Source organism: Oncorhynchus kisutch, linkage group LG6 (assembly GCF_002021735.2).
Source record: "Oncorhynchus kisutch isolate 150728-3 linkage group LG6, Okis_V2, whole genome shotgun sequence".
Taxonomy (NCBI): Eukaryota; Metazoa; Chordata; class Actinopteri; order Salmoniformes; family Salmonidae; genus Oncorhynchus; species Oncorhynchus kisutch.
This window is the reverse complement of record NC_034179.2, coordinates 29,008,323-29,296,680: the sequence shown is the minus strand read 5'-3', so window position 1 is coordinate 29,296,680 and position 288,358 is coordinate 29,008,323. Positions and strand designations below refer to the sequence as shown.

At 43.7% G+C, this 288,358-nt stretch overlaps 8 protein-coding genes and 1 pseudogene across 15 annotated transcripts; 4 read left to right on the top strand and 5 right to left on the bottom strand.

Annotated features, from left to right (window-relative positions):
* Positions 1-13,228: 13,228 nt before the first annotated feature.
* On the top strand, positions 13,229-36,509 carry LOC109892642 (UDP-glucuronosyltransferase-like). 4 transcript variants are annotated; one of them, XM_031826554.1, is made up of 6 exons: positions 13,229-13,745; positions 17,117-17,536; positions 21,343-21,474; positions 32,891-32,978; positions 33,161-33,380; positions 34,861-36,509. In XM_031826554.1, exons 1-6 carry the CDS (start codon positions 13,299-13,301, stop codon positions 35,144-35,146), a joined length of 1,593 nt encoding a protein of 530 aa, XP_031682414.1. In that variant the 5' UTR covers positions 13,229-13,298; the 3' UTR covers positions 35,147-36,509. The 4 variants fall into 4 exon arrangements, with proteins under 4 accessions (XP_031682414.1, XP_031682413.1, XP_031682412.1 ...); XM_031826553.1 differs by having other exon boundaries at positions 13,229-13,978; positions 17,332-17,536; XM_031826552.1 differs by lacking the exon at positions 17,117-17,536 and adding an exon at positions 14,347-14,539 and having other exon boundaries at positions 13,230-13,972.
* A 1,955-nt stretch (positions 36,510-38,464) lies between these two features.
* On the top strand, positions 38,465-48,944 carry LOC116374310 (sacsin-like). Its single transcript, XM_031825938.1, has 2 exons — positions 38,465-38,480; positions 48,051-48,944. Exons 1-2 carry the CDS (start codon positions 38,465-38,467, stop codon positions 48,716-48,718), a joined length of 684 nt encoding a protein of 227 aa, XP_031681798.1. The 3' UTR covers positions 48,719-48,944.
* Positions 48,945-65,333: 16,389 nt separating this feature from the next.
* Positions 65,334-67,446, bottom strand: LOC109892641 (ependymin-2). Its single transcript, XM_020485323.2, has 6 exons — positions 67,258-67,446; positions 67,026-67,057; positions 66,671-66,811; positions 66,301-66,487; positions 66,037-66,121; positions 65,334-65,834 (listed from the first exon to the last, which is right to left on the bottom strand). The coding sequence occupies exons 1-6, from the start codon at positions 67,343-67,345 to the stop codon at positions 65,702-65,704; spliced, it is 666 nt and encodes a 221-aa protein (XP_020340912.1). The 5' UTR covers positions 67,346-67,446; the 3' UTR covers positions 65,334-65,701.
* A 25,800-nt stretch (positions 67,447-93,246) lies between these two features.
* On the top strand, positions 93,247-94,565 carry LOC109892638 (uncharacterized). Its single transcript, XM_020485321.2, has 4 exons — positions 93,247-93,501; positions 93,631-93,732; positions 93,850-94,059; positions 94,250-94,565. The coding sequence occupies exons 1-4, from the start codon at positions 93,292-93,294 to the stop codon at positions 94,481-94,483; spliced, it is 756 nt and encodes a 251-aa protein (XP_020340910.1). The 5' UTR covers positions 93,247-93,291; the 3' UTR covers positions 94,484-94,565.
* Positions 94,566-94,637: 72 nt separating this feature from the next.
* LOC109892639 (unconventional myosin-Ic-like) lies at positions 94,638-131,230 on the bottom strand. 3 transcript variants are annotated; one of them, XR_004210258.1, is made up of 31 exons: positions 123,228-123,886; positions 112,789-112,947; positions 110,279-110,394; positions 109,826-110,024; positions 109,385-109,465; positions 108,729-108,908; positions 108,538-108,636; positions 108,292-108,405; positions 108,038-108,109; positions 107,680-107,799; positions 107,451-107,536; positions 103,110-103,215; positions 102,882-102,962; positions 102,656-102,747; positions 102,411-102,505; positions 102,258-102,304; positions 101,975-102,055; positions 101,735-101,840; positions 101,544-101,661; positions 101,008-101,121; positions 100,807-100,883; positions 99,809-99,877; positions 99,343-99,587; positions 99,114-99,197; positions 98,254-98,373; positions 98,098-98,153; positions 96,539-96,674; positions 96,286-96,356; positions 96,085-96,182; positions 95,769-95,868; positions 94,638-95,528 (listed from the first exon to the last, which is right to left on the bottom strand). XR_004210258.1 is itself a non-coding variant. In XM_031826550.1 (31 exons), the coding sequence occupies exons 2-31, from the start codon at positions 112,912-112,914 to the stop codon at positions 95,505-95,507; spliced, it is 3,087 nt and encodes a 1,028-aa protein (XP_031682410.1). In that variant the 5' UTR covers positions 112,915-112,947; positions 131,100-131,230; the 3' UTR covers positions 95,379-95,504. The 3 variants fall into 3 exon arrangements, 2 of the variants coding, with proteins under 2 accessions (XP_031682410.1, XP_031682409.1); XM_031826550.1 differs by lacking the exon at positions 123,228-123,886 and adding an exon at positions 131,100-131,230 and having other exon boundaries at positions 95,379-95,528; positions 98,254-98,347; XM_031826549.1 differs by having other exon boundaries at positions 95,379-95,528; positions 98,254-98,347; positions 123,228-123,879.
* A 1,022-nt stretch (positions 131,231-132,252) lies between these two features.
* On the top strand, positions 132,253-148,098 carry LOC109891781 (rho GTPase-activating protein 35). The gene is made up of 8 exons (XM_031826548.1): positions 132,253-132,680; positions 132,857-132,909; positions 137,553-141,452; positions 141,918-142,059; positions 142,558-142,635; positions 143,040-143,171; positions 144,801-144,906; positions 145,098-148,098. The coding sequence occupies exons 3-8, from the start codon at positions 137,730-137,732 to the stop codon at positions 145,501-145,503; spliced, it is 4,587 nt and encodes a 1,528-aa protein (XP_031682408.1). The 5' UTR covers positions 132,253-132,680; positions 132,857-132,909; positions 137,553-137,729; the 3' UTR covers positions 145,504-148,098.
* A 13,470-nt stretch (positions 148,099-161,568) lies between these two features.
* Positions 161,569-162,720, bottom strand: LOC109891780 (prolactin-releasing peptide receptor-like). The gene has a single exon (XM_020484263.1). It carries the CDS (start codon positions 162,718-162,720, stop codon positions 161,569-161,571), a length of 1,152 nt encoding a protein of 383 aa, XP_020339852.1.
* An 8,706-nt stretch (positions 162,721-171,426) lies between these two features.
* On the bottom strand, positions 171,427-261,785 carry LOC109891779 (Down syndrome cell adhesion molecule-like protein 1 homolog). Of its 3 annotated transcripts, none has more exons than XM_031826545.1 (33): positions 261,613-261,785; positions 244,511-244,831; positions 240,049-240,195; positions 208,836-208,982; positions 206,566-206,844; positions 202,443-202,718; positions 198,194-198,490; positions 196,764-197,036; positions 195,903-196,187; positions 195,263-195,382; positions 194,842-195,018; positions 190,345-190,544; positions 190,123-190,219; positions 189,906-190,034; positions 189,625-189,792; positions 189,400-189,470; positions 189,028-189,268; positions 187,437-187,622; positions 184,914-185,069; positions 181,286-181,425; positions 179,737-179,890; positions 178,894-179,011; positions 178,539-178,702; positions 178,211-178,309; positions 177,556-177,744; positions 177,054-177,341; positions 176,636-176,791; positions 176,421-176,451; positions 176,080-176,198; positions 175,679-175,831; positions 175,278-175,478; positions 174,781-175,098; positions 171,427-174,656 (listed from the first exon to the last, which is right to left on the bottom strand). In XM_031826545.1, exons 1-33 carry the CDS (start codon positions 261,653-261,655, stop codon positions 174,220-174,222), a joined length of 6,180 nt encoding a protein of 2,059 aa, XP_031682405.1. In that variant the 5' UTR covers positions 261,656-261,785; the 3' UTR covers positions 171,427-174,219. The 3 variants fall into 3 exon arrangements, with proteins under 3 accessions (XP_031682405.1, XP_031682406.1, XP_031682407.1); XM_031826546.1 differs by having other exon boundaries at positions 187,476-187,622; XM_031826547.1 differs by lacking the exons at positions 171,427-174,656; positions 174,781-175,098; positions 175,278-175,478; ... (20 more) ...; positions 195,263-195,382; positions 195,903-196,187 and having other exon boundaries at positions 196,862-197,036; positions 198,201-198,490.
* Positions 261,786-279,007: 17,222 nt separating this feature from the next.
* LOC109891778 (transmembrane protease serine 13-like) lies at positions 279,008-283,820 on the bottom strand (annotated as a pseudogene).
* Positions 283,821-288,358: the final 4,538 nt, after the last annotated feature.

Genomic DNA, 288,358 nt, shown 5'->3' with positions numbered 1-288,358 from the left:
CCATAACAATTTCATTAACTATTACGAATGATCCCCTGCAACAACCACACGTCTGTGATGGAGTTCACAAAGGAAGCAAATGAAGGCAAACTAAACAATGGAATGGAATGATAATGTAGGCTATACCAACTGAAGGGAACTAACAGTCAATTGGCAGTTGAATATGTGTTGTTGTTATTAGGCCTACTGAGGGTCGAGACTGATCGTGGTATTTAGAAAGTTGGGGTAGCCTGTAATTACAACATTTGAGAGTGTCCATCCCCGCCAGTTAAAAGGCTGTAAAATGTTTATTCTGCATAATGGCACAGCATTTCATAAACTTTACTGTGAGAAAGTTGATATGCTTCAGTTTGCTGCCATATGACTGGTTTCACTTCTCCAGTGATAAGGTAAAATATATCTAAAAACAAGTGTCATTTATATTTAAAATTCCCTTATCCAAACAGATTACTCATTTACCTAGCTCTTATCAATAGCGTTATTTCTATCTGAAAAAATAAAGTCTTATTTTTCCACTTGGTAGTTCGCTGGACCTTATTCATGGTTTCGTCATGCGTAAAGTTGGTGGAAATATTAGGGGATTGAAGTAAAGGTCAGAAAACTGCATATCTGTAGGCACACCTCTGCCACACCTTCATTTATTCCATCTAAACCCAAAATGAATGGCAGGTGAATAGCACCCTATTATCATGCTTAAGTTCAAGGTCAGAATACACAGAAAGAGAAGTGCATATAAAGGGAATAACGTTCCATTTACACGCGCTTAACTCAGGTTGGAATCAGGGCCATAGCGATTTGCTGCTGTAAAAAAAAAAATACTGTATGAGATGAGCAAGCTGCAGTAGCAAGAGGCTGACCTGAGCAGAACAAGGGTTATTCACACTCCCATTCACAGCATCTACTGGACCATTGATCTCACTTTGTTCAAAGTGCCTATATATTTCAGATGTTAAAAGAATGATATGGTTCAGCCTGTCAACTAGCAGAATTTAGACTGACTAAATAAGGATGTAATTGAAGGGTTACTCAGCATCAGCAACCATCTAATTCTCTGACATTCTACTTGGCACTGTGATATATTAAGCCAGGAAATTAGGATAGGTTTCTCAAATTGAAATGTTTGTTTTGATGAAACAAAAGATAAAAAAGACAATCACCACTACGTCAACTTTATTTGCAAAGAATCCAATTCTAGGTAGGAGCAATGTAAAAAAAAAAAAATTCTATTAAAATTTTCAATTTGCTGGAAGTTGAGTTTTTCCTACCAAGGTCATTGCTAAGGTCCACTCATTAAAGAGCTTAAAGAGCCAGTCTTTTCCAGACATCCCATTTATCTGTAAGCTAAGCGCTTCAGTATTATAAAAGGAAAGGGATTCCATGCTTTGGATTGAGACCCTCTACTGGCCAGACTGAAGGTGAAATCTCTCCAACTCAGTATCCTGTACCCTCTATGACCACAGTACCCTAATGTAGCAGCTACTATTCAAACACATTATGGCACATCACACAAAAAAACAGAGAGACTGAAAGCCAGCTTCTATCTATCAGCCAACTGAACCACGGCCTGAAGGTGGAGACAGTACAGGTGCAACCAAGCTGGGACCGAGAGACTGAAAGCCAGCTTCTATCTATCAGCCAACTGAACCACGGCCTGAAGGTGGAGACAGTACAGGTGCAACCAAGCTGGGACCGAGAGACTGAAAGCCAGCTTCTATCTATCAGCCAACTGAACCACGGCCTGAAGGTGGAGACAGTACAGGTGCAACCAAGCTGGGACCGAGAGACTGAAAGCCAGCTTCTATCTTCAGGTAATTAGACTGTTGACTATTCACTACTAGCCAGCCTCCGCCCAGTACCCTGCCCTGAAATTGTGTCACTGTTACTAGCCGGCTATCACCCGGTACACCACCCTGCATCTTATAGATTGCTGCCCTTTGTACATAGTCATTGATCACTGGTCACTTGAATAACGTTTACATACCGTTTTACCCACTTCATATGTATATACCGTATTATAGTCAAGGTTCATCCTATATACTGTCCATAATGTCTATACACACCATCATATGTCTCATATATATTTATATTGCCACATCACCATATTGTGATGCCCATGTTCCAGTCCCATGGAGTTAAAAATAGCATTTATCATGGCATTAAACAAGGGACTGGTTGTGTGTGTGATTCCATTTTCCATTTCACAAAAAGTGAGGGGTAACCGTGAGGGAGCTGTCCAAATATAAACCTGTATCAACCGTCCAAATAATACAACTCAAGATCCAATTATATAATCTCCCACAGATCCCTTAAGGGTACAGTAGTCCTTCTGGCTACAATTTGTCATTGGCCTTTCCAGGGCTCTTTTGTGTGCCTGGCTGTGCATACAACAATCTCTGCTCAATCTCAGCTCTGCATAGTTATTGTTTTTATGCAGAATTTTTTTTATATTAGCATGAAAATCTGTCACCAATTGGATGGAAACCTAGCCATGGTTGTTGCATTCATCCATTTTCAGTCCTGTGGACTTCCACAAGTCACATTATGTTGGCTTGAAAAGTACACTGAACAAGATTTAAACAACATTTAAAGTGCTGGTCCCATGTTTCATGAGCTGAAATAAAATATCCCAGAAGTGTTCCATACCCACAAACATTGTATTTCTCTCAAATTGTGTGCAGAAATTTGTTTACATCTTTATTAGTGAGCATTTCTCATTTGCCAAGATAATCCATCCACCTGACATGTGAGGCATATCAAGAAACTGATTAAACAGCATGATCATTACACAGGTGCACCTTGTGCGGGGGACAATAAATAGCCACTAAAATGTGACGTTGTCGTCACACAATACAATGCCACAAATGTCTCAAGTTGAAGGAGTGTGCAATTGGCATGCATTGGCCAGCTGAAAGAATGTCCACAAGAGCTGTTGCTAGAACATTTTATGTTCATTTCTCTACCTTAAGCTGCCTCCAACATAATTTTAGAAAATTTGTCAGTACATGCAACTGGCCTCACAACCGCAGACCACATGTATGGCGTCGTGTGGGCGAGCGGTTTGCTGATGTCAATGTTGTGAACAGAGTGCACCATGGTGGCGATGTGGTTATAGTATGGGCAGGCATAAGATGTGGACAACGAACACAATTGTATTATATCGATGGCAATTTGAATGCACAGAGATACCGTGACGAGATGCTGAGGCCCATTGTCGTGCCATTCATCCACCGCCACCACCTCATGTTTCAGAATGATAATGCATGGCCCATGTCTCAAGGATCTGTACACAATTCCTGGAGCTGAAAATGTCCCAGTTCTTCCATGCCGAGTATACTCACCAGACGTGTCACCCATTGAGCAGGTTTGGGATGCTCTGGATTAACATGTACGACAGCGTTTTTCAGTTCCTGCCAATACCCAACAACTTTGCACAGCCATTGAGGAGGAGTGTGACAACATTCCACAGGCCACAAACAGTCTGATCAACTCTATGCGAAGGAGATGTGTCATGCTGCATTTGGCAAATGGTGGTCACACCAGGTACGGACTAGTTTTCTGATTCAGACCCCTACTTTTAATTTTCTTTTTAAAAGGTATACAGATGCATATCTGTATTCCCAGTCATTTGAAATCCATAGATTAGGGCCTAATGAGTTTATTTCAATTGACTGATTTCCTTATATAAAACTGTAACTCAGTAAAATCTTTGAAATTGTTGTATGTTGCATTTATATTTTTGTTCAGTGTATTTATCAAAGTGCAGCTGCCTCTACTCTTAAACACCTTATCACCGTTTTTCAAAGCGCCTTCAGTTTTATCACAGAAAACAGTATTATTACTCATCACTGTATTCTTTACCAAAAGGTTGGCTGGACCTCTTTGAAGTAACATAGATCACATCCTTACACTCTTTTTGTTTCCAAGCCCTGCTCCACAAACTTCCGACTTACCTAACATCACTGTTAAGATTTACAATGACAAGTTATCAAACTAGTTCACAGGGTTGGTTAACTCTGGAGACTCCTTTGGTGTCTAGAGAGTTAGGTCGGTTTCCTTGCGCCTTGTGTGTGGAATGATCTACAATGCACTTAAGAAATAGGAATTGGTACCTCTAGGGCATTTCAGATGGCTGTAAGGGGACCTTTTTATTGAAGAATGTGTCTGTTTTTTATGATTGCGTTTAGCTTTTTGTGTATTGTTGTGTAAAATAAAGTGTATTTTAATGTGTATATGCATTTGTAGTACTGTGTTTCTTGTATTTGGATGTGTATTATGGTGCTATACAGGGCTCACCAGGAAAAAATATATTGGTCTCAGCATTGACTGAGGGTTAATGTATTTTTTGGGGGGAAATATTAAAGTATGTCATTGTACCATCCCACCACTAGAGGGCATAGTAAATCTGTGTCTAAATCAAATCAAATGTTATTGGTAACATGGTCAGCAGAGTGTAGCGAAATGCTTGTGCTTCTAGTTCCGACAGTGCAGTAACATCTAACAGTAATCTAACAAATCCACAATAACTACCTAATACACACTAATCTAAGTAAAGGAATGGAATAAGAATATGCACACATGGATGAGTGATGACAGAGCAGTATAGGCAAGATGCAATATATGGTATAAAATACAGTATATACATATGAGAAGAGTAATGCAAGATATGTAAACATTATTAAAGTGGCATTATTAAAGTGACTAGTGATCCATTTATTAAAGTGGCCAATGATTTTAAGTCTGTATGTAGGAAGCAGCCTCTGTGCTAGTGATGGTTGTTTAACAGTCTGGTGGCCTTGAGATAGAAGCTGTTTTTCAGTCTCTCGGTCCCAGCTTTGATGCACCTGTACTGACATTGCCTTATGGATGGTAGCAGGGTGACCTTGATGATCTTTTTGGCCTTCCTGTGACATCGGGTGCTGTAGGTGTCCTGGAGGGCAGGTAGTTTGCCCCCGGCGATGCGTTGTGCAGATAGCACCACCCTCTGGAAAGCCTTCTAGTTGTGGGAGTTGCAGTTGCCGTACCAGGCGGTGATACAGCCCGACAGGATTCTCTCAAATGTGCATCTGTAAAAGTTTGTGAGGGTTTTAGGTGACAAGACAAATTTCTTCAGCCTCCTTCACCACAATGTCTGTGTGGGTGGATCATTTCAGTTTGTCCGTGATGTGTACGCCAAGGAACTTAAAACTTTCCACCTTCTCCACTGCTGTCCCGTTGATGTAGATAGGGGGGTGCTCCCTCCTATCCTGAAGTCCACGATCATCTCCTTTGTTTTGTTGCTATTGAGTGAGAGGTTGTTTTCCTGACACCACACTCCTGGAGCCCTCACCTCCTCCCTGTAGGCGGTCTCGTCGTTGTTGGTAATCAAGCCTACTATTGTTGTGTCATCTGCAAACTGCATGGCCACGCAGTCATGGGTGAACAGGGAGTACAGAAGGGGACTGAGCACACACCCTTGTGTTGAGGATCAGCGAAGTGGAGGTGTTGTTTCCTACCTTCACCACCCGGGGGTGGCTCGTCAGGAAGTCCAGGACCCAATTGCACAGAATGGGGTTGAGACCCAGGGCCTCAAGCTTAATGATGAGCTTGGAGGGTACTATGGTGTTGAATGCTGAGCTGTAGTCAATGAACAGCATTCTTACATAGGAATTCCTCATCCAGATGGGATAGGGCAGTGTGCAGTGTGATGGCGATTGCATCGTCTGTGGACTTTTTGGGGCGGTTAGCAAATTGAAGTGGGTTTAGGGTAAGGTAGAGGTAATATGTTCCTTGACTAGTCTCTCAAAGCACTTCATGATGACAGCAGTGAGTGCTACCGGGCAATAGTCATTTAGTTCAGATACATTTGCCTTCTTGGGTACAGGAACAATGGTGGCCATATTGAAGCATGTGGGGACAGCAGACTGGGATAGGGAGATATTGAATATGTCCGTAAACACACCAGCCAGCTGATCTGCGCATGCTCTGAGGACGCGGCTAGGGATGCCGTCTGGGCTGGCAGCCCTGCGAGGGTTAACATGTTTAAATGTCTTATTCACGTCGGCCACGGAGAAGGAGGGCCTGCAGTCCTTGGTAGTGGGCTTCGTAGGTGGCACTGTATTATCCTCAAAGCGGGCAATGAAGGTGTGTAGTTTGTCTGGAAGAGTGACGTCGGCTGTTGTCTTTTTGTAGTCCGTGGATGCCTGTAGACCCTGCCACAGCCGTTGAATTGTGACTCCACTTTGTCCCTATACCAACATTTCACTTGTTTGATTGCCTTGCGGAGGGAATATCTACACGGTTTGTTTTCTGCCATTTTCCCAGTCACCTTTCCATGGTTATGCGCAAATGCCGCCATCTATCCACAGTTCCTGGTTAGGGTAGGTATTAATAGTCACAGTGGGTACAACATCTCCAATGCACTTCCTTATAAACTCACTCACCGAATCAGCGTATAAATCTAGATTATTCTCGGACGCTGCCCGGAACATTTCCCAGTCCGAGTGATCAAAACAATCTTGAAGCGTGGATTCCGATTGGTCAGACCAGCGTTGAATAGTTCTTGTCACGGGTACATCCTGTTTGAATTTCTGCCTGTAGGACGGGAAAAGAAAAATGGAGTCGTCCTCAGATTTGCCAAAGGGAGGGAGGGGGATGAAAGTTAAAAGGAGAAGAGGGGTTCAATGAAGATATTTAAGTTAACATAATTATCAGAAATTGAATGAGGGAAAGCGATAGAAAACTACAGATCCCTGTTAATATGTTTGGGACATGGCTTTCAGATCAAGGCTGAAATGAACCCACATTTAAAATCTGCAATTCTCTCATTCTTTTCTGTGAGGATATTTCTCTCTGGAATTACTGTAATTAAAATGGGATTTACCCCTCCACATCTAGTCTACCAGTAGGGGAACAGTCTGAGTGATTGCATCATTATGTACCAAACTATTTTGGAGATTGAGCTTCTTTTTCACACTGAAATATTGTCAAGTCATCATGGCCAGACCTTGGTTTACACAGCAGCTCCCATTCATTCAAACTACTTCACTTCTGAACCAGAGGGCTCTGCTCTGGGCTGGGTGCAGAGTCACTGGCAATAACATCAGACTCACTCTGTTATCTGACATTAGTCAAAGTAATGGAAAGCTGGTTAATCACTCTGTACAATAGAGCATGGCATTTAGAACGTCAGGATTGTTGGTTCAATTCCCGGCGCCACCCATATGTAAAATGAATGCATACATGACTAAGTTGTTTTGCAGAAAAATGTCTGATAAAATGGCACATATTATGTATTTGTTATATTATCAGTGGGCTGGGCTGAGGTAGTGTTCTGATCAGGTAGATTAATCACCAATCAGCTTGCTAGAACTTTCACTAATGACTTTATTACTAATGACAGATAACAGTCTGCTGTTACTTCCAGCCTGATAGATCTGAATAGAAATGTGTTTATTGCCACACAACCAAAGGTTTGTGATATTAGTTTTGGGTACAGAGATGGTCTGTCTGAAATATTCCACTGTGCACACCACGGCAGTTCAACGTGGACATTTTAATATTTGGTTGAGACGTTGATCAATGAGATTTCAACCTAGCCAGCCAGAAGTTTGTTGAATTCCCAATGTGTTATCACTACACTTTCAACCATTTAAACAAAATTCAAATGGCAAAACAATGTCAGATATTTTGTATTTATACAAACAACTTAATGTGTTATCACTGTGCCTTATCAAATAACCAAATAACCTGGATTGTAGTTGAGGTTTCATTGAGATTCTGCACAGATTATTATAGCAATGGTGAAAATATCCATAGACATGCGACCTTTGCATGCTTCCTTGAACATGCACGATTTCTATGATTAAATCAGACATTTGTAGTTACAGTAACCTCAATGTGTCCATGGATGTGTTACTCATTTTAAGGTTGAATAAATACTGTTACATTAGTTCAGGGACAGTGGAGGCTGCTGAGGAGAGGACGGCTCATAATAATGTCTGGAACAGAGCGAATGGAATGGCATCAAACACATGGAAACCAAGTGTTTGATGTATTTGATACCATTCCTCCTATTCCGCTCCAGCCATTACCACAAGCCCGTCCTCCCCAATTAAGGTGCCACCAACCTCCTGTGTTCAGGGATCATCAACTAGATTCAGGTACGGGACAATTCTTTCTTGAGCGGATGGTTGGGGGGCCGGAACATAATTACAAATCATTTGTAGACTGCAAGAAGCTCAAGCAGATATAATATTTGACTAAAACAATCATTTCAAACCTTACTTATATCACGTGTCTCTTTTACGTATGGTAATACTTGGGAACCGATTTCCAAAATTAAAATATCTTGGAGCAGATTTCCTGGTGTTTTTACAGTCTTACAGGCAAAAAAAACAAACACCCGGCCTGCAAGTTGGGGAACCCTGCATTAGTTTGTAAGAGAGCCTTGACTTTAGGCTATTTACTGTTTTACAAAAGTAATATTGAATTGTGTTTGGTTGACAACTCAACCAAATATGAACATTTATAGGAGATGTATCTAGTGCTTGCATAGATTCATCTGAGCTACTGGCTTAATCCTTTTCTTTAACTTTTCTTTTGGGGTTTGGTTTTAGACATGAAACCAACATATCATCTGTTAGCCTATTAACTTGTTGAAAAGTTATTTAGCTACTGTATTGCAAAGTTGACATTAAACTGTTTATGTTTGTCAACGCAACCAAATATCAACATCTGAAGGAGACGTATATTTTGTGCCATTGACTTAGTCTGGCTTTAATTCCAGTTTGACTTGTTGGATTCATGTCTACATCTCAACCAAAAAGAATAGGACTAAATCAAATCACACGTGATTTAAAGTTTGACTTGATGTAGTGTGATGGAACATTTCATGTTGGTGCTTTTCTACCCATACATTTGTGTTCTAGGTTTGTACTTTTCTAATAACTGTTTTCTGTGTTCATGCAAGTGACTGATTGAATGAATCTTCACCATCAGTATCTGCAACTGGCTTTCAGATAGCACTCCAATAATGCAATATCTTAGTAATTTGAAGTCGTAAAACAGAGGGATTGAGCATTGGAACTGATATTAAATTAGAGGCCATTCACTCTTCAAGGCCTGGTTCACTGCTCTCGTGTTTAAGCCCTCTATTGTTTGGGTTAGAGATCAGCTTCCTGTGGAACAATAGATTGCCGCCAGTACACACTGTACCCAAACTGGCTGTAAGGGGCACAGTGGGGGAATTTTGGATGGAGGTATGAACATTTGAATAAGATGTTTTTGACAATTTATTACTCAATTCTATAGTTTGTGTAGCACCAGTGATTTAATTAAGTAATGTCATCTAAAACAATAATATGTTTTCATTACGCGGAACTGTGTCCAGAATTGAAGTAGATCCAAGTAAATGTTTTTAATAGCGAATGTTGAGCAGATCCCGATGTGAGTCATGTGTACAAAGGGAGAATTACCAGTCCCCTGGAGCCCTGGCCCTTTGGTAGATATGCAAATTGTTTTTGTTCACGTCTGCCTATAAAAAGGAATAAATATATGTTGGTAATGGTTGACAATTACTCCAAATGATTTAAGTTTTCCCCACCTCAAGTGATGTGCATTGCTGTTGCTGTTTTCCTTTCTTCTCTTTTTTGTTTTTGTCTTGCTTCAATAACAAATCTCACTAGATTGGGTCTGCTGGATGGTTGGGATTTCTCCCTAAGGATTAGCCCTCTAACTCCCTGACCCTGTAACTCTCCAGCATGATCGCAAAAATGATCATCAATGGGATAATTCACACCAAGAACTGTGTGAACCTCAACTCCCCCCTAACCGTCTGAAGCAATGGCGACAATGGTGTTCAGTATAGTCCTTCACCACGTCTACCGTGAGACCTGAGTCTGAGCCAGCAACCTGTACACAGCATCCAGTCGAAGCTATCAACTGCCTTTTCTCTCAGGAGTGCGACATGAGTCCACGTGGAGTGAGCATGGAGAGAGATCCGATCCAAACATGCTGGTGTACTGGTAGGAAAAGGAACCAGACATAATGGACTGTAAAGGACAGTGGCGGCTCAGGTGAGAGACATTATCAAGGGCCATCCACTTTGAACATGTGCCATTGGGAGGATGAATTGAAACACTATCTGAAGAAGAACATGAAGAAACACCAGAAGGATGATTGCCGGAAGGGAGGGGGGTGGTCAACCGTGCCCGTAATTGATTTAGGCTTATCCAAAATTGATTATTTGGGGTATCAGGTTGATTGTGGAGGTCTGTACACTGAAATATATAGTAATTTAGACTGAGAATGCATTGAGATACCAATCTGTCATTACCACAAGTGATGAGAAAAGTTAATGCTAGAAATATAAGATTAATATACTGTATGTAAATGTACATTCTGCCAGTATCGGTGTGTGCTCAGTTGTGCACCAGGGCCTCCCACTCCTCTTTCTATTCTGTTTAGAGACAGTTTGCGCTGTTCTGTGAAGGGAGTAGTGCACAGCATTGTACAAGATCTTCAGTTTCTTGGCAGTTTCTTGCTTTGATTATTCTTCATTTCTCAGAACAAGAATAGTCTGACGAGTTTCAGAAGAAAGTTCTTTGTTCTGGCCATTTTGAGCCTGTAATTGAACCCACAAATGCTGATGCTACAGATACTCAACTAGTTTAAAGAAGGCCAGTTTTATTGCTTCTTTAATCAGGACAACAGTTTTCAGCTGTGCTAACATAATTGCAAAAGGGTTTTCTAATGATCAATTAGCCTTTAAAATGATAAACTTGGATTAGCTAACACAATGTGCCATTGGAACACAGGAGTGATGATTGCTGATAATGGGCCTCTGTACGCCTATGTAGATATTTCATTAAAAAACCTGCCCTTTCCAGCTACAATAGTCATTTACAGCATTAACAATGTTTACACTGTATTTTATTATGTTATTTTAATGGACAAAACATTTGCTTTTCTTTCAAAAACAAGGACATTTCTAAGTGAGTCCAAACCTTTGAACAGTAGTGAGCCTGGGAATTTAGCTTGGAGGACTCTAGCAGGGTGATCATAACCATTTCTGAAATAGTTTTGCAATTTCAGACTTTAATAGCCACATATGGAGACGGTTTTACTGATGAGGGAACAACAATTGAGAAGGTTGCCACAGACCCATGTATACGGGAAGCTGTATTCCCAGAGATAAAGCTTGCAGTCGTGGTGGCAGCCCATCTGTTGCAGGGGACGATCAGGAAGCATGTGACCCAGAGATATGTAGAACTGGACACTCTCTCAACCCCACTGCTCTCTCCTCCATGTCAAAGGGCAGATAATCCATTGACATACCTCCCAGAGAACTGGGACCAAGACACGGTAACAGAAATCTGTAGAGGGATTGCGGAAAAACAATTAGGGTTTTCACAGGGGCGTGGGTATGCTGTGGGATGAGAGATGTGATCCAGATCTGAGTAATGGTCATTATTGCCCGCCAGTCCCTACTGTAGCACCACATAAGGAGGCAATAGATAAGCTGGTCAGGAAAAGGTTAGGAGAGGACTGGGAAAAAGGCAGAGAATATCACAAACTCAATCATAGATCTAACGGCAAAGCGGGTGATGAAAGTTACTGACAGTGACAGAGTTAATGCTGTAACAATACTTACTGCTGTTACATTGGGAGTAATAACAAAAGAGACTTAAGGTTGTGGAAGGTGTTGTAGGAACAGCATGGTGTTGGACTATTGATCAAATAAGGTGGATGTTGGAATATGCTGCATGGGCAGTGTTGGCAGTTACGGGTGTAGCTATGATGGCATTGTTAGGATTCCATATAGTAAAGCTTTGTTGTTCAAACACACCTATTGTGTGGATTTTCCACAAGAGGAGGTGAAATTGATTCAGGCTACGGCTTGCAGGTTTAGGGCAGCTTTAGGAGGTGAACGCAGTGAGAAGGACTTGGCTGAAAAACATATCTTGTGATCCTGTAGCCCTTGATGGAAGACTGAGGAAAAGCATAATGGGGATATGTAGAGCCCTACTTTTGTGGACCTGAGCAGAAAAGCATATCAGTGGGTATAGGGATCAGGGGTAGCAAGATATTTTGTCAGTTGTGTCCCTCAAGCTGTGGTCAGAGATTTAGTTTATACATGTATCTACATAGATGCTTATGATAATCAGTAGAATTTAGGATTGTTTTAACTCAGTGTTTTTTTGTTTTGTGTCTTCTAGTCTTTTCTATGTCTATCAAGTCGGTTTCTATCACACTCTCAGGTCTGGAGAAAACGAAAAGAAGTATGTATACAGCCGGCAGTTGAATGATTGTTTAGTGATATTAAACAATAAGAAGTGTTTATGGTTTTAATGGGGGGACTGATGGATTCTGTCAAAAATGTAATGTTTCAAATTAAACTGTAGTTTGTTTTTATCCTGTTTAGTGAATGATTACTGTGAGTTTAGGCCATGAAACTGTGTGTATGCTCATTTAGAAAGATGAACCTAATCAGATAAGAGGAAATTGCCCAGGGTCAGAGAGCAGGGTCAGGCCCAGAACAGAAGATGGACGGGGTGTGATTCTGACATCTGGCTAAACAAAGAGCGGAGCATGGACATTCCACAGGGGAAAGGAGGGACACTCATTGGGGTCATAAAATGTATGGCTGAGGAGGTGACACCTACAAGGAATGATGAGTATAAGATGTTTTCTGAACTTTCTAAATATATGCCCTCAGCTGACTATCCTTGGTATTAAACACTTGAAACTTAAAGCTTTTGGTCTCAATTCCTTATTGCAAAGAGGCTGTAATAGCATTTTTCTTTTTAACATTTCTTTTTTTTTTAAATCCATTGTATTTTCCACTTTGATTCCACGTCACAATCTGTTGACAAATTCCTGAAACACTTGATTCAACCAGTTTCTGCCCAGTTGGATGTTGCCTTTTCTCTCACGTACAGCATGACTATAGGTCTAGTAGTGTAGCATGCTATTGCACAGAATGAGTATGGCGTTGCATCTTGGTGCAGACAGATCCTTCTACAAACCCTGCATCAGCTCCCATTTGACAGCATGACACCCAGTTGTAGTAAACACATTTCTGAATGCACAGCTCACTGTTGTTTGGCACTATGGCCAATGAAAAAAACTGTCAAACAACGTTTTGTATGTTTAGTGGTGAAGTCTTGATTTCAGCCGGTTGAATCAGGCCAGCCCCTGATAAGGACACACCCTTTTCTATTTAAACACTTGGTTCTCTGCTAGGAAGCACAGTTCAGTTACTCTAATTGGGTATACTGTTCTGTCTATCCTACAGTGTGACTGTACTGTACTGCTGTGTTATGGCTGGAGGGGTAGGGTTGAGGGGAGCAGCAGCAGGCCTGGTCCTCTCTCTGTGTCTGGTGGTGTCCTGCCGGGCCGGTAAACTCCTGGTGATCCCAGCCGACGGCAGCCATTGGACGGGCATGAAACCATTGTTGGAGGAGCTGGGTCGCCGCGGAAACCAGGTGGTGGTGGTGATTCCAGAGGTAAGTGGCTCTCTGGGTCCATCGGAACACACCATCACACTGACCTACCCCGTGCCCTACACTCGGACACAGCTCCAGACCATTCAGAGGGCCAACCTGGACGCCATCATGGCCTCCGACACCTCCAACGACATCAGCAGGATGTGGAGCTACTACCAGACCCTGACGGTTCTCAGGAACTACACCCGTAACAATTGTGACAGCTTGCTATCGAACCAGGACATGATGCAGACTCTGAGGGAGCAGCGGTTTGATGCCATACTGACTGACCCCTTTGAGCCATTGGGTGTGATTGTAGGAGCACTCCTCTCCCTGCCTGCCATCTACATTCACAATGGCCTGCCTTGTGGAATGGACTTTGAGGCCTCCCAGTGCCCCAGCCCACCCTCCTACACCCCTGGACGCTTTACTCACTTCACTGATCACATGACCCTGAGGCAGAGGAGCGTCAACTTCCTTTGGGCGTTGCTCCGCCCCCTGGCTTGCAGGTACCTGTACTCTGATGTCAACCCTAACCCTAAAACAGGGGTACTCAAATACCATTTCAGAGGGTCTGGTCAGACATATTTCCTAGGTGGCAATGGTCCGGATGGATATTTATCAGTGTAGTAACAAACCCGCTCCTCGCAACCCATGCGATCCCAAACTGTTCACACCCCTCTTGTTGGCAGACAAAAATTGTAGTTTTATTGCTAGTTTCCTACAATTCTACACATTATGCCATGGAGTGAAGGAAAACAATCTAGACCGAATATTTTTCGTTAGGACCCACGGTCCGTTTTGACCCCGTTATGGGTCTAGATCCGGTCCGTGGTCCGCCTATTGAGTATGGCTGCCCTGACCTCAAACCCTTGTCCTGCAGGTACCTGTACTCTGATGTCAACGTCATCGCCTCAGAGATCCTGGGGAGAGAGACCACCATCCCAGAGCTGATGAAGAAGGCATCACTGTGGCTGGAGCGCAACGACTTTACCTTCGAGTTCCCCAGGCCTCTGATGCCTAATATGGTGATGATTGGAGGAATGAACTTTGAGGAGCCAAATGAACTGCCAGAGGTAGCTATAAGCTAAAGACATTTTACATTTGTCATTTATGCAGAGCGACTTCTTATTCAGTGCATGTAACCAAGGGCTCTATTCAATCCGTATTGCAGAAGTTCAGTGCGATTGCAATGTTGCTGCATTCACGTAGACTGCAATCACTGTAAATGCTGCATATGTCGGCACAATCGGAAATTACCTTTCAATTTCAATCACATTGAACTTTCGAGGTAAGGATTGAATCGAGCCCTAAGGTCAATTAGACAATAGTCTGAACTGATTATTTTTTGTCACTATAAAAAAAAGCCAGATAATATAATGATGTGTAGGACAATTGCAGATGGTGACTGATTGTGTCCTAAATGGCACCCTATTCCCTCAGGGCTCTGGTCAAAAGTAGTGCCATTTGGGACATATTCACAGTCTATTGATCAGATGAGCCAAACTTCTAGCCCTCTTCGCTTCTTCTCAATCATCGATTTATGTTTCTGTACACACATTAGGAAAAAAAAAAACAGACAGAGGCCCAACCTTTAGAACCGTCCAGAATAGAATCTCCAGCCTGGCCTCAGGGCATGGACAGATGTGTGTTCTGAATTAGACCGTTGGTTAATTGGGTGTTCTGTGTGGTCTCTCTTTACTCTGTTGAAGAACCATCATCTCAGTGAAAACAGATGGCCATTGGCTGTATTGACTGTTGTATTGTCCCTGGGGGCCTGGCTGTATTTCTCAGCTAGTTGTTTACACTGTAGTGCCCTGATACCCCAGATACACAAACAAACATGGTAACAACACCAGTAAACTGTCTGATCATATCCAGAATGATGGGCACTGAAAGTCATTTTTATATTTAGCTTCCGTCATTAGAAACCATCACAGTGAGTTAGTTGAGTTAGTTGATCACCTCAACAGTTCCTGTTCAGGGAGTAAATAGAACGTGGTGTAGAGAGGCTCAGTCTGTGGGTGGGACTGTACTCAGGATAACAGTGTTATTATTGATTACAGTCCTTCACCTTTAAAATAGTTGATTAGCACTGTATACTGTATTGTATTGTAATATGTACTGTAATTCAAATATGGTTGATTACGTAACACTCAGCATTCTTTCAATGCTTATGTATTTTTGTTGATGTTCAAGGAAACAAATATTTTATTCTTCATTAACATAGGAGGACAAATGTAATGTATTTGTGTCACTGTGATAAAGGTGGTTTGTCAATAGTAATATTAGTTTTAACCGTAGGTGAAATACTGCTCTATATATCATATGTTAGATGTTATCTCCCCCGGACTGGACGTGTGAGTGTTTGTTTCCAAAGACAGCTGCCTTCGCACGCCACTGGTCTTTTTGAGTGTGTGTATGTGTTTGAGAAAGTGTGTGAAAGTATGTGAAAAGTATGTCAGTGTTTTGGGTGGGAGGATAAAGGGGAGGAGCTGAAGTTAATGATCTAGATTCCTCACGAAACATGAGGTCATACTCTGAGTTTGAGGATTAGAATACGACCATGACTCCTCCCATGGTACGGGTAACTTTGACTTACATGCTCTGTAATGACTTTTTTTTCAATATCATGCTGCTCAATGGGAAATTAATAAATAGTTTATTTTGTGGAAATAAGAAAACACTTCAAACAAGAAAACAGTCCATTTAAATTAGCCATGTTTACTTTTCTTGTTTCAGTACTTGTTAAAAAATATCGAATTGATCATAAATATCTCTGGTACAGTTTTGCTTTCAAAACTATTGCTTTATAAGTCACTAGCTAGCTAATCTCAGCACCTAGAACCAACTCAGCTAACCCACTGTTAAGGTTGTCACGAGATTACTGGCGAGCCAATCTTGTACCTCTCTCAATTGATCTTAAGGAATCATGAACCATTCAGCCTACAGATAAACTTTAGCCCACAGGAAGGACTGTCTGATCTTATATAACAGCCTGCCCATAGAGGCAGCGAGAATGAGCAGGGAGACACTCACCAACCCACCCATCCACAGTTTACTCTGAGGTCCAGCCCCCTCTCAGTAGCACTCAGTGCCAGATCTCAGGGACGTATTGTCCTTCTCACAGCAGCTCGCATTACTGAGCTGAAAGGCAGAGAGGCATGGGTTGGGGGGAGAATGTTCCTGTGCTGGGGTTGAGGACAGGGCTGAAGATGGGGCAGTGTCTGGGACAGGGATCGCTGGCCCTGCTGTACTGCCTGGCCCTGTGTCCGGGGACCGTCCAGGGGGACAAGGTCTTGGTGATGCCTGTAGATGGGAGCCACTGGCTGAGCATGAAGCTGCTGGTGAAGGAGCTGGCAGCCAGGGGCCATGAGATGGTGGTGCTGGTCCCTGAGACGTCCATCCTCATCCAGGGCTCTGACTACTACAGGACTGAGACTTTTAGGGTCCCTTACAGCAAGGCCCAGCTGGACGAGAGCGTCAACAAACTGAAGGACGGCGTGTTTCTCAAGATGCCGGAGGTAATGGATATATTTGTGAGCGTGCAGCATCTGGTTGACTTCACCACCATGCAGGTGAAAGGCTGTGAGGGTCTGCTGTATGATGAACCCCTGATGCAGCGCCTCAGAGGAGAAGGGTTTCAACTGATGTTGACGGATCCCTTCCTACCCTGTGGATCCATCATTGCTGACTCCTTCAACATCCCAGCAGTGTACTTCCTGAGGGGGATCCCCTGTGGGCTGGATGACAGGGCTGCCCAGTGCCCCACTCCCCCCTCCTATGTACCACGCTTCCACTCAGGCAACACTGACCACATGGACTTCCTAGGGAGGTTGAAGAACATGATGATGTACAGTCTGGAGAGCTACCTGTGTACATTCATGTTTGCCAGCTTTGACAAGCTGACCAGTAGGTATCTGGAGAAAGACATGACATACAGGGAGCTGCTGGGAAACGGTGCTATCTGGCTGCTGAGGTATGACTACTCCTTTGAATATCCCAAACCCAGGATGCCCAACATGGTCAACATAGGAGGCATCAACTGTGGTAAAAGAGCTCCACTGCCACCGGTGAGTCTCTTGTAAAAATGTTTTCAAACAAACAAGTGGAGAAACTTCCACTTTGCGGAGTTGTGCACCTTATATGTTATATGGATCCAGGTACAGAAACCTTAAAGGAAAACTTCAAAAGGAATTTTCCTTTAAAGGGATAGATTCACTGTAGTGGCAGTTGGACCACAGCAATGCTTCCTCTGGATAAAACACAGCAAACTTTCAACATGTTTACATATTTCAAGATATCAAATTCTTATTTGGGACAATATCTCTTTTCAAGATCTTTATGTTCTAACGTGTTCTCTGAATCACTTTTTTTTGTTTTTTTTGGGGTGTTGTCAGACACTCAATTAGCAACCGTCTGTAACCTGATCTGTGTTTCCTCCATGAGGATTGACTTGACAAAGCTCAATGTTTGTGTACCATGTTCAGCTCCTCCTCACGTTATACAACATGCATTCCAACCTAATTTGCCTTCAAATCTGTGAACCGATCTAGAAACATAGTGTAGACTAGAGAACCAGCTACTTTCCTGTCAATTCTAAGTATCATGCGTTGGGGAGAGTGGAGTAAGTTGAGCCACCCTTTTCCTCCCAAACACACACACACACGCAAAATTAAGCATTTTACCAAATATTTAGGAAAGAGGTCATCATTTAATGAATCTGAAGGAAGAAACCACATGGAAAAAGTGGTAAGCAAGTTAAGTCCAAAAAAATGAATTTCCCCCAAGCCAATTGAATGTCTTGTGTTACAGGTATCATGAAACCTCTATCTAAACCAAAGTAGATTATTTTAAGATGGTTCTATATATAAGTTGGGGTCTTTATAAGCTTCAATGTGAGGAGCTTATAGACCTAGCATGAAAGTACATCCTTGTAACTTGGGGTAAGTTGAGCCGATGGTTGAGCAAATGGCAGGTTGAACAAATTGATGCGTTGTCTTCCCAGGCATAATGCAAGGCATTATCGATTGGATATGAGGTAACAGGGCCTATGGCCTTTGTTAAAAGTGGACAAAAAAAGTGCAAAGTGTTTGTTAGGTGTTATTAAGCCTGTATTAATAGATGCTTAAAATGATCAAAAGACAAAAAATTGCGATGTGTTTGGGAAAGGTAGTGATAATATTTCATTCAGGACAGAAATTTGTGGGCACCTTAACTTACCCTGTCCTGCGGTTCAACTTACCCCGGGGTAAGTTGTGCCAAGAGACCACCTTTTTTAGACAAGCTATGTTTTCAAATTTGTAATGTTTACATTAATTCTGATTATTTCCCGATATACACAACGATATACATATTTGTTAGAAAGAACAGTATATTTCCCTTGACAGAGTGATGCTGAATCTGAGAAATGGCTCAACTTACCTCACTTTCCTCCATTGATAATGGATTTCTTTATTTAACTAAGCAAGTCAGTTAAGAACAAATTGTTATTTCCAATGACGGCCTTCCCAGCCAAACCCAGACAACACTGGGCCAGGCTGCATCGCCCTATGGGACTCCCAACCACAGCCAGATGTGATGCAGCCTGGATTCAAACCAGGTACTGCAGTGACGCCTCTTGCACTGAGATGCAGTGCAGTGTTTTAGAACACTGCACCACTTGGGGTGCCAGAGTGCTATAGGAATCATGTGAAACATAAGTTATCCTGACAATGTTTTAGGCATAAAATAATCAATGCACCAATAGAAATTCTGCGTAATTACACTTTCAAATTGAGTTTCTGAAAACAGTTCTTAGTTAAATTGAGATGTGTTTTTCTAACCCAATCATTGAGCTTGGAGAAGGCAAAAATGACAAAGCAGATGTGCAGGGAAATCATTGGTGTGGTTCTTCATATTTTGTAGAAAGAAGTATTGCTCAACATTAGTTTTGGGAGAGTATTCCTCACTCTTCTCTAAACATTCTGGTTGTATCCCAAATGGCACACTTTCCCGATATAGTGCACAATTTTTGACCGGGTCCATATGCTCTAGTCAAAAGTAATGCACTATATAGGGAATGGGGTGCCATGTGGGACACTGGCTCTGTGCAGCCAGTGAAACCTGAGCCAGGAACAGCAATTCTTTCCTCCTGGACTGTGGCCATTATAATCTAACAGAGGAACTGAGGGGCCCTATTGTGTTCTTTCAACACTACAAACCTCAGGAAGGGAAACTACTCTGCAGGGATATTTCTGTAGGGTTGGGGTTAGGGTTTAGTATGCCTTTACCTTGTATGACTACAGGGTGTGCTTTCAAAGCATGGCGTCCTTTCATAACCTCACTCTTCAGCCAATGTTTTACTAACTAGACCAACTACTGTTGTAACACTGATGTATGGAAGTTAAGACATATTGTCCAATGTCAACTATATGATTTAATCCCCTACACGTTTTATTTTGTCCAATGTGAAATGTTGATGGCTACTATGAGGGAACATTTCAGAGTAAGAGTACACACCAGTTGCTGTCTGTTTTCTGCCTGTGGACATACAATTCCATTGCATAGTGTGAAGATATTTCAAAGGATCTAGTAGCATAACTGTGATATGTGGTTGTACTTTCCCACTAAACTTAGTGGCAAGAAAAAGTATGTGAACCCTTTGGAATTACCTGGATTTCTGCATAAATTTGTCATCAAATTTGATCTGATCTTCATCTAAGTCCCAACAATAGACAAACAGTCTGCTTAAACTAATAAACATTTATACGTTTTCATGTCTTTATTGAACACACCATGTAAACATTCACAGTGTAGGGAGGAAAAAGTATGTGAACCCTTGGATTTAATAACTAGCTGACCCTCCTTTGGCAGCAATAAACCCAACCAAACGTTTTCTGTATTTGCGGATCAGACCTGCACAAAGGTCAGGAGGAATTTTGGACCATTCATCATTAACTGTTTCAATTCAGCAATATTCTTAGGATATCTGGTGTGAACCACTCGAGGTCATGCCACAGCATTTTAAATCGGGTTGAGGTCAGGACTCTGTCTGAGCCACTCCAGAAGGTGTATTTTCTTCTGTTCAACCATTCTGTTGATTTACTTATGTCTTTTGGGTTGTTGTCCTGTTGCATCACCCAACTTCTGTTGAGCTTCAATTGGCAGACAGATAGACTTACATTCTCCTGCAAAATGTCTTGATAAACTTGGGAATTCATTTTTCCGTCGATGATAGCAAGCTGTCCAGGCCCTGAGGAAGCAAAGCAGCCCAACCATGATGCTCCCTCCACCATACTTTACAGTTGGGATAAGGTTGATTTTGATGTGCCGTACCTTTTTTTCCTCCACACAAAGTGGTGTGTGTTCCTTCTAATGCCTGTGTGTGGTGTGTGTTCCTGAACCATGCCTTTGTTCAAGGCATGGTTCACATCAGGCAATGCTTCTGGTGAATAGCAAACTCAAATTTTGTCAGTGTTTTTTATAGGGCAGCTCTATCCAACATTTCCAATCTCGTCTCATTGATTGGACTCCAGGTTAGCTGACTCCTGATTCCAATTAGCGTTTGGAAAAGTAATTAGGCTAGGGGTTCACATACTTTTTCCAACCTACACTGAATGTTTAAATTATGTATTCAATATAGACAATAAAAATACAATAATTTGTGTGTTATTAGTTTAAGCAAATTGTGTTTGTCTATTGTTGTGACTAATCAGATCAAATGTTATGACTAATTTATGCAGAAATCCAGGTAATGCCAAAGGGTCCACATAGTTTTTCTTGCCACTGTAGTTGAATGCAATGACTAAGTCACTGGATAAGCGCATCTGCTAAATGACTAAAATGTTAAATGTAAAATGTCCTTGTTAAGTAACCATTCACCCCCGTGCCTCTTCAGGACCTGCAGGAGTTTGTGGATGAGTCAGGAGAGGATGGCTTCGTGGTCTTCACCCTGGGCTCTTTGGTCTCCCAGATGCCAGAGGAGAGAGCCAAGCAGTTCTTTGATGCCTTCAGCAGGATCCCTCAGAGGGTAAGGACAATGCAAATACATCCCAAATGGTACCCTATTTTCTACATAGTGCACGACGTTTGACCAGAACTGGCCAAATGTAGTGCACTGTCGTTCTACAGAAGTGGTGTAAATTGGGGGTCTAACAAACTTTCAGCACACATCTTCCAACATACAGTACGTCAGGTAGACATATACTCACACAATTTGTATAGCATATTTTAAATATTTACCTTACCACTCCACTAAATGTGTCACTACTGAAACATACTGAAAAAGTTGCAATAAAGGGAGAACCATGCACAGTAGTGATTATTTTGATTTAACCTTCTATTAGATTAATTGTAATATTTTTATTTGCATAACAAAATATTAAAAAACATGATTTTTAACCTGATTTTAAAAACCTTTAAATCGAATGTATTGTTTTCTGTTAAATGTTCAATGTTGATTAATTGTTGTTAGATGTTTAAAATATCACTTTACCCATCTTTATTTTGGCAAAACAAACTGCAGTTTCAGTCTTAAGTGTCAATCATAGAGATAAAAGAGCACTCTAGATGGAAATAACTGTTCTGTTGTAGACTTTTCCATTGAGGGCTTCCACCATTTAAAGAGGAAATGCCTCCTAGAACCAACTTCCCTGTTTATAAATGGCCTATGTGGCATCGATAGGAATCAGAAACATTCATTCTAGTGTCAACATTTACTACAATGTGTAAAGAGGATCATTTTGGTCATGAAGTGAGTCTCGCCCAAAACGAGATTTGGAAGTCAATGGGTCAAAACGGGTATGGATGGGTAGGTTTTAGATGACTTACATGTCGAATTTTGTCAATGATGTCCAATTGCCCAGAGACAACAAGGTGTGGTCCGCCCCCAGCTGCCATGTGTAACGCATGCACACTTTGCAAACTTCTAATGCATTCGACAATATTGCAATGAATGGATTACATACGACAAGATGACTGTGACGTGTGTGGTGAGTAGCTAGCTAGCTATGATACTGTGATGTAACTAGCTAAATACATATCCTCTCTTTATGTGTAATGTCATAGAGAAAAATTTGCATAGTTATACCTGACAGTACAATTTGATGGGATGTAACAGTCAGCTTGCTATCGATAAGGTTTCAACTTGAATTGGCTAGTTAAGCTCCCTATTAGCGAACGTATGCTAATTAATTTAAATTAGGATAAAGATAACTAACCTGGATTTGCAAGTTATGTAGCTAGCTAATATACTTTGTTTTCTTTAAAAAAAAAATTAACCCTTTTTCTCCCCAATTTCATGGTATCCATGTATCCATGGTATCCAGCCGCACCAATGTGTGGGAGGAAACACCGTGCACGCACACTGCGCCCGGCCCGCCACAGTAGTCGCTGGTGCGAGATGAGACAAGGATATCCCTACCGGCCAAGCCCTCCCTAACCCAGATGACATCTGGGAGCCTGGGCGCGAATCCAGGGTCTCTGGTGGCACAGCTGGCGCTGCAGTACAGCGCCCTTAACCACTAGCTAATATACTTTTTTGAGAACAGGAATGTTATTTGGGTTCTCTCTTGATAACTCTGGCCCAGACGGAATTCTGCCTTTACTGTAATGGATCTCGGAGTTATGATCAATGGCTAGGTTAGTTAGCTAGCTTTTGGGGGCTTCGTCTGCTACTAGTGCTAAAACAAAATGCCTGTTATCATAAAAGTATATTGTATATTATTATATTGCAAAAATAAATGAAGGATGGCATTTGTCTAGCCCGAGTACAAGTCTTTTTAGCGAGCATGCTACAAATGCATGTCAGCAAGCATTCAGCAATGTAACTTTACACACCTGGTTGCATAGAAACGTCAACATCACTGGCCTGAATCTATTCTGTACTTAGTCACTATATTTGTATAATTACTTCCAAACTAGAGAAAAGTAATTTTTCTTCCCTGTATGTTTATTGAGTGATGATATTTTTATTCTATTCACAGGCTACTTACAAAACCTGGTGGATTTGTTGTTCAGCAGTGTTATGGGAACCCCCTTAGCATATCAGGAGCAGAACGCCCCAGTCTCTTTATTGTACATGAAACTGTTACACTTGAAAGTTATCAAAACACTTTGTTTAGAATATCTGTAGTGCCTTCATAAAGTATTCATACCCCTTGACTTATTCCACATATTGTTTTACAGCCTGAATTAAAAATATTTTTTCTTAGCCATCTACACACAATACCCAATAATGACAGTGAAAACACGTTTTAGAAATGTTAGCTAATTTCTTGAAATTTAAAGACCGACATACCTAATTTATCCAACTATTCACACCTCTGAGTCAATACATTTCAGAATCACCTTTGGCATCGATTAGAGCCTTTCTGGGTAAATCTCTAAGAGCTTTGCATAGCTGGATTGTTCAATATTTGCCCATTGTTCTTTTCAAAATTCTTCAAGCTCTGTCAAATTGGTTGTTAAATCATTGCTAGTCTTGCCGAGCAGATATGTCAAAAATATAATTTTACCACTCAGGAACATTTTATTAGCTTTATTAGGATCCCCATTAGCCGGCGCAATGGCGACAGCTAGTCTTACTGGGGTCCGACATATAATGAAAGACATTCCAGACAAAATACTTTACATACATTTAAATCATTGACATGTAGTGTGTGTGTGCATCCATTTATCAGTTACACATACATGTCAGTACAAACATACAAAAAGTAGGTCACATGTGGGAGAGGCCTTGTGCCGTGGGGTGTTGCTTTATTAGTGTTTTGAAACCAGGTTTGCTGTTCACTTGCGCTATATAAGATGGAAGGGCACTCATGGCTCTGTATAATACTATACGTTTCCTTGAAATTGTTCTGGACCTGGGGACTGAAAAGACCCCTGGTGGCATGTCTGGCGGGGTAAGTGTTTTCAGTGCTGTGTGTGTAAGTTGACTATGCAAACAATTTGGAATTTCCAACACGTTTCTTATAAAAAAAACAAGTGACGCAGCCAGTCTTCCCTCAACTCTTAGCCAAGACAGACTGGCGTGCATAGTACTAATATTAGCCCTTTAATTACATTGAAAGGCAAGATGTGCCGCTCTGCTTTGGGCCAGCTGCAGCTTCATTAGGTATTTCTTCGCAGTACTTGACTATATGACTGGGCAATAATCAAGATAAGATAAAACTAGAGCCTGCAGGACTTGCTTTGTGGATTGTGGTGTCAAAAAAGGAGAGCATCTCTTTATTACGGACAGACATCTCCCCATATTTACAACCATTGAATCTATATGTTTTCACCATGACAGTTTACAATCTAAGATGACTCCAAGTAATTTAGTCTCAAATTGTTCAGCAGCCACACCATTCATTACCAGATTCAGCTGAGGTCTAGAACGATTTCTACCAAATACAATCAAAACAGACTGAACTCTTTAAGGGTTTCATTTACTTCATTAGCTGTGGCTGCTGATGCGTATATAGTTGAATCGTTAGCAAACATGGACACACATGCTTTGTTTAATGCCAGTGGCAGGTCATTGGTAAAAATAGAAAAGAGTAGAGGGCCTAGAGAGCTAACAGTACAGCTCCCACAATTTCTTTCAACCCATCAGTAATTTGTGTCAGTGCAGTACATGTTGAGTGCCCTTCTATACAAGCATGCTGAAAGTCTGTTGTTCATTTATTTACAGAGAAGTAGCATTGTATTTGGTCAAACAGTTTGCTAAGAGCTAGCAGCATGCTGATAGGTCTGCTGTTAGAAGCAGTAAAGGCCGCTTTACCACTCTTGGGTAGTGGAATGACTTTGGCCTAAGGTCAAATAATTTCCACCAGGCTTAAAGATTAAGATGAGACAGTTAATAGTAGCTATAGAGTCAGCTACCATCCAAGTTGTCAATGCCAGGAGTTTTGTCATTATTGATCAATAACAATATTTCCACCTCCCACACGAACTTTACAAAATTCAAACTTGCAATGATTTAAAAAGAAAAATTATACATGAGTATGATGGCTCATTGTTGGCATTTCCTGCCTAAATTTGCCCACTTTGCCAATGAAGTAATCATTAAGATAATTGGCAACATCAAAATTGTGATGAATAAGCCATCTTGATTCGATAAAAGATGGAGTTGAATGTCTTTCTGCCCATCATTTATTTTAAAGTACTCTATTTTTTTTCCATCAATCTTTATCATTGATCTTGACTTCATAATATACTTTATTATTTTTAGTTTAGTTTAGTCACATAATTCCTCAACAGATTAGCTACTCCTTTTGCCCCATCTCTTTCAACCATACACTTCTTCAATTCCTCAATCTATGGAGCCTTCACAGTTTTATCAGTTTCTTAACAGGTGCATGTTTATCAATAATTGAAGAAGCAATTTCATAAATTCATCAAGTGCAGCATCTGTATGTTCCTTATTAAATCACATCAGACCAACAAATATTTTTAACATCCACATAATTCACAGCTAAATCTTTTGTATGATATTTTAGGCCCAGATTTGTATTTATTTTTTACTTTGGCTTTCCTGGATATTGCCACTGCAATCAATGGGTACAGATACAAGTTCTACAGTATTTGTAAAAATGTTATTAGTACATGTGGATGACATTCACTGCCTTCTTGGTAAGCAACTAATGTAGAATTGGCTTTTTGTTTTAGGTTATTGTCCAGCTGAAAGGTGAATTCATCTCCTAGTGTCTGGTGGAAAGCAAACAACCAGGTTTTTGCCTGTGCTTAAATTCCATTCCGTTTATTTTTTATCCTGAAAAACTCCCCAGTCCTTAATGATTACAAGTGTTAGGTTCTTATTTTTCAGAGTAAATAACTCACGGACACTAGAGAAGCTTTAACCACGTTTAATTATTCCTAAAGGTTCTGTACAGCTGTAATGAGACAGCAAAACATTTCTTTCTTCACATTTATATACATCCTACTTAAAACACATCCTTACAGTTTATGGCCCACAGGAAGCTAATACAGAGGGTAACGGGATGACAAACCTTTATTACTGCCTTAAGAGAATCTGTCCTCACCTCCTGACCTCAACACATTCCTTCATCTAATCCATAGATGTCCATTGTTTTTCTTCAGAGAACCATTAACTTCTGACATAACCCAGTCTCTTTAATTTCCTATCTCAATTATCAACGTTTAGCCAATTCTAGCACAAGCATACCCATAACATGATGCAGCTACCAATATGCTTGAAAATATGGAGAGTGGTACTCAGCAATGTATTGTATTGGATTTGCCCTGAACATAACACTTTGTATTCAGGGCATAAATGTAATTGCTTTGCAGTATTACTTTAGTGCCTTGTTACAAACAGGATGCATGTTTTGGAATATTTTTTATTCTGCACAGACTTTGTTCTTTTCACTCTGTCAATTTGGTTAGTTTTGTGGAGTAACTACAATGTTGGCGATCCATCCTCAGTTCTCCTATCACAGCCATTAACGTCTCTAGGGTACGTGGGGCGGTAGTGTCCCACCTGTCAACAGCCAGTGAAACTGCAGGGCGCCAAATTCAAATCAACAAAAATCTCATAATTAAAATTCCTCAAACATACATGTATTTTACACCATTTTAAAGATAACATTCTCGTTAATCCAGCCACAGTCTGAAAGCACCACAAATGATTGTTAGGTCACCACCAACTCACAGAAAAACCAAGCAATTTTTCCAACCAAAAGGAGGAGTCACAAAAAGCAGAAATATAGATCAAATGAATCACTCTCCATCAGATAGGACTTCGTGTTGGGGTGGCAGGGTAGCCTAGTGGTTAGAGCGTTAGACTAGTAACCGGAAGGTTGCAAGTTCAAACCCCCGAGCTGACAAGGTACAAATCTGTCGTTCTGCCCCTGAACAGGCAGTTAACCCATTGTTCCTAGGCTGTCATTGTAAATAAGAATGTGTTCTTAACTGACTTGCCTAGTAAAATAAAGGTAAAAAATAAATAAAATAAATAAATAAAAACATGTTACACAATGCATGTATACAGAAATACTCATAATAAACATTGATAAAGATACGACTATTATACATGGAACTTTAGATAAACATCTCCTTAATGCAACCGCTGTGTCAGATTTTTTTTAAACTTTACGGAAAAAGCAAATCATGCAATAATCTGAGTACAGCGTTCAGATGACAAAATCAAGCCAAATTGATATCCGCCATGTTGGAGTCAACATATAGCATTATAAATATTCACTTACCTTTGATGATCATCAGAATGCACTCCCAGGAATCCCAGGTCCATATTAAATGTTTGTTTTGTTCGATAATGTCCATCATTTATGTCCAAATAGATCCTTTTTGTTAGCGCATTTGGTAAACAAATCCACACTCATGAAGCACGTCCACCAGTTGCAGATGAAATGTCCAAAAGTTCCGTTACGGTCCATAGAAACCTGTCAAACTAATTATAGAATCAATCTTTAGGATGTTTTTAACATAAATCTTCAATAATATTCCAACTGGAGAATTCCTTTGTCTGTAGAGAAGCAATGGAACAGAGCTCACGAGACTGATGTCGAGGCTGCTGGCAGACACCTGACTCAATCCCCTCTCATTCGGCCACACCTCGCAGTAGAGGCATCAAACAAGTTTCTAAAGACTGTTGACATCTAGTGGAAGCCTTAGGAAGTGCAACATAGCCCCTGTTGAATTTACAGTGGGATATTGGTTGAGTTAAACTACAAGCCTCAGATTTCCCACTTCCTGGTTTATTTTTTTTCTCAGGTTTTTGCCTGCCATATGAGTTCTGTTATACTCAGACATCATTCAAACAATTTTAGAAACTTCAGTGTTTTCTATCCAAATCTACTAATTATATGCATATTCTAGCTTTTATGGCAGAGTAGCAGGCAGTTTAATTTGGGCATGCTTTTCATCCAAAATTCCCAATGCTGCCCCATACCCTAGAGAAGTTAAAGTCTGCAACTGTTTTAAAGTCACTATTGGCCTCATGGTGAAATCTGAGCGGTTTCCGTCCTCTCTGGCAACTGAGTTAGCAAGGATGCCTGTATCTTTGTAGTAACTGGGTGTATTAATACACTATCCAAGGTGAAGTTATTAATTGCACTCTTTTTTGTTGTTGACCTATCTACCAATAGGTGCCCTTTGTATTTATTAGGGATCCCCATTTGCTGCTGCTAAGGCAGCAGCTACTCTTCTTGGGGTACATATACAGTACCAATCAAAAGTCTGGACACCTACTCATTCCAGGGTTTTTCTTTATTTTTTACAATTTTCTACATTGTAGAATAACAGTGAAAACATCAACACTATGAAATAACACAGTAAACAAAAAAAGCATTATAAAATATAGTTTGATTTGATTTTGAGATTCTTCAAAGTAGCAACCCTTTGCCTTGATAATAGCTTTGCACACTCTTGGCATTCTCTCAACCAGCTTCATGAGGTAGTGACCTGGAATGCATTTCAATTAACAGGCGTGCCTTGTTAAGGTAATTTTTTTGAATTTCTTTCCTCCTTAATGCATTTGAGCCAATCAGTTGTGTTTTGACAAGGTAGGGGGTATACAGAAGATAGCCCTATTTGGTGAAAGACCAAGTCCATATTATGGCAAGAACAGCTCAAATAAGCAAAGGGAAACGAAAGTCCATCATTACTTTAAGACATGAAGGTCAGTCAATCCGGAAATTGTCTAACTTTGAACGTTTCTTCAAGCGCTATGATGAAACTGGCTCTCGTGAGGACTGCCACAGGAAAGGAAGACCCAGACATACCTCTGCTGCAGAGTTAACTGCACCTCAGATTGCACTACCCAGATACAAAAGTGTCTGATCACAGAACATTCCATAGAACTCTAGAAAAATACCACCATTACTAAAACATTTAACTCATTCATAATAAAAGCTATTACTATTCTGATTTCAGATTATCAATCCTTGCAAAATAAGGAAGGCTCAATATGCTCCATCTTCATTAGGGAGTTGTGTTAATTGTAGTTTGGGAAGAAAGCGTATAAGACACACTGTTCCTGTTATTGTCTCCACCCACCTCCAGGTGTCACATGTTTTCCTCATTAGTCCCTGGGTATTTATTCCTGTGTTCCATGTTTGTCTGTTGCCAGTTTGTCTGGTCAAGTCAACCAGCATGTTTTTCCATGCTCCTGTTTTTCCCCTTCTCTGTTTTTGCAAGTCCTCACAGTTTTGACCCCTTCCTGCCTCTACTCTGAACCCGCCTGCCTGACCGTACTGCCTGTCCTGGCCTCGAGCCTGCCCGTCACCCTGTACCTCCTGGACTCTGACCTTGTTATGATCATTTGCCTGTCCACGACCCTTCTCTTGCCTGCCTTTTGGATTATAATTAATATCAGAGACTCAAACCATCTGCCTCCCATGTCTGCATCTGGGTCTCGCCCTGTGCCCTTATAGTCCCATAGTAATGAACGTGTCGGGACGAGATAGGCAGGCAACATGACCCTAAGGAATTACCTTCCAGTGCATGCATTATAACATTGGCTGAAAAAGTACTCACACACACAACTACTTCATGTTTCTAAATTATTTCTTTATTCAGATGAAGGGTACTGCTATGGGATCCCCCATGGCTCCTTACTATGGTAATTTGAGTTACATGGCGAAACCGTCTATTTTCAATCCTCTCAACTGTTTTCTTGCCTAACATCATTATTTGGAAACGGTATATTGATATTTTTATTCTATGGAGGGGTGATGTAAAACAGCTCCAGGCGTTCCATGCTTTTCTTAACTCCTGTTCTGAGCATCCTACTGATTGTAACAGTTTGTTGAGTGCTGATAGCGGTCACCCACTTCCCCTGAAAAACAGTTTGCCCTACAGCCAATTCTGTCGAGTCAAAAGAATTTGTAAAAAACAGATTGACATAAATATGGCTGAGACTAAGAAAATTCAAGGAGAGGGGGTACAAAAATGGTCAGATTAATACTGCCATTGAGAAAATTCTAAACAAAACGAGACGAGACCTTTTAAGGTCAGACTCGCAAAAGAAGCATCCTTGCGTTCTAGCTACCCGCTATTCAAAGTGCTCTGAGCAAGTTAAGGGAATCATTCAAACATTGGCACATTCTAAGATCCGATGAGAGTATTGGTAATGTGTTTTCGGACCTTCCCTTGGTTGTATTCTCGCAGGGGCAGAAATCTCAAATCAATTGGTAAACTCTGATTTATCACCCCAAGATATCCCTGCACAACGTGCATTTGCGCCCCTACTGGATGGAAACTACAAGTGTAATGGCTGTGCTCAATGCAATGGCACTTAATTGTAGATCATTCAAATACCCCCAAAAAGGGAAACAGATCACCAATCAAAAGGTGTTATCAGGTGCTCCATTAAGGCAGTTATGCATCTTATAACTTGTCCTTGTGGTAAAAATGTGGGTAAAACAAAGCGCAAATTAAAAGTACGAATCTCGGAGCATCATTAGGTGCAAAAACTCGACTTATCCAGTTGCGGCACACTTTTTGGAAGCAAACCACTCGATTTCGTCTCTACGTTATATTGGCATCGAACATGTCACCCTCCCTAGGAGAGGGGGTGACCTCGACAATTTATTGTTAAAACGAGAGCCTGCTTGGATCTTTAATTTAAAGACCCTTGCGCCCTTTGGTCTCAACGTAGACTTTGATCTGAAGCCATTCTTGTGATTTTGCTATTGTAAATGGTTGTTGGCTTCTGTAGCCAAATTGTATCTATGATCGTACACTATCCATTTTGTTTTTGTTTGGTTAATTCTCATTAAAATAACAATGACACCAGGCCACGATTACAGACAACGGAGTGTGTCTTGACATATATATATATATATATATATATATTTTAAGCGAGTTACCCTGCAGTGTTTGTCATTATACCCAGATGAAGACAGCTTCTGTCGAAACGTTGGACAATAGATTTTTGCATCTGAGCTCCTAGATTGTGCGGCTCTCCTTTTATTTTTTTTAGGCAGCGTTTCTCAGCCAGTCGAAATCATGAATCAGCTGGCATCATTTTTATGGATATATACAAAGAAATGTAAATTGAACAAATGTAAAACGAAGTGCATCTAGTTTGCAGTCTTTCCAGCTTCAGTTTGAAGTGATTGCGCTAGCTCCTCTAAACAGTGTACTGACTGGTGAGCACATTTTCTATGCCAGGTGAAATCATGCCTCATTAGCTCATTGTTATGGATGTATCCAAATAAATGTCACTAGAGTTATATTATTACATTGAAAGATATTGATCTAATTATTAGTTTGGTTCATTTTTTAAACATTTCTCTGAAAAATGATGTCCCTGCTAAGTCAGCAACGAAACACACACTTTAAAAGACTGTAGAAATAATGTGCCACAATCCTACAAATATCACTAGGTAGACACTTAACATTAGTGCTGTGAAAAGCACCAGAAATGGACCGGCTTTCCCATAGAATTATATTTACAATTTTGGGACAAAGTAAAGCCCTTTTTACACATAACATGTCACTCGATTCAGTGCTTCCTAGTTTCATGTATCAAACAATTATTTCAGTTATATTACTACCAGGAAAATCTGGAGAGTACCCTGTTAATTACAGAACCATACATTTAATGAACTGACAAAATAACAAAGCTCATAAGCAATAGAATGGCAAAAGTCTTACCAGACTTGATACATAATCAAACAGGGTTTATTAAAAATAAACACTAACAAACACATACAAGAACATGTTCCAGCTGAAATACATTATATGATAAAATTGCTTTTGAAAGGGGAACAAGAGGGATGTCTTCTCTTTCTCCCCCAATTCTCTTTGCTCTGGCAATTGAACCGCTTGCAGAAATAGTTAGACTGGACCCAAACGTAACAGGTCTCGGTATAGGTTGACATGAATATAAACTGAACTTATTTGCAGATGGTCTTCTGATATATCTGACCAATATTGAAAACTCAATGCTCCCCTTGCTAAAATAAATAAATAAATAAAATAAAATAAAAATCAGAATACTAAAATCTCAGGATATAAAATGAACGTGGAAAGAAAACAAAATGGCAAAATGAAAATAACAACTCAAAAAAATCTAATACTTAGGATGCTTAATAATTGACCAAATAAATGTAAAACTGTATCCCATTAACAATATGAAAGCAGATGTCATTAAATGAAACAATTTTCCCATAAATCCACCATGCTGCCTTGTTGACAAAATGACAGTGGCACAGATTACTGTTTGATTTGAGAATGGCACTCCTCCCTGCCCGATGGTCCTTTGCCTGGCCCTGCATCTCAGCATAATCGAATCCACCAAATGATCATAAGAGCAGCTCCTCACCACTTTGACAGCTCAAACACAGTTACCAGTGATTTACACCCCCAGACACTGCCAAAACAGCTATGCGGGTGTCGTCTGTTGCCGATTAACACTTGATCTTATTGAATCTAAGCCTTGATTAGCTAAATAAACTGTTGTCTCTGTTTTTCAGGTTGTGTGGAGGTACACAGGGGTGGTGCCTGAGAATGCTCCAGCCAACGTCAGAGTGATGAAGTGGCTTCCTCAGAATGATTTGCTGGGTTGGTTTAATCAGTTAGTGTTATATTTATAATAAACCATATAGGGGAAGTTACAGAAGGGCACTTCTCAGTGAACCCAACACACTGTTTATGTTGTAAGATAAATAGTTAATCTTCTCCTTTATTTTGATGCCAACACCCTTGTGGTGAATGTTCTGTGTTCATAAGATTTTATGTTCTAGGCCACCCCAAGGTCAAGGCCTTCATCACCCACGGAGGAACCCACGGTATTTACGAGGGGATCTGTAACGGCGTTCCCATGGTGATGCTGCCATTGTTTGGTGACCAGGGTGACAACGTACACCGCATGGCAGTGAGGGGAGTAGGGGAGGTGCTCAGTGTGTTCGACGTCACCTCAGACAAACTGGTGGAGGCCCTCAACAAGGTCATCAATGACAAGAGGTCAGACATCATGCTAACATAATACTAGGACATCATGTTATAGGAGAGAGAGAAGTGAGATTGCGGGGTTGTCCAGACTGTTTTCACAGTGTTGCTTTAACCATCAGACGACAGAAAACATTTGAGCTGAACAAAGTATGCCAGTGAAAGGGAGGACAGTAGCATGTGACCCAACTGTGGTTTGACTACTATGATTTTGCATGTTAGCCAATTTAATTGAAATCCGTTAATTTTCTTTCTGTAATTCCGTTACCGATTTGGGAACAGAATTCAGAGTTTTAATCACTTGATACCACAAAAAACTAATTGGTAAGTCTACCTTTACTTGTTACTTTTATGAATTCATTATCCTCCCTCATGAGGTTTTTGGTAACGGAATTAAGGCACAAGGCAATGTTTCTTAAACGTACAGAAGACAAATAATTTCTCAAATAATCAAATTTATATAGCCCATCTTACATCAGCTGATATATCAAAGTGCTGTACAGAAACCCAGCCTTAAACCCCAAACAGCAAGCAAAGCAGGTGTAGAAGCATGGTGACTAGGAAATACTCCCTAGAAAGGCCAGAATCTAGGCAGAAACCTAGAGAGGAACTATGCTATGAGGGGTGGCCAGTCCTCTTCTGGCTGTGCCAGGTGGAGATAATCTTGGCCATGTTCTGTTATCATAAATGACCAGCATGGTCAAATAATAGTAATCACAGTGAACAGGTCAGGGTTCCATAGCCGCAGGCAGAACAGTTGAAACTGGAGCAGCAGAACGGCCAGGTGAACTGGGGACAACAAGGAGTCATGCCAGGTAGTCCTGAGACATGGTCCTAGGTCTCAGGTCTTCCGAGAGAGAGAAAGAGGGAATTAGAGAGAGCATATTTAAATTCACACAGGACACCGGATAAGACAGGAGAAATACTCCAGATATAAGACTGACCCTAGCCCCCCAACCCACTCAAATAAGTGTTGATATTGGCAGGGTTCTGTAATTTAACATTGTGTTTTGATGTATTTCTAAGACTTTTTCTGGTAGATGATGTTTAAGACTCCTTTTCCATCTGTTTTACCAGAAATAAGTGTTTGCTTATTCCTAATTATTTGGATAGAAAATGGTTGAAGAATGTATATATGCCTTGACTAAAACAAAAAAATATACGCTTAGCTTTCATTTGACATGCTCCTATGAACTTCACATGTTGGTCGTCATGCGTCCTTTTAGATGGAAATGTCTTTATATAATAGGAGATACTGTGAACTCAAGAAGCAGTGCAAACACTATAGAGACCAAATCCTAACTTTAAATCCACACACATTGCATTTCAGTACAAATATATGGTCACCAATCCATTATTGGAGGTGACAGTCGGTGTTCCTCGTTGGAGGAACCCACTTCCTTCACTGGTACAGTATTAGCCTCCATGAGTTGTCGTCTATGAAGAGATGGCAAACCTTGATGCATTCCTCATGTTCTCCATCCTTCCTCCTCAGTTACAAGCAGAAGATGCTACAGCTGTCAACGGTGCATAAGGACCGTCCCATTGAGCCGCTGGACCTGGCCGTGTTCTGGACAGAGTTTGTGATGCGCCACGGAGGAGCCGACCACCTGAGACCCGCTGCTCACGACCTGAACTGGATCCAGTACCACAGTCTGGACGTGTTCGCTCTGCTACTTACTATAATTCTCACGATTGTCATGGTCACCGTTAAATGCTGCAAAGTCTGCTTCCGCAAGTGCTGTGGAATGATTTGGACAATGAAGATGAAGAGTGAGTGAATGTCCTTCCTGTGGCTTAGGCTGGGATTCAATCCGAGGCTGGTTGTAGTGCACTGTCACCAAGAATGTGCCTTTTACAGGCAATGTTTCCGTGTTTGCTGTGATCGCATTCACGTTATATGCTGCAGATATCAACTCAAAATATCTTCAAATGTTAAGCGACCTACAAAGCTATGATTGAATACCAGCCAAGCCTTAAGGCACTAGAGTCCAGTGAAGCTATACTGCCACCTCTAGGGCCTGTGTGTATAACAGGGAAGATATACTGTAGGCTACTGTAGGTTGAAGTAAAGGAACACCAAAAACCTGCTCAGTAAAACCACACCTGGGTTTGTATGGTGTGTGTGTGAGTGAAGGGTTTGTGTGTAGTGGGGGGAGCTTACGCCATGTTTGATATCTCAGGATAATGTCAAAGTAACTTCATACATCTGTTATCAATAAGGCCGTGAATCCAGCTAGACACAAGTCCCATTTCTCAGCCACTGTGCCTTTGGAAGAGTATGGCCTAGATGAAATCCGTATTGTGGAAGATCAGTGCAATAGCGCGATTGCCATTTAAAAACAATGTTCCTGCATTTGCGGAGACTGCGTTTACACGTGTCTCAATCTGACATTTTAATTGCATTATAACGCAGCTCTTCCGCGATATGGTTGAATCTAGACATGACTCAAACTGTTGGCCTTTCTAGTTCAGCCTATGTCATGCTGATTCAATACCCTGTTAAAGGCCCAGTGCAGTCACATTTGATTTCCCTGTTTCATATATATATATATTTACACAGAGTTTGGAATAATACTGTGAAGAGAAAAGTATGATAATGTCCTTTTAGTATAAGATCTGTTTAAAAAGACCACCTGAAATGTCATCCTATTTAGGTGGAATGGAGTTATGGCCTGCCTGTTGACATCTCCATGCTGCAAGTTAGTTAAAAAACCAATAAGAAAGAGTTCCAAACCTATTTGCCAATAACAGCTAGTTTAGTTTCCCACACCCCACTCCTAGACAGTCCCAGCTAAATACTTGCTTGAGAAATTGATCTTAGCTAAGAAGCTGTTTGTTTTAAATTAAAATGGTAAAATAATCACAGTAATGTACTTAATTGTTACCCACAAATGATTTGATATTGAGATATAAATGGCTACATTGGACCTTTAACAAACAAATTGGTGACAGGAGAGAATTTCTCAGTCTTTGAAATGCATTTTTCGCTAGTAAAAAGTGATGTCTTCCAGCTGAACATGTTGCTAGATGTAAAGACAAAGAATACGTATTTTGCTTATTTGTTGTTGTACAGTATTTTGGATCACATTGTGAAAAAATAATCTACAAATACATTTTAATAAAACGTTTTGTCCCTTTTCATTGCCGTTAGAGTGAGAGGAAATAACTTTCCAATGAGCACTTGAACACAGCCAAATAGAGAACTACATTACCCATGAGAGATTAGAAACCGGAAATAACCACAGCTGGCTGCTCGGCGAGTAGACTACAGTAAATTAAAATATCATACCACTTTTTGTTATCTCTGCAGGAGACTTGCTAACTACATTTACGTAGTTTAGCCGCCACTCTTATCCAGTGCGACTTACAGTAGTGAGTGCACACATTTCATACTAGTGCCCCGTGGGAAACAAACCCACAATCCTGGCGTTACAAGCACCATGCGCTACCAACTGAGCTACTTAGTTCATTGACCGTATATGAACCAGAAAAAGAGGAAGTGGGATTTCTCGCTTCCTCTTCTTCCATTGATCCTGCCACAAAATAAAACACTGTTACGAAACCCGTAACTAGCCTACGGATATTGTTGCACTTGGTTTGTCTAGGGGTCCTAGGGCTAGTTACATGGTCTGTAACCTGAATGAATATGTGCATTTATGTGGGAAATCAGCATTTGAGGACTGTTGGATACACATGTGCCCAGGGAGACAGCAATCTTACCTTAAGTCCAGGACCAGCTCTGTCTCTCTTGACATCTTGGTCGGCCAGGTCAAGCGGAATATTAGTTGTTCAAAGATGACCAAAATAAATATATATAAACAATGAAACTACAAAAAGGCATACATAAACTCAAGATTAAAAACCAAATGAATGACCTCATGGTCACCAAACAACCCATCAGCCTCACAGCTTCAAAGCTGTGACACTGACTGACGATTGATTCACCGTCATTGGCAGCAGCTGATGTGCTTATCAACCAGGCTTAGCATCTCGACAAGGTTTCTTGTAACAACAAAACGAAAAAAATGAAATAATAATAAAAAAATGTATGTTACTCTCATTGAAAGTATTTTCTTGAGAACTACAGATGTATCATAAAGGATGTGAAAATGTAATTGGATACATTTGCTCTTTTTAAAACCCCCTCAGTCGTTGAGGGTGTGGCTTTAATGAACCATCAGTATGTTGGCAGCAGCCACTCAATGTTAGTGGTGTCTGTTTAACAGTATGATGGCCTTGAGATAGAAGCTGTTTTTCAGTCTCTCGGTCCCTGCTTTGATGCACCCTGCTTCGCCTTCTGGATGATAGCGGGGTGAACAGGCAGTGGCTCGGGCGGTTGTTGTCCTTGATGATCTTTATGGCCTTCCTGTGACATCGGGTGGTGTAGGTGTCCTGGCGGGCAGGTAGTTTGCCCTCGGTGATGCGTTGTGCAGACCTCACTACCCGCTGGAGAGCCTTACGGTTGTGGGCGGAGCAGTTGCCATACCAGGCGGTGATACAGCCCGACAGGATGCTCTAGATTGTGCATCTATAAAAGTTTGTAAGTGCTTTTGGTGACAAGCCAAATTTCTTCAGCCTCCTGAGGTTGAAGAGACGCTGCTGCGCCTTCTTCACCATGCTGTCTGTGTGGGTGGATCAATTCAGTTTGTCCGTGATGTGTATGCCGAGGAACTCAAAACTTACTACCCTCTCCACTACTGTCCCATCGATGTGGATAGGGGGGTGCTCCCTCTGCTGTTTCCTGAAGTCCACGATCATCTCCTTTGTTTTGTTGACGTTGAGTGTGAGGTTATTTTCCTGACACCACACTCCGAGGGCCCTCACCTCCTCCCTGTAGGCCATCTCGTCGTTGTTGGTAATCAAGCCTACCACTGTTGTGTCGTCCGCAAACTTGATGATTGAGTTGGAGGCGTGCATGGCCACGCAGTCATGGGTGAACAGGGAGTACAGGAGAGGGCTCAGAACGCACCCTTGTGGGGCCCCAGTGTTGAGGATCAGCAGGGTGGAGCTGTTGCTACCTACCCTCACCACCTGGTGGCGGTGCATCCAGTACCCAGTTGCACAGGGCGGTGTCAAGAACCAGGGGCTCGAGCATGATGACGAGTTTGGAGGGTACTATTATTGTTAAATGCTGAGCTGTAGTCGATGAACAGCATTCTCACATAGGTATTCCTCTTGTCCAGATGGGTTAGGGCAGTGTGCAGTGTGGTTGCGATTGCGTCGTCTGTTGACCTATTGGGGCGGTAAGCAAATTGAAGTGGGTCTAGGGTGTCAGGTAGGGTGGAGGTGATATGGTCCTTGACTAGTCTCTCAAAGCACTTCATGATGATGGAAGTGAGTGCTCAGGGGCGATAGTCGTTTAACTCCGTTACCTTAGCTTTCTTGGGAACAGGAACAATGGTGGCCCTCTTGAAGCATGTGGGGACAGCAGACTGGGATAAGGATTGATTGAATATGTCCGTAAACACACCAGCCAGCTGGTCTGCGCATGCTCTGAGGACGCGGCTGGGGATGCCGTCTGGGCCTGCAGCCTTGCGAGGGTTAACACGTTTAAATGTTTTACCCACGTCGGCTGCAGTGAAGAAGAGTCTGCAGGTTTTGGTAGCGGGCAGTGTCAGTGGCACTGTATTGTCCTCAAAGCGAGCAAATAAGTTATTTAGTCTGTCTGGGAGCAAGACATCCTGGTCAGCGACGGGGCTGGTTTTCTTTTTGTAATCTGTGATTGACTGTAGACCCTGCCACATACCTCTTGTGTCTGAGCCGTTGAATTGCGACTCTACTTTGTCTCTATACTGACGCTTAGCTTGTTTGATTGCCTTGTGGAGGGAATAGCTACACTGTTTGTATTCGGTCATGTTTCCGGTCACCTTACCCTGGTTAAAAGCAGTGGTTTGTGCTTTCAGTTTCGCGCGAATGCTGCCATCAATCCACGGTTTCTGGTTTGGGAATGTTTTAATAGCTGCTGTGTTTATTTATTTTATTTTTATTTTACCTTTATTTAACCAGGTAGGCAAGTTGAGAACAAGTTCTCATTTACAATTGCGACCTGGCCAAGATAAAGCAAAGCAGTTCGACAGATAAAACGACACAGAGTTACACATGGAGTAAAAACAAACATACAGTCAATAATGCAGTATAAACAAGTCTATATACAATGTGAGCAAATGAGGTGAGAAGGGAGGTAAAGGCAAAAAAGGCCAAGATGGCAAAGTAAATACAATATAGCAAGTAAAATACTGGAATGGTAGTTTTGCAATGGAAGAATGTGCAAAGTAGAAATAAAAAAATAATGGGGTGCAAAGGAGCAAAATAAATAAATAAATTAAAATTAAATACAGTTGGGAAAGAGGTAGTTGTTTGGGCTAAATTATAGGTGGGCTATGTACAGGTGCAGTAATCTGTGAGCTGCTCTGACAGTTGGTGCTTAAAGCTAGTGAGGGAGATAAGTGTTTCCAGTTTCAGAGATTTTTGTAGTTCGTTCCAGTCATTGGCAGCAGAGAACTGGAAGGAGAGGCGGCCAAAGAAAGAATTGGTTTTGGGGGTGACTAGAGAGATATACCTGCTGGAGCGTGTGCTACAGGTGGGAGATGCTATGGTGACCAGCGAGCTGAGATAAGGGGGGACTTTACCTAGCAGGGTCTTGTAGATGACATGGAGCCAGTGGGTTTGGCGACGAGTATGAAGCGAGGGCCAGCCAACGAGAGCGTACAGGTCGCAATGGTGGGTAGTATATGGGGCTTTGGTGATAAAACGGATTGCACTGTGATAGACTGCATCCAATTTGTTGAGTAGGGTATTGGAGGCTATTTTGTAAATGACATCGCCAAAGTCGAGGATTGGTAGGATGGTCAGTTTTACAAGGGTATGTTTGGCAGCATGAGTGAAGGATGCTTTGTTGCGAAATAGGAAGCCAATTCTAGATTTAACTTTGGATTGGAGATGTTTGATATGGGTCTGGAAGGAGAGTTTACAGTCTAACCAGACACCTAAGTATTTGTAGTTGTCCACGTATTCTAAGTCAGAGCCGTCCAGAGTAGTGATGTTGGACAGGCGGGTAGGTGCAGGCAGCGATCGGTTGAAGAGCATGCATTTAGTTTTACTTGCATTCAAGAGCAATTGGAGGCCACGGAAGGAGAGTTGTATGGCATTGAAGCTTGCCTGGAGGGTTGTTAACACAGTGTCCAGAGAAGGGCCGGAAGTATACAGAATGGTGTCGTCTGCGTAGAGGTGGATCAGGGACTCACCAGCAGCAAGAGCGACCTCATTGATGTATACAGAGAAGAGAGTCGGTCCAAGAATTGAACCCTGTGGCACCCCCATAGAGACTGCCAGAGGTCCGGACAGCAGACCCTCCGATTTGACACACTGAACTCTATCAGAGAAGTAGTTGGTGAACCAGGCGAGGCAATCATTTGAGAAACCAAGGCTGTCGAGTCTGCCGATGAGGATATGGTGATTGACAGAGTCGAAAGCCTTGGCCAGATCAATGAATACGGCTGCACAGTAATGTTTCTTATCGATGGCGGTTAAGATATCGTTTAGGACCTTGAGCGTGGCTGAGGTGCACCCATGACCAGCTCTGAAACCAGATTGCATAGCAGAGAAGGTATGGTGAGATTCGAAATGGTCGGTAATCTGTTTGTTGACTTGGCTTTCGAAGACCTTAGAAAGGCACGGTAGGATAGATATAGGTCTGTAGCAGTTTGGGTCAAGAGTGTCCCCCCCTTTGAAGAGGGGGATGACCGCAGCTGCTTTCCAATCTTTGGGAATCTCAGACGACACGAAAGAGAGGTTGAACAGGCTAGTAATAGGGGTGGCAACAATTTCGGCAGATAATTTTAGAAAGAAAGGGTCCAGATTGTCTAGCCCGGCTGATTTGTAGGGGTCCAGATTTTGCAGCTCTTTCAGAACATCAGCTGAATGGATTTGGGAGAAGGAGAAATGGGGAAGGCTTGGGCGAGTTGCTGTTGGGGGTGCAGTGCTGTTGTCCGGGGTAGGAGTAGCCAGGTGGAAAGCATGGCCAGCCGTAGAAAAATGCTTATTGAAATTCTCAATTATGGTGGATTTATCAGTGGTGACAGTGTTTCCTATCTTCAGTGCAGTGGGCAGCTGGGAGGAGGTGTTCTTATTCTCCATGGACTTTACAGTGTCCCAGAACTTTTTTGAGTTAGTGTTGCAGGAAGCAAATTTCTGCTTGAAAAAGCTAGCCTTGGCTTTTCTAACTGCCTGTGTATAATGATTTCTAGCTTCCCTGAACAGCTGCATATCACGGGGGCTGTTCGATGCTAATGCAGAACGCCATAGGATGTTTTTGTGTTGGTTAAGGGCAGTCAGGTCTGGGGAGAACCAAGGGCTATATCTGTTCCTGGTTCTAAATTTCTTGAATGGGGCATGTTTATTTAGGATGGTTAGGAAGGCATTTTTAAAAAATATCCAGGCATCCTCTACTGACGGGATGAGATCAATATCCTTCCAGGATACCCCGGCCAGGTCGATTAGAAAGGCCTGCTCGCAGAAGTGTTTCAGGGAGCGTTTTACAGTGATGAGTGGCGGTCGTTTGACCGCTGACCCATTACGGATGCAGGCAATGAGGCAGTGATCGCTGAGATCTTGGTTGAAGACAGCAGAGGTGTATTTAGAGGGGAAGTTGGTTAGGATGATATCTATGAGGGTGCCCGTGTTTAAGGTTTTGGGGAGGTACCTGGTAGGTTCATTGATAATTTGTGTGAGATTGAGGGCATCAAGTTTAGATTGTAGGATGGCTGGGGTGTTAAGCATGTTCCAGTTTAGGTCGCCTAGCAGCACGAACTCTGAAGATAGATGGGGGGCAATCAGTTCACATATGGTGTCCAGAGCACAGCTGGGGGCAGAGGGTGGTCTATAGCAGGCGGCAACGGTGAGAGACTTGTTTTTAGAGAGGTGGATTTTTAAAAGTAGAAGTTCAAATTGTTTGGGTACAGACCTGGATAGTAGGACAGAACTCTGCAGGCTATCTTTGCAGTAGATTGCAACACCGCCCCCTTTGGCAGTTCTATCTTGTCTGAAAATGTTGTAGTTTGGAATTAAAATGTCTGAGTTTTTGGTGGTCTTCCTAAGCCAGGATTCAGACACAGCTAGAACATCCGGGTTGGCAGAGTGTGCTAAAGCAGTGAATAGAACAAACTTAGGGAGGAGGCTTCTAATGTTAACATGCATGAAACCAAGGCTATTACGGTTACAGAAGTCGTCAAAAGAGAGCGCCTGGGGAATAGGAGTGGAGCTAGGCACTGCAGGGCCTGGATTCACCTCTACATCGCCAGAGGAACATAGGAGGAGTAGAATAAGGGTACGGCTAAAAGCTATGAGAATTGGTCGTCTAGAACGTCTGGAACATAGAGTAAAAGGAGGTTTCTGGGGGCGATAAAATAGCATCAAGGTATAATGTACAGACAAATGTATGGTAGGATGTGAATACAGTGGAGGTAAACCTAGGTATTGAGTGATGAAGAGAGAGATATTGTCTCTAGAAACATCGTTGAAACCAGGAGATGTCATTGCATGTGTGGGTGGTGGAACTAATAGGTTGGATAAGGTATAGTGAGCAGGACTAGAGGCTCTACAGTGAAATAAGCCAATAAACACTAACCAGAACAGAAATGGACAAGACATATTGACATTAAGGAGAGGCATGCTTAGTCGAGTGATCAAAAGGGTCCGGTGAGTGGAGAGGTTGGTTGGTGATTTAGACAGCTAGCCAGGGCATCGGTAGCAAGCTAGCATAGGATGGAGGTCTGTTGTTAGCTACCTCTTGCGTCAGTAGATTAGTGGGGTTCCGTGTGGTAGAGGGGATTAATCCAAATCACACAACAACAACAAAAATAAAAACAATAGATATAGTTATAGAGGCCCAAGAAGAAAACATAATAATAATAATAAAAAAATAATTAAAAAAATTATTATTTTTTTAAAAATAAATATATAAAAAAAAAAAATTGTCCGATTGTCTATTCAGATAGCAGCCGGTAAGACAGCTAACGGTTAGCAGGCCGCAGATGGGCGTTCAGGTAACGTCGCGACGGAGGAGCCAGCCGAATAACTCCTTCGGGTAGATAACGTCGGCAGTCCAGTTGTGAAGGCCCGGTGGGGCTCCGCGAAAGCAGTAAAACGGGTCCGGATAGGTGACTGCAGCCCAGGTGTGATTGATGGAACTCAGGAGTGATTGACGGAGCTTGCTAGCTCCGGAATAATTGATGTTTGCTCCGGAATCGACGAAGGCCGATAGTCACACGGATAGCAGCTAGCTAGCTGTGAGATCCGGGTATGAATGTCCAGAGAGCAGTCGAAATCCAGGGACATGGAGAGAAAAATTGGTCCGGTATGTTCCGTTCCGAGCCGCGCTGCGCCGTACAGAACTGGCGATAGATTTTCGAGCTAAAGGATAGCTGATGACCACAAACCGTGGTTAGCTGGATACTAACGATTTGCCAGTAAAGGAGCTAACTAGCTTCTGAACTAGCTTCTGGATTAGCTTCTGGCTAGTTTCAGGCTAGCTTCTTGGAGTTTCTGGCTAGCTTCTTGGAGGATTACAGATCTGAGGTAAATAATACTTTTTTATAAATATACATTGGTGAGGCGGGTTGCAGGAGAGTGTTTTGAAGATGAGTTGATGGAAAATAAAAATAAAATGTATGTGAAAAAGTTGTAAATATATATATATACAGGACACGACAAGACGAGGACAAAAGACGTCTGAACTGCTATGCCACCTTGGTTTGAAGTGTGTATGACATCGCCGATGCACTTGCTAATGAACTCGCTCACCGAATCAGCGTATTCATCAATGTTGTTGTTGGACGCAATGCGGAACATATCCCAATCCACGTGATCGAAGCAGTCTTGAAGCGTCAGATTGATCGGACCAGCGTTGAATAGACCTGAGCGCGGGGGCTTTCTGTTTTAGTCTCTGTCTATAGGCTTGGAGCAACAAAATGGAGTCGTGGTCAGCTTTTCCAAAAGGAGGGCGGGGAAGGGCCTTATATGCGTCGCGGAAGTTAGAATAACAATGATCCAGGGTTTTACCTGCCCCGGTAGCACAATCGATATGCTGATAGAATTTAGGGCGTCTTGTTTTCAGATTAGCCTTGTTAAAATCCCCAGCTACAATGAATGCAACCTCAGGATATGTGGTTCCAGTTTACATAGAGTCAAATGAAGTTCGTTCAGGGCAATCGATGTGTCTGCTTGGGGGGGAATATATGCGGCTGTGATTATAATCGAAGAGAATTCTCTTGGGAGATAATGCGGTCGACATTTGATTGTGAGGAATTCTAAGTCAGGTGAACAGAAGGACTTGAGTTCCTGTATGTTATCACAATTAAACCATGAGTCATTAATCATGTAGCATACATCGCCGCCCTTCCTCTTCCCAGAGAGGAGTTCATCTCTGTCGGCACGTTGCATGGAGAAGCTCCGTGGCTGAACCGATTCCGACAAGATATCCCGAGAGAGCCATGTTTCCGTGAAACAGAGAATGTTACAATCTCTGATGTCTCTCTGGAAGGCAACCCTTGTTCTACCCTTGTTCAAATCTACCTTGTTGTCAAGAGACTAGACATTGGCGAGTAGTATACTCTGGAGCGGTGGGCAATGTGCACGTCTACGGAGGCCGCTCCATCTTCCCCTTCTGTGGCGCTGTTGTTTTGGGTTGGCTTCTGGGATTAGGTCCATTGTCCTGGGTGGTGGTCCAAACAGAGGATCCGCTTCGGGAAAGTAGTATTCCTGGTCGTAATGTTGGTAAGTTGACGTCACTCTTATATCCAATAGTTCTTCCCGGCTGTATGTAATAAGACTTAAGATTTCCTGGGGTAACAATGTGTTAGGTTCTAATTTTTCAGAGTAAATATCTCACGGACACTAGAGAAGCTTAACCAAGTTTAATTCTTCCCAAAGGGTCGTTACAGCTGTAATTCAGACAAAAACATGTTCTCACCATCACAAGTATATATACCCCACTTTGGACACTTCTCCTTCTCTCCAATCCTTACATCTTATGGTTCGACAGGAAAAGGGTAACAGGATCCTAAACACTTATTACTCCCTTCAGGTGATCTGACCTGACCTCAACCCCTCCTTTGCCTAATCCACATATGTCCATCCGCTTCCCCTATAGCAATCCTGTGATCTCTCTCCCGTTCACCCAGCACATTCCACAGCCACTCTGTCTTTCTACAGATCTCTCCTTTATATACTATGCGTCTGATCTATCATGTCTTTAATATCACAATGTTCAAAGTTTAGCCCGAATCCAACAAATGTAAGAAATAATACGTAAAAGACTCTAATCGAAGCGAGGCGTCCATCTGTTGGCGCCATTTCATGTTATTAAATCCAATGTTCACATACTTTTTCCAACCTGCACTGTGAATGTTTATACAGTGTGTTCAATAAAGACATGACATGAAATGATCATTGTTTGTGTGTTATTAGTTCAATCAGACTGTGTTTGTCTATTGTTGTGACCTAGATGAAGATCAGATACCAATTTATGCAGAAATCTAGGTAATTCTAAAGGGTTCACATACTTTTTCTTCCCACTGTATCCCGGTATAACGGAAATATAGCCATACCGCCCATTGCTAAATTAAAATGTTCCTTTATAGCCAGCTTTTTATTAAATGTCAAATGCAGATGTTTTCATCTCAATATAATTTCTGGGTAACAATTAAATACCACACTGTGACTGTTTTCAATTAAAATTGTCAAAAATAAACAAAACTAGCTTCTTAGCAAAGAGCAATTTCTCAAGCAAGAATTTGTGGAGGGGAAAATGTCAAACTAGTTGTTATTGGCAGAGTTTTGGAACTCTTTCTTGTTGGTCTATTAACTAATTTACCACTGGTGATGTCACCAGGCAGGCCAAAACTCCATCCCAGAAAAATAGGCTGAAAATTCAGGTGGTCTTTTCAAACAGCCCTTACACTTAAAGGGAATTATCCTTTTCACAATTTCATAGTATTATTCCAACCTCATACAGTGGGGCAAAAAAGTATTTAGTCAGCCACCAATTGTGCAAGTTCTCCCACTTAAAAAGATGAGAGGCCTGTAATTTTCATCATAGTTACACTTCAACTATGACAGACAAAATGAGAAAAGAATCCAGAAAATCACATTGTAGGATTTTTTATGAATTTATTTGCAAATTATGGTGGAAAATAAGTATTTGGTCAATAACAAAAGTTTATCTCAATACTTTGTCATTGCCAACAAAGGGTATATAAACAGAGGTCAAATGTTTTCTGTAAGTCTTCACAAGATTTTCACACACTGTTGCTGGTATTTTGGCCCATTCCTCCATGCAGATCTCCTCTAGAGCAGTGATGTTTTGGGGCTGTTGCTGGGCAACACGGACTTTCAACTCCCTCCAAAGGTTTTCTATGGGGTTGAGATCTGGAGACTGGCTAGGCCACTCCAGGACCTTGAAATGCTTCTTATGAAGCCACTCCTTCGTTGCCCGGACGGTGTGTTTGGGATCATTGTCATGCTGAAAGACCCAGCCACGTTTCATCTTCAATGCCCTTGCTGATGGAAGGAGGTTTTCACTCAAAATCTCACGATACATGGCCCCATTCATTCTTTCCTCTACACGGATCAGTCGTCCTGGACCCTTTGCAGAAAAACAGCCTCAAAGCATGATGTTTCCACCCCCATGCTTCACAGTAGGTATGGTGTTCTTCGGATGCAACTCAGCATTCTTTGTCCTCCAAACACGATGTGTTGAGTTTTTACCAAAAAGTTCTATTTTGGTTTCATCTGACCATATGACATTCTCCCAATCGTCTTCTGGATCATCCAAATGCTCTCTAGCAAACTTCAGACGGGCCTGGACATGTATTGGCTTAAGCAGGGGGACACGTCTGGCACTGCAGGATTTGAGTCCCTGGCGGCGTAGTGTGTTACTTATGGTAGGCTTTGTTACTTTGGTCCCAGCTCTCTGCAGGTCATTCACTAGGTCCCCCCACGTAGTTCTGGGATTTTTGCCGTTCTTGTGATCATTTTGACCCCACAGGGTGAGATCTTGTGTGGAGCCCCAGGTTGAGGGAGATTATCAGTGGTCTTGTATGTCTTCCATTTCCTAATAATTGCTCCCACAGTTGATTTCTTCAAACTAAGCTGATTACCTATTGCAGATCCAGTCTTCCCAGCCCGGTGCAGGTCTACAATTTAGTTTCTGGTGTCCTTTGACAGCTCTTTGGTCTTGGCCATAGTGGAGTTTGGAGTGTGACTGTTTGAGGTTGTGGACAGGTGTCTTTTATACTGATAACAAGTTCAAACAGGTGCCATTAATACAGGTAACGAGTGGAGGACAGAGGAGCCTCTTAAAGAAGTTGTTACAGGTCTGTGAGAGCCAGAAATCTTGCTTGTTTGTAGGTGACCAAATACTTATTTTCCACCATAATTTCTAAATAAATTCATTAAAAATCCTACAATGTGATTTTCTGGATTTTTTTCTTCTCATTTTGTCTGTCATAGTTGAAGTGTACCTATGATGAAAATTACAGACCTCTCTCGTCTTTTTAAGTGGGAGAACATGCACAATTGGTGGCTGGCTAAATACTTTTTTGCCCCACTGTAGTGTGGAAACCTATATTATACACATGAAGATTTACAGCATTTCATTCATACTGATCTTCTGATCATTTCTAGATGTGCCATCCATATTCAGTTCCAAGTACCTGGGATTCCTGGATGCCCAGGACAAGCTGTTTGAGGAGGATGGAGGCTTCCGGTGGTGTCTGGAGAACGAGGAAGACCAGATAACTCTCCTGAATCTGCAGGATCAGTTCCAACCATTCAGAGATGTTGTCGAACTAGTCAGTGGCCAGAGATGGAAGGACATCATCCAGGAGGAGCAGCACTTTAAAGGGACACTCTTTAGGTTTCCTCTGCGCAGTGAGGCCTCAGAGATCTCAGATAACCTGTATGACTACCACAAAGTAGTTCAGCTTTTCGAGAGCTTCATTGCAGATGCAGACATAATCCCTCTGTTCCTGAGGAACGTGTCATCAGTCTGTTTGCAGCACATTAACACGAACGGATCCGTCAACACCCGACTCTCAGTGACCTCATCCAGTCCCACAGCTGATCCAACTCTGAAGCCCAGGAGTGATTCAAACATCAAGGGCTCAACCTGCTTCAAAACCATCGCCTATACCTCCAACAAGGAGGAGACAAAGACCAGGTGGCTTGTGACAACATGTTGCATGAAAGACGGAAATGTACCAAAGCTAGATTCACTTGCCAAGAAGCTAAGTTTCCGCCCTCATGTTGACTTGGCGTTTCCGTGTGGCCAGCTGCTTCCTGCCCCTTCCTAACAACGACTCCAACAAGACTGGACTCCCGGTCCATGTGAATGCCTGCTTCGGCCTCACTGAAAACAGAAGACACATCAAGTGGCAGGAGGAAGACCAGAAGTATGATGAAGCTGCAATGTGGAACGAGCTGCTGGTGAAGGAGGTTCTCCCTCACACATAACTCCTGATGCTGCAGGATGCCACCAACCTAGCCAAGACCACCACACTCCCCGTCTCAGCTGTGTACAAGATCTGGCCAGACCTCAGTCAGACCAGAGACAAATGGCATGAGATTGCTGAGGACATTCTACAACGTCTGTTTAGACAGAACACTGCTGTCTTCTCTCTAGCTGAAGACGAAAGACAGTTTGTTTCTCCTGCCGAGTCTGTGTGTCCATCCAATGACCCCAAGGCATCTGAAATGATGGCTGCCGTGACCAGGACCTTGATTGCAGGAGGAGAAAAGCTTGTCACCTTCCCAGATCATGTCTCCAGAGCTGTCCAGCAGGCTTTCCCAAACCGTGACACTCTGAAATGGGTGACTCCAGCTCTTGTAAGGGGTGTTCTCCGCAGAGATCAAATCAAATCAAATCAAATTTATTTATATAGCCCTTCGTACATCAGCTGATATCTCAAAGTGCTGTACAGAAACCCAGCCTAAAACCCCAAACAGCAAGCAATGCAGGTGTAGAAGCACGGTGGCTAGGAAAAACTCCCTAGAAAGGCCAATACCTAGGAAGAAACCTAGAGAGGAACCAGGCTATGTGGGGTGGCCAGTCCTCTTCTGGCTGTGCCGGGTGGAGATTATAACAGAACATGGCCAAGATGTTCAAATGTTCATAAATGACCAGCATGGTCGAATAATAATAAGGCAGAACAGTTGAAACTGGAGCAGCAGCACAGTCAGGTGGAAGTTGAAACTGGAGCAGCAGCATGGCCAGGTGGACTGGGGACAGCAAGGAGTCATCATGTCAGGTAGTCCTGGGGCATGGTCCTAGGGCTCAGGTCAGTTGAAACTGGAACAGCAGCATGGCCAGGTGGACTGGGGACAGCAAGGAGTCATCATGTCAGGTAGTCCTGGGGCATGGTCCTAGGGCTCAGGTCCTCCGAGAGAGAGAAAGAAAGAGAGAAGGAGAGAATTAGAGAACGCACACTTAGATTCACACAGGACACCGAATAGGACAGGAGAAGTACTCCAGATATAACAAACTGACCCCAGCCCCCCGACACATAAACTACTGCAGCATAAATACTGGAGGCTGAGACAGGAGGGGTCAGGAGACACTGTGGCCCCATCCGAGGACACCCCCGGACAGGGCCAAACAGGAAGGATATAACCCCACCCACTTTGCCAAAGCACAGCCCCCACACCACTAGAGGGATATCTTCAACCACCAACTTACCATCCTGAGACAAGGCTGAGTATAGCCCACAAAGATCTCCGCCACGGCACAACCCAAGGGGGGGGCGCCAACCCAGACAGGATGACCACAACAGTGAATCAACCCACTCAGGTGACGCACCCCCTCCAGGGACGGCATGAGAGAGCCCCAGCAAGCCAGTGACTCAGCCCCTGTAATAGGGTTAGAGGCAGAGAATCCCAGTGGAAAGAGGGGAACCGGCCAGGCAGAGACAGCAAGGGCGGTTCGTTGCTCCAGAGCCTTTCCGTTCACCTTCCCACTCCTGGGCCAGACTACACTCAATCATATGACCCACTGAAGAGATGAGTCTTCAGTAAATACTTAAAGGTTGAGACCGAGTTTGCGTCTCTGACATGGGTAGGCAGACCGTTCCATAAAAATGGAGCTCTATAGGAGAAAGCCCTGCCTCCAGCTGTTTGCTTAGAAATTCTAGGGACAATTAGGAGGCCTGCGTCTTGTGACCGTAGCGTACGTGTAGGTATGTACGGCAGGACCAAATCAGAGAAATAGGTAGGAGCAAGCCCATGTAATGCTTTGTAGGTTAGCAGTAAAACCTTGAAATCAGCCCTTGCTTTGACAGGAAGACAGTGTAGAGAGGCTAGCACTGGAGTAATATGATCACATTTTTTGGTTCTAGTCAGGATTCTAGCAGCCGTATTTAGCACTAACTGAAGTTTATTTAGTGCTTTATCCGGGTAACCGGAAAATAGAGCATTGCAGTAGTCTAACCTAGAAGTGACAAAAGCATGGATTAATTTTTCTGCATCATTTTTGGACAGAAAGTTTCAGATTTTTGCAATGTTACGTAGATGGAAAAAAGCTGTCCTCGAAATGGTCTTGATATGTTCTTCAAAAGAGAGATCAGGGTCCAGAGTAACGCCGAGGTCCTTCACAGTTTTATTTGAGACGACTGTACAACCATTAAGATTAATTCCATGCCATGTCCAACCTCTCCATCGATGACAAACGGTCTCTGCTGGAGTTCATCTTGAGCGATGAGAAATACCACAACCTCAGGGATCTGAAGATGCTGCCTCTCAGCGACGGGACTTTCAAGACATTCACAAATGAAGAGAAGGACATTGCTCTTATTGACAATGATTCATTTCCAAGGTAAATTCTTAATAATCTAAATATACAGTGCAGTATTTTTCACAGGGATAATCCATGCCTTTTTTTCAATAAACAATTTACAAGTAAGTCTTCTCATCATTCAGAGTGCTGCTGCCAGGTTACAAAGCCCTGTTTCTGCCGGATGATCTCAGCGACACTAGCATCCACCATTTGAGGCAACTAGCTAAAACAAGTAAGATAATATATTGTTCAATATTGTACAAATTCTGAAAGGTTTTGGATATCATGTGGAATTGCAAATACCTGCATGTTTTTTACATGGTTATTATTGCCATATCTCTGTAATTTTAGAGATATTCAATGTGGATGCTGACATCGTGGCTACATTTGCCAAGAAGAGTCTCCCAAAGGACTGGGAACAGACAGATGGTCATGTCACCTGGAAGGTAGGGAGTGGCCAGCACCCACCCTTGAGGTGGCTCAGAGAGTTCTGGAAATGTCTCAACACTCACTGGGGATATCTGAGATGTTTTGAAGGCATGCCACTGATACCCATCAAGTCTCTTCACGATACTAGCCAGTCTGTCAAACTGGCAAGACTACAACAGAATCCAACCATAATTTTTCAGGAAAGCAAACAAACCATCTTATCAGACAAAATCGAGAAAGTGATAAATAGTGTTGGGGGAACAGTGGTGAACAGAGATAAATGCCTGAAGCACCGAGATCTTGACTCGTACGTACTACCACCATCGCCTCAGAACATTCTACAGGTGTTCATGAACTTAGCTGCCAGTCAGGTCATCAGTGGAATCAGTTCTGCTCCTCACCATGAGAAAGAAGAACTCAAAGCCTACCTATCTACTCTGAATCCTCTCACAGTCCAGGAGCGAGATCTGCTCTCAAAGATGCCTCTCTTCCAATCAATGGCCGGAGAATACGTTGCCGCCCTATCCAAGCAGGCAGTGGTTCTGAGTTCCACCCCAGCTCTCCCCACAGAGCTCCCCATGCTGTATTCCATTGTCCGGTGTGCAACTAAGGCTGATCGCAAGCTCCTATTGTTGCTCAAGGTTGATCTCCTGGAGACCGCCCAGGCGGCCATTTATTTGGTTGATGGAGTTGAGAGGAAGTCTTTCAAGAAACAAGAGACTGAGAGAATCATGACCTGGATTTTACAGCATGGCAGTATCCTCTTCTTACAGAATGGGACCTTGTACAGAAGATGTAAGGATTTGAGCTTCATCGAAGTAGATGGAAAATTGAAGAAGACTTCCAGCATTTTTGATCCAAACAATAAAACCTTCCAAGTCCTTTTTGAAAGAGATTTTTTCCCTCCAGCTGTGTTCACCCAGACTCCAGAGATGCTTGACGGCTTAACACGTATTGGATTGCAGACAAAGGAAATGGAAGTCTCAGCAGACAACGTGTTGCATATTGCCACCCATATTGAGAAATCACGTGTTCACTCACAAAGGGCTTTCAAAAAGGCAGAAGCACTTCAAAGACTATTGAATGACAATGACTTGCTTTCCCAGTTCTCTCATCAGCAGCTGCAGCACCTCTCACAGCTGCAGTGGGTCCCTTGTGAGAATCCTTGCATCACGAAAGAAAAGTAAAAGCGGAAAAGTTTCTACAAGCCAGAGGAGATACGACATTCGGAGTACAAGAGCATTGTAGGGCATGTCATGCCTCTTACTGGAGAATTCAGTCAGAAAGTAAGCAGCAAACTGGGTCTGTTACGCCTCCCTCCTGCTGAGAAGGTTATGGAGAATGTGTCATCACTGGCAGCTGTGGCCCAGGCAATGACAGATCCAGATAAAGATGTGGAGTTTAAAACCAAGCTGCACAGCATTTACAAATATATGCAAGATCACATTCCTGCGGTCAGGGAAGTGTTGAAAAAGAGATGCATACCTTGGCTGTGGATCCACAACCATTTTGTTTTTCCTCGTGATGTAGTCTTGGCCTACCCACCTGATTTGGATCTGAGCTCGTACATTGAGAGGGTGACCGATGAATTTCTTCCATACAACACCTTGCTGACAGAGTTTAGAGTGAAGACATCACTGTCAAAAACAGAAATAGAGGGCATCCTTCATGACATCAAACAGACCATTGAAGAAAGGTCCCAACCATTTAGCGAACCCTCAGAGCTGAAAGTGTCAATAGCCATTCTGAACTGGATGTGGAGAGAGAAGAAGACCGTCAAGGTCAATATCCCTGTGCCGGTCATGGCAGGGAGTCAGAGATTTACTCTGCAACCGTTGTCCAAAACGGTGTTTTGTGACATAAGCAGAATCAGTCTGGAGGATATGCAGCACGACCAGGAGGAGATGCATGTCATCCACGAGGAGATTTCACCGGCAACGGCAGAGTGGCTAAACATCCCGTTCCTCAGCACCCGGATCCTACGTCCAGAGTTAATTGGAATAGAGCAGTGTGGGCAGTCAGAACCCATAACTCTGAGGATCAAGAACATCCTGAAGGAGTATAATGAAGAGAATGACATATGACAGCTCATTCAGAATGCAGAAGATGCTGGAGCAAACACCTGTAAGTTCATGGTGGATTTCAGAGACCACAAAGACCCAGCGGACAGCCTCATAGACCAAGGCATGTCCCTCTGTCAGGGACCATGTCTCTGGGTCTTCAACGACGAGCTCTTCACTGAGGATGACTGGAAAAACATTGTCAAACTCGGATCTGCCTCAAAGGAAAACAAGGTTGAAAAAATAGGGAAGTTTGGACTTGGATTTAATGCTGTGTACCATGTGACTGATATTCCTTCAATCCTCAGTGGCAAGGGGCTTCTGATACTTGACCCAAATGTTACACACCTGCAAAAGCACCTACAAAACAAAGGAAATACTGGAATCAAACTGGACTTATCTCGGGAGCAGCTTCTGCACAGGTTTCCTGGACAATTCAGACCATATGAGCGCATTTTTGATTGCAATCTTTCAAAAAAGAGCACTCAGAAATTCTACCAGGGCACGCTCATTAAACTACCTTTCCGGACACGAGAGGAGGCTGTCAAGTCAGAAATCAGCGGAAATGTGTATGACAGCGATGGCATAGTGAAATTTCAACAGAAACTGATCAACTCACAAACTCATCTTCTCTTTCTGAAGAACATCAAGATGGTATCTCTTCAAAACCTCCCGAGCGACGCTTCCACTCCTCCTCAAGACGACCAAATTGAGACGCTTTTCACTGCCACCAGAAAAGTTGTGAGCACATTCAAGATTCCAGAGGACACTCCTCCAGGAACGATGCAGAATGATGCTCTGAAATCTCTGATGAAGCAATATGCGAAATGCCAAGAGGTCATTGACTGCCATAGCGCCAACATAGCAGAACTAACTCAACAACATTGTGATGGATCTGATGTCCAGTTTTGGCTTCTGTACAATTGCTTTGGGACACAAAATTATTTACAAATGGTCCAGACAGACAACAAGCATACAGTGTTCTCCTTGCCAATAGGAGGTGTTGCTGTACCATTAAACAAAGAACCACAGACTGGGAAATGGGTCCCAGGAGACACCAAACAAGTTGGCCAGGCTTTCAGCTTCCTCCCCCTCTCTGTTGCCACAGGGCTCCCAGTGGACCTGAATGGATCCTTTGCTGTGACCTCTAATCGGAGAGGTCTGTGGGAGAGTGGAGTGAAATATGACTGGAATAGAGCTCTCCTGCAGGATGCTGTTACAACTGCATATGTCACTACACTACTAGTGTTGAAGAATATGTCAAAAAATGGAGACCTTCAACGTTACCCGTACTACACCTTTTGGCCCAATGAAAAGAATGTGAGCAAGACCTTCAAACCCCTGGTTGATTAATTTTACTTCGCCATCACTCAGCACTTCTCTGGCAAAGCTCTGGAGCTCTTCAGTGACGGGGACAACTGGTGCTCAATGTGCAATGCCAGATTTCTGCACCCAACAATTCAAGAGGACAAAGCTGTAGGAGAGCTTGCAATGAAGGTTTGTCAAAGGTATCCAAACGCATCTCATCATGTTGTCCCACTGCCATCGTGGGTGAGACAGAGCTTCATACAGACCGGCGTTGATACGATTCTAAATCAGAGAACATTTGATTGGGAAACATTTTACCAAAACGTGGTATTCAACAACCTGAGCACTATGGACCAGAAGAGTAGGAACGCTCTTGTGCTGCATGCTATTGATCTGAATGACGATGCCATTGACAATCTACTGAGGAGCTACCCATACATTCCTAAAAGAAAAGTGGACAACTCCAGTTCATCAAAAAACTTGTGAATCCCCCTGGAAAAGTAGCATGCTTGTTTGAGCAAGAGGAAGGACGGTTCCTTGGGGGGACCAAAAATGACTTCTGTTCCTCTAAAAGGATTCAACGTCTGTCAGAACTGGGGATGCTGAGTAACCATCTCCCTTTGGAGGACATCACAGAGAGAGCAGAGACCATTGCCAGCATTTGGCAAAAGGAAAAAGGGAAAGCATACAAGCATCTTCAGTGCATCCTGGAGCTGATGAGGGACTCCTTACAGGATAAAGCCTCGCCTCACTGGGAGACTCTGAGAAACACAGAGTTCATTCCAGCATGTGCTCCAGTGAATACATGGGAAGGTAAAGATGGAGCAGTCAGGCTTCAAAAGCCTACTGACATTTACAGTGACCGATGTCGCCTTCTAGTTGACATGACACAGTCTGTGGTAGACTCTTCAAATTTGAAAATACACAGTGATGATGCAGTGCTACGCATACTGGGACTTTGTGAAAGCCCTTCACTTGAGACAGTTCTTCAGCAGCTGCAGGAAGCATCCAAGCACACACAAACATTTGACAAACAGATGCTTTTCAACATTGCCCTTGAATGCTACAGATTTCTGAATGAATGGCTGCAAGATGAGAAGGAATCCACAGCCATTTTTGAGAGGGCACACTCATTCCCCTTCATCCTGGTTGAAGACAGATTTGTGGATGTGAAATCGGTGGCAAAAATGGAGAATTTTGAGGCTAAACCGTATCTTCATGTCCTTCCACCTTCCTTGTCCAGTTTCAAAGAGCTCTGGAAATGTGTAGGCATCCAAAAGCAATTCCCACCAGAACAGTTTCATGGTGTACTGCAGAAACTCAGCCAAGCCTATGGTATCAGCCCACTTTCCAATAATGATCTAGAAATTTGCCTGACAATAATCCTAAGGGGATTATATAAGGCCAAAGATGAAAACCAAAATGATGGTCTCATACCTGATGAAAACCATGATGACTGTCTCATACCTGATGGAAGTGGTGTTTTGAAGCCATCTAACCAGCTCTATTTTAATGACAGCCCGTGGATGGAAGTGTCAGAAGATGTCACTTTATGCCATTGCACTTTATTTTGGGGTGAACACAACAAGACACCACACACTGCAAAAGCATTCAGTAGAGAACTTCTCACCATTTGCCGAAGAGTTCGGACAACATGAGGAACTGACCATCCGCATTAAAAACATAATTGCAGCTTATCCCTCAAAGAAGGACATCCTGAAGGAGCTCATCCAAAATGCTGATGATGCAGAGGCCACAGAAATTCACTTTGTTTTGGACAAAAGAAATCACAGCACGGAAAGAACATTTGGAGAGAGATGGCATCCACTGCAGGGCCCTGCACTGTGTGTGTACAACAACCAGGTATTTTCTGAAGCTGATCTGAGAGGCATTCAACAGCTGGGAGAAGGTGGAAAGCACAACATTCCAGGGAAAACTGGAAAATATGGACTTGGATTTAACTCAGTCTACCACCTGACTGACTGTCCTTCGATCCTAACCGGTGACAAATGGCTCTGCATATCTGATCCCAATCTGAAGTATGTTGAAGGTGGATCACGAGAATCACCTGGTCGCAAGTACACTCTGAAGAACGAATTGAAGAACACCTTCATGGATGTTTACAATACATTTCTCCCAAACGAATTCTCTCTTGAAAAAGGCACCATGTTTAGGTTGCCTATCAGGTCGTGTGCCATGGCAAAAACCTCAAAGATATCAAACAATGTTGTCAATGACAGAGATATCAATGAACTGTCTTCTGCTCTCCGTGAAGACCCTGAGGGATTGATTCTCTTCTTGAAGAACATCAGGAAAATACAGTTCCATGAAATCAACACAAACACAGGAACGCTTAGAATTACTTTCTCGATTGAAAAAAGTATTTCTGAGCAGAGTCATGCAGAAAAGGTTAATTTCCAAAACCACGTACAACAGTCCCTGTTGTCTGATGGACCAACAACACCACATGAAGCCATTTACAATGTCAAGATTTCATCATCTGATGAAAGGCAAAGCCAGTGGATCATTGCAGAGCAGTTTGGCTCCTTTAAAGGAAACACTGATATGAAAGGAGAGACTGGCAGAGTTCCCCAGGCATCTTTGGCAGCATGTGTAAGTTCTCATTCTAAACAGGATGACTTCAGTGGGCAAGTGTTCTGCTCCCTGCCCTTGCCTGGTAGAACTGGACTTCCAGTCCATGTAAACGGACACTTTCAGGTAGATTCTTCCAGACGGGCACTCTGGAAAGAGGATGGGAAAAGTTTGAAGTCTGATTGGAATGAGTCTCTGAAACGGAACATCATTGCCCCACTGTATGCTGGCCTTCTGAATTACATCTGCAACCTAAAGAAAGTGAAACCCAATTCCATACATCTTATTAATTCAGTCCTGGACAGCTCCTACTTGTCCTTCTTCCCCACAATTACCAAAGACATTGGCCAAGATTGGCATGAAATGATTCATGAAGTGTACAGGTCAGTCAATGAAAAAGAACTCTGTGTTGTTCCAGTACTACGCAGATCAACTTGTCAAGTCCAACCCCAGTCAATGACACACCTGACAAATGTAAAGGAGTACACTGTTGACTGGTCAAGTGTGAGAAAGACAGTACCAACTGACACTCCTTATTTAACAAGCATGGAGAACAAGATCTTATTTTCTATTTTAGAAGATATTGGAATGCAGTTGGTTCCTTCATCCACAAAGATGACAAAAATATGGACCTGCTTCAAAACAGCTGGAATTGATGTGGAAAGCATCAGTCCTTTGACGGTGGGAAACTACCTGAGGAAGAAACCACTGAATGATCCAACTCAAACTGAAATGGGTTTACCTCTACCCATTGGGCAGACTTTGATCAAAGACAAAGAGAGATGCTCCAAGCTCTTGGAGTACTGTATCGAAGATGTTGTAGTTAGCAAGAACACTTCCAGTTCAGAGAGCGGACTTCAAATAGCTGCCAGATCAGTCAGTGGACTTCCACTCCTTCTCACTCAAGATCAGATTCTCAGAGTGTTTGATCCTGAGTCTCCCAAGCTTCTGTCAACATTTTACGGATTGTTCCATAGACATCAAGAGGATTTTGCTGATTACACAACCAACATCAATCATGTTGATGTTCTAGAAGATGGGAACTTTCTTGAGAAATTGACAATTCCAGTCACAGTTAAGTATTTGAAACCTATACTTCTGCAACTCCTTCAAAATTGTGAAACTGATCCACACAGTAGGTTACACGTACCAGACGAGACAATGCTCTCATGGCTGAAAGCGCTTTGGAAATTCTTTGATGGTCAAGTCAAATTAGCAGCTAAGAAGGGTGAAGGTGATAATCAGGCTCTGAGGGCCATCAAGGAATTGTTCTCTGACTGCCCTATTTTGCCAGTTGTGTGCCCAAGACTTAACAAACATGTTCTCCAAACAATGAGGAAAATGTCCAGTGTGATTGACATTGAATCAAAAGAAGACATGTCATCTATCCTCCTGAAACTTGGTCTCGTGAAAATAAACATTCAATTCTTCAGACATGTGGACCAACTGCTGTATCAACATCTACTCCCTGAGCTCTTGAAGACAAGTGACTGCAGTGCTGTGTTAGACCAAGTCCACCAGCTGAAACATTCAGAGTTTCGGCATCTGTCTAGTAACGAGTTGATTAAACTACTACAGTTTCTGCAGTCTGGGATGTGCTCATCTAAAAACAGACAGGGCTACCAGAGAAAGCTCAAGTCATTGCCATTATTTGAAACCATACAGGGTAAACGGCAGCGGATTGATGGACAACAAAATGTATTCATCTTCAAAACAGAGTTCAAGGAAAGCTTTCCAGATTTGTACATGGCAGATGACAACAACATCTTCCTCAAATATAACTGTGAAAATGAGAGCTTGTCAGACAACCTGAGCATTAAAATCTTAAGTGATTTGGAGTACTATGTACAGTTTATTCTGCCTTTCCTACACAAGCTAAACGAAAACCAAATTATTCTCTCTGTCCAACTGTTGTTGTTGCTACAATTAAAACCCAACTACAAGTACCATGAAAAAATCATCTCTACAATGAAAAATGTGAAATTCATTCGGAACATCAATGGGAATCTGCAGATGGCCTCTTACTACTTTGATAAGAATGAGAAGTTGTACGAAGTCATGCTGCCGCAAGAGAGATTTGTGCCAGAAAGCTTCTGGAAAATATTCCCAGATGGAGGGATCATATCTCATAAGGTTCAAGCAAGGAAACTGCTCGAAGAACTTGAAATGAAGTGCACTGTGTCAGATGAGGAGATAATTGAGTTTGCTCATAAAATTGAATTGGATGCCAAAGTCACTGCCTGCCTCCAAGAGCTAAAACTAAAGTCGTCTACATTGTTTGAAACAATTTTGAAAAGGGATGACGTAAAGCTAGCACCAAACTTTCTCAAAATTATTTCTGACATTAAGTTTGTTTTTCCTGTGGAAATTCAAAAGAGATTGTGCAGCTACCACCCGTCATTTGCTGGAGAGAGGACTGTAGTTTCAATCAGAGGTTGTTTGCTTGGAAAAGATCTCCACAAGTCCCTGATTTGGACAACCATGCCAATACTGCACTTAAGAAGGTTTATTGAAAAGCATATAACAATGATGATGATAGAAGCAGGCGCTGTTGAACAGCCCCCTCCGGAACGTGTGATAGAGAACCTCAGAAACATCTGTCAGTCACCATGCCAAACTCCTGACTTGGTTGGAACCCGAGCTGAAGTGTTCCGGACATCTTACACCTATCTACAAACAATAGAGTTTGACCCCAAGCTGTTGTCTGACCTCCCTGTGGTGCTGGTGGAAGAAGATTCTACTCTTGTAAAGACCAAGCAAACAGCTCTGGTATTGCCTCACGATGTGAAGTTTAGGCCATATTTGTATTGCATTCCTCCAAAGGATGTTAGGTATGCAGAATTCTTCAAGAAAATTGGCGTCAAAGACGAGCCTACTGCAGAGCAGTACTGCAACGTGCTACAAGAAATCCATGCAGATTCCACCGACAAGCAAACCCTTCAACCAAATCAGGAGGAAACTGTCAAGTGTGCTGTAGAGCAGCTTTTTTGTCTGATTAGGAAATTGGAAGAAAATCATTTGACCTCAGAACTTCCCAAGGCTTTGTATCTACCATCAACAGATGGCAGACTGTACCCTTCAGACTCTCTGTATTTCAACGACACAGTCTTCCAGGGTAGCAGATTGGAGGGTGCTCTTAAAGACTTGAAACTCCTGGAGAAACTGAGCAACTGCCATTTAGGGTTCGACAGGTATGGGCATCATAAAATGCTGCAATTGTTGCCCCTGGAGATACGACCCAAAATGCTCTCCCAAACTGTAGTAGAGAACATGGTGGAATCCAACATGCAACTGTGTGAGTACGGGGAGTGCTGCGAGTTCAGCGGATGGTTTCAGGCACATCTGTCCTCTACTCCTTTCAGGCATGGTCTGGTTTGTCTCATTAGACAGCAGAAAGAGGGCCAGGTATCACAAGGTGACGCTGCCACCATGTGTGAGACAGCCTTTGGCAGCATTGAGATCACCTGCTGCAAGAGCCTTGAAACGGTGCTTTGGCTTGGCCAGGAGTTACTGAGTGGCACCACTGCTGCCACACAGCTGTATGTCAAAAAGGGCCAGCAAGGTTGCACCTTCTACCTGAAACACAACAACGACACAGCCCACAAAGTGAAGAGTGAGGTCATCATGAGACTGACTTATGAGATTAATGTCCTTCTCAATAACATTCTCGGCTCAAACCTTCTGCTAGTTCTGGGACACCTTCTCTCGTGTGATAGCATGGAGGATGTCAAGATGGCTCTGGAGCAGAACGGTATCCATAACAGTGCCGATACTGGTAGCACCAATACCGAAGAATCCCTGAAAGGACCGCCAGAACCAGGAAGTCCTATTCCTGAAGAGTGGCACGACACCCTGGACATGAGCTACCTCAACAACTATGAAGCTGGGGAATACGTTGGCTATAAGAAGACGGCAGAGGAGGATTATTGGTGTTATGCAGTTATAGTGGAACAGCTGTGTACCAACAGGCCAATCAGGACAGAGTGCACACAGATACAAAATACAAATTGGGAAAGATAAAGTAATCTTAGTCAGTGCCCTTGATCTGTACCAATTTAAACAGGAAAATAAGTCTTCTTCCACTGGAGCAACTTGCATAGAACTGGTACAACTGACAGAATCTGTTCCACGGTCATCAACAACAATGGTCTTGCCACAGTCTTTGGAAGAAGCCAAAAAGGACATTGAGGATTGTCTGGCAGAGATCTGGACTCTGTCTGCAGAGGAGAAACACAAGGCCATCAATCGCCTCTGGTTGAGGTGGCACCCAGACAAAAATCCAGACTGTCTGCAACTTGCCACAGAGGTATTCAAGTATCTGCAAAACAGAATAGAGGATCTTGAGAACAGCAGGACGGGAAACCAATCATCCCCGCAATGGAGCACAAATTTCCGAAACTTCTACGAACAGTGGAACCAGGAGGCTCATCGCCACCGGTGTGGGAGAGAGAGGTTCTCCAGAGCAAGGGGCCACAATACCAGATACAACTTCTGTACATATCATGGAAATGTACCACAACCCAATCGAGCAGAGGCTCAGCGCTGGCTCAGTCAGGCCCAGTGTGATCTAGCTGCTGCTCACAACGACACAGGAGGCAGGGCCACAGAGTGGACTCTGTTCAAGGTACATCAGGCCGTGGAGAAGGCTCTCATAGCAGCCGAGTACAGAAGACATGGACAATATTCCAGCAACATTTCCATCTCCATTCTGGCTGAGCGGGTATCTGACTACAGCCCCAAGTTACACACTCTACCCAGCATTGTGAGCAAACTGAAACAGCTGGGAGTCGACGCCAAGACCACTCAATACCCAAACTACCACCCCTTACCAAACATTCCCAACAAAATGTTCAAGTGTGAGAATGAAACCGAGGTACTGGACATGGCATCAAAGCTTCTGTGCAAAATATAAATTTATATTAATTGATTCAAGACATAGCCTGCATATGTTTCCATTGGGCATTGATAGAAAACAGTTGATTATTGCATCCAGTTCTTTTAGAAATGCACACCAAAAAATGCTAAAAGCTATTTGATTCGAATTGCTAAATGTATATTTCATGTTGTGAGCTTGTGCTTAGCTGCAAGTATATTATGATCATTCAAGTGGTTCAGTAATTATTTTTAAGAAAACATTGATTTAAAGGAGAAATTGTTTTTGTTATACATCAAATACAGTAAAATGGTAATTTTCCACATTTTATGTTGAAGATGGATCATCATATAATCAAATATATATATTTTTAAACATTTAAACAAGTACAAGTCTCTTGTCAACAGACAACACTTCTCGTAGAAAAAGTTGTTATTAATGACATCGTCATCCCTGTGTCTTCCAGCGTGGGTTTTAAATGGTTTTGTTCTAATAAATGTCAAATATACATGTGATTTAATAAAGTAAAGATTGATCAGTCTCTCTGCATCCTCAGACATATTACAGTATTTAGTCTCCAAGTAAAACAATGATCAGTCATCTGATAAAAGCATTTGATTTATTAAGAAACCATGAAAATGAACCATAACAGACAAATGCATGTCAACTAACAGAATCTGCTCTGAAAATATCTCCTGTATGAATGATGTCACCACTCATGAGAAAATAAGTCTGGTAGTGTGTGCTTGGTTGTCTCTCGGCAGTAGCCAGCCCCCAGTGTTTATGCAATACAAAATGTTTTGTGCTGTTGTCTTCATAGAGAAACATGTTAGTCTGGGGTTTAATTTTAATCATCTTTAGTCTCTTAACACACGTCTTCATCATGACCCTATGGCTGGAGCCTTTATCTGGGATCCAATAATAATAACTTGTATATACAACAGGCTGCTGCCTGGGCCCATGCAGTGCACTAAGGATACAGAGGAGTCTTTACATAGCAGATACAGTATGGTGGATGATAGGGGAACAAAATGCAATACATGCAGCGATCCAGACTAATGTTTTTCACTGGTGACACCAACTTTTTCAGTTGGTGGCACCAGCCCAACTGTCACGCTGGTATGTTTTTTTTATTTTGCCCAAATTACAGCGTGCTGTGTAAAGGCACGGGGACGAAGACCAAACAAACACATAACAAAAACACAGGGTTGAAACCCGAACAAAAGAGCGAGGAGTACCTTGAATAAATATCACACGCGCACAATGATTAACACACGGGACGAGATCTGTAATCATCTGCGCAATCCACAAGGGCACAAAACACACAGCATAGGTACTCACACTCACCAACGAACATTGTAACAATAATCGACCCCCTAATGGTAACCAAAGGGCACATGTATACAAATACAAATCAGTGGGAATAGGGGACAGGTGTGCGTGATGAATGTTCCGGAGGGATCCGTGACACCAACAACAATAAACATAGCGGCGTCACGCAATAGATAAATGAGTAATCACCTTATCAAGTAATCCACAATGCTTAATAAGAAGTGTAAAATACTATCGAGATGGTATTCAATAAACAAGTTGTTACATCTAACATGTCCAAACAGGAATGCATGATTCAAGATATTTTGATATGCAACCTAATCCAGTGATTGTCAATAATTTTGGGTTGACAATTAGGCTATTGTTATATTTTACCGTCAAAATAAGGCTCCAGAATTTTCAGATGTTTTTGTTCAGCAGAGATGAATTTTCCTTCATCTTTATGGTGACTAATATGATATATAGCCTAATTCAATTGGTGCCAATTCACCACGGGGGAATTCAGATCCGAGGTAAGTGTGCGGAAATGTAACGTAATTCCCTTTTTATGCACAATTGGATACCACGAAATTGGGGAGAAAAAGGGGTCAAATAAAAAAGTATTGTTCATCCGAAAAGCAAGCCGATGTCCCAAGTTTTTACGCACATTAGGCCTATTTGCTATGAAGACTGCGAGGAACTAAGCTTTACTGTAGTTAATTAACAACAAGCATGTTCCTTATCTGAAAGTGCATTCAATGATGCCTGTTACTCATGGTCTAGACTTGCACGGATGGGCTAGCCGCAAAGGGGTGATCGACACGTGACCCACCTCAACGCTCACATCCTATTATTATTTTACGGTCAATGGAAAAGCAGTGCCAGACTTGCCTAGGTCCACGGACATATATGCAATCAAGTCCACGCACTGAGTGATACAGAAAAAAAAGAATGTCCTCTCCTCCAGGAATAAATTAGGTAGGTCTGATTCATAGCGTTGCTATGACAGTTTCATTTCATATACATGGACTAGTCCCCCACTGCTGCAACTGCTGCCATGCAGTGGGCCCCATGTGGTGGTGCTGAAATGGGCCAGGAGGCCCAGGAGGGTCCCAGTCAGTCACACTGTCCCAGCCCTGGCAGCTGCAGCACCAAGGACAGCAGTTGGCCTCATGCTCAGCAACTCACCCCAGCTAGGGTTCACGCTCTGTCTCCCTGCTTGTTTTGGGTTTAATGACTTCATTGCCTTTCAGGTATCACATCCCTCTCTGTTAACCAGAAATAGTTTAAAAGTTATTTCAAACCCCATTTACAAAAGGCCACAAGTGACCATGTCTGTGAAATACATTTTATGTAAATCTAACCCCAGAAATACTGACAGACAAAGACAGTGAGACTATTGTTCTGGATCAAAGGCATGACTAATTAATGAGACTAGAGTTTAGCCAATGTGGGCTACAGGGGCTAGACGCTATGGTGCTGCAATTAGTTTCAGATAGAGATTAAGAGATATTCTTATGTATGTTTGATGAAGATGTTGAAGATGAAAAATACATTTGGAGACTGGAAAAGATTTGGAGTTTTTATTCTTATTTGCCTATGCAGACCTCTCACGCATTTGCAACTTAAAGTGACAGATTAATAGTGTAAGGTACAAACATTATATGCCCATCTATCCTGTTCAAACGTAGAGATTACATTAACATGACAACTTGAAATGAACTTTCCTTTTTACATCTGATCCGTCTTTTATGCAATGTCTTCAAAGGGGAATCAACAAAGAAAGTAAATTATAATACAGATCTTATCTAACAGAAGAGGAAAGATGGTAATAATAAAACACTCAAATGTAGTCATTAGAGTGAGAGAAACATCTAGGTGGATTAGCTTGCCAGGCTCTTGGTTGGTTGGGGCTGGAGGTTCTGGTGCCACTGTATCAGACAGTGTTGAAAATATTGAAGAAGTCATTCTTCTGGCCCTTTGGAGTCTCCTCCAGCTCCACAGCCTCACAGAAAGACGGCAGAGTGAACATTTCAGGGGCCTTCACCTCAGTGACCACTTCAGAATTGCTGTAAGAAAAAGAGAAATCACATGAAGATTTCGGGCATGCAAGAACCTACAATGTAAGCACAATCAGATATACAGTGCAGAACAAAATCTACAATCGTCAAATAAATCTAGTACTGTAATAAGGCAATATGGTAGCAGCATACTTTACATACATGTCAGTGACCTTACCACTGCTTTATGCAAGTTAAATGTGTCACACACCTGAAGAGGAGTGTGATGGACTCAGTTGAGTAGAAAGTACTGAGTGGTAGACATTCTCCCACAGTAGTTAACGCAGAATACTGGCCTGGAGATCAGATAGATAGACCGACAGACATTAGGACTGACATACACTGTATGTGAATGTTTTGATACACCTCAATAGCCTTGCTATGTAAACCAATATACAGTATATAAACCATCATGTATTACTTAATTAATGAAAATCACATTGACAGTCTGACTCCTAATGCGTATCATAATTACCCTTAGTCTCTGCCACAGATCCCATCCATATATTCACTTTGATGTTGTCCTCCTGAACAGTGTCACTCCCCAAAAACAGCTCAACCTGATGGGCTGCACCAGCGGGGAGTTCCAGAGCGTGAGCATGAGAGTGCAGAGACATCTTCTTACAGGACTGGTTCTTCATGTCAATGTCATAGAAGACCCCCTGAGAGACGGTAAAGATGGAGGAAGACTCGGTTATGACGATGCTGTGCCGTAACCATAGAAACAAGTGTGTTATACATGTATACTTTGATGTTATAAAGCAGCTATTCTGCATTACAATTGGGTTGGACTCAACTGAAATGTTGTCTTATAAGTGTGTATTTCTGTTAATTCTCAGTGTTACCTCTTCAAACAGCATCAGGTAGTCCTCCAGATGCTCAGTCTTGTTGAGGTGCATCTCACTTTCAGTGAAACGTAGCTTCTTGTTCGTAGAGTCGTAGCTGTAATGTCCAGTTGCCTTGATTTCACCTCCTGTAAGGGCCATCTGTTTTATCAAGAGATGAAGAGCGAGAGGAAGATATAAAGAGAGAGAGATGAGTATGACCCAATTCTGTACCTGCAAAAACATCAGTGGACTAAAACAGGATTGCCTGAGCTGAGAGTCTGGTTTGGTTTTGAAATAATAGAAATATAACCACATGGTGTCCTTACATGAAACTGGACATTGATAATGGTTAATGGATTAATGGGCAACTCACCACAGTCAGGACCCCAGTCATATTAGGTGATGCTAAAAGACAAAAACGGCATTTAGGCCGATTTTAAAACTCAGAGATGTGTAGACATATAGGTATAATTTAAGTTAGAGACTGTCAAATCTATGAACCCTGACAATATTACAGAAACAGTCATACAAGTAACAGCAGTTTTCCACATAGTGCACAGCAAACATTAACTACTACAAGTAGATATAAAGCAGATAATCCTTACTGCAGTGTTGTGGGCCATGGGACTCTGCCAGGGCGGTGGCACCCAGACACAGCCAGATGGAGAGGGCAGCGAAGGCGAAGTCCTGCATCTTCTTTTGGAGGGAGACTGAGGTTAACACTCAAACTTACACAACTCAGAGAGGATGATCACGACTCCAAGCGGTTCCAGGAACTGTGACAGGATGGATGGACACTGGTCCTTTTATAGGGTCCAACCATGGGGTTAAACGGAACACCTCTATGGGTCCAACCCCCACAGTGTCTGTAACAATGGAAGAATGTTTTGGAAAGAGACGAGGGGTGGTTTAAACTTGTTGACCTTTCCTTCCACGTGGACCCTGACAAACAACATCTGCATAAACAGGGACTTAAGGACAAGCCACATGGAGTCACTATGAAGTAATGGTCTGCCTTGCCATTGTGTGTCCTGTTCTGTCCTTGTGTGTCCCTTGTCTTGTCAGCATCTTGTGCTACAGTTGAAGTCGGAAGTTTACATACACTTAGGTTGGAGTCATTAAAACAATTGTTTACAGACAGATTATTTCACTTATAATTCACTGCATTACAATTCCAGTGGGTCAGAAGTTTACATACACTAAGGTGACTGTGCCTTTAAATAGCTTGGAAAATTCCAGAAAATTATGTCATGGCTTTATAAGCTTCTGATAGGCTAATTGGAGATGCATTCTGTCTCCTAGAGATGAATGTGCTTTGGTGCAAAAAGTGCAAATCCATCCCGATACAACAGCAAAGGACCTTGTGAAGATGCTGGAGGAAACAGGTACAAAAGTATCTATATCCACAATAAAATAAGTCCTATATCGACATAACCTGAAAGGCCGCCTAGCAAGGAAGAAACCACTGCTCCAAAACTGCCATAAAAAATCCAGACTACGGTTTGCAACTGCACATGGGGACAAAGATCGTACTGGAGAAATGTCAAATGGTCTGATGAAACAAAAATATAACTGTTGGGCCATAATGACCATCGTTATGTTTGGAGGAAAAAGGGGGAGGCTTGCAAGCCGAAGAACACCATCCCAACCGTGAAGCACGGGGGTGGCAGCATCATGTTGTGGGCGTGCTTTGCTGCAGGGGGGACTGGTGCACTTCACAAAATAGATGGCATCATGAGGCAGGATAATTACGGGGATATATTGAGGCAGCATCTCAAGTCATCAGTCAGAAAGTTCAAACTTGGTCGCAAATTTTAAAACTTGGCCAAATTTCACCCACCTTATTGTGGGAAGCTTGTGGATGGCTACCTGAAATGTTTGACCCAAGTTAAACAATTTAAAGGCAATGCTACCAAATACTAATTGAGTGTATGTAAACTTCTGCCCCACTGGGAATGTGACGAAATAAATAAAAGCTGAAATAAATCACTCTCTCTACTATTATTCTGACATTTCACATTCTTAAAATAAGGTGGTGATCCTAACTGACCTAAGACAGGGGATTTATACTAGGATTAAATGTATTTGGCTAAGGTGTATGTAAACTTCCAACTTCAACTGTATATTCTATGATTCCTTGGGTATGGTCCACCCAATTAGTTTGTAAGCCATGAGACAATATTCAGATAATAATAGTACTGTATGAATGCTTACTGCTTGGTCATAAATGTATTTGTAGTGGACAGTAATATTTGACATGTGTATATGCAGTATATATGATATTATAAATGCCTCACATGCGACTGGTAATTGTAAGGGATTTCCTCCTCTTCTTCCGAAGAGGAGAGGCGAAACGGATCAGAGGACCAATATGCGGCGTGGTAAGTGTCCATGGTTCTTTTAATATGTAAATTTACTCATGAACAACTGATACAACAAAACAAGAAACGTGTGAAAACCCTCAACAGCCCTATCTGGTGCAAAACACAAAGACAGGAACAATCACCCACAAACACACAGTGACACCCAGGCTACCTAAGTATGATTCTCAATCAGAGACAACTAATGACACCTGCCTCTGATTGAGAACCATACTAGGCCGAAACATAGAAAACCCCAAATCATAGAAAATCAAACATAGACTACCCACCCAACTCACGCCCTGACCATACTAACTAAATACAAAACACAGGAAATAAAGGTCAGAACGTGACAGTAATAAATGTGACTCCATAAAGATAATTAAAATATACAAGCAAGCATCATGCTTGACGTTGACTAGCAAGAATTCGTCTGAGAATTGTCTACACCAAAGGTAGATATTTAATTAACATTGTACAATGAATGGATTCACATACAAGGAATAAAGCTTAAGTTACAAAGCATGAACAAAGTGATGCTTACTAGGCGGGAGGCCTACAAGCCTAGGAAATTGGAACTGATCATACAACCTTCCCCATTGGACAGGATACAGGATAGGAGAGAGAACAAAGGCATTTAATTCAATTTCTGACATCTGAAGGTGTAACCTTTCAACCCAAAACCAACCACCATTGACCAATCAAACAATACCAAGTTTACAGTATCCTAAACACTCCCGGCCCCAATCTCCACAGGGTGTCACAGCATTTAAAGACTTGTGTGAGGGATGAGACCAGTGTAAATAAGACAGCCTACATACTTTATTTGATGGCTTCTCAACAATAAACTATAATAGCGTAGAATATGGTACACTTCTCAAACTAGAATATCTACTGTGTAAGATCTTCTAAAGCTCTACCGAAAGTTTTATTCATGCCCTTACAGTATATTAATAGTGCTTCCTGTGCAGTTTATGTCTCTATGGCTGTGAAAGATCCAGCGATCCTCTGAAGAACTAAGGGGGAGTCCAATCCAAACACTGAAAGCCCTGGTCAAATGAGGTCAGCTCACTGTCGTCCTGCTGTCTGTCCTCTGTTGCTCTACAGCAAACTCTATAAGACAACAGATTTGTCTTTCCTTTGAGAGGATGAATATGATCACATTGCTGAATAGGTTACATTCCACTAAATCTTCAACTTAAAGGTATGTTTTGAAAAAGTTGTCATGCCTACTCCTGCTCCCTCCCTCCGACACTCGAACCCATATTGCGCACACCTGCTCCCTTAAGCACACCTGGACTTTATCACCGGATTACTCACTTCATATAGCCCTCACCAACCTCAGTCATCAGGCAGTATTGGTTCTGTTTTCATGTCCAGATGTTTTTCTTGTTTTGTAACACGCTTGTTATTATTAAACTCACCATCTGCATCCTGACTCGTTGTTACAAAATACTGCTTCAAATTATGGAAGGAGCAGATTACACCATGGTCAAGGAACAGGGTCATCTTCTCCACCAACACCACGACCAGCTGGCTCTACTGGGTACGACCATGAAGGAGGTCCTCCACGTTCTCAACCGACTCGACACCAGCAGCGAAGTTCTCCATACCTCTGATGGATGGCCTCCTACCACGGGTCGTCAGTGAGCCAGTCCCCCAGCCTACCCAGCCGTCCTCCCAGGTCCGTGATGCCCAACTGTCCCTTCCGAAGAAGTATGATGGTACTCTATCAAAATGTCATAGCTTCCTACTCCAGTGTTCCCTCTATTTCACCTCTCAGACAGGATCCCCCACCACCGAGAGGTCCAAGGTTGCCATGGTCGTTTCCCTGCTGACCGGACAGGCGTTGGGGTGGGCTACAGACGTCTGGGAGAGAGGAGGAGCTGGGTTCCTACCAGAGGTTCATGGCTCTGTACAAGGTGGTTTTCGACCATCCTCCAGAGGTCAGAGAGGGAGGTGAGCGACTTTTCCAATTCCACCAAGATGCCCAGACCGCTGCGGAGTACGCCCTCGCCATTCGGACTGTGGCAGCCTCCAGCGGATGGCATGAACCGGCACTCCACACGCTATTCTGCAGTGGACTGCACGAAGAGGACCAGATGGAGTTGGCATGTCGGGATGACAACATATCCTTGGACGCTCTCATCGCGATGGCCATCTGTCTGGATAACCTTCTCCGGGCGCGTTGGTGTCCACCTCACCACTCACCTCCCTCCTTTGGCTGTCCTGAGGCAGAGCCTGAACCCAAGGAGGTAGGGGATACACACCTCCCATCCTACACAATTACTCACGTCACAGCACCACTTACCCTCACCATGGGACCCAAGCACCAGGAAAGCCTTCCCTTCTTCATCACTGCACCCGTACACAAAGTCATGCTCGGCCTACCGTGGCTCCAACTCCATAACCCCACCATCTCCTGATCAAAGATGAGAATCACCACCTGGGAACCAGGATGCCGGAGGACCTGTTTTCCTACACCCTGTTTTTCTACCCCTATCAAGTGGTCCTCCCGTATGATTTGCCCCGTGTTTTGGGAGGTAGCTGTGGACATCTGCCAGGCTCTGGAGGGAACCCGCTTCTGTCCTCGAGTGCGTCTACATCCCCACTGGGTGAGAGATTGGCTGTTGACCTGGGCACACACATCCCTCGCCGCTGGACACCCAGGTATCACCAGCACCATCTAATCCCTCTCCGATAAATACTGGTGGCCCACCTTGGCGCAGGACTTTGCCCACTATGTCAATTCATGTTTGGCATGTATTCAATCCAAATATCCCCGGCACTCTCCAGCAGGTAAACTACTTCCCCTTCCCGTGCCTCAGAGGTCTTGGTCACATCTGTCCATAGACTTTGTAACGGATCTCCCCCTTTCTGATGGTTTTACCACTATTCTGATTGTTGTTGACATTCTCCAAATCTTGCCATTTTATCCCGCTCTCTGGTCTACCTAACGCTCTCCAGGTTGCTGAGGCACTATTCCAGCAGGTCCTCTGGCACTATGGCCTACCGGAGAATATTGTTTTCGACCGTGGTCTCTAATTCACTTTGCAGGTCTGGAAAACTTTTATGGAGAAGCTGGGGGCCACGGTCAGCCTCACATCTGAGTCACTGCCAGGTCCGGCAGGTGGAGTGAGCCCAGTTCCTTCCCTGGGCGGTATGTGCCCAGAACTCTGTCACTCCTCCACTGGGCTGACTCCCTTCCAGTGCGTCCTGGGATATCAGCCAGCCCTGGCTCTGTGGACTCTGAGCCAGACCGAGGGCCCTAGCAGTTGACGAGGTGTGGAACGCCGCCTACATGAGGCTCCATTTTGCCCTCGACTGTCAGAAGGATCAGGTGGACCGCCACTGCTGTGAGGCTCCAGTGTTCCATCCTGGTGATCGCATCTGGCTCTCCACAAGGAACCTCCTGCTCCACCTGCCCTGCCGGAATCTGAGCCCCCGGTTTGTGGGGCCCTTCATGGTCCTCCGGAGGGTCAATGAGGTAACCCCTCGTTTAGAACTCCCCACTAACTACTGGATCTCATCATCTTTTCCTTTTTCCCCTCAGTCCGGTGGTTCCTGGTCCCCTGGCTGATTCCGTCCCCCATGACACCCCTCCACCTCCCCTGGACATTGAGGGACACCCCGCCTATGCTATTAGGTCCCTCCTGAACTCCTGCCGTTTTGGGGGTCGGATCCAGTAACTGGTGGACTGGGAGGGGTACGGTCCTGAGGAGCACTCTTGGGTCCCGTTGGTGGACATCCTGGACCCCAACATCATCCAGGATTTACAACCCCGCCGACCAACCCGCTCCTCGCGGTCGTCCTCCTTTCTGCGGCTGTAACCGCATGTCAGGGTAGGGTTTTGTGCTCCCTCTCTCTGGTGCTTGACGTCGCCAGTCTACTAACCACCAGTCCTGGCAACCCATATTGCGCACGCCTGGCAATAATCATTGAGTACACCTGCTCCCCATCATTAAGTGCACCTGGAGTTCATCACCACCATGATTACTCTCCCTTCATATAGCCCTCACCAACCTCAGGCAGTATTGGTTTTGTTTTCATGTCCAGACTATAGGGAATAGGATGTCATTTGGGACAGAGCCCTACTGCTTGGCTAGGCTTAATGAGCCCAGGCAGGCAGGAGTAACATTCGCCTTGTATTTTCTTGTTTTGTAACTCTGTTTGTTATTATTAAACTCACCATCTGCACCTGCTTACTAACTCCCTGCGCCCTTACACACATGAAAACAAAAAATTCCCCCTGGAGTCGACAGAACATGAGTTGCAAGTTTATGATATATCCTTAACCCCTTTAACCTTGCCTGATCTTTTTTCCCTCTCAGATTTCTCTACATTGTTGCTGGCCGACAAAAGACAAAGACAAGATCTGCTGTGGTGGGAAAGAAGTACCCCAGAGTGGTCTAAATCGTGTGTCTGTGTGTGAACAAGGGTCTTTAAGTTCACGATTAGTTGTTGCTGATCAATTGCTTGTTTTTTGTTCTCTAAACAAAAGTTACCGTATCTACCTTGGTTCTGTTTTCATGTCCAGAAGCTTCTCTTGTTTTGTAACTCTGTGTAATGAATACTCAGGGAGAAAAAGGTGTAGATTCGAGCCCGGCAGGTGTTTTATTTCGCCTTTGCAGAAGGCAGGAATCGTGGTCGCAGGCAAGGGTCATACACAGGTAGGCAAACAGGCAGGAATCAAAACTAGGACGGAAGGCTATAACTGGTTCTTACAAACGTGCTAGGAAAAGGATTAGAGTCAAAACAAACAATACCTCACAAAGGCACAAACAGAATGAACTGAACTAAATAAGGAGCTGATGAGACCAGGTGAGTAACTAACACAGGTGAAATCAATGAACAAAAATGAAAGACAGGGCTACGTTCAAGAACACAGAAACAGAACACAAGGTTGACTAAGAAAATAAATACAGAACCTTACATTCTGTTTGTTATTATTAAAGGCACCATCTGCACCTGCTTCCTGACTCACTGGGTCGTCGTTACAAAAGTGGTAAAATGGTGATATATTACCTTGATAAATACCACATTTCACTGCTCCACAGCTCAGTTTACAGAGCATGTTGACTGGTCTATAATCAGTGATCTGACATGCATGGACATCCACATTCTTCAGGATTCAAATCTGGATACACTGTAATAGACACAATCCAAACACTGTAATAGTTGAGTTGTTCCACTAAATTAGTGCCTTTTCATATTTTAAGTAATTGTGCACCAATATTGAATTTTAAGTCAGTTTATATTAAATGAAGTGCCCTTTCATATAGACCACATGGAGAATTTTCTTTATACGAATAAAGACTTGCTAATGTGCCAAAATGAATAATTTGTACATGTCCCTCGGACTCTTCAGGTTTTCACCATGATTGTAAAGTCTTATTTTGTTGCTTGGACAAGGTCCTTTCTGAAGATGATTTATTCAATGTGATTAGTGATTCATTTTGGATTATTTTTAGCCATGTTAGAGGTTTTTTTGTGGTGGAAAACTGAGTTGGTTGAGCATAACACCCCAACCCGTTTACCCATAAACAGCTAGAAATGATTTAACAATTGCATTTTTTGGGGTGACGCTTGCAAGCTTCCATTTCCCATGTCACAAGGGGACTTATGGCTGATTTAACATGCAATCTACAACCCTGTTACATTATTTGGCACTTAATATGCAGTATTTCATTTATTTCACCTCTCTAGATGGGAAAACATGTTCAACTTCCTAAAAAAAAAATATTTTCATGACAATGTTAAAATTAGGTGCAATCTGTCACGTCCTGACCTTAGTTCCTTTATGTCTCTATTTTTGGTTTGGTCACAGCGTGAGTTGGGGTGGACATTTTATGTTTTTGTTCTATGTTTTGTATTTCTGTTTGACCTGGTATGGTTCCCAATCAGAGGCAGCTGTCAATCGTTGTCTCTGATTGAGAACCATACTTAGGTAGCCTGTTCTCACTTGTGTTTGTGGGTAGTTGTTTTCTGTTTTGTGTCTTCACCTTACAGAACTGTTTCGTTTCGTTCACTATCTCTCTTTGTTGTTTTTTGGTTATTTCAGTGTTCAGTTTATTTATTCAAATTAACATGGACACTTACCACGCTGCATTTTGGTCTGATCCTTACTATTCCTCATCCGAGGAGGACAATGATCGTTACACAATCAAACGTTTTCTTTCACCAAGTTACACATCAAAAGGCACCAAATTGGCAGACTGGCCCAGTTAGTAATTATTATTTAATTTTGGACTGGCCCAGTTAGTAATTACACCTTTATTTAACCAGGTAGGCAAGTTGAGAACACGTTCTCATTTACAACTGCGACCTGGCCAAGATAAAAAGCAGTTTGACACATACAACAACACAGAGTTACACATGGAATAAACAAACATACAGTCAATAATACAGTAGAAAAAAAGTATATATACAGTGTGTGCAAATGAGGTAAGATAAGGGAGGTAAGGCAATAAAATAGGCCATAGTGGCGAGGTAATTACAATATAGCAATTAAACACTGGAGTGATAGATGTGCAGAAGATGAATGTGCAAGTAGAGATACTGGGGTGCAAAGGAGAAACATAAATAGATAAATACAGTATGGGGCTGAGGCAGTTGGATGGGCTATTTACAGATGGGCTATGTACAGGTGCAGATCTGTGAGCTGCTCTGACAGCTGGTGCTTGATGTTAGCGAGGGAGATAAGAGTCTTCAGCTTCAGCAATTATTGCAGTTGGTTCCAGTCATTGGCAGCAGAGAACTGAAAGGAAAGGCGGCCAAAGGAGGAATTGGCTTTGTGGGTGACCAGTGAGATATACCTGCTGGAGCGCGAGCTGCGGGTGAGTGCTGCTATGGTTACCAGTGAACTGAGATAAGGCGGGGCTTTACCTAGCAAAGACTTGTAGATGACCTTGGAGCCAGTGGGTTTGGCGACAAGTATGAAGCGAGGGCCAGCCAACAAGAGGGTACAGGTCGCAGTGGTGGGTAGTATATGGGGCTTTGGTGACAAAACGGATGGCACTGTGATAGACTGCATCCAATTTGTTGAGTAGAGTGTTGGAGGCTATTTTGTAAATGACATCGCCCGAAGTCGAGGATTGGTAGGATAGTCAGTTTTACGAGGATACGTTTGGCAGCATGAGTGAAGGGTGCTTTGTTGCAAAATAGGAAGCCGATTCTAGATTTAATTTTGGATTGGAGATGCTTAATGTGGGTAATATATGTACATGTCCAAAGTTTACACAAGATAAAAATCCAGACAGTACTGTCCATGAAAAATTCTGACCCTGGCCTACAGAGAGAGACAGGATCACGTCCAAAAACAATGTTTTCTTGTACAAGGAGAGCTCATCTTAGTGCATATAGGTTCTGTAATATTTGTGTTGTGGAGAAAATTACCAGGCAGGAGACAGGAGTACAATTGAGTGCTGTTTAGTAAAAACATCTCGTGCCCTACAGCTCCCGGCCCAATAGTAGCATGTGCACTTGCTATTAGTTGTCATAACATAACACTGCCATAATACATTGCTGCTTAGTAACAGCATAGTAACTAATATATACAGATATAGATCACCAATACTACACTCTTCCCCATAGCTTTCAACTCCCAGAGAACAAGGTAAATACATTTGTGAAATACTAATGCAATATCTGAACAATACATTCTTAAACAGTTCTCAATTATTTGGTTGAAGCAGACTTTTCAGATCCCAGCACAAATCCAAGGGATATTTTGCCCAGAAGATGGAACTTGTGTCCTAATAACTAACCCAGGTAATGTTGTTTTTCTTTCCTTTTATCTAGGACATATTAAAGTGTTTGTTTGTTTTTACAATTTGTTACCTCCTGAAATAGCTCAACTCACAGGTCAAGCTTTTGAGGTGCCCTTTGCTGTTGAACAGGATATCTCCGCTCCTCCTGAAATTCTGGTGGTGGGCCAGGTTTGGGTGGAAGGTCAGGTTCAGGTGGAAGGCCAGGCTCTCTCTCCCATACATCCACCATCAGGAGAATAGTTCTGGGGATCATTATAGTTCTTGTTCTTTCGGCACGTCTCTGCTGGGGCGTTGGACCGTAGCAGATGATTCCCATGAACATTGACATGGCAATGACCAACTTGAATTTTGTAAGTCAAAGGTCCTCTGCGTTGCAAGATCACACCTGAGTTCCACAGGTGCTTGGGGTATCTGAAATCCCGTATCACCTTCTCTCCCTCTATGAATTATCTGGCAGTCTTTGAGTGTCTGTCATGAGCTTTCTTCTGCTGTAGCTGGTGCTTTGCCATAGTGTTTGACAATTCTGCTTTCAACAATGTCAGGAGGGCACATGGTTGGAGTTTCAGAAACAGTTCAGCTGGTGTACGTTCCGTTACTGTGCGTGGTGTTTTATGGCAAGTAAACAGGAAAAGGGGAAGCCTTTGGTGGGTTGGCACAGACTGAACCTCGAGTCTAGTCCAGGTCTTAAAGGTTTGCACAGCTCTCTCTGCTGCTCTGTTTGATGCCGGATGGTGAGGTGGTTACAGGATGTGCCTTTACTCTGTTGTTATTGAGAAACATTTCTAAATTGTTCGATGTGAAAGGAGGGCCATTGTCCGAGACGAGCTCTTTGACTAGTCCAAAGGATGCGAACAGGTGTCTGAGAAGATTGATGGTCTTCTCAGCTGTGGTCAGTTGAGTAGGGAACACTTCAATCCACTTGGAATGGACATCAACAAGGAAATGCTTGTCAATCTTGGCGTAATCCACATGGATGCATCCCCATGGTGTTGCAGCCCAGGACCATGGATGAAGAGGTGTAATAGCAGGCTTATTGCGAACAGCTTCACAGGGTGAAAAGTGATCTACATGCTGCTGAATGTCCTGATCCAGTCCAGGCCACCACAGATAAGTCTCAGCTTCACCTCTGTGTCGTAGTGGTAAAGCCACTTGCTATTTGGCAGATGCTGTTTCTGAGTCTTGAATGCTTCTTGGCATTGTGGAGACCAATTCCACTTTGTATTGGCCTGCAAGTCTGTGAATGCCATTACATAAATGCAGACAAGTTTGCCACTAACTTTCTGTAATAGTTCAGGAGCAAGGTGCTCTTCAATGGTTGGTGCCGACAAGGATGTTGTCCATTGTGACGTAGAAGTCCATCACTGGCCGCGGGCAGCATTTGGTTCTTTAACGCACGCACACATTCATCACTTCTCCCTGCTCCATTATCAGATAAGTTAACAATGTGGGTCGACACACAAGTTTTCTGTCTTGGTACATACATTTCACACTTATGTCAATGTTCATATTTAATACAAGCAATATGTATTTTACTTATCGATGTTATGGATGAGCGCGTTGTTTGTTTGTTCTGTTCCTCTCTCTCTCTCTCCATCACTGTAGCTTCCGGGTATGCTGGATAAGGACCCGAGCAAAGGGAATTGGGGTGACTTCGTAGTGCCTGTCCCAAATGGCCCATTATTGTAAAAGGGTATATTAAAAGACACTGTCAGCAGTGATGTAATTTTGTAAATGTTATGTGGTGATATTGTTTAAAAAAAAAAAAACATGTTGCAATGTATATACTTTAGTATGTTTAGTTAATGGAAAATGTAGGTTTGACGAGGTAATTGCTTAAATAATTGGTGTTTAATTGTTCTGAGGGGAGGGGATAGCCCTACAAAAGGAGCCTCTCTTTCAGTTCATGGGGAGGCCATTTTGGATTGAGCTGTGAATGGGGCAGCATTGTTTTTAGCTGTCCCATAAGGTATATGTTTGATGGCAGTACTGTTGTTTTTGTTCCCGGAATCACTATGTAAATAAACACCCTTGCACAGAAGAACTTTTGCGGCTCCGCCATCTTTTTATTTTGATAGAGGTTAGGTTTTCCAGTATAGCCTTCTGGCCTACTCTACGTGACATATGGTGGCAGTGGTGGGATGGCGCACCGCAAATCAGTGAATTCCAACAAGAGAGGTAAAGGAATGTGTACAGGATTGCGTTCTCAGCAGCAGCATCAACTGTCAGAAAAGGTACCTGAAGTTGAACCGGGGTGGAATACCATGGAATCGTCTGGCACTGTGAAGAGACATGAGAGGTGTAGAATAAGTGGGAGGCCCCGGCCGCCGGTGAAACACCACTACTCTTATCGTTTTTGAAGCACACAACACGTTTTTGAAGCACACAACATTGTCTATCCATCCAAGATCTGATCCATTGCATGTTGGAATATTGCTGGAGCTGTCGAGATCCCATACGCCAAGCGATTGAATCTGAATAGCCCCTTGTGTGTATTGATGGTCAGATACTGTTCTGACTCCGGATCCAGCTTCAGTTGTTGTTAAGTGAAAGACAGGTCCAGATTACTGAAAACCTTCCCGCAAGCTAGAGTGGCAAACAGATCTTCAGCGTTTGGTAGTGGATTTTCCTCTGGTAGTATGCTGATTTACTGCAACCTTGAAGATTCCTCACATTCTGACGGTCTTGTCTTTCTTTGGGACTACAGCGATCGGAGCGGCTCAGTCGATACTCTCCAGTTTCATGATGCTGTTATTCTTCTGTAAGCACTCCAGTTCTTTCTCTACTGCTTCCTTAAGAGCATAGGAAACTGGACGTGTTTTGTGAAAGATAGGCTTGGTTCCTTCTTGCTCTCTGACTTTTGCTGTGAAGTCTTGTATCTCGCCATATCCATCATTGAAAAGTTATTTGTGCTTCTCCAGCATGTTAGTGAGTGTAGCCTGACTCACTGGTTTGTAATTTCTCAGACTGAAGATTTCTCCCCAGTTCAGCTTGATCTTCTGTAGCCAGTTTTTGCCTAGCAAAGCTGGTTTCTCTCCTTTAACAATGAGACGCGGTAGCATCCACTCCTTCCTCTCATAGCGGACTGTGTCATGACTGTCCAGTAAGAATTCAAATAGGTCAGATCAGCTTTGAAATAAATATCTTCAGCCAGACCCCCTCTCACCCGCAGATGGCAAAGAAGGGAGCTTGGGTTGACAGCCCCACACCCTGTTGTAAATCAAGGACAATAACTTTCAGCTATCTCCCTCTCGAAATTTACACAGGAATGTGCCTTTGTTTCACATACATTTTCCAGACAAAGCTCTAACAGGTTAGCGAACACTGGAACAATATTTCCAACATAGAACGTGAAGAATTGTCAGAACTAACCCAAAGACCACTAATGATGTTTTGAGTGTTATTTTGTGATGTCATTAACATCCTGCATCTGCAAAAACCCTAGCCTTACTTATGATTCAGTACTACACAAATTGGTTTAATTATTTATTTACTAGCTAAGTAAATGGTAACACAGGATAAACATACACACTTAAGACATTAGAAACAGGTCCCTAGCGGACTGACACAATATGGCAGCTTGTTACAAAAGAGTGTATTTACATGGAAATGCCTTGTTTTTTTGTGTATTTATCCTAACGGAGCATTATTGGAAAGGGATTGGTTGGGGCTTTCCACGGCACGATTGTAAGGCTCTGATTGACCAAAAGGGGTCCCCACCCGTCTTCTACTGTTGTTCTCCTCTGCCTTTGCGACCCTTCGTGCAGTCCTGAACAGAACTACAAAGCTCGCTCTACTTCCACTCGCTCTGGAAGAGGATTATTTGAAGATAGGCTAGCCAGCCATGTTGATGATTCTCAGTGGGGTGATGAGAGTAGTGTACTACGGTGATTTGAGAAGAGTAGGAGAATGGTCCTACTTAAATTCACTTTTCTAGATACTTTACTTAGGACAGCTAATCAGCTGTACCAGTGATTGTCTAGGGGGTGACTTCATCGTCTCTACCTCGTGTTGAGATTTCGGAGTTCGAACAACTTTGGACGTGAGCTGCAGCTACATGCCTCTCTGGTCTGATATGTTCATTCTTAACCCATCGTTTTATACAGTTTGTTCAGAAAGGCCTGTTCGTGAGGCTGACACGCTCTCTAACCTCACTCAAGGTGACTACTTACTTGTACAAAGTTAAAGAAACAATTTCCTCTTATAGTTTGTAAAATCACATCCTTCTCTTAACAAAAACACTTCAATAAATGTTCATATTTCATGCACAATGCATCGGATGGACACTTCACACACACACACATAGTGTGTATACTTTTCAAGTTATAGTATTTTCTTTATAACATCATTAAGACTGTTCAGAATGATGATATGATACGAGGTTATGATTAATAAGTTGACTGTTTATGGATGTGATAGGTAAAGACCCTTTAGAGTTTATTTCGGGAGATGGTAACTCTTTAGAGACGCTCTCGTGGTGCCCCAAATCCTAATGAGTTAATTGTTACGTGATGAATTTAATCGGGTGACAATTGAACATAGTTAGTTGATTAGATGAATAACAGTTATCAGAGTAAATAAAGTATTAAAGTCACGACAACTGTTACCTGGATCTGCCCTAACACCGGAATAGTGTCACCAGTGTATGATGAAAGGCGGATGGATGCTAGCTGAAGAGGGCACTCTATCAGTTTTTCTTTGTAGATTCTCTCTGGAACAAAAGATACAGATGCTCCGGTGTTCAGCAGCATTTTTACTGGCTTTCCAGCTAACCCCATGCTGAGATAGATTCCATATTTTTGTTCTTGAGCTGTGTACACTGTGAACAGTTCCAATACTGTTTCAGATGTACCTTCCTCTTCTTGTGCTGTGTCTGACACTGTGCACTCTTGCTGTGAGTTTTGGAGCTTTACATACTCTCTGTAAATGCCCAAAATGTCCATAATTGTAGCACTTTTTAATTTGGAATCGATATGCACTGTGCTGATGTTAATCTCCCCCACATCTGTACCAACTTGGCTTAAACTTTTGTGATATGGGCTGCTGTGTTCTTGTGTTGCCTTGAGGATGGGACTGAGAAAAGTGTGACTTATGTGAGCATTTTGCTTCACGTGTGTCACTGTGTCACCTTGTGAACTCCTTTCTGATGATCTATATGTCCTGATAGGTCAATACTATCCCTGTGGGCAAGTTCAAGTCCAAGTGTGATATCACAGGCTTTCTTGAAAGTTAAGTCCTTCACTGACAGAAGCCATCTGTGATATGCTTCACCTGTGAGACTACAGACAAACTTGTCTTGGAGAGCGTCATCAAGAAATTGTACAAACTCACATATACTTGCCAGCTGTTTCAAAGCAAGGATGTAATCAGCCACGGTCTCCCCTTGACTCTGGAAAAATTGGTAGAATCTGAAGGTCAACTCCACTGCTTTTATTGGTTCAATGAGACCTTCCAGCAATCCATACTCAGTTGGACCCAAACACTGAGAAATACATCTGCTTTCTTTTCATCTTTAATTTCATTTGCAGCCAGCCAACGCTCAAAACACTCTAAATAGGAATCAAAATCCTCTTTTGTAGCCTCAAACTCTGGTACTCGACCAATGGTTGCCATTTTCACAGTTAATTGTTCAGTTTCCACATTCCTTGTATTCCTTCATTTTCAGAAATGTCATCTAATTCTTCACTTTCTCCATTTCAGAAGTTTCTGAAATGTTTTCAATATCTGCGCTCATTTGTAATAATGTGCACACTGTGTTACGTTTCATCTTTATTTTTTTTACACTATTTCTCCACTGAGAGTCTATTTTCAATGGGTTCAATGACAGTTCCTATGATCACCAGCAGAGGGTAGTGTCGCTATTCTGGACTCCCATAGGCTTGCTATTTGGCAGCTCTTGAACACTGTTCCTGCTAGCAGTACTTAGCATAAGCAGTCATCTGCTTCCCAGCACTTCCTATTAGGTGTCATAACATAACAGTGCCGTAATACATTACAGCTTAGTAACAGCATAGTAACTAATATAGGCAGACACAGTACCAGTTAAAAGTTTGGACACACTGACTTATTCAAGGTCTTTACTTTTTAAATATTTTCTACATTGTAGAATAATAGTGAAGACATCAAAACTATTAAATAACTCATGGAATTATGTAGTAACCAAAAAAATATTTATTTTATTTGAGATTCTTCAAAGTAGCCACCCTTTGCCTTGATGACAACTTTGCACACTCTTGGCATTCTCACAACCAGCATCACGAGGTAGTCACCTGGAATGCATTCCAATTAACAGGTATTCCTTAAAAGTTAATGTGTGGAATTTAAGTTTGTTTGGGCCTCCTGAGTGGCGTAGTGGTCTAAGGCACTGCATCACAGTGATAGCGGTGCCACTAGAGATTCTGGGTTCGAGCCCAGGTTCTGTCGCAGCCGGCCGCAACCGGGAGACCCATGGGGCGACGCACAATTGGCCATTGTCGTCCGGGTTAGGGGAGAGGTTTGGTCGGTAGGGGTATCCTTCTCCCATCGCGCACTAGCCGGGCGCAGTGATACGGTGGTGTATGGTGTTTCCTCCAACACATTGGAGAGGCTGGCTTCTGGTTTAAATGGGCATTGTGTCAAGAAGCAGTGCGGCTTGGTTGGGTTGTGTTTCAGAAGATGCACGGCTCTCGACCTTCGCCTCTCCCAAGTCCATACTGGAGTTGCAATGATGAGACAAGACTGTAACTACCAATTGGATACCATGAAAAAGGAAGAAAATAAAAGTGAATGCGTTTGACCCTATCAGCTGTCTTGTTCAACTAACAGACAGATCTCAACATCTACTGTTCAGAGGAGACTGGACCATGAAGACTCAGGCCTTCATGTTCCAGTTGCTGCAAAGAAACCACTACTAAAGGACACCAATAAGAAGTAGAGACTTGCTTGGGCGAAGAAACACGAGCAATGGACATTAGACTGGTGGTGTCCTTTGGTGTCCAAGTCCAAATTTTAGATTTTTGGTTCCAACGGCCCTATCTTTGTGAGACGCAGAGTATGTATGCGGATGACCTCTGCATGTGTGGTTCCCACCGTGAAGCATGGTGGAGGAGGTGTGATGATGTGGGGGTGCTTTGCTGGTGACACTGTCTGTGATTTATTTAGAATTCAAGGCACACTTAACCAGCATGGCTACCACAGCCTTCTGCAGTGATACGCCATCGCATCTGGTTTGGGCTTAGTGGGACTATCATTGTCTTTTCAACAGGACAATGAACCAAAACACACCTCCAGGCTGTGTAAGGGCAATTTGACCAAGGAGAGTGGTGGAGTGCTGTATCAAATGACCTGGCCTCCACAATCACCCGTCCTCAACCCTATTGAGATGGGTTAATTGAAATGCATTCCAGGTGACTACCTCATGAAGCTGGTTGAGAGAATGCCAAGAGTGTGCAAAGCTGTCATCAAGGCAAAAGGTGGCTCAAATATAAAATATATTTTGATTTGTTAAACATGTGTTATTTCATAGTTTTGATGTCTTCACTATTATTCTACAATGTAGAAAATTGTACAAATAAAGAAAATCCTTGAATGAGTAGGTGTGTCCAAACTTTTGACTGGTACTATAGATCACCGATACTACAGGTTTGAGTACGTAATCACACTGAATGTTGACAGTTTATTATTTTTATTGTCTTTAGGGCTTCTCTAGTGCAAATAATATGGCAGGGTACAGATGTACAGTGGGAGATAGAGATATAAAGAAAGGGGTTGCTGGGGTCAGGTACTGTCCGTACATTGCAAAAGAGCAGAGCAAGCGTTTTGGTATTCCGTGGTATTGTCAGTGCTCTCTTGCTTACCAAAAATGGGAAGGAAAGCTAATGAAACTAAAACATATGTATTGAAACTAAAAGTGACCGAGACAGGGGAATCTCTGTCAGTGTTCCTTCAAACAGAGAGCACAGGCGGAAGTCATAAGAATGAGGGTAGCCCTACTGGTGAGGCATGTGTGTGATTTGACACTGGCGTGCTTGTGCATGAAAAGCCTAGGATGCAGGCCGTTTCTGAGATACTGGAACCGGCGCTCCTACAAGATACAAATCCAGACAGTACTGTCCATGATTATACCACGCTCAAAGTGGCTTAGGTCACTCGTTTTGCCCATTCTAACATTCAATCGAACAGTAACTTAATGCCTCGATGCCTGTCTGCCACATGACTCACTTTCTGTAGGAGTGAAATGAGGTTGGCCCACTGTCTTCTGCTGTCTGTCCTCTGTTGCTCTACAGCAAACTCTATGAGATAACAGATTTGTCTTTCCTTTGCGAGGATGAATATGATCACATTGCTGAATAGGTTACATTCCACTAAATCTTCAACTTAAAAGGAATTTGTTGAAAAAGTGGTAAAATGGTGAGATATTACCTTGATATATTTCACTGCTCCACAGCTCAGTTTACAGAGCATGTTGACTGGTCTATAATCAGTGATCTGACATGCATGGACATCCACATGCTTCAGGATTCAAATCTGGATAGACTGTAATAGACACAATCCAAACACTGTAATAGTTGAGTTGTTCCACGAAATGAGTGCCTTTGGCATCCTTTTGATATTTTAAGTACAAATTGTGCACCAATATTGAATGTAAAAGCCTGTTATATTCAGTGGAGTGGAGAATTCAATAAAAAAAAACATTTATATGAATAATGACTTGCTAAATTGCCAAAATTCAACATGTTGACAAGTCTCTCCGTGCACCCTCTGTGACTTCAAGGGAGATTTTAACCCACTTAACCCCAACATTTCTCCAAGTTTACACCATGATTGTAAAGTCCTAGTTATTTTGTTGATTTAACAGTCATTTCTGAAGATTATAATTTAAACAACAACAACCTGTCCCTCATTTTAAGGTCAACCTGTAACATGAACTGAACATACATTTTAATAAGATGAAACTATTATGAAAAATAAAAATTCTGAAGAAACATTCAACATCTAATAGTCAATTCATTCAGCAGGTCAGCTTACTCTTTTTGGCCATTTTAAGGTATTTGTTGTGGTAAACTGACTGGGTCGAGCGTGACACTCCAACCCTCTTACCCATTGTTAGGTTCTAATTCTCAGAGTAAAAAACTCACCGGACACTATGAGAGCTTAATTAACCAAGTTTATCCTTCCCAGAGGTTCAATACAGCTGCATTAGAATAAACATGTTTCCACCAACACAAGTATATATACTCCAATTTAGAGGCACTCCTCCTTCTCTCCAACCCTGACATCTGTTATGGTTCGACAGGAAGACGAAGTGATGGGGTAATAAACCGCTCCTCCTCCCTTAAGGTGACCTGACCTCACCCCCTTGATGCCTAATCCAAAGCTCTCCACCCGTATCACCTATAGCAGATAACCATTAACGTCTGATGTAAAAAAAAAATAATTAAAAAAGTTTCTATCACTCCTCATATACTACAGTATTACTCCTGATGTATCATGTCTCTAGTATAACAATATTCCAAGTTTAACCCAGAATCTAACACCATAGACAGGACAGAAATGTTTTATGTGAAGCTTGCCAGCTTCCATTTCCCCTGTCACGAGGGGATTTATGGCTGATTTAAGATTAAATCTTGAACCCTACACTTGATAGGCACTTACTATAGTATTTTTTAAAATTTAACCTCTTTAGATGGGAAAACATGCTTTGTATGAAGTTGAACATGTGCTCTTTGTGACAGAATGTTAAAATTAGGTGCAAATCAAAGGTTTTCTTTCACCAAGTTACACATCTCAAAAGACACCGAATTGGTGGACGGGCCCTGTTAGTAGTATATGTACATGTTTGAAGTTTATACAAGATACAAATCCAGACAGTACTGTCCATGAAAAATTCTGACCCTGGCATACAGAGAGAGACAGGATCACATCCCAAAAATAAGTTATCTTGGACAAGGAGAGCTCATCTTACTGCACATAGGCTTGAGTATGTAATCACACTGAAATGGTTTTAGGCTAGCACTCCCCCATGAGGATCTAGACTAAAACTGAACTGTTCTTCAGCATTTGGTCCCCAAACTGACAGAAACTGAGGCAATCAATCCAATTTGATTTGTTAGCACTTTCCCCAATACATTTCTAATAGTGACAAAGACCCCAGGAGAAGGAACAGAATTACTATCTGGTTTAATATTGACAGTTTATGCTTTTAACTGTCTTTAGGGATTCTCTAGTGCAAATAATATGGTACAGATATAAGGAAATGGATTGCTGGGGTCAGGTGCAAAAGAGCAAAGAAGAGCAAGCGTTTGTGTTCCATGGTATCGTGACTGCTCACTTGGTCACTAAAACCTACCCTAACCAGAAACCATGGATAGATGGCGGCAGTCACGGAAAACTGAAAGCGCGAACCACCGCATTTAACCATGGAAAGGTGACTGAGAATATGGCAGAATACAAACAGTGTAGTTATTCCCTCCACAAGGCAATCAAACAGGCAAAATGTCAGTATAGAGACAAAGTGGAGTCGCAATTCAACGGCTCAGACACGAGACGTATGTGGCAGGGTCTACAGACAACCACGGACTACAAAGGGAAAACCAGCCACATCACAGACACCGACGTCTTGCTACCAGATAAACTAAACACCTTCTTTGCCGCCTTTGAGGATATACAGTGCCACCGACGCAGCCCGCTACCAAGGACTGTGGGCTCTCCTTCTCCGTGGCCGACGTGAGTAAGGTAATTAAACGTGTTAACCCTCGCAAGGTTGCCAGTCCAGATGCTGCAGAGAATAAGTTCATTCGAGTTACCAGGCTCAGAAATTGCAGCCGAAATAAATGCTTCACAGAGCTCAAGTAACAAACACATCTCAACATCAACTGTTCAGTGGAGACTCTGTGAATCAGGCCTTCGTGGTCAAATTTCTGCAAAGAAACCACTACTAAAAGACAGCCATAAGAAGAGACTTGCTTGGGCCAAGAAACATGAGCAATGGACATTAGACCGGTGGAAATTGATCCTTTGGTCTGGTGTCCAAATTTGAGATTTTTGGTTCCAACCACAGTGTCTTTGTGAGATGTGTGTGGGTGAATGGATGATAGCCACATGTGTATTTCCCACCGTAAATCATGGAGGAGGAGGTGTGATGGTGTGGGGGTGCTATGCTGGTGACACTGTCTGTGATTTATTTAGAATTCAAGGCACACTTAACCAGCATGGCTACCACAGCATTCTGCAGTGATACACCATCCCATCTGGTTTGTGCTTAGTGGGACTATCATTTGTTTTTCAAGAGGACAATGTCCCAACACACCTCCAGGATGTGTACAGTATGGGCTATTTTACCAAGAAGGACAGTGATGGAGTGCTGCATCAAATGACCTGGCTTCCACAATCCCCCGACCTCAACCAAATTGAGATGGTTTGGAATGTATCAGACCGCAAGGTGAAGAAAAAACTGCCAACAAGTGCTCAGAATATGTGGGAACTCCTTCAAGACTGTTGGAAAAGCATTCCAGGTGAAGCTGGTTGAGAGAATGCCAAGAGTGTGCAAAGCTGTCATCAAGGCAATTGGTGGCTATTTGAAGAATCTCAAATATAAAATGTATTTTGATTTGTTTAACAGTATTCTGGTTACTATATGATTCCATATGTGTTATTTCATTGTTTTGATGTCTTCACTATTATTGAACAATGTAGTAAACAGTAAAAATAAAGAAAAACTTTTGACCGGTAGTGTATACATTCTTATTCCATATCTTTACTTAGATTTGTGTGTATTAGGTAGTTGTTGTAGAATTGTTAGATTACATGTTAGATATTGCTGCACTGTCGGAACTAGGAGCAGAAGCATATGTATATATGTATATGTAAACAATAAAATTTGATTTGATTTTTTATTTGAAAAAATGGTAAGGAATGGTATTGAAATTAAAGTAGATGTATTGAAACTAAAAGTGACCGAGACAGGGGGAATCTCTGTCAGTGTTCCTTCAAACTGAGAGAGCACAGGTGGAAGTCATAAGAATGAGGGAAGCCCATCTGGTGAGTCATGTGTGTGATTTGAAAGGGGTAGTTTGTATGTATGTGACTCATAAAGATCTTCTTCCACACAACACACACATCCACACACTCCCACTCAGCCCCTCCCGATAACACATCACTGTGAGTGTGTTCTGCTCCCCAAGGAGAGGAAGTAGATACTATATCTGTCCATCAGCACTGTTGTCCTGACTGTCCACTCTCTCTCTCTCCAGGTCTGAACCTGACCTGTTCGCACAGGCCAGATAGTACCAAGTACCAAAGCTGTGCCCATACTTGGCTGGTTTTGACTGATCACTAAATCGATTAAGCATCTGCTTAATATATCTTTTAACTCTCATTTGAATCTTGATTATGACTATTTATGACCGTTGGCTTTAGGGTAATGCCAGAGTGCCATATCATATCTATACTATGGCTCTTGATAACAGAAAGTGGGATGGATAGTCATGATGGTCATGCCGGTGGTGGTAAAGGTGGTAAAAATGGTAGTGATGATGTACTCTGAGACATTCCCATGGCAGTCCCCCTGCAGGCTGCTGATTCCGGGGGATCACCAGGAGATTGGCAGGATAGAAACTCCTCTCTGCTCTTTCTATCACCTGCCACTCTCTGCATAAGACTGTGATGAAACGGCCTGCTTCCGCAATCCAGAAAATGACTCAGCCCTATCCTTCTCTCTCTATCACTCGCTGGTAATTGAGAAAGTAGATGGAGAGAGAAAGCGAAAAGAGAGAGACCACTATTACTCAGACTGTCTATGACACACAAATGTGACGCAATACTCTCTCAAGACGGCACTATGATACAACTATGATACTATGATACCTACAGATATATTTTTTACCATCAAAGGCATATTTTAAAACTGCCTGAAATGTCTATTTTCCAAAAGTCTCAACTGTCAAATTGTATAAATAAATGTCAAGACAGAAAGCCAAAAACAGTAAACTGCTGCATTTGCAGCGATGATTGTGGTGGGTCATTCTTGTCTATGCACAAAGGTTATTGCGTGACCTTTGATCCCTTCACTGTATGATTACCACATACCTGCACACCTTGGCCCTTTAGTATACATAATTTATATGGTGCAATGACCAGAATGGGTACACATCATGATGACTGACAGTGTTTGTGTGTGAATGCAAGAACGCTGGCTGTCTTTGTGAAATGTTGTCTTGTGACTTATCATCTCATACCGTGCAGCAACAGGTAAGCTGTAAAAAATGGTTGATAACATCTATAGGTGCTTTCTACACTTTGTTTTGTTAATTATACAAAAATATACACTACTGTTCAAAAGGCCAGCATCCCGGAGTCGCCTCTTCACTGTTGACGTTGAGACGGGTGTTTTGCAGGTACTATTTAATGAAGCTGCCAGTTGAGGATTTGTGAGGCATCTGTTTCTCAAACTAGACACTAATGTAGTTGTCCTCTTTCTCAGTTGTGCACTGGGGCCTCCTACTCCTCTTTCTATTCTGGTTAGAGACAGTTTGAGCTGTTCTGTGAAGGGAGTAGTACACAGCATTGTACAAGATCTTCAGTTTCTTGGCAATTTCTCGCAAGGAATAGCCTTCATTTCTCAGAACAAGAATAGACGGATGAGTTTCAGAAGAAAGTACTTTGTTTATGGCCATTTTGAGCCTGTAATCGAACCCACAAATGCTGATGCTCCAGATACTCAACTAGTCTAAAGAAGGCCAGCTGTCAGTTTTCAGCTGTGCTAACATAATTGCAGAAGGGTTTTCTAATGATCAATTAGCCTTTTAAAATGATAAACTTGGATTAGCTAACACAACGTGTCATTGGAACACAAGAGTGATGGTTGCTGATAATGGGCCTCTGTACGCCTATGTAGATTTCCATAAAAGAATCTGCCGTTTCCAGCTACAATAGTCATTTACAACATTAACAATGTCTACACTGTATTTCTGATCAATTTTATGTTATTTTAATGGACAAAAAAAAGTGTTTTTCTTTAGAAAACAATGACATTTCTAAGTGACCCCAAACTTTTGAATGGTAGTGTATATTCCATGCAGACTCCTGATATGATTTGTGGATTAGTGCAGGCTGCTCTTCCATGCAAAGTTGACCATTTTATTAACTGTGCTGCCAGACTTAAAGTAGTGACTTACTGCATCCTGAATGAGAACAGTGCTTTCACAATTATTCACTTTCAAAATTACTATCAATTGCATTATGAGATATTATTTCAGGTGGGCATTAATGGGATATGTTTTTCAAACTCTACAACTACCTTGGTGGGCTGTGCAGTAACATCAAAGTGAATAAAACATGTAATTGCCCAATGGAGATTTAGTTTCCACGATTATTTTAGGCAGTGATTAGTTCTCTATTTCTGGAACAAAATACTGTAATTTAGATAATAATGCTGTTTCATCCTCTTCCTCTATAGCCACCCTCCTACGTCTTGGTCATCCATCCATCCAAGTTACATATAGTTTTAACACTATACATAGTATAAGTTATACTATTATAAAGGTTTCTGAAAAATAAAAGGGATTTGTTTAATTTACCTTTAACTCTTAATTTGGATTAAAACAACAATTTGCATGTGGAATCAGCTGTTTCTGGTAAACTTGTTATTGTCAACGTCTCAGCTAGTGCTATCCTATAGCCAAACCCATAATGTATGCCCTTATTATAAGAGGTGCTGTATGCATATAAAATGTGACAAAATTCAAGATTACACGTTGATGTAGGTATTTATACGTTAAATATATTTATTTATTTATACTTATTTCCCATGTGTGTTTTCAGACTACCGACTGGATTCGTCAGGGTGTGTCACATATATTAATATATAAAGACATTGTGGTCCGAAATGATTAACACCGTTGATAAAGATGAGCAATAATAACTGTATAAAATAAACGTTTCAAATACTGAGCTACAGGTAACTGCCAAAATAATGGAAAGACTTGAGTAAATGACTGATACAAAGTATATTGAAAGCAGGTGCTTCCACACAGGTGTGGTTCCTGAATTATTTAAGCAATTAACATCCCATCATGCTTAGAGCCATGTATAAAAATGCTGGGCAGGCCATTATTTTGGCTGCCATGGCTATGCTTCCATAGGATGACAATGCCCTCTTCCAAAGCGCAGTGGTTTGACGAGCATGAAAACTATGTAAACCATATGCCATGTCCGTCTTCGTCACCAGATCTCAATCCAATTGAGCACTTATGGGAGATTCTGGAACAGCGCCTGAGACAGCATTTTCCACCATCATCAACAAAACACCATTGAAGCTGTTCTTGCTCGTGGTGCCCCAACACCCTATTAAGACGCATGTTGTTGTTTCCTTTATTTTGGCAGATACCTGTAGTTTATACATCAGTAATAAACAGCTAGGAATCCAATGGTTGAATTTGTGTGATTGTTATTTTGTATTTGGCATCCAGCTAAATGACAAATCACACAATTTCAATCATTGTTTTATAACTGTCTATTAATTTTTTATAAACGATTAACAAGTAACTAACAGTGTATAAACAAAGTATAAGCCACGTTTAAAATTATTTGGCCCACTACTAACGTAAAGAGAAAAGGAGGGATTGTAGGTCTTTAAACCCAATACCGATCCAATGGTCTAATAAATCAGATACACTAAACTCATCAGAATATCATATATAATGACTAATTAGGCTAGATTACAATTACAATGTAAAAAGTTTCAAAAAGTAGAGTTCGATCAAGATAAGATTTATTAGCCTAATTATACATCATATTAGGCCCTTTTATCTCAAAATGATAGTGAAAACGGAATAATGATGCAATTATGTGCTTACAAACTTCTAAACAGAATTGGCAATTGAGATGAATCATCCGTGCAGGAACCCCTACTCAAGCTGCTGAGAAAAAGTCCAGGTTACAAGAGAAACTAAGGACATATATAAATATCAAAGGATGCAGCTAGGATGTATGTCAATCCCAGATTGTTATCACTAAAAGGTAAGTCTGCTGTCTCTGGAGCTCACTCTCCGAACTAGTGTTGAGCTTACAGGTGTCCCATAGCTGGACCACCTGTGGTATACTCCATTATCGCTAGAAGGCTTAGATACTAAGAAGTCTGTGTTACTGTGATGGGACAATGATACTAGGTTAGAAAGCAAGGATTTTTGGAGCTTGTCAAATTCTACAGTTTTCCATAGTAGGTAATAGATTGTCAAGGATCTACAATTTGTACTGTCTTTGTGTTGTTGTTGTAAAGTAATACATATTGAGGGCTTTATTCAATTTGTATTGCTGAAGCGTTACAGATTGCGCTATAGAAATGCAAAGGTAATTTCCTATTGAGACGAAATATGTAGCGTTTACCATCTGTGTCTCCATTAGAGCCAGAACATTGCCTTTAAATTTCAATCACACTATAAAGCTGAACGTCTGCAATACAGATTGAATAGAGCCATTACAGAGAGTTCCACAAGTAGCCAACATGTAATGAATATTGATTAAAATAAATGTTGACATGATTGTGCAGTTCAGCATATATTCATCCTCTCCCTGTCTCTTCCAGATGGCTGTTTGGTGGTGTGTTCTGTTTCCCCTGTTCTTCCTCACCCTGAGCTGTGTGTACCCATGTGGTGCTTCCACTCCAGGCCTACTCCAGGCCTACTCATACTCCCTCAAATCTACCAGGTGCACCCATGCCCGGGTTCAGCAGCTGCTCATGAGATATGTGAGTTAACTCCTCTGTTATTCCTCTGTTACTGGTGGCTAGTCTGCTAGCACTTGTATGCCCAGAGACAACAGCTATCCTCACCTACTACAGGCTGTTATCATAATGTACCCTCATTTGTCTTGTCAGAAAGAGGAGCTGTTGGATGACAAGCAGTTTGAGGACAGAGATCTGGAGTTACAGACCATACCATCACTCTCTACAGACTTCTACCACTGGCTTCAGATGAAGGTTTGTGTTTGTTGTGTGACCCGTTTATGAATCACTGTTAACCTGTGGTGGTTTAATGCTTTAAAAAGGTGCGATGGAGCAGGAGGGACATTGTGTATAATGTTACGATCTGTACAGGACTGGGAGCGTCTGAGTGCTGCCTCTCAAGCCCTGCACACTTTCTGGGCTCACCTGGATATGAAGAGAAAGGAGATGGAGGTGGATAAGGTGGAACAGAGAGCAGCCCACTGGATGGGGACAAGGGGGAAGGCTAAAACCACCATACCCCAGGGAATACACCGCATTCAGACAGACCTGCGGGATCTCATGACAAAAGTCAACTTTCAGGTACAATGCCCACCATATAAATGAATGAACGAACACATGCACAGACACACATTGTGTGTATACTTATGGTCTTTCCAGACTAAATTACGAGTTCACATAGCTACCCATCACTCAGCAGCGACCGTATATCCAACGTGAGGAGAATATTGTTACGAGCTCAGTCTGATAAACCTCTCTGTGGTCTTTACAGTTGAGGTGTGTGAACAGTTCCCGTGTGAGCCCCACCTCTCCCCCAGCCCTGACCCGTCCAGTGAGCCCTTCCTCCAGCCACCAGGCCCCATCAAAGTCCCTGTGGACCAGCCGCCTTGAGGGCTACATCATCCTCAGGGACCTGGAGCGCTACCTCACCAAGCTGGCCAGAGACTTCATCCTCCTGAAGACCAAACACAGTGGTCCTCCAAGCGCCCAGCCCAATGGCAGATAAACACGGTGTGCATGGATTCATATTCATAATGCGTAATAGTACTGCACTAGCCTGGAAAAGTTGTGGTCAGAGTGGCTTTTAACTTATTTTGTGGACGAGGGATATTTTTGGATGTGAGAATTTACGTATTGTTATGAATCATAACACAACAATATTTTATGTTGTCAATGCACACAGTTTATTTCAGCAGTAAAAAGTTAATACAGCTAATACCAATAATAATGATATTCATATTATTCATATTTATAAATAATTCAGTATTGCTTTTGACAGAAAGACTTCAATGGAGATTTCTGGTATTTATCCTAAGATCATGATTTCTCATCGTGTGTGAGATGCTCTGTTCACTTTGTTAGACAGAAATCAGGTTTACATGTAGTATTACTGTAAGTTGTACAGCCTTACTCTCCTCTGGGTTTCTCCCTGAGTTTCCATCTTTTCTGTCTCTCACTCTCTCTGACTAACAGCCGAGAACCAGAAGAGTGCTGAGAAACACAACATCCCCTTTTTCCACAGCCCTCACTGACTTCAATGCCTATTTGCCTATTTATTGACTTATTTATTACTTATTTATTTGAAAATGCTGTTTATTGTTGTTACTATGGAAATATAAATATTGTTTTGTATTTGCATTACATACAAGAGCTAATATATTGTAAACAGGACTACAAAATAAAGATGAAGCATAAGATTTAAAATGTGTGGTTTTCATTTAATACGACTATTGCTAATAAACATCAAAGTATTATGAATGCCGGCAAAACCTCTGATTCCATTATATATGAAATGTCGTCAATAACTAAATCAATAACTATATAAATGCAGATTAATAAGTGCAATTGTGTTAAAAGTAAATAATCATAATATTTTTTGCAGTGAGTGTATGGCTATGGTCTCACATTTAAAGAAGAAAAACAACTTCTGTGTGGCTATAATCTGATTGGCTATGGCAGGAAATCATCCTATGGAATGATTGGTTCGCTGTGGATTACAGCGAGGTTGTTATTACTTCCCATCATCATCATGGGTTGAGTTTAGGAGCCGTCTGCAAAACAAGTCAATTCACAAATTGTTATTACATTGTTATTACCTAATGTGGATTATTGGTCAAAACTTCCAATGAAAATATAAAGATGAAAGAGGTGGCTATCTTTAAACTACTGCTTTCCATTTTACAATCCCAGTCCTCCTCATGCTCCATCTACAAGTCATCTCTTCTCCTCTATCCCCCTTCCTCAGCCCTGCTGTCCTCATAATAATGTGTCTCTTCCGTCCCCTTACTCACCACTAGCAGGTGTCCTTTCTTGCATTTGGCCACCTTCAGCTCTGGTCCACTGGTGAAGTCAATGACTCCCTCTTTCCCCCGAGCCACTGCAAACGTAATACTGCACACAGGAACAGACAGGAGGAGAGGACCAGAGGAAAGGAGGGAAGGGGTAGGGGGTGAGAGGGGATGAGAGAGAAGAGGGGATAAAAGAGAAAACTATCATGATCACTAACAGTGGATGACAGTTGGAATGGGTTGACAAATGTCAGCAGGCTCTCAAAGAGAGTCTGAAGAAGTTATCCAGTGTCCAGATGATCAGAGGAGCCAAACTCACCTGTCCGGGCTCATGTTGACCTTGATCTTCTTGTCCGCCATAGTGGCCAGCTTGGTCACCACCTCGATCAAATGATCACACTGGAGCACCACATCACTCTACAGGGCAGACAAGGGGTCAGAGGTTAGGTACTGTACTTTATGGCACCATGGCAGTAAGTCGCCATGACAACTGCTAGATAGAATGAGATCATCCTGTTACCTTTTGCTTGTTGTCCTCACTGGGCACGTGGAGAACCATGAACCCATCACTGAGAGAACTCACAGAGATGCCTGGAAAGAGAAGAACCGTGTTATACTGTGTTATACGTGTTAGATCCGTGTTATACACTGGACACATACACTACAACTACCTTGTAACCAAGGTTACACCCCCCCCACCCCCCCACCCCCCCCCCCCCCTGAGCGACCACCCCTAGCCCCTCAATCCCCTATGGCCCCCAGGAGAGACTCACTCCTCAGGGTTGCATAGTCGATCCTCTGCTTCAGCTTGGCTTCGGCCACCAGCATGGCGAAGGAGGAGGTGAGGAGCAGCTGGCGAGGCCGTGCTTTGTAACCCCTCCTATCATACTTAGTCACCGCAATTCCATACTGACACAGGCAGATAGAAAAAGAGGGGGATTGAGAGAGAAAGAGAGAGAATGACAGAGAGAGAGGGAGAGACACAGAAAGAGGGAGGGGTTGTCATAAAAACCCAAAGTTCTAAGTCTAACTGTATCAATTAGATTCAAAGCAATGCATGACAATGTACAGAGGATGTACACAGAAAACAAAGCAATGCATGACAATGTAAAGAGGATGTACACAGAAAACAAAGCAATGCATGACAATGTAAAGAGGATGTACACAGAAAACAAAGCAATGCATGACAATGTACAGAGGATGTACACAGAAAACAAAGCAATGCATGACAATGTACAGAGGATGTACACAGAAAACAAAGCAATGCATGACAATGTACAGAGGATGTACACAGAAAACAAAGCAATGCATGACAATGTACAGAGGATGTACACAGAAAACAAAGCAATGCATGACAATGTAAAGAGGATGTACACAGAAAACAAAGCAATGCATGACAATGTAAAGAGGATGTACACAGAAAACAAAGCAATGCATGACAATGTACAGAGGATGTACACAGAAAACAAAGCAATGCATGACAATGTACAGAGGATGTACACAGAAAACAAAGCAATGCATGACAATGTAAAGAGGATGTACACAGAAAACAAAGCAATGCATGACAATGTAAAGAGGATGTACACAGAAAACAAAGCAATGCATGACAATGTAAAGAGGATGTACACAGAAAACAAAGCAATGCATGACAATGTACAGAGGATGTACACAGAAAACAAAGCAATGCATGACAATGTACAGAGGATGTACACAGAAAACAAAGCAATGCATGACAATGTAAAGAGGATGTACACAGAAAACAAAGCAATGCATGACAATGTAAAGAGGATGTACACAGAAAACAAAGCAATGCATGACAATGTAAAGAGGATGTACACAGAAAACAAAGCAATGCATGACAATGTAAAGAGGATGTACACAGAAAACAAAGCAATGCATGACAATGTAAAGAGGATGTACACAGAAAACAAAGCAATGCATGACAATGTAAAGAGGATGTACACAGAAAACAAAGCAATGCATGACAATGTAAAGAGGATGTACACAGAAAACAAAGCAATGCATGACAATGTAAAGAGGATGTACACAGAAAACAAAGCAATGCATGACAATGTAAAGAGGATGTACACAGAAAACAAAGCAATGCATGACAATGTAAAGAGGATGTACACAGAAAACAAAGCAATGCATGACAATGTAAAGAGGATGTACACAGAAAACAAAGCAATGCATGACAATGTAAAGAGGATGTACACAGAAAACAGACAATTAGCAGGATTAAACTACTCAGCCAACAACAGCAGAGTGACAGAGGTGAGACAGGGGTCGCAAACACTACAGGGGGATAGTATTACAATATCATATTACTCACCTTCACTTTGTCATTGCCCAGAGTCTGTATCACTTTGAGGTTGAACTCCTCACTGTCTGTATACAGGACAGAACATCTGTCAGTGGTGTGGTTGTCAATTACGTGGTCTGTGAAGTTTGGAAGTGTGTGCACACTGTGTTAGTGAGTGGACCCTACTTAGTCTGGAGGCCACAAACAGCTTAGGGACACTCTGGGGATAGCTGTCCTTCTGGTCCTTGAATATCTGACTGGCTACCACCTTCTGCTCCATCTATAGAAAGAGGACAGAAGAGATGCCTGTAGAGTGAGGTTGGAGAGAGAGACAGAGGGAGAAAGAATGGAGAAATGTGGACAGAGACAGAGAGACACAGAGACAGAGAGACACAGAGACAGACAGACACAGAGAGAGAGAGAGATACACAGACAGAGAGACACACATACAGAGAGACACACAGACAGAGAGACAGAGAGAGTGTGTGAGATTTAAAAAACGAATAGAAAGAGGACAGAAATATCCTTTATTTTTTTTCTCTTTTTTTTGTGCCTCCCGAGAACTCTGGGTTCGCGCCCAGGCTCTGTCGCAGCCGACCGCGACCGGGAGGTCCATGGGGCAACGCACAATTGCCATAGCGTCATCCGGGTTAGGGGGGGTTTGGCAGGCAGGGATATCCTTGTCTCATCGCGCACCAGCGACTCCTGTGGCGGGATGGGCGCAGTGCACGCTAACCAAGGTTGCCAGGTGCACAGTGTTTCCCCCGACACATTGGTGCGGCTGGCTTCCGGGTTGGATGTGCGCTGTGTTAAGAAGCAGTTGACTTGGTTGGGTTGGGTTTCGGAGGACGCATGGCTTTTGACCTTCGTCTCTCCCGAGCCCGTACGGGAGTTGTATCGATGAGACAAGATAGTAATTACTAACAATTGGATACCACGAAATTGGGGAGAAAAGGGGGTAAAATTCAAAAAAATAAAAATAAATAGAAATATCCTTTCTATGTGTTCCCGTCAGGTGAGTGACAGTAACAGACAGAGTAGCCTACCTGTTTCTTCCACTCTGGCTGGATCCTCCTGCAGTAGGCCCGCATCATGTTCCGCATACACAGCCTGCACAGGTGCTCTGACGCCTACACAGACATCGGGACAGATACAAATAAAACATTGACACATTGAATGTACAACAATCAGATGCATTTCACCATCACCTCTTGGCTTACGCTTAATGTCTCTCAGTGAGTTTTGTGTGGAGTGTTGTTCGGCTGGTTGCAGTACCTCAGTGAGGCAAGGTGGGGGGATGGGCCAGCTTTTGTCCAGGACACTCTTAGGTGGGTTCCTAAACAGCATCATCAGGAAGGAGAAACGCTGATGGTCCAGGAAGTACTCGTTTTCTGGACAACGCTCATAGTGGCGGTAGATGAAGCCTTTGATGAACTTGCGTATGATGTCCACAGCATGTCTGCGACGCCTGGCCTTCTGACGGGATATCATCCCTCTCCACGCAGATTGGATCACTATGACTAATAGATGGATAGATGACACAATCAGTCATGTCACAGACACACCACAACAAGCTACAACTGTGCAGAGCTCATAAGAACAAACAACAAAGTAATATCCTTTGCATTACTTCATTCATAGATTCAGCAGATATCAAGAAAGTGGCTACAGAGTAACTGCTTCAGGAAGCAGTAATTGAGAAGCAGAGAAATAGTGTGAGCTCTTTGATCCAGGCCCTCACCTGCCTGTCTGATGCGGAGGTACTTGGCCCTCTCTCTGTAACCCCTCCATGAGGTCTGTAGGGTGAGAACTAGAGCAGAGAACAGGAACAGAGGAGACCAAATGGACCACAGAACGGAAACATTTAATTGGATCCTACACTGAACCAAAATATAAATGCAACATGTAAAGTGTTGGTCCCATGTTTCATTCAAATAAAATTGTGCACACATTTGTTAGTGTTAGTGAGTATTTCTCCTTTGCCAAGATAATCCATTTCAACCTGACAGGTGTGGCATATCAAGAAGCTGATTAAACAGTGTGATCATTACACAGGTGCATCTTGTGCTTCGGACAAGAAAAGGCCACTTTAAAATGTGCAGTTTTCTCACACAACACAATGCCACAAGTTTTGAGGGAGCACGCAATTGGCATGTTGACTGCAGGAATGTCCAACAAAGCTGTTGCCAGAGAATTTAATGTTAATTTCTCTACCATAAACTGCCTCCAATCGGCCTCACATCTGCTGACCACGTGAAACCATGACAGCCCAGAACATTCACATCTGGCTTCTTCACCTGCAGAATTGTCTGAGGGGGTTCTGAGCTATTTCTGTCTGTAATAAAGCCATTTTGTGGGGATAAACTCTTTCTGATTGGCTGGGCCTGGCTCCCTATGTGGGTGGGTGCCATGGCTGCACCACTGCCCAGTCATGTGACATCCATAGATTAGGGCCTAATTCATTCATTTCAATTGACTAATTTCCTTATATGAACAGTAACTCAGTAAAATCTTTGAAATTGTTGCAAGTTGTGTTTATATTTTTGTTCAGTATAATTACAATAGCTTACTGTATTATCCATCCTCATGCTGCTGGTTAGTTGATCAAGTGGACAGTTCCCTGTTTTCCACTGCTACTGCTACTCTGCTGTTTATCATGATCTGTGTTATTCTCCTAGCTAATTACATTAATTCCCCCAAAATGGCCTTGTCATCATCTTCCCTGCTGTATAGTCTCACCGAGGGCAGGCCTCCTGGCTTCCAGGGAATCTTCAGTGCTGAACAGAGTCTTAGGGAAGCGGATGAAGATCTTGGTCCTGCAAAGAGATATGGAATTATACATCAACAACATACTGTCTCATGTTTCTCCTCACAACATGACTAAGGGAAATGTATGTCCCCTTACTTCCCTCCCTCCCCTCTCTTTCTCTGTGTACCTACTTGCCCAGTTTGTATTCCTCTGGTTTGTAGCCCAGGTGTTGGACCAGAGTGGCTACTCCATCAGCCAGTCTGCCCTGCCAGTTAGGCCATGTCCCGGGACACAGAGACTTGTACCTGTGGTTACAGAATGTATATAGTTAATATAGAAACTGTGGTTACAGAAATGTATATAGTTAATATAGAAACTGTGGGTATAGAAATGTATATAGTTAATATAGAAACTGTGGTTACAGAAATGTATATAATTAATCTAGAAACTGTGGTTACAGAAATGTATATAGTTAATACAGAAACTGTGGGTATAGAAATGTATATAATTAATATAGAAATGGTGGTTACAGAAATGTATATAGTTAATATAGAAACTGTGGTTACAGAAATGTATATAATTAATATAGAAACTGTGGTTACAGAAATGTATATTGTTAATACAGAAACTATGGTTACAGAAATGTATATAGTTAATACAGAAACTGTGGGTATAGAAACATTTAAACATAGTGGCATAATATAGACACACACACGCACACACAGACCTCTGTAGGAAGGTTTCGTAGTGTCGGCGGTAGGCAAACCCAGCTCTCCTGACCCTCAGGTTCTCCATCAGACCCAGATACTTGACCTGGTGTCTGACTAGAGCCTCATCAAACCTCCCTGGGGAGAGTGAGAATATTTAATTGACTGATTGATTGATTGGACTGATTGACTTCACAGGGTGTATGATTACCTGACTGCTTGGCATCGTTGGGTTTGATACAGCGCACATAGGATGGCTCCTTGGACATCAGTATCTCTATAAGTTTGGCCAGGCTGTTCTTAAACTGTGTGGCAGCCTACAGAGGGAAGCAGAGAGGTGACATATCAGACTGTGTGTGTGTGTGTGTGTGTGTGTGTGTGTGTGTGTGTGTGTGTGTGTGTGTGTGTGTGTGTGTGTGTGTGTGTGTGTGTGTGTGTATATATATCTCACCGTTTCTGGGCGTTTTTGGTCAGTCACTTCCTCTCTGTGGAAGCACTGACTCAGAACCTGGCTATTTGACTGGCATATGACCTGGACAGAGAAAGCACACCACAGAACCATGTAAACACAACACACCAAAACATCCGCTACACTCTATACCTACTATAGTTCACACACATAAACCATGAGTGGGAATTCTGAGCGAGATCATGGGAAACCTGTAGTAATTGTGAGGTGAGTGTGAGTGTGTGGTCTGTGTGTTCTCATTTCTCTATTGTTGCTCCAGCCTCGCCTCTTTCAGGTTTCTGTAGAGAAGGTCCTTGTTCTTGTCCAGAAACCCTTTGATGCAGATGAACACAAAATATTACAAACAGTATATGTGAGGATGAAATCAGTTAATTATTTTCTGCAATTACACTATTACCAGATTGATTAGCTAGCTCACCATTGACACTGTAGTTGACCTCTCCTGCGTAATGAATCAGTTTGAACTCCTCTCTGCTCACTGCCTTGCGAGTCTTCCCATTCGACAACTTGTGACTGACATGCATACAGAGACAAATCATATCTTAGATACAGAACCACAAATATACAAACAAAAACATATTTGGAACATGGTGCAAATACACAAACAAACTGTGAAGGCACCCATGTGTTTTGTGCATGTGTGTGTGTGTAAAAGAGACTCACGTGACAAAATGGGCATGGCCTCCCAAAGTGTCCTCAAGCTTCTCGAGGAAGGAGATATCACTGGGCTCCCCTGGTCTCAAACACTCCTCATCCTAAAACACATTTATACCTTAACATTCAACTAGAGACAGGGAGAGGACAGAAGGAGAGCGATATTAGAGAGAGGTGAAAGGTTAAAGTGAGTCAGAAACACTACTAAACTGAAGTGAATGTCAGTCATTCTCACCAGGATGGAGATCAAGCCTTTGTGCTTTCCCTCTACCAGGTCACAGATTATCTTGTTGTCGAAGTACTTCACCGGTTCCCACTGAAATATACAGTATCATTACCGAACTACACCTTTATCACTACATGACAATTTGTTTTTCTTAGTATACCTCAATTCTTGTTTTGTCTATTTGAATGAAAACACCCCTCTCTTTCTCTGAGTACCCCTCGACCCTCCCTGACTCACAGTGATGCCCTCTGCCTCGTACTCCTCCTGCTCAGACTTGAGGGTGAGCTCAATGAACAGCTGATGCAGCTTCTCATTGCAATAGTTGATGCAGAACTGCTCAAAACTACAGGGAGATGGTTAGGGTAAAGAATATGGCACAAAACAACTGTGCTACAATGTTTTTTATTTATTGACCTCTATTTAACCAGGGGAACCCATTGATAACAGGGTCTCATTTCCAATGGTGCTCTGAGAACCACAGTTCAAGCAATGTGAGCAACAAATTTACGCATGATCACCACAAAATTAGTTACAACGCTTCAAATAAATTATATTACATTCAAAAGGGCAGTAGAAACAAATATACAGTGCATTCAGAAAGTATTCAGACCCCTTGACTTTTTCCAAATTTTGTTACGTTACAGTCTTATTAAAAAATTGATTACATAGTTTTTCCCCTCATTTATCTACACACAATACCTCATAATGATGAAGCAAAAACTGTTTTTTAGAACATTTTAGAAAATAGCTGAAATATCACATTTACACAAGTATTCAACCCTTTACTCAGTACTTTGTTGAAGCACCTTTGGCAGCGATTACAGCCTCGAGACTTCTTGGGTATGTCACTACAAAGTTTGGCACACCTGTATTTGGGGAGTTTCTCCCATTATTCTCTACAGATCCTCTCAAGCTCTGTCAGGTTGGATGAGGAGAGTTGCTCCACAGCTATTTTCAGGTATCTCCAGAGATGTTAGACTGGGTTCAAGTTCGGGCTCTAGCTGGGTCACTCAAGGACATTCAGAGACTTGTCCCGAAGCCACTCCTGTGTTGTCTTGGCTGAGTGCTTAGGGTCGTTGTCCTGTTGGAAGGTGAACCTTTACCCCAGTCTGAGGTCCTGAGCACTCTGGAGCAGGCTTTCATCAAGGATCTCTCTGTACTTTGCTCAGTTCATATTTGCCTCGATCCTGACTAGTCTCCCAGTCCCTGCCATTGAAAAACATCCACACAGCATGATGCTACCAGCACCATGCTTCACTGTAGGGATGGTGCCAGGTTTCATCCAGATGTGAAGCTTAGCATTCAGGCCAAAGAGTTCAATCTTGGTTTCATCAGACCAGAGAATCTTGTTTATCATGGTTTGAGAGTCTTTAGGTGCCTTTTGGCAAACTCTAAGTGGGCTGTCGTGCCAATTTACTGAGGAGTGGCTAATGTCTGGCACTCTACCATAAAGGCCTGATTGATGGAGTGCTGCCGAGATGGTTGTCCTTCTGGAAGGTTCTCCCATCTCCACAGAGGAACTCTGGAGCTCTGTCAGAGTGACCATCCGATTCTTGGTCACCTCCCTGACCAAGGCCCTCCTCCCCCGATTTCTCAGTTTGGCCGAGTGACCAGCTATAGCAAGATTCTTGGTGGTTCTAAACTTCTCCCATTTAAGAATGATGAAAGCCACTGTGTTCTTGGGGACCTTCAATTCTGCAGAAATGTTTTGGTACCCGTCCCCAGATCTGTGCCTCGACACAAAACTGTTTAGGAGCTCTACGGACAATTCCTTCGACCCCATGGCTTGGTTTTTGCTCTGACATGCACTGTGAACTGTGGAACCTTACAGGTGTGTGCCTTTCCAAATCATGTCCAATCAATTTAATTTACCACAGGTGGACTCCAATCAAGTTGTAGAAACATCTCAAGGATGATCAATGGAAACAGGATGCACCTGAGCTCAATTTCGAGTCTCATAGCAAAGGGTCTGAATATTTATGTAAATAAGATATTTCTGTTTCTTATTTTTAATAAATTTGCTAAAATTTCTAAAAACCATGTTTTCACTTTGGGGTATTATGTGTAGATGGATGAGGTAAATATGTTTAATACTGTCTGTAACGCAACAAAATGTGGAATAAATCGAGGGGTATGAATACTTTCCGAAGGCACTGTATATCAACATGTCCAGGTGAACAGGCTACACTGATAACTCGAGCTTGGCTCCCAAGTTTCTAAAACATACAAAACCATCTTCGGTATAGTGTCGCCATAATATTTTAATTGCGTGTGATCATAATCAATAGGATATTTTAGCGATCCGCAGTAGAAGACGTCCTAAATGCCCCCAGCCTGCAGATGTGAGCTAAACAGCACACTTGCACTTGAGATGTGTTTTTAGGTTATGGATGAGAAAGTGAACTGGTAAATCCAAAACTTTAGCTCAGTTGTAATGCTGCTTTGCGATCTATTAGGCGCAAGGGTTGTATTAAATAGGAACAATATGCATTTACTGACGCATTGCCGATGTTCAATTCAATGGCACAAAACGTATAAACAAAATCATTCACTGTGAAAGTTGACACATACATGTAGACCTTCATATATACGCTATACGCGGCACTTCGTTTAAAGCATCAATTTATCAAATCAATTGTTGTTTTGTTGCTCAAACTGCAGGCAACACCTGTCAAACTCATTTTCAAAAGACAGGGATGTCGATTCGCACAGGAATAGTATTATCAGAGGACCTTGGAGTTAGTCGAAAAACAGTAGGTGTTTTGCGGCTGGAATTATTACTCTTCTGCGATGTAAAAATGACCGACATAGCAGATTCAGACAGGACTTAAATTACAGACGTGGTGATACGTTCTAGTGATAAAACACAAGGCTGAGTGGTAGACTTTAAACAGGTTTTAAAACAGAATCTGCGCGTGCATGTAGATTGAGTTGCCATAGTCAATTACTGGGAGGAGTGTTGCTTGAACAATCTTCCTCCTATTTTCAAAAGTGAGACAGGATTTATTTCTATACAGGAACCCAAACCTTTACTCTAATTTTTTAGTCAGTTTATCAATGTGTGTTTTAAAGGACAGTTCACCGTCAATCCAAATACCTAACGTAAACTCACTCACTTTTGTACATCGCCTTGGTCCGTACAATTGACCTTATTTTAGCGCCCCAAAAAACGTAATACTTCCAGATCAACTGTAATGTCAATACCATTGTAAAGCACAATTTCTCCCCTTTCCAACTAAATTAATGACATGACCTAAACGCTGCCCGTTTCTGCATAATTCAAGAAGGCAATGAGCTCCTTCAGGTCTTTTTAAAAATGGCGGGTGGGGAAGCGAAACTAATGCGTGGTAGTGAGGAGAGATGTGTGGAAAAACTGCTTTTTTTCACTCGATCTGTCCAACTTATCGCCTCTAAAATGTAAATTAAACACTATAAAGAGTTTATATAATGTGTCATTACTGTCACGTTCCTAATAAGAACGGGACCAAGGCGCAACGTGTGTTGAGTTCCACAACTTTATTTGCAGTGAAACTTACAAAAACAATAAACAAGCAACAAGCAACAAGCAACAAGCAACAAGCAACAAGCAACAAGCAACAAGCAACAAGCAACAAGCAACAAGCAACAAGCAACAAGCAACAAAACGTAACCTCAGTGGTGCTACCAGCACAGACACAAATAATATCCCACAACCCAGGTGGGAACAATGGAGAACTTAAGTATGATCCCCAATCAGAGACAACGATAATCAGCTGACTCTAGTTGGGAACCATACCAAGTACACCAACATAGAAATAGGAAAACTAGAACACCCCCCTAGTCACGCCCTGACCTACAACACCATAACCAAGGGCTCTCTATGGTCAGGGCGTGACAATTACATACCTATTTGAAGGTTTGTGTCAAATTTGAATCAGGTTTTTAGGGCGGTGCTAAAGAGATCTTCAGAAGTAAACAGCAACTTTGAAAGTCATGATCGCTTACAGTGATGACGTATCCCCCCTTACCCCCGTCACTGTCCATTTCTTGTTTTTAAACAATGAGAGAAGTGCTACACCTGGTGGAGAGAGATTGTAAGACAGAAATAGTTGCTTTATGCCTGCTGTACGTTACGGCATGACATGTCACAATGTAACGGAGGGTCTGTTTTTTCAACTTTTCTCCAATACTATAGAGCCATTACCATTTCGATCAACGCTTGAATAGAAACCTAGTTCCCACCCCAGATTTTGAAGTCAACACAGTCGCTACAGTCCCATTCGTTTTCTTTGCAGCCTGTTTGAATGTTGCGGTTGCGCACATTTGTACGGAATGGGGTGAGTTTACGTTAGATACTTATAATGGGGGACAAGCTCAATTTGGACGCCTCTCAAGGTACAGATACGCAGGTCTTTAGGATAGATTTTACGAGACCTGGAGAAAAACATAAACCTGGTTTTATCGACATTTAGAACTCATTTAAGATCGGTGAGTGATTCTTGACTTGAGTCATAGCCAAACAATTACATAATGTACAGCACATTGCTATACAACACATATTCATGCACTGAATACATGAGCTAACATTTGTTCTGGTACCTATTGTGCTGGAAGACCTCAAAGCCATAGATATCCAGCAGTCCTATAACTGATGATGAGCCCTTACTGCTGTTGTACACATCATCCTGCAGATAGACAGCACACAATACACTCAGTTTTATAGGTAGGAAGCAGCATTATGTAGCTAGCAAAAAGAGGAGCAGTAACTATGAGCAAAAAAGCTAATTGTTTCGCTAGCTAGCTATCGTGAGTGATGTTTGTGTGAGACCTTGAATGCCAGAGACTGGTTGATCTTCACCACCAGCCAGGTGAAGGCACGGCCATACACCGCTTTGGCCAAGGCATCACGGGCTGCCACAGCCTGCTCAAAACTCAACGGGCTTATCATCTGGGACACACACACACACATATTAGTGATGCAAAATACTTGAATGTTAACTTTAGTGTTATCCTCTGGGCTCAGCTGAACTGTATCAGCACCCTCTCTTTAAAACCACAATCTAAATATGCATGCCATACACATCAAAGGCATACTGTATTACTTGTTTGTAAGTGGGATATTAAATTATATTATATTACCAGGCATAGTTCTGTATCAAGTGAAACAGCCCGCCATAGACACTCACCTCCTCCCCTTTGGCAGTGATTTTCTTATGAGTGAGAGCCTCTCTCAGTGCTGCTCCATCCACACCTAACAGCTGCAGGACAAGCAGGACAACATCAACATCTGCCTTTAGAATGGGGAATGTGTGTGTGTGTTAGAATGGGGAATTTGTGTGTGTGTGTGTGTGTGTGTGTGTGTGTGTGTGTGTGTGTGTGTGTGTGTGTGTGTGTGTGTGTGATGGGGGTGTAGGGTATCGTTCATCTTCATAGTTCCAACCTTGGACAGGTATTTGAGCTGAGTCTCAGTGGTGATCTGGTTTTCCCCATTCTTTCCTTCTCCAAACTGAGTGTTCCCAAGATGGAGGACACTGGCGATTATATTCAACAGATCCTAAAGAGGGAGAGTGAACAGACATTTAAACCATGACCTTCTCATTCTTCATGGTGAAACTTTGGGTTGAGTGAAATTTGTTTGCAGTGAAAAACGGTATGCACTATTATTATACACTAAAATGTCTCTAACCTCCACCTCATCCTCATGGAAGCCGATGACTGTCAGGGCCTTCCTCACTGTTCTCCAGTCATTCTTATCATTGATGGAGCTCACCCTAGGACAGCAACCCTGAGAGGAACAGGACATCACTGATCAAATAACTGTGCGCACACACAGACACACACACACACACACACTTATGTGCACGCACAAACACACACCTTGACCAGGTATTGGTATTTCTGGGCGTTTCTCTCCAATCCCAGCTTGCTGAGAAGGTCTTGTTCTCCTCCCTCGAGCAGCTGGTAGAAAATATGGAAGTTCCTCTCGCCGTGGTTCTGGTGCACAACACGGGACTTCTCCAGCAGGTAGTTGAGGATGTGGCCTCCTATCGGCGCCCCCTAGGGGAGGTTAGGAACAGGGACAGTCAAGGTACTGCTGAGTGTGGTCCTACTAGAGCTGCATTAAAAACGATTTATGCTTGATCCGAAAATGCTGTCTGAAGGATCCATATTGTGTAGCACAATATAAACACAAACTCAATTCCTTGACAACTTCCTTCACAACAGCTCTGCTCCGCAAAGTGCAAAAAGTATGAATGCCCTGACTTCTACAGAGGCCGCATCGCAGTAAATGCTGTACGGCCAATGCAGATGCGGAATGACCATAAATGATCTTTTAGCTGAATTATGACTTAGACTCATAGTAAGGCATGCTGTATGGTAAGACCTGAATGCAACATGTTTTAGTTATGCACAATCTTTTGATGGAATGGTGTGTTGTAGAGACAGTATGGCATGAGTATCAGCGATAGTAGACTTATGTGAGGAAAATCCCTTAACCCAGGAGCCAAAAGAAAGAAGAACAAAAGGCTTACCCTGAAGTCAAACTGGACATCCATGTATTTGCCAAACCGGCTGGAATTGTCATTACGCAGTGTTTTGGCATTACCAAAAGCCTGTAGAGAGAGAGAAGTGAGTGAGGGGAACAACAGAGATAAGATCAAACACAGCTGAGAGAGAGGAAACATTAACAGTACAGTAATAGCATGTTCACAGCAGGATGTATCTATTGTTATGGCTTTGTCGGAGATTGGTTCAAAATATGCAATGTATCAACATGATTTCCCTCATCCACAAATAGATTTACTAGTTTGAAGCAACATGATTTTGTAGTGGGCCATTAATTTATCTTTGATGTTACACCAGTCTCAGTACCCCTGCTATAAATGTCCTTCCTCCTCCAGAGCCTTAGAGGTGCTCATGGGAAGAGATCCTTGGCAGGGGATCTTGAGAGGCGGCAGGGGGGTATACCGTACCTCCAGAACAGGGTTGGACTGCAGTAGGCGGTCCCGGAGCGTACTCAAGTGGTCAGTGACAGGGCAGGTAGTGGCGTAGTACTGGAGGATCTTCTTGGAGGCCTCAGTCTTCCCTGCTCCGCTCTCCCCAGAGATCAGGATACACTGGTCCCTCCTCTCAGTCCGCATGGCCCGGTACGTGTTGTCTGACACCGCATAGCTACAGGATAGAGAAACAGAGGGGTGGGATACAAACATGATGTCAGCTAATGATCCAGCTCATACTGGTGTTTTCACATACAGTTGATCACGATCATATAGAAAACACACAATACATACTGTAAATGTATTGTACCCAATGCAGATTCATATGTAGGTCTACTGTATGTACATGAAGACATCTACACATACAGTACATGCTGGTCCTGCTTGGTCAGAGAGAGGTTCAGGATCAGGGGTCAGAGGGTGACTCACATGTGGGGTGATATCTCGTAGAAGCTGACCCCTCGGTAGCGCTCCATGTGCGCCTTGGAGTAGATCTCCAGGTCCTTGTTGGGGTTCACTGACACCAACACTGACCCTATGTAGGTCTGATACGGGGAGACAAGACCCGCACACTGCCGTCACCAACCCCTCAAACACTGACATAAAATCAACCTTAACCAAACATTATGTGAAGCTATGTAGGATCAGTCGTGAAGAGGGCACGACAACACCTCTTCCCTCTCAAGATGCTGAAAATATTCGGCATGGGCCCTGAGACCCTCAAAAAGTCACTGCTTAGCATCCGACTGCAGGCACTACAGAGGGTAGTACGTATGGCCCAGTACATCACTGGGGCCGAGCTATCTGCCATCCAGGACCTCTATACCAGGTGTCTAAGAAAGGCCCTAAACATTTTCTAAGACTCCAGCCACCCAAGTCATAGACTGTTCTCTCTGCTACCGCACGGCAAGCAGTACCGATGCACCAAGTCTGAAACCAACAGGACCCTGGACAGCCTCTAACCCGAAACCACAAGACTGCTAAATAGTTAATCAGGTTAGCTATTGGTTAACGATTTATCTGCATTGACCCTTTTTGCACTAAGTCCTTTGACTTATCACATACGCTGCTGTTACTGTTTATTATCTATCCTGTTGCCTAGTCACTTTATTCCTACCCATATGTACATACAGTGCATTTAGAAAGTATTCAGACCCCTTGACTTTTTCAACATTTTGTTATGTTACAGTCTTATTCTAAAATTGATAAAAAATCAAGCTTCACACAATAACCCATAATGAAAAAGCAAAAACGGTTTATTTTTTTGCAAATGTATAAAAAAAATATTTAAAAAAATACCTTATTTAAATAAGTATTCAGACCCTTTACTATGTTACTCGAAATTGAGCTCAGGGTGCATCCAGTTTCCATTGATCACCCTTGAGATGTTGCTACAACTTGATTGGAGTCCATCTGTGGTCATTTCAATTGATTGGACATGATTTGGAAAGGCACACACCTGTCTGTATAAGGTTCCACAGTTGACAGTGCATGTCAGAGCAAAAACCAAGCCATGGGGTCGAAGGAATTGTCCATAGAGCTCCAAGACAGGATTGTGTTAAAAAAATATGTTTGCAGCATTGAAGGTCCCCAAGATCATAATGACCTCCATCATTCTTAAATGGAAGAAGTATGGAACCACCAAGACTCTTCCTAGAGCTGGCCCCCCGGCCAAACTGAGCAATCGGGGGAGAAGGGCCTTGGTAAGGGCAGTGGCCAAGGACCCTCAGAGCTCTAGAGTTGTCCTTCTGGAAGGTTCTCCCATCTCTGCAGCACTCCAGTAATCAGGCCTCTATGGTAGAGTGGCCAGACGGAAGCCAATCATCAGTAAAAAAAAAGGCACATGACAGCCCGCTTGGAGTTTGCCAAAAGGTACCTAAAGAACTCTCAGACAATGAGAAACAAGATTCTCTGATCTGATGAAACCAAGATTGAACTCTTTGGCCTGAATGCCAAGCGTCACGTCTGGAGGAAACCTGGCACCATCCCTATGGTGAAGCATGGTGGTGGCAGCATCATGCTCTGGGAATGTTTTTCAGTGGAGACTGGGAGACTAGTCAGGTTGGAGGGACAGATGAACGGAGCAAACTACAGGGAGATCCTTGATGAAAACCTGCTCCAGAGCGCTCAGGACCTCAGACTGGAGCGAAGGTTCACCTTCCAACAGGCCAACGACCCAATGACGCAGACAAGACAATGCAGGAGCAGCTTTGGGACACGTCTCTGAATGTCCTTGAGTGGCCCAGCCAGAGCCTGGACTTGAATCCCATCGAACATCTCTGGAGAGACCTGAAAATAGCTGTGCAGTAACGCTCCCCATCCAACCTGATTGAGCTTGAGAGGATCTGCAGAGAAGAATGGGAGAAGCTCCCCAAATACAGGTTTTCCAAGCTTGTAGCGTCATACCGGCAGGTAGCCTAGTGGTTAGAGCGTTGGGCCAGTAACTGAAAGGTTGCTAGATCGAATCCCCGAGCTGATAAGGTAAAAATCTGTAGTTCTGCCCCTGAACAAGGCAGTTAACCCACTGTTCTTAAGCCATCATTGTAAATAAGAATTTGTTCTTAACTGACTTGCCTAGTTAAATAAAGGTTCAAAGAAATCTAATAAAAAATTAAATACCCAAGAAGGCTCTAGGCTAACAAAGTACTGAGGGTCTGAATACTTATGTAAATGTGATGCTCCCATTTTTAATTTGTGTGTAGATTGATGAGGGGAAAAAACGATTTGATCCATTTTAGAATAAGGCTGTAACATAACAAAATGTGGAAAAAGTCAAGGGGTCTGAATACTCGTTGTGTATTTATTCCTTTCTCGTGTTATTTCTATACTTTTCTATATTTTTTTAATTTTGGGGGGGTTAGTCTACACCTGCTGTTTACGAAGCATGTGACAATAATTTTTAATAGGACCAATATTTCCATAATGATATGATTCTTTACATAGATGAGGTTCTCCCCAAAACGTCGGCGCAGGTTTTCGATGAAGGCCGCCTCGCTGGTGTAGTTCTCCAGCAGGACGAAGTCCTGCACCCCCACCCTGTCACGTGCTGTCAGAGTACTCTCCATAACTAGATGAACTCTGCCCTCACCTCCCAAATCCTAGAAAGAGAGAGATAGATAGAGAGGGATGGGGTGAGAAGAGGGAGGGGCTTCATTGCCTGCTGCTCTTTCCCCAGATACACATAACCCAAATTGACACCACCAATATGCACTTCATCTAGACACGATAGAATTTGACAGGTATAAGCAATATGTTAAAATCCTCACCTTGCCCCCTGATAGGCTTGGTGTAATTTTCCCCATATCGCTTACATAACCTCTTAGATCTACACAAGTGCATGGAGGGTTGGGCAGAGGTTCGAGTTGGGATTGAGTGTATACCGACAACACCACAGCACTGCAAATAAACAGCTCTACAAGAGGCTTGTCAAGAACAACCACATCAACCAGAGGAAAGCACACACAGGACATTCAGAACACAAATCAAACAATAATGACATTTCAAGAATCCCTAATATAAACAGTGTCTCTAAGCTCCTCTATTGTGTGATTGTGAGATAGCGTATTGGGATGTATATACAGTACATACAGGCCATAGCTCCAGACCAATGCCGTTAAAGAGGTGTGTGTACATGTAAACACTGGTACACTGATGGCAAACATGACAGGAATTAATATCCAGAGAAGTTCACCGTCATGTCCATCAGAAAAAAATCCCAAGGGTACAGACACACAAATAAAAATATACCTACTGTGGATTATCCAGCTATGACTGTACTATAATCCAGCAGTACAGACCATAATTTCAAGGCTAGGCTACATCCTATATTCCAGCACAGTGCTACTACAACCAATAGCCTCTAGTTTGTTTGATCACCCTCTGTATCTTTTGAACAGAGTAAGCCAGCCCCTCCTAACACACACATGCACGGACCCCCACCCACCCACAAATATACACACATGCAAGCACACACGGACGCACACGCACACACACACACACAAAGGGAGAGGAACAATGGGGCCAGGTGCTTTGGGAACACACAGCCCTGTCAGGGGTGTTGTTAGGGGCTCGTTAAGGTAATTAACTGGTCGTTATCTCGGAACGCTTAATGGTGGAAAATCCTTGAAACAACACAAGGACAACAGTGGAGTGTAGCCAAGAACTTTGAGCAGAGGAAGGCCAGGAGACACTTCCACTCTGTGCTCTAACCCCTCTAACTCAGTGTATTGTTCTCCTACTCACATCTGCAGGTGGCCTTCCTGCAGCCAGTAAAACAGAGGAATTCTTTCTCACACACACATGAATACATAGCGATTAGCAAATCAGTCAGATTTTCCGAAGGATATAACTGAAATATTTTAGGGTCAGGTTTAGGGTCAGGTCTTCAAGGAACTCCATTGAATGTGTCTTTTGTGTGTTTCTCTCAACTCTAATGCTTTAGCTCACACCCTTCTTCTGCCTCTTTAAAGGGTTGTGAGTGGACTCTCAAGTAGTGTAGGCATAGCTGCTGTTGTCCTGTGGGCCTCAGTGAAAAGATATGTGCAGTACGTACTCATTAGAAAAGCACAAGATTCTAGGTCAGGGGCGTCATGCACCCATTCTTTTAGAGGGAAGTACATGAGGATGAACGGAGGTGGTCCGGAGGTGGAAAATTCTATGAATTTAGCATTTTTCAAACACCTGAAACAGATATAATTTGATCTCTAAAGGAATTAATCTAATTGATTGCACCCAAATTGGTAATTAAAATTTTTAGGATTCATATAATATTCAGTATATATAGTATGTACTATAACATCTGATTGTGACTATAAGTTAGACATGAGGAATCCAAAAAATAAATCAGAAGCCACCAACGGACACCCCCACACCCCACGGGAATTCCACCCCAACAACAAGTATATAGTATCAGTTTTCTATGTTTGACAAGTAGTATGGAGGAGTTGTGGTTCGGAAAATTGTTTCTTCATCCTATGTAATGTACTCTCTGTTAATTTGGTGATGTCCCCGCCCCATTCAGAGAAATGTATAATTGAAGTTGTTGGGTTTATGTCTCATCCTACATTCTGATATTACCAGGTTCTGACCACTAGATAGATAGTTCACCCCATTATCAGCCTGAAAGCCTCATTCTGGGACATTTCTGCGAAAAGGTAGCTGACTTTTCTCTTTTTCAATGGAGAAAGATGAGTGTCACAGGGGTGACGTTTTTCCCAATACTTTTATTTATCCTTTATTTAACTAGGCAAGTCAGTTAAGAACAGATTATTATTTACAATGACAGCCTACCCCATCCAAACCCTAACCCAGACAATGCTTGGCCAATTGTGCACCGTCCTATGGGACTCCCAATCACGGCCGATTGTGATACAGCCTGGAATCGAACCAGGGTCTGTAATGACGCCTCTAGCACTGAGATGCAGTGCCTTAGACCGCTGCGCCACTCGGGAGCCCAATACATTAGGTTCAATGTGAAAAGAGACCTGAAAATAGCTGTGTAGCGACGCACCCCATCAAACCAGACAGAGCATGAGAGGATCTGTAGAGAAGAATGGGAGAAACTCCCCAAATACAGGTGTGCCAAGTTTGTAGCGACATACCCAAGACGACTTAATGCTGTAATCGCTGCCAAAGGTGCTTCAACAAAGTACTGAGTAAAGGGTTGAATACTTGTGTAAATGTGATATTTCAGCTATTTTCTAAAATGTTCTAAAAAACAGTTTTTGCTTCATCATTATGAGGTATTGTGTGTAGATAAATGAGGGGAAAAACTATGTAATCAATTTTTGAATAAGGCTGTAAAGTAACAAAATTTTGAAAAAGTCAAGGGGTCTGAATATTTTTTGAATGCACTGTATATTTGTTTCTACTGCCCTTTTGAATGTAATATTTAAAAAAAATTGAAGCTTTGTAACTAATTTTGTGGTGATCATGCTTAAATTTGTTGCTCACATTGCTTGAACTGTGGTTCTCAGAGCACCATTGGAAATGAGACCCTGTTATCAATGGGTTCCCCTGGTTAAATAGAGGTCAATAAATAAAAAACATTGTAGCACAGTTGTTTTGTGGCATATTCTTTACCCTAACCATCTCCCTGTAGTTTTGAGCAGTTCTGCATCAACTATTGCAATGAGAAGCTGCATCAGCTGTTCATTGAGCTCACCCTCAAGTCTGAGCAGGAGGAGTACGAGGCAGAGGGCATCACTGTGAGTCAGGGAGGGTCGAGGGGTACTCAGAGAAAGAGAGGGGTGTTTTCATTCAAATAGACAAAACAAGAATTGAGGTATACTAAGAAAAACATATTGTAGTGATGAACAAAATACTGAGTAAAGGGTCTGAATACTTATGTAGATGTGATATTTCCATTTTTTTTTTTTATAAATTAGCAAAAAAGTTATAAAATCCTGTAATTGCTTCGTCATTATCAAGGGGACTGAAGACTTTCCGAGTCCACTGTAGATTCAGCTGCCGATTTTGTTGTTGAGTGGATGGTTGGGGGGCCAGAACATAATTACAAATCATTTGCAGACTGCATATTGACCGCAAGAAGCTCCAACAGATATATTATATAATATTTGATTAAAACATAATAATTTCAAACCTTGCTTGCATTTGTATACAATCACGTGTCTCTCTATTATGCGTGGGAATACTTGGGAACAGATTGCCAAAATTTAAATCACTTGGAGCTGATTTCCTGGTGTTTTTAAAGTATTTTATGTCCAACAATGAAAATTCAAAAAAATGATGTTGCTCAGAAAACTTGGTGGGCCAAATGAAACCGCCAGTTGGGGAACCATGGCGTGGGGGGGGGGGGGGGGGGGGCTGTGGTTGGCTTTTGACCATCTCTTTGGATTCCTCATGTCTTAGTCATTGTTAGAAAACAGTTTGGTCTAAATCAGATGTTAGGTACTATTATTACTTAATATTATATATATAAATTGATTGCACCCAAATATTATATATATATCAATCAATTTGCTTAACTTCTCAGAGATCAAATTATATTTCAACAAAATAATGTTTCCAGAATGCTTATCTTATCTGTTTCTACTACAGAAACAATTTCAGAACAATCTGAGATGGTGGGTGTCATGGCTTGCTGAAATGACATGGAACGACCCCTATAGTAGTGAGGGTTGAAGGTATTGTAGTCCTATGTAGCCAAAAGGGTTGTGGATCTATGAGAGGCAGCAGGGACTTGGCTCTGGGCCCTTTAAGTCAGCTCAGTTGGGCTGATTCCCCTCAGTCTCTTCCTTATAAGGTGCCCCTCTCTTCTGAGATTTCCATACCCAACTGCAACATTTTCCATCAAGATAGAACTGCCAAAGGGGGAGGAGTTGCAATCTACTGCAGAGACAGCCTGCAAAGTAATGTCATACTTTTTTGAACATCTAATTTGAAAAATGAACCTCTCCAGAAATAAGTCTCTCACTGTTGCCCCCTGCCTTCGACCCCCCTCCTCTCCCAGCTGTGCCCTGGACACAGTTTGTGTATTGATCGCCCCCCATCTAGATTCAGATTTCGTTCTGTTAAGTGACCTAAACTGGGATATGCTTAACACCCCGGCAGTCCTACAATCTAAGCTAGATGCCCTCAATCTCACACAAATCATCAAGGAACCCAACATGTACAACCCTAAATCCGTAAACATGGGCACCCTCATAGACATTATCCTGACCAACTTGCCCTCCAAATACACCTCCTCTGTTTTCAATCAGGATCTCAGCGATCACTGCCTCATTGCCTCTATCCGCTATGGGTCTGCGGTCAAACGACCACCCCTCATCACTGTCAAAAGCTCCCTAAAACACTTCTCTGAGCAGGCCTTTCCAAACGACCTGGCCCCGGGTATCCTGGAAGGATATTGACCTCATCCCGTCAGTCAAGGATGCCTGGTCATTCTTTAAAAGGAATTTCCTCACCATCTTAGATAAGCATGCCGTTCAAAAAACGCAGAACTAAGAACAGATATAGCCCTTGGTTCCCTCCAGACCTGACTGCCCTCGACCAGCACAAAAATATCCTGTGGCGGACTGCAATAGCATCGAATAGTCCCCGCGATATGCAACTGTTCAGGGAAGTCAGGAAAGCAAAGGCTAGTCCAACCCTGGCCAACAGCACCCCCCCCCCCCAGCAGATGTTCTGAAATAGCTGCAAAACCTGAACCAGTACAAATCAGCTGGGCTAGACAATCTGGACCCTCTCTTTCTAAAACTATCCGCAGCCATTGTTGCAACCCCTATTACCAGCCTGTTCAACCTCTATTTCATATTGTCCGAGATCCCTATAGATTGGAAAGCTGCCGCGGTCATCCCCCTCTTCAAAGAGTGTGACACCCTAGACACAAACTGTTATAGACCTATATCCATCCTGCCCTGCCTATCTAAAGTCTTCGAAAAGTTAATAAACAGATCATCGACCATTTCGAATCCCACCGTACCTTCTCCGCTGTGCAATCCGGTTTCCGAGCCGGTCACGGGTGCACCTCAGCCACGCTCAAGGTACTAAACGATATCATAACCGCCATCAATAAAAGACAGTACTGTGCAGCCGTCTTCATCGACCTGGCCAAGGCTTTAGACTCTGTCAATCACCGTATTCTTATCGGCAGACTCAATAGCCTTGGTTTTTCTAATGACTGCCTCTCCTGGTTCACCCACTACTTTGCAAACAGAGTTCAGTGTGTCAAATCGGAGGGCATGTTGTCCGGACCTCTGGCAGTCTCTATGGGGGTACCACAGGGTTAAATTCTCGGGCCGACTCTCTTCTCTGTATATATCAATGATGTTGCTCTTGCTGCGGGCGATGTCCTGATCTCCCTCTACGCAGACGACACCATTCTGTATACTTCTGGCCCTTCCTTGGACACTGTGCTAACAAACCTCCAAACGAGCTTCAATGCCATACAACACTCCTTCCGTGGCCTCCAACTGCGCTTAAACGCTAGTAAAACCAAATGCATGCTTTTCAACCGTTCGCTGCCCTCACCCGCCCTCCCGACTAGCATCACCACCCTCGACATCATCTACAAAATAGCTTCCAATACTCTAATCAGCAAACTGGATGCAGTCTATCACAGTGCCATCCGTATTGTTACCAAATCACCTTATACCACCCACCACTGCGACCTGTATGCTCTAGTCGGCTGGCCCTCGCTACACATTAGTCGCCAGATCCACTGGCTCCAGGTCATCTATAAGTCTATGCTAGCTAAAGCTCCACCTTATCTCAGTTCACTGGTCACGATAACAAGACCCACCCGTAGCACACGTTCCAGCAGGTATATCTCACTGATCATCCGCAAAGCCAACACCTCATTTGGCTGCCTTTCCTTCCAGTTCTCTGCTGCCAGTGACTGGAACGAATTGCAACAATCGCTGAAGTTGGAGACTTTTATTTCCCTCACCAACTATCTGAGCAGCTAACCGATCATTGCAGCTGTACATAGTCCATCTGTAAATAGCCCACCCAATCTACCTACCTCATCCCCATACTGTTCTTATTTTATTTACTTTTCTGCTCTTTTGCACACCAGTATCTCTACTTGCACATCATCATCTGCCCATTTATCACTCCAGTGTTAATCTGCTAAATTGTAATTATTCGCTCCTATGGCCAATTTATTGCCTACCTCCTCATGCCTTTTGCACACACTCTTTTTTCTACTGTGTCATTGACTTGTTCATTGTGTTATTGGCTTGTTTATTGTTTACTCCATGTGTAACTCTGTTGTTGTATGTGTCACACTGCTTTGCTTTATCTTGGCCAGGTCGCAGTTGCAAATGAGAACTTGTTCTCAACTAGCCTACCTGGTTAAATAAAGGTGAAATTAAAAATAAATTTAAAAAAAACCTCTCCAGGCTAGATGGGACCCTACCATCCCACCTGACCAACATCCAGTGAAAGTGCAGGGCGCCAAATTCAAACTACAGAATTGTAAATATTTAACATTCTTGAAAATACACATGCAATATGTCAAAATAAAGCTTAACTTCTTGTTAATCCAGCCAATGTGTCAGATTTCAAAAATGCTTTATGGCGAAAGCATACCATGCGATTATCTGAGGACAGCACCCCATCAAACAAACACATGACAATAATATTTCAACCCGCCAGGCGTGACACAAAACTCAGAAATAACAATATAATTCATGCCTTACCTTTGAAGATCTTCTTCTGTTGGCACTCCAAAATGTTGCATAAACATCAGAAATGGTCCTTTTGTTCGATAATGTCCTTTTTATATCCAAAAAAACTCAGTTTAGCTTGCGCGCATCAGTCAATAATCCACTCAGTTTCCCTCCGTCAAAATGCATACAAAATGAATCCCAAATGTTACTAATAAACTTTTCCAAACAATTCAAACAACATTTATAATCAATCCTTAGGTATCCTAATATGCAAATAAACTTAATTCAAAATTAAGACAGAAAATCATAATTGTCTTTACCGGAGATAAACAACAAAGAACGCGCTTTCCTTCACGCACTTGGAATCACTAAAGCCAAAATGGGAGCCACCTAGAAAAACAATTTAAAGGTCATTTTGCTAAAAACCAGCCTGAAACTCTTTCTAAAGACTGTTGACATCTAGTGGAAGCCCTAGGAACTGCAATTTGGGAGGACTTGGGCTTATAATTAAAATTCAAGCCATTGAAAACAGTGTTTTTGGGATGATGTTTTTGGGATGGTTTGGTCTCTGGGTTTCGCCTGCCATATCAGTTCTGTTATACTCAGACATAATTTTAACTGTTTTAGAAACTTTAGAGGATTTTCTATCTAATTATATGCATATCCTAGCTTCTGGGCCTCAGAAACAGGCAGTTTACTTTGGGCACGCTTTTCATGCGGAGGTGAAAATAATGCCCCCTATCCCAAAGATGTTAAAAGTTAATGTGTGGAATTTCTTTCGTTCTAAATGCATTTGAGCCAATCACTTGTGTTGTGACATGGTAAGGTTGGTATACAGAAGATAGCCCTATTTGGTAAAAGACCAAGTCCATATTAGGGCAAGAACAGGTCAAATAAGCAGAGAAAAAGGACAGTCCATCATTACTTTAAGACATGAAGGTCAGTCAATACGGAAAATTTCAAGAACTTTGAAAGTTTCTTCAACTGCAGTTGCAAAAACCATCCAGCACTATGATGAAACTGGCTCTCATGAGGACCACCACGGGAAAGGAAAACCCAGAGTTACCTGTGCTGCAGAGGATAAGTTCATTAGAGTTAACTGCAACTCAGAAATTGCAGCCCAAATAAATGCTTCATAGAATTCAAGTAACAGACATCTCAACATCAACTGTTCAGAGGAGACTGCATGAATCAGGCCTTCATGGTTGAATTGCTGCAAAGAAACCACAACTAAAGGACACCAATAAGAAGAAGAGACTTGCTTGGGCCAAGAAACTGGGCAATGTACATTAGACCGGTAAAGATCTGTCATTTGGTCTGATGAGTCCAAATTTGAGAGTTTTTGTTCCAACCGCCATGTCTTTGTGAGATGAAGAGTAGGTGAACGGATGATCTCCGCATGTGTGGTTCCCACCGTGAAGCATAGAGGAGGAGATGTGACGGTGCTTACCTGGTGACACTGTCAGTGAATTATTTAGAATTCAAGGCACACTTGGCACACATTTGGCACACATTTGGAATTTTGGATGAAAAGCATGGCCAAATTCAACTGCCTGCTACTCATCCCCAGAAGACAAGATATGCATATTATTAGTAGATGTGGAAAGAAAACACTCCGAAGTTTCTAAAACTGTTTGAATCATGTCTGTGAGTATAACAGAACTTATGTAGCAGGCGAAACCCCGAGGACAAACCATTCAGATTATTTTGTTTTAGGTCACTCTCTTTTCAATGAATTTTTATTGGGAATCCAGATTTCTAAGGGACTTGCTTGCAGTTCCTACCACTTCCACTGGATGTCACCAGTCCTTAGAAATTGGTTGAGGATTTTCCTTTGTGTAATGAAGAAGTAGCCCTGTTCAAAACGAGGGTCACTTCATGTGTACTGTTTGATAGAGGTGCGTGACCAGAAAGCTAGCGTCAGTTTGTTTTCTTCCTGTATTGAACACAGATAATCCCGTATTCAATTTTATTGATTATTGACTTTAAAAAATACCTAAAGTTGTATTACAAAAGTAGTTTGATATGTTTTGGCAAAGTTTACAGGTAAGTTTTGAGATATTTTGTAGTCATATTGCATAAGTTGGAACCGGTGTTTTTCTGGATCAAACGCGCCAAATAAATGGACATTTTGGATATATATGGATGGAATTAATCGAACAAAATGACAATTTGTGATGTTTATGGGACATATTGGAGTGCCAACAAAAGAAGCTCGTCAAAGGTAAGGCATGATTTATATTTTTATTTCTGCGTTTTGTGTCGCCCCTGCAGGGTTGAAATATGCTTTCTCTCTTTGTATACGGAGGTGCTAGCCTCAGATAATAGCATTGTTTGCTTTCGCCGAAAAGCCTTTTGAAATCGGACATGTTTGTGGGATTCACAACACGTGTAGCTTTAATTTGGTATCTTACATGTTCGATTTTTATAGTAATTTATTTGAATTTGGCGCTCTGCATTTTCACTGGCTTTTGGCCAGGTGGGACGCTAGCGTTCCACATATCCCAGAGAGGTTTTAACCAGCATGGCTAACACAGCATTCTGCAGCAATATGCCATGCACTTAGTGGGACTATCATTTGTTTTTCAACAGGACAATGACCCAACACACCTCCCGGCTGAGAAAGGGCTATTTGACCAAGAAAGAGAGTGATGGTGCTGCATCAGATGACCTGGCCTCCACAATCACCCGACCTCAACCCAATTGAGAGGAGGAAAAGCAGCCAACAAGTGCTCAGCATATGTGGAAACTCCTTCAATACTGTTGGAAAAACATTCCTGGTGAAGCTAGTTGAGAGAATGCCAAGAGTGTGCAAAGCTGTCATCAAGGCAAATGGTGGCTACTTTGAAGATTCTCAAATATAAAATATATTTTGATTTGTTTTTGGGTTACTATGTGATTTCATGTGTTATTTCATAGTTTTGATGTCTTCACTATTATTTTACAATGTAGAAAATAGTACAAATAAAGAAAAACCCTTGAATGAGTAGGTGTGGCCAAACAATTGACTTGTACTGTACACCATGACTCATGCTGAGCACATTATTTGTGATTGATGAATGACTGAACGTGTCTCCCTTTCCTCTTTGTGGTCGCTGTGAGGGCAACCCAACATGAGCTTACATTACCTTCAGAGGGATGTTCCGTACACATCTGCTCTGTGTGTTCTGCAACACACACACACACACAAACAGACATCTATGACATGTTATGAGCAGCATGTAGAGAAAGGAAAAGGATCTTACCCTGCCTCGGTACCTCATCCTGTCCTAGCTTAGTGTTTGGTGATCTCGCTCTCTGGTCCTTGGTGCCTCTGGAGTCACTGGTCCTCCCTCCTCGTCAGGAAGACTCCCTATGTGTTCTAGTTAGTCTCTCTGTCCATGTGCAATAGATTCAGATTACAGTTACTCTCTCCTTCTTCTCTCTCTCTCGCACACAGTACAGTATACTGTCTCTGTTTCTGTAAGTCTGGTTCTCTCTTCCAAACACACACATACACCCCGCTCTCCCTCCCTCTCTCTCTCGCTCTCTCTCTCTTTTCTCTCAGTCCCTCCTGCAACCCTATGAGGACAAAAAACACAGCATCAAGCCTAAATACCAGCAGTTCAACTTCAACCCGGTAGTCCCATTGACAGATCAAGAAAACATCCTCTTCTCCACTAGTCCGCAAGTTCTTAAACCACCGATCTGAAACACGGGCTGTAACTCCACTTACGTCACACATTTGGACCGGAGCAACTTCCAAAAAAGAAAGAGAGAGAAAACATACGAGGTAAAGTATGCCGTCTGAGCCAGACCAAAGAATAGAGGGCAAAGAAAAGGAAGATTTCAAAAGGTTTGGAAAAATATCCAAACAGCCCATGGACGTTAACAAAACATGTAATCGCTCTGAAACTATATAAAAAAGTTACAAAAATCACATGACTGAGGCCTGAGGGCATTATTTCCCTCCCTCCTCCCTCATTCCCTCCCTCCCGTCTTCCCTTCTCCCACAAGCTGAGACAGATTTGTAGGAGATGACAGCAATAGAACTGTCACACCAACGAGATTCATTTCATACCCAACCCTCTCCTTTGGCTCTCTTCCCGTCCATGAAAAAAAACAGTCCATTCAACACAAGATGCATCACTCTCTTACAATAACACCAGCACAGACATTTCTCTTATATCATTACTCTGCTGCCCCTTCTATGCCATATGTTTTTGTAGGCTACAGGCTATTTGTTCACACGTTTTGTGACTGTGTGTTAGTAATAACTATATCCCCTAACCCCTCATGTACAGTACACATGGAGTTTGTGCAGCAGTGCACTTATTTGTGCACTGCACTTACTTTCACCCTACTGACAGGGTTGGTAAGGCCAAGGTCACTGGTCTCAGTTTGAGGACGGCACTCCCCATTGTCCGCCTCCACCTCTGTTCTGATTTCCAGTTACTATCATTTAAACCCCTCCTCCCCCATAGTCCCCTCTCTCTCTTTGCCAACATCATCAGAAATCCAGCCTTGTGGAATTTGAATAATGTTTTCCAGACAGAGCCTCTCTCTCTCCCACTCTTAACAGAGTCACATAAGGGCAGTGTGCAGAACAGTGAGATCCAATATCTCTCCACCCAGACCTATCCTAAAAGACCCACAGTGCATGCTATGCTCTTCACCCCCTTTTCACTCAATAGCAATAAACAACATCTTTGGATGTGTTTTTACAAATGCTATAAAACATTATTTTTTTTAAAGGCACCCCAACACTTTTTTACATTACCAAATAGAGCCTAAATAACTTCCCTACCATATTCAGTCCTTCTCATAGTAGCATAGATTGACTCAAATTTATGAAATTACAGTTAATTGCATTACCAACTCAAAAACAGCTAAATTGTGCATGATACTGTAGCCTAGTCTAAATCTCCAACGATGAGACATTCTGACAAAAGCTACATGCAACAGCATTGATAGGTTTAGGCCTATGCCGATAGTTTGTTATGCTCTTTCCCCTCATTGTGTTTTAACCGGTGCGTTTTCCATCACTGGCGTGATGAGGCATGGAGGAATGATAATGATATTTGGGGCAAGGAAGTCTGAGCGAGGCCAGGGGGGATTATCACACTGGATGTCATTCCCACACACACAAAAGCCCATGCGTAACACATGCAGGTATGTACGCACATGCAGGTATGTATTCACCCTCACACATGTACACACACACAGTTTATACATCAAATAGGAAGATCAGATCAGTACCACATCAGTAACAAAAACACACACATACACACAGGTACACACACACAAAATGCATGTGTGGTGACAGCGTAAAAGAGGAAGGCTAATGAGTATCAGGTATAATCCCTGGAACAGAGCAATAAACTCATCGTTATCTACACGACAACTCTTGCCAGACTTTTTTTCCTCTCTCCCTTTCTATCCCCGTTTATGCTGCCACCTATAATCCATTTCACCCAGTCTGTTAGTGTTATAAAGCACTGATGCTTAAACAGTGTTCTGTGAGAGAAGGGCTTTGTCCAGAAAAAAAGTATTAGGTGTATTAACAGAAAGTTGGTCTTTTACATTTATTTAACTAGGCAAGTCAGTGAAGAATAAATTATTATTTTACAATGACGGCCTACCCCGGCCAAACCCTAACCCGGACAACTCAGGGCCAATTGTGTGCCGCCCTATGGGACTCCCAATCACAGCCAGTTGTGATACAGCCTGGAATCGATCCAGGGCCTATAGTGATGCCTCTAACACTGAGATGCAGTGCCTTAGACCGCTGCGCCACTCTGGAGCCCCTGTCATTGTGAGGTTGTGTAAACAGCAACCTTTGTATGTGGCTCTGTCTAGTCCACTGGTTCCCAACCTTTTTTGCTTACTGTACCACCAACTGAATTTAGCTCTTCCCGGAGTACCCCTGAAGTACCCCCTCATGTACATTTTATCAGTAAGCATGTGGTTTCATGAGTGTTCTCAAGTACCCCTTGTGGATAGACCAAGGAATATGGTTGGGAATCCCTGGTCAAGTCTATGAGTCTACAGTATCACACACCTTCTCCTGCTTGCTGTCCATCTGTGTTTGATTCCCACAGCCACCATCTTTTTCTCCCTCTCCTTTACTCCCCCTCCTTACCTTCACTCACACTCAGCAGTCTCAGGCCCCCTCTCCCTGACAAAACACTGGAGCTGTTCCTCTGAAACCTCACTCACTCTCTACAAAGGCCTACATCCTTTAGGGGTGGGTGGTATACCATATTTTACTATATACTGGTATACAGTGCATGGACCAGTTTACTTTATATAATGGTATTTTAATGCTTGGTTTGTTAAATGTGATATGCCATGTGTAACGTACATTTTTGTGGTTTAAACCGCAACTTGAGTCATCCCTCTCCACTCTCTCTCTCTCTCTCTCTATCCATGGCGCATTCCACACAGACTTAGTCCTGACCCGTCACTCAAAGAGCGCATTTGTTGTTGCTTGACCATGAGACACTTCCATTCAGTCTACATGGTCAATGCAGCACATGCAACAATGTTGATGACAATGATGCTGCTTCCACTTTGCTTCTTAATATAAATCCACAAGCGTCCATAATTACTCTGTTAGTTTGTGTTTCTTACATCTGCAAACAGTCTTTTCTTAGCAAGTTTTAGCTAAATTGTGTTAGCTGCTAATCTCTAGTTAACTGGCTAGCTAGTTAATATATGTACTGAGTCAGAGCAAACGTAGCTAGCTAATACAGCCTGATACCAGTGATGGTGTAGGCCTAAATCAGCATGTTGTTTGTGCAACAGTATCTTCTGACATAGAATAATAGGCGAAGCATGAATATGTTGGCTACATTAAGAAGCATTTAACATAGCCAAAGATTATAGGATCCCCTGGGAAACACTGACTAACACTTTGGTTCCTACCATGTCACAATAACTCCTCCCTGGCATTTTCATTCGTTGTCATGTCAAACAACCCTGTATTCAAAGTGCCCACTATAATGTATATTCTAACTATTGAATTAGACATTATATTTCCATGATACCAACAGTTCACCCAATTGTTTTGATCTATATTGCAAGTCAAATCGCAATTGCAACATTTAGTAAAAAATAAGGCCTAGATTATTTGTCCATATCGTGCAGCCCTACGTGGCAGTGTGGAAATTGTCTCAAATGAGTGCTTGAAATGCTGAAATTTATGAAAACGCAGGAAATAATTTCTGCTTGAAGTTGAAAGTGCATTGTGGGGTTGTGGTTCCGGGGAACCACCATGGTTTGCCTTTAAACAGAAAGTGGCAGAGAAGAGAGGAGGAAGTGAGCTCAGATCAGGTACCTGTGCATCAATAGAGACACTGTGTGGTAGGCCCATAAATAGGACATGGCTCATGCAAACACAAGCAACAAACCACACAACAACAGATGAACTGTAGGCCTAGAGACAAAAAGCAACTGAGTGACCCTATGCACTGCAGTTTAGTAACTTTAGTTCACACAACAGAGTGCATGGTCATATTTAATAAGCTAATAAGAAACTGATGAATTTTATAAAGGAGTTTGACCTTGGCATTACAGTTGCATATTTGGTGACATTCCGCAGCTGACTGAAATATGTCAGATAATGATGTTCCCTCATGCACCACAGAAAGAGAAAACATATCATCTTCCAGTGAGGAGGGAGGCTCATTCCAAGGTCAAGCTGATCTAACAGAGGAGGCTAGCACAGTCCACGCTAGGGTTGAATATTTACGGTATTTACAAATGTCCCATGCCGGAAATAAATCACTTTTCTCCCGGGTAACCCGGTATTTCCCACCAAAACCATAAGTGTCATTCAAAAGCATTATAAAGCATATGCATATGTCTGGATTTGATACCTGATGCTACCTGAGCCTGATGAGCCATACATTAAATATATTTTATGAGCCCTACGTTAATGACATTTAATGATCCCAAGCCCAAAAAAGCCAAAATGATTGTACCATTATCCAATACATATATGATATACTGTAGGCTACTGCACATTACGCACAACATAAAAACATAAAAACCCATATATGTAGCTAGCTATATGCTTTCTTGGGTAAATAAATTAAACTAGCTCCAGTAGGTTAATCTTTTTTAGTGTGAACTGTATTACTGTACTGTATTGTATTATACTGTATTAAATGGCCTGGAATTATGCACATCGTTCAAACTATGATTAAGCAGAAGAGAACATGTGATTCTGGTGCAGCACATGAGGCCTACAAGTTACAAGTATAGGATAGCAAATTTGATTTTAATTTTGAAATATAATAGGGCCTATTTGTATAGGTTAATTAGTAGACTTTATTTTTATTGTTCATTTAACCTTTATTTAACTAGGTAAGTCAGTTAAGAACAAATTCTTATTTACAATGACAGCCTACCCCCGGCCAAACGCTCCCTAACCCGGACAACACTGGGCCAATTGTACACCACCCTATTGGACTCCCAATCACAGCCAGTTGTGATACAGCCTGGAATCAAACTAGGGTCTCTAGTACCACCTCTAGTACTGAGATGCAGTGCCTTAGACCGCTGCGTCACTCGGGAGCCTAACATTACCAACCCCTACTCTATGTATTTTCTACATTGTAGAATAACAGTGAAGACATCAAAACTACGAAATAACACATATAGATTCATGTAGTAACCAAAAAAGTGTTAAACAAATCAAAAAATATTTAATATTTGAGATTTTTCAAATAGCCACCCTTTTCCTTGATGACAGCTTTGCACAGTCTTGGCATTCTCTCAACCAGCTTCGCCTGGAATGTTTTTCCAACAGTCTTAAAGGAGTTCCCACATATGCTGAGCACTTGTTAGTTGCTTTTCCTTCACTCTGTGCTCCGACTCATCCCAAACTATCTCAATTTGGTTGAGGTTGGGGGATTGTGGAGGCCAGGTCATCTGATGCAGCACTCCATCACTCTCCTTCTTGGTAAAATAGCCCTTACACAGCCTGGAGGTGTGTTGGGTCATTGTCCTGTTGAAAACAAATGATAGTCCCACTAAGCCCAAACCAGATGGGATGGCGTAACGCTGCAGAATGCTGTGGCAGCCATGCTGGTTAAGTATGCCTTGAGTATGCCTTCTAAATAAATCACTGACAGTGTCACGAGAAAATCACCCCCACACCATAACACCTCCTCCATGCTTTACGGTGGGAAATACACATGTGGATATCATCCGTTCACCTACTCTTCGTCTCACAAAGACACGGCGGTTGGAACCAAAAATCTCCAAATTTCCACAGGTCTAATGACCATTGCTCATGTTTCTTGGCCCAAGCAAGTTTCTTCTTGTTATTGGTGTCCTTTAGTAGTGGTTTCTTGGCAGCAATTCAACCATGAAGGCCTGATTCACACAAGCTCCTCTGAACAGTAGATGTTGAGATCTGTCTGTTAGTTGAACTCTGTGAAGCATTTATTTGGCCTGCAATTTTTGAGGCTGGTAACTAATGAACTTATCCTCTGCAGCAGAGGTAACTCTGGGTCTTCCATTCCTGTGGCGGTCCTCATGAGAGCCAGTTTCATCATAGTGCTTGATGGTTTTTGTGACTGCCCTTGAAGAAACTCCAAATCCTTCCGTATTGACTGACCTTCATGTCTTAAAGTAAAGATGGACTGTCGTTTATAGGGTTATATTCTGTATACCCCCCTACCTTGTCACAACACAACTGATTGGCTGAAACGCATTAAGGATAGAAATTCCACAAATGATCTTTTAAGAAGGCACACCTGTTAATTGAAATGCATTCCAGGGGACTCCCTCATGAAGCTGGTTGAGAAAATGCCAAGAGTGTGCAAAGCTGTCATCAAGGCAAAAGGATGGCTATTTGAACAATCTCAAATATAAAATATTTTGATTTGTTTCACAGTTTTTTGGTTACTACATGGTTCCATATGTGTTATTTCATAGTTTTGATGTATTCACTATTATTCTTCAATGTAGAAAATAGTACAAATAATGAAAAACCCTTGAATGAGTAGGTGTTCTAAAACTTTTGACAGGTAGTGTATTTATTTATTTTTGCAAAAAATATGGGACTCAAAACAGGTGTGGCTCTGCCCTGAATGATGGGTCTGTAGATGAATATAGGTCGGCAATGGGGAGTTACTGCTTCCTACAAGAGGACAAAACGTGTAGGCTACATTTCAAGCTGTCTTTGAAAGGCCAGTCAGGTAAAAAGCTTACTTCTTAATTAAATGGGCAGTGTTGTATTTTGAGACAGGCTTGAATATGCAAATAAGCCAATAGGCAGAGGGGTAGCCTACATGATCTAATTCTCTGTATGGTAATAATAATACATGTTATTTCGTATAGTGGTTTCTTGCATCATACAACACAATGCAATTCACAGACACCTATTTGGCCCATGGTGTTACAGACCAAGTAAAAACGTATTCAGTAATATTAAGCCCTTCATAATGTAACAACATTTTTAAAAGTCTCATGCAATTTAGGCCTGCATTGAACACCACATATAGGCTACTGTGGTCTATATCATATAAATCAGTGCACCCCAAAATTTGAGGGAACATTGTTTCTCACCTGTTAAAACTATAACCTAAGCATGATTGCAAAACTTAATACGCTGTGAAAATGGCAATAAATGCAATATTTGCTTGAAATACCCCCCCCCAGAATTACCAGTGGGAGAATATAGCAGTTGGTTATATATATTTTTATTCTTGCAAATAAATACAATCTTGTATTCAATATATTTAAATATATTATATATATATTCAATATATTATATGTATTGGCAAAGTATACAATTTGCAAAGCAAATACAAGAACAAAAGTGTGTTGGTTATGAGTCTGATTTTAGTAATAAGTATTTAACCTACAGATTATTAATAATACATTTTCCACAACGTGGCAATTCTGAAGCATATGCGATACAAGTTTGGACAGATATAATGGGTAACTTTGTTAACTGTTATTATAAAGCTAACGTTAGCTGCAAAGGTTGCACCCAGCTACAAAATACCATGATGAGTTCCTCCTTTGAGTAGCCTTGATCACCTTATCCATAAATGCAATATTTCAGCTAATTGAAGCAATGATATAGCCAAAGATAAGAACATGCTTGAATTAAAGCTTACCTTAAAGCTGTATACTTAATTTATGATCCCGTTATTTATGAAATCCCACATGAGCTCCGAAATCCACTCAAACAACCGCATTAGAAAAGTGTCAGGAGACCAACTGTCACCATGGCGTCTTGTCCTGTCGTTCCAATGCTTGCCTCCCCGTGCGCAAATGTTTTGTAAGTACGTCATCAATTAGCCAATATCTAATTTTGGTGTGACGTGTGCTGCTGTGGCTGAACTTCACATGTATCTATTGCATATATTCAACGCGTATTCGGGCTAAATTATTACATATATATTGCAGTAGCAGTGGCCCCATGCATAGACGTGTAAAACCTGTATTTATTTGTACAAATATACGTACACAACAGTAGGCTACACCAGGGGGCGGCAATAGCCTTTACGGCATCAGATTTATAGAAACCCACAAGATAGGGTCGTCACTAGCTTCTGTACGATAGACATTAAAACCAGTTCTTTACCCACAAAGTCTTTACCCACTTTACCCACAAAGTTATAAACCCCGCCCATTTTAATGTATCTTCTTAAAATTGGATTTTAAACATAACTCTAATCTTAACCACGCTGCTATAACCTTAACTACTACTTTTTTGTTGTTGTCAATTTTGACTTTGTGGCTGTGGATTCTGACTGTTTTTGTGGAATCTGACTTTGTGGCTGTGGAATCTGACTTTGTTGCTGTGGAATCTGACTTTGTGGTTATAGTCTCTAGAAGCTAGTGGAAACCCCAAGATAGAGTATATTGTACAATGTTGGATAGGAAATATTATTTTTTAGACAATGTTAAAAAGTTGGCCTATCCTTTCACTTTTACTTGAAAGTATTTTAATCTATTTTGGGACCTGTATCAGAACAGGGATGAGCCTAATAATAATAATTTGAACAAATATTACTATGACGCATTGGGTGAATTTAGAGTAGGACACAATAATAAAATAATAAGGCAAAGACAAAGACATAAGGCCTACCAAAGCAGGCGATGTCATTTTGTTCAGACAAAATAGAACTCTATTAAAAATATATTGGTTAGTTTGTGAAAAGCAGGAATGCACAGAGCTATATCACCATCATTATCACCCTTGACATTTATTGGCTAAAGTCACCTTTGTAGCAGTGATGGTGATTGCGCGTGTCGGCATGACAGCAGCGTCTCGCCTTTGTAAATAGCGACGTTCTGCAGTTGTGTGTGTGCGCCGCTGGGCGAGTCTTCGCCGCGTCTGTCTCCGTAGCTCCCCATTTTCCGAGAAAAGGAGAGGAGAATTAGCTCCGGGAGGAGGGCCGCCGCCATTATTGGGAAGCTGGGGAAAAAACACTTTCACACACACGCAATTTCTTGTTAAATTGATAAGGACGTTACCAATTTATTGCATGAAGCCAGTTTAGAATAAACCTTGTACGGCAATTGCAGCAACCTCGACTGGTGTCCCGTGCATGATCGATCCAGCATAATGTTGGCACAACAATGGACATAATAATTGGTCAAAAGCAACGTGGTGAACCAAGGAGAAGACGGTGAAACAAGCTTTTATTCTCCGAGGAGAGAAAAAAAAACAGGAAGATCATTGTTTTTACGTTAGTAGTTTTATTATCACAAAGACAACGAAAATATCAATGAAATTGGAAATAATCAAAATAGGGATATAGACTTAAAATTAATCTGTCAAGCTAACAATAACATATGTGTAGTTATTTGTGTCTGTTTCGGAATCAAACGAGCCACATTTGTGTTTCTTGTCCATGTATATCAGGCGGCGAGGGCTGCGGCAAGCGCTGGCCTGACAGATTCAGGGAGAATGCGATGGTATGTATTCACTTTCTCCCCATTTTAATCTGAAACCCAGACGGAAACCAGTGTTCAAGCTAAACATTCTCATCATCAATTTACTCACAATGTATCAATTGTCTGTAACAAATCTATCTTTGGGTGAATAGAGGGATGATTAAAAAGTGCAAGTGGATTCAGAAATACGAGGTGAATGGGTTTAGTTACGAGTCGGCTATTTCATTCTGTGGACAAGAGGCCTGGCGTGGCCAGTGCTTTTCATGAACATTCATTTCAAAATCGTTGTTAAATCCTTTCAAATATGGATAAAGAGTTGTTACCAACCCACTATATATTGACAATGTCGAACAATATGGCGCAATTATGTTTGCGCTTCTGAATATAGAAAGGTATGTATCTTTACAATCAGAGGGTAGGGTAGTGACTTGCTTGTTTTCATTTCCAAATAACTTGCCTGTTCAATCTGGTTGTCAGTCAGGCCTTTCACAGCTGAGCTTCATGATGGACTGCCTACTTTGCCTTTGATGGGCTATTTAGACATGTTTTAAATGCTGGAGTTTATATAGGTTTAGAATATATGGAGATGCCTCCTTTTGTAAACAATAATAATGAAAACAGTTTTATTAAATGGCAGTAGCCTGTCAGTTTGTAGTCCACATTTCATGTCAATATTGATACAGTAAGTACATCGTCTACATCGTCTATTTACATGTGTGATTTTATCACAATAACAAAGTGTGATTTGTTTTCTGGTTGTACTTTGTGCATCCTCTTGTCATAATTTGGTTGTAGTTATGGAGTATCTCCAGTATGGCCCCTTCCTCTGTGTCAAATATACTGCTTGGCAATTTGACAGACAAGAGTACACCAAACCTTACCTGATTCTAATGCTGGTGATGATGACAGGTTACTGTGTACATACAGTAGACTGGATTATGCTAATTAGTGATTGTCTGTATGCTGGGCAGATCTTTTATCTGTTGTTTTTTTTCTTTGTTTGGCAACAGTATAAACACAGCAATTAGGAAGATATTACAATAAGAACAGTGCAAACAGACCTCTGGCTGATGAGTTTAGATTTTTGTTGCTGTCTAAAGAGGTTGATGTTTACCTAAATGTGTGTTGTCATTCATCCATGATCATGATATTCAGGATCAAGGCCATAGTCAAGAGCATAGATCCTTAATAGTGACCAGCTAAAGGTCCCGGTTGGCAAGGAAACCAAGAGCACTGCTTAGCCCTTTGTCTGAAGAGGTCCTTGGCCACCATCGAGATAAGGACGTATCTTACATGGTTATGAGACACACAGACCATCCATCCCCTCAATGCTTTTGGCTAGCGATAGGTAGGATGGGACTCCAATTAGTGTGAGTGCTTCTCCTCTTCCTCCCCTTCACTCCCATCCCTGCTCACACTCCAAAACCTGCCAAGTCATAAAGTAGGCAGAAAAAGACCCTCAAAAAAGATAGCTCTGAGCAGAAGTACAGTACAGCCTCGTGGCTAGGGAACCTAACTGCTAACTAGCAGGTTAATGATCCAAATCCCAAGTTGGGTTTAGGGCTAACCTTGATTCATCCACTTTAACATGACCAACTCCTCACATGTTGTATTGTACTTGATGTTGTATTGTACTTGATGTTGTATTGTACTTGATGTTGTATTGCAGTTGTTGTGATCCTTTTATGGGATTGTCAGTAGCCTACATGTGATACTTCAACTCAATGACAAACGTATGTGTATTCATGGCGGAGAGTACCCATGTCTCCGGTCCCATTTAGGCTCCTTTCATGTAATATCTCTCATACAAGGCAAATAAAAGAAAATTTAATCTTTTCACTACATACGCCCTCAACATATTTAGTGTCTCGCTTGATTTGCAGGGATATTGAGTTTTTCTTTGTATATTGCATTTGCTGTTGGGTTGTTCCATGTCATTTCAGCAAGCCATCAAACCCACCATCTCAGATTGTTCAGAAATCGTTTCTGTAGTTAGAAATGTATAAGATTAGCATCCCTGCCATGTTATTTTGTTGAGATATAATTTGATCTCTGAGAAATTAAACTAATTGATTGTACATCAATTGGTAATTTTTAATTTATAGGATTCATATAATATTTAATAAATAAAGTACCGTACATTATTATTTGGACCAAATAGTTTTCTATCAAACACAAAAACATGTTTCTGATACCATTCTATTTACTCCTCCCCTCAGCAGCCTCAACTGGGATATAGTATCAGTTTTCTATTTCTGACATCTAGTATGGAGCTGTGGCTCTGAGAATTGTTTCTTCATCCTTTGTAATGTATTCTCAGTGAATTTGGATTAGGCAATTTCAGCCACACCTGTTGCTGACAGGTGTATAAAATCGAGCACACATCCTTGCAGTCTTCATAGACAAACATTCGCAGTACAAATGGCCTTACTGAAGAGCTCAGTGACTTTCAACATGCCACTGTCATAGGATCCCACCTTTCTAACAAGTCAGTTAATCAACTTTCTGCCCTGCTAGAGCTGCCCCGGTCAACTGTATGGGTCGTTGTGAAATGGAAATGTCTAGGAGCAACCACTTGCTCAGTCGTGAAGCACGTAGCGTGTGAAAATTGTCTGTCTTCGGTTGCAACACTCACTACCAAGTTCCAAACTGCCTCTTGAAGCAACGTCAGCACAATAACTGTTTGTCGGGAGCTTCATGAAATGGGTTTCCATGGCCGAGCAGCCACGCACAAGCCTAAGATCAAATGTGCAGTGCCAAGCGTCGGCTGGAGTGGTGTAAAGCTCGCCGCCATTGGACTCTGGAGCCGTGGAAACATTATCTGGGGTGATGAATCACGCTTCACCATCTGGCAGTCTGACAGACGAATATGGGTTTGGCGGATGCCAGGATAACTGAATGCATAGTGCCAACTGTAAAGTTTGGCGGAGGAGGAATAATGGTCTGGGGCTGTTTTTCATGGTTCGGTCTAAACCCCTTAGTTCCAGTGAAGATAATTCTTAACGCTACAGCATACAAGGACTCTAGACGATTCTGTGCTTCCAACTTTGTGGCAACAGTTTGGGGAAGGCCCTTTCCTGTTTCAGCATGAAATCTGGCCTAATCGCTCAACATCAGTGCCCGACCTCACTAATGCTCTTGTGGCTGAATGGAAGCAAGTCCCCACAGCAATGTTCCAACGTCTAGTGGAAAGCCTTCCCAGAAGAGTGGAGGCTGTTAGAGCAGCAAAGGGGGGACCAACTCCATATTAATGGTCATGATTTTTGGAATGAGATGTTTGACGAGCAGGTGTCCACATACTTTTGGTAACGTGAATGACGACAATCCATGCTTTGGTTTTGTTTACCAGGCCACTGTTTCAAATGCAAGTCAGTGGTATCTATAATAGTATTTTTGTGCTTCATAACCAAATCATCTATAAGTAACCATTGAATTACACAATATATTTTTTTGATACTTTCAGATGATTTGAATATGAAGTGTGAAAATGCTAACATAGGTACTATTGATTTGCATTGGCTTTGTGCCACAAATCTTAAAAAGTTACCATTTGAAACATTCACCAAATTCACTAGGAATATATTACATATAATGGAGAAACAATACTCAGAGCCGCAGCTTCATGTTACTTGTCAGACACAGACCGGTACCGGAGCACCAAGTCTAGGTCCAAGAGGCTTCTAACCAGCTTCTACCCCCCCAAGCCATAAGACTCCTGAACATCTAATCAAATGGCCACCCAGACTATATGCAATGCCACCCCCCCTACACTGCTGCTACTCTCTGTTGTTATCATCTATGCATAGTCACTTTAATAACGCTACATGTACATATTACCTCAACTAACCGGTGCCCCCGCACATTGACTCTGTACCGGTACCCCCCCTGTATATAGTCTCGCTACTGTTATTTTACTGCTGCTCTTTAATTACATGCTACTTTTATTTCTTATTCATATTTTTTTTGAACTGCATTGTTGTTTAGTGGCTCGTAAGTAAAGCATTTCACTGTAAGGTCTGTTGTATTAGGCGTGTGTGACTAATAACATTTGATTAGATTGTTGATATACTCGTTGTTGGGGTGGGATTGGAATGGGGGGGTCTGTGACTGGCTTTTGACCGTTCCTTTGGATTCCTCATGTGTAACTCATTGTTAGAAAAAAAGTTTGGTCCAAGTTGGATGTTAGGTACTATATTTATTGACTATTATATGAATCCTATATATTTTAAATGGCCAATTTGGATGCAATCAATTAGGTCAATTTATATTAAAACAAAATAATGTTGCAGGAAAACTAATGTTCTGTTTCTAACAACAGAAACGATTTCAGAACAATCTGAGATGGTGTGTGTCAACTCTTTGTTGTACTTTTTGAGCTGGAACGACCCTGTTCTATTAAAAGGCCAGTCCAGATTGAGAGCGGATTAGAAATGAGAAATTCTTGCCCCTACTCAGTGTTCTCTCATTAAGTTGAAGGGAAATTATTCTTAGTCTTGTCTTTTAACCACTGTCGTTCTTGTGAAAGTGTTTGACTGTTCTTTTTATGAAGAGAGCAGAAATAAGGTTAACTTGGCGCGAACTAATATTTGTTCCTCTTTTAAACATAAATTAAGATTTTGTTTAGCTAATTATTTGATTTTTGTGCTCTCTTTTTTTCCTGACAGGCTCATAGCTACATTAGGAATGACTGAGAGAAGCCTCTGCCTTTGCTACACCCCTACACTGCTGTTGATAAAACATGAAGCACACTAGAAGAAACACCAACTAATCTGCCACTCACATCCAGGTGTACTCTTCTATCGAGTCCCTGAATATGGCAGGATGAGTGTCAGCAGACGATAATGATGGCGAAAAAGCAGGATGCAAAGTCACCCACATACAACCTTATTGTTGTGGGTTTGTCAGGGACGGAGAAAGAGAAGGGCCAGTGTGGAGTGGGTAAGTCCTGCCTGTGCAACCGCTTTGTTCGCCCCAGTGCTGATGACTTCTATCTGGACCACACGTCAGTGCTGAGCACCAGCGACTTTGGGGGCAGAGTGGTTAACAATGACCACTTCCTGTTCTGGGGGGAGGTGGGGCGGGTGGTGGAGGAGGGGCCGGAGTGCAGGATGCATGTGGTGGAGCAGACCGAGTTCATTGATGACCAGACGTTCCAGCCACACCGCAGCACTGCCATGCAACCCTACATCAAGAGGGCGGCCTCCACCAAGCTGGCCTCTGCAGAGAAGCTTATGTACTTCTGCACGGACCAGCTGGGGCTGGAGCAGGACTTTGAGCAGAAGCAGATGCCTGAGGGCAAGATACAGGCTGACGGGTTCATGCTCTGTATGGATGTCAGTAGGGGGATGAACCGCAACTTTGACGACCAGTTGAAGTTTGTCACAAACCTTTACGGTCATCTGAGCAAAACAAAGAAGCCCATTGTGCTGGTCTTAACCAAGTGTGATGAGGGGGTTGAACGCTACATCAAAGATTCTCACACCTTTGCCATCACTAAAAAGAGTCTTCCAGTAGTGGAGACATCTGCACGCTCTAACATCAATGTTGACCTAGCCTTCATTGCTTTGGTGCAACTCATTGATAAGAGCAGGGGCAAGCCCAAGATCATTCCTTACTTTGAAGCCCTCAAGCTCCAGAGTCAGCAGATAGCCCTGGCTAAAGACCGATACGAATGGCTAGTCAACCGCATAGTGAAGAACCACAACGAGACCTGGCTTAACACCAGCCGACGCATGCACAGCTCCACAGAGTTCAAGGAATACGTCTTTCTAGAGGGTACAGCGAAATGCAAGAAGCTCTTCCAGCAGCATGTGTACCGCCTGAAACAGGAGCACATTGAGAGACGTCGGAAAATCTATTTGAGCACTCTTCCTCTAGCACTTAGCTCCCTGGTGCCTGACCTGGATGAGATCGACCAGCTGAGCTGGTCTGGGGTTCAGAAGGTCCTGGAGTCCAAGCAGCACTTTGCCCATTGGTTTGTGGTTTTGGAGGACTCTCCATGGGAGGACACGTCTCACATAGATAACATGGAGGATGAGCGCATCCCCTCAGACCTGTTGGAGACGGCCCCAGCCGAGTACATTTTCAACGCCCACCTGGAGCACCTGAGGAATGAGTGCAAGCGGGCCGAGATGAGGCAGGAGTTCAAGCACAAGCTGGCCTGTTCTCCCTTTGTCACGCCAGGCAAGCCCTGGGAAGAGGCCCGCAGCTTCATCATGAACGAAGACTTCTACCAATGGTTGGAGGAATCAGAGTACCTGGACCTCTACAACCGCCACCAGAAAGAGATAATAGACCACGCTAAAGAGGACTTCCAGGAGCTGCTGCTGGAGTACTCTGAGCTCTTCTATGAGCTGGAGGTGGATGCCAAGCCCAGCAAGGAGAAGATGGGGGCCATCCAGGAGATTCTAGGGGAGGAGCAGAGGTTCAAGACCCTGCAGAAGCTTCCAGCTGAGAGAGATGCTCTGGTGTTGAAGCATATCCACTTTGTCTACCACCCAACCAAGGAGACCTGTCCCAGCAGCCCACAGTGTGGAGACTTCAAGATAGAGCAGCTCCTGGCCTCACGTTTCCCAACATGCTACCCATTCTTCAATGTGAAGTCCCATTTTGGGGATATTAAAGCTGACCGAATCAACCTTGTGATATTGGGCAAAGACGGACTGGCCAGGGAGTTTGCCAATGAGATCAGGACTCTGTGTACCAATGACGACCGGTATGTGCTGGATGGGAAAATGTATGAGCTGACCCTGCGACCTATCGAGGGAAACGTACGACTTCCTGTAAATTCCTTTCACACTCCCACTTTCACACCCCATGGATGCCTGTGTCTGTACAACTCAAAAGAGTCCCTAACTTACGTTGTAGAAAGCATTGAAAGGTTGCGGGAGTCAACTATAGGTAGAAGGGAGAGCCATATAGCTCAGCTTTTAACATCTCTGCTCTTGGTTACTAAAAGGGGAGTAGGGACATATGCAGATATTGGGGGAGAAACTGCCTTAGGCCTAATAAAACAGGGACAGCAGGTAGCAAGGAGACTGCAGTGTAGCTTCCTAGACCCAGCCTCTCCTGGTGTGGGCTATGGGCACAATGTGAATGACAGTCAGATCAATCAAGTATTGAGGGGTCTCCTGGACTCTAGGAGGAGCTCATCTTTTAGTAGCAGCTCCCCACCTCTGCCCCCTAAACCTCCAGGCCCAAGAGACTCTCCTCACCAGCCCAGCCCAGAGGCAGACATCCGCATCGTCATGTGTTTGATGTGTGGAGACAATTACGACGTGGAACAGCTCCTCTCTCCCTTCCTACTGCCTCAGCACTGCAGGCCAACATCCAATAGTGGGACCTCAGTGATACTGGAGCAGACAGTGGGGCCTCACAAACAGGTGATTGAGCTCTCCCTTCTTTCCTACCACGCCTCCTTCTCCCTGAGGAAGAGCAGATTAGTGCATGGCTACATTGCTGTGTACTCAGCCCGCCGCAAGGCCTCCCTGGAGACTCTATGTGCCTTCCTGTGTGAGATCCAGGACATCATCCCTGTTCAGCTGCTGGCAGTAGGGGAGAGCCAGGTGGAGCTCACAGAAAGTGAGTCTGCCAGAGAGCAGCTAGTCCAGGGAGAGGAGCTGGCCCAAGAGATAGAAGGCAGGTTCAACAGTGTGGTGTGTGGGTCTGGAGGGGTGGTGGGCGGCCTGCACAGGATAGAGATGTTTCAGCACTTCCTGATGGAGGTGGTGGAGAAACGCAACATTGTGGAGGCAACACACATGTATGATAACGTGGCTGAGGCCTGCACTAACGACACTGCCTACTCCCCTCGCTGTAGCTCACCCAGCCCTGGCAACATGTTCCTAGACTCTGATGTGGATGACGTGGAGCCCTCCCCACCCTACTTCGATGGCACACTCACCTCCCATGGTGGGGGCTTCAACCTGCCTGACCTGGACTCCAGCGATGTCTCTGTCATCTCTGACATCAGCTCCTTTGAGAACAAACTCAACAGCAAGGTCCCTCCCCAGGTGAGGCCCAAGCCCACTGTGACCTTTGACTTCCGGAAGGTGGGCCGAAACCCCTACAACATGGATACCATGGGCCACCGTCGCTCCCTGCCCTCTGCTGTGACATGGGTACCAGGTGGGGACGGAGGTTACGACCCCTCAGACTATGCAGAGCCTATGGATGCTGTGTCCAAGCCCCGGCCCAGCAACGAGGAGATCATCTACTCTGTGCCCCATGACAGCACGCAGGGCAAGATAATCACCATCCGCAACGCCAACAGGATGCACGCCAACGGGAACGGCTCGGACAGTGAGGCAGACAGCAGTTCCCTGGAGCGCTGCAGGAAGTTCTCGGCGGCGGGGGTGAAGCCCCGGCTGTACCGTGACCGCTCCAAACGCCTGGGTAAGTTCAGCAGCTTTCGCACTAGCTTCATTGGCAGCGACGACGAGATGGGGGCCCTGCCAAAGACCAAGGAGGATGAGTTCGGAACCCTGAAAGGAGACATCATCAATGAGGAGGGAGAGGACCCCAAGAAGAGGAACATTCTGAAGAGCCTACGGCGAACTGCCAAGGTACGTGTTTCTTCACTTAGTATTCTCCTCTTAACTGCTAATGGGTTAATACTATAATTTTCAAGTTTGAATGACTATTGTCTTTCAAGTTTAGGTAAATGGATGGCTAGCTTTGATACGATAAACGTGGTTAAGTATTGACAACATGGTTAATATGATTTCTCATGTGAACTCTACTTTCTAAATAACTTTTTTGATGTGTAATTGCTTGATTGTTTTAATCAGAACTATTCCTCCATGCTAATATTCTATTCACATAAAGTAAGTTCAAAAGTGAGTGGATAGAATTTAAGCCTGTATTTCAGAGTGACTAAGACTAGATGCGGCAGCTGTTCATGCTGAATACATAAAGGCAAATTTGGTTTGCCAGCTTACAGCTGAATTGTTAATAGTGTTGACATAATGAATAACCATTCTAAAATGGACTTGGTCATTAACAATTTCAACATTCCTGTTTCTGTGCAGAAAACCAGACCAAAGCCTCGACCCTCTATTCCCAAGCCCCTGGAGAGCAACTACTTCGGGGTACCCCTGGTCAATGTGGTGTTCCCAGACAGACCTATCCCACTTTTTATTGACAAGTGTGTCCACTTCATTGAGACCACAGGTAGGTCACTGTTTTCTGTCTCCTCTTCTCCCCTGTGTTTGTGTGTGTATTTGTCTTGTTCATTATGCTATTTGATGTGGATGCTGTCCAACACTTAGACAGAATCTTATTGTTGATAATTCTGAGGTAAATCTGTGGTGTTGAATTATGGAAATGTGTAATGTCTTTTTAGTGGTGCACTGTGAAAGTTTTACTTACAATATTCACTTTATGAGATTGTTAATTTTCAATGTGCTTTAATGTAAGCCCTTCTGGATGAGGGCATCCGCTAAATGAAAAAACTGTAGCGTGAATGCAATGATTATTTTTCTTCTCAACTCTATTTACGTTTAATAAGCCAAGAAGAACTAACTACACTAGAGCAAATGTAGCCAGTGATCAAGTTCTGTACTTCAGCAGTGTCCTCATTGACTTTACAGGAAATTGATAATGATGTAATGCAGATGGAGTCGATGGAATGAAGCATTCTTCCTGGTTTCAATCTCTGTCTCTCTGCAGGCCTCAACACAGAGGGGCTGTACAGGGTGAGCGGGAACAAGTGTGAGATGGAGAGCATGCAGAGGCAGTTTGACCAGGGTGAGTTACTGTACCTAGTCCTGTCTGGTCTAAAACATTGTATCAGACCCATGGATGGATTGACTGTAATACTCACCAAACTCTGTCCCTAACCCCTGGACTAACCCTGGTTAGTTATTTGGCTAATCAATATATTGACACATGAGCTGTAGAGGAAATTATGGCCTACAACAAAATATATTTAGAACAGTGACAAAGCCGACTACCTCTTACACACTATTCCTATTCTTCTCTCTTCCCCTTTCTCTCCTCTGTCCCCTACCTGTTTTTCTCCCCTTTTCTCTCCTTCTACCCCTCACCTCCCTCTACCACTCCCTCCTCTTTCTCTTCTTCTACATCTCACCTTCCTCTCCCTCTCCCACATCTTGTTTTACCTCTCTATCCCTCTACCTCTTCTTCTCTAGACCATGGGCTGGACCTAGTGGAGAAGGACTTTGCCATCAACACGGTGGCTGGGGCACTGAAGGCCTTCTTCTCTGAGCTGCCGGAGCCATTGGTGCCCTGCATTCTGCAGGTGGAGCTGCTCGAGGCCTTCAGTAAGACATAGAGCTGGCTGGGGTTAGGGAGGGGTACTGGGGTTCTGGAGAGCTCAGTAAGACATAGAGCTGGCTGGGGTTAGGAAGGGGTACTGGGGTTCTGGAGAGCTCAGTAAGACATTGAGCAGGCTGGGGTTAGGGAGGGGTACTGGGGTTCTGGAGATCTCAGTAAGACATAGAGCTGGCTGGGGTTAGGGAGGGGTACTGGGGTTCTGGAGAGCTCAGTAAGACATAGAGCTGGCTGGGGTTAGGGAAGGGTACTGGGGTTCTGGAGAGCTCAGTAAGACATAGAGCTGGCTGGGGTTAGGAAGGGGTACTGGGGTTCTGGAGAGCTCAGTAAGACATTGAGCAGGCTGGGGTTAGGGAGGGGTACTGGGTTTCTGGAGAGCTCAGTAAGACATTGAGCAGGCTGGGGTTAGGGAGGGGTACTGGGGTTCTGGAGAGCTCAGTAAGACATAGAGCTGGCTGGGGTTAGGAAGGGGTACTGGGGTTCTGGAGAGCTCAGTAAGACATTGAACAGGCTGGGTTAGGGAGGGGTACTGGGGTTCTGGAGGGCTCAGTAAGACATGGAGCTGGCTGGGGTTAGGAAGGGATACTGGGGTTCTGGAGAGCTCAGTAAGACATGGAGCTGGCTGGGGTTAGGAAGGGGTACTGGGGTTCTGAAGGGTTCAGTAAGACATGGATCAGAGTGGGGTTAGGGAGGGGTACAAGGGTTCTGAAGGGTTCAGTAAGACATTGAACAGGGTGGGGTTAGGTAGGAGTACAAGGGCTCTGAAGGGTTCAGTAAGACATTGAACAGGGTGGGGTTAGGGAGGGGTACAAGGGCTCTGAAGGGTTCAGTAAGACATGGAGCTGGCTGGGGTTAGGGAGGGGTACTGGGGTTCTGGAGGGCTCAGTAAGACATGGAGCTGGCTGGGGTTAGGAAGGGATACTGGGGTTCTGGAGAGCTCAGTAAGACATGGAGCTGGCTGGGGTTAGGAAGGGGTACTGGGGTTCTGAAGGGTTCAGTAAGACATGGATCAGAGTGGGGTTAGGGAGGGGTACAAGGGTTCTGAAGGGTTCAGTAAGACATTGAACAGGGTGGGGTTAGGGAGGGGTACAAGGGCTCTGAAGGGTTCAGTAAGACATGGAGCAGGGTGGGGTTAGGGAGTGGTACAAGGGTTCTGAAGGGTTCCGTAAGACATGGAGCAGGGTGGGGTTAGGGAGGTGTACTGGGGTTCTGAAGGGTTCAGTAAGACATGGAGCAGGGTGGGGTTAGGGAGGGGTACAAGGGTTCTGAGGGGTTCAGTAAGACATTGAGCAGGGTTTGGTTAGGGAGGGGTACAAGGATTCTGAAGGGTTCAGTAAGACATTGAACAGGGTGGGGGAGTCAGGGTGGGGTACAAGGGTGGTGCTGAATGGGAGTGATTCTTGTGATTTCTGACAGTCAAGTTCTTACAGGGTGAGTAAATGTTGGGGAGGATTTCACGTAGAGGGTGGGATAAGGATATGTCATGTTTTGTTCTCAGAAAATATAATATATTATAACTGTGTCGCTGTATACTGTATGTAGTACTGCATATGGAGTAACAGTGTTGAAAACATGTGAGTCATAGCCCTGACCCCCTCCCTGTGTGTGTGTGTGCACAGAAATCAATGACAGGGAACAAAGGCTCTACACCATGAAGGATGTGCTGAGGAAGTTCCCCAGGGAGAACTATGACGTTTTCAGATTTGTCATGAGCCACTTACACAAGTGAGTGCAGATCAGACTGGCTAACTGTTCCATTCTATGACCTTGGCCCTGACTGCATTGTGACTGAAACCATTTGCACGCTTTGTAACATGTATCATCAAGTAGCTCTTACACCTGTGTAATAATGTTATTACACTAGTAGCTGTTGTCATGCTGTTGTTGATGGAGGTGTATTGTGTTGTCTCTCCCAGGGTGAGCCAGCTGAGCAGACAGAACCTGATGACCAGTGAGAATCTGTCCATCTGTTTCTGGCCCACTCTGATGCGGCCAGACTTCACCACCATGGACGCCCTGACGGCCACGCGAACCTACCAGACAATCATCGAGACCTTCATCCACCAGTGTGCTTTCTTCTTCTACAACCAGCCCCTCCTGGACTCCCCCACTGGCCTGGCTGGCCTCCCTGCCTCCCCCACCACCACCCTCACCGGTGGCTCTACCTATTCCTGCTACCGCTCCTCCCCTCCCCCCACCACCACGCAATTCAGCCCCCTGCAGCAGTCGCCCCCCACCACCCCCCAGTCACCCCTGCAGTCCCTCCTTCCCCCCCTCCACCAACACCCCCACTGCGCCCCCACCGAGCAAGAGACACTGTAAAAGACACTGTGAAAGACACTGAGAAGGGAGCACACGCCGTACCCCTGATCTGATGATGCTGAACCTCCGTCACTTACACACACACACACCAACACACACACTGACACTACCTTGTTTGGTCATTGATAATAACATAGATAAAGAGAGAGAGGAGACGAGCAGCGCTTGACAAACAAACTTGCCACTAGTGAACAGCATCCAGCTGACCTGCCACCTGTGTGCCAGTGCAGATCCCAATGCTGACTCTTCCCCTCCACCCCTCTATAGCCCCTGATAACCTGGAATGTGACTCTAGGACTCACCAACAGGAGGCCCAGGGGAAAGAACAGAGTGGGTTTCAATGTTACAGTAAGACTCTCTCTGCCAACCAACCATTTTAACCCTAATGATAAACTATAATGAAAAAGTCCAAGCCTCCATGTCAAGTTGGAAGATATGATTTGTGCCCATAGCTATGTTGTTATTTGTGTATAATAATTTTACATCTGTTTCTTTCTGTTTGTTAATGAAAGTAGCCACTGGATGTATGGACTGTGCTCTGAAGGCTGTCGGCAGTAACGTGCCACACCGCTGTTTGGGGAGCCTACCTCTCTGCCTGAAGGACCCCTGCTATGTGGTTGGGGGGGTTCAGTGGGGATGGGGGGGGGGGGGAGTGGGGGGACATCCAAGGATGCACTTTAATGGTCAGTGTTTTTGTTTAAAAAAATGTATCCCAAAAGGGTGTTGTTGGGCCAGAATGTTTTAGTGTGATGAGTTCCCAGCTCAATCAGCCATACCCATTGCCTCTCTGAAGGGGCCTTGGCAGATCAAAATGTTGTTTACATCCAAACCCTTGTATTTGTAACCACATACTTATCTGAAGCACTTTTAAACTCTAGTGTGAAGTTCCATGAAATACAACCTTGATCAATTGACTTTGTTTTAATGGCTGGGTGGGTGTGGCAGTAGTAGAGAGGGACTCCTTAACATGACCCTGTCATAAGTGTTATTTTAGAGGATTCGGGGCTCACTTTATAACCCCATGGAAAACCGAACCATAATACTGATTACACATTCCTCTTTCATCTTTAGTCAAGACAGACATAGTTTGTTCTGGGAATGCAGGTTTGAATAGCATGCAGTTCCCCCTCTCTTTTTCAAACTGCTGTTGCTTTACTAATTGTTGTGAATATGGAAGTCGCCTGGTGTTGTTTAGGCAAGTAAGTTTGAGCCAGGGTCAGTTAATCAGGCCCTTTAGGATCCAGGAGAGGAATGCTCTTGCTTAAGATGACCTCAGGTCCACTCCATCAGTTAGGGTTTGATGATGGAACTTTGATTATGGGAATTATTGACAGAAACCTCAGACAGTAGCACAATGAGGGAGAGGTTAGAGAGACATTAGTTATACCAGACAAGTCCTCTATGTGGTGTCTTTGTTCCACTGTGTTATCTGGTGGCCATGGAAACCACTGCCCTATTGCAAAATGATGCCGGATATGTTGCTATGGGTGTCTAGCCAGTTGAACTCTTTGTACTCATCTAATATTAAGGACCTTAAACTGAGGTAAGGTGTGCATACAGAAAACACTACCACGGCAACGAACTACAGTACAGTAATAACAGTATAGTATATCCTATAGAGATGTATGGACCCAGGAATGTCAACAAAGCATAGAGTAACTAGCTCCAGTGTTCTATGGGATTTATGTTGGTGTTTAACTGTCCTCTCTCTTGTTGAAGAAAAAAAAACAAGTAGTCAAGGTAAAGTAGTTTAATGAATACTCCTGGTATATTATGTATTCTTCTACCAATATAAGATAAAAGCATTGCCACAGGCACCTTTTGGGGTTGACTGAGGAGGCATGGCAGTAATCTGTCGGCCATGTTGGATTGTTCTCATGCTGCCTGCTCAGAACAGATCATTCAAAACTATTGGTTGTATTGAGGGTCAACTCTACTCAATACTTGGGATCACTCACTGGTACTTATCCTCTGTGTTTTCATGCTGTGGGAGGCAGTTGTCTCTGTGATCAATATACTAACGCTGCAGTGACTCCTCACCCAGTACAGTATATTATTACCACACACACACAACAGATCAGATGGGAGATGGATAGGAAAAACTAATTGTCCCATTAGAATGTGACTTTGGCTCAGAGGATTAATATGGCTGCATCACATAATTTCTGACACAACTTTGACAGATCTGCAGTTCATTGAAGAAAAAAAGGCAAGAGCATACTATAGTAAAATGGTTGTTTATTTGTATGTTAGGGGGTCTAACACTTTGCCCTTTAGTCAATGGTAGAAACATTTTTTTAGTGTGCATTTCAATGATTTGAAAGTAAAAATTTTACAATTTTGTGAATGGTTTAAGGCCACTTCAGTTTAGTGCATGATTTAACAACACACCAAGGGAGAAGGTTCAACAACTCATTATTTTAAAACATGAAAGTGTGACAACAAAATAATACAAAAGTGAAATAGCAAGTGAAAGATGAAGTACTGTTCATCAACAGCAAACCAGGGGATTTGTCTGACTTGAGAATGGTGTATGACGATGAAGGCCTTATGTGATCTGTATAATAGTGAATAAATTCAATCTTGTAAAATTGCCCTCAGACCTCCTGTGATTCCATGTGTGTGAGAGAATATCAAGTATGATATTTCTGTACATTTGGCTGCATGAATAGGCAAGTGATGTCTGACACATTGCTCATTCAATTGTTTTTGCCTATATAGCAGTTATTCTGATTTAAGGCAACGATGACTGACAGGAGAGTTATATCATTTTGTGCGATTACAATGAAGTAAATGCATTTAAATTATTATTATTTCAGAGAGATCCCCTTAGATGTAAGGCCGAGGCTGTGGATCCGTGGGTAACTGGCTGCCTGTAACTCCCCGTAGAAACCCTGGATGGCTGATGCTATGTATTGGCCAAGAAGAGATTTTTGAAGCATCCGATCAGCCATATTGGCACTCCCAAGAAGAAGCAGTCCTTAGGAATACAGTATTTCAATTAAATGTTTGAAGGACAAATGTGTACTGCACAAAAATATAAACAGAACATGCAACAATTTCAAAGATTTTACTGAGTTACAGTTCCTTTAAGGAAATCAGTTAATTTTAATTAATTAATTAGGCCATAATCTATGGATTTCACATGACTGGGAATAGAGACATGCATCTGTTGGTCAGAGATAACTTAAAACAATAGGTAGGGACGTGGATCAGAAAACCAGTCAGTATCTGGTGTGACCACCATTTGCCCCAAGCAGAGTGACACATATCCTTCACATAGAGTTGATCAGGCTATTGATTGTGGAATGGCTGTGCGAAGTTGGTGGATAATGGCGGGAACTGGAACACACTGTTGTACACATCAATCCAGAGCATCCCAAAAATGCTCAATGGGTGACATGTCTGGTGAGTATGCAGGCCATGGAAGAACTGGGACATTTTCAGCATCCAAGAATTGTGGACAGATCCTTGTGACATTATCATGCTGAAACATGAGGTGATGGAAGCAGATGAATGGCACGACAATGGGCCTTGGGATCTCTTCACGGTATCTCTGCATTCAAATTGCCATCGATAAAATGCAATTGTGTTCGTTGTCTGTAGCTTATGCCTTCCCATACCATAACCTCACCGTCACCATGGGGCACTCTGTTGAACTGCATTGTTGGTTAAGGGATTGTAAGTAAGCATTTCACTGTTAGGTCTACACCTGTTATATTCGGCGCATGCAACAAATAAAAATGTGATTTGTTCACAACGTTTACGTCAGCAAACCGCTCGCCCACACGACGCCATACATGTGGTCAATACACGGTTGTGAGGCCGGTTGGACGTACTGCCAAATTCTCTAAAACTACGTTGGAGGTAGCTTATCGCATCTGTGGCATTGTGTTGTGACAAAACTGCACATTTTAGAGTGGCCTTTTATTGTCCCCAGCATAAGGTGCACCTGTGTAATGATCATGCTGCTTAATCAGCTTCTTGATATGCCACACCTGTCAGGTGGATGGAATATCTTGGCAAAGAAGAAATGCTCACTAACAGGGATTTAAACAAATTTATGCACAACATTTGAGAGAAATGCAGGGATATTTTACTTTACCTCATGATACATGGGACCAACACTACATGTAGCTTTATAGTTTTGTTCAGTGTACATGTATTTAACTATTTACTTCATGTAGTGGGGACAATAACATTAGAACGTAAAAAAACGTGTACTTTATGTTTAGCTCACATAATATAATGTAAAAGTATGCATTAAGGTGTGTGTAACATAACAAATGTGGCAAAAACAAATGTAGACATTAACAAATGCATTTCTATAGCTTCCAAAATATTTGGAGGCACAGTGGCTTCATCTATACTCTAGAGTACACATCTAGAGTATTTATAAACTATTGGTCTCGCCCTCCAGGAAAGATCTGCATCATGTTCTGCCCATGTGTTTCTTTACCTCTATGCACACATTTTTGTCGTCACCCTCCATTCAGATTTCTGACTGTCAATCGTAAATTATAATTCTACCGTGAAACTTCAATGCAGCATCTGCATGCCAACCATGTGATCTCATTCAGTTGCATGGGGATATGTATTTACATGTTCTTAGTTATGTACAGTGTTGTTTTGCATTATGTACAGTGAGCAAATTGTTTAGAAGATGGTGTTAATAAATATGTGTTTTGTTTAAATCAAAGTACATACAGAGCCTTCAGAAAGTATTCACATTCCTTGACTTTTTCCACATTTTGTTGTTTTACAGCCTTGATTTTCAAATGGATTAAAATACTCTATAATGTCAAAGTGGATTTAAAAAAAAATGTAAATAGATTTTTTAAAGTATTTAAAAATGAAAATCTGAAATATGTCTTGAGTCAAGCCTAAATAAATCCAGGAGAATAATGTTCTTAACAAGTCACATAAGTTGCATGGACTCACTCTGTGTACAATAATAGTGTTTAACATGATTTTTTAATGACTACCTCTTCTCTGTACCCACACAATGAATTATCTGTAAGGTCCCTCAGTCGAGCAATGAATTTCAAACACAGATTCAACCACAAAGACTATGGAGGTTTTCCAATGCCTCTCAAAGAAGGGCACCTATTGGTAGATGGGTAAAGCAGACATTGAATATCCCTTTGAGCATGGTGAAGTTATTTATTACACTTTGGATGGTGTATCAATACACTCAGTCACTACAAAGATACAGAAGGATGCCTGTATCTTTGCAGTGACTGGGTGTATTGATACACCATCCAAAGTGGTGTATCAGTAAGAAATCTGAATGGAGGGTGACCACAGGCATCCTTCCTAACTCAGTTGCCGGAAAGGAAGGGGTTTCCCTGAGCGGTTTCCTTCCTTTCCGGCAACTGAGTTAGGAAGGATGCCTGTATCTTTGTAGTGACTGGGTGTATTGATACACCATCCAAAGTGTAATAAATAACTTCACCATGCTCAAAGGGATATTCAATGTCTGCTTTACCCATCTACCAATAGGTGCCCTTCTTTGAGAGGCATTGGAAAACCTCCATAGTCTTTGTGGTTGAATCTGTGTTTGAAATGTATTGCTCGACCATGAGGCCAATGTTGACTTTACTTTATGGTAACAGTTACAGAGCTTAATGGATGTGATATGAGAAAACTAAGGATGGATCAACAACATTGTTGTTAATCCACAATACAAAATATCCCAAAACATGCATCCTGTTTGCAACAAGGCACTAAAGTAATTTAGCAAAAAATGTGGCAAAGCAAATTTTACCGGAATACAAAGTGTTATGCTTGGAGCAAATCCAATACAACACATTACCGAGTACAACTTTTCATATTTTCAAGCATAATGTGGCTGCATCATGTTATGAGTAGGCTTGTAATCGTTCAGGACTGGGGAGTTTTTCAGGTTAAAAAAGAAACAGAATGGAGCTAAACACAGGCCAAATCCAAGAGGAAAACCTGGTTATGTTTGCTTTTCACCAGACACTGAGAGATGAATTCACCTTTCAGCAGTACAATAACCTAAAACACAAAGCCAAATCTACACTAATGTTGCTTACCAAGAAGACAGTGAATGTTCCCGAGTGCCGAGTTTCAGTTTCGACTTAAATCTACATGAAAATCTATGGCAAGAGCTGAAAATGGTTGTCTAGCATTGATCAACAAACAATTTGACAGAGCTTGAAGATTTTTGAAAATAATAAATGAGCAAATGTTGCACAATCCAGGTGTGAAAATCTCTTAGAGACTTACCCCCAAAGAAAACATATTTAATCAAGATATATTAGTGTTTTATTTTTAAAATATTTTTTTTTCATAAATGTTAGATTTTTTCTGCCACTTTGACATTACAGAGTATTTTGTGTGGATCGTAGACAACAAATTACAATTAAATCAATTTAATCCCACTTTGTAAAAAAATGGGAAAAAGTTAAGGGGTGTGAGTACTTTCTGAAGGCATTATATTTTGCCTAGTGACACACGTTGTTGACTTGTTCCCACACGAGAGAAAAAATGTGACCATTCGCACAATCATCCTAAAATCTCATAAGAAATATAGTGGTGTTTTTTGTCTTACAGTAAGTAACATTATATTTGGTATAATACTATCATTATGTGGTCTTGTAGAAATGTATTGAACTTTGATTAACTTTATTAAACAAGCACCATTCTCCATGAGTAGAGCAGAGAATGTGCATAAGTAGAGAATCCTGCACATGAGCAGAAGCTTCAGGACCTTTAGCCCCAGGGAAGAAAGGTCCACAGCCACTCTGTTGGGGAAAGACTGTAAGGACACTGCTGACCTGCAAAATGACTACCAAAAACTCAAACTGACCTTTACCTAATTTTAACCAATTCTGAAATGAAATATTGGTTTGCAGGTCAGGGGTGTCCGTATAGCCTTTTCCACTTGACTGATGTAAAGATAGTGTCAGTTATAAAGCTGAGGTGGAACTCTGCTGGAGCTCCTAATGTGCGAGTTAAATATTTAGGGCCTGGTTAAGGTGCCATTGAAACGCATCGATAATTTGCTGTCTGCATTTACAACTTGAAGGGTGACTGCTCTAGGTAAGTCTCATCAGGTTTGAATTTTCTGATGCCACCTGGTGGCTACATAGCTGTAGGGCCGCACCACCATCATACTACCTATGACATTGCACTGAATCACACTTACGTCAGTGAATTCTGAGGTAACATATTTCATTGACAGTGCATGACTGGGACATCTTTAGGCTCATATGGATTAAATGACTTGGAACAGTCCTCCACAATGCTTCAACTTTATTTTTATTTATTTATTTCACCTTTATTTAACCAGGTAGGCAAGTTGAGAACAAGTTCTCATTTACAATTGCGACCTGGCCAAGATAAAGCAAAGCAGTTCGACAGATAAAACGACACAGAGTTACACATGGAGTAAAAACAAACATACAGTCAATAATGCAGTATAAACAAGTCTATATACAATGTGAGTAAATGAGGTGAGAAGGGAGGTAAAGGCAAAAAAGGCCATGATGGCAAAGTAAATACAATATAGCAAGTAAAATACTGGAATGGTAGTTTTGCAATGGAAGAATGTGCAAAGTAGAAATAAAAATAATGGGGTGCAAAGGAGCAAAATAAATAAATAAATAAAAATTAAATACAGTTGGGAAAGAGGTAGTTGTTTGGGCTAAATTATAGGTGGGCTATGTACAGGTGCAGTAATCTGTGAGCTGCTCTGACAGTTGGTGCTTAAAGCTAGTGAGGGAGATAAGTGTTTCCAGTTTCAGAGATTTTTGTAGTTCGTTCCAGTCATTGGCAGCAGAGAACTGGAAGGAGAGGCGGCCAAAGAAAGAATTGGTTTTGGGGGTGACTAGAGAGATATACCTGCTGGAGCGTGTGCTACAGGTGGGAGATGCTATGGTGACCAGCGAGCTGAGATAAGGGGGGACTTTACCTAGCAGGGTCTTGTAGATGACATGGAGCCAGTGGGTTTGGCGACGAGTATGAAGCGAGGGCCAGCCAACGAGAGCGTACAGGTCACAATGGTGGGTAGTATATGGGGCTTTGGGGATAAAACGGATTGCACTGTGATAGACTGCATCCAATTTGTTGAGTAGGGTATTGGAGGCTATTTTGTAAATGACATCGCCAAAGTCGAGGATTGGTAGGATGGTCAGTTTTACAAGGGTATGTTTGGCAGCATGAGTGAAGGATGCTTTGTTGCGAAATAGGAAGCCAATTCTAGATTTAACTTTGGATTGGAGATGTTTGATATGGGTCTGGAAGGAGAGTTTACAGTCTAACCAGACACCTAAGTATTTGTAGTTGTCCACGTATTCTAAGTCAGAGCCGTCCAGAGTAGTGATGTTGGACAGGCGGGTAGGTGCAGGTAGCGATCGGTTGAAGAGCATGCATTTAGTTTTACTTGTATTTAAGAGCAATTGGAGGCCACGGAAGGAGAGTTGTATGGCATTGAAGCTTGCCTGGAGGGTTGTTAACACAGTGTCCAAAGAAGGGCCGGAAGTATACAGAATGGTGTCGTCTGCGTAGAGGTGGATCAGGGACTCACCAGCAGCAAGAGCGACCTCATTGATGTATACAGAGAAGAGAATCGGTCCAAGAATTGAACCCTGTGGCACCCCCATAGAGACTGCCAGAGGTCCGGACAGCAGACCCTCCGATTTGACACACTGAACTCTATCAGAGAAGTAGTTGGTGAACCAGGCGAGGCAATCATTTGAGAAACCAAGGCTGTCGAGTCTGCCGATGAGTATATGGTGATTGACAGAGTCGAAAGCCTTGGCCAGATCAATGAATACGGCTGCACAGTAATGTTTCTTATCGATGGCGGTTAAGATATCGTTTAGGACCTTGAGCGTGGCTGAGGTGCACCCATGACCAGCTCTGAAACCAGATTGCATAGCAGAGAAGGTATGGTGAGATTCGAAATGGTCGGTAATCTGTTTGTTGACTTGGCTTTCGAAGACCTTAGAAAGGCACGGTAGGATAGATATAGGTCTGTAGCAGTTTGGGTCAAGAGTGTCCCCCCCTTTGAAGAGGGGGATGACCGCAGCTGCTTTCCAATCTTTGGGAATCTCAGACGACACGAAAGAGAGGTTGAACAGGCTAGTAATAGGGGTGGCAACAATTTCGGCAGATAATTTTAGAAAGAAAGGGTCCAGATTGTCTAGCCCGGCTGATTTGTAGGGGTCCAGATTTTGCAGCTCTTTCAGAACATCAGCTGAATGGATTTGGGAGAAGGAGAAATGGGGAAGGCTTGGGCGAGTTGCTGTTGGGGGTGCAGTGCTGTTGTCCGGGATAGGAGTAGCCAGGTGGAAAGCATGGCCAGCCGTAGAAAAATGCTTATTGAAATTCTCAATTATGGTCGATTTATCAGTGGTGACAGTGTTTCCTATCTTCAGTGCAGTGGGCAGCTGGGAGGAGGTGTTCTTATTCTCCATGGACTTTACAGTGTCCCAGAACTTTTTTGAGTTAGTGTTGCAGGAAGCAAATTTCTGCTTGAAAAAGCTAGCCTTGGCTTTTCTAACTGGCTGTGTATAATGGTTTCTAGCTTCCCTGAACAGCTGCATATCACGGGGGCTGTTCGATGCTAATGCAGAACGCCATAGGATGTTTTTGTGTTGGTTAAGGGCAGTCAGGTCTGGGGAGAACCAAGGGCTATATCTGTTCCTGGTTCTAAATTTCTTGAATGGGGCATGTTTATTTAAGATGGTTAGGAAGGCATTTAAAAAAAATATCCAGGCATCCTCTACTGACGGGATGAGATCAATATCCTTCCAGGATACCCCGGCCAGGTCGATTAGAAAGGCCTGCTCGCAGAAGTGTTTCAGGGAGCGTTTAACAGTGATGAGTGGAGGTCGTTTGACCGCTGACCCATTACGGATGCAGGCAATGAGGCAGTGATCGCTGAGATCTTGGTTGAAGACAGCAGAGGTGTATTTAGAGGGGAAGTTGGTTAGGATGATATCTATGAGGGTGCCCGTGTTTAAGGCTTTGGGGAGGTACCTGGTAGGTTCATTGATAATTTGTGTGAGATTGAGGGCATCAAGTTTAGATTGTAGGATGGCTGGGGTGTTAAGCATGTTCCAGTTTAGGTCGCCTAGCAGCACGAACTCTGAAGATAGATGGGGGGCAATCAGTTCACATATGGTGACCAGAGCACAGCTGGGGGCAGAGGGTGGTCTATAGCAGGCGGCAACGGTGAGAGACTTGTTTTTAGAGAGGTAGATTTTTAAAAGTAGAAGTTCAAATTGTTTGGGTACAGACCTGGATAGTAGGACAGAACTCTGCAGGCTATCTTTGCAGTAGATTGCAACACCGCCCCCTTTGGCAGTTCTATCTTGTCTGAAAATGTTGTAGTTTGGAATTAAAATGTCTGAATTTTTGGTGGTCTTCCTAAGCCAGGATTCAGACACAGCTAGAACATCCGGGTTGGCAGAGTGTGCTAAAGCAGTGAATAGAACAAACTTAGGGAGGAGGCTTCTAATGTTAACATGCATGAAACCAAGGCTATTACGGTTACAGAAGTCGTCAAAAGAGAGCGCCTGGGGAATAGGAGTGTAGCTAGGCACTGCAGGGCCTGGATTCACCTCTACATTGCCAGAGGAACATAGGAGGAGTAGAATAAGGGTACGGCTAAAAGCTATGAGAATTGGTCGTCTAGAACGTCTGGAACATAGAGTAAAAGGAGGTTTCTGGGGGCGATAAAATAGCATCAAGGTATAATGTACAGACAAATGTATGGTAGGATGTGAATACAGTGGAGGTAAACCTAGGTATTGAGTGATGAAGAGAGAGATATTGTCTCTAGAAACATCGTTGAAACCAGGAGATGTCATTGCATGTGTGGGTGGTGGAACTAATAGGTTGGATAAGGTATAGTGAGCAGGACTAGAGGCTCTACAGTGAAATAAGCCAATAAACACTAACCAGAACAGCAATGGACAAGACATATTGACATTAAGGAGAGGCATGCTTAGTCGAGTGATCAAAAGGTTCCTGTGAGTGGAGAGGTTGGTTGGTGATTTAGACAGCTAGCCAGGGCATCGGTAGCAAGCTAGCATAGGATGGAGGTCTGTTGTTAGCCACCTCTTGCGTTCCGTCAGTAGATTAGTGGGGTTCCGTGTGGTAGAGGGGATTAATCCAAATCACACAACAACAACAAAAATAAAAACAATAGATATAGTTATAGAGGCCCAAGAAGAAAACATAATAATAATAATAAAAAATAAATAAATTGTCCGATTGTCTATTCAGATAGCAGCCGGTAAGACAGCTAACGGTTAGCAGGCCGCAGATGGGCGTTCAGGTAACGTCGCGACGGAGGAGCCAGCCGAATAACTCCTTCGGGTAGATAACGTCGGCAGTTCAGTTGTGAAGGCCCGGTGGGGCTCCGCGAAGGCAGTAAAACGGGTCCGGATAGGTGACTGCAGCCCAGGTGTGATTGATGGAACTCAGAAGTGATTGACGGAGCTTGCTAGCTCCGGAATAATTGATGTTTGCTCCGGAATCGACGAAGGCCGATAGTCACACGGATAGCAGCTAGCTAGCTGTGAGATCCGGGTATGAATGTCCAGAGAGCAGTCGAAATCCAGGGACATGGAGAGAAAAATTGGTCCGGTATGTTCCGTTCCGAGCCGCGCTGCGCCGTACAGAACTGGCGATAGATTTTCGAGCTAAAGGATAGCTGATGACCACAAACCGTGGTTAGCTGAATACTAACGATTTGCCAGTAAAGGAGCTAACTAGCTTCTGAACTAGCTTCTGGATTAGCTTCTGGCTAGTTTCAGGCTAGCTTCTTGGAGTTTCTGGCTAACTTCTTGGAGGATTACAGATCTGAGGTAAATAATACTTTTTTATAAATATACATTGGTGAGGCGGGTTGCAGGAGAGTGTTTTGAAGATGAGTTGATGGAAAATAAAAATAAAATGTATGTGAAAAAGTTGTAAATATATATATATACAGGACATATACAGGACACGACAAGACGAGGACAAAAGACGTCTGAACTGCTATGCCACCTTGGTAACTAATGTTACAAGAAATGTCAGGTGTGTCAAGTTCAAGTTAAATAAGTTTAATAAGAGTCTAAGCCTTTAGATGGCAATATCTACTAAACTAACATATGTCATTGTTTTAATATGTCCATAACATAAGATGGACCATTTAGCTATTTTACTTTGAGATTTAAGACCCTTGGAGGTATACCTCCCCCCTCCTCTCTCTCTCTCTAAAAAAAAAAGAATGATCTGTTGAAACATTGAATTTGGCCTTACTGCTACTTGCCCATAGGAGTGCTTTGAATAACACATTCATATATGGCAAAAAAAAGATAGTCCAAAAATGAATCTAAAGGAAGTATGGTTTGAGGTGTCTGAAATGCATCTGAGAGACATAGGAAAGCATCTGGGACAAAGACAAAGGTTACATGTGTAACTTTGGGTCCAAAAAAGCCTAGTCAAGTCTATTCATTTTCATATATGTTTTTACAGGACAGTGACAGGTGACCTTCTCAAGAGTCCTGTGAAGCTTGTTGGCGTTGTAGAGCAGAACGGACGATATATTTGTTTTTGTGAGAATCTCCGTTTATCTTAGTGGGGTCATATTAGTTTGTAACTCAAACCATTCGGATATAACAGAAGTTTGCATGAGAAAAACATTTAGTCGGCACACCGAAGGGAATGACTTCAGACGAGTCCTGTGAACCTTGTGGGCGTCATAGAGCAAAACATCCACATTCCATAGTAGGGTCACATTAGTTTTTTGCTCAAACCGTTCAGACTTTACAGACGTTTACAGGAGAAGAGGGGCTAATCCTGTTCTGAAAAACAGCGCTGTACCTCAGCTGACTTCCGCATCTTTGGTGGAAGACCAACATTGAGACGATTGAGATGCAGCCCATGCAAAGTCTCTGGCTTGATCAGACGGATTTTGATGAATTAAACTGTGATTAAAATAAGAATAAAACAGCGATTCCGTGTGGCCGCGGACATCGACCCTATAGGGTGGAGAGACAGTTGAGCTCCTAACAGACAGACAGACGGACCAGTATACTGATACGATAGTAGCGTAGATCCAGTCTCTTTAATTACACTGAACAAAAATATAAACGCAACATGTAAAGTGTTGGTCCCATGTTTCATGGGCTGAAATAAAACATACCAGAAATGTTCCATATGCACAAAAAGCTTATTTCTCTTACATTTTTGGCACAAATTTGTTTGCATCCCTGTTGGTGAGCATTTCTCCTTTGCTAAGATAATCCATCTATCTGACAGGTGTGGCATATCAAGAACTTGATTAAACAGCCTGATCATTACATAGGCGCATCTTGTGCTGGGGATAATAAAAGGCCACTCTAAAATGTTCCAATGCCACAGATATCTGAAGTTTTGAGGGAGCGTGCAATTGGCATACTGACTGCAGGAATGTCCACCAGATCTGTTACCAGAGAATTGAATGTTAATTTCTCTACCAATGTCGTTTTATTGAATTTGGCAGTACAACCAACCGGCCACACAACCGCAGACCATGTGCAATGCGTAGTATTTTATCTATGGCAATTTGAATCCACGGAGATACCGTGACGAGATCCTGAGGCCGCCATCACCTCATGTTTCAGCATGATAATGCTGTCATCAAGGAAAAGGGTGGCTACTTTGAAGAATCACAAATATAACATATATTTTGATTTGTTTAACACTTTTTTGGTTACTACATTATTCCATGTGTTATTTCATAGTTTTGATGTCTCACTATTATTCTACAATGTAGAAAATAGTCAAAATAAAGAAACACCCTTGAATGATTAGATGTGTCCAAACTTTTGACTGGTACTGTGTATGTTTGTTTGTGTGTGCGTGTTTACCATTGCCCAGGCTCTTGAGGGCTCTTCAGGGCTGATGAGCCTGGTCCTCCTCTGTGTTGAGTTGAGGCTGAGGAGCTGTCTGTCTGCGCATTCCTCTCCTCTCCTCGCTGTTTCCTTCCCTGCTAATTACTAATACAGATGCACCCGTGCCTTGTTTATCACTCAAAATACAGAAAGTGCTTCTATGCAGCTTGGCATGAAATAGAATCTGTATTATTACAGGATAAAATTGTAATGTCTACACAACACAATACATGACTCCTGGATTCTATTCATGTCTATCAGTGTTTCCTGCAGTCAGCAGATGAGATTACTTTTTCAGTCTTTAGCACATGGTCATCCATTATAGTGGAAAGATGTACACAATCAAATCACAGTTGGGAAACCCTAGCTCAATCTTTGCCAAATCACACATAGGACCTATCGTATTTAGCATTTTCACCACAGTAAGTGTAAATATTGTAGTCTGGAGGAGCTTATAGGGCATGTAAGGAGGTTACATAAAGATTCGCAACAGCCTCCTACATTTTCTGGATTTATCAATAATCCATGAAATATAACAGAGCTCTAAGTTCTTCTTGCGGTTGGCACTTTAAGAGGCTAACACTGTTACTGTACATCCCTGCTAGGGACTGATAGTCAGCAGAGGGAGCAGACAGCACTGCAGATCTATACTTTACTTTCAGTTGTGCTTTCATCAGCCTGCATGACCTTTGACGTCTGAGAATTCTTCCCAGTTTCTGACACGAGAATGCTCTTTAGAGGGCCTTTTCTCACCCCTGTGAGGGGCTAGTGCATTAGGCAGCCCTGTCAGATGTTATTCAGAGAGGAACAAGGGGGAGAATATAACATGTCACATAGAGTTCACACGGTTGAACTTAATATCAGTCATGATTGATAAACAAAGCATGGGCTGTGACCCTGGGATATCAACGCTGGTGATTACTCAACGTTGGATTTTGTGTTTGGTGCTCAAACTAACAGAACCTTCTGCAGTACCACAAGACACAGGAAACCAGAACGACACCGCATGTAGACTGTATCACAAGGGCATAGAAAACGGATATGGAGATTTGCAGGTAACATGAGAGATGGATGTGCGTGTGTGTGTGTGTGTGTGCATGCTTGCGAGTGTGTGCATGTGTGTGTGTTTGTGTACATGTGGTAGCGTAGTCGTGAGGTGTGGAAATATAGTAAAAGAGAGGACCCTTTGTGTATACAAGTTGAGAGACACAGCTGGGAGTTTCAACATAATACCAGGATTATCCAGGTGCTCACCTGACCTGTGTTTTCATTCAACATCATTTCTATGAATCCTCCCAGTTCCTGGGCTCCATACAGGGACAATGGTTGTCACAGAACACTGACTAAAACTGCTCGACCCACACAGGTGTCTTTGCTTCTAGTCCAGACCACAGCAACTACCGGATAGGAAAAGTCAATATCATTGGGGAGGAAACCTGTTTATTCACAGTTTGGTACATCTATGATATACAAGTAAGCTTGAACAAGTAATGGTGAACTACTATACAGGCGCCTCCCTTTTCCAACTATTCTTGCAGATGTATGAGGTAAAACTATACGCCATAATACACTGACACTATATCATACACATTAAATGTTACTTGACAGAATCACGTGTAAAGATCATTTTGAATTATGTACAGTATGCTGTGGGAGATAACTGTGACAAACATGCAGAGTGACAATCTAGATAATCAGCATACACACTCACAGGTGAGGCAGAATATGAGTGCTGTACAGCTGACAACTTGAGAGGAAGAGAGAATGTGACAGAAAGAGAGAAACAGAGAGGCATATACAGAGACCTCCGTGCCACCCTTGTTCGCTCATCATCCATTGGCCATAATCTCATTTGAGGGATTGGTAGTGTGCGCCTTCAGGGGAGCTGGAGGACATTAAAACAAGCATCAAAACAACACTGGCCTCAGGTAGGACTCTGAGTACTATGGTGCTATAGACTTTTCACAGAACGCTTAGAGAGAGTGTAGCTAACTGAATTACTGAGAGGTGAGAACCCGGGAGAGGGTCATGGAGAGAAGCATTAGGGAGATGGCTGTGGAGGCAAACCTGAAGTCAAATCAACAGCAGTACCACCTTTAACCTCTCGCAACATCACCTTATCCTGAGCCCTGTCCTCTCTGAGTGTGGAGAGTGAGTGTCTCATCTTTTAGAAGGAGTTGTCAGCGTTGGTCTGTGGCCCTTCCTGCTCCTCTCTGATAGGCTGATCAGACACCATGCTGAGACAGGTGTTAGTGTTGTGCTGTAATGCATGCTGGGAGAGCAGGCTGCTCTGGCGGCCCCGCCCTGTCAGGGGTCTCAGGTAGTCGCGGAGGCGCAAGCGTACCTTGCTGTGCAGCGAGGCGTAGATGAAGGGGTTGTAGCAGGCAGAGCTCATGGCCAGCAGGTGGCAGCACACCTGCAGCAGGTTGACGTGGCGTTTGCCCACCAGAAGGAAGTCCTGGTCCAGGTCCAGTAGCAGGTTGAGTACCTGCAAGGGCAGCCAGCAGAAGGCGAAGGAGAGCACAGACAGTACCAGCAAAGAGAAGGTCTTCCTCTTCGTCCTATTCCAGCGATGCAGGCTGTGGGAGGGCGCCCCAGGGAGACAGCGCTGACGGAGCTGGGCTGTAATGCCGCAGTAGGCCACACTGACCGACAGCAGGGGAAGCAGGTAGGAGGTGAGCAGGATGAAGCAGGAGTAGAGCAGCCTCAGGTGGTCTGAGTCTGGCCAGAACTCCTCACACACCACCAGCTCTAACCCACTGGGACGCAGGTCCAAGTAGCGGGTGTGGAGGGAAGGAGGAGTTGCCAGAAGCAGGGACAGAAGCCACATCCCCACCGCCAGCGCCCCACACCCCCTCAGGGAGATCCTCCTCCTCACAGGGTGAACCACCACCACATAGCGGTCCACAGCGATGGCCGTGAGGGACAGCACAGAGACAAAGACGGTGGAGGTCTGCAGCAGGGGGACCAGGTGGCAGAGCGGCCGGCCAAACAGCCAGCCCTCGGACTCGAAGGCGTAGGAGGCGGTCAGAGGGACACAGCTCAGACACATGAGCAGGTCGCCTGCAGCCAGGTTCCCTATGAAGAAGTTGGTGGCGTTGTGGAGTTTCTTGTCAGCCAGGATGCATGCTAGTAGGAGGGAGTTGCCCACGCAGGCCACGGCCACCAGGAGGCAGTAGAGTGGGATGAACAGAGGGCGGTAGCTCAGCAGTAACTGCAGACCTGAGAACAACTCTACTGGGTCACTGCGGTTCAGAGGAGGTACTGCCAGGCTGGCATTGGAGGATTCCCCCACAGACCTCTCCAACACTGGCTCCATCTCTAACCAGAACTGGTCAATAGAATGGAGATACACACAGCTGTGTGTGAGTGTTTTCAGCCAATCACTGATTTACAATTTGAGAGTTTTTGTTGCAGTACAATAGTAAAAAACTAAAGGTGGGTTGAAGCTTTCTGAAATTAAAAAACAGAAATATGCATGTAAAGAAATAGAGCAAAGAGCACTATCTATTTTCCTCAATGAGACTCCAGTAACTGTTTGATGATTTTTATGGAAATCCTACTATTCAGCATAAGATAATTTCCTAGGAAAGTGATACAACAATATTGGATAAAAACAGCAGTACACAGTTCCATTACTCAAGTGCAATATGGGCAAACGCCAATCTCTTTAACATAGTAATTTGAATTCCTGTTGATTATCCCAGGTAGCGCAACAGCTGTGTCCAATCAAACATACAACAGAACTGCTGGTATTTTAGTTTGATAATCTGGGATTATATAGCTGGTGGAACTGTCCACTGGCTATTTCTGATAATAATTATTTGAACTGATAAATAGACTTTAAATACATTCCCAATCTATGCCGTTTTCTATTCCAGTGACTGGAATTCTGTTCTATTCTGTTCCATCTATCATTATCTCTATAAAACAAAACACATTTTTGTAGAGACAATCAGAAGTTTAGAGTATTTGCAGTAAATGAGAGTGTACAGTACCTGTGCAGAGGTTTGCGATCCTGTAGTGTAGAGATGAGTGTTCTGTGTTCTCCTCTCTCAGCTCTCTCCCTGATGGCTCCTCTCTGTCTGTCTGTTTGTCTGCCTGCCTGCCTGTATGTCTGCCTGCCTGTATGTCTGTTCATCTGTCTGTCCGTCCGTCAGTCTGTCCATCCATTCAACCTGTCAGTCCTTCCCTCTCTTCTACTTGGCTTTGATCTGCGCAGTGTTCTCAAACCTGGAGCAGCTGCCTCCCTCCACTCTGAGTGGGTGTCTGTGTGTGAGAGTGGGTGTCTGTGTGAGTGCTTGGGTGTCTGTGTGTGAGTGTGTGAACTGTGTGCTCTCCACTTACTGCTCTCTCTGTCTAACCTCATCAGTGTGCTATCGACACACACCTCATATTACCTGCAAATGTCTATATCCATTTTCTATGTGTCTTTCTGTGTCTTGTTTATGGTAGGTTTCTGTCTTTCTGGTATGCTTTATGTACAGTTCACACACACACACACACACACACACACACACACACACACACACACACACACACACACACACACACACACACACACACACACACACACACACACACACACACACACACACACACACAAAATATGTGAAAATCCACACAGCTCCCCACTGTTGTCCATCTCTGTTGCATTTCCTGGTAGAGATAGTGCATTTGGAAAGTATTCAGACCCCTTGACTTTTTCCACATTTTATTACTTTACAGCCTTGCTCTAAAATTGATTAAATAAAAAACATTCCCTCATCAATCTACACACAATACCCCATAGTGATAAGCAAAAACAGGTTTTTATAAATGTTTGCAAATGTATTTAAAAAAATAAAAAATACCTTATTCACATAAGTATTCAGACCCTTTGCAATGAGACTCGAAAAACCTTCCAACAGGACAATGACCCTAAGCACACAGCCAAGACAACGCAGGAATGGCTTTGGGACAAGTCTCTGAATGTCCTTGAGCGACCCAGCCAGAACCCAATCGAACATCTCTGGACAGACCTGAAAATACCTGTGCAGCAACACTCTCTATCCAACCTGACAGAGCTTGAGAGGATATGCAGAGAAGAATGGGAGAAACTCCCCAAACACAGGTGTGCCAAGCATGTATCGTCATACCCAAGAAGACTGAAGGCTGTATAATGTCTGCCAAAGGTGCTTCAACAAAGCACTGAGTAAAGGGTCTGAATGGCCACGAAGGAACTTGTCCTGAACATCTCTAAAACTATTTGGGAAAAATCATTCCCTAAGCTCTAGACCTCATCTGAATCTGGTAATGAATAGTGTGGCTGTTGAACAAGGTGAGGAGACTAAATGACTGTAGACTGTAAACTGTCATGGTCAAAACACAAAGATGCAATGGTTGTAAAGATGAGGTGAGGTGCAGTGCCTTCGGAAAGTATTCAGACTTTTTCAACATTTTGTTACATTACAGCCTTATACAAAAATGTATTTAAAAAAACATTTCCTCAGCAATCTACTCAAAATACCCCACAGTGACAAAGCGGAAACATGCTCTTAGAAATGTCTGCAAATTAAAAAACAAAAAAATGTAACTAAGTATTCAGACCCATTGCTATGACATTCGAAATTGAGCTCGGGTGCATCCGTTTTCCATTGATCATCCTTGAGATGTTTCTATAACTTCATTGGAGACCATCTGTGGTAAATTCAATTGATTGGACATGATTTGGAAAGTCACACAAATGTCTATATAAGGTCCCACAGTTGACAGTGCATGTCAGAGCAAAAACAGGATGCGATGTTCTATAAATAGATGTTAAATGTTAAATAATAATAAATGTTTCAAATTATAAAAAAGTAACCATGGCTGTTCTTGCGTTATTGAAAGACATTGAAAACTGTGCATTTAGAAGGGAGAGAGTTTTCAGAGACCAGAATGACTTTTTTGCACATGATGATCCATGGCTTATAAATCGCTATCGTCTCCCAAGAAATTTTCTGTTCGACTTGTGCACGGAATTAGCCCCTAATCTGGAAAGGAAGACACGTTGTAATCGTGCCATACCCATATCTGTCCAAGTACTGTCCACCCTAGGATTCCTTGCTACTGGGACACTCCAGAGGGAAATTAATGACAGGTCGGCTATATCACAGCCATCATTCAGCTACACCCTGCCACAAGTGATCGAGGCGATTCTAAAAGTATTGTCCATGAGATACATTATTAGTTCCCCATTTACAACCGACGAACAGGCACGCGTCAAAGCAGAGTTTGTCCGCTCATTTAATTTCCCAGGGGTCATAGGTACAGTTGACTGCAAGCATATTGCCTTACGCGCTCTGTCTGTAGATGAACATGTACAGTTGAAGTCGGAAGTTTACATACACCTTAGCCAAATACATTTAATCTCAGTTTTCACAATTCCTGACATTTAATCCTAGTATAAATTCCCTGTCTTAGGTCAGTCAGGATCACCACTTTATTTTAAGAATGTGAAATGTCAGAATAATAGTAGAGAGAATGCTTTATTTCAGCTTTTATTTCTTTCATCACATTCCCAGTGGGTCAGAAGTTTACATACACTCAATTAGTATTTGGTAGCATTGTCCTTAAATTGTTTAACTTGGGTCAAACGTTTTGGGTAGCCTTCCACAAGCTTCCCACAATAAGTTGGATGAATTTTGGCCCATTCCTCCTGACAGAGCTGGTGTACCGGAGTCAGGTTTGTAGGCCTCCTTGCTCATACATGCTTTTTCAGTTCTGCCCACAAATGTTCTATAGGACAGAGGTCAGGGCTTTGTGATGGCCACTCCAATACCTTGACTTTGTTGTCCTTAAGCCATTCTGCCACAACTTTGGAAGTATGCTTGGGGTCATTGTCCATTTGGAAGACCCATTTGCGACCAAGCCTTAACTTCCTGACTGATGTCTTGAGATGTTGCTTCAATATATCCACATAATTATCCTGCCTCATGATGCCATCTATTTTGTGAAGTGCACCAGTCCCTCCTGCAGCAAAGCACTCCCACAACATGATGCTGCCACCCCCGTGCTTCACAGTTGGGATGGTGTTCTTCGGCTCGCAAGCCTCCCCCTTTTTCTCCAAACATAACAATGGTCATTATGGCCAAACAGTTCTATTTTTGTTTCATCAGACCAGAGGACATTTCTCCAAAAAGTACAATCTTTGTCCCCATATGCAGTTGCAAAAAACTCGCTCACCATGGTAGCCTGTGAACGCATTTTCCTTTTCAAGTATATTATTGTTTGATTGCACCCTCCACTTTTTTCCATTATCAATATTACGTTACAGTGGTGGAAAAGTACCCAATTGTCATACTTGAGTAAAAGTAAAGATAACTTAATAGAAAATGACTCAAGTGAATGTCTTCCAGTAAAATACTACTTGAGTAAAAGTCTACAAGTATTTCGTTTTAAATATACTTAAGTACCAAAAGTACATGCTAAAATATACTGAAGTATCAAGAGTGAAAGTATACATAATTTCAGATTCCTTATATTAAGCAAACCAGACAGCACCATTTTCTTGTTTTCATTTTATTTATGGATAGCCAGGGGCACACTCCAACACTCAGACATAATTTACAAATGAAGCATGTGTGTTTAGTGAGTCAGTCAGATCAGAGGCAGTAGAGATGCCAGGGATGTTCTCTTGATGAGTGTGAATCGGACCATCTTTCTGTCCTGCTAAGCATTCAAAATGTAACTAGTACTTTTGGGTGTCAGGGAAAATGTATGTGGTAAAAAGTACATTTGTTTTCTTTAGGATTGTAGTGAAGTAAAAGTTGTCAAAACTAGAAATAGTAATGAACAGATAAGTGGTACTTTAAAGTATTTTTTCGTAAGTGCTTTACACCACTCTATGCAACCTATTCTATTTCATTGAGACCACACATACTGAATTCGCAAGCCCAGCTAGGAGAGGAAAGGTGAAATTAAAGCAGCAAATTCTGAGTGGAGGAATAATACGAATACGATGTGCTTTCAATACAAAAGGTAGGCTAACCGTTTCCAAATAATCTGCAGGACAACACAAATATTTTCATCCCAAAGTAATCTGTCTGATCGCTTGCTTCCACCTGCAGCATGAAAAATTCCAACCGTGCCGCAATGATCTCTGTCGGGATCTAGAGGGAAGACAGCCTGCTACTTTACCTGCTACTGCCTAGTGCAGTATATTGTATTGTCAGTAAAAACATTTTTTTTATACAGCATAGCGCAAGTGATTTGTGATTATGGAAACTCATATACAGTGGGGCAAAAAAGTATTTAGTCAGCCACCAATTGTGCAAGTTCTCCCACTTAAAAAGATGAGAGAGGCCTGTAATGTTCATCATAGGTACACTTCAACTATGACAGATAAAATGAGAAAGAAAATCCAGAAAACCACATTGTAGGATTTTTTATGAATTTATTTGCAAATTATGGTGGAAAATAAGTATTTGGTCACTTACAAACAAGCAAGATTTGTGGCTATCACAGACCTGTAACTTCTTCTTTAAGAGGCTCCTCTGTCCTCCACTCGTTACCTGTATTAATGGCACCTGTTTGAACTTGTTATCAGTATAAAAGACACCTGTCCACAACCTCAAACAGTCACACTCCAAACTACACTATGGCCAAGACCAAAGAGCTGCCAAAGGACACCAGAAACAAAATTGTAGACCTGCACCAGGCTGGGAAGACTGAATCTGCAATAGGTTAGCAGCTTGGTTTGAAGAAATCAACTGTGGGAGCAATTATTAGGAAATGGAAGACATACAAGACCACTGATAATCTCCTCGATCTGGGGCTCAACGCAAGATCTCACCCCGTGGGGTCAAAATGATCACAAGAACGGTGAGCAAAAATCCCAGAACCACACGGGGGGACCTAGTGAATGACCTGCAGAGAGCTGGGACCAAAGTAACAAAGCCTACCATCAGTAACACACTACGCCGCCAGGGACTCAAATCCTGCAGTGCCAGACGTGTCCCCTTGCTTAAGCCAGTACATGTCCAGGCCCGTCTGAAGTTTGCTAGAGTGCATTTGGATGATCCAGAAGAAGATTGGGAGAATGTCATATGGTCAGATGAAACCAAAATATAACTTTTTGGTAAAAACTCAACTCGTCATGTTTGGAGGACAAAGAATGCTGAGTTGCATCCAAAGAACACCATACCTACTGTGAAGCATGGGGGTGGAAACATCATGCTTTGGGGCTGTTTTTCTGCAAAGGGACCAGGACGACTGATCCATGTAAACGACTGATCCGTGTAAAGGAAAGAATGAATGAGGCCATGTATCGTGCGATTTTGAGTGAAAACCTCCTTCCATCAGCAAGGGCATTGAAGATGAAACGTGGCTGGGTCTTTCAGCATGACAATGATCCCAAACACACCGCCCGGGCAACGAAGGAGTGGCTTCATAAGAAGCATTTCAAGGTCCTGGAGTGGCCTAGCCAGTCTCCAGATCTCAACCCCATAGAAAATCTTTGGAGGGAGTTGAAAGTCCGTGTTGCCCAGCAACAGCCCCAAAACATCACTGCTCTAGAGGAGATTTGCATGGAGGAATGGGCCAAAATACCAGCAACAGTGTGTGAAAACCTTGTGAAGACTTACAGAAACCGTTTGACCTCTGTCATTGCCAACAAAGGGTATATAACAAAGTATTGAGATAAACTTTTGTTATTGACCAAATACTTATTTTCCACCATAATTTGCAAATTAATTAATTAAAAATCCTACAATGTGATTTTCTGGAAAATAAATTCTCATTTTGTCTGTCATAGTTGAAGTGTACCTATGATGAAAATTACAGGCCTCTCTCATCTTTTTTAAGTGGGAGAACATGCACGATTGGTGGCTGACTAAATACTTTGTTGCCCCACTGTAATATATATCTATACACAGTACCAGTCAAACGTTTGCACACACCTACTCATTCCAGGGTTTTTCTTTATTTTTACTATTTTCTACATTGTAGCATAACAGTGACAATGACCCAACACACCTCCAGGCTGTGTAAGGACTATTTGATCAAGAAAGAGAGTGATGGAGTGCAACATCAGATGACCTGGCCTCCACAACCACCTGACCTCAAGCCAATTGAGATGGTTTGGGAAGATTTGGACCGCAAAATGAAAGAAAAGCAGCCAACAAGTGCTCAGCATATGTAAGAAAAAGCATTCCAGGTGAATCCGGTTGAGAGAATGCAAAGAGTGTGCAAAGCTGTCATCAAGGCAAAGGGTGGCTACTTTGAAGAATCTCAAATATAAAATATATTTGGATTTGTTGTTACTACATGATTCCATATGTTTTATTTTATGGTTTTGATGTCTTCCCCATTATTGTACAATGTGGAAAATAGTCCAAATAAAGCAAAACCCTTGAATGAGAAGGTGAGTCCAAACTTTTGACTGGTACTGTATATACTATACCGTCAAAAGGATCGGGGCTGGACCAAAAACATCTGGGGCTCAAGCCCCGGAAGCCCCAATGACGCAAATGTAATAGTTTAATTCACAAATGTAACTTGTATTTCATGATTTGAAAGAGAATTAAATGAATATTGCATTCAGTTTAAAAATGCAATTTAAATGTAATTAATATTCAAATTCAATATTTATATATTCAGTTTCAATATGGTAAATATTGCATTCATTGTCTGTGTATCAAGTTTACAAACTAACATGCAAACAATTTCTATTGGCACTGAAATCACATAAAAGTTAGTTATCTTGGTGACCTAAACCAGGGGACTAGGCTACCCTCAATAAACCCCGTTTCCATTGCCACTAGAAATGACAAATTATGTAATGTTGCTAGGTAGCCAATATGTGACTGCAGCTGGTTTTGCTAATTTTGAAGAATTTACCCTGCTGTAACTAACGTTAACGTTACCGTTACCGTTACCCCATACTCCCCCCAGTTCCAGCCAGACTCGGAGCCATGTATTTAGCTTGCCCATTCCAGCTATGTTAGCTAACCAAGCAAACCAGATGACAGAATTTATATGATATAGCTACAGTAGCTAGCCTGCTTTCAATACGACCTGGTCAGCTAAAATGCCTGCTAGCTCACATTAGCTAGCTTGTTTCAACTCTGATTTGGTAGCTAGCATTTGAGAGCTGACTGTTCTCATAAATGTGTATTGTGTAGTGCAAAAATGAATGCAGCTATGGTGGTAATTTGTGTCATGTCTGACTACTGCAGTACTGCTTGTCCATGTGCTAGCTAACAGCAACAAGCCCAGACGAGCTAGCTAAACGTGAGCGTCCAGCAGTGATCTGCTTGGTGGTTGCATAGTAACGTCGTCACCAGGCCAAATTATAATCGAGCTGGGACTAGTTGTGAAACTGGGACTAGTTGTGAAACTGGGACTAGTTGTGAAACTGGGACTAGTTGTGAAACTGGGCTGTACAGGCCCGGATTTCTCTCGACCCAGCTCAATTTGAATATTCCTTTCCACCCAGCTCGAATTTGGCCCAAATATTGCCCTAATTTTAGGTGGCAGTGTAAACGAGGTTTATAGAGGGCATCATTGATCAAAAATCAATAAATGCTGTCTTTGGTTGATAGATTGGATGGTAAGAAGGGCATAATGGAGTTTATCCAGAGACAGATCCTGTCAAATATCTCAGGTCATGTAGTCACACCATAGATGTAATATCATTCATACATTGAATGTGATTATTGATTGATGATAGCTTGATGGACCCAGGCTGACACTAGATAAGCCTAATACAATTATGAGAGCCTGATTGTGGGTTGTAGCATGATTCCCCCTATTACCAGAATTAAGATGTGGAAGCCAGAAGTTTATGGTATGAATTCAACAAGTAAAAACAATAACACGCTAAATGACTTTTCCATTAGAATGTATTATTCCTATTGATGCTTTTTTATTTTCATTCTGGTATAATTATTATCCATCTTGATCATTCTTTGGTTCCAGTTCTGATTTCAGTTCCCTACAGTAACAGTATGTGGCAGTGTATCAAGCAACGTTTAATTAAGAATGACAGAAACCATGGTGTATAGAAAGATAGCTTTATTGCACAAGGTGTTAGAATACTATTTTTGTTTGTTTTTCATTTAATTTAATAGAAAATTTTATTTTAAACACAAGCAATTGCTATTAGAAGCAACTCAAACGAATGTTTGGAATCACCTCAACATTTTTTTTCTTCAAATTTAAAATTTTAGTACATTTCTTTCCCTCGCCTTTTCCCTTTTACCAAGCATGCAATGTCATTTTTGAGGATGAACAAAGTACAAAAAAATTATAATAAAAAAATGTGAATTTGGAACACCAAAAGATCTTTAACAAATGATAAAAATGCAACAACTTAGTATCAAAAACATAAAGGGAATAGAGAAGAATGACTACATTTGTTGCCCGTTGCGGAAATCAATGTTTATCAAATCAATGTTGTTTTAAATTTGGAGTTGGGGCATGATTCAACCCTGATCTGTGCCCTGTTTTATTCTGACGAAAATAGCTCTTCATACAAAACTGTTTTATGTACAAGAGTTAACCTATAAACAACACCGACAAAGGTATTGGCGGTGGGTCCAGTACTGTATGCCCAAGGTGGGAGGGAGTTGAATAGGGAGAGCCAGTTGGGCGTGGCAGGTTTTCCTGACCCAGTCCAGTATATACACAGTTTCTGTGTGTGTGACCTAAAGAGCTAGGAGTCCCTGATTTCACTTGGCTAAAACTGGCCAAAGATGTAGGTGTGTCATACTTCAGTACTGTTTGGCCTCTGGAATCACTTTTTTTTTTAAACAACAAAAAAACAGAAACAAGTAAAAAGGAACATATTCAATCAAAATGAACATATGGACGTAATCCAAAAACAAAAGAAATGACAAAACACTAGAATGGCGATGCTTCAATAGACATTCCAACAGGTTCCGGTGTTGATGTAGCCTACACGTAGTAGCACAAAATGGAGCTGGGGATGAGGATGGACATGGCTATTGGGGATGGAGAAAGAAGTGGGAAATATACAGTACTTAAGACAGGGCAGCATCAGATATGCCAATAGACCACTGACCACATCATCCTTTCATATTCAAACTGAACACCCCGATTGGCTGGCAACGTCTCTCTGATAAACTAGACAGTTCACTTACTTCACATGATTATCCTCCTTGGTGCCTTGGCTGACATTTTGTATTGGAGGGAGGGAGGCAGTAATACATGGGCTGAGAGGTTGATAAAGGTTACAGGGCTACTGGTGTGTACTACTCTGTGTAGTAGCTAACTGTGTGATACAGTAGCCGTGCTCTGATACCTGACTTCTGCTCCACTCACAGTGACCCTATAACCCCACTGGTACCACAGGTCAAAGGCCCATACCTGAGGCCCTGAGAGGTCACGGCCCTTCTTTACTCAAGTAACAGGTGAACGAAAGCAGAGAATTTATAGACAACAGTGTAGGTCGCCTTGGTTACACCCATCTTTAAAGGAAATGATTTGGCTTCTGAAAAGTAAGTATACCAACCAATCACTGACAACCTCATGAGATACCAACTAATAGGGGGCTTTGAGATGGAGACTTCCTGTATGGAAGTCACTTCCTTCCTCTCAGCCAGTCTACATACAGTAACATACAGAAAACCCTCTATATACACATGCTCCTCCCTCTTCATAATACTCTTCTATTCTTTACCCCTCTTTCATTTTCACTGCCCTTCACATGATTGAGCGATTGTCTCCTTATATTTTTTTTAACATTTAAATGGTTGTATATTTTTATTCTTTGCCATAATTTTCACTTAAATGACATGATATACTTATATAGAAATATATATGCGAAATCTTTAAAATACCAAATATTCTACATTTGTTAGTATTGCGAGAGCCCTGATGTTTTTAATTCATTGCTGGGTCATTTGGGTTGTCATGTTTCGGTCAAAAGCTATCGGATACTGTTGAGTTGGAAGGAGGAGGGTGTTTGAGGAAATATCAACAATAAATGTGCTAAAATACAAACTCAATTTTCTGAGTGAGGTGAACCTGAAACCCTTCCTTATGGAATCCAGACAGAGAGAGTAACTGCAAATGGAGAGTGAGACTGGACATTGAGACATAGAGTAAGACAAGACTATAGGGGATAAAACTGGTAGTCCTGCAGGAGCTTCTGCTCAAACCTTGGAGGGAAGCATAATGTGTGTGAGGGTATGATGAACACTGATTTTTAGCCCAGCCTCTGCTATCATTGACTTCATCAGCACGAGCAGTGAGCTTTCACCGTTCAGCTCCTCAGTAATACTCAATGATTTGACCTTGGAGAACAGCTCTAGGTCTTCCTGTGTGTGTGTGTGTGTGTATATATGTGTGTGTGTGTATATATATGTGTGTGTGTGTGTGTGTGTATATGTGTGTGTGTGTGTATATATGTGTGTGTATATATATGTGTGTGTGTGTGTGTGTGTGTGTGTGTGTGTGTGTGTGTGTGTGTGTGTGTGTGTGTGTGTGTGTGTGCATCACCAGACACACATATTGAGCAGCGTGACATCAGGCTAGAAGTGATAGTTAGTAGGAGATAGTAGTTTGTTTTATACAGGTCCAGGTGAGCATGAATCAGGCAGGTTACAATGGTCTCTGGTCATTCCTGGGAGGCAGAATCTAAAGTCTGAATAAAGACTAATCACGCTACTGGGTAATTAGATGTTAGCTAGCAGTTAGCTGGGGACACCTGCTGCACTGCACTGCATGCCCTCGCTGACCTGATGTGTAGAACACTGGTGTGGGGCTGGGTGTGGGCCGGGGCCGGGCCAGACAGGAGTGTTTAGTCTTTGAGAGAGAGAAGGGGGGCTAGTAGCTACACCAGTGTGTAAGACTTAGAGTAGGCCCCAACCCCTTGCTTCTGCAGTCTGCCCAGCGCTGAGGAGCTATTCTCTAGCAGTGAGTCTCTGGAGCCCCCCATCTTTGTGCTGGAGCCAGTGGGGTTGCTGCTGGTGCTGGAAGTGGAGGCTGTGGCTGCAGGGTTGGAGCAGGGCATGGTGAGAGTCCTCTGGGGCAGGGTGGCAGTGCCTGAGCTCACGCCCAGACTGCCCAACCCAGAGTGGCCTAGCGTCAGGGCCTGTTGCTTGGACGGGTCCAGAGTCATATGACGTCCTTGGGTGTGGTACGCCCGCTGTGCCAGGCTGCGGATGGAGGCCTCCCTGGGCGGGACCGCAGGGCATGGGTCATGCAGTTCTGCCTGCTTCCGGAAGAAAGGATCCGTCTTCATGTAGAGCGGGAGGTTGCAGAATTCACCTAGCAACGAGGACAGAACAGAGAGAGGGAGGGGCTTAGAGACCTGTTGAGATGTACATAAAACAGCCTGTGGCAGAGTATAATGTGGTGCACTGTGCCAGACAGGGTGGCTCTCTGTACTCACTCTTGTTGGCACGGTGGGGGATGGGCACAGCAACGTTGGTAGGTCTGCCGCGGTCGTAGTCCTGGGGTTTGGGTGGCGAGGCGGTGAAGCGGCACAGGCCTGTCTCGGATGGGGTGCTGAGTGATGTCATGCTGTCGGCCGGGTCGTTGGTGCCTGTGGTCATCTGGTCAGAGGAGCTGTCGGAGATGAAGCACTCTGTGATGGTGAACTTGGCATGCTGCAGGTGCTCCTCCAGTTTGGCGTGTTCGTAGGCCCGCGCCAGCTCCTCATACGTAGACGACGCACTCTCTGTGGACACCATGCTGTTACGACCCTTGTCTGGAAAAACAATAAATGCCATATCATATTAGAACAATGCAATATGAAGTTTGCATACAGTACAGCTGTGCCAGTAGGCCTTTCAAGGTATCCTACAGGTCTGGTTTGGGGATGTAAAAGATAGATGTGTTAATGATGGGTCTTTAGTGGTGTTGTTGCCAGGGCGGTGCGGTACCCACCAGTATCCTGGGACAGGCTGGCGCTGTAGCTGTCACTCTCGGTAGCGGTGATGCCGTGGGAGCCCATGGTGCGCCAGTCAGAGGTCAGAGTCCTTGCGGAGGCTGTTGATTGGCTCTGGCCCGGCCTGCTCAGGGTCCACTGGCTGGAGTAGCGGTTTCTGGAGCTGTGGGCTGACTTCACACACTTCCTCGACACTGGATCTGAGACAAAGAGAGAATAGGAGGAGGAAGGTGAGAGGATAGAACTCACTCACAGGGTACTATTCATAACACTTATAATACTTTTGGGTGTAAGCATGTACAAACATTTTGGATGTCAGCTCAAGTTAACTCCTACACATTACACTGTAACAAGACATATTTCCATACTATGCACATCTTAGTGTATGTGAAGTACTCACTGGTTCCAGGGCGGATGTCTGACATGTCAATCAAGGGCCCTGTGTTCTGGATGAGGGCAGGATGGTGCAGAGACACACCCGTGCAGAAGCTCTGTGGATTCACTGATTGGCTGAACTCTGTGTCTGTCACTGGGGCCACTGCCTTGTCCTCACCTATTGGATGTAAGAGATGAGGAAAACATATTATGACAGTTGTTAAAAAATATCTGTGATAAACAATTAATCTCCCTTGTCAGATGTTCTCCTCATGGGCTGATTGTAACTCACACTCTACCAACACGTATTTAGTAAGTTGAGAGAAATAATTTGATTGGTTAGTTAGTGTACTGTAACTAAAGGCTATTTAATTGGACAATATTCAGTCTGATCGATCTGATTAGCTGCAGTGTGTCCATACTGACCTATCTGCTTGATGCCCTCCTTGTCCTCGATGAGCAGCTGGACACGAGGGATGTCAATGTGGAGCCGAGGGCCCTGGGGAGGACCCTTCACTGGGGTGTCCATGCTGCGGTTGTTCTTACTGCTCAACACACAAAACAAGACACACACTTAGACTGGATCCACTGTCACATCAGCAGTACTTACATAGTGTACATGTATACATATATAACAGGAGTATATTGGTGATACTTTATAAGAGTTTACTGGGACTTGCAGGTATATTCAAAGATCCATCAAGATCCCCTGGAAAATGACACATCCATAACCACAGGCACCAATCAATCTAGAGTATTATCCTTACCTGATAAGCATCTCTGCAAGGCTCTTAGCATCTGTGAAAGCAAACACAAATATCTTTATTAGATTATAATGGATCATCATGTGGATTAGGCAAATTATTTTGACGTGTTACCTTTAGTGCTTCTCAGTTATTTACTAATTTACTTATGGCTCTTCCTCTCTGTTCTCCCCTCCCCCTCTTCCCTCTCTTTCCCCCTCCTTCCCTTTGTTTCTCACCTCTGAGTCGTTTGAGTCTCTTCTCCTTGCGTTTCTTGCGGATGATGAAGAGCAGGGCGACGCCCAGGGTGACCAGGATGACAGGAGAACCGATGGAGAACAGCTTCTTCACATCATCTCTGTCCTCATGGGCCGAGCTTATAGGAGGGATGGTACCTGGGAGGGAGAGAAGGGGTGAGAGGGAAAGTGAGAGGGAGGGAAAGGGGGTCAGAGGTAGATTAAAGGACTGCTTTTACCACCACTTTCAAGCCCACTCACATTCTACTCCTCCTTCTCTCCCTTTTTTGGTCCCCCTCCTTATCCCCTTCTCTTTGATGACTGTAATTAGCTCTGAATAAGAGAGTCTGCTAAAATGTACATGAAAATGTCAAAGCAGCAAGTGAGAGCAGTTATCTGGTAGAAACAGGAAGTGACTCACTGCCGTCATAGTCTGTGGTGGCAAACTGGGAGCTTTGGTTCCCACAGCCGGCGCTATTACAGGCCTTCATCTTCAGCTCGTACCAGGTGGCCTCCCGCAGCTCGCTGAGGAATAGCTGGGCCGTGGCGTTGGCCTTCAGGCTCTGCCAGGCCCACGTGCCCTTGGGCCGGAAGTCCAACAGCAGAGCGGTGATGGGGCAGCCGCCGCTGGTCCAGCCCTGCAGGTTGAGCCCCGCGTGGGTGGAGTTGATGTGGGTGAGCAGGGGCTGCTCCTTGTTGAACACGGGCTCTGCAGGAGAAGAGGAGAGACAGGGAGATTGTCAGACTGGCGGTAACTGAAGTTAGTGTGTTAGAGTAGGGATGTAGTTTATGTGAGGTAAAACACACGATGTGAGGTAAAATATAAAATCATGCTGTGTTAAAATTAAACTATTTCTGCTCCTTCCTCCGCTACACCCTCTCTCACTTTCCCCCCTTCCCCTTGATCTTTCCTTTTCCCTCACCTCGTCCGTGGGTCTTAGCCTCGATGATCTCAGAGATGCGTCCTGAGCCCACACTGTTCTTGGCTGCCAGTTTGACCTTGTACCAGGTCCCACAGCGCAGGTTGTCCAGCCTGAAGGAACGCTCACTGGAACTGATGAACACATCCCTCCACTCCTCTGTGTTGTCCACTGAGTACTGCAGGACGAAACCTGAGGACACACAGGGATACACTACAGAATCATTTAAGCATTTCTTTATAATCTGCCGAATATACAAATAAACCATTTAAAAAACAATGAAATACTGTAAATATCTATCAATTATAATATCGTCCCAGTTCAATTATTAAAGCCATATTACACAACCTGCACATACTCCACTGAGGCAAAATCAGGTCAGCTCTAACGGCTGTTACACCCCTTGAACACCAGGGGGAGATAAAGGATTTAGAATGCCCTCAGTGATACAGTACCTTCTTTTGCTAGTATATCAGACATTAGGAGCTAAAAGTTAACACATTGACGGGAACCGAGAAAATTACACAAAAAGGTAAAAGGCTATATCAATATTATTTATATTTTTAGAGGAATTATCTCTCAGTGAGATACAGCAGGTAAAGAACTCTCCTCAGACTGATCCTAATGCACTAAGGCCCAGGGGGAGGGAGTGGTGTACCTCTGATGGAGCTACCTCCGTTGTCCCCAGGGATCCAGGCCAGGGTGATGGAAGAGGTGGAGGTGGTGGAGACGGTCAGACGGGGCTGGTCTGGAGGAACTGAACATCCAGAGAGAGAACACAGTCAGACACAGTTAGAGTCAATCAGCACCACAGAGACCAGGCACAAACAGCACACAGTTACAGTGAGCAGATTGAGGGACCAGATAGAGAGATACGATACACACACAGTCAGCGGAACACCCAGAAACCAGCTGAGACAACCCCAGAAGGTCCTCAGAACTCGCCCCACCCATACACTCAACCAGCCCAGCGTATCCCAGCTCACCTTGCACCAGTAGGTTTACTATGATGGTGTCAAAGCCCAGGGTGTTGGTGGCCGTGCACGTGTAGTACCCAGAATCCTCAGCTTTGACGGAACGTAACACCAGAGTACCGTTGGACAGGATCTGACGCTGCCCGTCCACAGTCACAGGGATAGTCGAGTCCTCACTGAGACACACACACAGAGGATCCCAGTTAGATCATAATACAGCAACCTCACACCTCTATGGTAGACTTAACCCTGACCTGAACCTTATCTTCCAAAACCCAGCATTGGCACCAAGTCTAAAGTTTCTCCTAGCATTGATTGTGAGTTCCCCACTTTACTTCCATTGAGGATGAGTTAGGAGTGTTCTGACCTGTCTTTGGTCCATTTGATGGTGGGGGTGGGTTCTCCCACTGAGCTGCAGGGCAGACGGACCTCCTTCACCCAGGGAGTAGTCACTGTGCCCCCGAACGACAGGATCTTAGCTGGGGCTGCAGATAGAGGGCAGGTGACACAGGTTAAACTGGGATGTCACATATATATACACACACACACACACACACACTGAATGTGCTCACGTACACATGCACATTCACACACTTAAGCACCCAGGTACATTTACAGCCAGACAAACACTCTAACCTCCCTGCTCTGTTTTCACTTTCTTGATGTGTAAACATCTTTCTCTAGTGTTTGCTGAGTGATCCTGGTATTGTGTAGGTTAGCATGGAGGGTTTCCTTTTACCCACTGTTATGAGAGCAGAGCAGAGCATTGGAGTGCCCCCCCCCCTCCTATCCCTCCGTCTCGCTCAGTCCATCCATGCTCCATAGATTCTCCCCAGTATTGATCCCTGTCCACCCCCCTCCCTAAGGGCCAGTTTACTGGGTAGGCCCTGTTCATCACCACATAATTAACAACAGTGTTTCCTGCTACACCGCCAGCCCTCAATCAATACTACAGCTGTCAGTCAATAGAGAGAGAGAGAGAGAGAGAGAGAGAGGAAGAACTTGGGATAGAGAGGGAGAGAGGGAGAGAGAAGAGAGAAAGAAAGACAAGAGAGAGGAGAAAGGTACAGAGAGACAGATGAAAGCCCTCTGTGTAAGACAGACTATTTCTGAAATTCTTCTTCCTCTATTTTCTTCTTCTCTTTTTAAATAACCTTTACACAAATCCCTCCATCCCTCCTCAATTACCCCTCGCCCCCTCCTCCCTTACCTTTCCCAGCAGGCTCCACGGTGACCTTTTCGCTGATGTTGCCGCGGCCAGCAGTTGTCACGGCGGAGGCCCAGATGAGGTACTGTTTACCGCGGGTCAGATGGGTGATCCTGTAGAACAACATCTCTGGGTTGGCCTCATACTCACTGGGAGCCTGGAGGAGAGAGATACAGGTCCGATTATTAACACTGTGTAATACCATGGTATAATGGTACAGTAGCACTTTGGAGGGGCTGCTTGGCATCTATGGTCTAATGGCATGAGGGAAGCCCAGATGACTTGAAAGAGAACTAAGGAGTTTAGAACTAAGGAGTATAACTCATGCATGTATGCAGGCATCCAACACACACACACACAGCCATGTTTACTTGAACATGGCTTTAGTATCCAGTGTCTCTCACACACACACACACACACACACACACACACACACACACACACACACACACACACACACACACACACACACACACACACACACACACACACACACACACACACACACACACACACACACACACACACACACATGCACCACCTCCCTCATCTGTTCACCACTCAATACCCATCTTCACCTCTTTTTCCATTTGCCTCATTTACCTTTTTCTCTCTTTCTCTCTCCCTCCCTATCTCAGCCTCTACCCAGGCTTGCTGGAGAGCAGGGTGGGTATGACAGAGGGATAGAGAGAAGAAGGGAGGGGAGGAGGGAGAAGGGGTGAATGCGGGGCTCTGGGGGGGTGAGTAACAGGAACATTAGAACATTCCTCCAGCGTGGAGGCAGCAGTGTCGTGGTGATCCAGGGAGTGATACAGAGAGATAATGAAAAGAGGAACAAAAGCACTCTCATCTCTGTGTGACTGATACCCTGCTCTGCTCCTCCCTCCCTCGTCTCCCTCCCCCGTCTCCCTCCTCTTCTCCATGCTCATTTACATGGTACTCATCCACATAGGGTGAGGATTTGTGAATGATAAGAAAGTGGAATTCTTCCATGATAGCAGGATTTTATTGGATCGTGTGTGTGTGGTCTGAATGTGTGCCACCAGAAAATTAGTGTGTGTGTGTGTGTATGTGTGTGTGAGAGAGAGAGAATAATGTAGATGTGTGAAAACTGCATAGCTCGTGCAGACCTGTGTATGTGAGAGCTCCTGATGCTGCAGTGGGCATGTGTGAGCTTGTTCTCTGCTTCATTTGCATATCTACGTCTCATCACGTTGCCAAGACAACCTCATCTGTTCATCTGGGAGGGCAGGAAATAAAGCGACGGTGCAAACACAGTGAGATAGAGACACACCCAAACACACACACACACACACACACACACACACACACACACACACACACACACACACACACACACACACACACACACACACACACACACACACACACACACACACACACACTGAGTGTTGGTTACTAATGAATTCCATCAAGTGCTATATCATGCATTCACATCATGTCCTGTCATTAGGGCCTTAATTCTCTGCCTCTCCAATACCTGTAACTGCGCCTCCCCCATCCCATACTCAGCCCTCTTAGTGGTACTTACAGGCTGTCCGGAGCCTGGGCTGGAGCAGTAGATGGTGTACTTGCGGATGACACCATTGGGTTTAAGGGGGGGTAGCCAGGACACGACCACACTGTTGGGAGATGAGGGCACGGCTTTGATACCAGCTGGAGGACCTGGGACTGGAGAGGATACACAACACATAGACAGGTCAGCAGAGCTGTGTGTGTGTGTGTGTGTGTGTGTGTGTGTGTGTGTGTGTGTGTGTGTGTGTGTGTGTGTGTGTGTGTGTGTGTGTGTGTGTGTGTGTGTGTGTGTGTGTGTGTGTGTGTGTGTGTGTGTGTGTGTGTGTGTGTGTGTGTGTGTGAGTGTGTGTGTATGTGTATGTGTGTGTGTGTGAGTGTGTATGTGTATCTGTGTGTATGTGTATCTGTGTGTGTGTGTGTGTGTGTGAGTGTGTGTGTGTGTGTATGTGTGTGTGTGTGAGTGTGTGTGCGTGCGTGTGCGTGTGTGTGTGCGTGTGTGTGACTGGGTACTAAAGCCATGTTCAAGTAAACACGGCTGTGTGCAGGGCCGTGGCTATTTCCGTGCGCGTGGGTGTTAAAGCCGTGTTAAAGTGAGCAGGATAGTTTGCAGATTGCCAGTCTCATCCTGTGCTGTAAGCCGCTCTAGGAGGACTTGGAGGAGGTCCCCTGGGGAGAGGCCAGGCCCGGGCCAGAACAGGGCCAGCGGTGACATATGTTCACTCAGACACCGTGGTCAGCAGTTCTGCTCTCCTCGCTCTGCTCTGACACCCTACAGTCTAACTCTCTAACCCCTAAACAGATTAACACACACCAGGCTGCTCCTCATGCTCACTGCATGGCCACTTGACTGAGATGCCCAAAGAGCCTTATAACTCTATCGGTCATCAACAACATAAAGCCTCAATACTCTCCCACTGTCCACACATACAGAACACTGGACTTTATTCTAAGAACACAACCCGTTCATCAGATAGAAATGCATGGGTCTCCCTGGGTTACAAGGGACAGGGTTCAAATGAATACTGTGAGGCTACACTACATTAGACCTTTCTCCATGTACTGTACTGTACAACAGGACCTAAAGCACAAAGATTAAGGACCTACCCAACCCTAGATAGAGATCAGTAGCATTATGTGACCTGATGCACTTGACCCTGCTGGATCCTTTTACGGATTATAGTGAAGAGGGAGGACTGTTAGAGAGATCCAGGACCCCCTATCTCCTCCCTCTCTATCCCACCCAGGGCAGCCTGCTCCCCCCAGTAATCCTGCTCTGTCTCTCTGGGCCCCCTCCATCTCCTGGGGCTCCATCTCAACCACATTATGGCAGGAATAACACCAGGGACATGAGAGGGGAGGGGAGGGAGTGAGGGAGGAGAGGGTTAGGGGCAGCCCCAAGGGGAGATGAGAGGGGGGATGGGGTGGGTTATAGGAGAAATGCATAATTATCATAACTGGGCCTTCATGTCAGAATGGGAGGGGGGGCGGGTTAAGCTCCATCTGCTGCCCAAAATCTGCACGTTCCCAGTCCAGACTGTCTGATCCACTGTCAGACAACCCAGTGATGAGGAGTCATATACAGTCACCTACAGTACACTACTGCTGAACAACTAGCTACATCTAACCATGGTCTTAACCATCACCATGACTATGCATCCCAAACCACAGCTACCAAAAGCCTTCAGAGAGAAAGGTACAACCTCAGCCTCCCAAAGAGCCTCAAATACCATGGACCAGCAAAGAAGAGCATGTGGCACAGGAGGGATAACATAGATAAAGTCTAAGGCACCACCAAGGCTAAAACAATATATATAGGAAGTACTACAAAGAGTTAACAAAGCATCTAGTAAAGCAGGGCAAACTGAGGAGGGCTAACATGTCTCTTGTCCTCCATCAATCAACCCATTTTTTCTTTCTTTTCATCTTTTGTCTCTCGCTCCTTCGCCCGGGCAGGCCCAGCTGTGCCACCTCTCCCTCTCTCCCTCCCATTCTCCTCTCTCTCTCCATCCCCCTCCTCCTCCTGTTTAGGGGAGTGAAGGAGACAGGGATCGGCCTGTAATCCCGCCTTCAATGGTGTAAGCACAAAATTAATTATCTCTAATCCAGGAGGAGTTCATTCCTGGGCCTGGCTGCCTAGCTGCCTGACTGCCTGGCTGCCTGACTGCCTGGCTGCCTGGCTGCCTGGCTGCCTGACTGCCTGGCTGCCTGGCTACCTGGCTGGTTGGCTACTTGTGTCCAGGGGGGCTGTGGGCTGCAGGGCTGGGTGCTGTGGATCAGTCCCCTTCCTCTCCCTCATTCTGCCTCTACCCCTCCTCTTCTATCCCCTATCCCCTATCTCTAGTCTCGAGCCCTTAGCCATGGGCCCAAAGCCTCTTAATTCTCATTATCACTGGTAATGGGGCCTCACTACACAAATGAGCTTTAGTCATGGGCTTGAGATACACCCTGACACTCTTCTCTATCCCCCCATGAACACACATACAGCCTTCCTCTGAGCTTCTCCTCTCTTCCAAGCAGTGTGCATCTCAGTGTGACTGTGGTTCTATCTTTCTGTGGTATATATATATTTATAGACTGGGGGGTTCGAGCCCTGAATGCTGATTGGCTGACAGCCGTGGTATATCAGACAGTATACCATGGGTATGACAAAACACATATTTTTACTGCTCTAATTACATTGGTAAAAAGTGTATTATAGCAATGAGGCACCTTGGGGGTTTGTGGTATATGGCCAATATATCATGGCTAAGGGCTGTATCCAGGCACACCGCCTTGCGTTGTGCGTATGAACAGCCCTTAGCCGTGGTATATTGGCCATATACCACACCTCCTTGGGCGTTATTGCTTAAATATACACTACCGTTCAAAAGTTTGGGGTCACTTAGAAATGTCCTTGTTTTTGAAAGAAAAGCTCATTTTTTGTCCATTAAAATAACTGCAAATTGATCAGAAATACAGTGTAGACATTGTTAATGTTGTAAATGACTATCGTAGCTGGAAACAACACATTTTTATGGAATATATACATAGGTGTACAGAGGCCCATTATCAGCAACCATCACTCCTGTGTTCCAATGGCACGTTGTCTTAACTAATCCAAGTCTTTGTTTCTGGCCATTTTGATCCTGTAATTGAACCCACAAATGCTGATGCTCCAGATACTCATCTAGTCTAAAGAAGGCCAGTTTTATTGCTTCTTTAATCAGGACAACAGTTTTCAGCTGTGCTAACATAATTGCAAAAGGGTTTTCTAATGATCAATTAGCCATTTAAAATGATAAACTTGAATTAGCTAACACAACGTGCCATTGGAACACAGGAGGGATGGATGAAGATAAGGGGCCTCTGTATGCCTATGTAGATATTCCATGAAAAAATATTTTGTTTCCAGCTACAATAGTCATTTACAACATTAACAATGTCTACACTGTATTTCTGATCAATTTGATGTTATTTTAATGGACAAAAATTGTGCTTTTCTTTCAAAAACAAGGATATTTCTAAGTGACCCCAGATTTTGGAATGGTAGTGTATATATGGGTTAAAGTCGATATCAGTGGGAGGATAATGTATATGTGTGTGTTGACAGAGAGTGTTTGCACGTGTGTGTGTCTGCACAAATGCACATGTGTGCGTGTACTCACGGTCCTCGCGGGTTTGGATGTACAGGACATTGCTCCTGACCCCGTCCCCAGCCTGTGTGTAGGCCAGCACCTGGACACTGTAGTTAGTAAACTTCTCCAGCCCTCTCAGCTCCACCTGCTCACGAGTTGTAGTGATGTTTTGCATCTCTCCCCATTCTGAGAGAGAGAGAGAGAGAGAGAGAGTGAGAGAGAGATTAAGCCTTGTGTGTTCATATATCACAATTCACAAATTGGGAGGAAAATACAGGTTCGGCTCAAGGGGGCAAGGTAAACATACAAATAATATATTCCAGGTAAATCCCATAGAGAGACAGATGAGGAGAAGGGGTGTGTGAAGGGTTAGGAGACAGATGGGGAATGGGGTGTGTGAAGGGTTAGGAGACAGATGAGGAGAAGGGGTGTGTGAAGGGTTAGAAAACAGATAGGGAATGGGGTGTGTGAAGGGTTAGGAGACAGATAGGGAATGGAGTGTGTGAAGGGTTAGGAGACCGATGAGGAGAAGGGGTGTGTGAAGGGTTAGGAGACAGATGAGGAGAAGGGGTGTGTGAAGGGTTAGAAAACAGATAGGGAATGGGGTGTGTGAAGGGTTAGGAGACAGATGAGGAGAAGGGGTGTGTGAAGGGTTAGAAAACAGATAGGGAATGGGGTGTGTGAAGGGTTAGGAGACAGATGGGGAATTGGGTGTGTGAAGGGTTAGGAGACAGATAGGGAATGGAGTGTGTGAAGGGTTAGGAGACAGATGAGGAGAAGGGGTGTGTGAAGGGTTAGGAGACAGATAGGGAATGGGGTGTGTTAAGGGTTAGGAGACAGATGGGGAATGGAGTGTGTGAAGGGTTAGGAGACAGATAGGGAATGGAGTGTGTGAAGGGTTAGGAGACAGATAGGGAATGGAGTGTGTGAAGGGTTAGGAGACAGATGAGGAGAAGGGGTGTGTGAAGGGTTAGGAGACAGATGAGGAGAAGGGGTGTGTGAAGGGTTAGGAGACAGATAGGGAATGGGGTGTGTGAAGGGTTAGGAGACAGATAGGGAATGGGGTGTGTGAAGGGTTAGGAGACAGATGAGGAGAAGGGGTGTGTGAAGGGTTAGAAAACAGATAGGGAATGGGGTGTGTGAAGGGTTAGGAGACAGATAGGGAATGGAGTGTGTGAAGGGTTAGGAGACAGATGAGGAGAAGGGGTGTGTGAAGGGTTAGGAGACAGATGAGGAGAAGGGGTGTGTGAAGGGTTAGAAAACAGATAGGGAATGGGGTGTGTGAAGGGTTAGGAGACAGATGGGGAATTGGGTGTGTGAAGGGTTAGGAGACAGATAGGGAATGGAGTGTGTGAAGGGTTAGGAGACAGATGAGGAGAAGGGGTGTGTGAAGGGTTAGAAAACAGATAGGAAATGGGGTGTGTGAAGGGTTAGGAGACAGATGAGGAGAAGGGGTGTGTGAAGGGTTAGAAAACAGATAGGGAATGGGGTGTGTGAAGGGTTAGGAGACAGATGAGGAGAAGGGGTGTGTGAAGGGTTAGAAAACAGATAGGGAATGGGGTGTGTGAAGGGTTAGGAGACAGATGGGGAATTGGGTGTGTGAAGGGTTAGGAGACAGATAGGGAATGGAGTGTGTGAAGGGTTATGAGACAGATGAGGAGAAGGGGTGTGTGAAGGGTTAGGAGACAGATGAGGAGAAGGGGTGTGTGAAGGGTTAGAAAACAGATAGGGAATGGGGTGTGTGAAGGGTTAGGAGACAGATGAGGAGAAGGGGTGTGTGAAGGGTTAGAAAACAGATAGGGAATGGGGTGTGTGAAGGGTTAGGAGACAGATGGGGAATTGGGTGTGTGAAGGGTTAGGAGACAGATAGGGAATGGAGTGTGTGAAGGGTTAGGAGACAGATGAGGAGAAGGGGTGTGTGAAGGGTTAGGAGACAGATAGGGAATGGGGTGTGTGAAGGGTTAGGAGACAGATGGGGAATGGAGTGTGTGAAGGGTTAGGAGACAGATGAGGAGAAGGGGTGTGTGAAGGGTTAGGAGACAGATAGGGAATGGAGTGTGTGAAGGGTTAGGAGACAGATAGGGAATGGAGTGTGTGAAGGGTTAGGAGACAGATGAGGAGAAGGGGTGTGTGAAGGGTTAGGAGACAGATAGGGAATGGAGTGTGTGAAGGGTTAGGAGACAGATAGGGAATGGGGTGTGTGAAGGGTTAGGAGACAGATGAGGAGAAGGGGTGTGGGGCAGGCTAGGGCAGAGTTTGGGAGTGTGTGAAGGGTTAGGAGACAGATAGGGAATGGAGTGTGTGAAGGGTTATGAGACAGATAGGGAATGGGGTGTGGGGCAGGCTAGGGCAGAGTTTGGGAGTGTGTGAAGGGTTAGGAGACAGATGGGGAATGGAGTGTGTGAAGGGTTAGGAGACAGATAGGGAATGGGGTGTGGGGCAGGCTAGGGCAGAGTTTGGGAGTGTGTTATGTGTTCAGACACACAGACAGATAGACAGGCAGGTGAGGCCATGGGTTTGGGGTGGAGTTAGAATGATAGTAGTGATAATTACTCTGCATCGGCCCCTGTGCCTGGCCCCCACAGCACCCACCTCCGTCGGGGAAGAGGGACCAGAACACCACACGGTAGCCCTTCAACACGCCATGCAGCGTCAGACGCGGTGGCTCCGCCCACGTGATCACCGCCTCGTCTGAGGTCACCGAGATAGCCCGCACGTTCTGGGGCGGCTGGCTGGGCACTGGGGGTAGGAGAGAGGTCAACGGTTAACATCACAGAGGACCATAGTGTACCTTATTGAACACAGCTGTCTGTGACTAATAGGACGGAGATACAGTAATAGTAAGAAACTGCATAACATTCCCAAAATACTATTTATTCCAATCTTCAATTTTCAATCACTGCAATGAAGAGAGAAAGAGAGAAGTATAAAGTGAGGGATGGCAGAGAGAGAGGCAGGTATAAGGGAAAAGGGAAAGAGGAATACACTGTATCATTTACCAGGCGAGTCTTGACTGTTAAGGGTTAACTTGGAGGAAGGGGGGATGGTGATGAGAGGCAGACGGCGGATAAAAAGCAGAAGTGTGCGGACGGAGGACAATGTGTCCAGCTGTGTGATAATTGCAGCTGTAGAAACAGCAGCAAGCAGACAGAGACAGAGAAAGACAGAGAGTGTGTGTTGTAGTTACCATCACTACTAACTAATTATCATAATCAGGATCTACATCTATCTCTATCATTAAGGCTGTACACACGGGGGGAGACTGAGGGACTAAGATGTTGTCTGTCTGATGTAAAGATAAAACAGAGAGTAGCGAAAGAAGGAGAAGGGGGATCACCCAATGAAAGCAAAGGGAGAAATAGATTCAGGAGAGAAAAAATGGAATGAATCAACAAAAAAATGGTGTAAACGAGAGAGGGAATAGAGAGATGACCAATGAAGGGGAGAGAGGGAGAGGACGAAAGAGAGAGAGAGGGAGATATAGAGATAACCAATGAAGGGGAGAGAGGGAGAGGACGAGACAGAGAGAGAGGGAGAGGGAGATAGAGAGAGGTAGAGTGGGCAGGCATATTCAGAGAGTAATGGGGTCTCTCGCTCTCTCAGTCTACTGAGGGAGCTAATTAAAACAGGAGAATGATGGGGGATGTGCTGCATGTTCATTTCCTCCATTTTGTCTCAGAGACTGTGTGTGTGAGAGTGTTTGCACAACTGAATCAATGTGTGGGTGCATCTTTATTTACTGCTTTTCCACTCTATTCTTACATGATTGGACTCTATTTTCTATTCCTGTTGACAACTTAAAGAAATCTACCCGTTGTACTAGCAAAGTATGAATCTCTCTCTCTCGCTATCTCTCTCTATATCTCTCTCTAGATCTCCCTCTAGATCTCTCTCTAGATCTCTCTCTAGATCTCTATCTATATCTCTCTCTATATCTCTCTCTAGATCTCTCTCTAGATCTCTCTCTAGATCTCTCTCTAGATCTCCCTCTAGATCTCTCTCTAGACCTCTCTCTATATCTCTCTCTAGATCTCTCTCTAGATCTCTCTCTAGATCTCTCTCTAGATCTCTCTCTCTCTCTAGCTCCCTCCCTCTACCATCATCTATCCCCCTCTTTCCCTAACCTCCCTCCCTCCGGTCTTACCATCCTCCAGTGTGGTAGCATTGATCTCAGTGCTAGAGGGACCAGTGCCAGCCCTGTTGAAGGCCTGGACCACCACTCCATACTGGGCAAACTTCTTCAGGTTGTCCAGGGTGTACACCTCACTGTCCCCTGTGGCCTTCATCTCCACAATGCTGTATTGGCCGTTACTGCCCGGCCCGTTCTCACGGTAACCGATCTGGTACCCCCGGATCAACCCGTTCTGAAGCTCCTTTCTGGGGGCCTGAGAGGGAGAGGCAAGGGACAGCTCTGTTAGGAACCTGACTGGAGATTAATGACAGTTAGTTTGAATGTCTCACTTATTATGGTATTACAGCATAAAGGAAGAGAGGCATGATGGTTAATGAAGTTTACCCTCCATGTGACCCGTATGCTCTGAGACGTCATTGGTTGGAGGATCACTTCCATAGGGGGCCCATCAGGTTCTGTTGAGGTGAGAGGTTGAAATAAGGGTTTCAATAGCACCAAACAAGACATAATTTTAAATAAGTGTGTGTCTATGTGTGTGTGTATGTTTGTGTGTGTGTGCGTGCTTGTGCATGTGTGTGTGTTTGCGTGCGCGTTTGCGGTTAGACTTACGTGCTTCCTCAGTGCTGATGGTGAGCTCCTTGCTAGGCTGGCTGCGTCCGATCTTGTTGAAGGAGTACATGCGGATGCTGTAGACACAGGCAGGGTGCAGCTCCACGATGTTAGCCTGGTTGTTAGTGGGGGAGATGTTTCTGGTGGTGTACTTGTGATCCCAAGTATCTGTAACAAATAGAAGCAGATAGAGAGGACATTAGAGGACCAGAGAAAAGGGAGTTAGATCGAGGACAATAGGGATGTGAGGGTTTACAGGGTTGGACTGGTTGGACTCGTACCAGACTTGTTCTTATACTCTATGTCATAGCTGGTGATGATGCTGTTGCCATCGAACCTCTGGATCCAGCGCAGGTTCATACTTCGGTCCTTCACCTCTCTCACCTCCAACTCAGGAGGGTCAGGAGGCTCTGTGTGTGGGTATACATTTAACCTCAATCACTGGTCGGTCAACAGTGAGCCTATGTGCAGTAATAGCAGAGTGAGAGAGATAGGCACCTTGCACGGTAAGCTGGATGAGTCCTCGGCCCTCTCCGTATGAGTTGATGGCGTGGCAGGAGAAGAAGACTGAGTCCCCGCGCTCCGCTGGCTTCAGCTACATGGGGAACAGCAACACACAAAATAACCCTTTTTGTACTCTGATCTCAACTCAATTGGGCTAAAATTCTAATGCCCTCCAATTCTCTCTCAACATTTTCCCCTCTTTTCTCAGTGTCTGACCTTGAGTGTGGAGATAACCTCGTCCCCCTTCTTGTTGATGGTGATGGAGTAGCGGGGGTTCCTCTCGGCGTCGATGACTGTGTCGCCCCTCTCCCAGCGGATGATGATGGGCTGCTCGCCCCGCGCTGTGCAGTTCAGCTCCTTCATCTGGCCCTTGATGGCCATGGTGGTGTTGGGGTGCGACGTGATCATGGCTGGAACTGGAGACACACACACAGAGAGAAATATTAATGAATGTGATGAATAGATATGGGGGAATGAGAGAAGGAAAGAGGGATGGTATTAGAAAAATCAAGGTACTGTACAGGTGTGTTGAAAATAGAAATCTCAATTTATTCCCTCCATCACTCTCTATTTTCATTTCACGCTCCGAGCCCTCGTGGCCCTCTCACACCCCCTCCTCTCTTCCCCGTCTACCTCCTTCCCTCCTCTCCTTTTCCCTCCTTCCCTCCTCTTTGCCAACATGGGTTATTGATCTGAAGGGTTCCTGCTGTTTTGTTTTCATCACTAATTCATCAGAACCTTTCCTACCCCACCATAGCCATAGACAGACAAAAAGACACACAGACTGGAGGAACAAATCAATCAACATGCACACACAGACACACACACCAGTCTGGGAGACTTAGAGAGAGTGGTATTTAAGTTTAGAGCCAACCCTCCTCCTGAAGAGGGTTAATGAAGTGTAGCCCAGGGCTGGGGTCAAACAGGAGGGGGGGATGAATGACAAGTGTGAGGAAGAGAATGAGAGAAAATTAAAGAGAGAAAGAGAGAGACAGAGTGAGACAACATGCTCTGCTCACACCTACTGTAATGGTCTGGGCCTAAACCACACAAAACACTAGACACTATGGAACACATATATTTTACTATCTCATTCTGGAATATACAATGTCTGAGGTCATCTGACTTTGGCCTAAAGAGCAGGAATCCAGACTTCATAAAATAAATTGGAAATACAGACATTGTCCTCCTACAAGAAACATGGTATAGAGGAGACGGACCCACTGGTTGCCCTCTAGGTTACAGAGAACTGGTAGTCCATTCCACTAAACTACCAGGTATGAAACAGGGAAGAGACTCAGGGGGTGGGCTAATTTGGTATAGAGCAGACCTAACACACTCTATTAAATTAGTCAAAACAGGAACATTTTACATCTGGCTAGAAATTATCGCCACAGAGGAAAATGTCCTCATGTGTGCTACCTATATCCCTCCAATAGAATCCTCATACTTTAACAATGACAACTTCTCCATCCTAGAGGGTGAGATCAACCATTTCCAGGCCCAGGGACATGTACAAGTCTGTGACAACCTAAATGCCAAAACTGGACAAGAACCTGACACTCTCAGCAAACAGTATTCCCTCCCAAATATGCCCCCCTAGACACAACTATGACAAAACAACCAACAAAAATAGGTCACAACTACTGCAGCTCTGTCACACGCGGGGTCTGTACATAGTCAATGGTAGGCTTCGAGGAGACTCCTATGGTAGATACACATCATCCCTTGGCAGTAGTACTGTAGATTACTTCATCACTGACCTCAACCCAGAGTCTCTCAGAGCTTTCACAGTCAGCCCACTAACACCCCTATTAGATCCCAGCAAAATCACAGTCTACCTGAACAGAGCAATACTCAATCATGAGGCATAACAGCCAAAGAAACTGTATAATATTAAGAAATTCGATCCCTTTTAGACAACTTCCTGGGCAAAAAATGTCACTGTAATAGTGAAGGTGTAAACTTGGCAGTAAAAAGCCTAAACAGTATATTTGACCTTTCAGCTTCCCTTATCAAATCAAACCATTTCAAGCAGACAACCTAAGAAAATGAACAACAATGACAAATAGTTTGATGAAGAATTAAAAAACCTAAGAAAGACATTGAGAAACCTATCCAAACAAAAACATAGAGATCCAGACAACCTGAGTCTGTGTCTTCACTGTGCTAAACCACTAAAACAATAAAGAAATACACTACGGAAAAAGAAGGAACAGCACGTCAGAAATCAGCTCAATGTAATCGAAGAATCCATAGAATCAAACCACTTCTGGTAAAATTGGAACACACTAAACAAACAACAAAACGAAGAGTTATCTATCCAGAATGGGGATGTGAATAAACCCAGTCTCCAATCATTTGGATCTATAGCAAAGAACAAACAGCAAAAACATATACATGATCAATTACAAATCTTAGAATCAGCTATTAAACACTACCAGAACCCACTGAATTCTCCAATTACATTGAATGAACTACAGGACAAAATACAAACCCTCCAACCCAAAAAGGCCTGTGGTGTTGATGGCATACTACAGTACATGAAATGATCAAATATACAGACCACACATTCCAAACGTTTTAACATCATCCTCAGCTCTGGCATATTCCCCAATATTTGTAACCAAGGACTGATAACCCCAATCCACAAAAGTGGAGACAAATTTGACCCCAATAACTATCGTGGGATATTGGTCAACAGCAACCTTGGGAAAATACTCTGCATTATCATTAACAGCAAACTCAGTAAAAACAATGAACTGAGCTAACATAAATTTGGCTTATTAACAAATTACGATACGACAGACCACAAATTCACCCTGCACACACTAATTCAAAAACAAACAAAGCAAAACAAAGGCAAAGTCTTCTTATGCTTTGTTGAATTCAAAAAAGCCTTTGACTCAATTTGGCATGAGGGTCTGCTATACAAATTGATGGAAAGTGGTGTTGGGGGAAAAACATCAAACATTATCAAATCTATGTACACAAACAACAAGTGTGTGGTTAAAATGGGCAAAAAAACACATATTTCTTTCCACAGGGACGTGGGGTGAGACAGGGATGCAGCTTAAGCCCCACCCTCTTCAACATACATATCAACAAATTGGTGAGGGCACTAGAACAGTCTGCAGCACCTGGCCTCACCTTACTAGAATCTGAAGTCAAATGTCTACTGTTTGCTGATGATCTGGTGCTTATGTCCCTAACCAAGGAGGGCCTACAGCAGCACCTAGATCTTCTGCACAGATTCATTCAGACCTGGGCCCTGACAGTAAATCTCAGTTAGACCAAAATAATGGTGTTCCAAAAAAGGTTCAGTCGCCTGGGCCACAAATAGAAATTCCATCTAGACACTGTTGCCCTAGAGCACACAAAAAACTATGCATGCCTCAGCCTAAACATCAGTGTCACAGGTAACTTCCACAAAGATGTGAACAATCTGAGAGACAAGGCAAGAAGAGCCTTCTATGCCATCAAAAGGGAACATAAAATTTCACATACCAATTAAGATCTGGCTAAAAATACTTGAATCGGTTATAGAACCCATTGCCTTTTTTTGGTTGTGATGTCTGAGGACCACTCACCAACCAAGAAACACCAAATTGAGACTCGCAGAATTCTGAAAAAAAGATCCTCCTCATACAACGTAAAACACCAAATAATGCATGCAGAGCAGAATTAGGCTGATACCCACTAATTATCAAAATCCAGAAAAGAGACGTTAAATTCTACAAGCACCTTAAAGGAAGCGATTTCCAAACCTTCCATAACAAAGCCATCACCGACAGAGAGATGAACCTGAAGAAGAGTCCTCTAAGAAAGCTGGTCCTGGTGCTCTGTTCACAAACACATCACACCCCACAGAGCCCCAGGACAGCAACACAATTAGACCCAACCAAATCATAAGAAAACAAAGAGATAATTACTTGACACATTGCAAAGAATTAACCAGAAAACGGAGCAAAATAGAATGCTATTTGGCCCTAAAGAGAGACTACACAGTGGCAGAATACCTGACCAATGTGACTGACACAACATTAAGGAAAGCTGACTATGTTCAGACTCAGTGAGCATAGCCTTGCTATTGAGAAAGGTCGCCGAAAGGCAGACCTGGCTCTCAAGAGAAGACAGGCTATGTGCACACTGATCACAAAATGAGGTGGAAACTGAGCTGCACTTCCTAACCTCCTGACAAATGTATGACCATATTAGAGACACATATTTCCCTCAGATTATACAGACGCACAAATAATTATTTGAAAAAACAAATCCAATTTTGATAAACTAACATATCTATTGTGTGAAATACCAGCGTGTGCCATCACAGCAGCAAGATTTGTGACCTGTTGCCACATGAAAATGGCAACCAGTGAAGAACAAACACCATTGTAAATACAACCCATATTTATGTTTATATATTTTCCTTTTTTTAAACTTGAACTATTTGCGCATCTTTAAAACACTGTATATAGACATAATATGACATTTGAAATGTTATTTTGGAACAGTAATATTTACTGTTGACTTTTTATTGTTTATTTCACTTTTGTTCATCAATTTCACTTGCTTTGGGAATGTAAACATATGTTTCCATGCCAATAAAGCCCCTTGAATTGAATTGAGAGAGAATGAGAGAAAGGAAGAAAGAAAGAGAGAACGAGAGAGAGAGGGAGAGAGAGAGACCTAGTGAGAGACAGATGAACTCACTCTTGACGGTGAGGACCATGCTCTTACTGATGTCAGAGCCCACTCCATTTGAGGCCTGACAGAGGTAGTATCCACGGTCGTCCTCTAGGACGTGCCGAATCAGCAGGGAGCCGTTGAACATGATCTGGATCCGACCAGTCAGAGGCACAGGGTGGTACTGCTGGGGGTTCCCTATACCTACAGGGAGGAACGGCACGGTCGTGTCAAGTCAAAGTTACGCATGGTTATAATGGTCTCTAATCTTACGCTTGGATGTACATTAGTTATGATGTTACAGTAGAGAATAAAAATAAAAACATTTGCTAATTTTATCTTCCATCATCAATTCAACTTTATTGTACAAGTTCTTTAACTATGATACATAGAATAGTAGACAGTTCGATAGCTGATGTTGTTAGTGCTGCCGGGTGTTGGTCTTTACCTTTGGCATGTTTCCACATGACTTTGGGAGGGGGGTATCCCTCCACAGAGCAGTTTAGTACTCCTGCCTTCCCATAGATCCCATCCTGGTTGTTGGGCTGGACCACGAAGCGAGGGGGAACTGAGGGAGGAGAGGTTATAGTTAGTACAGTCATTATAATTGACAACAGCATCTCTAAAATGGTGGATATTCTTCAATTATTATCCAATCCTGTGTTTTCTTAATATCTTCCAGCTTCTATAACCAGTCTGTCCATGCATTCATTCTTTATCTTTCTAAAATTCTTCAACACCACTTATCTTCCAATCCTTCCTCTCCTTCTCACCCTCCATCCCTCCATCCTCTCCTCCCCTCCTCCCTCCCTCCCTCCATCCTCTCCTCTCCTCCTCCCTCCCTCCCTCCATCCTCTCCTCTCCTCCCCTCCTCCCTCCCTCCATCCTCTCCTCCCCTCCTCCCTCCCTCCCTCCATCCTCTCCTCTCCTCCTCCATCCCTCCATCCTCTCCTCCCCTCCTCCCTCCCTCCCTCCCTCCCTCCCTCCCTCCCTCCCTCCCTCCCTCCCTCCCTCCCTCCCTCCCTCCCTCCATCCTCTCCTCTCCTCCTCCCTCCCTCCATCCTCTCCTCCCCTCCTCCCTCTCTCACCGGTGACGACCAGCTGTCTTTCCCAGCTGACGGTTGCCGCGGCATTGCTAGCGATGCAGGTGTAGTTGCCGTTGTGCTTCAGCGTCACCTTGGAGATCTGCAAGGAGCTCATGAATTCCTTGGTCTCTATGCCAACACCAGAGGCGGAACCAGGCACGATGAGTTGCCCGTCTTTGTGCCAGGTGATGCGGATGGGCATGTCACCTGACGACACCACGCAGGCAATGTACATCAGCTTTCCCACCGACGTGGAGGGGATATCAAAGGGCTGGATCAGGGGTGGCACTAGGGGGCAGAGGTTACAGAGGTCAGAGGTTAGAGGTCCCATCCCTGACCCGCTTCCATCTCCACCAGCCCATAATAAGTGCTCTGATTACAGGCCAACTGGCGGAGGAAGTCATTCCGTTGCCATGGTCGCGGAAGGGGGTGGAGTGGTGCTACAGCAAAGACGTCTGGGGGATTTAATCTGGGCCTCATTATGATTCATCTAATTAAATCAGAGACACACACAAACACACGTGCACACGCACACACAGACTTCTATAGACCCCCCAACACCCACACACAAACACACCTAAAGCACACATGCTTACCACCCAACAAACACACTTACACATTCACATAAAGCTAGATGCTTTTAACACCATGGTGTGACCACCCTGTTAAGCTGATTGCCTCTTTACGACTAGGAAGAAACCTTGCCCAAACATTGGTGACTTTCAACAAATCCATTGCACTGGAGTGAGCGGTAACATCCTGTCATTGGTAGATTTAGTGTAACACATCATCCATTCCCCCTTTGCCTTACCTATGCCACCTTTGCCCCCACCCCCTGTCCTCCAACCCTGTCTAGTCCCCTACCTTTGACAGTGACGTGGACAGTCTGGTCGATGGAGGTCTGTGGCTGGATGAGCACACTACACAGGTAGGTACCCTCGTCCATGCCCTTCTGCACATCACTCAGCCTCAGGGTTCCATTCTCATACACCACCTGGCGATGGTTGTCAGGCAGCAGCATGCCGTCCTTAAACCACTTGATAGAGTAGTAGGGGTAACCAATCACACGACAGGTTATAAAGGTGTTCCTTCCTGCCACAGCCGTGATGTCACGCATCTCCCTGATCCTAGGAGAACCTGGAGACACAGAAAAGAGAGGGAGGACGAGGGGAGTGGAGGAGAGGAGGGAAAAAGGAGGAAGAAGAAGGGGGGAAAGGGAGGAGGAGACAGGGGTGGAAGAGGAGAGAGAGGGGAGGAGGACATGGGAGAAAAGGGGAGCAGAGAAGATAAAGGTTGGGGAGGGAGAAGATAAAGATTGGGGAGGGAGAAGATAAAGGTTGGGGAGGGAGAAGATAAAGGTTGGGGAGGGAGAAGATAAAGGTTGGGGAGGGAGAAGATAAAGGTTGGGGAGGGAGAAGATAAAGGTTGGGGAGGGAGAAGATAAAGGTTGGGGAGGGATAAGATAAAGGTTGGGGAGGGAGAAGATAAAGGTTGGGGAGGGAGAAGATAAAGGTTGGGGGGGAAGAAGATAAAGGTTGGGGAAGGAGAAGATAAAGGTTGGGGAGGGAGAAGATAAAGGTTGGGGAGGGAGAAGATAAAGGTTGGGGAGGGAGAAGATAAAGGTTGGGGAGGAAGAAGATAAAGGTTGGGTAGAGAGAAGATAAAGGTTGGGGAGGGTGAAGATAAAGGTTGGGTAGAGAGTGATTGGGGCAGATTGAGGGGTAGAGAAAGAGGTTAGTGATGTCCCCTTAACCCAATCATACTGGTAATATTTGTAATATCTATTAATGTGTTTTCTAAGTGATTGTGTGCATGGGTGTGTATGCACATGTTTGACTACATTACCCTCAGTAACACTGTCCTATGGTCTTGATGAGAACAGACATGGTCTTTGCTGTGGTCTTGATGAGAACAGATAGATAGAGACAGGAGTCAGAGAGACATCCAGGTAGACAGACACACAGCAAAAGAGAGAGAAACACACACTGGGCAAGACATAGACAGACAGAAACAGGGACGCGAGAGCGGGAGAGAGACACACATACAGAGAAAAAGACAGAGAGTAAGAAAGAGGGATGACGGTTGGAGGGTTGGGGTTGGGTGTGTGAAATGATGGACTCTAAACCTCGCTGTATGTGTTAGTGCATGTATGCATGTGTCTTGGATGTGTGTACGTGTTGCACGTTTGTCTAACTCCTCACACATCTCCACCTGTCTCTGTACTGTATACTTATTGTCAGTGCGTGTATAGGTGCAGGTGTGGGGTGCGTGTATATTGAAAAGTAGACAGGCACCTCTTACGTTTATGCGCGCTTGGTACTCGGCGCTACCGGCCGAGTTGCGTGCGGCGCAGCGATACACTCCCCCGTCACGGATGGCCGGGCTGCTGACGTTGACATGTGACACGGTCAGGCCGTCTGATAGGGTGTACTGGCTGGTCTTGTAGGCGGAGTCTCGCACCACAGGCTCATCGTCCAGCGTCCAGGTGATGGAGGGGGGTGGGGCTCCCTTGGAGGCACACATCAGGGAGAATGGCTCACCGGGGGCGACCACGCGCTCACTGAAGGAAGACACGATACGAGGAGTGCCGTCTACAGGAAAGATAGATGGAGAGAGAGAGAGAGAGAGAGAGAGAGAGAGAGAGAGAGAGAGAGAGAGAGAGAGAGAGCGAGAGAGAGAGAGAGAGAGCGAGAGAGAGAGAGAGAGCGAGAGAGAGAGAGAGCGAGAGAGAGAGAGAGCGAGAGAGAGAGAGAGAGAGAGAGAGAGAGAGAGAGAGAGAGAGAGAAAGGGGAAATGTGAGATAATGTTACAGATGTAGGATCTTAATTTGATCACTCTGTTGCAGGAGAATGCAGGACATTTTAAACGTGTAGGTTATTTGAGGTTTAAAAAGGCTTCTGAAGTTTGGAATTTCCACTTTGAAATTTCAGACTTGATTTTCCCTTCCGAAAAACATATCAACCCCCACAAAAATGTCTATTAATTATAATCCACATAATAATTAACATTTCCTGTTGCTGCAGGATTCTTTTTATGCTGTTGCAAACTGGCTAAAATTAAGATCCTACATCTGTAAGCGAGATTTGGTTGGGGGGGACCCCACCCCGCGGCAAAACATTTTAGTGGCCCCTCTCTTGAATGTGGAGAGAAACATTTATATTTTAAAAGTGAATTTCCTGCAATTCTACACATTTCGCCATGGAGCAGAGAGAAACATTTTGCAATTTTATAACGAATGTAATGCAATACTACCTTTGCCATGGGGCAGAGAGAAATCATTTGCAGTTTTACAGCTTATTTCCTGAAATTCTATCAATTTTGCCATGGGGTGGAGAGAAAGTTTATGTCACGCCTTGGTCTTAGTATTTTGTGTTTTCTTTAATTATTTGGTCAGGCCAGGGTGTGACATGGGTTATTGTGGTGTGTTTTTGTCTTAAGGGTTTTGTGGGGTGTCTAAGTAGTCTAGGGCTGCCTGAGGCGGTTCTCAATCAGAGTCAGGTGATTATCGTTGTCTCTGATTGGGAACCATATTTAGGCAGCCATATTCTGTGAGTGTTTTCGTGGGTGATTGTTCCTGTCTTTGTGTTTGCACCAGATAGGGCTGTTTCGGTTTTCACATTACGTTTATTGTTTTTTGTAAAGTTTGTGTTTATTTATTTAATTAATAAACATGGATTGCAATAGCCACGCTGCATTTTGGTCCGATCCTTGTTCTACCTCTTCGTCAGAGGAGGAGATAGAAGAGAGCCGTTACAGTTTAGCCGTTTTAAACACCCACAAGTGCAAAAATTCAAAAAGTCATAATTTTAGTCAAAGTATGAAATATTTGGGATTGAAGTGGGAAATTGAAGTGGTAACTTTGGATATTATCCGTGCCAATGCCGTGTGTTTCACCTATGCTATGACATGCTAATACTTTTCAGTCTACGTTTCTTTTCAGGACAGTTTCATTTGAATGTTACCACCCACCAGCATGGCATTGTTTATTAATCAGAAAGCCCTGCAAAGTTCTTTCTCTTCGCGAGTCTCCACTGACCTATATAATAATCTTCGGCTGAGCCAAACAGCTTTTTGTCGTAACATACACTTGGTCGCCTGAGTCATGGAACAAATTAAAACAGGGGGTGCAAACGTATGTTTTTTTTGTTTTGTTTTCTTTATTAGCAAATTATAATTGTAAAGTTTCACAAATGTTTGAGCTAGGCTGTCTAACAAAAATATATATGACATTTTATATACTGAATAGAAATAGTTACAGTTCATATAAGGAAATCAGTCAATTGAAATACATTCATTAGGTCCTGATCTATGGATTTCACATGACTGGGAATACAGATATGATTCAGTTGGTCACAGAAAACCAGTCAGTATCTGGTGTGTCCACCATTTGCCTCATGCATCGCGACACATCTCCTTTGCATAGAGTTTATCAGGCTGTTGATTGTGGCCCGTGGAATGTTGTCCCACTCCTATTCAATGGCTGTGCGAAGTCCTGGATATTGGCGGGAACTGGAACACGCTGCCGTACACATCAATCCAGAGCATCCCAAACATGCTCAATGGGTGACATCTCTGGTGAGTATACAGGCCATCGAAGAACTGGGACATTTTCAGCTTCCAGGAATTGTGTACAGATCCTGGCGACATGGAGCTGTCATTATCTTGCTGAAACATGAGGTGATGGCGGCGGGTGAATGGCACAACAATGGGCTTCAGGATCTCGTCATGGTATCTCTGTGCATTTAAATTGGCATTGATAAAATGCAATTGTGTTCATTGTCCATAGCTTATGCCTAACTATACCATAACCCCACCGACACCATATGGCACTCTGTTCACAACTTTGACATCAGCAAACCGCTCACCCACACGACGCCGTACACATGGTCTGCGGTTGTGAGGCCGGTTGGACGTACTGTCAAATTCTCTAAAACAACGTTGGAGGCGGCTTATGTTAGAGGAATTAACATTCAATTCATACCAATTGCACACTCCCTCAAAATTTTAGACATCTGTGGCATTGTGTTGTGTGACAAAACTACACATTTTAGAGTGGCCTTTTATTGTCCCTAGCACAACGTGAACCTGTGTAATGATCATGCTTCTTGATATGCCACACCTGTCAGGTGGATGGATTATCTTGGCAAAGGAGAAATGCTCACTAACAGGGATGTAAACAAATGAGTGCACACCATTTGAGAGAAATCATCTTTTTATTCATGGAACATTGATAAGATATTTTATTTCAGCTCATGAAACATGGGACCAACACTTTACATGCTAGAAATCACAAGTGTCTATCCTATAATGAAAAGGCACCCGCAAAAGAAAATTCCACAAGCTTCTTGAGCACGGGCTGACGTGGCATTGCTGTAGCGCAGCCTGCCAGAAGCCTACCAAAGGTTGCACTGGGTCCATTACAATGTAGAATCTAGTCCAAACCGTTCAATAGATAGACTATCAATATTACCTTTTATTCTTTCTATTTCTATGGTGGATTTAAGGCCGCAATTTATGGAACATGCCAAAACTTTGGAGATAACAATAGTAAAATACACTGGTTTTCCATATCCATCTGTGGCAAAGATTTCCCTAAATACTTATGACAAATGTATTTTTAATTGTTTTATTATTGAACCTTTATTTAACTAGGCAAGTCATTTAAGAACACATTTTTATTTACAGTGATGGCCTAGGAACAGTGGGTTAACCGCCTTGTTCAGGGGCAGAACGACAGATTGTTCAGCTCAGGGATTCGATCTAGCAACTTTTCAGTTACTGGCCCAACACTCTAACCACTAGGCTCCAGAACCAGCCATACAGTAGGCCAGCCAGCTAGCTAATCTTTTGATTAGTGTTGCAACAACATATAACATTAGCTAGCTAGATAAGGTTAGCATGCTAACTAGCTACGCTGACAGCTATCAGTGCCCTACTTGTTTTTATTTCTCCCCTCCACATGGAAATCTCCACAACATTCCATCCCCCAATATGTGAATATGTATTAGCAGCCTGCATCATTCTTCGGAGGTGGAACATAAATGAGAAATTCCGCTATAGGTCAGGAATTATGTCAAAATAGGGGCTGCATTGCACTCTGGTGTGGGCCTCTAAAGCTAAATTCCTACAACTCAAAAAACAATTAATGACTTATGCCATGTTAATATGACATCTGAGTGAGAATGGCTAACAAAATCAATGTGTGCCCGCTGCAGGTCAGGGTCATGTGCCCAGTCAGTATTCGGTGATGACTACTACAAGTTTAGATAGCTGGCTAGAACTAACTACCAATCAAAAATGTAGTGACTGGCATAACAACAGAAAGATTGCTGATGCTCAACCAAATTTCAAAATTGCAACCAGGTTATTTTACTATTCATACTCTCAGTAATAAATTGAGACCCCGACTGAGTTCCAAACAAAAAAACATCACCTCTTCTGTCGCTTATGCCTGGAACCGGCCCTGTCTGTAAGAATAACGTTGCTTGCTTCCCACCCTCCCATCCAACCTTCCCTCCCTCCTTCCCTCTCTCATCCTCTTACCCTCCAGCAGTATGATAGAGAAGTCCTGGGCGGTGTGGCCCTTGCGGGAGGCAAAGCACTGGTAGGCCCCAGAGTGGCTCTTCTGAGCGGCTGTGATCTGCAGGGTGTCGTTGTGGGAGCCCTGTATAGAGATGTGCTGGTCTGGGACTATAGGTTCCGTGTTCCTGTACCAAGCCACCGTGTACTCTGGCGAACCCTCCACAGCACAGGTAAAGAACAGGGTACTGCTGATGCCCGTCTTCAGACTCTTAGGGGAGAGGGTCACACGCAGGGGGTCTGTGGGAGGAGAGAGAACACACGACAGAAGAACAAAACAGCGCAATCAGTTGAGGAGACTCAGTCCGTTTCAGGCAGTCATTAAAAAAGCAGCTGGAGACATTACTTCACTTCACTTCACATCTCTGTCCATACACACACACACACACACACACACACACACACACACACACACACACACACACACACACACACACACACACACACACACACATATACACACATATATATGTGTATCTATATATATATCTATATCTATTATATATATATGTATATATATGTATGTGTGTGTGTGTGTGTGTTTGTGTGCGTGCCTGCGTGCGTGCGTGCCTGCGTGCGTGTGTGTGTGTGTAAATGTCAGTGAGCAATAAGGCAGCTGGTGGTGTGTGCTGGGGGGTATGGCTGTGCAACCCAAGCCCCCCTCACCCTGTCAGAGTCACACTGTGTGCTGCCATGATGTGCCCACTGGCAAAGCCTGCCTCTGTTCTGCTCTCTCCTTTTTTTATCTCTCCTGCACTATGTCTCTCTCTCTCTCTCTCTCTCTCTCTCTCTCTATCTTCTCTGTGTTTTTATAAATCTGTTTCTCTCTCTCATTCTTCCTTTCTCTATGAAAGATATACTTCAATTTACATGTTTCATTGTTCCTTCTCTGTCATCTTTTAGTCCACCCCCCACCCCCTCTGCTCTCTGTATCTCTCTAACAGTGACTGGTGTTGGCGGTAGTGTGAAGTGCTCATTCTCAGTGCATTACTGTCCTGTCCTCGGTCTAGATATGATATGACATGGCATCATACACTACACACCCATTCATACGGATCCATTTCTCACATTATACGTGTGAACGTGTGTGTGTGTGTGTGAGTACAGAATATGAGCCTGTCTGCCACCGATTCAGAAAACGGTGTGAGTGTATCTGTCTGTATGTCAGTCTGACATTAACAGTAAGTGCACACTGCATTTAACCATGGCAAGGTGACTGGGAATATGGCCGAATACAAACAGTGTAGTTATTCCCTCCATAAGGCAATCAAACAGGCAAAACGTCAGTACAGAGACAAAGTGGAGTTGCAATTCAACGGTTCAGACACGAGACATATGTGGCAGGGTCTACAGACAACCACGGACTACAAAGGGAAAACCAGCCACATTGCGGACACCGTCTTGCTTCTGGACAAGCTAAACGCTCTTCGCCTGCTTTGAGGATAACACAGTGCCACCGACGCGGCCCGCTACCAAGGACTGTGGGCTCTCCTTCTCCGTGGCCGACGTGAGTAAGACATTTAAGCGTGTTAACCCTCGCAAGGATGCCGAGGATTATGGCATCCCTAGCCACATCCTCAGAACATCCTCAGATCATGCTGGAGTGTTAACGGACATATTCAATGTCTCCCTATCCCAGTCTGCTGTCCCCTTTTGCTTCAAGATATCCAGCATTGTTCTTATACCCAAGAAAGCAAAGGTTACTGAACTAAATGACTACCGCCCCTTAGCATTCACTTCTGTTATCATGAAGTACTTTGAGAGGCTAGGTAAGGATCATATCACCTCTACCTTACCTGACACCCTTGACCCACTTCAATTTACTTACCGCCCCAATAGATCCACAGACGATGCAATCGCCATCACACTACACACTGCCCTATCCCTTCTGGACAAGAGGAATACCTATGTAATAATGCTGTTCACAAAACAAAGGAGCTGATTGTGGACTTCAGCAAACAGCACAGGGAACATGCCTTTATTCACATCGACGGCAACCGTAGTGGTGAAAATGGTAAGCTTCAAGTTCCTCTGCGTACATATCACTGGAGATCTGAAATAGTCTACCCACACAGACAGTGTGGTGAAGAAGGCACAACAGCGCCTCTTCAACCTCAGGAGGCTGAGGAAATTTGGCTTGGCCCCTAAAACCCTCACAAATTGAGAGCATCCTGTCGGGCTGTATCACCACCTGGTAGGGCAACAGCACTGCCCGCAACCGCAGGGCTCTCCAGAGGGTTGTGCGGTCTGCCCAACGCATCACCGGGGGAACACTGCCTGCCCTCCAGGACACCTACAGCATCTGATGTCACGGGAAGGCCAAAAAGATCAACGACATCAACCACCCAAGCCACGGCCTGTTCACCCTGCTATCATCCAGAAGGCGAGGTCAGTACAGGTGCATCAAGGCTGGGACCGAGAGACTGAAAAACAGCTTCTATCTCAAGGCCATCAGACTGTTAAATAGCCACCACTAGCCGGCTTCCACCCAGTTACGCAACCCTGCACCTTAGGCTGCTACCCTATATTCATAGACTTGGAATCACTGGCCACTTTAATAATGTTTACATACCACTTTACTAATCTCATATGTACAGTTGAAGTCGGAAGTTTACATACACTTAGTTTTGGCAAGCCGGTTAGGACATCTACTTTGTGCATGACTCAAGTAATTTTCCAACAATAGTACGCACGTATAAACACCATGGGACCACGCAGCTGTCATACCTCTCAGGAAGGAGACACATTCTGTCTCCTAGAGATGAAAGTACTTTGGTGCGAAAAGTGCAAATCAATCCCAGAACAACAGCAAAGGACCTTGTGAAGATGCTGGAGGAAACAGGTACAAAAGTATATACATCCACAGTAAAACGAGTCCCATATTGACATAACCCGAAAGGCCGCTCAGCAAGGAAGAAACCCCTGCTCCAAAACCACTGTAAAAAAGCCAGACTATGGTTTGCAACTGCACAAGGGGACAAAGATCATACTTTTTGGAGAAATGTCCTCTGGTCTGATGAAACAAAAATAGAACTGCTTGGCCATAATGACCATCGTTATGTTTGGAGGAAAAAGGGGGAGGCTTGCAAGCCGAAGAACACCATCCCAACCGTGAAGCACGGGGGTGGCAGCATCATGTTGTGGGGGTGCTTTGCTGCAGGAGGGACTGGTGCACTTCACAAAATAGATGGCATCATGAGGCAGGATAATTATGTGGATATATTGAAGCAACAGCTCAAGACATCAGTCAGGAAGTTAAAGCTTGGTCGTATATGGGTCTTCCAAATGGACAATGACCCCAAGCATACTTCCAAAGTTGTGGCAAAATGGCTTAAGGACAACAAAGTCAAGGTATTGGAGTGGCCATCACAAAGCCCAGACCTCAGTCCTATAGAAGATTTGAGGGCAGAACTGAAAAAGCGTGTGCAAGCAAGGAGGCCTACAAACCTGACTCAGTTACACCAGCTCTGTCAGGAGGAATGGGCCAAAATGCACCCAACTTATTGTGGGAAGCTTGTGGAAGGCTACCCAAAACGTTTGACCCAAGTTCATCAATTTAAAGGCAATGCTACCAAATACTAATTGAGTGTATGTAAACTTCTGACCCGCAGGGAATGTGATGAAAGAAATAAAAGCTGAAATCAAACATTCTCTCTACTATTATTCTGACATTTCACATTCTTAAAATAAAGTGGTGATCCTGACTGACCTAAGACAGGGACTTTTTACTAGGATTAAATGTCAGGAACTATGAACAACTGAGTTTAAATGTATTTGGCTAAGGTGTATGTAAACTTCCGACTTCAACTGTATATACTGCATTCAATTCTACTGAATTTTAGTCAATGCCACTCCGACATTATTCGTCCTAATATTTATATATCTCTTAATTGCATTCTTTAACTTTTAGATCTGTGTGTATTGTTGTGAACTGTTAGATATTACAGCACTGTTGGAGCTAGGAACACAAGCATTTTGCTACACCTGCAATAACATCTGCCAAAATACATGTTTGTGACCAATAAAATTTGTTTTGCGGGTCTGTGCCAAACTTATTTCCCCTTTGCCAACCCCCCCCCCTCCTCACCTATGACATAGAGTGCTCCGGACACCTCCTTCGAGCCGAAGCTGTTGGTGACCTCACAGGCGTAGCTACCGCTGTCCTCCTGCCTGAGGTCACTGATGGTCAGACCCGTGAGGCGCCGCGTCCAGCGTGCATCGGAGGGCAGCGGGCGCCCGTCCTTTAGCCAGCGCACCGTGGGGCTGGGGTACCCTGCTGCCATGCAGGGGAGCTCCACACTCTGACCAGCCGGGACTTCCCCCGCCTGGAAACTGTCCAGGATAGAGGGAGACGATTCGGTGGGGTCTGGAGGGGGGGGGGGGGGGGTGTAACAGGTTAGACTTTGGACTGGGGTAGGGGATGGGATGTTTACAACATACACTATACAGTAGCAGTGAAAAGCTTGGACACACCTACTCATTCAAGGGTTTTTCTTTATTCATACTACTTTCTACATTGTAGAATAATAGTGAAGACATCAAACTATGAAATAACACATATGGAATCATGTAGTAACCAAAAAAGTGTTAAACAAATCAAAATATATTTTATAATAATAATAAGCAAAGAAAAAACGACAGTCCATCATTACTTTCAGTCAATACGGAAAACTTTGTAGTCGCAAAAACCATCAAGCACTATGAGGAAACTGTCTCTCATGAGGACCGCCACAGGAAAGGAAGACCCAGAGTTACCTCAGCTGCAGAGGATAAGTTCATTAGAGTTAACTGCACCTCAGATTGCAGCCCAAATAAATGCTTCACAGAGTTCAAGTAAAAGACACATTTCAACATCAACTGTTCAGAGGAGACTGCGTGAATTAGGCCTTTATGGTCGAAAAGCTGTAAAGGACACCAATAAGAAGAAGAGACTTTCTTGGGCCAAGAAACACGAGCAATGGACTTCAGACTGGTGGAAATCTGTCCTTTGATGACCTGGCCTCCACAATCACCCGACCTCAACCCAATTGAGATAGTTTGGGATGAGTTGAACCACAGAGTGAAGGAAAAGCAGCCAACAAGTGCTCAGTATATGTGTGAATTCCTTCAAGACTGTTGGAAAAGCATTCCAGGAGAAGCTGTTTGAGAGAATGCCAAGAGTCTGCAAAGCTGTCATCAAGGCAAAGGGTGGCTACTTTGAAGAATCTCAAATCTAAAACACTTTTTTGGTTACTACATGATTCCATATGTGTTATTTAATGGTGTTAATTTCTTCACTATTATTCTACAATGAAGAAAATAGTCAAACTAAAGAAAAAGCCTTGAATGAGTAGGTGTGTCCAAAGTTGTTGCTGGTACTGTATATACAGGAGTATGTGGACACCCCTTCAAATTAGTGGATTTCATTTTTTATGGCCATTTCAGCCATACCCGTTGCTGACAAGTGTATAAAATCGAGAACGCAGCCATGCTATCTCCAACGTGGCATCGTCATAGGATTCCACCTTTCAAACAAATCAGTTTGTCTAATTTCTGCCCTGCTAGAGCTGCCTCAGTCAACTGTAAGTGCTGTTATTGTGAAGTGGAAACGTCTAGGAGCAACAACGGCTAAGCTGCGAAGTGGTAAGCCTAAGATCATCATGCGCAATGCCATGTGTCGGCTGGAGTGGTTAAAGCTCGCCACCATTGAATTCTGGAGCAGTGGAAATACGTTCTCTGGATTAATGAATTAGGCCTCACAATCTGGCAGTCATACGAACAAATCTGGGCTACTTGCCAATGCATAGTGCCAACTGTAAAGTTTGGTGGAGAAAGAATAATGGTCTGGGGCTGTATTTCATGGTTCGGGCTAGGCCCCTTAGTTCCCATGAAGGTAAATCGTAATGCTACAGAATACAATGACATTCTAGACGATTCTCTGTTACAGCATGACAATGCCCCCGTGCACAAAGCGAGGTCCATACAGAAACGGTTTGTCGAGAACTTGACTGGTCTGCACAGAGCCCTGATCTCAACCCCATCGAACACCTTTGGGATGAATTGGAACACAGACTGTGAGCCAGGCCTAATCACCCAACATCAGTGCCCAACCTCGCTAATGCTCTTGTGGCTGAATGGAAGCAATGTTCCAATGTCTAATGGAAAGCCTTCCCAGAAGAGTAGAGGCTGTTACAGCAGCAAAGGGGGGACCAACTCCATTTTAATGCCCATGATCTTGGAATGAGACGATCGACGAGCAGTTGTCCACATCCTTTTGGTCATGTAGTGTATATTCATTCACATTCATAGACATTTATTACACACAAAACACTGTGTAGCGGTAATCAGAGCAATGACATACTTTACAGTCCCACTCACCCATGACAGACAGCCTGGCTCCATTGCTCTGACGTGTCTCTCCGCTGTATTTGTGCTTGGTGATGCAGCGGTAGGTGGAGAGGGCATCCTCCTTCTGGACATCTGAGATGTACAGAGCACCAAAGGACGTCAGGAAGAACCTGTTACCTGTTACAGAGAGAACATGATTGAACAAAGCCTCAAAATAACTCAAATACCCCCAACAAACAACCCAAGGGTGACTGCTATCTAAACATTTGGCAACCTGTCATACCCTAGAGGACACACGCTGAGCTCACTATTAAACATGCAATACAATCACATTGAGAAACACTTGAAAATTGTCAAACCCTCACCATCACTTACAGTAAAGACGTTATCAACATCTCTACTCCAGTATTGTTGTGGTTGTTATAGAACACAGCCAGATGAGCCCAGGTCTGGTACGTGTGTCAGTGTGTGATGTACCCTGCCAGGCTGTGCCCTATTTTCAGCCTGTACCCATCTGGCAGACCCTGCCCAATTATTGGAGGGGTAGAGGAGAGGGAGGGCACCATTTTAATGAGCATTTGCCAATTTGGGAAATGTTAACACTGTCCTATGTATGAACACATACTCACACACATGTGTGCATACACACATACACACGCTGTTCTTCCTCTACTCGTTCTCTCTCACCTGGGTTCACTGCAGAGGCTCCCGGGCTATAGTCCAACAGCTTGAGCACAACTAGAGCATTCATGTGCAACTGTGTGTTTATCACCAAAGCTGTTTGATGGGCTCTAAGCCTGTCAGGTTATGTGTGTATGTGGAGGGTAGAGGGTGTGTATGTGGAGGGTAGAGGGTGTGTGTGTGGAGGGTAGAGTGTGTGTGTGTGTGTGTGTGTGTGTGTGTGTGTGTGTGTGTGTGTGTGTGTGTGTGTGTGTGTGTGTGTGTGTGTGTGTGTGTGTGTGTGTGTGTGTGTGTGTGTGTGTGTGTGTGCGTGTGTGTGTGGAGGGTAGAGTGTGTGTGTGTGTGGAGGGTAGAGTGTGTGTATGTGGAGGGTAGAGTGTGTGTGTGTGGAGGGTAGAGGGTGTGTATGTGGAGGGTAGAGGGTGTGTGTGTGGAGGGTAGAGTGGGTGTGTGTGTGTGGAGGGTAGAGTGTGTGTGTGTGGAGGGTAGACTGTGTGTGTGTGTGTGTGGAGGGTAGAGTGTGTGTGTGTGGAGGGTAGAGGGTGTGTGTGTGGAGGGAAGAGGGTGTGCGTGTGGAGGGTAGAGGGTGTGTGTGTGGAGGGTAGAGTGTGTGTGGAGGGTAGAGTGTGTGTGTTTGGAGGGTAGAGGGTGTGTGTATGTGGAGGGTAGAGGGTGTGTGTGTGGAGGGTAGAGGGTGTGTGTGTGGAGGGTACGTGTGTGTGTGTGGAGGGTAGAGTGTGTGTGTGTGTGTGTGTGTGGAGGGTAGAGTGTGTGTGTGTGGAGGGTAGAGTGTGTGTGTGGAGGGTAGAGGGTGTGTGTGTGGAGGGTAGAGGGTGTGTGTGTGGAGGGTAGAGGGTGTGTGTGTGTATAGAGGGTAGTGTGTACATCTGCACGGTAGTTGTCTGACAGACAGCACAGGTAGAGGGTGTATTACTCTCTCTCTCTCTCTCCCTCTCTGTGTTGTGTGTGTGTGTGTGTGTGTGTGTGTGTGTGTGTGTGTGTGTGTGTGTGTGTGTGTGTGTGTGTGTGTGTGTGTGTGTGTGTGTGTGTGTGTGTGTGTGTGTACTAGGGGTGTGTGTGTGTGTGTGTGTGTGTGTGTGTGTGTGTACTAGGGGGCTAGCAGCAGGCTAACAGACAATGTCTGTGTGGAGGGTAGTGGCTCAGTCGCAGCGTAGGCTGTAATTTTACAGTCAGCCTTTGTTTGCACCCCTGAATTAATCCTTACAGGATAATGTGCACTTTAAGATTTCAACTCCCATAACACTGACACGCCACACTGTCACAACACACTGACAGACAAACAGAGAGGGAGAGAGATAAAGAGAGATAGAGATAAAGAGAGAGTGAGGGAGAGAGTAAGAGAGAAATAGAGAACTAGAGGGAGCGAGAGATAGACCGGAGAGAGAGAGAAATGGAAATACATGCATAGATTGTAAACATAGTGAGACAGAGAGAGAAGGAGAGAGAAGAGAGAGAGAAGAGAGAGAGAGGTAATGGGAGAGATAGCAAGAGGGATTGAGCTAGAGAGAGAGATATCCATCAACAAAAGATCTAAGAAGTGCTGTGCCATGGAGACACCTCCAGAACAGGAGCCATTTTAATCACATGATCTCCTCCACTATCCACCCATCTTAATTGTTTCTCTTGTTTATTCAATCCCTCTATCTTGAACCATCTCTCGTGATATATCCTCCTTAACATTTTCCCTCTTTCACACAATCCCTTTCTCTCTCTCTCTCTGTTGTTAAGCAGTGGCAGACAGAGTAAAATATGAATCGCTAAATCACTGTACTCCCCAAGCTTTAATTCATGCTGACTTGACTGGATAAACTGAGAATGTAGCTAAAGTGATGCACTAGATGAAGAACCACATTCACTCTGCTACCCACCCGCAGGCCTGTTGTTCTCGGTTGGGCTTGTCAGTCAATGATATACTAGGTTAGCAGAGAACAAGCAGGGTGTAAAAGATTAAAGGGAAAAAGGGTGGAGCAAAAGAAGAAAGAGTAGGAGAAGAAAAGTGAGAGTGTGTGTGTGTGTGTGTGTGTGTGCTCGTTCACATGTGTGTATGTTCATGCATACTGTATGTGTATCTATATGTGTGAGGGGAACATTTTAAAGTGTGGGCATGTTCCATGTGTATGTGTGTCAGTGGACACTGTAATTATCTGGGTTAGACTGCTGAGCTCAGGCCTTGTTGTCAAACACAGCACAGGAAGGCCTACACTGGTGGGCTACACTGTCAAAATCACACTGCTTTCAAGTGAGCCTGGATTCCACTACAAACCTTTAGACCTGCAGTTTGGTAGCAGGCAGAACCTGGGAGGGCTATATGAGGGGTGAGGGGAGAGGGAGAAAGATTTTTAGACAAAAATAGGGACAGAGATATAGGATAGGAAAAGCAACTGTGTGTGTGAGAGAGAGAGAGAGAGAGAGAGAGAGAGAGAGAGAGAGAGAGAGGAAGAGAGAGAGAGAGAGAGAGACATAGAAACAGTGTGTGATTTGCATAGCGCCGGTTGCGTAGGGTGTGGGTCTGAGCCAGTGTGTATGTGTGTGAGTGTGTAAGAGTCTTTGAGTCAGTAGCAGCCTCGTTTCCTCACATGCAAATGAAGGCAGAGGCACACAGCTAACGAGGCCCATATTTCCACCTCCTCACTGGGGCCATTATTTATTGATGTTCTGCGTCTTTCCCCCTCCCTCCCACTCTCGCGCTTTCTTCCCTCTCTCCCTGTTGCTAGGGGCTGCTTGCCATCCTGCGGGTGCTTCTGTGACGATGTTTGGGGTGCAGTCACTCGACCGCCCCTCCCCCTTTCAGTGTAAGCAAACAGACAGAGGCACTGACACACGCGTGCACGCACGCACGCACACACACACACATGCACACGCGCACGCACGCACACTAGAGGGTGAAAGTTCAGCCAGGCAGCTTGGCATTGGGTAAATAATTGGAGTGAGCTGGGTCCTTTAAATTTAAAAAAGAATGGGATGGTTTTTTCATGGACGTAGGAGTGTCACAGTTTGTCATTAGATATCACTGTCTATCTGACTTCCCCTGCCTCTCTTCATCAACAGAGAGAGAGTTGGAGGGAAAGGAAGAGGGTGAGAGAAGGTGAGAAGAGAGAGTTGGAGGGAAAGGAAGAGGGTGAGAGAAGGTGAGAAGAGAGAGTTGGAGGGAAAGGAAGAGGGTGAGAGAAGGTGAGAAGAGAGAGTTGGAGGGAAAGGAAGAGGGTGAGAGAAGGTGAGAAGAGAGAGTTGGAGGGAAAGGAAGAGGGTGTGAGAAGGTGAGAAGAGAGAGTTGGAGGGAAAGGAAGAGGGTGAGAGAAGGTGAGAACAGAGAGGGGGATGAACAATGGATCATAGAGGAGGGACTGTCACTGAGAGAAGAAAGAAAGAAGAAACTGAGCGGATTCAGAAGACATTCACTCTGCAGTACTGGAATATGCATACAAAAATACCTGCAAATACACACACACACACACACACACACACACACACACACACACACACACACACACACACACACACACACACACACACACCACACACACACACACACACACACACACACACACACACACACACACACACACACACACACACACACACACACACACACACACACCTTGGCAGGTTTACAATGGCATAGGAAAACACTAGCCCTACAGACTAAAAATAAAAGGTTCTTGGAGTATCCTTTATGGGTTATTCAAATGTAAACTGTGGGGGAACCCCTATAGGTTCTTCAAATGTAAACTGTGGGGGAACCCCTATAGGTTCTTCAAATGTAAACTGTGGGGGAACCCCTATAGGTTCTTCAAATGTAAACTGTGGGGGAACCCCTATAAGTTCTTCAAATGTAAACTGTGGGGGAACCCCTATAAGTTCTTCAAATGTAAACTGTGGGGGAACCCCTATAGGTTCTTCAAAGAAACCCTTTTCATGGATCCTCTAAGAACCTTTTGAAGAAACTTTTGGGGCACATTTCTGAACTACCCCCTCCCCTATTATTATTATTATGTTTTCACCTTTATTCAACCAGGTAGGCTAGTTGAGAACACCTTTATTCAACCAGGTAGGCTAGTTGAGAACAAGTTCTCATTTACAACTGGCCAAGATAAAGCATAGCAGTGTGAACAGACAACACAGAGTTACACATGGAGTAAACAATCAACAAGTCAATAACACAGTAGAAAAAAGAAAAAAAAGAGTCTATATACATTGTGTGCAAAAGGCATGAGGAGGCAGGCGAATAATTACAATTTTGCAGATTAATACTGGAGTGATACAGTGCCTTGCGAAAGTATTCGGCCCCCTTGAACTTTGCAACCTTTTGCCACATTTCAGGCTTCAAACATAACGATATAAAACTGTATTTTTTTTGTGAAGAATCAACAACAAGTGGGACACAATCATGAAGTGGAACGACATTTATTGGATATTTCAAACTTTTTTAACAAATCAAAAACAAAATTATTCAGCCCCTTTACTTTCAGTGCAGCAAACTCTCTCCAGAAGTTCAGTGAGGATCTCTGAATGATCCAATGTTGACCTAAATGACTTATGATGATAAATACAATCCACCTGTGTGTAATCAAGTCTCCGTATAAATGCACCTGCACTGTGATAATCTCAGAGGTCCGTTAAAAGCGCAGAGAGCATCATGAAGAACAAGGCACACACCAGGCAAGTCCGAGATACTGTTGTGAAGAAGTTTAAAGCCGGATTTGGATACAAAAAGATTTCCCAAGCTTTAAACATCCCAAGGAGCACTGTGCAAGCGATAATATTGAAATGGAAGGAGTATCAGACCACTGCAAATCTACCAAGACCTGGCCGTCCCTCTAAACTTTCAGCTCATACAAGGAGAAGAATGATTAGAGATGCAGCCAAGAGGCCCATGATCACTCTGGATGAACTGCAGAGATCTACAGCTGAGGTGGGAGACTCTGTCCATAGGACAACAATCAGTCGTATATTGCACAAATCTGGCCTTTATGGAAGAGTGGCAAGAAGAAAGCCATTTCTTAAAGATATCCATAAAAAGTGTCGTTTAAAGTTTGCCACAAGCCACCTGGGAGACACACCAAACATGTGGAAGAAGGTGCTCTGGTCAGATGAAACCAAAATTGAACTTTTTGGCAACAATGCAAAACGTTATGTTTGGCGTAAAAGCAACACAGCTCATCACCCTGAACACACCATCCCCACTGTCAAACATGGTGGTGGCAGCATCATGGTTTGGGCCTGCTTTTCTTCAGCAGGGACAGGGAAGATGGTTAAAATTGATGGGAAGATGGATGGAGCCAAATACAGGACCATTCTGGAAGAAAACCTGATGGAGTCTGTAAAAGACCTGAGACTGGGACGGAGATTTGTCTTCCAACAAGACAATGATCCAAAACATAAAGCAAAATCTACAATGGAATGGTTCAAAAATAAACATATCCAGGTGTTAGAATGGCCAAGTCAAAGTCCAGACCTGAATCCAATCGAGAATCTGTGGAAAGAACTGAAAACTGCTGTTCACAAATGCTCTCCATCCAACCATACTGAGCTCGAGCTGTTTTGCAAGGAGGAATGGGAAAAAAATTCAGTCTCTCGATGTGCAAAACTGATAGAGACATACCCCAAGCGACTTACAGCTGTAATCGCAGCAAAAGGTGGCGCTACCAAGTATTAACTTAAGGGGGCTGAATAATTTTGCACGCCCAATTTTTCAGTTTTTGATTTGTTAAAAAAGTTTGAAATATTCAATAAATGTCGTTCCACTTCATGATTGTGTCCCACTTGTTGTTGATTCTTCACAAAAAAATACAGTTTTATATCTTTATGTTTGAAGCCTGAAATGTGGCAAAAGGTCGCAAAGTTCAAGGGGGCCGAATACTTTCGCAAGGCACTGTAAATGATCAGATGGTCATGTGCAGGTAGAGATACTGGTGTTCAAAAGAGCAGAAAAGTAAATAAATAAAAACAGTATGGGGATGAGGTAGGTAAATTGGGTGGGCTATTATTAATATTAATATGCAGAACAATAACAACAATAACAACAATAACAACAATAACACAATATTTTTGTTGTCAGTGTTTATTATGATTTTAGTGGCAAAGCAGAATTGAAAAAATCTAAATATGATGTAAACTCCCAGCAGAGCCCCAAGTCCAATGGATATATCCTCTGGCCTGTTGATGTTAATGTGATGATGTTCTCTGTATCCATAGCCACAATGATTTTGCAGTGCATGGTGATCAAACAGGTTTCCTGTTATATTCATCAGAGGTGTAGGGAGGGTGAAGTCTGGGAATCCCCCAAAAATAGAATTATACATATTTATTAACAGAACAGTACTTTTACTTTAGTTTCTGTGGTAAATGTGAAAGAAATAAACTGTTTGATAATGGTTTTCATACACATACAGTGCCTTGTCCATGATATAGAGGCCTATGGAATATTCATTGAAAAGGTAAGGGAGGAGGATGGTACATATGATCAGCATCACATACCAATACCAACTGACATAACTTTGTACGCCTCGTCTGTATACTAGCAGACACAGACACACAAGTGAGCAGTTCAGTCATCTGCACCCAACACAGCTAGCCTTCAACATATTCTTATAGCCTACATATTCTTACCTCTTTGTTGATTCATATCCATTGAATTGTGTCTATTTTCTGTTTCAGAAAGATTTGCACCAATATGAAAAGATAAACGGTATCATCATAAAACAATATCAATGTAGATCATACAAGGGACAAACATTAACTTAAATTGAGGAGATCTTTACATTTTTCAGTTAAGTGGCTAAACCTGCTGCCCTTTCAAATTCAAATGTTTCAGTTGGGCAGGTAGGTTCCTGCAAGAACCCCCACCGACTAAGGAGGTTTCTCGATGAACCCCACCTCCTATGGGGTTCTTAGAATAGCTTTTAGGGGGCATTTTCAGAGCCAAGAACCCTAAGGTTATTTGAAGAACTTTGAGGATCTTAGAATAACTCTTGTTGAACCCCTCACTTTTAGAGCGCAGCTATTAAACAACAGGATCAAATAAATCAACAACATGGACAGAGAATCACAGAGTGACTTCCATAGAGTGAATCAACTGACTGAATCAGCTCCATGGACAGAGAATCACAGAGTGACTTCCATAGAGTGAATCAACTGACTGAATCAGCTCCATGGACAGAGAATCACAGAGTGACTTCCATAGAGTGAATCAACTGACAGAATCAGCTCCATGGACAGAGAATCCCTCCAAAAGAGAGTGAATCAACCTAGTGAATCAGCACCACTGACAGAGAATCACTTCAATAGAAAGTGAATCAAGCAACTGAATCAGAGCCAGTCACTACCACTAAAATGAGGATCCAGTGATTTCAAGCCCACTCCTCTGGCCTCTACCCTGACTGCCACACCTAGTCAGCTAGAGGTGAATGGAAAGAGAATAGGACAAGAGAGCTGAGCCAAGGCTGGAGTAGATAACAGCTCATCCACATTTTACTATGCTCCACTCTTATTGTTAACATTTCCACAAGGCTATACTAACCCATGAATGGAATAGAATAGGTGTGCTGTGCCTGAATTCAAAACGAGACCCCACAAAACTCTCTCTCTTCCCTCCCTCCCTTCTTTCTCCTGCATGCATTAAAAGGCTGAAGTAGTAGCAGGTGTCAGACAATTAAATATCTACACTTCCCTGGCTTCTATTCTCCCCCCCACCATTTATCAATGGTGCCCTCTTCACTCCGCTCAATTCACATTCAAAGCAGCTTTATTGGCACCACTGATGTGTTACAACTAATCGTGCAGTGTTAGCCCCGCCCCTTTCCATCTAGCTCACAAAAGGTGCTTTGTTAGCATGACCACACAGTTCAGTAATGTCGGAAGTAACACAGAACCACTATCAGTCATATCTACAGAATGAATGAGGAATATCCGAATCTCTTTCTCCCTCTGTCTCCCCTCTGTCTCCCCTCTGTCTCCCCTCTGTCTCCCTCTGGGGGTTGGAAAGAGAGAGAGAGACACAAGGTTTGTCATATTTTCATTAAAAAGCCACGCTTCACCGTCTTGTCCTATAACCGCTGTCCTCTCCCCTAACTAATTATGACTGTTTATCTCATTGCTCAATCCTTTCTTCTTTCCTCCCTCCCTCCCTCCCTCCCTCCCTCCCTCCCTCCCTCCCTCCCTCCCTCCCTCCCTCCCTCCCTCCCTCCCTCCCTCCCTCCCTCCCTCCCTCCCTCCCTCCCTCCCTCCCTCCCTCCCTCCCTCCCTCCCTCCCTCCCTCCCTCTCTTCTCTGTTCTGTTCTGTTTGTTGATGAGACTGTGACCTCCATACAAACCCCCCAGTCTCCCTTCTCTAACACTACTGACATTTACAATGAGCAATGAAGAGGAGGAGGATGGGGGGATAGAGGGGGTAACAGTGTATAAGTGGAGTCGGAGACAGAGAGAGGGAGAGGAGGAGAGACGGAGGGAGATAGATAGACGGGGACAGACAGAGGGAGAGGAGGAGAGACGGAGGGAGATAGATAGACGGGGACAGACAGAGGGAGGGAGAGGAGGAGAGACGGAGGGAGATAGATAGACGGGGACAGACAGAGGGAGAGGAGGAGAGACGGAGGGAGATAGATAGACGGGGACAGACAGAGGGAGAGGAGGAGAGACGGAGGGAGATAGATAGACGGGGACAGACAGAGGGAGGGAGAGGAGGAGAGACGGAGGGAGATAGATAGACGGGGACAGACAGAGGAAGGAGAGGAGGATAGACGGAGGGAGATAGATAGACGGGGACAGACAGAGGGAGGGACAGGAGGAGAGACGGAGGGAGATACACGGGGACAGACAGAGGGAGGGAGAGGAGGAGAGACGGAGGGAGATAGATAGACGGGGACAGACAGAGAGAGGGAGAGGAGGAGAGACGGAGGGAGATAGATAGACGGGGACAGACAGAGGGAGGGAGAGGAGGAGAGACGGAGGGAGATAGATAGACGGGGACAGACAGAGGGAGAGGAGGAGAGATGGAGGGAGATAGATAGACGGGGACAGACAGAGGGAAGGAGAGGAGGATAGACAGAGGGAGATAGATAGACGGGGACAGACAGAGGGAGGGAGAGGAGGAGAGACGGAGGGAGATAGATAGACGGGGACAGACAGAGGGAGGGAGAGGAGGAGAGACGGAGGGAGATAGATAGACGGGGACAGACAGAGGGAGGGAGAGGAGGAGAGACGGAGGGAGATAGATAGACGGGGACAGACAGAGGGAAGGAGAGGAGGATAGACGGAGGGAGATAGATAGACAGGGACAGACAGAGGGAGGGAGAGGAGGAGAGACGGAGAGAGATAGACGGGGACAGACAGAGGGAGGGAGAGGAGGAGAGACGGAGGGAGATAGATAGGAGAGGAGGAGAGACGGAGGGAGATAGATAGACAGGGACAGACAGAGGGAGGGAGAGGAGGAGAGACGGAGGGAGATAGATAGACGGGGACAGACAGGGGGAGGGAGAGGAGGAGAGACGGAGGGAGATAGATAGATGGGGACAGACAGAGGGAGGGAGAGGAGGAGAGACGGAGGGAGATAGATAGATGGGGACAGACAGAGGGACAGGGTACAGTCCAGTTGTTTCCACTACATTGGGAGCGTGTCTCTTCTGCTCCACTTGCCGCTCTCTCCCAGTTTTCCCAGTGTGACTTTAAACAGTAAACACTAGGGAGGAGACAGAGACTCCAAACATAGACTAACAGGCCAACGTACAGGAAAGCATGACATGTACACAACGTCCCTGTAAACCACTATACTATAGATGCACTCAAATGTAGTTTTCTATACTGTAGAAACTATAGGCCAGGGACATACACTGAGTACATTGAACATTAGGAACATCTTCCTAAAATGACATATGCACCCCCTGCCCTTTTGCCCTCGGAACAGCCTGAATTGGTCGGGGCATGGACTCTGCAAGGTGTCGAAAGCGTTTCACAGGGATGCTGGCCCATGTTGACTCCAATATGTACCACAGTTGTGTCAAGTTGGCTGGATGTCCTTTGGGTGGTGGACCTTTGATGATACACACGGGAAACTGTTGAGCGTGAAAAACTCAGCAACAACATCAATTCTGGATCATAGCTTTCACCTGGATTCACCTGGTCAGTCTATGTCATGGAAAGAGCAGGTGTTCTTAATGTTTTGTATACTCAGTGTATGTACTACATTAAAAAATACCCAATCAGGGACACAGAGAAGAAAACTGTACAGAAAACGAATACAGGTTTACAGTGTCCCCGCAGACCACTATAGACACAGACAAACTGGCTATAGTGTAGAAGACTACAGGGACCTTATAAACACCTAGTAACAGACAGAGTATGTATATATAAAGCAGACCTATAAACAGAGAGAGACAGAGGTGAAAACAGGCATCCATAATTCATGATGTGTGTTTCATGTGCCTGGTGACGTCTGGGATGACAGTACTAATGTGAACCCATGGAGAGAGCGACCGCACACACACACACCTATGCATTCCCTTCCTATATGAGCGACAACAGTTGACAACACACACACCGGCACGCAAACACGCATGCACACACACACCCAAACACCCACACACACCAAAATGGAAACAATACATATATATATTTGCAATAGCAGTAGAAAAAGCACATATACCCTCAAACGTAAAGTACCCCTTTCACACACACACACACACACACACACACACACACACACACACACACACACACACACACACACACACACACACACACACACACACACACACACACACACACACACACACACCTCAGTAATTAAAATCATCCCACAGTCACTGGCCTTTGCCCCTTTCTCCTCCTTGTTTTAAATGAAGAGAAACACAGAGAGATGGCCACATGGTATGTGTCAGTGTGTGTGTGTGTCAGTGTGTGTGTGTGTGTGTTGCACTGTGCTCTGGCGTAGCCCATGGACTGGGGCAGTTGGCTGCAATAGCTGCACTGAGTGAGCTGACTGGTCCCTCCCTATTAGAGCACTGGTGGCAGAGGAGTGTTTCAACCCAGCCGGGAGGGACAGCTCTCCCCCCCCCTCTTTCTCGCTCTCCCCCCCTCTATCTCCCCCCCTCTCACTTTCCCCCCTTTCTATACCCCCTTCCCCCCCTCTCGCTCTCCCCCCCCTCTCAACACCCCTCTCTCTCCCTCTCTCCCTCTCTCTCCCTCTCTCCCCCCCCACCCCCCCCCTCTCTCTTTCTTACCCCCTCTCGCCCTCTCTCTCTTTCTTACCCCCTCTCTCTCTCTCTCTCCCTCCCTCCCTCCCTCCCTCCCTCCCTCCCTCCCTCCCTCCCTCTCTCTCCCTCTCTCTCCCTCTCTCTCCCCCTCTCCCCCCTCGTCTCTCTCTCTCCCCCTACCCCCCCTCTCCCCCTCTCTCCCTCTCTCTCTCTTTATCTCTTTCTTTCTACCTCTCTCTCGCTCTCCCTCTCTCACACACGCAAACGCAAAAACACAGTAGGTCAATTGAGATTGCATGGACATCGGTGCGAGGCACTCATCGACCAGAGACAGACCTCAAATCCCCCACAGACAACACAACCATCTGAGCACACACACACACACACACACACAGGCCACAACTAGGACATAGAATAAGTGGAGCAAAACATAGACAACAACTCCAACAACGTAGGACGTTCAGAGAAAGTGCTACTGTCTGCAGTAGGTGTAAACAACAGGACACACAAACACGGACTGCATGTGAGGTTAGAGACTGGGAGTTTTCACTGTTCTAGAGTCACTAAAGGCCTGCCTAACCAGCTGCTCTGTATCATCTCTTCTTACCCTGAATTATTGAGAGCTGTCTTGTCTGTGGTTTGGGGTTAAAGAGAACACAAACACACCTCAGATACCTTCAATTATTCACCCGCTTACACACACGCACGTGCGCATGAACACTCACACACGGACACACACGCATGCACACGCCATTTAAAAACCACACACAAACTAACAAAACCACACACAAACCACAAATCAAACCCAATGTACACACTAATCCATAACTAACTACACACACACACTCAATCTCACTTTCCCTCGCATTCCCTCCTCCTGTGTGATCTCTCATGCACTTGTCCTCTGTCCTCACTTCCAGTGCTCTCCCACACACTCACATCAATCAGCTAGCTGCCATGTTGTCATGGCCTCTATGTAGGGTTGAACAGCTAATAGACTGCCTGGGCAGGGAAATCAATACACCTGATTGAGTGGTCTTGTAGGAACATGGCACTTGGCTGACCACCAGTGATCTTGATAGATCCCCAAATATGTTTTTGTTCTTCCCTGGTCAACAGTCCACTTGAAAAATACTTCTTGATACTACTTACACGTTTCATAAATCCCAATGCATTTCAATTGCCAAAGACCTGAACAGTATAAATGGCCACTGTAACTAGTCTTCAACCGTTTACCCTAGAAAACGTGCAGATCAGTCTGGAACAGTGTGCTTGTATACAGCTTTTTGAACTTGAACCATTTTAAATGTGCAGAAACGCTCCATAGGCTTGAATGGGAAGTGTTTAGATGTACCACTGCTCTGGAACCCTTGAAGCTACAAACACCAAACCGACATTGACATATACAGATTGACTCAACTTAGATCAATTGTCAAAAGATTGTTGATGCTATTTGAACTATAACCGTTTTAGATTTGCATAAAAGCTCCATAGACTTCAAAGGCAAAATGTGGATTCTTGATCCGTTTAAACTACAAACACCACACCAGCGTTAACATGTACAGACTGACTCAACTTAGACGGCTCCAATACAGACTGACTCAACTTAGACGGCTCCAATACAGACTGACTCAACTTAGATGGCTCCAATACAGACTGACTCAACTTAGACGGCTCCAATACAGACGGACTCAACTTAGATGGCTCCAATACAGACTGACTCAACTTAGACGGCTCCAATACAGACGGACTCAACTTAGATGGCTCCAATACAGACTGACTCAACTTAGATGGCTCCAATACAGACTGACTCAACTTAGATGGCTCCAATACAGACTGACTCAACTTAGATGGCTCCAATACAGACTGACTCAACTTAGATGGCTCCAATACAGACTGACTCAACTTAGACGGCTCCAAATCAGACTGACTCAACTTAGACGGCTCCATTACAGACTGACTCAACTTAGATGGCTCCAATACAGACTGACTCAACTTAGACGGCTCCAATACAGACTGACTCAACTTAGATGGCTCCAATACAGACCGACTCAACTTAGATGGCTCCAATACAGACTGACTCAACTTAGACGGCTCCAATAAAGACTGACTCAACTTAGACGGCTCCAATACAGACTGACTCAACTTAGACGGCTCCAATACAGACTGACTCAACTTAGACGGCTCCAATACAGACTGACTCAACTTAGACGGCTCCAATACAGACTGACTCAACTTAGACGGCTCCAATACAGACTGACTCAACTTAGACGGCTCCAATACAGACTGACTCAACTTAGACGGCTCCAATACATACTGACTCAACTTAGACGGCTCCAATACAGACTGACTCAACTTAGACGGCTCCAATAAAGACTGACTCAACTTAGACGGCTCCAATACAGACTGACTCAACTTAGACGGCTCCGATACAGACTGACTCAACTTAGACGGCTCCAATACAGACTGACTCAACTTAGACGGCTCCGATACAGACTGACTCAACTTAGACGGCTCCAATACAGACTGACTCAACTTAGACAGCTCCGATACAGACTGACTCAACTTAGACGGCTCCAATACAGACTGACTCAACTTAGACGGCTCCAATACAGACTGACTCAACTTAGATGGCTCCAATACAGACTGACTCAACTTAGATGGCTCCAATACAGACTGACTCAACTTAGACGGCTCCAATACAGACTGACTCAACTTAGATGGCTCCAATACAGACTGACTCAACTTAGACGGCTCCAATACAGACTGACTCAACTTAGATGGCTCCAATACAGACTGACTCAACTTAGACGGCTCCAATACAGATTGTTGCCAGCATTCCTACTTCAACTATAAAGCTTGTCGTATCCCCATTCATTTCAATGGCATTCTAAATTGAAAACACTGCCACAAATCTTTCTGAATGTTCAAACTAAAACATCTTCAGAGCTAAAAACACACAATATGGCTTCTGATGATAATAGTACTCACTCTAGTCTACTACACTAATCCACTATAATAACAACACACCTACAAAACACCTCAAAATAGATCTATATAGCTAATGCATAGCATATGAAAACACTATTACTACCATTACTACTACGATTTCACAACCATAAATACTTCAAGACTGCCAAGCACACCACATTTACTTCCATAAATGTTATTTTCTAGATTTAACTGGGTTCCTATCCTGACCTCATTGTAAAATGTAAATTCTCAGAATTAAATGTACGGTACATCAAAGTGTTTCTATTGTGCATATACTGTAGTATATGTATTGTATACTGTAGTATATGTATTGTATACTGTAGTATATGTATTGTATACTGTAGTATATTTATTGTATACTGTAGTATATGTTTTGTATACTGTAGTATATGTATTGTATACTGTAGTATATGTATTGTATACTGTAGTATATGTATTGTATACTGTAGTATATTTATTGTATACTGTAGTATATGTATTGTATACTGTAGTATATTTATTGTATACTGTAGTATATGTATTGCGGGATACAGTTTATGTGGAATATCTGTCTAGCCCTGCTTAGGACACAAGGTCAAAAATCAGACAGGGGGGGGGGGGGGGTGCTAAGACGGAGAGAAGGAGAGAGTGGGGAGGAGAATGGGGGTAAGTCTATCTCCAGTGCGGCTAGCTGGTTAGTAAGTGAATAACTGTTTCCTCAAACACGATTTCTTAGCAGAGTCTGCTGTAATCTCCCTGGGCTAATCCCTCTTTAGCTAGCCTAAACAAAAGAAGAGAGGAGAGGGGGAGAAAGGAGAAATCCCTCTTTGCCCAAAGTAGTCTTACCCTTCTAAACCCTAACCCCCTATAGACCGTAGCAGGGCTCTTGATCTTTCCTCGATGATCCTTGACCTATAGACTAATGCAGGCCTCTCTCATGTTCCTACAGTATGTGCTGTACCAGGCCAGAAGACACTACTTTAGTGTTGTGAATGAAATAGAGGTGGGAAGGGGGAGACTGGTGGTATACAGCCTCTGGGTGCAGTTTAGGATGTCTCTGATGTAACATACACACACACACACACACACACACACACACACACACACACAGTGTTTCCTCTCTCTTACAGTGAGCCGGGCCAGGGTTGGAGGGTAAGACAGTGGGCCAGCTATCTGTCAGAGTGATGTGCTCACAGGGCCTGTCCCATCTCTCCCTGTTACACTGATTGACACTGATACACTGCTGTAGCATACACTACTAACACTTACACAGTAGTGGAGGGAGACAAATACTGTGTGTGTGTGTGTGTGCTTGGGAGGGAGAGCGAGAGAGAGAGAAAGATGAAAGAGAGAAAGATGTGTGTGTGTGTGTGTGTGTGTGTGAGTGCAGTGGGTAAATAGTCAATAATAGCTGACACTTGTCAGCCCTGTGCTTTATACACACAAAGGCCTGTGGTCAGGGTATTGTATGACTCAGTCTCTCTGCTCTCCCCCTCCCTGGGCCTCTCAAGCAGAGATAATTACCCTTATTGTGCCCCTCACACACAAACACACACACACACACACACACACAAGCTTATTCATGCCAAATAACACACCCGCCCATGTGCATATAGTCAGTCTGATAGAGTCAAACATGGCTGCCAGGGCCCCATCTGTTTCTGCCCCCTCTTCTTTCTCTACCCCCCTTACCCTCTTCTACCCACCTCTACCCTCCCACCACGCAGGGGCGAACATGAAAGGGGTAAAACAGGGAGACAGACAGACAGAGGAAAATAGAAAGTAAGAGATGTCTCTACAATATCCTCCAGACTTTTAGAGGCAACAGACTGTAATGATCTGATCTGTTGTGGAAACATTTTGTACCAATGTACAAAATGTACCAAACAATACTCTGCAGTAGGATAAGGCTCTGGGGTTATTTAGCTACTGTAGCCAGTAACTCTGGTTGTTAATCCAAACAGCTGTTCTAAAGGGTGGATGTTTTCATGTTTCAGTAATGTAGTGTGTGACATAGCAAAGGCTGCATGTGATAGTAGTGAGTGTGTGTATATGTGTGTGTTGTTGGTATGGTTGGCTGGCTGATTTGCTCATTGTCATTGATGTTACCCCCCCATGGCTTTGCCATGTGCCGCATGGAACGGGGCAGCAGTGGAGGGAGGGATGGAGAGGGAGGGGTAAGGGTGGAGGGATGGAGAAATGGAAGCAGGGATGGAGAGAGAGAGAGAGAGAGAAAGAAGGGGGGTGACCTGTCGCCTGTCTGTGACAGTCGATGGGGTTTAGTTCCACAGGCCCTCAGGGGTCTCACGTCTGTGTGTGTCCCTCCACCCTTCTGTCCCTGTCCCACCTTGCCTGAGCATGACAATAGAGCCACCACACAACACAGCTCAGCACTGAACACAGCATTAATGCACACTGTATTAATGTTTAATGAGCTCCCCATGTTCAGATACTCTCAGAAAATCAGAAAATGGGTTTATTGTGTTGGGTGTGTGTGTGTGTGTGTGTGTGTGTGTGTGTGTGTGTGTGTGTGTGTGTGTGTGTGTGTGTGTGTGTGTGTGTGTGTGTGAGAAAAAGATGGGGTTTAAGTGGCTTGCTACATTGTGATAGTGTGTGTGTCAGACCAGTGTTTACAAGATCCAGCGCAGTCACAGACAAATGTAGCAATTCATGTATTCCTGCTTTGAGTGCACATACACAGATTGACAAACTCTCTATGTCCCCTCCCTTGCTCATTTCCTTTACTATGTATATCTGCTTCCTCCTTTCTTCTCTCCTAGGATCTCCTGCATTCTACTCCAGTACTCCTCTGTCTCTGGGGTAGATAGGGAGAACAGCTGCTCTAGCGCACCACTAGCTACAGACTTTGACAGTCATTGCTGTGTGTCTGGGACAGAGGGCTAGAGGCAGGGCAGCAGTGTTGATGACATAGTGAGGAGATATGATTGTGAGAGGGCAGCAGTGTTGATGACATAGTGAGGAGATATGATTGTGAGAGGGCAGCAGTGTTGATGACATAGTAAGGAGATATGATTGTGAGAGGGCAGCAGGTATGATGACATAGTGAGGAGATATGATTGTGAGAGGGCAGCAGGTATGATGACATAGTGAGGAGATATGATTGCAAGAGGGCAGCAGGGTTGATGACATAGTGAGGAGATATGATTGTGAGAGGGCAGCAGGTTGATGACATAGTGAGGAGATATGATTGTGAGAGGGCAGCAGGATTGATGACATAGTGAGGAGATATGATTGTGAGAGGGCAGCAGGTTGATGACATAGTGAGGAGATATGATTGTGAGAGGGCAGCAGTGTTGATGACATAGTAAGGAGATATGATTGTGAGAGGGCAGCAGGTATGATGACATAGTGAGGAGATATGATTGTGAGAGGGCAGCAGGTATGATGACATAGTGAGGAGATATGATTGCAAGAGGGCAGCAGGATTGATGACATAGTGAGGAGATATGATTGTGAGAGGGCAGCAGGGTTGATGACATAGTGAGGAGATATGATTGTGAGAGGGCAGCAGTGTTGATGACATAGTGAGGAGATATGATTGTGAGAGGGCAGCAGTGTTGATGACATAGTGAGGAGATATGATTGTGAGAGGGCAGCAGTGTTGATGACATAGTGAGGAGATATGATTGTAAGAGGGCAGCATAGTGAGGAGATATGATTGTGAGAGGGCAGTAGGGTTGATGACATAGTGAGGAGATATGATTGTGAGAGGGCAGTAGGGTTGATGACATAGTGAGGAGATATGATTGTGAGAGGGCAGTAGGGTTGATGACATAGTGAGGAGATATGATTGTGAGAGGGCAGCAGGGTTGATGACATAGTGAGGAGATATGATTGTGAGAGGGCAGCATAGTGAGGAGATATGATTGTGAGAGGGCAGTAGGGTTGATGACATAGTGAGGAGATATGATTGTGAGAGGGCAGTAGGGTTGATGACATAGTGAGGAGATATGATTGTGAGAGGGCAGTAGGGTTGATGACATAGTGAGGAGATATGATTGTGAGAGGGCAGTAGGGTTGATGACATAGTGAGGAGATATGATTGTGAGAGGGCAGTAGAGTGGATGACATAGTGAGGAGATATGATTGTGAGAGGGAAGCAGGGATGATGACATAGTGAGGAGATATGATTGTGAGAGGGCAGCATGGCGAGCCACAATAGGACCAGTTGGACCAGGGGGGAACAAGAAGGTGTATGTGAGGGGGAGTGACCAGGCTGCTCCCAGCAGGGTCCCAGGGGTGGGACAGGCTGGGGATCGATCTGTAATGTAGCCTGTAAATGACCCAGGGCCTGCTTAAATCCATTAGGCCAGGGGATGACGGGGAGCACTGAGAAGAAGTGCACATCAAAATAACAGGACAGCCATGCCAGAGCCATGCGCAGGACACACTTCAATGCCACTACAGTCAGCTGGGCCAGCTAGGCCCAGGTCCCACTACCGTCAACAGGGCCAGCTAGGCCCAGGTCCCACTACCGTCAACATGGCCAGCTAGGCCCAGGTCCCACTACCATCAACAGGGCCAGCTAGGCCCAGGTCCCACTACCGTCAACAGGGCCAGCTAGGCCCAGGTCCCACTACCGTCAACAGGGCCAGCTAGGCCCAGGTCCCACTACCGTCAACAGGGCCAGCTAGGCCCAGGTCCCACTACCGTCAACAGGGCCAGCTAGGCCCAGGTCCCACTACCGTCAACAGGGCCAGCTAGGCCCAGGTCCCACTACCGTCAACAGGGCCAGCTAGGCCCAGGTCCCAATACAGTCAACAGGGCCAGCTAGGCCCAGGTCCCACTACAGTCAGCTGGGCCAGCTAGGCCCAGGTCCCACTACCGTCAACAGGGCCAGCTAGGCCCAGGCCCCACTACCGTCAACAGGGCCAGCTAGGCCCAGGTCCCACTACCGTCAGCTGGGCCAGCTAGGCCCAGGTCCCACTACCGTCAACAGGGCCAGCTAGGCCCAGGCCCCACTACCGTCAACAGGGCCAGCTAGGCCCAGGTCCCACTACCGTCAACAGGGCCAGCTAGGCCCAGGTCCCACTACTGTCAACAGGGCCAGCTAGGCCCAGGTCCCACTACTGTCAACAGGGCCAGCTAGGCCCAGGTCCCACTACAGTCAGCAGGGCCAGCTAGGCCCAGGTCCCACTACCGTCAACAGGGCCAGCTAGGCCCAGGTCCCACTACCGTCAACAGGGCCAGCTAGTCCCAGGTCCCACTACCGTCAACAGGGCCAGCTAGGCCCAGGTCCCACTACCGTCAACAGGGCCAGCTAGGCCCAGGTCCCACTACAGTCAGCAGGGCCAGCTAGGCCCAGGTCCCACTACCATCAACAGGGCCAGCTAGGCCCAGGTCCCACTACAGTCAACAGGGCCAGCTAGGCCCAGGTCCCACTACCGTCAACAGGGCCAGCTAGGCCCAGATCCCACTACAGTCAGCTGGGCCAGTTAGGCCCAGGTCCCACTACCGTCAACAGGGCCAGCTAGGCCCAGGTCCCACTACCGTCAACAGGGCCAGCTAGGCCCAGGTCCCACTACCGTCAACAGGGCCAGCTAGGCCCAGGTCCCACTACCGTCAACAGGGCCAGCTAGGCCCAGGTCCCACTACCGTCAACAGGGCCAGCTAGGCCCAGATCCCACTACAGTCAGCTGGGCCAGTTAGGCCCAGGTTCCACTACCGTCAACAGGGCCAGCTAGGCCCAGGTCCCACTACCGTCAACAGGGCCAGCTAGGCCCAGGTCCCACTACCGTCAACAGGGCCAGCTAGGCCCAGGTCCCACCACCGTCAACAGGGCCAGCTAGGCCCAGATCCCACTACAGTCAGCTGGGCCAGTTAGGCCCAGATCCCACTACAGTCAGCTGGGCCAGTTAGGCCCAGGTCCCACTACAGTCAGCAGGGCCAGCTAGGCCCAGGTCCCACTACAGTCAACAGGGCCAGCTAGGCCCAGGTCCCACTACAGTCAACAGGGCCAGCTAGGCCCAGGTCCCACTACCGTCAACAGGGCCAGCTAGGCCCAGGTCCCACCACCGTCAACAGGGCCAGCTAGGCCCAGATCCCACTACAGTCAGCTGGGCCAGTTAGGCCCAGGTCCCACTACAGTCAGCAGGGCCAGCTAGGCCCAGGTCCCACTACAGTCAACAGGGCCAGCTAGAACCAGGTCCCACTACAGTCAACAGGGCCAGCTAGGCCCAGGTCCCACTACAGTCAACAGGGCCAGCTAGGCCCAGGTTCCACTACAGTCAACAGGGCCAGCTAGGCCCAGGTTCCACTACAGTCAACAGGTTCAGCTACAGGGCCAGCTAATATCCCGGTATCATAATTACAGGTATTTGTGTATGACAACAACCTAGATGATGTCCACTGTCAGCTGTACGGTTGTGGTGCAGTGAGGAATGATGGTACAATGCAGTAGAGGGGGTGAGAGAGGAGGAGAGGGGGTAATGTGTGAGCCAGGTGGGCTAGGTGGAGGCGCTGGGCATCTTCCCTGGGCCACCATGTGGCCGTAGCCATCTGTTGCCGCTGCCTCTATTCATCAGACACACTCATTAGCTTTCTGTGGAGAAAGAGAGACCGGCTCAATCTGCATGTAAAGATCTCTCTGTGTCTCTCTTTATTCTCAACCCCACTCCCCTCTCTCTCTATCTAGCTCCCATCTCTTCCCTCCTCTATCCATGCTCCCTCTCCATCGTCTCACTCATCTAACTAAGTGATTAGCGTATCACAGGCTCTCATGTGTCCGATGGAGTTGGCGACAAGGGATGGGATGGCATGAGATGTGTGGTGGTGGTGGTGGTGGTGGTGGGGGGGGGGGGGGGGGAAATAGGTCAGACTGCCCCACCCCCTCCCCCTCTAACCCCCCGCTGTCCTGGCCGGACAGTAAAGTGGGCCAGGCGACACACACACACTCATTATCCTTCTTCATTCTTCTTTCTCCTCTCTATCCCTCCTTCCCCTACAGCATCTGTTCTGTCCTGGCTTTTCCTAACCTACTCTCCTGTGTGGTTTCTCACCTTCTCTCTCACCTGTTCTTCCACCTTCCCTCCTTTCCATGATCTCCCTCATCTAATCAGTTTTAATTCTCAATGCATCAAATGCCACCATCACTTTATATTTTCATCGGAGAGCTACAGAGAGAGAGAGAGCGAGAGAGCGAGAGAGCGAGAGAGAGAGAGAGAGAGAGAGAGAGAGAGAGAGAGAGAGAGAGAGAGAGAGAGAGAGAGAGAGAGAGAGAGAGAGAAAAAGAGAAGGGGGAAAAGAGAGGGGAGAGGTAGGCTGGTTGCCGGATTGCATTACTAATTTATACACAAACCTTATTAGAATATTAATGCTAAAAGCAATCAGGCAGCCCTATGTTAAATTAACTGATATGAAGAGAGGGGAGGAGAAAGAGCGGGAAAGAGAAATAGGGAAAGAGAGAGAGAGGGGTGTTTTGTTTGGAAGTGGAATTATTTATGCCAAATGAAAGAATTAAGGACTACCTCTTTGGAAATATCTCCTAGCACACACCTTACAGTAACTGTCTCCATCCACACACCATGACCATAAACCATATTAAACCATTTTATGAACTAAGTCAGTCTGAAATATATTCAGGGAAATGGATTTTGTCATCTGAAACAGTTTTCATATTAAATACAGATAGAAAATACAACCCATTTTCATAATGATAACTCAATTCCTAACACAGGGTTTATCCTGACTGTCCTTCAGTTACAACCAGCTCAAACACACAGCTGCAAATAGACCAAGATACATCTTCTTTAGCTCCATCACACACACTACCACGCACTACCACACACTACCACACACTAACACACACTACCACACACTAACACACACTACCACACCCACACTCTCCTGAGAAAGATGCCTGCCATTGTTTACAATGACCATCCAATTACTGGGCTGTGCTCAGATAGCCAGATAGCCAGAGAGCTTACACACACAAAATCAATTTCAATCTCCCTGTCTTCATTAGGCCTATCTGAGCAGTCTTTAGACCTGGGTTCTCTCTCTCTCTCATTGTCTCCTCTCTGATCTGTCTATGGTAGAGAAAGAGAGAGGATGGATAGTGAGAAAGAGATGAAGAAAGTGAGCAGGTCATGGAATGGACAGAACAAGCAGGTAAGAGGGTCTGAAATAGAGAGGTGAGCAGATAGCTGATTGGCTGAATGAGGGGACAGCTTATTAGCTGAACAGGAGCAGGGCTGTCATTCAATAGGACATCAGAGTTCACTGACCCACCTGAGCCTTTATATAATGCATGTTTCTCAGTATTCCCCAATCATTGAAAGTGTGTATGTGTTTATGTGTGCTAGCTATACATGTATGTTTGTGTGGCTGGAAGTATGTATGTGTGTATGTGTTTGCGTGTGTGTGTGAGTGGGAGAGATTGCGTTGCTCAGATTGTATAGCGCTATGGGCAGATTATAGATTGGTATGGCAGATGTGGTGTGTTTCAGAGCGATGCCACATTGCACAGAGAGAGATTACTAGACTGCTGTGCTGTTATTATGATTAGGTCATTGTCTCCTTTGTTGATTGGGGTGGTCCTGGTTCAAGGTTAAACAATGCTGTCCTGGAGTGCAATTATGTTCAATCCTGGTCCCGCATGTGGTCACAGAAGGGTGCAGATTTTTGTCCCAGCCCAGCACTTACACACCTGATTCAGATAATAAGGGGCTTGATGATTAGTTAATTAGGCGTGAATCATTTGTGTTAGTGCTGGGCTAGAAGAACAACTGCATAGTGTTTTTTCTGTGCTTTGTAGTGTATTTAACTGTATTGCACTGACCTCTGTATTGTGTATAATGCGTACTGTGCTGCTGTGTACAATACTGTATATTATATACTGGGCTATTTAGTGTTTATTTGACTGCTGCACTGTGGTGTTTTTACCTGGTGTGTGGTGTATTTAAATTGAACTGTGGTGTGTGGTGTATTTAAATTGAACTGTGGTGTGTGGTGTATTTAACTGTGGTGTGTGGTGTATTTAACTGTGGTGTGTGGTGTATTTAACTGTGGTGTGTGGTGTATTTAACTGTGGTGTGTGGTGTATTTAACTGTGGTGTGTGGTGTATTTAACTGTGGTGTGTGGTCTATTTAACTGTGGTGTGTGGTGTATTTAACTGTGGTGTGTGGTGTATTTAACTGTGGTGTGTGGTGTATTTAACTGTGGTGTGTGGTGTATTTAACTGTGCTTTTCAGTGTAGAGGAATGTTGAATGCTCATTTCAGTGAGCAGCTCACCGTGTTCACCATCTGATATCCACACTAATTACACTAATTACACACGGTACAGTATAGCCACAGTACAGTACAGCCACACAACAGTACAGTACAGCCACAGTACAGTACAGCCACAGTATAGCCACAGTACAGTACAGCCACACACGGTACAGTATAGCCACAGTACAGTACAGCCACACAACAGTACAGTACAGCCACAGTACAGCCACAGTACAGTACAGCCACACAACAGTACAGTACAGCCACAGTACAGCCACAGTACAGCCAAAGTACAGTACAGTACAGCCACAGTACAGCCACATAACAGTACAGTACAGTACAGCCACAGTACAGCCACATAACAGTACAGTACAGCCACAGTACAGTACAGCCACACAACAGTACAGTACAGCCACAGTACAGTACAGCCACACAACAGTACAGTACAGCCACACAACAGTACAGTACAGCCACAGTACAGCCACAGTACAGCCAAAGTACAGTACAGTACAGCCACAGTACAGCCACATAACAGTACAGTACAGTACAGCCACAGTACAGCCACATAACAGTACAGTACAGCCCCAGTACAGTCACATAACAGTACAGTACAGCACAGTACAGCCACATTACAGCCACAGTAGAGCCATATAACAGTACAGTACAGCCACAGTACAGCCACAGTACAGACATATAACAGTACAGTACAGCCACAGTACAGTACAGCCACAGTACAGTACAGCACAGTACAGCCACAGTACAGTACAGTACAGTACAGCACAGTACAGCCACAGTACAGTATAGCCACAGTACAGACACATAACAGTACAGCACAGCCACATTACAGCGACAGTACAGTACAGCCACATTACAGTACAGTACAGCCACAGTACAGTACAGCCACAGTACAGTACAGCACAGCCACAGTACAGTACAGCACAGTACAGCCACAAAACAGTACAGTACAGCCACAGTACAGTACAGCACAGTACAGCCACAAAACAGTACAGTACAGCCACAGTACAGTACAGTACAGCCACAGTACAGTACAGACACAGTACAGACACATAACAGTACAGTACAGCCACAGTACAGTACAGCCACAGTACAGCCACATAACAGTACAGTACAGTACAGCCACAGTACAGCCACATAACAGTACAGTACAGCCACAGTACAGTACAGCACAGTACAGCCACAGTACAGTACAGCACAGGACAGCCACAGTACAGTCACAGTACCGCCCCATAACAGTACAGTACAGCCACATAACAGTACAGTACAGCCACAGTACAGTACAACACAGTACAGCCACAGTACAGTACAGCCACAGTACAGCCACATAACAGTACAGTACAGCCACAGTACAGTACAGCCACTGTACAGCCACATAACAGTACAGTACAGCCACAGTACAGCCACAGTACAGTACAGCCACAGTACAGTACAGTACAGCCACAGTACAGCCAAAGTACAGTACAGTACAGCCACAGTACAGCCACATAACAGTACAGTACAGTACAGCCACAGTACAGCCACATAACAGTGCAGTACAGCCACAGTACAGTCACATAACAGTACAGTACAGTACAGCACAGTACAGCCACATTACAGCCACAGTACAGCCAAATAACAGTACAGAACAGCCACAGTACAGACACAGTACAGACACATAACAGTACAGTACAGCACAGTACAGCCACATTACAGCCACAGTACAGCCACATAACAGTACAGTACAGCCACAGTACAGTACAGCCACAGTACAGTACAGTACAGCACAGTACAGCCACAGTACAGTACAGTACAGCACAGTACAGCCACAGTACAGTATAGCCACAGTACAGACACATAACAGTACAGCACAGTACAGCCACATTACAGCCACAGTACAGCCACAGTACAGCCACATAACAGTACAGCCACAGTACAGTACAGTACAGCCACAGTACAGTACAGTACAGCCACAGTACAGTACAGTACAGCCACAGTACAGTACAGACACATAACAGTACAGTACAGCCACAGTACAGTATAGCCACAGTACAGCTACATAACAGTACAGTACAGCCACAGTACAGCCACATAACAGTACAGTACAGTACAGCCACAGTACAGCCACATAACAGTACAGTACAGCACAGTACAGCCACAGTACAGTCACAGTACAGCCCCATAACTGTACAGCATAGCCACAGTACAGCCACATAACAGTACAGTACAGCCACATAACAGTACAGTACAGCCACAGTACAACACAGTACAGCACAGTACAGTACAGTACAGCCACAGTACAGCCACATAACAGTACAGTACAGGCACAGTACAGTACAGCACAGTACAGCCACACAGTACAACCACACAACAGTACAGTACAGCCACTGTACAGCCACATAACAGTACAGTACAGCCACAGTATAGCCACAGTACAGTACAGCCACAGTACAGTACAGCCACAGTACAGCCACATAACAGTACAGTACAGCCACAGTCCAGCCACATACCAGTACAGTACAGCCACAGTACAGTACAGCACAGCCACATAACAGTACAGTACAGCTACAGTACAGTACAGCCACATAACAGTACAGTACAGCCACAGTACAGTACAACACAGTACAGCCACAGTACAGCACAGTACAGTACAGTACAGCCACAGTACAGCCACATAACAGTACAGCCACAGTACAGCCACAGTACAGCCATAGTACATCCACATAACCGTACAGTACAGCCACAGTACAGCCACATAACAGTACAGTACAGCTACAGTACAGCCACAGTACAGCCACAGTACAGCCATAGTACAGCCACATAACCATACAGTACAGCCACAGTACAGCCACATAACAGTACAGTACAGTACAGCCACAGTACAGTACAGCACAGTACAGCCACAGTACAGCACAGTACAGCCACAGAACAGTACAGCACAGTACAGCCACAGTACAGCCACAGTACAGCCACATAACAGTACAGTACAGCCACAGTACAGTACAGCGCAGTACAGCCACAGTACAGTACAGTACAGCCACAGTACAACCACACAGCAGTACAGTACAGCCACTGTACAGCCACATAACAGTACAGTACAGCCACAGTACAGTACAGCCACAGTACAGTACAGCACAGCCACAGTACAGCCACATAATAGTACAGTACAGACACAGTACAGCCACAGTACAGCCACATAACAGTACAGTACAGCCACAGCACAGTACAGTACAGCCACATAACAGTACAGTACAGCCACAGTACAGTACAGCCACAGTACAGTCACAGTACAGCCATAGTACAGCCACATAACAGTACAGTACAGCCACAGTACAGCAATAACAACATACACTCTCTACAACCAATATACGAACTATACATGGAATCACACTCAAATGTTAAGTAATATGCATTATACAATGGGTGGGTCTAATCCTGAATTCTGATTAGTTAAAACAGCATTCCAGCCGCTGTCTATTTCGCAAGTTACCACCGGCTAAATCTATGACGTTGAAATGCCTATTTACTCTATTCCATCTGACTACGCAATCCACTGTCTCGTCAGCCCAGACAGGCGATTTATTAACTTGATGTCCATTATAAAAAGCATCTAGACATTATCTCACACTTCTTTAAGACTAACATTTAGTTTTTTCAACAGCCGAGATTTGTATAAACCTTGCTGTCTGTCTCTCTGATATTTGCAACATTGTTTCAATATTCAAATTTGATTTCCAGCTGTCATAGTAATGAACGTGTCGGGAGTCGGGATGAGACAGACAGGCAGGCAGCTTTTCTCAGCCAGTCCAAATCATGAATCAGCTTAATTTTTATGGATATATACAAAGAACTATCAAGGGAGAACAGGTCAAACTAACTGAAGTGCATCTAGTTTAGAGTCTTTCCAGCTTCAGTTTGAAGTTTTATTTTTCCTTTATTTAACTAGGCAAGTCAGTTAAGAACAAATTCTTATTTTCAATGACGGCCTAGGAACAGTGGGTTAACTGCCTGTTCAGGGGCAGAACGACAGATTTATACCTTGTCAGCTCGGGGATTTAAACTTGCAACCTTTACGGTTACTAGTCCAACGCTCTAACCACTAGGCTACCCTGCCGCCCCACACAAGTGATTGTGTTAGCTGTGTTGTTGGCTAGCTCCACTGAACACCAGTGTCCTGACGGGTGAGCACATTTTCACATTTTCATCCATTGTTATGGATGTATCCAAATAAATGTCACTAGAAAACCGCTTAAACAAATGCAAATGCAGCTACTTTGTTGTTTTTCTGGTTGCACTGTTTGACTTGACTGTAAGTTATCCCGGCTTGGGTAGCAACCCAATATTTGTGTCGGGACTACTGTATATCTTGTGGAAGAATTAAATAGCATGAATAAATTCATCAAAATAAAGTTTTTAATTAAAATATGTCAATCATTCTTTGAAGATGTTGATAAAAGGGATAATGCAAAGTCGGTGTTTATGTGGGACTGTCTCGGGCCTAACAACACCCGTGCCAATATATCCTCCAAACACCGTCTTCATGGGCATTATCACTGAAATATATTACAAGAAATAGAAATAGATACAGTCAAACCAGGCTGATAAGAAATACATAAAAGGTGAAAGATGATATAAAATGCCAGGTAGTCTGTCCAAGCTCCTCGTAACTGACATAAGCATAATGTGTCTCAAACATACACCAAACATTCATTCGCACAGTCTGTGTATGTGTGTGTGTGTGTGTGTGTGTGTGTGTGTGTGTGTGTGTGTGTGTGTGTGTGTGTGTGCGCGTGTGCGCGTGTGCGCGTGCACGTGAGTGTGTGTGTGTGTGTGTGTGTGTGTGTGTGTGTGTGTGTGCGTGTGCGTGTGCGTGTGCGCGTGCGTGTGCGCGTGCGCGTGCGCGTACGCGTGCGCGTGAGTGTGTGTGCGCGCGCGTGTGTGTGTGTGTGCGTACGTGCGTGTGTGTTATGCATGTATATAGAACGCCATCTGCCAGGTCCTGAGGCTGTTCTTGCCCCACTACCCTCCTTGCTTCTCTTTCTTTGCCTCTTTCTCTCCTCTCTGTTCTCTCCCTCTCCACCTTCCACTTTGTTATTGTAAAAGAGTTTCACGTCACAGCATTGGAGATGTTTATTGTTATCTGTTGCATTATCCATGATAACTAAGGATATTTAACACATGTACACTATTAATGCAATAACTTCCCCTAAACACACAAATATAGACAACTATATATACAGTAACAGTCAAAAGTTTGGACACACCTACTCATTCCAGGGTTTTTCTTTATTTGTACTATTTTCTACATTGTATAATAATAACTATGAAATAACACATATAGAATAATGTAGTATCCAAAAAAGTGTTCAAAATATATTTGAGATTCTTCAAAGTAGCTACCCTTTGCCTCGATAACAGCTTTGCACACTCTTGGCATTCCCTCAACCAGCTTCATGAGGTAGTCACCTGGAATGCATTTCAATTAACAGGTGTGCCTTGTTAAAAGTTAATTTGTGGAATTTCTTTCCTTCCTAATGTGTTTGTGCCAATCCGTTGTGTTGTGACAAGGTAGCGATGGTATACAGAAGACAGCGCTATTTGGTAAAAGACCAAGTCCATATTATGGCAAGAACAGCTCAAATAAGCAAAGACAAAATTACAGTCCATCATTACTTTAAGACATGAAGGTTAGTCAAGACGGAAAATTTCAAGAACTTCTTCAAGTGCAGTTGCAAAAACCATCAAGCGCTATGATAAAACTGTCTCTCATGAGGACCACCACAGGAAAGGAAGACCCAGAGTTACCTCTGCTGCAGATGATAAGTTCCTTAGAGTTAACTGCACCTCAGATTGCAGCCCAAATAAATGCTTCACAGAGTTCAAGGCAAAGAGTGGCTACTTTGAAGAATCTAAAATATATTTTTGATTTGTTTAACACTTTTTTGGTTACTACATGATTCCATATGTGTTATTTCATAGTTTTGATGTCTCACTATTATTCTACAATGTAGAAAATAGTAAAAATAAAGAAACACCCCTTGAGTAGGTGTGTCTAAACCTTTGACTGGTACTGTACATATAACAAGAACAACAAATAAACACACTAACATGTGCACACACACACACACACACACACACACACACACACACACACACACACACACACACACACACACACACACACACACACACACACACACACACACACACACACACACACACGAATGAGGTTAATGAAGATGAATGTGGGACAGGGAGGGATCCAAGGAGAATGTAGAAATGTACACAATAGAGAGGAAAATACAGGAGACATACTGTAGAAGTTGTAAAAAGGTCAAAGGCTCGTTGGCATGTCAGGAAAAGACGCAATGGATCTAAATTAGGAGGGTTTGGCCGGCAGAGATGTTCTTGTCCCATCGCGCATTAGCGACTCCTGTGGCGGGCCGGGCGCAATGCATGCTGACACAGGCGCCAGGTGTACAGTGTTTCTTCCGACACATTGGTGCGGCTGGCTTCCGGGTTAAGAGGGCATTGTGTAAAGAAGCAGTGCGGCTTGGCTGGGTTGTGTTTCAGAGGACGCACGGCTCTCGACCTTTGCCTCTCCCGAGTCCGTACGGGAGTTGCAGCGATGGGACAAGACTGTAACTACCAATTGGATAGCACAAAATTGGGGAGAAAAGAAAAAAGAAAAGGGAGAGAGAAAGATTAAGAGAGAGAAAGTCAACGAGAGGGAGAAATGATAGAGAGAGTTGCAGGAGGAAGAATCAGTGATCCAGAACAGTGAGCAGACAGACAGCAGACAGGAGTTAGAGTTAGGTCAGGAGATACAAAGAGCAAAGCAGCAGCACATCATCATCTTCATCATCATGCCTCCAAAACATACAGAAGGACACGTGCACACACACACACACACACACACACACACACACACACACACACACACACACTCAAAAACAACAACCACAACTGCATCTTGCTTCACCCTTGCTTTTGTTTTGAATGCATTGTAAATAGCAGCCATATGGACACATTTATTCACAAACTCACACAAAACCCTTACAGATGGGACTAATAACACTACACTTTACCCAGCCATTTACCCAGCCCTTTCCTGCCCCCCCAACCCCTCTCTGTCCCATGATGTCCTACCTGGGACGATGGAGACAGTGTCTCTCTCCCAGGACACCACGCTGACGTACTCCTGCACAGCGGTGGGAATGAGGCACTTGAACACGGCCACGTTGCCCCGCATGGAGCGTTGGTCTGCAACACGCACCGTATACGGCTCCCTGAACACTATTATACAGAGAGACAAAGTGTTAAGGAGGTGGTGTGAGAATCTAAAAGTCTTATTTTGGTTTAGGAAAAAGTGAATACTAGAGTTGTAGTGGAACACATAAGATGTATTCTGGCAGTCAGTATTGTAAGAATCATTCATTGGATTGCAAAATAATCTACTAATAATATTAAATGTGCAAACAAATTGGGAACAATTCAGATTCGGTTTTTGGATATCGTTTGAACACATCAATAACACTAATCGTACATCTGTTTTCAACTCAATTTCTGAGAAGGATTAACAGAAACATTATTGGCTAGTTACAATCAACACCAGAAATGAATCTATTGTCGTGTATACAACTCAATATAATAAATATGACAGAATAAGTAGATTCTGTTAAAGCACCTGCGGTAGAGATAACAACCCAGCTTAATAAAACCATTGGGATGTGTAGTAGTGGTGGTGCACTGTTCATGCATGTTCATGCAATATTTGACACTCTCCTGAATGGGCATTAACTAATTAGTGAAATCAGGAGAAGCTAGGACATATTTGAAGGTTGCTAAGAAACTGCTTTGGAAGCCCCCTCCCTGGTAACAGCAGTATAGTGTAGCGAACAGGCAGCGTTGCATTAACATTGGGATCCTACTGCAGTATAACGACACATCAATACACATTACTACATCCACTTTACATAGACATACATAGACATATAAATATGTCTAAATAATAATCTGATATAGGAACAGGGATTAGACATATAAAATATGCTCAGATGGAAATGGTATCATCTACATTTGAATAATTGCCCGCTGTAGCTATGCAGTAAAGAGATTTTTTACCGAAATGACAAATGTAGATAATATGATGGATATCTAGAAAGTAGACTAGGGTTGGTTTATTTCCTCTACTGTAACTACAGCATCAGCACCAGGAGTGAGAGTGAAACATATGACACCTATACTCCAAATACTCTAACTACAAACCAAGTTACCCCATTACACTACCCTTTGACCTAACTCTAACACAGCACCGTGACCCAAAACCTGTAACTGTAACTTCTGAACCACGTCCCTCCTGACCATAACCGCTCCCTGACCATACATAACTCCCTGACCATACATAACGCCCTGACCATACATAACGCCCTGACCATACATAACGCCCTGACCATACATAACTCCCTGACCATACATAACGCCCTGACCATACATAACGCCCTGACCATACATAACGCCCTGACCATACATAACGCCCTGACCATACATAACTCCCTGACCATACATAACGCCCTGACCATACATAACGCCCTGACCATACATAACGCCCTGACCATACATAACGCCCTGACCATACATAACGCCCTGACCATACATAACGCCCTGACCATACATAACGCCCTGACCATACATAAACGCCCTGACCATACATAACGCCCTGACCATACATAAACGCCCTGACCATACATAACGCCCTGACCATACATAACGCCCTGACCATACATAACGCCATGACCATACAGAACGCCCTGACCATACATAACGCCCTGACCATACATAACGCCCTGACCATACATAAACGCCCTGACCATACATAACGCCCTGACCATACATAACGCCCTGACCATACATAAACGCCCTGACCATACATAACGCCCTGACCATACATAACGCCCTGACCATACATAACGCCCTGACCATACATAACGTCCTGACCATACATAACGCCCTGACCATACATAACGCCCTGACCATACATAACGCCCTGACCATACATAACGCCCTGACCATACATAACTCCCTGACCATACATAACTCCCTGACCATACATAAACGCCCTGACCATACATAACGCCCTGACCATACATACCTCCCTGACCATACATACCTCCCTGACCATACATAACGCCCTGACCATACATAACGCCCTGACCATACATAACGCCCTGACCATACATAAACGCCCTGACCATACATAAACGCCCTGACCATACATAACGCCCTGACCATACATAACGCCCTGACCATACATAACTCCCTGACCATACATAACGCCCTGACCATACATAACGCCCTGACCATACATAACTCCCTGACCATACATAAACGCCCTGACCATACATAAACGCCCTGACCATACATAAACGCCCTGACCATACATAACGCCCTGACCATACATAACGCCCTGACCATACATAACTCCCTGACCATACATAACTCCCTGACCATACATAACGCCCTGACCATACATAACGCCCTGACCATACATAACGCCCTGACCATACATAACGCCCTGACCATACATAACGCCCTGACCATACATAACTCCCTGACCATACATACCTCCCTGACCATACATAACGCCCTGACCATACATAACGCCCTGACCATACATACCTCCCTGACCATACATAACGCCCTGACCATACATAACGCCCTGACCATACATAACGCCCTGACCATACATAAACGCCCTGACCATACATACCTCCCTGACCATACATACCTCCCTGACCATACATAACGCCCTGACCATACATAACGCCCTGACCATACATAACGCCCTGACCATACATAAACGCCCTGACCATACATAAACGCCCTGACCATACATAACGCCCTGACCATACATACCTCCCTGACCATACATACCTCCCTGACCATACATAACGCCCTGACCATACATAACGCCCTGACCATACATAACGCCCTGACCATACATAACGCCCTGACCATACATACCTCCCTGACCATACATAACGCCCTGACCATACATAACGCCCTGACCATACATAACGCCCTGACCATACATAACGCCCTGACCATACATAACGCCCTGACCATACATACCTCCCTGACCATACATAATTCCCTGGATATGGGACGTGGCTGCTAAGGTTTTGTAAATGCTAATCCCTTGTCTCCTGGGGGTGGGCTTTTGGGTCATGAGGGAATGATGGTAGCAGCAGCAACGAGGAGAGACCGACCGGCTGCCGTGCGGCTCAGATCAGTCTCTCTCTCTCTTTCGCTTCTCTCTCTTCTCTCTCTCTCTCTCTCTCCCTCCATAATCCTCCACTGGCTTGGCTAGCTAGTATTAGTAGGAATATGTATTAGTGCAGGTCGGTGTTGGGAGGCAGAATATGAAAACAGATGTTGACAGCAGGAGGGACGGGGAAGAGACTGTCTGCCCTGATGTGAATGATGGACAGGGAGGGAGAGAGAGAGTGGGAGAGGTAGGAAGGAAGGTGGAACAAGAGAGGTTGTGGAGAACTACAGTCCAGGAGAACTGTAAAGGTGACCACTTGACAAACTGATTCAACTGACCATCTCACCTCCACTTAGTTTGTCCAGTATATGATACTGTATGAAATAGATCAAATGGATGAACAGGCACAGAGCTATCTACAATATATCCCACATCAGCAATAACCTGTGTTGTTTTATAAGAGGTCCACCTTGTTAAATAGCACTGGCATGAAGTCTAATCAATGGAGTGCACCAATTATGTTTCATAATGAGAGATAATGAATGAAGTGTTCTGCTGCGGTTATATTTAGCATGGTACCAGAGGACAATGTGAGAGGAGGAAGGAGAGAGGAGGAGGAGGAGAAGGAATGACACGGATGGAAATAGAGATACAAAGATGGAGGGAGAACATCACGCAAGTCAGCTGATGCTTTAGGAAAAGCATAGCAACCAGCAGCAGTATCAGCAACATCTGCATAGATACTGTCATTAGTGATTTGTTTTTTGGTGCTTATATGACTCATACTGCACATGTACATACCTATGTGTGTGGGCCAGACAGTTCAAACCAGTTGAAGCATAAGGGATTAGATGAAGGTTGTGGAGTATAACTAGGGGTACAGGTTGGTGGCCCCAATTCACCATGGTGATGGGGTTAAATGGTTGTGTCGTGTGTAACAAAGTTCAGTGTTACAGTTGTTACAGTTGTTGTGTTACAGTTGTTGTCCCAGCAGAGTAGACTGTGTTCTAGGTCAGTCTGGATTTGGGACCAGGGTTTGTACAGGTGCCTCTGAGTGGCTTGTACTGTGGCCAGCATGCTTTTGGCAGCTGTCAATCACTCCCTGCCTTTTGCTTGTTTACATTTTCTCTCTCCATCATTCCCCTCCCTTCTGCCATCGAACCTCTATCGCTGCCCTCTTAGTTACTTCTGTCACTCTGCATCACCCTCTATTATCTCACCTTTCTACTTCCTCTCCCCCTCCCTTCTTCACCTGTCCCTTCATTCTGTCCTCTCTTCTCCTATTCACTCTTTTCCCCTCTGCTTTTTATGTTCTCCCCCCGCCCCCTTCTCCCCTCTCCTCACCAGCTTTGACTCTGATATTGGGGCTTCGGATCTTGCCAGCCTGGTTTTCTGCGGTGCAGAAGTAGTCGTTGTCGTGGATGTAGGAGTTGAAGGCGGAGGGTGAGAAGGGGTAGAGTTGGAGGGTGCCGTTGGCATGGACGTGGCGGATGTGGGGCACGTCGTAGATGTCATCGCCGGTGGCCAGGTACCAGCGCAGGATGGCGGTGGGGGTGCCGCCCGCCGGGCAGGGCAGAGACACCCCCACCGAGCTGGAGTAGGTCAGCCTCTGCAGGGATGCGTTCACAAAGTACAGCCTGGTAGAGCCCACATCCTCACTGTGTACTGCATGGGGAGAGAGATAGGATAGTTAGTAATAGGTAGGTTAGAGAAAAGTCAGTGACATGTAGAACTATATAAGCTAAATGTCACTGTTGCAAAACAACAGATAACGACTTGCATGAAAAACACTGTTGAGCTCCATATTCAAAATACATATTTGGAACTCTACCCGCGTGTTATTCAATAAAAAATTACGATAAGAGTAAAAGGGAGACTGAAAAGTAATGACACATAATCAGATGTAATAAAACAAAAGGGGAGGAACATGAATGCCCTTCAAAAGTGGAGCAAAATAATCAGAACAAATGTATGTCAAATGCCCAGCTGCAAACATCAGTCATGTGATGCAGAAAGCCAGGGATTTCAGCTAAAGCCTCTGGTGGGTTACGTGGATGGGGGAGGAGGCCTCTACCTCTACACACACACAGACACACACACACACAGACACACACACACACACAGACACACACACACACACAGACACACAGACACACACCAAGAGAAAAAACACAGTTATGTGATTGGAATTTGTATGCCAGACACAGAGTTAAGTCTGTTTAATCTTCTTTCATATTTATCACACAGACACACACACACACACACACACACACACACACTCACACACTCACACCAGGAGTGTTCCTACTGGGTGCTCAGATTAGGGGTACACAACCCCATCAGAGAGATAAAGGGAGAGTACCCACAATTCAGAATCAAGGAGGGGACGATTAGAAGAGAAAGGACTATATGCTAGATGGACATATGTGGATGCACAAATCCATCTCACCATTCCCCAAAATATGTAACGCATAGATCCTTTATCCCACAGTGCAGTAATACTTAACAATACAAAACAAAACCCGCAAATCCTAAAAATGTAAAGCAAGGAATTAAGAAATAATAGAACGAGCGATGTCAGAGTCCGGAATATAAATATATATATAAATATACACCCAATCCAAGATGGCGTAGCAGTCGGACGTGTGTTTGTCTTGTCCCATGTAAACAGTCGGCTTCGTCATTTTTTTTTTCAAACAGTTGAAATCGGAAGTTTACATACACTTAGGTTGGAGTCATTAAAACTCGTTTTTCAAACACTCCACAAATGTCTTGTTAAACAAACTATAGTTTTGACAAGTCTACGTTGTGCAAGACACATTTTTTCAACAATTGTTTACAGACATTATTTCACTTATAATTCATTCTATCACAATTCCGGTGGGTCAGAAGTTTACATACACTAAGTTGACTGTGCCTTTAAACAGCTTGGAAAATTCCAGAAAATTATGTCATGGCTTTAGAAGCTTCTGATAGGCTAATTAACATAATTTGAGTCAATTGGAGGTGTACCTGTAGATGTATTTCAAGGCCTACCTTCAAACTCAGTGCCTCTTTGCTTGACATCATGGGAAAATGAAAAGAAATCAGCCAAAAAATTGTAGCCCTCCACAAGTCTGGATCATCATTGGGGGCAATTTCCAAAAGCCTGAAGTTATCACGTTCATCTGTACAAACAATAGTACGCAAGGATAAACACCATGGGAGTATGCAGTCGTCATACCTCTCAGGAAGGAGACACGTTCTGTCTCCTAGAGATTAATGTATGTTAGTTGCGAAAAGTACAAATCAATCCCAGAACAACAGCAAAGGACCTTGTGAAGATGCTGGAGGAAGCTGGCACAAAAGAATGTATATCCACAGTAAAATGAGTCCTATATCTGCATAACCTGAAAGGTCGCTCACCGAGGAAGAAGCAACTGCTCCAAAACCGCCATAAAAAAAGCCAGACAACGGTTTGAAACTGCACATGGGGACAAAGATCATACTTTCGGAGAAATGTCCTCTGGTCCGATGAAACAAAAATAGAACTGTTTGGCCATAATGACCATCATTATCTTTGGGGGGAAAAGAGGGAGGCTTGTAAGCCGAAGAACACCATCCCAACCGTGAAGCACGGGGGTGGCAGCATCATGTTGTGGGAGTGCTTTGCTGCAGGAGGGACTGGTGCACTTCACAAAATAGATGGCATCATGAGGCAGGATAATTATGTGGATATATTGAAGCAACATCTCAAGACATCAGTCAGGAAGTTAAAGCTTGGTCGCAAATGGGTCTTCCAAATGGACAATGATCCCAACCATATACTTCCAAAGTTGTGGCAAAATGGCTTAAGGACAACAAAGTCAAGGTATTGGAGTGGCCATCACAAAGCCCCATAGAACTTTTCTGGGCAGAACTGAAAAAGCGTGTGCAAGCAAGGAGGCCTACAAACCTGGCCAAAATTCACTCAATTTATTGTGGGAAGCTTGTGGAAGGCTACCCGAAATGTTTGACCCAAGTTAAACAATTTAAAGGCAATGCTACCAAATACTAATTGAGTGTATGTATACTTCTGTCCCACTGGGAATGTGATGAAAGAAATAAAAACTGAAATAAATAATTCTCTCTACTATTATTCAGACATTTCACATTCTTAAAATTAAGTGGTGATCCTAGCTGACCGAAGACAGTGAATTTTTACTAGGATTAAATGTCAAGAATTGTGAAAAACTGAGTTTAAATGGAGTTGGCTAAGGTCTATGTAAAGTTCCGACTTCAACTCTATATATTTCAATCTCACTATGATCTAAATACACTTTCCTGCAATCCGCCTCACCCAATGTGATACTGCTATTGGTATATGTTATAACTGGAACCTCCATCAGAAGCTAGTCAGATAACTAGCTACTAGCTAGTAGTCACTGTTAGCCACAGCTAGCAGTCTTCACCTTTAGCTCGGACACCAGCCAGCTTTAGCTCGGTCAATACCTGCCAGTCTGCACAGCGCGATATCAACCCAGAGCATATCAGACTGCTTTTCTCCACCACATCACCGGATTCCTGCCGCAAGCTCTCGGCCATTGCACCAGATCATGGCCGCTAGCTAGCTGTAACTGAGTGGCTACTGCTGTCTAACGCCTCTGTCCCAAAGCAAGCACCAGTTAGCCTTGAGCTAGCCTCGAGCTAGGCCCATCTCCTGGCTAGCCGAAGAGGTATACCTGCTAATTTGTGGGCTACAATACCTCTTTTGCCAATTGGCCTGGACCCTTTATTGCCGACACAGAGCCCCGCCGATCCATCACGACTGGTCTTCCGATGTAATCATCCGAAGTGGTTTCAACAAGCCTTTCCGTTGCGATGTCGCCGAAGACACAGATGCTAGCCCCGGCCCGCTAGCATTCTGAACTTCGTGCCTCCCGCTCGCTTAGCATAGTAGCGACTACCGAACAGCTCCCTGACTCACCTACTATTGCTCATTGGACCCTAATGATCACTCAGCTACACATGCCTCTCTCTAAGGTCTTGTCCAGCCCAACATGGCTTAGATAGCTCTTTTGTCACACATCCCACACATGGGGAGACCTCACCTGGCTTAACTGGTGTCTCCAGAGTTGCAAGCTTTCTCATCATCACTCAATGCCTAGGTTTACCCCCACTGTGCTCACATCCTACCATACCCTGAATCTATTCTACCATGCCCAGGAATCTGCCCCTTTTATTCTCTGTTCCCAAAGCACTAGACGACCAGTTCTTATAGCCTTTAGCTGTACCCTTATCCTACTCCTCCTCTGTTCCTCTGTTGATGTAGAGGTTAACCCAGGCCCTGCAGCCCCCAGCATTACACCTATTCCCCAGGCGCTCTCATTTGTTGACTTCTGTAAACATAAAACCCATGCATGTTAACATCAGAAGCCTCATCCCTAAATGTGTTTTATTCACTGTTTTAGCATATTCCGCTAACCCTGATGTCCTAGCCGTGTCTGAATCCTGGCTTAGGAAGGCCACCAAAAATTCTGAAATTTCCATCCCCAACTACAATATTTTCCATCAAGATAGAACTGCCAAAAGGGGCGAAGTTGCAATCTACTGCAGAGATAGCCTGCAGAGTTCTGTCATACTATCCAGGTCTGTGCCCAAACAGTAAGTGGTTCTACTTTTAAAAATCTACCTTTCCAGAAATAAGCCTCTCACTGTTGCTGCTTCGTATAGACTCCCTCAGCCCCCAGCTGTGCCCTGGACACCATATGTGAATTGATTGCCCCCCATCTATCTTCAGAGTTCGTACTGTTAGAAAAAAAATCCTAAACTGGGATTTGTTTAGCACCCTGGCTGTTCTACAATCTGTAAACATGGGCACCCTCATAGATATCATCCTGACCAACTTTCCATCTAAATACACCTCTGCTGTCTTCAACCAGGATCTCAGCGATCACTGCCTCATTGCCTGCGTCCGTAATGGGCCCGTGGTTTGACCACCCCTCATCACTGTCAAACGCTCCCTAAAACACTTCAGCGAGCAGGCCTTTCTAATCAATCTTAAATAAGCATGCCCCATTCTAAAAATGTAGAACTAGGAATAGATAAAGTCCTTGGTTCACTCCTGACCTGTCTGCCCTTGACCAGCACAAAAACATCTTGTGGCGTACTGCATTAGCATCGAATAGCCCCAGCGATATGCAACTTTTCAGGGAATTCAGGAACCAATATAAACAGTCAGTTAGGAAAGCTAAGGCTAGCTTTTTCAAACAGAAATTTGCATCCTGTAGCACTAATCCCAAAAAGTTTTGTGCCACTAATGTCCATGGAGAATAAGAACACCTCCTCCCAGCTGCCCACTGCACTGAGGATAGGAAACACTGTCACCAACGATAAATCTACGATAATGGAGAATTTCAATAAGCATTTTTCTACGGATGGCCATGCTTTCCACCTGGCTACCCCTACCCTGGCCAACAGCTCTGCATCCCCCGCAGCATTTTGCCAAAGCCCTCCCCGCTTCTCCTTCACCCAAATCCAGATAGCTGATGTTCTGAAAGAGCTGCAAAATCTGGATCCCTACAAATCAGCTGGGCTAGACAATCTGGACCCTCTCTTTCTAAAATGATCTGCCGAAATTGTTGCAACCCCTATTTACTAGCCTGTTCATCCTCTCTTTCGTATCGTCTGAGATCCCTAAAAATTGGAAAACTGCCACGGTCATCCCCCTCTTCAAAGGGGGAGACACTCGAGACCCAAACTGTTATAGACCTATATCCATCCTGCCCTGCCTTTTTAAAGTTTTCTAAAGCCAAGTTAACAAACAGATCCCCGACCATTTCGAATCCCACCATACCTTCTCCACTATGAAATCTGGTTTCTGAGCTGGTCATGGGTGCACCTCAGCCACGCTCAAGGTCCTAAATGATATCATAACCGCCATAGATAAAACACAGTACTGTGCAGCCATTTTCATCGACCTGGCCAAGGCTTCGACTCTGTCAATCAATAGCCTTGGTTTCACAAATGACTGCCTCGCCCGGTTCACCAACTACTTCTCAGATAGAGTTCTGTGTTTCAAATCGGAGGGCCTGTTGTCCGGACCTCTGGCAGTCTCTATGGGGGTGCCATAGGATAGGGTTCAATTCTCGGGCCGACTCTTTCTCTGTATTTATCAATGATGTCGCTCTTGCTGCTGGTTATTCTCTGATCCACCTACGCATTCTGTATACATCTGACCCTTCCTTGAAAACTGTGTTACCAAACCTCCAAACGAGCTTCAATGCCATACAACACTCCTTCCATGGCCTCCAACTGCTCTTAAATGCAAGCAAAACTAAATGAATGCTCTTCAACCGATTGCTGCCCGTCTATCATCACTACTCTGGACGGTTCTGACTTAGAATATTTGGACAATTACAAATACCTAGGTGTCTGGTTAGACTGTAAACTCTCCTTCCAGACTCACATTAAGCATCTCCAATACAAATTAAATCTAGAATCGGCTTCCTATTTCGCAACAAAGCCTCCTTCACTCATGCTGCCAAACATACCCTTGCTGCCAAACATACCCTCGTAAAACTGACTCTCCTGCCGATCCTCGACTTCGGCGATGTCATTTACAAAATAGCCTCCAACACTCTAATCAGCAAATTGGATGTAGTCTATCACAGTGCCATCCGTTATGTCACCAAAGCCCCATATACTACCCACCACTGCGACCTGTATGCTCTCGTTGGATGGCCCTCGTTACATATTCGTCGCCAAACCCACTGGCTCCAGGTCATTTACAAGTCTTTGCTAGGTAAAGCCCCACCTTATCTCAGCTCACTGGTCACCATAGCAACACCCACCCGTAGCACGCACTCCAGCAGGTATATTTCACTGGTCATCCCCAAACCTCTTTTGACCGCCTTTCCTTCCAGTTCTCTGCTGCCAATGACTGGAACGAATTGCAAAAATCTCTGAAGCTGGAGACATATCTCCCTCACTAACTTTAAGCATCAGCTGTCAGAGCAGCTTAACAATCACTGTACCTGTACACAGCCTATCAGTAAATAGCACACCCAACTACCTCAGCCCCATATTGTTATTTATTTTTTGCTCTTTTGCACCCTAGTATTTCTACTTGCACATCATCATCCGTACATCTATCACTCCAGTGATAATGCTAAATTATTTCACCACTATGGCCTATTTATTGCCTTACCTCCCTAACCTTACTACATTTGCACACACTGTACATAGATTTTTCTATTGTGTTATTGACTATATGTTTGTTATCCCATGTGTAACTATGTGTTGTTGTTTTTGTCATACTGCTTTGCTTTATCTTGGCCAGGTCGCAGTTGTAAATGAGAACTTGTTCTCAACTAGCCTACCTTGTTTAAATAAAGGTGAGATATATATTTTTTAAGAGGATGGTGTGTATAGACAGTATGGACAGTATATGAATAGAAAAGGTGTGTACAGCCGTAGTTATATAGGATGAGCATTGACTAGAATACAGTATATAAAATGTGCTTACCAAGTCACATAATAAGTTGCATGGACTCAATCTGTTACTACATTATCTCTGTACCCCACACATACAATTATCTGTAAGGTCCCTCAGTCAAGCAGTGAATTTTAAACACAGATTCAACCACAAAGACCAAGGAGATTTTCCAATGGCTAGCAAAGAAGGGAACCTATTGGTAGATGGGTAAAAATAAAAACATTTAAGCAGACATTGAATATCCCTTTGAGCATGGTGAAGTGAATTAATTATACTTCGGATGGTGTATCAATACACCCAGTCACTACAAAGATACAAGCATCCTTACTAACTCAGATGCCGGAGAGGATGGAAACCGCTCAGGGATTTCACCATAAGTTACAGAGTTTAATGGCTTGTGTAGTTACACAATACTAACCTAAATGGCAGAGTTAAAGGAAGGAATAATGGATGCATGCTATTCTAAAGTGTGCATCCTATTTGCAAAAAGGCATTAAAGTAAAACAGCAAAAACTGTCCTGAATACAAAGTATTACGTTGGGGGCTATTTCAGCACAACACATCACGGAGTACCACTCTCCATATTTTCAATCATGGCAGTGGCTGCCTCATGTTATGGGTATGCTTGTCATCAGCAAAGACTAGGGAGTTTTTTAGGATAAAAAGAAACAGAATAGAGCTAAGCACAGGCAAAATCCTAGAGGAAAACCTGGTTCAGTCTGACACTGGGAGACAAATGCACCTTTCAGCAGGACAATAACCTAAAACAAAGACAAATATACACTGGAGTTGCTTACCAAGACAACATTGAACATTCCTGAGTGGCCTAGTTACAGTTTTGACTTAAATCGGCTTGAAAATCTATGGCAAGACTTGAAAATGGCTGTCTAGCAATGATCAACAACCAACTTAACAGAGCTTGAAGAATATTTTAAAGAATAATGTGCAAATATTGTACAATACAGGTGTGCAAAGCTCTTAAAGACTTACCCAGAAAGAACAACTGTAATCACTGTATTGACTCAGGGGTGCAAATACTTATGTCAATTAGATATTTCTGTATTTCATTTTGAATACATTTGCTAACATTTTTTGTCATTATGGAGTAATATGTGTAGTTGTGTGAGATTTTTTTTGTTGATTTAATCCATTTTGAATTCAGGGTGTAACACAACAAAATGTGGAATAAGTCAAGGGGTGTGAACACTTTCTGAAGGCACTGTACATAGGGCAGCAGTCTCTAAGATGCAGGGTAGAGTACCGGGTGGTAGCTGGCTAGTAACAGTGACTAAGTCCAGGCCAGGGTACTGGGTGGAGGTCGGCTAGTAGTGACTGTTTAACAGTCTGATGGCTGTTTTTCAGTCTCTCGATCTCAGCCTTGATGCACCTGTCTCCGCCTTCCAGATGGTGGCAGGGTGAACAGGCCCGTGGCTCGGGTGGCTGAGGTCCTTGATGATCTTCTTGGCTTTCCTGTGACACCGGGTGCTGTAGATGTCCTGAAGGGATGGCAATGTGTCCCCGGTAATGCATGGGGCTGACCACACCACCCTCTGAAGAGCCATGCAGTTGCGGAAGGTGCAATTGCCGTACCAGGTGGTGATACAGACAAGATCCTCTCAATGGTTCATCTGTAGAAGTTTGTGAGGGTCTTAGGGGCCAGGACAAATTTCTTCAGCCTCCTGAGGTTGTGGATGGACCATTTCAGGTTGTCAGTGATGTGCACACCGAGGACCTTAAAGCTTTTCACCCTCTCCACTGAGTCCCGACAATGTGGATGGGGGCATGCTCTCTCTTATGTCTCCTGAAGTTCACAATCAAGCTCCTTCGATTTGTTGACGTTGAGGGAAATGTTATTATCCTGGTACCACTCTGCCAGGGCCCTCAACTCCTCCCTGTAGGCTGTCTCGTCATTGTTGGTAATCAGGCCTAACACTGCTGTGTCGTCTGCAAACTTGATCATTGAGTTGGAGATGTGCGTGGCCCCGAAGTCATGGGTGAACAGGGAGCACAGGAGGGGGCTGAGCACGCGCCCATGTTGAGGATCAGCATAGCGGAGGTGTTGTTGCCTACCTTCATCACCTGGGGTCGACCCGTCCGGAAGTCCAGGATCCAGTTGCGCAGGGACGGGGTTCAGACCCAGGGCCTTGAGCTTAGTGATGAGCTTGGAGGGCAATATGGTTTTGAAGGCTGAGATATACAGTAGTTGATGAACAGCATTCTTACATAGGTATTCCTGTTGTCCAGATGGGATAGGGCAGTATGCAGTGCATTGGTGATTGAGTGATCTGTGGATCTGTTGGGGCAGTATGCAAATTGTAGTGGGTCTAGGGTGCCAGGTAAGGTGGAGGTCATATGATCCTTAACTAGCCTCTCAAAGTACTTCATGATGGCAAAAGTGAGTGCTACGGAGTGATAGGCATTTAGTTCAGTTACTGTACCTTCACTTTCTTGGGTACAGGAAGAATGGGGGACATCTTGAAGCAAGTAGGGACAACAGACTGGCAGATGGAGAGATTGAATATGTCCGTAAACACTCCAGCCAGTTGGTCTGCCCATGCTCTCAGGAAGCGGCTTGGGATGCCGTCTGGGCCGGCAGCCTTGCGAGGGTTCACCTCTACCTCTAGACTCTCTCTCTATTGTCCAGCCCCTCCAACACTACTGTCCAAACCATCTGCACCAGGCTCTCTAGTACCCCTAGAGTAAACACTTAGGCTAATTTAATGCAAATTTGTGTATGCTAGTGTGTACGTTGTGCTGTTGACAGACAGGTTGGTTACATTTGTAGGTTAAGATTTCAGATGGTGGTGATAGCAGCACATTAAACTATGAAGCTTTTTCTCACAGGATCAGCACTATGGACAGATTCTATACATTTACCCAAGAGTAAGATCAGATCCACAGACAGAGTCTAGAGATTAACACTGGAGTAAGATCTCCTCCTATGGATAGTGATGCTTCCATAGGCTATATAATCCCACCTAAGGGCTAGTTCATAATGCCACGAGTCATGTCCCCTTGAAAGAACAGTAGCACTCACTCCTGGCTCTATGGTCTGGGCTCAACATAACATTGATGTTAGATGTGAAGTGAGGGCAGCATGCTACAGATGGTAAATATGAACTCTAGCCGTCCATCTGATGGTGGACTGCAGAATCCAGGTCAGACATGCTCCCCCACCCCAATGCACGAGCCATGCCCCCCTCCTCTCCCTCCCCTCTGCAGATTACTGATAATGGCCCCCGAGCATAAAGCCCATATTAAAGATGACAATATCTATAATCTCCCAATGGGGAGAGGACTAAAGTGGAGGGGTGGAGTGGTGGAGGGGGGAAAGGCAGGCTGAGAGGTTGGGGGGGGGGGGGCTGGGCAGTAGGACCACCCCTCTTTAGATTAGGGGCCTGGGGGCTGGAGGGGTGAGGGTGGTTAAAAGAGGGGTACTGGGCAGGATCGAGTGGGGAGTGGGTGAGAGAGGGGGGGGGTCAACCAGCCCACTCAAAGCCTGTCACAAACAGACACACACCACATAAACATGCCACAAGCGGAATTTAGGGAACGCTCACACTGGGTGGAGACAGAGGGGTTGCCATGGTGGCACTGGCATGTGACAAAAAAATATATACACAACATACTATGTGTGAATACAGTGTGTTGGTTGTATTTTGAGGGGGTGAACTGGGGGCAAGTGACTTCCATCCAAGTCAATGGAAGGAGAAACCATCCGGACTATTAATTAACAGCCAGGTCACCTGTGATACAATTCAGTATTCGACGTCCATCCATGTCTGAGGACGCCAGGAGATAATGTGGACACCGGCCACTGGGGTCAACAGTTAGCACTATTACCTTCAAGTAGGTTTAGATTTTGCTAGAGTGTTGTGGGCGGGGATGGCAAATGGGCGTAATTTTCTGACTGATTCCAAAGGTTGCAAGGCAGTTTTTGAGATTTTTGTATTTATGCCTATCCCAAACCTTAACCTTTCAGAGTTAATGCCTAACCTTAAGATTTAAGAGTTATTGCCTAAACTTTTCATTTTTAAGTATATTTTTTGTTGTAGTTGTATTTTACTCCCTTTTTTCATTTAGGATCTCATCGCTGCAACTGCCAACGGGCTCGGGAGAGGCGAAGGTCAAGTCATGCATCCTCCGAAACATGACCTGCCAAACCGCGCTTCTTAACACCCACCCGCTTAACCCGGAAGCCAGCTGCACCATTGTGTCGGAGAAAACACTGTTCAACTGACATTCAGCCAAAAGTCAGCCTGCAGGCGCCTGGCTCTCCACAAGGAGTCACTAGACCGCAATGAACCAAGTAAAGCCTCCCATGGCAAACCCTCCCCTAACCCAGATGACGCTGGGACAATTGTGCGCCTCCCTATGAGAGACCCGGTCACATCGTGGGATCGAACCCGGGTCTGTAGTGATGTTTCAAGCACTGCGATGCAGTGCCTTAGACCGCTGTGCCACTCGGGAGGCCTATTAATACCTAAACCTAACCTGAGTTAATGCCTAAACTTAACCTTAAAGACTTTGAAATTTGACGTTTGTAACAACTTCGAAATTTGATATTAGATAACCATGGATGAATGTCTAATTCTGACGTGAGACTGTGAGAGCTGGTTGTTAATTAATGGCTCAAATGGCCTTCCCATCTCCATTTTGTGGAATTATGAGCTGCTTCTCAGAAAAACAGTCAGTCTGAATGGATCAAATCATTCAGCCAAAACATTCTAGCATCCCATTTGATTGTGTATTGACTGCCAGCCATTAATGTACTATGTCATGTTAACACATCAACAAACCCCCTTTCAATCAAATTCAGTCCAAAGCATCTGAGTTCAGTGTTGACCTGATATCTGGGGACACCAGTAGAACTGGGAGTTCAGTCCTAATAAAACACAATGAGGAAAAACAATAGAAAATATGTAGAATGAAACGCATCCATGTCCCCTCATTCATTGTGAGGTGTTTTCATTGCAGTGCATTGGAGCCTGTTAATGGTGTTGGTAGAACTGAGCCCTGGCTTGCTGGCTGCAGGAGTGAGTGTGCGCAGAACACACTGAGCCACTATTTTATGCAGCCTGCTTGAGAACGAGCCATGAATATGTATGTCGGAGAGGCAGAAGCCATTGCCTATGCAAGACTTCATTATGCATAATACAGCTGGTCTACGCCTCTCCGGTGTGTGTGCGCATGCGCATGCACAAACATACACACACACACACACTCACTCCACACACACACACGCACACAATCGTATCATGTGTTAAACACAATCCACACACTGATGAGCTGGTAAATAAATGCCCACACCCCCACATTCCCTTTCATATACACACCATCAAACCCGCAGTCCCTGAACCAAACGAAATGCATAATGCTTTCTCCTCTTCTCCATCTTCCCCCTTTTTCTCTCTCTCCCTCGTTCTCTCTTTAACCCTCTGCTCATGTGCATACACATCAGTGCTCCCTCTGTCTCAACCCCCATCCTCTTTTCGCTCTCTGTCACACATCATGGAGCACCTCTTCCCATGGAGACAGATGTAGGATCATTTTCAGACTGCCTGGAACTCCACTTCCTCCTCTCCTTCCCTCCATCTCCCTGTGCTCTTCTCCTTCTCCTCTATTCCCTCTATCTATCTATCTATCTCTATCTCTATTTAGCTGGCTCACATCTTGTTGCGTCTTACAGGAAGACTTCTGATGTTGTATGCCAACATGTATGCATTTAGAACCTAGCGATTAGAATACTTCGCTCTCTCTGTGTCTGTGTGTGTGTGTGTGTGTGTGTGTGTGTGTGTGTGTGTGTGTGTGTGTGTGTGTGTGTGTGTGTGTGTGTGTGTGTGTGTGTGTGTGTGTGTGTGTGTGTGTGTGTGTGTGTGTGTGTGTGTGTGTGTGTGTGTGTGTGTGTTATAAGAGCAAGTAGGAGGGGAAACACATACAAATTAAAAGAAGAGACAGAGAGATGGAGGTAGGTGTAAGCTTATGAATAATCCTTAGGGGTCTGGCATAAGTAGGTGGTTGGTGTGGGGTGGGAAGATGTGAGGGCTGGGCTGGTGGGTTGTTGGGGGTTATATCTAATCAAGGCAGGGGTTTTGCCCCCCTGCTTTCTGTACACCATATACCCCATCACCCCCCAGGCCCGTGCTGCGTCAGTGAAAAAGTGTGCTACTTCAGCAGTCCCCTGGGACCAGCTCCCCCTTACATCAAAGCAGCCAGTTTCTCTCTTAATGTGAATATCAAATCTGTAGATCACAAGTCCCAGCAGTCTGCATAAAACTACCCCTCCCCCAGCCTTTAATTCTGCCTAGTGATGAGGGGTAGAAGGAGGAGTGTGTGTGTGTGTGAGAGAGAGAGAGAGAGAGAGAGAGAGAGAGAGAGAGAGAGAGAGAGAGAGAGAGAGAGCATACCTTCGACAACCACCTGCCAGAACATAAACATTTCCCCAAATACAGTAAGACCCCAGGTGTTAAAAGGCTTGGACACCTCACCTGTCATACATCAGGACGCATGTAATTGACATATTTCATATCCCTTTTTTTCAAACATAGCCTATCCATTCCTTATCCATTCTAATCATCTAATGCATTTTTAATCGACATAACTTATCCCATTCGGGTAGGCTACATTGTGACGACGGGTTGAGAGAGGAGCAGGAGGATGCAGGGGGACTGAGACGAATAGGAAAGCATATGTGCCATGATAGACGTGTAAGATCCTATCGCTGAACGCTCCATGGCTCCGCTCCGCGCGCTGAGATCCGCTGCGCTCGCCCTGCCAGTCTCACCACTGCAACGCGCCACTTACACCAGCTGCAGTAACGTTCACATCTCACAATACTATTACAAAGTTAGGTAGGCTTAATCACCATTACACGGCGGTAAAACGTACATTTCTGAGTTCCTCATTAGAGGGCAACCCCGGCCAATGCCATAGAAATCGATTTTTTCCATGCACTCCATTGAAAAAGTTTGCGGGATGATTTTAAAGGGTTAAAGTTTGAAGGATTCTTTGGCCTCAAATGAAAACAATAACAAAAGCAATAGTGCAAACTATATACACCATATTATGAATAGGTTAATCATATTGACTCATTAATGAACCCAGGACACACACAGCACAGGCTTAGGCTATTCAAGGAGCCAAATAAACGTGTTAGAATTAGTATATAGCTTACAACAGATAACCGAAACGAAAATGTGATTGATTATAAATGTACGAATGCAATTTGACAAGAAAATGAAGTGAGTAGGCCTAGGCCTATGTTACAGCCTGGGCCATAAGCCAAGGCGAAGTTTCAAATAAAGGCAGTGCATTTATTCTTTCAGCATTATTCCATATTTAAAAAAGTGATTTATGAGCATATTTGACTAGAAAAATAAAACCATGCAATTATATATTGGCACTCTTCTGTCCTGTTACCCGCTTTGCTGCTCTGTCATTGGGTGATGCGGCAGATCGCAACGCTAATTGCGCAGCTGAGGGGAGAAGGCAGCTGGGGATTTGGGCTAAAATTGAGAGAGACCAATTTTGCATGTTTCTATTTTCTATGAGCGAGGACAGGAGAGGGAGGGTTGGGTATGGAGGGGGAGAGGGTGACAGTAGCCTAGGAGCTTATGACAGGGGAGGGAATGCCTTATAACCACATATATTTGGATTAATTAAGCTCAATTTCGAAATGCCATTGACGGGACCATTTTATTATATTTATTTTATTTTAATTTCATAATTATAAAAAAAATCAATAGACCAATACATCCTTAGAAATTACACTGAAAATACAAACTGCTTTACAACAATTATAGCATTTCTGAAATCAATACATAATTCATTGTTAATCATTCTATGCAATAAATAATTGAAATGTGTGTGTCTGTGTTGGATTATCATAATTTGTATTTGGTCAAAAATAGCAAACGGGTGGTCAGGTAAATAAATTCCATATTGACAAAATTGTCTATTTCCCATCTTCAATATGAAATATAGCGCTATAATAGTCATAAAATATCCTATTTCATTTAGCTTCATTGGTTTTAAGCCTAAAGATGTAATGACTGTTCATCACCTAAAGATATAGAAAATGAATACTAATTAATTACACAGCCATTTGGACTAAAATAAGGTCTCTTTGATTTGTTTCTTTCATTTATGTAGGCTAATTGACCAATTATGTAACCCATGTCTCGCTGTAAGTAATTCGCTAGCCCATTGAATTGGATGTGTTTGCGTTGTAAAATGGGTCCAAGTATGTACGGGAAAATATTAAACAAAAATTTGATGTTTAAATGCAACATATTAAAATGAACCATTTAACAATAACAATTGCCTTCAAATGAATGGTCACAGTTCAATGTGGGAAAGTTCCCCTTTCCCACAGACAGACTGAGACAGAGACAGAGACAGAGACAGAGACAGAGACAGAGAGGGGGGGGGGGGGGGGGGGGAGCAGCCAGGGTTCAGGTGGGCTATTAGAGGGAAACACGCCTGGGCTTGTCCATATTCACCCACGCATCTGGGGTCTTCTTTGGTCAAATAAATTAAGATCGAATTAAATAGATTTAAAAAGACATTTGGATGCTGGTATGAGAACATTGTGCCTTTACTTATTAACTTGACTTTTCATATTATTTTAATTGATATGCATTCAGGGAGACATTCAAATGCTTGAATGGTCCACATGTACTTACACCCAATTACCTAATTAAATAATTATTAACACAAAACAGCCTAAATACAAGTAGGCGCCAATGTGAGCTTGTATCGTGGGTTCGCCCTTCCAGTATTGACAGACATGTCAGATAGGCCTATATATCAAGACATAATAAGAACAAAAACATATCTACCCATCCTCCAGGCCCATGCCATTTATGAAATTATAACTCATAAATATGCATATACATAACTCCAAACAGTCAGGCTAAACAAAGGACTACACACTAAGATGCTGTTGAGTTTCTGTGTTATTTTCAACGCAGATTTGCAGGATTATTATAATACACTGTAATAGCAAGAGAGATCAGTTTGGTAATTCGTTCGGGATTTGCAGCCATATTGAATCAGCCTTTGAAATGTGAGGATTTTTCCTCGTCAAAAACAGAAAGCACTTTATAAAGATAAATCATTAAACGAAAATTAAACTCATAATGTCCACAAAATAAACGAAGAAATTCTGTAAAGAGTAATTGCATTTTCATTATGGGGTAATTAATTTGGGTGTAATCATTTGTCTAATAAGAAGCCTTTGGTTTGTTACTTCATTTTTCAACATGGCAACTACTCATTGACAGACACAGACTCTTGCCAAAAATCTCCTCAAGATCACCTCCCAAAAATCACCACAGCACACCTCCAGAATAGTGCGCCTGTGTCCACAGCCAAGCGCTTAAAACACATTCACAGACATACCCACAAACCGACACCAATAGGCCAAACAACCACAGCAAAATGATTTACTAACACTGAAATAAAATGATAAGAATCGATTTCAACAAATACTTTGCACAACATGTGCCCATTCAAGTTTTGACCACTAAAAAAGTCAACAATTCAGGCATTTCAAGACCTGTTTTTATCTCCCTCTCCCACCTCGTTCTGCTTATCCAGCCATTTTACATATTCATAACTCTCGTTGGTATAATGCGAAAACAAACCGTGCTATCAGCACCATCTGCGGCATCACCGACCAGTGCACACCGCCACACATCGACAAAAATATATATATTTCACACCTAAAACACCACTACATGCATCTTTACAATAGGCCTATGCATTTGGTAGACAAACAAAGTAATTTACACTTCATTTTCAAATCCAATCTCTCCTAATTGTATGGCTTCCAATGATGGCTACATCAATGCAGTTGTTCTCCTTCTACATCTCCATGTTTCTTTATAATTATTGGTAATTATTACAGTACTTTTGATCAGGATAGAATAAGTGAGACACTCACTGGATTTAATTTATTAAGGTTATACATAAAAACAGTGTTTCTTACCTTCCCGGAGAGAGTACAGCAGGAGTAAAGTTACAAGCCACATGCCATAAATAGCAGGTATATTTTTCAGGAATGTTTGGCAATCCTGGCAAGTGTGCGGCGCAGTCTTTGGCCAGGCGAGTCTGGGTGCTGGACTGGCGACTATGCTCCCTGGCGGTCTCTCCAGCCCTGCTGCCCGGATAACCATCGCAGGGAAATGAGAAGCGCCTGAGCCCCGCCCACGTCCCCTCCCTTCGACGTGACTACAGAACATGCAAGCGAAGCCTCCCTTCGTAGTCTAATGAGACACGGTCAAAATATACGTCACACGCCAAATGGAACCACTAAGGGTCGAGTTGAGTTGAGGAGTGGATATTCGGTCACTTTTCGGAGGGAGTGTGCTCCGGATTGACGCGGACAGGTGGATGGCTACTGTCTCTGACACAGGTGAGCGCGCCCACCTGTGCAACACACGGAATGAACTGGCCTTTTCTCTCCGCTTTGGATGGATCTACTCCAGATACCGTTGGATACTTTAAAACCAAATCACTATAATCAACAATATTACTTGTCTGTTTATTTCTGCATTCACTCAGTCACTGAGTGACGGTTGGACATAGGACTCCTGAATCGCATAGTGACTTAATAAAATGGAAGCACGTCTCTCTCATATTTCCTCTCCCCGGCAACGGAGCACGCGCGCAAATTCATGCAACTGAAAGCTCTCTCCCCCTCCCTCGCGCACATGCATGCACGCACGAAAAAACAAATACACACACACAGACAGACAGACGGAGAGACCGAGAGACAGAGAAATAGCGAGAGAGAGATGGAGAGACTTGAGAGATCCCTCTGTTTGGTTGAGCCAAATGAACGTTTACATACAGACCAATAGCCTTGTTTTTTTGGGCTTTCACCATATCACCACCCCCACACGTGCTGATATCGACTTGCTTGCATAAATTCAAATGATTGATTACACTGCACTCTTGCCATCATAGGACCAATATGCTCATATGACTGATGACCAACGAAGGACATTCCAGTCTAAAGAGGCTCAGCGGCACACTATGGCCTAGAGTTTATTGGTGTGTACACAGATTTGCAAATGTTATCACAGGTGCAGCGAAATGCTTGTGTTTCTAGCTCCAACAGTGCAGTACTGCCTAGCATGATTTAAAAAATAAACACAATACACACATAATCCACTGCGTGAACAAAATATTGGGAACATCTTCCTAATATTGCGTTCCACACCCCTTTGCCCTCAGGACAGACTCAATTCGTCAGGGGATGGACTCTACAAGGGTCGAAGCCGTTCCACAGGGATGCTGGCCTATGTTGACTCCAATGCTTCCCACAGTTGTGTCAAGTTGGCTGGATGTCGTTTGGGTGGTGGAGGACCATTCTTGATACACACAGGAAACTGTTGAGACTGAAAAACCCAGGAGCGCTGGAGTTCTTGACATACTCAAACTGGTGCGCCTTGCACCTACTACCAAACCACGTTCAAAGGTACCTAAATATTTTGTCTTGCACATTCACCCTCTGAATGGCACACATACGCAATCCATGTCTCAATTGCCTAAAGGCTTAAACATATTTTTTTACCTGTCTCTTCCCCTTCATCTACATTGATTAAAGTGTATTTAACAGGTGACATCAATAAGGGATTATAGCTTTAACCTGGATTTACCTGGTCAGTCTGACCTGTACACTCAGTGTATATACGTATTCAGAAGACAGTAACTACTACCAATTGGGGAGAAAAAGGGGGGTAAAAAAAAAAAAATTATGTTATTATGTTATGGACAAAAAATGTGCTTTTCTTTCAAAAAGAAGGACATTTCTAAACTTTTTAAACATGTATTTAACTAGGCAAGTCAGTTAAGAACAAATTCTTATTTCAATGACGGCCTTGGAACAGTGGGTTAACTGCCTGTTCAGGGGCAGAACGACAGATTTGTACCTTGTCAGCTTGAACTTGCAACCTTCCGGTTACTAGTCCAACGCTCTAACCGCTCTAACCACTAGACTACCCTGCCTAGTGGTTGAACAGTAGCATCAACATTTGTGGGTTCGATTACAGGCTCAAAATGGCCAGAAACAAATAACTTTCTTCTGAAGCTCGTCGGTCTATTCTTGTTCTGAGAAATGAAGGCTATTCCATGTGAGAAATTGCCAAGAAACTGAAGATCTCGTACAACGCTGTGTACTACCCCCTTCACAGAACAGCACAAACTAGTTCTAACCAGAATAGAAAGACGAGTGGGAGGCCCCGGTGCACAACTGAGCAAGAGGACAAGTACATTAGAGTGCCTAGTTTGAGACACAGACACCTCACAAGTCCTCAACTGGCAGCTTCATTAAATAGTACTCGCAAAACACCAATCTCAACGTCAACAGTGAAGAGGCGACTCCGGGATGCTGGCCTTCTAGGCAGCATCCCAGAGGAGTGGCTTCGGGAACAAGTCTCTGAATATCCTTGAGTGGCCCAGCCAGAGCCCGGACTTGAGCTGAAAATAGCTGTGCAGCAATGCTCTTCATCCAACCTGACAGAGCTTGAGAGGATCTGCAGAGAAGAATGTGAGAAACTCCCCAAATACAGTTGTGCCAAGCTTGTAGCTTCTTACCAAGAAGACTCGAGGCTGTATTGCTGCCAAAGATGCTTCAACAAAGTACTGAGTAAATGGCCTGAATACTTATGTAAATGTGATATTTCATTTATTATTATTTGTTATACATTTGCAACATTTTCTAAAAACCTCTTTTTGCTTCGTCATCATGGGGTATTGTGTGTAGATTAATGAGGGGAAAAATCAATTTAATCCATTTTAGGAAAAGGCTGTAATGTAACAAAATGTGGAAAAAGTGAAGGGTTCTGAATATTTTCAGAATGCTCTGTACATATAATGGCGTGTAAAGACATTATCAACAGTATATGAATAGAAAAGGTGTGTACAGCAGTAGTTATATGGGATGAGCCATGACTAGAATACAGTACACATGTATAAAGTAGGTAAAACTGTATGTAAACATTATTTAAGTGATCAGCGTTCAATGACACTATGTACATAGGACAGCAGTCTCTAAGGTGCAGAGTAGACTACCGGGTGGTAGACGACTAGAACAGTGACTAAGGTTAAGGGCAGGGTACTGGGCGGAGGCCGGTTAGTGGTGACGGTCTGATGGTCTGAAGATAGAAGCTGTTTCTCAGTCTTTCGGTCCCAGCTTTGATGCGCCTGTACTGTCTCTGCATTCTAGATGGTAGCGGCGTAAACAGGCCGTGGCTCGGGTGGCAGAGGTCCTTGACGATCTTGAAGCTTTTGACCCTCTCCAATGCGACCTGTCAATGTGGATGAGGGTGTGCTTTCTCTGCTGTCTCCTGTCCACGATAAGCTACTTAGTTTTGTTGACATTGAGGGAGATGTTATTTTCCTGGCACCACTCCTCCATGACTTTCACTTACTGCCTGTAGGCTGTCTCATCGTTGTTGGTACCAATGTTGTGTTGTCAGAAAACTTGATGATTAAGCTGGAGACGTGTGTAACCATGCCCTCATGGGTGAACAGGGAGTTACAGGAGGGGGCTGAGCATGCACCTGTGGGGCCCCCGTGTTGAGGATCAGCGTGGCAGAGGAGTTGTTGCCTACCTTCACCACTTGGGGTCGACCCGTCAGGAAGTCCTGGACCCAGTTGCACAGGGAAGGGTTCAGACCCAGGGCCCTGAGCTTAGTGATGAGCTTGGAGGGCACTATGGTGTTGAAGGCCTAGCTGTAGTTGATGAACAGGATTCTTGCATAGGTATTTCTCTTGTCCAGGTGCAATGGTGATTGCATCGTCCATGGATCTTTAGGGTCGATATGCAAATTGTAGTGGGTCTAGGGTGTCGGAGAAGTTGAAGGTGATATGGTCCGTAAGTAGCCGCTTAAAGCACTTCATGATGACAGAAGTGAGTACTATGGAGCGATCGTCATTTAGTTCAGTTACCTTCACTTTCCTGGGACACAGGAACAATGGTAGGCATCTTTAAGCAAGTGGGGACAACAGACTGGGATATGGAGAGATTGAATATGTCCGTAAACGATCCAGCCAGCTAATTTGCACATGCTCTGAGGACGCAGCTTGTGATGCCGTCTGGACCGGCAGCCTTGTGGGGGTTAACACGCTTAAATGACCCACTCACCTTGACCACGGAGAACGAAACCACACAGTCCTCATGAGCGTCGGGGGCACACATTGGCGGCTCAATGTTGTTTTCTTCGAAACAGGCAAAGGTGTTTAGCTCGTCCGGGAGCTAGGCATCGGTGTCTGCAACGTCTGATTTTCCCTTTGTAATCCGTGATTGTCTGGAGTCCCTGCCACATACGTCTCGTGTCTGAGCCGTTGAGTTGTGACTCCATTTGTCCCTATACTGTCGTTTTGCCTCTTTGATTGCCTTACGGAGGTTACAGCTAGTCTGTTTGTACATGTTCCCAGTCACCTTGTCATGGTTAAATGCCGTGGTTCGCTCTTTCAGCTTTGCGCGAATGCTGCCATCTAGCCACAGTTTTTGGTTTGGATAAGTTCTTATCGTCACAGTGGGAACATCATTCTCTATCCACTTCCTGATGAACCCTGTTTCGAGCCAGTGTATACAGTGGGGCAAAAAAGTATTTAGTCAGCCACCAATTGTGCAAGTTCTCCCACTTAAAAAGATGAGAGAGGCCTGTAATTTTAATCATAGGTACCCTTCAACTATGACAGACAAAATTAGAAAAAAAATCCAGAAAATCACATTGTAATATTTTTACATGAATGTATAGTTAAAGTGACTATGCATATAAGATAAACAGAGAGTAGCTGCAGCGTAAAAGAGGGGCTGGGGGGGCACACAATGCAAATAGTCCGGGTTCCCATTTGGTTACCTGTTCAGGAGTCTTATGGCTTGGGGGTAAAAACTGTTGAGAAGCCTTTTTGTCCTAGACTTGACTAGACTCCGGTACCGCTTGCCATTCGATAGTAGAGAGAACAATCTATGACTGGGGTGGCTGGGGTCTTTGACAATTCTCAGGGCCTTCCTCTGACACCGCCTGGTGTAGAGGTCCTGGATGGCAGGCAGCTTTGCCCCAGTGACGTACTGGGCCGGGCGCACTACCCTCTGAAGTGCCTTGCGGTCGGAGGCCGAGCAATTGCCGTACCAGGCAGTGATGCAACCGGTCAGGATGCTCTCGATGTTGCAGCTGTAGAACCTTTTGAGGATCTCAGGACCCATGCCAAATCTTTTTATTTTCCTGAGGGGGAATAGGCTTTGTCGTGCCCTCTTCACGACTGTCTTGGTATGTTTGGACCATTCTAGTTTGTTGTTGATGTGGACACCAAGGAATTTGAAGCTCTCAACCTGCTCCACTACAGCCCTGTCGATGAGAATGGGGAAGTGCTCGGTGCTCCTTTTCCTGTAGTCCACAATCATCTCCTTGGTCTTGGTTACGTTGAGGGATAGGTTGTTATTCTGGCACCACACGGCCAGGCCAGGCCACACGGCCAGGTCACGGCCAGGTCTCATCGTTGTTGGTGATCAGGCCTACCACTGTTGTGTCGTCTGCATCCACCATTTCCGAGTCTGAATAGGGGTTGGACGGAAAAACCTCATGTTATGTTCAATGTTGAAAAGAATACAGGGGCAGAGGAGGTGCAGTGGACTCTTCAATAAGGTGTGTGTGCCTATTTGAGAGAGAGTGTGTGTGACCGGAGTGACTGGAGTGTTATAAAATGTGTTATAAAATGTGTGTGCAGTATGTAAAGTACTTTAGCGTACTACTTAAGTTGTTTTTTGGTGGTATTTGCACTTGACTTTTGGGGTATCTGTACTACAACTTTTACTTCACTACATTTCTAAAGAAAATAATGTACTTTTTACTCCATACATTTTTCCTGACACCCAAAAGTACTCGTTACATTTTGAATGCTTCGCAGGACAGGAGAATTATCTAATTTACACACTTATCAAAAGAACATCCCTGGTCATGCCTACTGCCTCTGATCTGGCGGACTCACTAAACACATGCTTCATTTGTAAATGATGTCTGAGTATTGGATCATGCCCCTGGCTATCTGTAAAAAAAATTAAAAACAAGAAAACGGCTTAAGTATATATACTTAAGTATATTTTAAACCAAATACTTTTAGACTTTTACTCAAGTAGTATTTTACTGGGTGACTTTCACTTTTACTTTAGTAATTTTCTTTTGTAATGGGTTGAAAAACAAAGTCACAAAAAAATTAACTTAAATAGTACTTATTTTCTACATATATTAGCAGTAGTTAGTTTATCAGTCCAATAGATGGTGCTGTTGTACTGTGGTAGTGGGGGAAGTAACAAGTTATGGCCAAGCGAGCGTAACAATCCTCAGAAAGTTTGACTTTTGTGTGCGTTTCTCTTTATCACTACAGCTATATTTTTTGTGTCAAACTGAGTAAGTGAAGAACGTGATTGAGGGTATGTTCATTTTATGCTTTTATGCTTTTTTTGTTTTTGTTTGACATGTTATTGGTTCTGTGTAAAATTGTACTCACAAGTTGGTAAAATGGCACCATGCATGGACTTTAGTGCAGGCAGTGTGGGTGCAAGAGAGGGAGGTCATTTCATGGATGCACAATTGTTTTGAAGCTGAATGTACATTTTTATCAATTTTCTACATGTATAGCAATATTCAGACACGTCAGTTATTTATCTTTATCTATGTGTTTCTATTGTGTGAATAAGGACATCTACTATAGGTAAAGTGCACTTATATTGTGTAAGTTAATATGTCCGTTTCTCTTTCTCACTAAAGAGGCCACCTTCAGATTCAGTCTGAGGCTGGTAACAGTATCTTTACTTTTACTCAATTATGACAATTGGGTACTGTGCCTTTCAGAGAATATTTCTCACGGAGAAAGTGATAGAGGGAGTGTTCTTTCCAGCCCCTGGGTCCTCCATGATAACTTATTTACTCAGGAATAATTAACCAAGCACAGAGCAGTCTCATTCATTGATGAATGTGCATTGTCAGCCTGTCCCGTAAGCCTGTCTGCATTGTCAGCGGGCATCCTTGCTGTGGCCTGCTTTTGCCACACCTGCATCTTTTCCATATCATCCCACCTCATCCTATACCTGACAATAACACCAGACCCGAAGCTGCACTCCACTAACCTCTTGGATGGAGATAAATCATTCAACTTTATCCCACCTCATCAAACCAGCTCCCCCTACCTACTGTACACTGCACCTGCTCAAATGCCCTCTTCCTCTGCTTCAAAAGCTGCCATCCCCTCAAACAGTAACCTTGTTCCCAGGCTAATTGTGCATGGGCGAAGGCAGAGGTCTCATGCCCATAAGGGACTCAGTGGCCGTGCCCCATCAGATTTCTACTGTAATGTTTTTTAAAGTATTTAAAATACATTATAATTGTTGTTTCTCTGTGACACTACTTGCCACCTACACATTTTTTGAAGATGGTTTTAGCTAGCCCAGATAGGTTCCCAATCTCCCAACCTCATAACTAGCTACCAAGTAGCCATTTCAGGCTATCAATAAAGTTAGAGTTGCTAGCTTGTCTAACTATCTTAGCTGGCATTCTATCTTAGCTATCTTAGCTGGCACAGAAAAGCAAGCAATTACTAAACATACTGAATAGGACTCACATTTCTTTAACTCTTTTACCGAGATTTGAGCAGAGATGCAGAGAAACATATTTAGTTTCTTTGAAAAAAATAACCACCAGTCAGGAGGGTACAGACAGCTCAAGATGTACGCTTAGATATGCAGAAAAATAAACATATTTTTGGCATAGAATTAAGCGTAATAATTATGGCTCTAGATTCCAGGGAAAATCTGTTTCAGGTGTTTGAGAACATTTTTAAATCTCCAACTTCCACCCTCCAGCCATCCCCACGTACTTTGTGCCTCTTCAGATTTTTTGGGGTGCATGCTGCCCCTGGGTGGCGGTGTCTGATGGACGAGATAAGCCTACATCATAAATGTATCACTTTAGAAGGTAAACAAAATAAGCTATTTTCCCCACTTACCCAGGTTACGCCTTCTAATTCATGTCTTCCTGAACAAAATCTGCTACATGGTTGAAGTTTGCATTGTATTTAGCCTAATGCCGATGCTGTCCGATTGTGACCTTATTTATAAATCCCTCTAGATTTAACCTGAAAATAGACGCACCGTTACTAGGCCAAATATTTCAACAGAATAGGCGAATAGCCTTCTTCCCAATTAATTCAAATGGAATATATTCATCGATATGCATTTCAGCATCTCCCTAGTCTCGTATATTGCAGGGGTCAAAGTGAGATAGCCTGGTAGGCTAGTCAGTGTTTGACCTGTCGCCAAGATTGGTTTCTTTTTAAAGAAATTGTAGATTTTTTTTTTTTTAACTCCACTGCATCTTACCTGTATCAGTCAGATCGAGTCTTTAGGCTTGTTGTGATTGCAATTTACTCAACTAATTGAAACAGATTATCTGTGTGACTTTTAAGTGTTTTCTAACTATTTGGAATGTGCATAAATTGCCTCTTGGGACTCGCATCCAAAAGCTTCCTGGGGTTCTAGTTGGTGGCAGTTGCCAGCCTGGCAGTAGGCTATACTGAGACGAGAGCTTCTTTGAGACAATTCGTTTGAATTAATGCATTATTGCTGCCGCCCTCTGGTAGAAATCTCTATTGCACCTGGACCATACATTCTGTTGTTTTGGCATCAGTCAATTGATCCTCTTTTTAGACATACTTTTTCGACAATGCCCCAAATTCAGGCAGAAATCCAATTAAAATAAACCATATACTGAATTGAAGACCAGCATATTGTGTCGAGGGCAAAATGCAAATTCTGTAGTAAGCCTAGGTCTATACCACTTGGATTGACCTTGCCTCAATCCTCAGCATCATCAAAGAAACAAACAATGGAAAAAATGTTTTAATTATTTATTGTTATCTGACAGTTAACACACATCACACCTATTATTTCTACATTAGTAATCATAAAGATGGTGGTCTCTCATCTTGACACGGTATTGACGTAATAGGGTTGTCCTTGGGCCATATCATGGCTGTCTCTAGTCAATGTCTGGAACAAAACCTATAAGAACACATTAGAGATCTCTCATAGCTCCCATGAGCAGTCTGGATATAATATGTCTATACTCTAAAGCCAATAGATGGGTTATATAACAAAACAAAGGGTTGCTGCGTCAGATGGTCTGGTTGTCTCAGTCAATACAACATTACATTACCTTGTTTCAAGATCCAGCTGTGTTCACAGGCCTGTAGACAAGACAAAAACAGGGTTGTTCCATTTGATTTCAATCACTTTTTGACTGCACCCCTTTTGATTTTAATGAAACTTTCTAGACATATTTGCCCAGTGTAGAAGTGGTCAGAAAGTTACTTTTTGGACCTGAATGCCAAAACATTTAGGAGAAAGAGGTGTGCGAAGTTGACAGATTTTGCAACCCCCACCCTACCATGAGACATACATGTCTGCATCACTGAAAAAGATAAACGGTTGAGTTTGATATCATTTAAAAGCTTACAAACAGAGTTGTCTAACTATTTTATAATTTTTTGAATAATAACTTTTTAAAATTATCCTTTAATGTCAATTATCTGAAACTTGTATCTTAGACCCTATTTTACATAATCTGAGGTATTTGTGTTGTGCCCACAATTGGTTGAAACAGAGCATACTCTTGAATACAGGGTGGGTGACAGACCACTGCAATTCAGCTGAATTGCTAAATTGAATTGACATTTTTACATCCAATTACTACCACAAAATGTCCCGCCGGGCCAACCACCGTTGATAATCAACTTCCAGTGCATTCGGAAAGTAGATTATATAAAAAAGGGTCTAAACTAAAACATATGCAAAAACATCAAATCTGAGTTTACGCGTTTTTAGATCACTGACTTTAAAGGTTAAAAAATGGCAATTCTTATTCAAATAACATTTTTTCAAAAATTATAAAATAGTTTGACAACTGTCTTTGTTTCCAGTGATGAAGACATGGATGTCTCATGGTAGGGTGGGGTATGCAAAATGCATCAACTTTGACCACCTCTATCTCCTAAATGTTTTGGCATTCAGGTCCACCAAGTTACTTTCTGACCACTTCTACCATGGGAAAATATGTATAGAAAGTTGTGTTCAAATCAAAATGGGTGCGGTCCAAAAGCTATTAAAATGAAATGGAACAACCCTACACTGTATGTGTGGAACACTTATACAGGAGGTGTTTCTATTCATGTTTAATGTTTCCTGTTTTAGCACTGATGAGATAAAGGATTGCGTCCCTTCCAACAGCGGAGCTTCTTACCTGTGTCAGCACAGACGAGCACAGTCAGTCAGTCAGTGTCAAAACACACACACAGGCCAGACTAAACACAGATACAGTGCATGTATACTGCAGCTGTCTGTGCTCTCTGACACACTTAGTTCAATGTTTTATATTTAACAGTATCTCAAAAAGCATGCAGCAGTGGATAATGTGAGGTACAGTATTGATCCACTACCTGGCTAAGGGAGTTACACTGTCTTGTGAAAGTATTCACCCCCCTTGGCATTTTTCCTATTTTGTTGCCTTACAACCTGGAAATAAAATAGATTTTGGGGGGGGGGGTTGTATTAATGTACTTACACAACATGCCTACCACTTTAAAGATGCAAAATATTTTTTATTGTGAAACAAACAAGAAATAAGACAACAAAAAACTGAAAACTTGAGCATGCATACCCATTCACCCCCCCAAAGTCAATACTTTGTAGAGCCACCTTTTGCAGCAATTACAGCTGCAAGTATCTTGGGGTATGCCTCTATAAGCTTGGCACATCTAGCCACTGGGATTTTTGCCCATTCTTCAAGGCAAAGCTGCTCCAGCTCCTTCAAGTTGGATGGGTTCTGCTGGTATACAGCAATCTTTAAGTCATACCACAGATTCTCAATTGGATTGAGGTCTGGGCTTTGACTAGGCCATTCCAAGACATTTAAATGTTTCCCCTTAAACCACTCAAGTGTTGCTTAGCAGTATGCTTAGGGTCATTGTCCTGCTGGAAGGTGAACCTCCATCCCAGTCTCAGCAAGGTGCCCCTTGCTTAGTGGTGTTGCAGACTCTGGGGCCTTTCAGAACAGGTGTATATATACTGAGATCATGTGACAAATCATGTGACAATTGGGGATGTAGGTAGCCTAGTGGTTAGAGCGTTGGACTGGTAACCGAAAGGTTGCAAGATCAAATCCCCGAGCTGACAAGGTGAAAATCTGTCATTCTGCCCCTGAACAAGGCAGTTAACCATGCCCCAGGACTACCTGACACGATGACTCCTTGCTGTCCCCAGTCCACCTGACCGTGCTGCTGCTCCAGTTTCAACTGTTCTGCCTTATTATTATTCGACCATGCTGGTCATTTATGAACATTTGAACATCATTTGAACATCTTGGCCATGTTCTGTTATAGGTTTCTTCCTAGGTTTTGGCCTTTCTAGGGAGTTTTTCCTAGCCACCGTGCTTCTACACCTGCATTGCTTGCTGTTTGGGGTTTTAGGCTGGGTTTCTGTACAGCACTTTGAGATATCAGCTGATGTACGAAGGGCTATATAAATACATTTGATTTGCTTAACCCACTATTCCTAGGCCGTCATTGAAAATAAGAAATTGTTCTTAATTAACTTGCCTAGTTAAAATATATTTTTTACATCTCTGGAAGACAAACTAATTTCCCTGTATTTAGCACCATACACCATTCCTTCAATTCTGACCAGTTTCCCAGTCCCTGCTGATGAAAACATCTCCATAGCATGATGCTGCCACCACCATGCTTCACTGTGGGGATGGTGTTCGAGGTGTGTTTGCACCACACATAGTGTTTTCCTTGATGGCCAAAAAGCAACATTTTTGTCTCATCTGACCGGAGTACCGTCTTCCATATGTTTGGGGAGTCACCCACATGCCTTTTGGAGAACACCAAATGGTTTTGCTTAATCTTTTTTTTGGCCACTCTTTCGTAAAGTCCAGCTCGGTGGAGTGTACAGCTTAAAGTGGTCCTTTGGTTGCCTCTCTGATTAATGCCCTCCTTGCCTGGTCCGTGAGTTTTGGTGGGTGGCCTTCTCTTGGTAGGTTTGTTGTGGTGCCATATTCTTTCCATTTTTTAATAATGGATTTAATTGTGCTCTGTGGGATGTTCAAAGTTTCTGATATTTTTTTATAACCCAACCCTGATCTGTACTTCACCACAACTTTGTCCCTGACCTGTTTGGCAAGCTCCTTGGTCTTCATGGTGCTCCTTGGTCTTCATGGTGCCCCTTGCTTAGTAGTGTTGCAGACTCTGGGGCCTTTCAGAACAGGTGTATATATAGTGAGATCATGTGACAGATCATGTGACAATTATATTGCACACAGGTGGACTTTATTTAACTAATTATGTGACGTTTGAAGGTAATTGGTTGCACCAGATCTTATTTAGGGGCTTCATAGCAAAGGGGGTGAACACATATGCAGCCACCACTTTTCAGTTTTACAGTTCTTTGCATTTTTTGAAACAAGTATTTTTTTTTTTCATTTCACTTCACCAATTTGGACTCTTTTGTTTATGTCCATTACATGAAATCCAAATTCTATTTAAATTACAGGTTGTAATGCAACAAAATAGGAAAATGCCAAGGGGGGTGAATACTTTCACAAGACAGTGTAACTCCCTTAGCCAGGTAGTGGATCAATACTGTACCTCACATTATCCACTGCTGCAAGGCAGTGTAGCTCTGGGTGAGTGAATAGTTACATTTTAATCTGTAGCTAGGGTCAAACACCAGTGTTAAAGTTGACTTCAAATACTGACTGAATCACAAAAAATGCATAATACACAGTAAAACTCTGCTAGTTAAACATTTAAGCCCACAATGATAACTATGAAGTAAACGGCAATCTGTGCTCGGGTCATCTATGATAAGATGAGACACATTCTCTGTCTTAATGTCACCCTGACAAACAGCTCTAGATTAGACACTTTCCTCCATGGAAAGTTAATGGTTTTACGAGTGTGGATAAGATAAAACGGGAATTTGTACTATTTAATGTATCAGGCAGAATGCGCAACATACCAGAGCCAGAGACCAGAGTAAAGGCAGTGCAAACACATCCATATCCTCTGAGATTAGTGAAGAGGACTAGGGCACCGAGCTGAAAAACAACTCTCTAGGAATGAGAGACCCGTTTGGATGTTTGGTCATGGAGAAATACAAGTTTATTGTCTGTGTTTTTTTTGTATAGCGTGTTCTTTCACGCAAACACACACACTAAGTTCACACACACGCACTCATGTGACACACGCTCCTGCACCAGTGGAGGCTCCTCAGAGGAGGAAGGGGAGGAACATCCTCCTCAGTGAATTTCATGATAATAAAAAGTTAAATAAGTGTTTGTTTTTTAAAATAAAACTATACTAAATATATTCACATCACCAAATTATTGATAAAAACAGGTCTACAGTAGCCTCAACAGCACTCTGTAGGGTAGCACCATGGTGTAGCCGGAGGACAGCTTACTTCTGTCCTGCTCTGGGTACATTGACTTCAATACAAAACCTAGTAGGATCATGGTTCTCACCCACTTCCATAGATTTACACAGTAATTATAACAACTTCCGGAGGATTTCCTTCAACCTATTAGATCTTTGCAGCATGAACTGACATGTTGTCCACCCAATCAAAGGATCGCCGAATGAATCTAGTACTGAAAGCATAAACTACAGCTATCAAGCACTGCAGTGCATAAAATGTGGTGAGTACTTACCTCGGAGACAAAGACAATAGTTGAACAAATTAATTTCTTCATAAATTAAGAAGAAGCGCGCGCGAGAGAAAGCTATATTTCGTAATATATATTTATTTAATTTTCATTTACTTAGTTTGCGTCGATTGCAGCTAGCTAGTTTAGCCCAACAGAGAGGGATGTTCTGGAACTCTTCCAAGTCAAGGTAAGCTTTTGATTTAATTCATTAATACTTCTGTCTGTAATAAAGCCCTTTTGTTGGGAAAAACTCATTCATCCTATAGAGCTCAATTTTTATGACTATCCATGTGAGAGACGCAGACTCTGTCTCGACCTTGAAGTCTTTATTGAAGACTCATCTCTTCATTAGGTCTTATGATTGAGTGTAGTCTGGCCCAGGGTGTGAATGTGAACAGAAAGGCGCTGGAGCGTCAAACCACCCTTGCTGTCTCTGCCTGGCTGGTTCTCCTCTCTGCACTGAGATTCTCTGCCTCTAACCCTATTACGGGGGCTGAGTCACTGGCTTACTGGTGCTCTTCCATGCCATCCCTAGGAGGGGTGTGTCACTTGAGTGGGTTAAGTCACTGACGTGATCTTCCTGTTCGGGTTGGTGCCCCCCTCGGGTTCGTGCCGTGGGGGAGATCTTCTTAGGCTATACTCGGCCTTGTCTCAGGGTAGTAGGTTGGTGGTTGAATATATCCCTCTAGTGGTGTGGGGGCCGTGCTTTGACAAAGTGGGTGGGGTTATATCCTGCCTGGTTGGCTCTGTCCGGGCGTATCGTCGGACAGGGCCACAGTGTCTCCCGAACCCTCGTGTCTCAGCCTCCAGTATTTATGCTGCAATAGTTTGTGTCGGGAGGCTAGGGTCAGTCTGTTATATCTGGAGTATCCGGTGTCCTGTGTGAATTTTAAGTATGCTCCCTCTAATTCTCGCTTTCTCTTTCTCCCTCTCTTTCTCCCTCTCTTTCTCTTTCTCCCTCTCTCTCTCTTCTCTCGGAGGACCTGAGCCCTATGACCATGCCTCAGGACTACCTGGCCTGATGAGTACTTGCTGTACCCAGTCCACCTGGTCATGCTGTTGCTCCAGTTTCAACTGTTCTGCCTGCGGCTATGGAACCCTGACCTGTTCACTGGACGTGCTATCTGTCCCGGACCTCCTGTTTTGGACTCTCTCTCTACCGCACCTGCTGTCTCAAATCAAATCAAATCAAATTTATTTATATAGCCCTTCGTACATCAGCTGATATCTCAAAGTGCTGTACAGAAACCCAGCCTAAAACCCCAAACAGCAAGCAATGCAGGTGTAGAAGCACGGTGGCTAGGAAAAACTCCCTAGAAAGGCCAATACCTAGGAAGAAACCTAGAGAGGAACCAGGCTATGTGGGGTGGCCAGTCCTCTTCTGGCTGTGCCGGGTGGAGATTATAACAGAACATGGTCAAGATGTTCAATGTTCATAAATGACCAGCATGGTCGAATAATAATAAGGCAGAACAGTTGAAACTAGAGCAGCAGCACAGTCAGGTGGAAGTTGAAACTGGAGCAGCAGCATGGCCAGGTAGACTGGGGACAGCAAGGAGTCATCATGTCAGGTAGTCCTGGGGCATGGTCCTAGGGCTCAGGTCAGTTGAAACTGGAACAGCAGCATGGCCAGGTGGACTGGGGACAGCAAGGAGTCATCATGTCAGGTAGTCCTGGGGCATGGTCCTAGGGCTCAGGTCCTCCGAGAGAGAGAAAGAAAGAGAGAAGGAGAGAATTAGAGAACGCACACTTAGATTCACACAGGACACCGAATAGGACAGGAGAAGTACTCCAGATATAACAAACTGACCCCAGCCCCCCGACACATAAACTACTGCAGCATAAATACTGGAGGCTGAGACAGGAGGGGTCAGGAGACACTGTCTCTAACTCTGAATGATCGGCTATGAAAAGCCAAATGACATTTACTCCTGAGGTGCTGACCTGTTGCACCCTCTACAACCAGTATGATTATTATTATTTGACCCTGCTGGTCATCTATGAACGTTTGAACAGCTTGGCCATGTTCTGTTATAATCTCCACCCGGCACAGCCAGAAGAGGACTGGCCACCCCTCAGAGCCTGGTTCCTCTCTAGGTTTCTTCCTAGGTTCCAGCCTTTCTAGGGATTTTTTCCAAGCCACCGTGCTTCTACATCTGCATTGCTTGCTGTTTGGGGTTTTAGGCTGGATTTCTGTACAGCACTTTGTGACATCAGCTGATGTAAAAAGGGCTTTATAAATACATTTGATTGATTGAAATTAGATTGATTGGCTGGGCATGGCTCCCCAGTGTGTGGACCTATGCCCTCCCAGGCAAACCCATGATTGCGCCCCTGCCCAGTTGTGAAATCCATAGATTAGGACTTAATGAATGTATTTTCATTGACTGATATCCTTTTATGAACTGTAACTCAGTCAAATCGTTGAAATTGTTGGATGTTGCGTTTATATTTTTGGTCAGTATATATATATATATATATATATATATATATACAACGAGTTCTTTGTATGTGGCTGCTATGAAAATTAACTGTGTTTGCGTCTGATCAGGGGTGTATTCATTGTGCTGATTCTGTTGAAAACATTTCTTAAACGGAAGCAAACAAAACGAAACAGGGACAAACATACCTGTCTGTCACATTGATTACTCAACATTTTCTGGACCTAGTTTGTCAATGATGCCTGTTGGAGGATTAACAGCCCACTGGGCACAGATGTGAATTCAACGTCTATTCCACGTTGGTTTCACGTAATTGTGTTGAAATGGCGTGGAAACAACGTTGATTCAACCAGTGTGTTCCCAGTGAGAGAATACTTACTTACAGGCCTGCAGCCATCAACCATCAGCTTCCATTCATCTCAACTACACTCATGTACTGAGGTCACTGGTAAATCCATACTCTCCACTGCAGTCAATAGACAATTACACCCTCGTGCTCTAGTCAGCTATTGATTAACAGCAGAAGAATGATATTCAATATCATTCATGAAGTTGAATCATGGCGTTTCGAGTATGAGTAATACATTCTGACTCAAATAATGACAAAATAAATTATAATTCCAATTGACACACAGTGATAGACATGAAAAAGCAGAATCGATAATTCGCACACATCACACCAAAAAGGGTACATAAATTGAAAAAATCAACAAACAATCAAGGAATCATCAGTGCCAAAAGGTAATTAGTGTTACGTTAAAGTGAATAGAAAAATCTTCCTGATAAACTTTCTTCCTTCACAACTCTCAGCCATAGAAAACAGCAAGTGTAGTTTACTGTAGCATCAGTAAGGTCCATGTGAACCTGGAGTATATCCTGAGAAAGGTTTATAGCTTCATAAGAGGTTGCAGTGTGAGTAAAAGTTGCAGTTGAGTAAAAGACATTCTTCATAAAATATGTCACAAATATAGATATGCTCAATACTGTTTCAGGGAAACAATGATCCAACGCACGTTAAGATGACAGCAGTCCAATGACAGCAGATATCACATATAAAAACCTTTCTTGCAAGCCTTCCATTCCCTGCCAGTGTTGTAGGGTTCACACCAGTCTCATTGTCAGGTCCAAAAGACATGCTGAGCATCCCTGGATGAGAGCAGCTGTGATCATATCACGGTCTTGCTTGCTGTGAGATGGAGAGTAGAAGGAACATGTTCAGGAGTCACATTACTAATAACACCATCCTACTCAGTCCTTATTCTGACAGCTAACTATAATTAGGTTTCACAGTTTTAAGTTTAACTAATGATACTATATGTAAAATATCCAAATTAATATAAGTGCCCTCTGAAGTAGTACAGATGAAAATGAATTGAATTATTGATAGAATTCCACCCCAGTGCTCCTTTCCCTACCCGCATCTTACTGTAGACCCAGGGCAGCAGGCGGCTGACACGACTGTAGACCCCCGGCATGTTCCTCCTGCCGCAGCCTACCCCCCCCCCCCCCCCCCCCCCCCCCCCCAGCTGGTCACCCCCATCAGGTACCAGCGCTGGTCTGAGTCCTTACACACCAGAGGACCTCCACTGTCCCTCTAGTGGAGGAAGGGGGCGGTAGGGGGAGTGGGAGATGGAAATGGAGATGAGAGGAAGATGGAGAGAAGAAAAGGGAAGGAGTGAATAGAGCGACCCAGGATGAGATTTGTGGACATCATGTAAGAAGCTGTGTGGACGTAGCTACTGTCTGTGGTTCTCTGATGGGTCCTAGTGTCCTCTTTACTCACCTGGCATGAGTCCTTGCTTCCTTTCATATCTCCAGCACACAACATGTCTTGAGAGACCTGGCCATTGTAGACTGTGTTTCTGTTACATACACTGGAGTCAATGATGTCCACAGTCACCTCCATAAGACTTGTGGATCCACGGGCTGAACATAAAGCAACAAAAACAAACAGATATCACCATACAGAATATCACACCAGATTGTTTTCTAGTCCTTAATTACATCACATATCATGCTGCATTTTTATTTCCTCTTCATGTTCACCCCAATGGCAAACAGAACCTAACAGTCGCCCCCCTGTGCCAGTCCCTGTGACTCTCACCTCACTCTGTTGTCCCAAATCCAGAGGTCCAGCATTTTGTCCCAGGGGAGACGGTCTTGTCATAGGCAGGCAGGCACACAGGCTGGATGCTGTCTGAAACAACACACACACACACGTTAATTATGACGATCAAAGATAATAGTGACCCAGTATGGTGTAATGTGCATCATTAATCACGTAATATTGTTAGGTAAAAGGTGAACTCACTGGAGTAGTCTACGTAATGTGTGAGTTTAAGCAGGGCAATAGTTGTCATAGTTGTTGGTGTTATCATCATAGCTCTCATGGACAATGATCTTCTCCACCATCTCAGGGACAGGCAGCATCGTCTGAGAAACCATGCCCATGTACAAACGCCAGTTATTGGGCACCAGGTACGATGAGTCTTTCCTAGAGATAGAAGAGTTGTTAGGTATTTTACCTCTTCACTGATAACTGTTTTAGCTATGTTCATCGTAAGCCCTGTTCAGTCTAGCTCACTTCGGTTAGCTTTGTTCACTTCCAGATCTGTTCTGTCTTTGCATCTGTTCTGTTATAGCCCAGTTCTTTTGTCTTAGCATTGTTACATTTCATGGCTATTCTATATGTTCTGTTTGATGATGTCATTACTGTTCTGTTTTACATTGTCTCAGCACAGCTCCTTGTCATTGTCTGCTGTGGTGTCTGCCGTACTGACCTGGGGAAGCAGTGGGCTGCTGTCACCACAAAGTCAGGAGCCACCAGGATGCCTCCGCAGGTGTGAAAACCCCGAAAGTGGAGGCTGACCTGCCAAGGCCAATCGCCCAGATTCGCTGCAGAGCCCCCTATGATTCTGGACGACTGCTGCCGGCCACAGTCTACCATGGGGACAGAGAGAGGGAGTAAGTCGGTCTGTAGTCCTAATACAGTATGGGGATTTGTATTTGGTCCTCTGTTCACCAGGAGAGCTAGATGAAGCTCTATCCAGCCTTAAAACACCACTGGTTGCCTTTGTGTATGAACTGTGAGAATGTAAAGACAGTTACTCACTGATACACTGCAGGGATACAGTGTCCTTTTTGAGGCAAGATGAGCTACTGAACACAGACAGAAACACACAGTTCAATCAGATCACCAATGAGGTCACATGTTTTATTTGCCTTCTAATGGTCTAATGGTGACATTTTTGGCTCTGATAAATAATCAGAATATATACACACACAAACAACAACAACAAAAATATATATATATAAATAAATAACAATGATTTATTATTTATTTATATATTTGTTTGTGTGTGTGTGTATATATTCTGATTATTTAGGAGGTGCTGCAGCATCCCTACTTCCCGCAGCTATGTACACAACTTGGCATGTAAATGATTACTCAGTGTGTGACATATGCAAAGGGCTGTTGAGTGTGTCCAGGAGCACTCACTTTACTGACACCTTTCCCTGGATGGTGTTGCAGGTCTGCCCTGTCACAGTGAGAGTGGTAGAGGACCCATCTTTCACACTGCTAGTGCTATGACTCCTAAATAAATAGATGCAGGGAGAAGTTCATATACACGTCCCCACATCACTACCTCACACCACTAAACCCATTGATTATTGGTTATTGTACTGCAATATTGAGGGAACTAGCACACAAGCATTTCATGCTCCTTTTATACATTCATTAACCTGTGTACATTATGAATAAAATGTGATTAGATTTAGATTTATTTGATGGGTATGGTCACACAGGTTTGCACAGTTCAATCTTTAGACCAAAAGAGGGCAGCAAAACAGTGGAGGATCTTACGCTCTGAAGCCTAGTTGTGCACAGGTCTGGTCAGCCAGGCCCTTGTTCCAGCCACTGTAACATACAGGGAGGAAACTACCAGCGCTGTTTGTCTTCACGTGGAGAGCCCCGTTCGACCCGAACCTTACTGGATAATACACAGATACATCACTCAATTAGAACCTCACTGGATCACACAGATACATCCCTCAATTAGAACCTCACTGGATCACACAGATACATCCTTCAATTAGGACCTCACTGGATCACACAGATACATCCCTCAATTAGAACCTCACTGGATCACACAGATACATCCTTCAATTAGAACATCACTGGATCACACAGATGCATCACTCAATTAGAACATCACTGGATCACACAGATGCATCACTCAGTTAGAACCTCACTGGATCACACAGATACATCCTTCAATTAGAACATCACTGGATCACACATATACATCCTTCAATTAGAACCTCACTGGATCACACAGATACATCCTTCAATTAGAACCTCCCTGGATCACACAGATACATCCTTCAATTAGAACATCACTGGATCACACAGATACATCCTTCAATTAGAACATCACTGGATCACACAGATACATCCATCAATTAGGACCTCACTGGATCACACAGATACATCCCTCAATTAGAACCTCACTGGATCACACAGATACATCCTTCAATTAGAACATCACTGGATCACACAGATGCATCACTCAGTTAGAACATCACTGGATCACACAGATGCATCACTCAGTTAGAACATCACTGGATCACACAGATACATCCTTCAATTAGAACATCACTGGATCACACATATACATCCTTCAATTAGAACCTCACTGGATCACACAGATACATCCTTCAATTAGAACCTCCCTGGATCACACAGATACATCCTTCAATTAGAACCTAACTGGATCACACAGATACATCCTTCAATTAGAACCTCCCTGGATCACACAGATACATCCCTCAATTAGAACCTCACTGGATCACACAGATGCATCACGCAGTTAGAACATCACTGGATCACACAGATGCATCACTCAGTTAGAACATCACTGGATCACACAGATGCATCACTCAGTTAGAACATCACTGGATCACACAGATGCATCACTCAGTTAGAACATCACTGGATCACACAGATGCATCACTCAGTTAGAACATTACAAATCCATTACAGATCCAGAAAGGATCCTTCTGTTTTGTTACTGACAATAAAAACTAGGTGATAGCTATTGGAGTACTGACAACAATTGGTCTCATCACTGCCCAGTTTGCATTCCTGTTGGCCATCACACTCCACAGTGTTGGAGGGACAGCTGTCTTTCTCCATCTTGCTGGGCTGGTAGGCTTCACTGCTGCTTAGGTGGCCAGACACCAGGGATGGACCGTAGCATACTGGACAGAGGTCAAATAGAGAGGCCAGAGGATATCCAGAGCGATGGAAGCCCCCATGTTAGTATACCAAAACAATGCAATATCATACCAGGTATATTACATTCACATCATACCCTTAATATGGAATTTATGATTTTGGAAATAGATGTTTCTGTCATAAATTCTGACATATTGTATTGTTACATTATGTCAGTGTTAAATGATGTTACATTATGTCCACATAATTGTACTGTATGGGTTCTCTGTAAGTTATTGGTCCAGTTACCCCCCAGCCAGAGAGCAATAACGAGGAAGACAAGCAGTAGGGTGGCTTCTCCTGATCCTCTGTAACAGTGGGAACTGTTCTCACACGACAAGCTTTTCTTACGACGAGGGGCTGCAGGGGGGAGAAACAGAGACATTTTAGGTTTAGAAAGAGAGAGAGAGATGGAGCCCTCTCATAGAAAGAGTTATAGTTATAGTTAGGGGAAGGAATATATATTGAGGCTTGAAGAAGTTAAAGGGAATGTGAGGAACTTACGGGCACTCTGAGAGACATGGATGACATTTGCATGTGGCATTGGCTGGTTGATGTGGTAAGGTTGGGAGGGGGTGTCAGACCACCCTCTTGTTCCCACCACCTCTCCATACTCTGGAGGAGGCTGGGGGGGCACTACTGCTAAGTAGTATGGGGGTGGATGGTCACTGTTCTGTGGAGAGAAGGGAGTCAGGTAGGTTTTCATGAGCATTAGTAGGCTACGTACATGATCAAATTCTAAACACAGGAAGGACTTCTATGATTACATCTGAAGTTTAACTCTAGCCCAAAATCCTACACGACCCTGAACTATAAAAGACACAACTGATGAAATATACAGTGCATTCGGGAAGTAGTCAGACCCCTTACTTCCTGAATGCACTGTATGTACAGTTACAGCTTTATTCTAAAATGGATGAAATTATTTTTTACCTCCTCAATTTACACACAATTCCCCATAATGGCAAAGTGAACTGGAAGACTAGTCAGGATTGAGGGAAAGATGAACGGAACAAAATACAGAGAGATTATGGTAGAACATTTACAAGATTATGTTATAATACTGTTTAAGCATCGATGAGTACTCTCTCGTCGATGAGTACTCAAGCCTCTGGGGCTTGGTGCTAGCAATTGATTTGTGCTGGCTTGGTGGTAAAACCTACAGCCTGCATTCAATAGAATGAGTTGGCCTCTGTGTGGCCCCAGATAGAGATAGCCTGAAGGAGTAGAACAAACCCCTCTTTGTCTCTAATCATCTTTGCATCCGAGACACTAAGCTGGGGGGTAAAACAACACCTGGTGCACATAACTCACAAGATGAACCCAAGATAGCTTATGGTGCCCCAAGCTGCTGGGGAGGGGTGGAACCTGCCATGACTAAGCATTTTTAATGTCAGCTATATAAGGAACCATGATTCCTCTGTAAAGTTGGGCTCTCAACCATCACCGTTGCAATTCTTAATCAATAAAAAATATTGATTGTTTGAAGAAATAATAAGTCTCTCTCACTTAATAAAGAATTTTACACGGCAAGATTCTTGATGAAAACTTGTCCAGAGCGCCCAGGACCTCAGACTGGGACAAAGGTTCACCTTCAAACAAGACAATGACCCTAAGCACACAGACAAGACGACGCAGGAGTGGCTTTAGGACAATTCTCCGAATTTCCTTGAATGGCACAGCCAGAGCACGGACTTGAACCTGATCGAACATCTCGGGAGAGACCTGAAAATAGCTGTGTAGCGACGCTCCCCATCCAACCTGACAGAGCTTGAGAGGATATGCAGAGAAGAATGGGAGAAACTCCCCAAATAAAGGTGTGCCACGCTTGTAGTGTAGAAGACTTGAGGCTGCAATCGCTGCCAAAGGTGTTTCAAAAGTACAGAGTAAAGGGTCTGAATACGCATGTAAATATGATAATAATTTTTTATAAAAACCTGTTTTTGCTTTGTCATTATGGGGTATTGTGTGTATAGATTGATGAGGGACATTTTTTTAAAGTCCATTGTAGAATTAGGCTGTAACGTAACAAAATGTGTCAAAAGTGAAGGGGTCTCAATATTTTCCAAATGCACTGTATATATGGCTGCATTTCAGATACATTTTTGAACATTTTAATGTTGCAGTGATATGACTTAGGCACAGCATTTGAGCGATAATAATTTTGATAGCAAGCCCTGATCCCAATGACTCGACTGCCCCCGCATGAAGAGAAAGCAAAATGCTATTTTTCAGGGATTCACAAGGATCATTTGAATTTCCTGAGTGATCAAGTTAAGATCCAACATCTGTTAGACAAACATTGATATGCGGAAGGTGTTTTTATAAGTCCATGGCATGTTCTTCACAATATTCTAACACACACACACACACATCAGCATCACAAGCATGTTGTAAGTGTTGTTATGGTAGTGTGAGCAATGCTGAGAAGTGTTGCACCAATACGTCTATTCAGTGGATCCAAACCAACAATCTATTCAGTGGATCCAAACAAACAATCTATTCAGTGGATCCAAACAAACAATCTATTCAGTGAATCCAAACCAACAATCTACTCAGTGGATCCAAACCAACAATCTATTCAGTGGATCCAAACCAACAATCTATTCACTGGATCCAAACCAACAATCTATTCAGTGAACCCGAACCAACAATCTATTCAGTGAACCCGAACCAACAATATATTCAGTGGATCCAAACCAACAATATATTCAGTGGATCCAAACCAACAATCTATTCAGTGGATCCAAACCAACAATCTATTCAGTGGATCCAAACCAACAATCTATTCAGTGGATCCAAACCAACAATCTACTCAGTGGATCCAAACCAACAATCTATTCAGTGGATCCAAACCAACAATCTATTCAGTGGATCCAATGTACACCTGATTCTAATAATCAGGTTTGGATTAGTGCGAAAACCTACAGGAGGGTAGCTCTCCGGGAACAAGGTTGGAGAGCCCTGACCTACAGTGACCATTCAATGGCTCATCTGCTGTTTCAGCTGAGAATTACACATATGACATAACAAAATAACCATAACTCCAGGAATGATCAATGAGGAAAATAAAAAATGAATGTTGAATTAAATTAGAGATGTCATACATAAACAACAAATATTCTGTGCCATCATTCACCAAATAATTACATTACACCCTACATTCTGTCATTCAGGGCTTTACTATAAGAATGTGGACCTCAGTCAGTCCCGCGCAACGGAGGGAAGCCTTCATTGGACTAACAAGTAGATACTGTTCTGAGAGAAGACCAGCACATTGGAGAGGGGGGTGGAAAATGGCAGTTGAATAGGTGGGTCTATAGTTTTTATTCAACCCTTGGGGGGAGGTGTAAGACCAGATATAGGCTCTCCTGTGTTTCTATAGGAGCTGCTACCTGCCCAGACATTCAGAGGGTTTGGGGCTACAGTGGAACAGAGGCAGGATGTTGATCAGTAGGCTACTGTACATGTGGGATTGACTCTGCTCTTCTAGGGCCAGGAGGACTGCACTGGGATATATGGGCGGGATGGGGGAGGGCAGTGTTAACCACTGTACAGTATGCTTTTTTATTTTTTAAATTGAACATTTATTTAACTAGGCAAGTTAGTTAAGAACAAATTCTTATTCACAATGACGGCCTACCCTGGCCAAACCCGGACGACGCTGGGCCAGTTGTGCGCCACCCTATGGGACTCTCAATTACGGCTGGATGTGATACAGTCTGGATTCAAACCAGGGACTGTAGTGCCGCCTCTTGCACTGAGATGCAGTGCCTTAGACCGCTGCACCACTCGAGAGCCCACATGAACACATGTAAGGTTCTCTCTTTTTTTTGTCTTGGGCTGTTGTGTGATAAAGCTATGTTGGCAGGTGAATAACAGCCCTAGATGTAAAATAAGTGTGCTTTTGACAACCCTGTCAGAGCATAAGTCAAGTAGTTAATGAAAAGGGATATACTGTCAAATAAACCAATAATATAGATAATGATGGTATATACCTGAGCCATCCCAGTAATATACAGTAAGCACATTTACAGTAAGCACACCACATCCCCTCACCATGTACTGTCTATATGTCCAAATCCAGATCATTTACAGTGGGAGGTGATGTACTCACATAGATCAGTCAATAAGCCTTATGTACAGTAGTCTACTCAAATGGGATACTAGAATCATCACAGTAGAGATCAATAAGGTATTTTGACAACTATCTCCCTCACCAACTTTAAACATCTGCTATCTGAGCAGCTAACCGATCGCTGCAGCTGTACCTAGTCCATCGGTAAATAGCCCACCCAATTTACCTACCTCATCCCCATACTGTTTTATTTATTTACTTTTCTGCTCTTTTGCACACCAGTATCTCTACCTGCAGATGACCATCTGATCATTTATCACTCCAGTGTTAATCTGCTAAATTGTAATTATCTGCCTACCTCCTCATGCCTTTTGCACACAATGTATATAGACTCTTTTTTTCCTTTTTTCCCCTTTTTTTCTACTGTGTTATTGACTTGTTTATTGTTTACTCCATGTGTAACTGTGTTGTTGTCTGTTCACACTGCTATGCTTTATCTTGGCCAGGTCGCAGTTGTAAATGAGTACTTGTTGTCAACTAGCTTACCTGGTTAAATAAAGGTGAAATAAAATAAAATAAAAAAATAGACAAGCAGTTGTTACAGGCTTTGTTTTTTAAATTTATATTTAGAGGTTGGACGTTAGCATGTAGGGCGCACCTCGTTAGTCAGTATGTGTTACACTTGTGTTGTTTGCCATCCCGTTAGTGTGAAGGTGTTTCACCTGTGCTGTCCTTTAGTTGGCGAGACCCATTTTATGTTTCGAGAAAAACAATCCTTTGTCTGAGCTTTGTTTTCTCTTTGCGCCACCATTTTGGTTTGTTTCCTGTCTTTAAGTTTGATGTGGGTTTTTATTTGGCTTGCCTCTTCTTTAGTGGGCGCCTTTTAGGTTTCAGTAGTTGCTAGTCAACTTTCAGTGGACACCCCCATGAATGTCTTTCAGAACCCCTCCTGTTCAGTTTTGGTTGTATGGTAGAACAATTACAAGATTTTTAAAATACTATTTATGCATCAAATTAGGTTTGATGAGTACCCTCTCATCTGTGGGACTGAGTTGGGCTTCTGGGGCTTGATGTTAGCAATTGCTTTATGATGGCTTGGTGATATAACCTCAAGCCTGCATTCTATACTGTGAGGTGCCAGGGAGGAGATGTCTCTGGTGTGGACG

Bases quoted from the DNA above. Each gene is read 5' to 3' on its own strand.
- LOC109892642 (XM_020485324.2), top strand. From the start codon at position 16,628: ATGGGTTGGGGGGAGAATGTTCCTGTGCTGGGGTTGAGGACAGGGCTG. The intron at 21,475-32,890 runs GTAAGGACAATG...TCTGTTTTTCAG, and splicing joins TCAGCAGGATCCCTCAGAGG to GTTGTGTGGAGGTACACAGG. The intron at 33,381-34,860 runs GTCAGACATCAT...CTTCCTCCTCAG, and splicing joins AAGGTCATCAATGACAAGAG to TTACAAGCAGAAGATGCTAC.
- LOC109892641 (XM_020485323.2), bottom strand. From the start codon at position 67,345: ATGCAGGACTTCGCCTTCGCTGCCCTCTCCATCTGGCTGTGTCTGGGT. The intron at 66,488-66,670 runs GTAACACTGAGA...ACCGTCTCTCAG, and splicing joins ACCTGATGCTGTTTGAAGAG to GGGGTCTTCTATGACATTGA. The intron at 65,835-66,036 runs GTGTGTGACACA...TTTTTCTTACAG, and splicing joins TCCATCACACTCCTCTTCAG to CAATTCTGAAGTGGTCACTG.
- LOC109892638 (XM_020485321.2), top strand. From the start codon at position 93,292: ATGATTGTGCAGTTCAGCATATATTCATCCTCTCCCTGTCTCTTCCAG. The intron at 93,502-93,630 runs GTGAGTTAACTC...TTGTCTTGTCAG, and splicing joins AGCAGCTGCTCATGAGATAT to AAAGAGGAGCTGTTGGATGA. The intron at 94,060-94,249 runs GTACAATGCCCA...TGGTCTTTACAG, and splicing joins TGACAAAAGTCAACTTTCAG to TTGAGGTGTGTGAACAGTTC.
- LOC109892639 (XM_031826549.1), bottom strand. The intron at 108,637-108,728 runs GTGTGTGTTTGT...TGTTCCTCTCAG, and splicing joins AATACCAATACCTGGTCAAG to GGTTGCTGTCCTAGGGTGAG. The intron at 102,748-102,881 runs GTGAGAATGACT...AATGTGTTTTAG, and splicing joins AAGGCTTGATCTCCATCCTG to GATGAGGAGTGTTTGAGACC.
- LOC109891781 (XM_031826548.1), top strand. From the start codon at position 137,730: ATGATGGCGAAAAAGCAGGATGCAAAGTCACCCACATACAACCTTATT. The intron at 142,636-143,039 runs GTGAGTTACTGT...CTTCTTCTCTAG, and splicing joins GCAGAGGCAGTTTGACCAGG to ACCATGGGCTGGACCTAGTG. The intron at 143,172-144,800 runs GTAAGACATAGA...GTGTGTGCACAG, and splicing joins GGAGCTGCTCGAGGCCTTCA to AAATCAATGACAGGGAACAA.
- LOC109891780 (XM_020484263.1), bottom strand. From the start codon at position 162,720: ATGGAGCCAGTGTTGGAGAGGTCTGTGGGGGAATCCTCCAATGCCAGC.
- LOC109891779 (XM_031826545.1), bottom strand. From the start codon at position 261,655: ATGTGGCTTGTAACTTTACTCCTGCTGTACTCTCTCCGGGAAG. The intron at 190,035-190,122 runs GTGCCTATCTCT...ACCCACACACAG, and splicing joins CATCCAGCTTACCGTGCAAG to AGCCTCCTGACCCTCCTGAG. The intron at 174,657-174,780 runs GTGAGTACAGAG...CCTCGTTGCTAG, and splicing joins CCCCCACCGTGCCAACAAGA to GTGAATTCTGCAACCTCCCG.